The sequence below is a fragment of the Salvelinus namaycush genome, chromosome 21 (genome assembly GCF_016432855.1).
Source record: "Salvelinus namaycush isolate Seneca chromosome 21, SaNama_1.0, whole genome shotgun sequence".
Taxonomy (NCBI): Eukaryota; Metazoa; Chordata; class Actinopteri; order Salmoniformes; family Salmonidae; genus Salvelinus; species Salvelinus namaycush.
The window spans coordinates 48,075,623-48,333,670 of NC_052327.1; the positions used below are offsets into that span (position 1 = coordinate 48,075,623).

The 258,048-nt window shown below is 45.7% G+C and overlaps 8 protein-coding genes and 1 long non-coding RNA gene across 10 annotated transcripts in view; 2 read left to right on the top strand and 7 right to left on the bottom strand.

Annotated features, from left to right (window-relative positions):
• Positions 1 to 2,265: 2,265 nt before the first annotated feature.
• Positions 2,266 to 4,642, bottom strand: LOC120066761. The gene is made up of 3 exons (XR_005478794.1): positions 4,459 to 4,642; positions 3,402 to 3,489; positions 2,266 to 2,458 (listed from the first exon to the last, which is right to left on the bottom strand). It is a non-coding gene; the product is annotated as an uncharacterized LOC120066761 (long non-coding RNA).
• Positions 4,643 to 12,639: 7,997 nt separating this feature from the next.
• LOC120066762 (transcription factor PU.1-like) lies at positions 12,640 to 14,389 on the top strand (the record flags this gene model as incomplete). The annotated part of the gene is made up of 2 exons (XM_039018230.1): positions 12,640 to 12,814; positions 13,106 to 14,389. Coding segments are annotated over 2 exons (495 nt in total), but the record flags the coding sequence as incomplete, so codon positions are not given.
• A 1,256-nt stretch (positions 14,390 to 15,645) lies between these two features.
• On the top strand, positions 15,646 to 29,130 carry LOC120065935 (protein regulator of cytokinesis 1-like). Its single transcript, XM_039016977.1, has 14 exons — positions 15,646 to 15,658; positions 16,187 to 16,359; positions 17,001 to 17,123; positions 20,688 to 20,921; positions 22,693 to 22,863; positions 23,245 to 23,394; positions 23,777 to 23,924; positions 24,224 to 24,360; positions 24,605 to 24,700; positions 24,844 to 24,990; positions 25,292 to 25,402; positions 25,654 to 25,767; positions 25,877 to 26,059; positions 28,487 to 29,130. The coding sequence occupies exons 1-14, from the start codon at positions 15,646 to 15,648 to the stop codon at positions 28,556 to 28,558; spliced, it is 1,872 nt and encodes a 623-aa protein (XP_038872905.1). The 3' UTR covers positions 28,559 to 29,130.
• Positions 29,131 to 38,968: 9,838 nt separating this feature from the next.
• Positions 38,969 to 82,004, bottom strand: LOC120066434 (ATP-dependent Clp protease ATP-binding subunit clpX-like, mitochondrial). Of its 2 annotated transcripts, XM_039017796.1 has the most exons (15): positions 81,848 to 82,004; positions 81,301 to 81,369; positions 80,659 to 80,819; positions 79,474 to 79,591; positions 79,129 to 79,283; positions 74,985 to 75,141; positions 54,178 to 54,219; positions 50,503 to 50,679; positions 50,225 to 50,389; positions 48,323 to 48,411; positions 46,591 to 46,755; positions 44,903 to 45,202; positions 41,861 to 41,953; positions 41,520 to 41,626; positions 38,969 to 39,739 (listed from the first exon to the last, which is right to left on the bottom strand). In XM_039017796.1, exons 2-15 carry the CDS (start codon positions 81,353 to 81,355, stop codon positions 39,643 to 39,645), a joined length of 1,881 nt encoding a protein of 626 aa, XP_038873724.1. In that variant the 5' UTR covers positions 81,356 to 81,369; positions 81,848 to 82,004; the 3' UTR covers positions 38,969 to 39,642. The 2 variants fall into 2 exon arrangements, with proteins under 2 accessions (XP_038873724.1, XP_038873725.1); XM_039017797.1 differs by lacking the exon at positions 54,178 to 54,219 and having other exon boundaries at positions 81,848 to 82,003.
• Positions 82,005 to 83,142: 1,138 nt separating this feature from the next.
• Positions 83,143 to 93,056, bottom strand: LOC120066435. The gene is made up of 9 exons (XM_039017798.1): positions 92,897 to 93,056; positions 92,527 to 92,628; positions 86,426 to 86,587; positions 86,226 to 86,330; positions 84,975 to 86,111; positions 84,795 to 84,878; positions 84,364 to 84,489; positions 84,022 to 84,172; positions 83,143 to 83,903 (listed from the first exon to the last, which is right to left on the bottom strand). The coding sequence occupies exons 1-9, from the start codon at positions 93,000 to 93,002 to the stop codon at positions 83,408 to 83,410; spliced, it is 2,469 nt and encodes an 822-aa protein (XP_038873726.1). The 5' UTR covers positions 93,003 to 93,056; the 3' UTR covers positions 83,143 to 83,407.
• Positions 93,054 to 96,697, bottom strand: LOC120065936 (gliomedin-like). Its single transcript, XM_039016978.1, has 4 exons — positions 96,157 to 96,697; positions 93,773 to 93,824; positions 93,372 to 93,451; positions 93,054 to 93,074 (listed from the first exon to the last, which is right to left on the bottom strand). Exons 1-4 carry the CDS (start codon positions 96,622 to 96,624, stop codon positions 93,054 to 93,056), a joined length of 621 nt encoding a protein of 206 aa, XP_038872906.1. The 5' UTR covers positions 96,625 to 96,697.
• A 12,884-nt stretch (positions 96,698 to 109,581) lies between these two features.
• On the bottom strand, positions 109,582 to 125,188 carry LOC120066763 (guanine nucleotide-binding protein subunit beta-5a). The gene is made up of 11 exons (XM_039018231.1): positions 125,077 to 125,188; positions 123,327 to 123,463; positions 122,348 to 122,389; positions 117,694 to 117,770; positions 116,657 to 116,789; positions 115,283 to 115,426; positions 114,800 to 114,891; positions 114,551 to 114,599; positions 114,305 to 114,401; positions 111,662 to 111,828; positions 109,582 to 110,618 (listed from the first exon to the last, which is right to left on the bottom strand). The coding sequence occupies exons 1-11, from the start codon at positions 125,186 to 125,188 to the stop codon at positions 110,607 to 110,609; spliced, it is 1,062 nt and encodes a 353-aa protein (XP_038874159.1). The 3' UTR covers positions 109,582 to 110,606.
• Positions 125,189 to 132,757: 7,569 nt separating this feature from the next.
• On the bottom strand, positions 132,758 to 206,988 carry LOC120065937 (unconventional myosin-Vc-like). Its single transcript, XM_039016979.1, has 38 exons — positions 206,962 to 206,988; positions 206,479 to 206,589; positions 202,588 to 202,759; positions 201,227 to 201,371; positions 199,270 to 199,426; positions 198,833 to 198,976; positions 198,516 to 198,601; positions 192,229 to 192,332; positions 175,767 to 175,873; positions 172,313 to 172,578; positions 171,991 to 172,072; positions 171,673 to 171,813; positions 169,230 to 169,352; positions 168,862 to 168,945; positions 165,422 to 165,553; positions 165,097 to 165,194; positions 156,647 to 156,733; positions 156,314 to 156,425; positions 154,079 to 154,290; positions 150,234 to 150,399; positions 149,748 to 149,894; positions 148,760 to 149,018; positions 147,571 to 147,634; positions 146,378 to 146,605; positions 145,035 to 145,115; positions 143,939 to 144,213; positions 143,637 to 143,700; positions 143,191 to 143,347; positions 140,001 to 140,085; positions 139,805 to 139,903; positions 138,847 to 139,001; positions 138,556 to 138,645; positions 138,232 to 138,382; positions 136,950 to 137,137; positions 136,260 to 136,357; positions 134,579 to 134,756; positions 133,946 to 134,026; positions 132,758 to 133,768 (listed from the first exon to the last, which is right to left on the bottom strand). Exons 1-38 carry the CDS (start codon positions 206,986 to 206,988, stop codon positions 133,613 to 133,615), a joined length of 5,112 nt encoding a protein of 1,703 aa, XP_038872907.1. The 3' UTR covers positions 132,758 to 133,612.
• Positions 206,989 to 209,148: 2,160 nt separating this feature from the next.
• Positions 209,149 to 258,048, bottom strand: part of LOC120065938 (unconventional myosin-Va-like) — a 71,069-nt gene continuing 22,169 nt past the window's right edge. The window contains exons 12-40 of the mRNA XM_039016980.1: positions 247,899 to 247,954; positions 246,022 to 246,147; positions 245,617 to 245,700; positions 245,035 to 245,157; positions 244,732 to 244,829; positions 228,207 to 228,293; positions 225,756 to 225,864; positions 224,807 to 225,018; positions 223,701 to 223,857; positions 223,018 to 223,257; positions 222,437 to 222,685; positions 222,141 to 222,234; positions 221,839 to 221,975; positions 221,334 to 221,507; positions 220,904 to 221,098; positions 220,478 to 220,795; positions 219,413 to 219,477; positions 219,203 to 219,280; positions 218,799 to 218,997; positions 218,578 to 218,671; positions 218,198 to 218,338; positions 217,508 to 217,662; positions 216,163 to 216,252; positions 215,561 to 215,711; positions 214,932 to 215,116; positions 213,151 to 213,248; positions 210,966 to 211,140; positions 210,636 to 210,716; positions 209,149 to 210,494 (exon numbers count right to left, since the gene is read on the bottom strand). Coding sequence (XP_038872908.1) covers positions 210,342 to 210,494; positions 210,636 to 210,716; positions 210,966 to 211,140; positions 213,151 to 213,248; positions 214,932 to 215,116; positions 215,561 to 215,711; positions 216,163 to 216,252; positions 217,508 to 217,662; positions 218,198 to 218,338; positions 218,578 to 218,671; positions 218,799 to 218,997; positions 219,203 to 219,280; positions 219,413 to 219,477; positions 220,478 to 220,795; positions 220,904 to 221,098; positions 221,334 to 221,507; positions 221,839 to 221,975; positions 222,141 to 222,234; positions 222,437 to 222,685; positions 223,018 to 223,257; positions 223,701 to 223,857; positions 224,807 to 225,018; positions 225,756 to 225,864; positions 228,207 to 228,293; positions 244,732 to 244,829; positions 245,035 to 245,157; positions 245,617 to 245,700; positions 246,022 to 246,147; positions 247,899 to 247,954 — 4,124 coding nt within the window. The 3' untranslated portion in view covers positions 209,149 to 210,341. The remainder of the gene's footprint in view (positions 210,495 to 210,635; positions 210,717 to 210,965; positions 211,141 to 213,150; positions 213,249 to 214,931; positions 215,117 to 215,560; positions 215,712 to 216,162; positions 216,253 to 217,507; positions 217,663 to 218,197; positions 218,339 to 218,577; positions 218,672 to 218,798; positions 218,998 to 219,202; positions 219,281 to 219,412; positions 219,478 to 220,477; positions 220,796 to 220,903; positions 221,099 to 221,333; positions 221,508 to 221,838; positions 221,976 to 222,140; positions 222,235 to 222,436; positions 222,686 to 223,017; positions 223,258 to 223,700; positions 223,858 to 224,806; positions 225,019 to 225,755; positions 225,865 to 228,206; positions 228,294 to 244,731; positions 244,830 to 245,034; positions 245,158 to 245,616; positions 245,701 to 246,021; positions 246,148 to 247,898; positions 247,955 to 258,048) is intronic.

Sequence of the window (258,048 nt, forward strand, 5' to 3'; positions counted from 1 at the left end):
CAACTAGCAAAACTAGCAATGAAACCAGATTTTTTTTTTAAACTGATAAAAGAACACCTCACCGCACGACAGGGACTGTGAAGATACACAAGCATTTGTATATATTTTGTATTGTATTATAACTTTTGTTTTGTTTCCTGTTTGGACACCAGGAGGAGCAATTGGGGATCCTAATAAAATACTAAATAGACTCAATGAATTAGCCTCTAATGAATTTGAAAATGATTAGTTGCTGCATTCAAAGTCATCAACGCTACACCATATCACACCAGGGCTAAAATAACTGAACCGATGGACATGAGGCCATGAAATTTGGTATGTACCTTATGTATACAGTACCAGTCAAAAGTTTGTACACATCTACTCATTCAAAGGGTTTTCTTTCTTTCTTTTTTTACTATTTTCTACATTGTAGAATAATAGTGAAGACATCAAAACTATGAAATAACACATGGAATCATGTAGTGACCAAAAAAAAAAAGTGTTAAATAAATCAAAATATATTTTAGATTTTTCAAAGTAGCCACCCTTTGCCTTGTTGACAGCTTTGCACACTCTTGGCATTCTCTCAACCAGCTTCATGAGGTAGTCACCTGGAATGCATTTCAAATCAACAGCTGTGCCTTGTTAAAAAGAGTCTATTGAAGTATTTTGGAATGCTAATTTGGAGTGTACCAACTGATATTTAAATAATTTACACAAAGAGATTAACAAAATAAAGTCCCAGAATTCAAAGATGACCACAATATATCAGTGCACAAAGGTTGAAAATATTTCACAAATCTTAACATAAACCATTAGTCAAATTGACCACAGAATTGGTTTAAAAACGTAATACATTAAAGGAAAACTCCAATCAAAAATGATATTTTGGTATTCCCCCCCCCCAGTAGTCCACTGTTGATAGAGTCCCAAAATGTTTTGCATGTCAGCAGTCAAGTTAAGATATTGGACTTTTAAGAGGCAAAGTGTCACTTGTCACAAAGGAAAAATCCACTCAAAAACAAATCAAGTTTTCAAGATATTAGACTCTTCAAGAAGCAAAGTGTCACTTGTCACATTTTGCATTATCTTGAAAACTTGATTTGTTTTTGAGTGGATTTTTCCTTTAAGTAATAACTATAGGAATGATTACCTGCTGCATTCAAAGATAACCAACTGAAAGCACTAGACCGAACGTAACTTACGTCTTCCTTGAGGTATTGAGAGATAAACATGGTAATGATTTCACTGATTGAACATAAAGGGAAATAGTTCCTACATGATAGAGTGCTTGGTTTCTTATCCAACTGATAGTGTCCTTTCTGTTATCCTGTGAACCCCGTTCATTGCTGATCACAGCTATTATTTTCCTGCTGTGAGAACCCCCCCCCCACACACACACTGCTGTGCCTCAGATTATGTGTCAATAGCAAGGTTGAGAGTAAATGAGGTGTAGCCTAGGCTATCCACAGCCCAGCGGTTGGTGGTGAGTGTGCGCTATTCTACTGCGCTCTACTCACAAGGCTATTGGTTGTGGCTAAAATGGTTCCTCACTCAGGAAAAGCACATTGTTGAGCAATCCTGTAGCTGCTTTCTGTAGACAACAGTGTAGGCTATTACATAACATCCAGTCACCTCTCCGTCCTCCCTCTCAAAGACAAAAGAGTATTATCTCTAGATATTGTATATTGTTGATATTGGTATTGTATACCACTATAGTATAAATGCCCTGTGAATCATTGCACTGTGTGTGCTATTAAACATTTGCTTTATGCCCATTACAGGTTTCTATTATTTATTTTATATTTTTCACAGCTACTACACTGTTCTAAATCAGAAATACTGATTTCATTATACATTTTACTTGTCAAGATGATCAGAGACAGAGTTGGACTAACCTGTGGGGTTAAGGGTCCCAGTCCTGGGTCTACTAGAGTTGGACTAACCTGTAGGGTTAAGGGTCCCAGTCCTGGGTCTACTAGAGCTGTACTAACCTGTGGGGTTAAGGGTCCCAGTCCTGGGTCTACTAGAGTTGGACTAACCTGTAGGGTTAAGGGTCCCAGTCCTGGGTCTACTAGAGTTGGACTAACCTGTAGGGTTAAGGGTCCCAGTCCTGGGTCTACTAGAGTTGGACTAACCTGTAGGGTTAAGGGTCCCAGTCCTGGGTCTACTAGAGTTGGACTAACCTGTGGGGTTAGAGGTCCCAGTCCTGGGTCTACTAGAGTTGGATTAACCTGTGGGGTTAAGGGTCCCAGTCCTGGGTCTACTAGAGTTGGACTAACCTGTGGGGTTAAGGGTCCCAGTCCTGGGTCTGCTAATGGCAGGTGGAGGGTGTCGGTATCGGGGTAGCGATAGGGGTGGAGGAGCTGTTGGGAATGGACACTCTGGAGCTCTGTCAGGTGATTCCCTTGTGTGGAGATTTCCAACATGTCACTCTGGTGCATGCCCCGGTCAGAGTGATACTCCCAGCCATGCTCTGAACAATAAGAGAGACATCAATAAGCCTTTGCTATAAACATTATAAAGGCTCATACATGCTAATAATGAGTTATAAAGAATTATACCCGCAGGCTTTAAAGAGAAACTGCTCAGAAAAACAACTTGTAATTTTGAAAAACGTCTACGTGGCAGAAACATTCATTCCCAGTGTCGAAATGACTACAAAATGTAAATAGGATAATTTCCGCTATAAAGTCAATCTCATCCAAAACGTAGATTTGTGAGATGTTAGGTACATGATATGTCATGTAATGAAGGGTTAATTTCAATACTACCCATATGGCCACAGCTGGCAGCACCCAAGTAATCATGCCCATGGTCAATGTGGTTTAACATTTGATATCCCTATTGGGCTAGTTTAGGGACTATCAGTAAACAACACAATGTACATGGGACAATATTTTTAAAAGATCAATAGCTCCAAATTTCAATGACTTAAACAACCTCAAACCAACTGTAAATTGTATAAATTAATTTACAAATATTGAAAGCATTTAATGAGACAAACTAAAAGATGTGCAACATTGTCCCATTTATATTGTGTAATTTATTGATGGTCCCTAACGATCCCCAGAGATAGGTTTTCCAAAGTGAAACCAATTTTGCCACATTTTCCCTGACACCAGCCGGCTGAAGCTAATTGGCAAAATAATATGGCTAACTCTTCCCACCTGCGAACACACAAAAGAGACACCCACATCAAACCTCAGCCCCAAACCAACTCACATTTGAATTCAGTCATGACCGCTAGCGTGTAACCTTCATTTATTTTCAATAAGGACAATTTCAAAAAATGATATTGTATACTTCTTGAATTGACTGAATTGAAATAGAATTGACCCCAACCCTGTTGGACAGCTTTTTAATCTTTAACCCGTGAAACTTTATCACTATAATCATAGTGTGTTTTTGCCACTCACCATCGTGAAGTTCTCCAAAATTGGTGAAAAATGAATATACTGGTGGTCGATAAATGTCAGGTTCGTATGGGATTATTTCTTCAGATGCCTTTGTAATAAGAAAGATTAAAAACATATCATACACGACAAAACAAATGAAGATAGATAGCAAAAGTTTGTCTAATGTGTTTCAAAGAATAGGTATCCACATATACTAGGCCGAGTACATATCTTACTAGTGAGATATACTGTAATACACATCTCATTAGATATAAATACAGAGTTCATCATATATTTTACAAATTCATAATGAACATTTTGTAAATCTGGAAAATGTACCCACATTTGATCCGTGGTGTAAAGTACTTATGTAAAAGTACTTGAAACTAAAATCAAATCAAATCAAATCACTTGAAACTACTACTTAAGTCATTTTTTTCGGGTATCTGTACTTTACTATTTATATTTTTGACAACTTTTACTTTACTACATTCCTAAAGAAAATAATGTACTTTTTACTCCATACATTTTCCCTGACACCCAAAAGTACTCGTTACATTTTGAACGCTTAGCTGGACAGGAAAATGCTTACAATTCACGTACTTATCAAGAGAACATCCCTACTGCCTCTGATTTGGCGGACTCACTAAACACAAATACTTCATTTGCAAATTATGTCTGAGTGTTGGAGTGTGACCCTGACTATCCGTAAATTACAAAAACAAGAACATCTTGCAGTCTGGTTTGCCTGATGTAAGGAATTTGAAATTATTTATACTTTTACTTTTACTTTAGATACTTAAGTATATTGTTTAAATTACATTTACTTTTGATAGTTAAGTATATTTAAAATCAAATACTTTTAGACTTTTTCTCAAGTAGTATTTTACTGGGTGACTTTCACTTTTTACTTGAGTCATTTTCTGTTAAGGTATCATTACTTTTACTCAAGTATGACAATTGGGTACTTTTTCCACCAATGCATTTGATATATATATACAATGTAGCACATTTCATTTTCATATGTACTAATCTCCCAGCCACATTAGTAAAAAACAAGAGATCATACAATACTCACAAAGGACATGATGACTTTCAAAAACACACCGTTATAATCCCCAAAAAACCTGAGAAATATCCTTTTGATTTAATTCCCATTAATTTTGATTGAACTTCTGATGGAAGTCGTTTAGTTGAATATTACAGTTGACCGCTATCAGGCCTCTCAGCTGAAAAACTATGCAGAGAGTATTAAACCATGACCATCATATACTTTCACTTTTTTTCATCTTCGTCTGATTGTCACTCAGTTTCTGAGTTCCTGAAAGTTGCTGATTTGTCAGAGGATGTGAACCAATCATATTCACATTCGTCAGTTTGGTCTCACTGTTTTCTGCCTCTGGCTTTAACAATGGGTCATCCTATCTTTCAGGATTTTAACTATTATATTTGTTAAAAGCACTACAATAATTGTGTGTAAGTCTTTCAAGCCTGTGACAGATGAACAAGCAAATCCCAAGATATGTCAACTGTGTTTAATTTCACCAAGATAAGTCTCTGTGTTTTATTTCACCACGATAAGTCACTGTGTTTTATTTCACCAAGATATGTCACTGTGTTTTATTTCACCAAGATATGTCACTGTGTTTTATTTCACCAAGATATGTCACTGTGTTTTATTTCACCAAGATATGTCACTGTGTTTTATTTCACCAAGATAAGTCACTGTGTTTTATTTCACCAAGATATGTCACTGTGTTTTATTTCACCAAGATATGTCACTGTGTTTTATTTCACCAAGATAAGTCACTGTGTTTTATTTCACCAAGATATGTCACTGTGTTTTATTCCACCAAGATATGTCACTGTGTTTTATTTCACCAAGATAAGTCACTGTGTTTTATTCCACCAAGATATGTCACTGTGTTTTATTCCACCAAGATAAGTCACTGTGTTTAATTTCACCAAGATATGTCACTGTGTTTAATTTCACCAAGATATGTCACTGTGTTTAATTTCACCAAGATAAGTCACTGTGTTTAATTTCACCAAGATATGTCACTGTTTTATTTCACTGTATTTATTTGTATTGACTGATATTATGCTGATATTTGTCACCAAATGTTCCATGGTCTCTTTCGTTGCTAATCCTAAAAACGATTTAAAGCGTTCTATAATGTATTATTGATATGCAGTCCAGGGTGAAAGGAATAGTTTTTTGTACATGTTTTGACTTGTGGGAGAGTTATAACAGACCTACTGTACCTAGTTATAACAGACCTACTGTATATAGTTATAACAGACCTACTGTATATATAGTTATAACAGACCTACTGTACCTAGTTATAACAGACCTACTGTACCTAGTTATAACAGACCTACTGTATATAGTTATAACAGACCTACTGTATATATAGTTATAACAGACCTACTGTACCTAGTTATAACAGACCTACTGTATATATAGTTATAACAGACCTACTGTATATATAGTTATAACAGACCTACTGTATATAGTTATAACAGACCTACTGTATATATAGTTATAACAGACCTACTGTACCTAGTTATAACAGACCTACTGTACCTAGTTATAACAGACCTACTGTATATATAGTTATAACAGACCTACTGTATATATAGTTATAACAGACCTACTGTATATATTTACATTTAAGTCATTTAGCAGACGCTCTTATCCAGAGCGACTTACAAATTGGTGCATTCACCTTATGACATCCAGTGGAACAGCCACTTTACAATAGTGCATCTAAATCAATATATATAGTTATAACAGACCTACTGTATATATGGTTATAACAGACCTACTGTACCTAGTTATAACAGACCTACTGTACCTAGTTATAACAGACCTACTGTATATATAGTTATAACAGACCTACTGTACCTAGTTATAACAGACCTACTGTATATATAGTTATAACATACCTACTGTATATATAGTTATAACAGACCTACTGTACCTAGTTATAACAGACCTACTGTACCTAGTTATAACAGACCTACTGTATATATAGTTATAACAGACCTACTGTATATATAGTTATAACAGACCTACTGTATATATAGTTATAACAGACCTACTGTACCTAGTTATAACAGACCTACTGTACCTAGTTTCTAGTTACCTGGGGTGGCAGATGTCCATGTAGTCATGGCTCTATTTAATAGTGTAGGTTTCCCAGCCTCTGTCCTGGACCTGGGGACTGTGAAGAGACCTCTGACTTCATGTGATTTGACCTGGGGACTGTGAAGAGACCTCTGGCTTCATGTAATTTGACCTGGGGACTGTGAAGAGACCTTTGGCTTCATTTGATTTGACCTGGGGACTGTGAAGAGACCTCTGGCTTCATGTCTTGTGTGGTATTGATGATTATCCGGACTGCTTGAACAGGCAGTTCAGTACCTTTAACACATTAAAACACCTCACACAAAGCCCAATAGTGATGCAGTCAATCTCTCCTCCACTTTGAGCCAGGAGAGTTTGACATCCATGTTATTGCCATTCGCCCTCTGTGTAGATATTTGTGTAAATGCTGCTCTGTTCTGGACCAACTACAATTTTCCTATGTCCTTCTTTGCTCAATCGCCACATTATTGAGTAATAGATCTAGATTAGGTTTAGCGTTGAGTGAGTGATTTGTCCCAAAAACAATGCTTTTTTTTTTTTTGCGATATCTAAAAACCGTCTATTGCTAGTTACCCATTTTAAAACTGTCTGGAGCGCCTTGTTAAGGGTGTCGGTTATTTATTTACTGTCCTAGGTGACGTGTATACTATTGAGTTGTCAGCATACATAGACACACACAGGCTTTATTCAAGATCAGTGGAAGTTCATTAGTAAAAACAGAAAACAATGGCCCTAGCCGGCTGCCCTGTGGTACAGCACATTCAACTGAATTTGAATTAGAGAAAACTAATTAAACCATTAAAGAAAACTCTGTGTTCTATTAGCTAGGGAACTCTCAATCCATGGTAAGGCGGAGGACACAAATCCTTAACACTTAAAAAAAAAAAACAGAAATAGGATATGATCAATGATATCAAAAGCTGCACTGAAGTCTAACTAACTAGAAATCGAACTAAACAGTTCCCACAATCGTATTATTGTATTTCTGTCAGTCATCTTTGTCAGTGCCAAGGATGTTAAGTGCCCTTTGTTATTATAAGCATGCTGAAAGTTTGTTAATTTGTTTTCTGTAAAATAACACTGACCAAATAAACACTTCCCCCCCCCCCCCCCAAAGTTTGCTAAGCACCGGTAAAAGGCTGATTGGTCGGCTGTTTGAAAAATTAAAGTGTGCTTTGCTATAAATGGACAGTGGAATGGCCTTCCTCCAGGCCTGAGCGCACACATTGTTTTCTAGGCTTAAATTGAAGATGTGGCAAACAGTAGTCCCAATGTATTACGCTACCAACTTAACGCAATTTACCAACAAGGTTGTCGGTACAAGGTGGCTTGTCCTGATTTACACTACCGTTCAAAAGTTTGGGGTCACTTACAAATGTTCTTGTTTTTGAAAGAAAAGCACAGTATTTTTTTTGTCCATTTAAAATAACATCAAATTGATCAGAAATACAGTGTAGACATTGTTAATGTTGTAAATAACTTTTGTAGCTGGAAACGGCTGATTTAAAATTTAAAAAAATGTGTTCCAATGGCACGTTGTGTTAATCCAAGTTTATCATTTTAAAAGGCTAATTGATCATTAGAAAACCCTTTTGCAATTATGTTAGCACAGCTGAAAACTGTTGTTCTGCTTAAAGAAGCAATAAAACGTTCCTTCTTTAGACTAGTTGAGTATCTGGAGCATCAGCATTTGTGGGTTCGATTACAGGCTCAAAATGGCCAGAAACAAATAACTTTCTTCTGAAACTCATCCGTCTATTCTTGTTCTGAGAAATGAAGTCTATTCCATGCGAGAAATTGCCAAGAAACTGAAGATCTCGTACAATGCTGTGTACTACTCCCTTCACAGAACAGCACAAACTGGCCCTAACCAGAATAGAAAGAGGAGTGGGAGGACCCGGTGCACAACTGAGCAAGAGGACAAGTACATTAGTGTCTAGTTTGAGAAACAGACGCCTCCCAAGTCCTCAACTGGCAGCTTCATTAAATAGTACCCGCAAAACACCAGTCTCAACGTCAACAGTGAAGAGGTGACTCCGGGATAATGGCCACTACACTACACTAAACAATACATTAATTGGACTATAACGGTGACAAACGGTGCCCACAAACTGTTAGGGCCTACATAAAGCTGTCCCAACAGTAGTCCCAACATCTTACCACTGCTACACCTGGCTATCAGCGGAGCCTTGTCTGGCAGTGAAACAGTTCACAGTTCATTCAGCCTCATTTACTGCCTTTTTAAATAAACATAGCTGATATGGCTGACTTGCTTAAACAAATGTGGTTTCTAATGACTATTGAGATGTACTGTAAGGACCGACACTGGACATGAGAAGCAAATACAGGTAGTGAACATTTAACGGAAAACGGATATCAAACAAAACAAGAACAGCGTCTGGATGCGGGGAACAAAACTGAGGAACAGACAGATATAGAGGGGGCAATCAACAACGTGAAGGAGTCCAGGTGAGTCCAATGAGCGCTGGTGCATGTAATGATGGTAACAGGTGTGCGTAATGAGGGGCAGCTTGGCGCCCTCGAGCGCCAGAGGGTGGGAGCGGGACCAGGCGTGACATGTACAAACTATGGCATAAGGGGACGACAAGCGGATAAAGGACAATCCGTAATTTCGATTAAGACATTAATGAGTGAACACGTATGGACGTGGTCAATATAACTATTTGTTTAGCACTTTTGAAATGTACAGCGACAGAATTCAGAACATGGGCCGTTCTTACAGTGTTCTCCCTGTACACCAAGTCAGAACCGTAGGATAAATAAAGCGGGCATATAAGCAGACAATGAAAGATCTTACAATATTCGATGATTACATTTCTCTAAAACAGGTTATAGGCTACATGTACACCACCAAGTCAGAACAGTAGGCAAAATTAAGAGGGGTAAATAGACCAAATTATTAGGGTGAGGCACATGGGCTACTAACAGCTTACTACACAACATACACTTACTATTACTTTCTTAGCTACAGTATACATATCTCCCTGGCATGTTACATCATTTATGCAGCAGCATACAACACATTTTTTGACTCACCTTGTTGTGATGTGCTCACTTGAATAGGAAGGTGGCGCGGCGGTCCTTCTTGTGGGCATATTTTGTCATCAAAGTCTGGCATTCTCTGGATTTATGGTGCTTTCAAAACAACTGGGAACTCGGGGGAAAAAACAAGGTCGAATCATGATGACGTTGTTGATCTTCAGGTCGTAGCTCTAGAAAGAGGCCCGGATTTTACAATTCCGAGTTGGTTGACCGTTGAAAACGTATTTTCCCAGTCGGAGCTCGTTTATTCCCGACTTCCCAGTTGTCTTGAACTCACTGAAGTCAAGTTTTCTAAGTTCTGAGTTAACAGTTGTTTTGAGCATGGCACAAATCATGCTTCATTGACAGCATGGCCAATGTTGAATGTTTATCATTTTAAACTTGGAAAAGAGCCCCTTAATCACATATTTGGGGCCACTGTCACTGATTCCTTCCAAACAATTCATTGTTGAATTTGCGATTTCCAACTTGTGTAATGTTTTTGTCCAATGGCTGATGAGCACCGATACGTTTTATCTATCATTTCTCTTCATATGACAAGGATTAAAAAGGATTTACCAGTAGATTGTCGACTTGATTCATGATGATGACTGCTAGCTAAGATTTAGAAAGTAAGATGTTGACATGATCGGTCCAATCAAAGCTACTGTACATACAACGTGATTTGACGTCCTTTTATGTGTGGCCAATGACCTTGAGCCTTCTTGGATGGGCACTTCTACTGTAACTCTATGGCAGCACCCAAGGGTCTAGAATTTTCGAGGTCTACCCTTAGACTTGGCGGTGACGTAGTGGGGCTATGCCCCACCTGCCCTGAATGACGGGTCGCCACTGATTATTTTAAGCATTAGCATTACATAATCAAAAAAGTGAATCGTTAACAGTTTCCACATTTTAAGATATCAATGACGAACTTACAATGGTCCATCATGGTAATGTCTTTGACTCTAAAACGTGTCCAGTTGATAGGTCATTGTGAAGTGGACAAAGGATTTAAATGTACACTTCAAATCGGATTTCCTGATTTTATAAATAACTTGCCATCTCTTAACCAATCCCTTTGCTTTTTCAAACTAAGTTAAGAGACGTACCAAGGGCCTACATACTGTACCAATGGCCTACATACTGTACCAAGGGCCTACATACTGTACCAAGGGCCTACATACTGTACCAAGGGCCTTACATACTGTACCAAGGGCCTTACATACTGTACCAAGGGCCTACATACTGTACCAAGGGCCTTACGTACTGTTCCAAGGGCCTTACGTACTGTTCCAAGGGCCTTACGTACTGTTCCAAGGGCCTTACGTACTGTTCCAAGGGCCTTACGTTCTGTACCAAGGGCCCTAGGTACAGTACGTAGGGCCCTTGGTTCAGTACGAAGGGCCCTACGTACTGTACCAAGGGCCCTACGTACTGTACCAAGGGCCCTACGTACTGTACCAAGGGCCCTACGTACTGTACCAAGGGCCCTACGTACTGAACCAAGGGCCCTACGTACTGAACCAAGAGCCCTACGTACTGAACCAAGAGCCTTACGTACTGAACCAAGGGCCCTACGTACTGAACCAAGAGCCTTACGTACTGAACCAAGAGCCTTACATACTGAACCAAGGGCCCTAGATACTGTATCAAGGGCCCTAGATACTGAACCAAGGGCCCTAGATACTGAACCAAGGGCCCTAGATACTGAACCAAGGGCCCTAGATACTGAACCAAGGGCCCTAGATACTGAACCAAGGGCCCTAGATACTGAACCAAGGGCCCTAGATACTGAACCGAAGGGCCCTAGATACTGAACCGAAGGGCCCTAGATACTGAAACGAAGGGCCCTAGATACTGAAACGAAGGGCCCTAGATACTGAACCAAGGGCCCTAGATACTGAAACGAAGGGCCCTAGATACTGAAACGAAGGGCCCTAGATACTGAAACGAAGGGCCCTAGATACTGAAACGAAGGGCCCTAGATACTGAAACGAAGGGCCCTAGATACTGAAACGAAGGGCCCTAGATACTGAACCAAGGGCCCTAGATACTGAACCAAGGGCCCTAGATACTGAACCAAGGGCCCTAGATACTGAAACGAAGGGCCCTAGATACTGAACCAAGGGCCCTAGATACTGAACCAAGGGCCCTAGATACTGAACCGAAGGGCCCTAGATACGGAACCAAGGGCCCTAGATACTGAACCAAGGGCCCTAGATACTGAACCAAGGGCCCTAAATACTGAACCAAGGGCCCTAGATACTGAACCAAGGGCCCTAGATACTGAGCCCTACATGGTGTTATTTGGACTTATGGTTCATGAGAATACGTTTTTCAAAGGTTTTCAAAAAAGTCCAAGATGGAAGAAAATATATCCTGACAGACCTTATGGGTCCTTGAGGAAAATGTGTTCAGCATGCGGAAAGACGCCTAAAATACAAAGTTGAATGTCTCTAGGTAAAACGTGGTGGCAGATATGAGGGTTTAAGTGAGATTTATAACAGCGACACCTATAAGCCAATCATTCTTTTTGACCAAGTTACTCATGGCCTCTAGTTTCTGTGTGCCAAATTAGAAAATAAGTTACCCAATCTATACTTGAGTTATTTGACCATGTCAAAGAAAGAAAAAAAGATCTAAGATTAACAATAGTTTTTAACAGCTTTGCTGTGAACCCAAGAACCAATGGAAACCATGTGTTTTTGATGTATTTGATACCATTCCTCTCATTCTGCTTCTAACCATTACCACGAGCACATCCTCCCCAAATGAAGGTGCCACCAACCTCCCTATGATGTGCATGTGATCACAAAGTCAGAGAGACAACTAATCAAGCATAATACTAAGCCTATCATCTCTTATGACCAGACAGGGCACCTTTTAGTGAAATAAGTATTTTGATCTCAATGGGACTACCTGGATGTGTAGGTTTCGCATACTTTCTGCCAGAAGTCGTGCAAAACAAATGGGTCCCTGAAATGTGTGTACTATGTCATATAAATGCTAAACAAAACATAGAGTACAACAATACATCATGACAGCAAATGATATGCCCTTTCTTCTCCACAGACGCCGTACTACAACCACACAGTGTATTACCAGCAACAGCCCCCTGTGTCCCCTAGCTACTACTGCTCAGAGGAGGAGGAACCTGTGGGCCACAGTCCTCCACTGGAGGTATCTGAGGGTGATGAAGAGGACTACAGAGACCATGTCCCCTTTGGGGGAGACTCCAGTGAGTGCTGACTGACTTAATTAATTACTTAATTAATAACCCAATTAATGAATGAATTACTAAATAAAGGACTTACTTACTGACTAACATAATCCTTTTAATTTGTTTGTGAAACATAAGTCTTCCATGTGAGAGTGAGTACAGTAGCATTACAGGGGAGAAATCTGTTGGGTGGCTATTACATACAGGGATCACACACTTGCTAATAGCCTTTAACATAATCCAACAAAAGCCGTGGAAATTAATGAATTCTGCCATTATGAAATTCATGTCAAATATCTCTCTATCCAGGTAACAAGAGGAAGATCCGGCTGTACCAGTTCCTCCTGGACATGCTGAAGAACGGAGACATGAAGGACAGTATGTGGTGGGTGGACAGAGAGAAAGGAATCTTCCAGTTCTCCTCTAAAAACAAGGAGACTCTGGCCAACCGCTGGGGCACGCAGAAAGGAAACAGGAAGAGGATGACATATCAGAAGATGGCCAGGGCCCTGCGGAACTACGGCAAGACTGGAGAAATCAGAAAGGTCAAGAAGAAACTGACCTACCAGTTCAGTCCGGAGGTACTGAGGAAAGTCTTGACTACAGAGAGGAGGCACTACCCTCACTAGTAGTACCAGAGATTGTTCATGTAATGCCACTGTATACGGGCTTTGGGAGTAGGCCTAACCTCACTGCTATGTCTTGAAAATAGGACAATAATGACTCTCTACTGTAATTGTTTCTGGGGTATCATTTTAAATGTAATGAAATACAATCAGGTATCATTAAACATGTTGATGTTTAGATTTTTGTTATTGGTGTTAGCATATTCCATGTTTATTTATTTACTTAACAAGTCGTCATGTTTTGTGTTACATAATCTCACTCTTGACTCTATCTTTGTGTCTGTGACGGAAAAATAAATAAAGTATATTTTCCATATGCTCTAGTTCCCAGAAAATCTGTCAGTGGGAACGGAAGAAAGATCAAAACCTCAAACAATTGCAACATTAGTCTATTGTGACGGAGTAAAGAAGAGGCACATAGTTACAGCAATCCTTCCTGTTTCTCTGTTATGTTATCTGCCTTCAACCTCGTCATCTATCTGATCACGTCAGTTGTTGATGAACAGGAAAGCCATCACATGTCAGTTTTGGGGTGTAGGCCTAGTTTGGACAAGAGTTCTGAAACAAGGGATGTGTGTGTGTGTGTGACACGTCTCACTCCCTTTTAAGTTTCATCTAGAGAGTAAATTACAGTAGTTAGTTAGTGCTTCAGCAGGAACACAGAGGCTTGTAGACCTAAAATAAAATATTGCTATTGTAACGATGTATTTAAGTTGATAAATTCCTGCATAAAATGGGTATTATGCCACCTCCTGGTAGATTAGTGTGTTTACATTGTCTAATGGGTCAGTGATAAAAAGGTATGGGATTCTGGGTAATCCACAGCAGATTTATGGAGAATTGCTGTGGGTGTGTTGAAAATGGAATGGTCTTGAGATAGAAATGTATAAAATTGAGATTACGTTATAAAATCCACCTTTTACATCGTACTTTAGCAATTTATGTTATTAGTAACTACTGTTGTTGATTTGGCGTCAAATAAATGTTATTATGTTATGTTATTTGTTTTATCTCAGTTTTCCATGTGGGTTTTATGCTAAAGTTCCCTCTTTGAAGTTGGTAACCTTTATATTTTTATTAAACCTTTATTTAACTAGTCAAGTCAGTTAAGAACAAATTGTTTATTTATAATGACAGCCTATCCCGGGCCAAACCCTAACCTGGACGACGCTGGGCCAATTGTGCGCCGCCCTATGGTACTCCCGATCACGGCCGGTTGTGATACGACCTAACTGAAAAATGCATCTTCTTTAGGAGTGCTATTTATATCCCCCCCAAAATTTAAAAGAATTAAACATTTAAAAATGTAAAAAGTGCTATTTATATCCCCTTAACTACTGAACATTCGTCCATACTGTGTGTGTCCCATCCTTGCAGGTAATTTATGACAAATGTATAAAGTATATGTTTTATAAACTCCAGCAAGCGTATTAGCCTGGTTTTGTTAGTTTAGGAAAAGATGTGGGTACGTTCTAGGTGTATTACATTTCTTCGCCATCAGAGGGTGACATTGAGTAGTTTTTCAAGCTAACAAAACCAGGCTAATACGCTGGCTGGTGCTCATGAGTTTATAAAACATATACTTTATAAATTTGTCATAAATTACCTGCAATGATGGGACACACACAGTATGGATGAATGATAAATATTTGTTTGTTTTTTACCTTGAATGAGTAGGTGTGTCAACTTTTGACTGGTACTGTATATATTATTTAATCATGGTAAATATGAATCGGTTATCACTTATTCACCAATACAAAGGTGAGCTCTTGATTCACTAAGTACTTCCGCCCATAGAAAACAGTTTTTATGACGTTTTCTCTGTATCGGCCAATGGGAAGAGAAGCAGAGTTTCGGTGAAGAATTTGAACCGAGTCGCAGAAGCAGGCGGACAGACAGAGGACGCTTCGATAGCTAGAAACTACCATCTTTCTGTGGTTTCAGTGTGTTTTAAAGAAACCTATTTTAGGCAACACATTTTTTTTTTTTTTTATCAACCAGTGTTGTCTTTTTGGTGGACCGTGACCATGAGGAGGAGGTTGGTCAAAAACATTATCTGTGTTTGGATGATGTCTTCGCATGTTGTTGCTATGTACGTCGGTAGCTAGCTACAGTAGCTGGATTGTTGATTACAGTAACGTAGCTAGCTCGCCAACTTAACCAACGAGGGTAATATCTTGAGTTAGTATTTGGTAGCTAAACAAGGTCACATATTGGCGCAAGATGCTGCAGTCAAGTTAGCTGTCGTAACCTATCGGTAAAAGCTAAGTTACTTGCCATGCTAGCTAGCAGTTTGTTGTTTTCCACCGTTTGGTTTGATATCAAAATAATACAGTAACGAGTCCCATACCCAACTTTACTGTATATTATCACAAGTAGCTATGTAAATATGAACTGGCTAGACATGTATTTTAAATGCAGTCGTTAGCTTTGCTAACTGACGTTACTTGGGCTGTTTTGGCAAACCAATACCTAGTCCACCAACCGGTTTAACGTTAGCCTGCCGAGATAGGAACGCCAATCAATGAGTCCTTGATCGGAAAATGTAGATGACAGCTTGGCCAACTTCCTACATAGTTAGCTAACGCTACTTGCCATTTGACACCTTCGACAAACCTACTCAGCTCACTTGTTCTTTTGCGCAACAACAAGCTCTGTAATGCACACAAAATGATCCATAACAACCCATAGACAGCGTGAACCTGATCTGTACTCTTTCCCGTAGTTACAGGCTGCAGCGTTCATATTTAACAACTTATGTAAGTGACATGCTGTCACCCGCTCTTCATTTTCCTCCCGTACAGTGAAATCCTTGCTGCGGAGTCGGTAGAATGTCTGAATCGAGCCCTTAACCGGTTGAAGGACATCTGGGAGGAAATAGGAATTCCAGAGGACCAGAGACTACAAAGGACTGATGTGGTTAGGAAACATATCAAAGTGAGTTCTGCTTCTTTTCCAAATCATATTTGTTTACTTTTTATCCAGTGGTCACTGGAGGGTGGGTATAATTTGTCGAACTTTCCAACAGGAATCTGTTCCAAAAACTTCAGAAATAACAAGGATGCCAACAAACAAAGCATACAAAGTAGCATGATCAATTCACCTAGCTAACTAGCTGCCGAGTAGGCAACTCACAACGTAGTTTATTCCTAACGTTTGTCCACTGGCTACCAAAGTGAGGTCAGACATTTTTCTGAATAAAAGTGGTGAGTAAAAAAACAACAACTAAATATCCCACTACCTACCTGGTATCTTATTCTGCCGCTATACAACTTTGTATGTGTTATTTGTTGGCAACCTTTTTTATTTACAAAGTTTTTGGAACAGAGTCTTGTTGGAACGTTCCATAAATTATACCCACCCGGCACTTGACTAGAGAAACAGGGCTTTCGTAATCTCATTTTAGACCAAGGTGCATGAGCAGACTGAAGATGGAGATATTTATTCAGCAACTCTTTCTAGATTAAATGGAGGTTGCTTTTTGAATCAAACTTCCATTGTCCTACCAAGAGTTACTGAATGTGTCTTTTTTTTTTAACCAGTGGCCTGTCTACTAACCCGTTTTCTTTTCTTCCCAGGGCTTGCTGGACATGATGATTGCCGAGGAGGACAGTCTAAGGAAGAGATTGATGAGCAGCATAGAATCCTGTCGTAAAGAGCTGGAAGTTCTGTGTACCGAGCTTCAACTGTCCCCATTTGAGGTATAATTATTATTATTATTATTTTTAAACCTTTATTTAACCAGGTTGGCCAGTTGAGAATAGGTTCTCATTTACAACTGCGACCTGGCCAAGATAAAGCAAAGCAGTGTGACAAAAAAATATACAGACACGAAAGAAAAAAGAAATGAAATGGAAATGGGGGGGGGGGAGTGGGGACAATACGATGCTCACCATTACCTTAATGTTGCATATTTTTGTTTTATAGGAGGACGATGTTGCAGCTGGCTAACGTTCCCCTCAACCATCTTGATGTGTTTTATAGGAGGACGATGCTGCAGCTTGCTAACGTTCCTCTCAACTTTCTTGATGTGTATTATAGGAGGACGATGTTGCAGCTTGCTAACGTTCCCCTCAACCATCTTGATGTGTTTTTATAGGAGGACGATGTTGCAGCTGGCTAACGTTCCCCTCAACCATCTTGATGTGTTTTATAGGAGGACGATGTTGCAGCTGGCTAACGTTCCTCTCAACCATCTTGATGTGTTTTATAGGAGGACGATGTTGCAGCTTGCTAACGTTCCCCTCAACCATCTTGATGTGTTTTTATAGGAGGACGATGTTGCAGCTGGCTAATGTTCCTCTCAACCATCTTGATGTGTTTTATAGGAGGACGATGTTGCAGCTGGCTAACGTTCCTCTCAACCATCTTGATATGTTTTACAGAAAGACGATGCTGCAGCTGGCTAACGTTCCTCTCAACCATCTTGATATGTTTTATAGAAAGACGATGCTGCAGCTTGCTAACGTTCCTCTCAACCATCTTGATGTGTTTTATAGAAAGACGAGGGGAGGACGATGCTGCAGCTTGCTAACGTTCCTCTCAACCATCTTGATGTGTTTTATAGGAGGACGATGCTGCAGCTGGCTAACGTTCCCCTCAACCATCTTGATGTGTTTAATAGGAGGACGATGCTGCAGCTGGCTAACGTTCCTCTCAACCATCTTGATGTGTTTTATAGGAGGACGATGTTGCAGCTGGCTAACGTTCCCCTCAACCATCTTGATATGTTTTATAGAAAGACGATGCTGCAGCTGGCTAACGTTCCTCTCAACCATCTTGATATGTTTTATAGAAAGACGATGCTGCAGCTTGCTAACGTTCCTCTCAACCATCTTGATGTGTTTTATAGAAAGACGAGGGGAGGACGATGCTGCAGCTTGCTAACGTTCCTCTCAACCATCTTGATGTGTTTTATAGGAGGACGATGCTGCAGCTGGCTAACGTTCCCCTCAACCATCTTGATGTGTTTTATAGAAAGACGTTGCTGCAGCATGCTAACGTTCCTCTCAACCATCTTGATGTGTTTTATAGGAGGACGAGGGGAGGACGATGTTGCAGCTGGCTAACGTTCCTCTCAACCATCTTGATGTGTTTTATAGGAGGACGATGCTGCAGCTTGCTAACGTTCCTCTCAACCATCTTGATGTGTTTTATAGGAGGACGATGTTGCAGCTGGCTAACGTTCCTCTCAACCATCTTGATGTGTTTTATAGAAAGACGATGCTGCAGCTTGCTAACGTTCCTCTCAACCATCTTGATGTGTTTTATAGGAGGACGATGCTGCAGCTTGCTAACGTTCCTCTCAACCATCTTGATATGTTTTATAGAAAGACGATGCTGCAGCTTGCTAACGTTCCTCTCAACCATCTTGATGTGTTTTATAGAAAGACGATGCTGCAGCTGGCAAACGTTCCTCTCAACCATCTTGATGTGTTTTATAGAAAGACGATGCTGCAGCTTGCTAACTTCCCCTCAACCATCTTGATATGTTTTATAGAAAGACGATGCTGCAGCTTGCTAACGTTCCTCTCAACCATCTTGATGTGTTTTATAGAAAGACGATGCTGCAGCTGGCTAACGTTCCTCTCAACCATCTTGATATGTTTTATAGAAAGACGATGCTGCAGCTTGCTAACGTTCCTCTCAACCATCTTGATGTGTTTTATAGAAAGACGATGCTGCAGCTGGCTAACGTTCCTCTCAACCATCTTGATGTGTTTTATAGAAAGACGATGCTGCAGCTGGCTAACGTTCCTCTCAACCATCTTGATGTGTTTTATAGAAAGACGATGCTGCAGCTGGCTAACGTTCCTCTCAACCATCTTGATGTGTTTTATAGAAAGACGATGCTGCAGCTGGCTAACGTTCCTCTCAACCATCTTGATGTGTTTTATAGAAAGACGATGCTGCAGCTGGCTAACGTTCCTCTCAACCATCTTGATGTGTTTTATAGAAAGACCATGCTGCAGCTGGCTAACGTTCCTCTCAACCATCTTGATGTGTTTTATAGAAAGACTATGCTGCAGCTTGCTAACGTTCCTCTCAACCATCTTGATGTGTTTTATAGGAGGACGAGGGGAGGACGATGCTACAGCTGGCTAACGTTCCTCTCAACCATCTTGATGTGTTTTATAGAAAGACCATGCTGCAGCTTGCTAACGTTCCTCTCAACCATCTTGATGTGTTTTATAGAAAGACGATGCTGCAGCTGGCTAACGTTCCTCTCAACCATCTTGATGTGTTTTATAGAAAGATGATGCTGCAGCTGGCTAACGTTCCTCTCAACCATCTTGATGTGTTTTATAGAAAGACGATGCTGCAGCTTGCTAACGTTCCTCTCAACCATCTTGATGTGTTTTATAGGAGGACGAGGGGAGGACGATGCTGCAGCTGGCTAACGTTCCTCTCAACCATCTTGATGTGTTTTATAGGAGGACGATGTTGCAGCTGGCTAACGTTCCTCTCAACCATCTTGATGTGTTTTATAGGAGGACGATGCTGCAGCTGGCTAACGTTCCTCTCAACCATCTTGATGTGTTTTATAGGAGGACGATGCTGCAGCTGGCTAACGTTCCTCTCAACCATCTTGATGTGTTTTATAGAAAGACGATGCTGCAGCTGGCTAACGTTCCTCTCAACCATCTTGATGTGTTTTATAGGAGGACGAGGGGAGGACGATGCTGCAGCTGGCTAACGTTCCTCTCAACCATCTTGATGTGTTTTATAGGAGGACGAGGGGAGGACGATGCTACAGCTGGCTAACGTTCCTCTCAACCATCTTGATGTGTTTTATAGAAAGACCATGCTGCAGCTTGCTAACGTTCCTCTCAACCATCTTGATGTGTTTTATAGAAAGACGATGCTGCAGCTGGCTAACGTTCCTCTCAACCATCTTGATGTGTTTTATAGAAAGACCATGCTGCAGCTTGCTAACGTTCCTCTCAACCATCTTGATGTGTTTTATAGAAAGATGATGCTGCAGCTGGCTAACGTTCCTCTCAACCATCTTGATGTGTTTTATAGAAAGACGATGCTGCAGCTTGCTAACGTTCCTCTCAACCATCTTGATGTGTTTTATAGGAGGACGAGGGGAGGACGATGCTACAGCTGGCTAACGTTCCTCTCAACCATCTTGATGTGTTTCATAGGAGGACGATGCTGCAGCTGGCTAACGTTCCTCTCAACCATCTTGATGTGTTTTATAGAAAGATGATGCTGCAGCTGGCTAACGTTCCTCTCAACCATCTTGATGTGTTTTATAGGAGGACGAGGGGAGGACGATGCTGCAGCTGGAGAAGGACATCAGGTCACGCCTGGAGGTGATGATGAAACAGAAGAGTCAGAGAGTTAAGGAGCTGAAGACTCTGTCCAAGCAGGACCGGGAGCTGTGTGACATCATGTGTTCAGTCCCCTTCTGTATTGACATGGACACGGTCCCTTCCCTGGAGCAACTGGACAGCTATCGCTCTTACCTCAACGATCTCACTGAAGAGAAGGCACGTATGCTTCATTGTTCGTCATTTTCCTAGTATGTAGCCAGCATTTTTACCACCAGGAGTTTTTCCTTGGTCAGTTTATGTTGCTCCGAAAATGAGAGAAATTCAGGGCCATGAAATCGTAGTCACAGACTCTGAAATTAAAGACGGATCACTAGTTGCTTAATAGAAACTCAGACATTCTCAGTGAATGGGGGCTGTAACTTAACCCTATCAGTCCTGACACCACAGCAAAAATCAGCTTTTCATTTATCTTCATGTCCAGCCTTTATATTGAGCCTCACAATGAAGTGTTTTACCATGTTCGGTTCAGGACAACCAGGGCTACAAGTTGGAACACAAAACTATTTGACACAAACTGTTGCATTCATGAGTTTTATTGGCAAATGTCTACAAAAAAAATGTGGTCTCAACCAAAGCAAAAACCTGATAAATAATAATTTATATGAATGTTGTAAATATAGAAATTGTTTTGCTCAGTGGGAAATGAATATCCAACTAGTCAGTGACAACTGTGTGGAGTTTGACGGCAACTATGTGAGCTTATTAACAGTATTATAGACACTATGACCTGGGATTTACTATGATCTTCTATGTAGAAGGACCCCTTATAGTATTATAGACACTATGACCTGGGATTTACTATGGTCTTCTATGTAGAATAACCCCTTACAGTATTATAGACACTATGTCCTGGGATTTCCTATGATCTTCTATGTAGAAGAACCCCTTACAGTATTATAGACACTATGACCTGGGATTTCCTATGATCTTCTATGTAGAAGAACCCCTTACAGTATTATAGACACTATGTCCTGGGATTTCCTATGATCTTCTATGTAGATGAACCCCTTACAGTATTATAGACACTATGACCTGGGATTTACTATGAGCTTCTATGTAGATGAACCCTTACAGTATTATAGACACTATGTCCTGGGATTTCCTATGATCTTCTATGTAGTAGAACCCCTTACAGTATTATAGACACTATGACCTGGGATTTACTATGATCTTCTATGTAGAAGAACCCTTACAGTATTATAGACACTATGTCCTGGGATGTCCAGTGATCTTCTATGTAGAAGAACCTCTTACAGTATTACAGACACTATGACCTGGGATTTCCTATGGTCTTCTATGTAGAAGAACCTCTTACGGTATTAGACACTGTCATAGAGCAAAGCGTGTTAGGTGTTTTGTGAGTCTCAGCTTGTCGTTTTCTATCCACCCATTGGAATACTTTGTAGCTCAAACCGTTTGGACTCTACATCCTGTTTTGTATAAAATACTCGGGGGGGGGGGGGGGGGGGCCGCTTTGGGATCTGCCCTTGTTTCACAAACACCGCTCTAGCTCAGCCCCCCCGTTCATCACACGTCTGTTGATTATCTGCGGAAGTAGATGAATCCCAAGTAGATGCAACCCAGAAGTCTTTAGCTCAGACACACGTTTTTAAACGGGGTTAAAGTTCAAAATGCGCCGGTTTTACGGTGGGACTCGTTGGGTTTAAAGCACAGACTTTTTAGGTTACTTTTGAGGTGCGTTTGAGAAATGCAGCTCTTAAGTTGGAATGGGCATGTGATGATCAAATGCTGATGTGTATAGTTACCCCAAGTTTAACGGCAAGTAAGCCTTCTATCCACGTAGGATTGAACAGGGTTACGTAAGTAAATCCGTTTAGACTGGAGTGTGTTGGACTATGTTCATTCAAACAATCTTGATGCCATTTAAGTTGAGGATTATGCTCTCTCTCTCCATTGTATGTTCCAGGATCGTCGCCACGGTGAGTTTGTGGGAATCAAGCGTCAGATCATTGTGTGTATGGAGGAGCTGGACCAGCTGCCAGACACCAGCTTTGAGAGGGACGTGGTGTGTGAGGACGAGGAGGCCTTCTGTCTGTCCAACGACAACATCACAGCTCTCCAACTGCTGCTGGGACAGGTGAGGAACTACTGAACGTCTGTTCAGTTACATCGTGAAGTCCGTCGTGATTCTTTATTCTACGTCAGAGAGGAATGTTTGTTCTACGTAACGTCTTTCTACGTCAGAGAGGAATGTTTGTTCTACGTAACGTCTTTCTACGTCAGAGAGGAATGTTTGTTCTACGTAACGTTTTTCTACGTCAGAGAGGAATGTTTGTTCTACGTAATGTTTTTCTATCTGAACGTTATACATTTGATACTCTGCGTCCTAATGATGTAACTACAGTATGTGTTATTATATGAATGGTATTTTATTTTTAATGTTTTAATTTTAACGCATCCCAAAATGCCATCTTCTTGTCAGTCAACTCGTCACCTGACGGTCTTGTGTTATTCTCAGCTGGAGGATCGTAAGACCGAGAACGAGTTGGTGTGTAACTCCTACCGCAGTAAGATCCAGGAGCTGTGGGAGAGACTGCAGGTCCACCAGGAGGAACGAGAGGGCATGTCAGATCACATGGTCCAGTCCAGGAAGAAGAACATGGATGCTGTGAGCATTTTTTTTTTTTTTTTACATTTCTTTCGTGTTTCTCACAGCTATGGCACTCTTCTCGTATTCCATATTTTAATTATGTACGTAACCTGTCAAGCTGATCAGATATGGACATACTTGCAGTGAAATTTAGACGCCTAAAAGTTTTTGGTATAGTGGAAGATGCAGGGGCTCGATACAGTTATATTCAGGAAAATGTTGAATTACATTAATTTACCTTGTTACCATACATGTTTTCAGAAATATATAACCAACCATAGCCTTTTCAGGTGCCCCATCTGAGTAGAATGGATAGTATGTTATCACTAAGGTTTGAACGGAATATCAGAACTGTAATTGGTTGATTTACTGACTGACGTTTGCGAGTTCCTTCCTGCAGTTAGAAGCGGAGTGCCGGCGCCTGGATGAGCTGAAAATGAAGAACATGGAGAATGTGCTAGAAACCATCAGGGCTGAGGTGGCTCTGTTCTGGGAGAGGTGTCACTACAGCCTGGAGCAGAGACGAGCCTTCACACCCTACTATGATGGTCAGTTGTCATTTGGCTTCTATTTGCCGTGTCTATTTATTAGTGGATCATTTAAAGTACTATCTTATAAGTTTGACCTTTGACCGTAATGTACTGGGTTGTGTCGTTCATTAGGGTACACAGTAGCAACACATTTTGCGACGGACTGCTAAAAATTCACGTTTCTAATTTGGACGGTAGTCCAGATAGTTCCACCTTGTTTCAGCCAGTTCTCTTCCGTTTGGTGACTAATGAACGTGTGAACACAACCCTGGTTGTCCTCGTGAGATTTAGTACAAATACATGTCTATCCCCCTCAGTTGACTTCACCGTGGAGCTGTTGAACCTACATGAGGCAGAGCTACTGAGTCTGAAGAAGCATTATGAAGACCACAGGGAGCTGTTTGAAGGAGTTACCAGGTGGCAAGAGAGCTGGACTCTGTTCCTACAACTAGAGGTGAGCATTTTACTGATGAATATGAGACGTGTTCTTGTTTACAGATATTAGGCAACCATTTTTTTTTTTGTAGTGCAAACGAAATAATGCACATTGTCGAAGAAAAGTTCCATATTAAATCACACTGAAAGTTTATAATGATGTTTCCTGTATCTTTTGCGCCATTTTGAGTCAACTCTTTGGCTCCACCCTTCATGTGTTTTCAAGTGACTGTATTATAAACACAAGGTTCAACTCTTCACAGAAAAAGGCGACCGATCCTTCTAGATTCAACAACCGAGGAGGGAACCTACTCCGAGAGGAGAAGCAGAGAGCTGACCTGCAGAAAAGCCTGCCAAAGGTGAGGATAAGTTGTGATTTGAATGTTCATTGGTTAGTTCCTCTACCCAACGGTCTGTCCGAATACTGAATAGCTGGCTTGTTTTTGGTTCTATATTTCTTGCTGTTTTTTTAATTTGGGACATGTTCTCTTATGTGTTCCAGTTGGAGAAGAGCCTGAAGATCCAGATAGACCTATGGGAGGAGGAGCAGTACAGAGAGTTCCTGGTTAACGGACAGCAGTTCCTCCAGTACGTTGAGGAGCAGTGGGAACTACTGCGGCTGGAGAAGGAGGGAGAGAAGAATGAGAGGGTACGATTTAAAAGACCTTGTTTCAATGCTCTTAATGTCCTCCCTCCCTTCCTTGAGCGAATCACTGATCAAACGCGATTTAAATAAACGTTGACTTAGATTGCAATCACTGTCTTGACACAGCTTTCCCCAATCATGTCGTAATTGAATCAGTGGGGGGGGTCAAAGTATTCAAACAGAGACATCTTAACTACTTCCCTTGTAATGAGTGAATCTGGTTCAGATGAGAATATTGACTGTGATCTGTGAAACAAACAGAAACTGGTTCAGATGAGAATATTGACTGTGATCTGTGAAACAGCAACTGAAGAAGAACCGGCAGATTGAACATGACCTGCTGTATGGTACTGCTCAACGAACCCCGTCCAAAAGACGCCTTGCAGGGACCCCTACGCCTGGCAAAACAAGAAAGGTCAAATCACCTGTTTATTTTTTTCATTTTAATTGATTAGTCACTATTGTGGTTGTTTTTTGGGATCAAAATCTAGCTGTTTTTCATTTTTAGAAATATATTACCATTTGTCAGTTTTAGTTTATTCATAATTCAGCATTTAAAAAAAAAATTTTTTTTTTAAACAGGAGCACTGAGGTACTTTACTGTTCTCTACAATAAAGTCGTTGTCATTGTGACTTAATGTGTTCGTTTTGTTTTTGTTCCCTCAGCTCAATGCCACGAGCAGTATCTACGGCTCTACTCCTAACAGCACCTTACGCTCTGCCTTCGGAGGAACCTTGTGTCAGTCTCCGGTCCTCAGACTACCTATGTCTGCCAGCAAGGTTAGTAGTGCACTTTAGCATCTGTGTTCAAGCACAGAGAATTACAATAAAATAAAATAAAATGTATGGCTTAAAAGAAAATAACTATTTTCTAACACCACCCTCATAGCTTCCTCTGAGGACCCCGAGTCGTGTTGGAAGAACCCCCCGTACGGTGGAGAGGAACAAAGAGAACATCTCCCACCTGAACGGCATGGCTCTGAGCGGTGTGTTAAGAAACCCGGCCCAAAGCCCTGCCTCGCACCGTAACATCAGCATTAACTCTGTCGCCAGCACCTATTCTGAATTTTCGGTAATTTCCAACCCCATTTCCTAGGTTATCACCTAGCCAACCAATCATCGGCCCTGGCAACACACAATCCAATCAAAGATGAATAGCGATGTCTTTCTGTGTGTCCAGTGAGAGAATAGCACCAGGTTTTCTATGCACCAGGTCTCACTCTGTAACAGAGTGGTAATGTGTTTAAGTGAAAGCTTAGCACGCTATCGTGGACACCTGGACTAGACTGTTTCTTTTCTCTGTGACCATTTTTTATTTATTTATTTAACTGGGCAAGTCCGTTAAGAACAAACTCTTATTTACAATGACGGCCTAACCCCAGATGACTCTGGGACTCCCAATCACGGCCGGTTGTGATACAGCCTGGAATCGAACCAGGGTCTGTAGTGACGCCTCTAGCACCGAGATGCGGTGCCTTAGACCGCTGCGGCACTCGGGAGACCCCCCATCTAACTCTACATTCTATTTTAGAAGGATTTTGTCAACATCGAATCCACCTCCATTGCCGGTTCTGAATGAAGGAACATTTTTATTTAAATGCCATAACAGTGAGGCTCAACATGCTAAATGGCTAACCAAGAGTGCAACTGAGAGCCTGGTCTGGTTCGGTTGGCCTAACCATCTTGTGATGAGCAATTTTTACATTTTATTGAAGATAAAACTAACACTTTGTTGAACTGGACTGTGTGTTGCTGGTGGTGGGGGGTGGGCAGATTTAATATTACCTCACTTTTTATTTATTCAATTCCCCCCCCCCCACACCTCACCAAATGTTATTAGTTGATAGACCAATAAGAGTGTTTCAAACCTCTCAGCCAATAACAGCTAGTTTTCAGTTTTCCCCTCCCCACTAGACAGTCCTAGCAGCATTCTTGCTTGTGAAATTTGCTCTTTGCGAAGACTCTATTTTGTTTTCTTTTTGACAATTTTTAATTAAAAAAAAATCACAGTAAGGGACTTAATTGTTATCTAGAAATGATTTGATATTGAGAGAAACGGCTGCATTTAGATATTTTAAACCATTCCGTGTTTTTCAATGTCTTCTATCCTCTTCAACATTAACCTGCTGGCTTTTGTTCTACACTCTTTATGGGAAGTTTCATTTTTTTTTTTTTTTTTTTATCACTTTGGTGCAATTTTCACAACTCGAAGCACATATTAAAACGGCTCTTGTTTAACTCTACGCACCTTTTCAAACAATCGCTTTTGTTCACTGCACCAAATCACTTTCAGTTTGAATACATATTCAATCTTAAGTATCTGCTTTTCAAAATGCAATATTCACTTTACATTTTGTTCTTTATTTTTGTCATTAATCAAACTGCTCAAATGACTTATGAAGTGCCTATTATGAAGTGCCTATTTAAGTTAACATGTATAGTTTGATAACTGCTGAACACTAAAAGTCAATATTTTTACCTAATGTATCAATTTGACAAATTTGTTGAAAGGTAAAATCATATATGGATGTGGCTGTAAATACTACATCCTCCTCAATCAGCCAGTGTGCTTCATTAGGACAAAGTGGACAGTCGCACTATGCTACCATTTCAGAATTAGTGTACACTGTACTGGGGAAACACCTGGGTTGTACATAATACATTCCACTCATCTGAATGTCACTGAAAACAGATGCATTTCAAGCAGAGGTTGTGTGATACTGTATCGGTTGACAAGTCACGTTGGAAAGGTGGTCTTGTACAGTGTTGCATGGGGCAGAAATGGCGTAACACCCGGCTGTTTTTTACAGTGGCCAACTGCTTTACAATATCCCTTTCTGATTTTAATTTATCCTACATCCAGTATGTACTATATAATGACAAAACTAAGACTGAAATATTCCTTTATTAACATGCTCACAACCTGCCATTGGATACAAATGTTTAAAAAAAAATGAGTGAAGTTCTAGTCAAATACTGTATGGGGGAAAAAATATACCATATATTCTTCAGCATGTCAAAATAACATTTTTGAAATGTGTATCTTGTATTTTTGTTTGCTATTGGATTAAATGGTAGTTAAAAATGACTAAAATGGTGAGCCTGTCATTATCTGATGTATTAGGGACTAAATGTTCTTGTGGTATTTCACAGAATTTAGATTTTGTGTTGTTGCATGAATGACTCTGTGGTGAAAGATGAGTGAAATACAAATGATTGCGCAGAGGTTCTGAACCTAAGATGGAGGGCGTTACAAGTGTTATCAGTTTAGAATTTTTACATAAGAGTTTTGAAACTGTGCCAGTTGTATCTGAAAAATGTGGACAAACTAAAAGGGATCTTCCACTTAACAATTCTACATTTATTTATAAAAAAAAATGCTAATAATCCCACTTACCTCTAAAACAGACTTGACTTTATTGAATAGTCGTATTTTGATCTTCTGTACGTGCGGTTCCATCTTTGTTTTGTTTTTTAACCTCTTTATTCCCCTCCACAGCGATTTCTCTCAAAAGCTTCCAAATCTGTCAAGACAGGACATCTAAACTCTACTGTCACTAATCTGAGCTGAGGGATCAGACTGAACTTTTCCCTGATTCATCCGGCTGAGACACCGTTCTGGCTTGAGTTTCCCGGGTTCTTGTCCCTGTCCATTTTTGTACATGTCTAGATGAAGGAAATGTATTAACACCTGAATATAATGCATTAGTATCAGAACAGAACCCAGCGTCTCTTCAGTGCCACTGTGTTCTGGCTCTAAGGTTTCACAACTACTGCATCGATCCTTAATCACTCAGACCCGAGGTCTTTGTTTTGTTTCTGTTGTCTGTGTCTAGATGAAGTGTCAACACCTACAGAACTTTTAAATACTCTGTCAAATTTGTAATATTTTTGTTCAATTTTTTTTATTTTTTTTTATAAAGCTTTGATCTGAGATGAATGAAATGTCGGAAGGATTTGATAGGTTAAGTTTCATAAATTGTTTTACGTTCATAACACTCCAATGCTTTTATTTATATATTTATCATCCACGTTGTTGCTAGAGTAACTTGTTGTACTTCATATAATTATGATGACCATTCTGTCAAATAAACATTGGCTTTACACTACATTAAAATAAAAATAGGGATCTTCAGTCATTTTTATTCAGTCGTGTTCAAACTAGGGATTTCATGACTGAGGTAATTCTGCTCCTAGATTATGCATGTATGAAGTACACATGGACAAATCCAGCCCAAAGCGGGAGGTTTAGAAAATACATTAGTCACAAGTTCTGCAGCATGTCTTGGATGCTACAGTATCATTGTGAATGCAAGTGGAAAAAGTCAAGGGGCAATCTGGTGAAAATAAATGTTTACTCACAAATTAATCCAGCACAAATCCAGCTTTTCTCTTTAAATACATCATAAACCTATATTCTAATGGGTGTTAAAACCATGGCTTGTGTTCATAAATGGACTGAAACACGGGACTGCCTGCACTTTAAAAACTGTTTAAAAACGTTCTGTGCCCTGCTGAACATGACCCATTAAAAATGTTACTATGTTGCTACACATTTATCTCTATAACTACTAAGCAGTATAACAGACCCTACTAGTTCATATTTAGGAGTGTCATGAGTTCCTCCAGGGCCCTATGGCATGTCATGAGTTCCTCCAGGGCCCTGTGGCGTGTCATGAGTTCCTCCAGGGCCCTGTGGCGTGTCATGAGTTCCTCCAGGGACCTGTGGTGTGTCATGAGTTCCTCCAGGGCCCTGTGGCGTGTCATGAGTTCCTCCAGGGCCATCTCCCTGTGGTGTGTCATGAGTTCCTCCAGGGCCCTGTGGCGTGTCATGAGTTCCTCCAGGGCCCTGTGGCGTGTCATGAGTTCCTCCAAGGCCCTGTGGCGTGTCATGAGTTCCTCCAGGGCCCTGTGGCGTGTCATGAGTTCCTCCAGGGACCTGTGGTGTGTCATGAGTTCCTTCAGGGCCCTGTGGTGTGTCATGAGTTCCTTCAGGGCCCTGTGGCGTGTCATGAGTTCCTCCAGGGCCCTCTCCCTGTGGTGTGTCATGAGTTCCTCCAGGGCCCTGTGGCGTGTCATGAGTTCCTCCAGGGCCCTGTGGCGTGTCATGAGTTCCTCCAGGGCCCTGTGGCGTGTCATTAGTTCCTCCAGGGCCCTGTGGTGTGTCATGAGTTCCTTCAGGGCTCTGTGGCGTGTCATGAGTTCCTCCAGGGCCCTCTCCCTGTGGTGTGTCATGAGTTCCTCCAGGGCCCTGTGGCGTGTCATGAGTTCCTCCAGAGCCCTCTCCCTGTGGCGTGTCATGAGTTCCTCCAGGGCCCTCTCCCTGTGGCGTGTCATGAGTTCCTCCAGGGCCCTGTGGCGTGTCATGAGTTCCTCCAGGGCCCTGTGGCGTGTCATGAGTTCCTCCAGGGCCCTCTCCCTGTGGTGTGTCATGAGTTCCTCCAGGGCCCTGTGGCGTGGCATGAGTTCCTCTAGGGCCCTGTGGCGTGGCATGAGTTCCCTCAGGGCCCTGTGGCGTGGCATGAGTTCCTCCAGGGCCCTGTGGCGTGGCATGAGTTCATCCAGGGCCCTGTGGCGTGTCATGAGTTCCTCCAGGGCCCTGTGGCGTGTCATGAGTTCCTCCAGGGCCCTGTGGCGTGTCATGAGTTCCTCCAGGGCCCTGTGGCGTGTCATGAGTTCCTCCAGGGCCCTGTGGCGTGTCATGAGTTCCTCCAGGGCCCTCTCCCTGTGGTGTGTCATGAGTTCCTCCAGGGCCCTGTGGCGTGTCATGAGTTCCTCCAGGGCCCTCTCCCTGTGGTGTGTCATGAGTTCCTCCAGGGCCCTGTGGCGTGTCATGAGTTCCTCCAGGGCCCTGTGGCGTGTCATGAGTTCCTCCAGGGCCCTGTGGCGTGTCATGAGTTCCTCCAGGGCCTCTCCCTGTGGCGTGTCATGAGTTCCTCCAGGGCCCTGTGGCGTGTCATGAGTTCCTCCAGGGCCCTCTCCCTGTGGCGTGTCATGAGTTCCTCCAGGGCCCTCTCCCTGTGGCGTGTCATGAGTTCCTCCAGGGCCCTGTGGCGTGTCATGAGTTCCTCCAGGGCCCTGTGGCGTGTCATGAGTTCCTCCAGGGCCCTGTGGCGTGTCATGAGTTCCTCCAGGGCCCTCTCCCTGTGGTGTGTCATGAGTTCCTCCAGGGCCCTGTGGCGTGGCATGAGTTCCTCTAGGGCCCTGTGGCGTGGCATGAGTTCCTCCAGGGCCCTGTGGCGTGCCATGAGTTCCTCCAGGGCCCTGTGGCGTGGCATGAGTTCATCCAGGGCCCTGTGGCGTGTCATGAGTTCCTCCAGGGCCCTGTGGCATGTCATGAGTTCCTCCAGGGCCCTGTGGCGTGTCATGAGTTCCTCCAGGGCCCTGTGGCGTGTCATGAGTTCCTCCAGGGCCCTGTGGCGTGTCATGAGTTCCTCCAGGGCCCTCTCCCTGTGGTGTGTCATGAGTTCCTCCAGGGCCCTGTGGCGTGTCATGAGTTCCTCCAGGGCCCTGTGGCGTGTCATGAGTTCCTCCAGGGCCTCTCCCTGTGGCGTGTCATGAGTTCCTCCAGGGCCCTCTCCCTGTGGTGTGTCATGAGTTCCTCCAGGGCCCTGTGGCATGTCATGAGTTCCTCCAGGGCCCTGTGGCGTGTCATGAGTTCCTCCAGAGCCCTGTGGCGTGTCATGAGTTCCTCCAGGGCCCTCTCCCTGTGGCGTGTCATGAGTTCCTCCAGGGCCCTGTGGCGTGTCATGAGTTCCTCCAGGGCCCTGTGGCGTGTCATGAGTTCCTCCAGGGCCCTGTGGCGTGTCATGAGTTCCTCCAGGGCCCTCTCCCTGTGGTGTGTCATGAGTTCCTCCAGGGCCCTGTGGCGTGGCATGAGTTCCTCTAGGGCCCTGTGGCGTGGCATGAGTTCCTCCAGGGCCCTGTGGCGTGGCATGAGTTCCTCCAGGGCCCTGTGGCGTGGCATGAGTTCATCCAGGGCCCTGTGGCGTGTCATGAGTTCCTCCAGGGCCCTGTGGCGTGTCATGAGTTCCTCCAGGGCCCTGTGGCGTGTCATGAGTTCCTCCAGGGCCCTGTGGCGTGTCATGAGTTCCTCCAGGGCCCTCTCCCTGTGGTGTGTCATGAGTTCCTCCAGGGCCCTGTGGCGTGTCATGAGTTCCTCCAGGGCCCTGTGGCGTGTCATGAGTTCCTCCAGGGCCTCTCCCTGTGGCGTGTCATGAGTTCCTCCAGGGCCCTCTCCCTGTGGTGTGTCATGAGTTCCTCCAGGGCCCTGTGGCGTGTCATGAGTTCCTCCAGGGCCCTCTCCCTGTGGCGTGTCATGAGTTCCTCCAGGGCCCTCTCCCTGTGGCGTGTCATGAGTTCCTCCAGGGCCCTGTGGCGTGTCATGAGTTCCTCCAGGGCCCTGTGGCGTGTCATGAGTTCCTCCAGGGCCCTCTCCCTGTGGTGTGTCATGAGTTCCTCCAGGGCCCTGTGGCGTGTCATGAGTTCCTCCAGGGCCCTGTGGCGTGTCATGAGTTCCTCCAGGGCCTCTCCCTGTGGCGTGTCATGAGTTCCTCCAGGGCCCTGTGGCGTGTCATGAGTTCCTCCAGGGCCCTCTCCCTGTGGTGTGTCATGAGTTCCTCCAGGGCCCTGTGGCGTGTCATGAGTTCCTCCAGGGCCCTCTCCCTGTGGTGTGTCATGAGTTCCTCCAGGGCCCTGTGGCGTGGCATGAGTTCCTCTAGGGCCCTGTGGCGTGGCATGAGTTCCTCCAGGGCCCTGTGGCGTGGCATGAGTTCCTCCAGGGCCCTGTGGCGTGGCATGAGTTCATCCAGGGCCCTGTGGCGTGTCATGAGTTCCTCCAGGGCCCTGTGGCATGTCATGAGTTCCTCCAGGGCCCTGTGGCGTGTCATGAGTTCCTCCAGGGCCTTGTGGCGTGTCATGAGTTCCTCCAGGGCCCTGTGGCGTGTCATGAGTTCCTCCAGGGCCCTCTCCCTGTGGTGTGTCATGAGTTCCTCCAGGGCCCTGTGGCGTGTCATGAGTTCCTCCAGGGCCCTGTGGCGTGTCATGAGTTCCTCCAGGGCCTCTCCCTGTGGCGTGTCATGAGTTCCTCCAGGGCCCTCTCCCTGTGGTGTGTCATGAGTTCCTCCAGGGCCCTGTGGCATGTCATGAGTTCCTCCAGGGCCCTGTGGCGTGTCATGAGTTCCTCCAGAGCCCTGTGGCGTGTCATGAGTTCCTCTAGGGCCCTCTCCCTGTGGCGTGTCATGAGTTCCTCCAGGGCCCTGTGGCGTGTCATGAGTTCCTCCAGGGCCCTCTCCCTGTGGTGTGTCATGAGTTCCTCCAGGGCCCTGTGGCGTGGCATGAGTTCCTCTAGGGCCCTGTGGCGTGGCATGAGTTCCTCCAGGGCCCTGTGGCGTGGCATGAGTTCCTCCAGGGCCCTGTGGCGTGGCATGAGTTCATCCAGGGCCCTGTGGCGTGTCATGAGTTCCTCCAGGGCCCTGTGGCGTGTCATGAGTTCCTCCAGGGCCCTGTGGCGTGTCATGAGTTCCTCCAGGGCCCTGTGGCGTGTCATGAGTTCCTCCAGGGCCCTGTGGCGTGTCATGAGTTCCTCCAGGGCCCTGTGGCGTGTCATGAGTTCCTCCAGGGCCTCTCCCTGTGGCGTGTCATGAGTTCCTCCAGGGCCCTCTCCCTGTGGTGTGTCATGAGTTCCTCCAGGGCCCTGTGTCATTTCATGAGTTCCTCCAGGGCCCTGTGGCGTGTCATGAGTTCCTCCAAAGCCCTGTGGCGTGTCATGAGTTCCTCCAGGGCCCTCTCCCTGTGGCGTGTCATGAGTTCCTCCAGGGCCCTGTAGCGTGTCATGAGTTCCTCCAGGGCCCTCTCCCTGTGGTGTGTCATGAGTTCCTCCAGGGCCCTGTGGCGTGTCATGAGTTCCTCCAGGGCCCTGTGGCCTGTCATCAGTTCCTCCAGGGCCCTGTGGCGTGTCATGAGTTCCTCCAGGGCCCTGTGGCGTGTCATGAGTTCCTCCAGGGCCCTGTGGCGTGTCATGAGTTCCTCCAGGGCCCTGTGGCGTGTCATGAGTTCCTCCAGGGCCCTCTCCCTGTAGTTCTCGCGGACCTGTGTGTGTATATATATATAGACTCACTGACTTGAGAGACGGGACCAGGAAGGTCACACTACCTATATTATTATAACTCTAGCAGCTAATACAGACACGTCTCAACATCAACTGTTCAGAGGAGACTGCGTGAATCAGGCCTTCATGGTCAAATTGCTGCAAAGAAACCACTACTAAAGGACACCAATAAGAAGAGACTTGCTTGGGCCAAGAAACACGAGCAATGGTCATTAGACTGGTGGAAATCTGTCCTTTAGTCTGATGAGTACAAATGTGAGATTTTTGGTTCCAACCGCCGTGTCTTTGTGAGACGCAGAGTAGGTGAATGGATGATCTCTGCATGTGTGGTTCCCACTGTGAAGCATGGAGGAGGTGCTGTGATGTGCTTTGCTGGTGACACTGTCTGTGATTTATTTAGAATTCAAGGCACACTTAACCAGCATGGCTAACACAGCGTTCTGCAGTGATACGCCATCCCATCTGGTTTGTGCTTAGTGGGACTATAATTTGTTTTTCAACAGGACAATGACCCAACACACCTCCCAGTCTGTGTAAGGGCTATTTGACCAAGAAGATGAGTGATGGAGTGCTGCATCAGATGACCTGGCCTCCACAATCACCTGACCTCAACCCAATTGAGATGGTTTGGGATGAGTTGGACCACAGAGTGAAGGAAAAGCAGGCAACATGTGCTCAGCATATGTGCGAACTCCTTCACAACTGTTGGAAAAGCATTCCTCATGAAGCTGGTTGAGAGAATGCCAAAAGTGTGCAAAGCTGTCGTCAAGGCAAAGGGTGGCTACTTTGAAGAATCTCAAAAAATATATATATTTTGATTTGTTTAACACTTTTATTTTTACTACATGATTTCATATGTGTTATTTCATTGATTTGATGTCTTCACTAGTATTCTACAATGTAGAAAATAGCGCAAATAAAGAAAAAGCCTTGAATGAGTAGGTGTGTCCAAACTTTTGACTGGTAATATATATACACTGCTCAAAAAAATAAAGGGAACACTTAAACAACACAATGTAACTCCAAGTCAATCACACTTCTGTGAAATCAAACTGTCCACTTAGGAAGCAACACTGATTGACAATAAATTTCACATGCTGTTGTGCAAATGGAATAGACAAAAGGTGGAAATTATAGGCAATTAGCAAGACACCCCCAATAAAGGAATGGTTCTGCAGGTGGTGACCACAGACCACTTCTCAGTTCCTATGCTTCCTGGCTGATGTTTTGGTCACTTTTGAATGCTGGCGGTGCTTTCACTCTAGTGGTAGCATGAGACGGAGTCTACAACCCACACAAGTGGCTCAGGTAGTGCAGTTCATCCAGGATGGCACATCAATGCGAGCTGTGGCAAAAAGGTTTGCTGTGTCTGTCAGCGTAGTGTCCAGAGCATGGAGGCGCTACCAGGAGACAGGCCAGTACATCAGGAGACGTGGAGGAGGCCGTAGGAGGGCAACAACCCAGCAGCAGGACCGCTACCTCTGCCTTTGTGCAAGGAGGTGCACTGCCAGAGCCCTGCAAAATGACCTCCAGCAGGCCAATAGAAAATTTGTGGGCAGAATTGAAAAAGCGTATGCGAGCAAGAAGGCCTATAAACCTAACCCAGTTACACCAGCTCTGTCAGGAGGAATGGGCCAAAATTCACCCAACTTATTGTGGGAAGCTTGTGGAAGGCTACCCGAAACATTTGACCCAAGTTAAACAATTTAAAGGCAATGCTACCAAATACTAATTGAGTGTATGTAAACTTCTGACCCACTGGGAATGTGATAAAGGAAATAAAAGCTGAAATAAATCATTCTCTCTATTATTATTCTGACATTTCACATTCATAAAATAAAGTGGTGATCCTAACTGAACTAAGACAGGGAATTTTTTACTAGGATTAAATGTCAGGAATTGTGAAAAATGGATTTTAAATGTATTTGGCTAAGGTTCATGTAAACTTCCGACTTCAACTGTACATACAGATGATCCAGTTATATATTAATGTGCTCCTTCTCCGGTTCAGGCTGTTGAAGAGCTCCAGACTGCTTTTCAGTCACTGCAGGCCTTCCTTTATGGTCTCAAACTGGTCTTGAATGTACAAAAAAACTAAATTCATGACCTTTAATAACAGAGTTAGAACTCAGAGAACATTAGCATTGTCACATCTGGTGGCTTATCCATTGAAAAAGTGTCATCCTACCAATACCTAGGTATTTGGTTGGATGACAAGTTGTCCTTTAAAGTTCATGTGGATAATCTTGTGACAAAGCTTAAATTGAAATTGGGTTTTTATTTTCGTAATAAGGCTTGCTTCCCGCTTATGGCTAGAAAGAAGCTTGTTCAGGCCACTTTTCTCTCTGTAATTGATTTATGGTGACTTGTTGTATATGCATGCAGCCTCCTCTGTCTTACAGAGACTGGACTATGTTTATCATGCAGCTTCCTCTGTCTTACAGAGTCTGGACTCGGTTAATCATGCATCGTTGCGCATTATTACAAATGCCAAGTCACTCAGCCACCTTTGCACCTTGTACCAAATAGTGGGTTGGACCTCACTTTATATGAGCAGAAAGATACATTTACAAAGGCCTTTTGGGTAAACTCCCTCTTTACCTCTGTCGTCTGGTCTCCTTCACCACCAGCAGGTAAACTCCCTCTTTACCTCTGTAGTCTGGTCTCCTTCACCATCAGCAGTTACCATACCCGGTCTGCTAGGAGGTTGCTATGTTACCATACCCGGTCTGCTAGGAGGTTGCTATGTTACCATACCCGGGCTGCTAGGTAGTTGCTATGTTACCATACCCGGGCTGCTAGGTGGTTGCTACTTAAAGTCCCCAGGACATTCACAGTATTAGGCAAGACTGCCTTCTCTTCTTGTGCACCAGAGGCATGGAATAATCTACAAACCATGCTTCATCTAGATATGTTAGTGCCACTAAATGAATTTTAAATATTGATGGGAGACTCTGTTAAAGAGGACTGTAAATGCTTTTTTTAGGCTGGATCGTGTTGTTTTATGTTTTAATTCTGTAATGTATTGATTGTTGCTGCCTTCTTGGACAGGTCTCCATTGAAAAAGAGACTCTGGGTCTCAATGGGCTTTTCCTGGTTAAATAAAGGTTAAATAAAAATGGTTGTCATTGAGCTGCATGGCCAGTTCTGCTCTCTGACGTGGAGGTACCATGGTAGTCATGGCGCCCCTCAGTGGTGTCACATGGCATGGTAGTCATGGCGCCCCTCAGTGGTGTCACATGGCATGGTAGTCATGGCGCCCCTCAGTGGTGTCACATGGCATGGTAGTCATGGCGCCCCTCAGTGGTCACATGACATGGTAGTCATGGCGCCCCTCAGTGGTGTCACATGACATTGCAAGTGGAGTTTGAACAAAATAGCAGAGAAGCTTTTAAACAATCTACATTGACAGTAAGAGAGACATACATTTTATTTATGATATTTAAAACAATCACAACTGGGGTGTTTTACATGTTATCATTTAGCTTTGAGAAGAGCATTGACTGGGGGGGGGGGGACTGAAAGCAAACACAAACAAGGTAGAAACCTGATGAATGTTAATCTAATATCATTACTATTAGTGCACATACAGCACTACGAGGACGTTGAACAGCATTGCTCAGTGTGAACAGAAGTAGTAAAGACTTCATTGTTTTTAGTAACGTGACATACTGAAGCATAACTACAAAGGTGAGGTGGGGGGGGGTTTGTAAAGCCCGACCCAGAGCAAAGGAAAAACCATATTCGGAGAACTTTGCCCGTATTCACAAGTCTCAGAGAAAGACGGCTGATCTAGGATCAGTGTAGCCTTTTAGATCGTATTGAATACTATTATATGGACAAGTGGGACCTGGATCAACAACACAAACCCATTTGTTTTGAATTCCGGCCCTTTTGCCTTACTTGAAATTGATCCAACGGTAATCCTGTGAGGTTAGAGAGAGTAGACATGCAAAATAACCATTCTTGGCTGTTTTTTTTTTTATGTCACTACTACCATCAAACATTCAGCATCTGAAATGGCACCCTATTCCCTATATAGTACACTACTTTTGACCAGACGCCCTATAGAACCCTATTCCCTATATAGTACACTACCTTTGACCAGAGCCCTATAGAACCCTATTCCCTATCTAGTGCACTACCTTTGACCAGAGCCCTATAGAACCCTATTCCCTATCTAGTGCACTACCTTTGACCAGAGCCCTATAGAACCCTATTCCCTATCTAGTACACTACCTTTGACCAGAGCCCTATAGAACCCTATTCCCTATATAGTGCACTACTTTTGACCAGAGGCCCTAGAAGAATAGGGTACCATTTTGGACCGTAACAGCCCGTACTGTTCAGTGTGCCGGTGTAGCGTGTAGTACACTGATATGCGTTTTCCTAATCACTTTACAGGCGTGTTCCTGTAATACAAGATCATGAACATTAACTAAGCAGCCCTGATGTTTAATGTTTAAACATCGACAGCACAGTTATGTTCATTATGAACACACCCGTTAGTTCCATGGTGGATACGAGGAGATATGGAGTTAAATTAGTGCCAGAATGTTTTTTTGTTGTTGCAGTAATTTAAACGCCATAGAAAAACAATCATGATGTGCTCATCATGGAATATTGTGCTCCGGTGACCAGACCTGGGTTCAAATACTACCGGACTTGATTAAGCTTTCCTGACACAATGTAATCAATAAAATAAGTTCAACAATGTGAGCCCCCCCCCCCCCCCCCCCATGAATGGCTGATCCCATTCACGTTATATGTTTCCCTGGCTGATCCCATTCATATTATATTTGTTTCCCTGGCTGTTCCCATTCACGTTATATGTTTGCCTGGCTGATCCCATTCACGTTATATGTTTGCCTGGCTGATCCCACTCACGTTATATGTTTCCCTGGCTGTTCCCATTCACGTTATATGTTTCCCTGGCTGTTCCCATTCACGTTATATGTGTTTCCCTGGCTGATCCCATTCACGTTATATGTGTTTCCCTGGCTGTTCCCATTCACGTTATATGTGTTTCCCTGGCTGATCCCATTCACGTTATATGTGTTTCCCTGGCTGATCCCATTCACGTTATATGTGTTTCCCTGGCTGATCCCATTCACGTTATATGTGTTTCCCTGGCTGATCCCATTCGTGTTATATGTGTTTCCTTTGCCACTTCAACCTGCCATCATCCCAACACAACAGGAAAGAACACAATCACCTACTTAAAATCATTTAGAATAGAAATTGCATTCTCTTAAGATAAAAGGCAATCCCCAAAGATGGAAAATATATATACACTATATAAAAAAAAAAGAGTCCACGTTGTTAGTGACCCTTCAATTCATAACTAAACAACTACCACTTGATTCACAGGACCAACAGGTATTTACAGATCTCACATCCTAGTTGTTCCTTATGAAAACACTTTGAGAGAGAGAGAGGTCAAAAAAGGTTCTAGAAGGTGTTCTAATGATTCTAGATTACACTGTGTGTAAATTCTGTAGCAGTTCTTGAAAATGAGTTTCAGTAAAAGGTCAAGGTGGATCAGATCAGTTGTTAGCTGCTGCTGCGTCCACCTGTCTGGGCCAGTTCTCCTCTTCAATACCAGAGTCATAGTCCTCCTCTGCTGCCTCCTTCACTGGAGCCCTGGTAATATTAAAAGTTACATTTTAAAGCATTTAGCAAACACTCTTTGGGTTAGGTATGCGCACACAGACAGAGACAGAGTATTAGTGGTTGTGGAGCCAAGGTACGGTCTGTGGAGATGTTGGGAATATGACTGAAACCTGACCCTGAAGTTCCCATGTACTCAGTGTTCTGTTCTTAACATAAAGTACCAGTCAAAAGTTGACACGCCTACTCATTCAAGGGTTTTTCTGAATTTTTAAAACTATTTTCTACATTGTCGAATAATAGTGAAGACATCAAAACTATGAAATAACACATATGGAATCATGTAGTAACCCAAAAAAGTGTTATAAAATCTATTTTGATTTGTTTATTTGAGATTCTTCAAAGTAAGCACACTTTCCATTGATGACACCTTTGCACACTCCTGGTATTCTCTCAACCAGCTTCATGAGGTAGTCACCTGGAATGCATGTCAATTAACAGGTGTGCCTTTTTAAAAGTACATTTGTGGAATTTCTTTCCTTCTTAATGCATTTAAGCCAATCAGTTGTGTTGTGACAAGGTAGGGGTGGTATACAGAAGATAGCCCTATTTGGTAAAAGACCAAGTCCATATCATGGCAAGAACTGCTCAAATAAGCAAAGAGAAACGACAGTCCATCATTACTTTAAGACATGAAGGTCAATTCGGAAAATGTCAAGAACTTTGAACGTTTCTTCAAGTGCAGTCACAAAAACCATGAAGTGCTATGATGAAACTAACGCTCATGAGGACCGCCACAGGGAAGGAAGACCCAGAGTTACCAGCCTCAGAAATTGCAACCTAAATAAACGCTTCACAGAGTTCAAGTAACAGACACATCACAACATCAACTGTAAAGAGGAGACTGAGTGAATCAGGCCTACATGGTCAAATTACTATTAAGAAACCACTACTAAAGGACACCAATAAGAAGAAGAGACTTTCTTGGGCCAAGAAACACGAGCAATGGACATTAAACCGGTGGAAATGTGTCCTTTGGTCTTATGAGTCCAAATTTGAGATTTTTGGTTCCAACTGCAGTGTCTCTGTGAGAAGCAGAATGTGGTTCCCACTGTGAAGCATGGAGGAAGTGCTGTGATGATGTGCTTTGCTGGCGACACTGTCAGTGATTTATTTATAATTCAAGGCACACTTAACCAGCATGGCTACCACAGCATTCTGCAGCGATACACCATCCCATCTGGTTTGTGCTTAGTGGGACTATAATTTGTTTTTCAACAGGACAGTGACCCAAAACACACCTCCAGGCTGTGTAAGGGCTATTTGACCAAGAAGGAGAGTGATGCATCAGATGACCTGGTCTCCAAAATAACCCGACCTCAACCCAATATATTTTCATTTGTTTCACACTTTTTTGGTTACAACATGATTCCATATGTGTTATTTCATAGTTTTGACGTCTTCACTATTATTCTACAATGTAAAAATAAATAAAGAAAAAAATAAAACCTTGAATGAGGTGGATTCATCTTCAAATAATATTTTTGCAGGAATCTCCTTGCGAATGATTTTGCCGAAGATTGTATCATCGGATCATCGGATCATCGGATGTCCACACATTTGACTTGTACTGTACCTCTGGCATGATGAAACCAACAGACTGCTATGGTTGTTATTCATCTATTAAAATGTAACTTTTACTTAACTAGGAAAGTCATTTAATCCTGGCCTGGCAAGAGATAAATACAGCAATAAACAAAAGACACTACGAAGCCAATAAGTGACAATAAGAACCAAACAGGTGCTGACTAACCTGACGTATTGTGGGTCTGATTTTCCCTGGACGACGTCCTTGGTTAACTCCACAGACATGATGTCTGAACAGGGAACCTCGAACATTGGCTCCAGAAGAAGCTTCTCCTGTATTAAAAAAAGAAGAAGAAAAAAGACATTTCACACAGTAGTGTCAGAAAACTGAAACAAGACATGGTATAGGAATTAATTAATTTCCCCTTCATTACACGGTCACAGAAGTCACTAGAAATATCACTTAGATTTACCATCAGCAACTGAATCCATTGTTTGTATATTGTTACTGCTGATAAAGACTCAAATACCCAACTTCTAGGAATTGAGCACATTGTATTGACTGACCATGATGGACCTCAGGCCTCGGGCTCCTGTCTTCCTGTCCAGAGCCAGCTTGGCGATGGCCCTCAGAGCATCTGGGGTTACATTCAGTTCACACTGGAACAAATCAGAGAGAGAGAGGAACACAGGAGGTTACAACAGGAACCGAGACACAGAGGCAGAGCGATATGTGATATGCACATCCAAAGACGTGGGCTAGACTAAACATGACAAACACATCCTTGATAATGACAATATTATGTCTAGTTTGTGTCTGCTAAGTAGCCAGCAGTCCTGTGAGCAGCTGAGAGAGAAGAGAGAAAAAAGAGAGAGAGAAAGAAGAGAGAAAAGAGAGTGAAAAAAGAAAGAGAAAGAGAGAATTCTACTCCATTAAAAAGCTAATTCAAATTGAAATACCTATTAAAATTTGGCTAAAACTAATTGAATATGTCATTGAACCAATTGCACTTTATGGCAGCGAGGTGTGGGGTCCACTTGCAAAACAAGATTTTATCAAATGGGACAAACACCCCATTGAAACCCTGCATGCAGAGTTCTGTAAGATTCTCCTACATGTCCAGAGGAAAACTACAAACAATGCATGCAGGGCAGAATTAGGCCAATATCCACTAATAATAAAAACTAGAAAAGAAGAGCAATTAAGTTTGGGAAAACACCTAAAATACAGTTACCCCTTCTCATATCATCACCAAGCCCTGCAATACCAAGAGCTGAAAAAAGAAGAGAGTCCCCTCATCCAACTGGTCCTGAGTTCACAAACCTGTTCTACTAACACACTGAAGCCTCAGGACCAGAACATCCAATCAATCAAAATAAACCAAATTACAACACAGTCAAAACAAAACCACATCGCTTATTGGGAAACACAAGCACAAACACAAAGCAGAATGCAGTGCTATCTGGCCCTAAATCGACAGTACACCGTGGCTAAATATTTGACCATGGTTACTGATCAAAACCTTAGAAAAACCTTGACAAAGTACAGGCTCAGTGAGCACAGCCTTGCCATTGAGAAGGGTAGACACAGGAAAACCTGGCTCCCTGTAGAGGAAAGGCTGTGTAACCACTGCACAACAGCAGAACCTGAGACGGAGCTGCATTTCCTGACAAAATGTCAAAAATATAAAACAATTAGAGAGTGCAATTTCCCCAAATTTGAAACCCTTATTCAAGGTTTCAAAGACCTCTCTGATGACAGTAGGCTACCCGTCCTGTTGGGGGAGGACGCAGAGAGCTGTGGGTTGGCAGCGCACTACATTGCTGCCTGCCATAAGATGAGGGACATTGGTGACAGACCAATCAACCTGCACATGTCCTCTACTGTATGTTTATTGTTATTGTTGAATGTATGGTTATTTTGACCCTTGGTTGTTGTTGTTATATATATTGTAAATATCCCAAATAAGCTTTGGCAATATGTACATTGTTACGTCATGCCAATAAAGCAAATTGAATTGAGAAAAAGAGACAGAGAGAGAGCTTGTAGATTCTCAGCAGTGTCATGACGTTGGCAGTGGGGGTAGGTTTATGACAGTCATAAATACCTCTTTCCCCCTTTTTCTCTCTCCCTACTATAACTGATGTGACATAAGGAAACCCATGGGTTAACATAGAGATTCTGGGTAACATCAGAAGTTGGGGGAAATTAACTATATTCTGGTAACCCGACCAACTGAACATATGCGGTGGTACTTAAGGTATATTATGTCAGTTCGGTTGCCCTCTGACACATTCTCATCAATGATAGAATGACATAAACTCTACTGTGGAAAGTCTAAACGTCAGAGGTATCAGATTCACATGGAATTTAATTCAAATGTTTGAATATGACATTATTTGTGAAGAGGTGAAATGTAATTTTAGCTTCCAAATGAGAGATCTGTGCTTTCATAAGTTTTCCTCTGCTCACAGTGGTCCGCCCCTGTGAAGAGGCATGGGTTAATAGACTTTTCAGACACACCCCTCTCCCTCCACTATAAAAGCCATTTTCCAAGAATATAACTTTCTGTTCCGGGTACGCGAGGATGACGATCCAGTGTCAGAATGGTTCAGATAATCACTATAGATGAAGCCAACATCAGCATGGACTTTGATTGTGAATGGTATGAACTTTGAACTCGTATTCACTACAGAAGTGATATCTCCTAGCCTTTGAGTTAGCAACAGCTAAACGCAGGTTCGGAAGGACAGTCCAAGTATCCCGTCTAACGTTACTCCAACGTATCCCACAACCAGAGACATTCTTCAAAGGACAGAGGACTCGGGTTGGCGACACGGTCCATCTACCACCAACCTACTGAAGCGCAGCTCAGAGTAAATATGTATTGCATTTTCCTCTTCAAATGGGCGGTAATTTAGAATGCATAAGATACTGTATTTACGATAGTACAGCTCGCCTATGTTCAAGTCTCCCGCTCTTTCACTAGGACTCAGCCCCTTTCCTTTGTGTAACAAGCTGTCATACCTATTCCGCCCGCTAGGGACGTTTTTCTGTATGACGTAATTTGTGATCAAGTTATGATTTAATGGTGTATGTGTGTTTCTGTGTGATTAGTTAGGTATTTAGTAAATAAATAATTAAACCCAATTTTGTATTGCTGATTCAACTTGTTAGCCAGGATTCTTGCAGATAATCAAGGACTTACAACTTTCAGATGAGACTGAATAAAATGACGATTAATGTGACTGCTATTTAGTAAAATATTACTAAATCTTTAAGAGTTTATTCGAAAGACACCAGCTCTATAAATATTCTTTCGTGGTGTCCCTCTCTGGTTAATTCATATTTACATGATTAGTTCAATCAGGTAATATTAATTACAGAGAAATTATTTTATAGAATAGCATGTCATAGCAATTAATCTGGCATAGTCAAAGACACGACAGCAGTATAAATGTTCTTCCAGTCCTGAGAAAGGACTTTCCTTCCTCACCTTGTCCATGCTGAAAAGAGCCTGGTACTGGGACTACTACTACTTTAAAATACTTTTAAAGCAATCCCCACAACTTTACTTCATGTAAAGTTACCATCTAGTTACTACTAACCTTGTCCATGCTGAACAGGGCCTGGTACTGGGGTATGACAGCGTTGCGTGGTTCTGTCAGGATACGGACCAGAGTCTTTTCATCCAGACTGTGCAGAGGCACCACCACAGGCAGACGCCCCACAAACTCCGGAATCATCCCAAACTCAATGAGGTCCCGGGCCTCCACGAGCTTCAGCAGCCGGTCCTTCTCCTCCATCTCTGCCACCATGTCCGTCTGTTCACTGCTGTTAGCTTGGTCGGCTGCCGCCGCCGCCCGGCGACCCTTACCCATGTTGGATGGTGTGCCAAAGCCTAGGTACTAGAAGAAAAACATAGAGCGAGGTAACAACAGGTACTACATAGGCGGAGGGGGACCAGGGAGGAGAGGGTTAAGGAAAACGCAAGTGGTCTAAAGCACCGAAGAAATGAGACGTCATCTGGAGAGGCCTAGACATTCATGTTCCATTGATGAAAATACTACATTAAAGCGGAAGTTGAAACAATAACATATTTGTTTACATCCTCTGTTAGTGAGCATTTCTCCTTTGCCATGATAATCCATCCACCTGACAGGTTTGGCATATCAACAAGTTGATTAAACAGGAATGATCATTACACAGGTGCACCTTGTGCTGGGGACAATAAAAGGCTACTTTAAAATGTGAAGTTGTGTCACAACAACACAATGCCACAGATGTCTCAAGTTGAGGGAGCGTGCAACTGGCATGCTGACTGCAGGAATGTCCACCAGAGCTGTTGCTAGAGAATTTTTTTGTTAATTTCTCTACCATAAGCCACCTCCATCATCATTTTATAGAATTTGTCAGTACGTCCAACCGGCCTCACAACTGCAGACCACGTGTTACCACGCCAACCCAGGACCTCAACATCCGGCTTCTTCACCTGCAGGATCGTCTGAGACCAGCCACCCGGACAGCTGATGAAGCTGTGGGTTTGCACAATCAAAGAATTTCTGCACTAACTGTCAGAAACCGTCTCAGGGAAGCTCATCTGCATGCTCGTCGTCCTCACCAGGGTCTTGACCTGACTGGTAAACCGTTGAAATTGTTGCATGTTGGGTTTATATTTTTGTTCAGAGTAGGTTCTGATGGGATACGACTGTTGAACTCATGAGGTATTTATTTAGTTATATTTTTCAAGAATCAATGGGTACATATTATTAAAATGGATGTAGGCCTCCCGGGTGGAGGGTTTGGCCGGTAGGGATATCCTTGTCTCATCGCACACCAGCGACTCCTGTGGCGGGCCGGGCGCAGTGCACGCTGACACAGTCGCCAGGTGTACGGTGTTTCCTCCGACACATTGGTGCGGCTGGCTTCCGGGTTGGATGCGCGCTGTGTTAAGAAGCAGTGCGGCTTGGTTGGGTTGTGTTTCGGAGGACGCATGGCTCTCGACCTTCGTCTCTCCTGAGCCCGTACGGGAGTTGTAGCGATGAGACAAGACAGTAACGACTAACAATTGGATACCACGAAATTGGGGAGAAAAAGGGGGTAAAAAAATGTTTGATGTAGGAACTGCATTTAAAATTGACAAATGAGTAAACTAAGATTGCTCAGACTAGAGATACTCAACTGACCGAGTCTCTTTATAAAACCAGTGAACAGAATAAATAGTCAAAGAACTGCAGCCGTTTTACAGTTGTGGGTCGATACAAAAAGGGGGAAATTATATATTTTTCTTGCTAACCTTTTCATTCTTTCGTCTGCTGACGATTCTGTCGAGTCCGTTGAAGGCTCCTGACGCTACAAACAGGATGTTGGTGGTGTCCACCTGCACCGTCTCTCCTCTCAACTTCCTGGAGTTCTTCTCTGGAACGTTCACGATCGTGCCCTCCAGGAGTTTCAGCAGACCCTACATTCAAAAACACACGACGTCAATCACTAATACATCCCATACCATTAGGTAAACGCTCTCCAAGAGGGTTGCCCAACTGGCCCCCAAAGTTCACAGAGAAAAAAAATTTAAAATATATTTAATGTACAAATTTCATTGTTGGATATGAAAGACTGTAAAAACCCAGGAAATTAGCTACAAGTGTCATCTGTTCAAGCATTTCCACACGTAATAGAAAAACATGATTGTTTACAAAATGTAATCAAGGTTTGAAATGATTATGTTTTAGTCAAACATCTCTCTTTGGGCTTCTTTCAGTCAATTTACATTCTACAAATGATTTGTAATTATGTTCTGGCCCCCCCCCCCCCGACCATCTGCTCAACAAAAACCGTCCCGCGGCTGAATCTAGTCGGCGATTCCCTGCTCTACAAGCACACATCAAGGATCCTGAGGTTCAAAACAAACACCACCCAGCAATAATATTCAATTGCAATAGTCATTATTACTCTTGCGTGTAAAAATAGCTACTGTAGCCATGATCCCCACAAGGGTGATGGGCTACTGTAGCCATGATCCCCACAAGGGTGGTGGGCTACTGTAGCCATGATCCCCACAAGGGTGGTGGGCCTAAGTAAGTCAGGTATGTAATGTTTGCGATGTGCTGTACATCAGATATGTGAATAGCCATCCGTATACTGGCATGCTGCATGACACAAAGACTTTTCTAATGGATACAAATGAAGTCATCATTAGAGGCATCTAGGTGGACAGGCGCACCACTGTCGCTGTAGAATAAGTTTACCAAACATTAGGAACACATTACTAATATTGTGTTGCACCCCCTTTTGCCCTCAATTCGTCAGGGCATGGGACTCCACAAGGTGTTAAAGCATTCCACAGGGATGCTGGCCCATGTTGACTCCAATGCTTCCCACAGTTGTGTCAAGTTGGCTGGATGTCCTTTGGGTGGTGGACCAGTCTTGATACACATGGGAAACTGTTGAGCATGAAAAACCCGGCAGCATTGCAGTTCTTGACACAACCCCGTTCAAAGGAACTTCAATCTTTTATCTTGCCCATTCACCCTCTGAATTGCACACACACACACACAATCCACGGGGGTGGCAGGTAGCCTAGTGGTTAGAGCGTTGGGCCAGTAACTGAAAGGTTGCTAGATCGAATCCCCGAGCTGACAAGGTAAAAATCTGTCGTTCTGCCCCTGAACAAGGCAGTTAACACACTGTTCCCCAGTAGGCCGTCATTGTAAATAAGAATTTGTTCTTAACTGACCTGCCTAGTTAAAATAAAAGGTTAAATAAAACAATTGTCTCAAAACTTTAAAAACTTTTTTTTAAAGTATTTAACCTGTCTCCTCCCCTTCATCTACACTGATTGAAGTGGAATTAACAAGTGACATCAATAAGGGATCATAGCTTTCACCTGGATTCACCTGGTCAGTCTATGTCATGGAAAGAGCAGGTGTTCTTAATGTTTTGTGTATGTCTGGACACTACTGTAAAATTGACCAAATGACTTTCCTAAGCTTGGGATAATAAAGTAGAGTGTTGTGTTGAGTACTGGCCTGCTGTACACCTTCTCCTCCTACGTCTCTGAGCTGGTGTATTCCAGGAACACTGCCAATCTTATCCACCTCATCCAGAAACACAATGCCTGGACAGGGAGACATTTACATTCAACTAAGGTAGGGAAATTTACTTTCAGTGCCTTCGTGAAAGTATTCATACCCCTTGACCTTATTCAACATGTTGTTGTGTTACAGCCTGAATTCAAAATGGTTTAAATACTTTTTCTTCTTCTCACTGATCTACCCCATAATGACAAAGTGAAAACATGTTTTTAGAAATCTTTGAATACTGCGCCCGGGTGGCGCAGTGGTCTAGGGCACTGCATCGCAGTGCTAGCTGCGCCACCAGAGTCTCTGGGTTCGCGCCCAGGCTGGGCTGGGTTCGCGCCCAGGCTCTGTCGCAGCCGGCCGCAACCGGGAGGTCCGTGGGGCGACGCACAATTGGCATAGCGTCGTCCGGGTTAGGGAGGGTTTGGCCGGTAGGGATATCCTTGTCTCAGTATGTAAAATGTAATATGTAATATGTAAAAATGTAAAATGTAATAAAATGTGTGCACTCTACTGTAAGTCGCTCTGGATAAGAGCGTCTGCTAAATGACTAAAATGTAAAATGTAAATATTGAAAATAAAATACAGAAATATCTAATTTACATAAGTATTCACACCCCTGATTCAATACATTTTAGAATCACATTTGGCAGTGATGACAGCTGTGAGGCTTTCTGGGTAAATCTCTAAGAGCTTTCCACACATGGATTGTACGATATTTACACATTATTTTTTAAATTCTTTAAACTCGGTGAAGTTGGTTGTTTATCATTGATAGACAGCGCTGTTCAAGTCTTGTCATATATTTTAAAACTGATTTAAGTCAAAACTAACTAGGCCATTCAATGTCATCTTGGGAAGCAACTCCACTGTCGATGTATTTTAAATTACTTTCCTGCTGAAAGGTGAACGTGTCTTCCAGTGTCTGTTGGAAAGCAGACTGAACCAGGTTTTCCTCAAGGATTTTGCCTGTGCTTAGCTCTATTCCATTTCTTTTAATCCTAAAAAATAAATAAAAAATCCCTCGTCCTTGCCAATGACACCCTCAGTTTTCTATCACAGCCATTGAACTCTGTAACTGTTTAAAAAAATTCACCATTGGTATCATGATTAAATCCCTGAGCGGTTTCCTTCCTCTCCGACAACTGAGTTAGGAAGGACGCCTGTATCTTTGTAATGACTGGGTGTATTGATACAGCATCCAAAGTGTAATTAATAACATCACCATGCTCAAAGGGATATTCAATGTTTACTTTAAAATTTTAACCAATCTACCAATAGATGCCCTTTCTTTGCGAGGCATTTGAAAACCTCCCTGGGTCTTTGTGGTTGAATCTGTGTTTGAAATTCACTGCTCGACTGCGGGACGTCAAAGATCACCTCAAAGTATGTGTGGGGTACAGAGACGAGGTAGTCCACTTTGACATTACGGGGCATTGTGGGTAGGCCAGTGACACAAAATCTAAATGTAATCCATTTTAAATTCAGGCTGTAACACAACAAAAAAGTCAAGGAGTGTGAACATCCTTCTTGAAGGCTCTTTAAATATCCCAGAAACACAATGTCTGTACACGGAAACCACATCTTTAGTGACATAGATGGTCATTATATTGAACAGATATACATTTTGTACAAATGTGATTAAGATCAATTTGCATAATAAGATTGCTTTGTTTATTTGAACCACAAGAGAATAGTGAATTCTCATCCGCAAAAAAAAATTTATAAAAAAAAAACGAATATATTCCCTGCATCAGACTACTCACAATTTACAAAGTACTGTACATGAAAAGCATTACAGAACTATTGAAATCCTGAATATGCAGAAAACAGTGTTTGTGAGCCACCCACCTTGCTGTGCTTTATCCACAGAGTAGTTGGCATCCTGCAGCAGCTTGGCGATAACAGACTCAATGTCCTCCCCCACATAGCCAGCCTGGGTCAGGGTGGTACAATCACAGATAGCAAAAGGTACATCTAGACACTTGGCCAGGGTCTGAGCCAACAATGTCTTGCCTGGGAAATATAGTGAGGAATATTTTTTGAATGGACATGAGACAAGAATATATTTCACATCATCAGTAAGTTGTTTTTGGACAAACAAACAAAACAAAAAATTGTTGACTAACCTGATCCGGTTGGGCCTAACAGCACGATGTTGCTCTTCTCCAGTTTGATGTCAGTGTGAGTGGAGTCTAACACGTCCCCGCCCCTCTTCTCCTGAGGAGCCTGCCGAGTGGCTTGCTGCTGCATGGAGGCTCCCAGAGCGTTGCCATGGGGACTGATCCCTGCTATCTGAAGGAGTTCTACAATGACAAATGTAAACAAAAACAGTCCTATTGTACATTTGGGTTCGGATTTGGCAGCAGGACCGTGGTGAATTCTAGCCTGGTGCCAGATCTGTTTGTGCTCTTGCTAAATATCAACTCCATTGTGGTGCTTGTCAAGCTCGTTTGGCATGACTGATTCCATAAGGAGTTGGCGAGAGGGCAGAAACACATTTCTGGCTAGGGAAAACACATTTTTGGGATTTCCCCATCTCTCATGGCAATGTCCAGGCACAAAAACATCACTTTTCCAAACAGGATATGCAATGTTGGTCTACTGTGACCTGGCAACTTGAGTCGTACTACACATCTCTACTGTATTACATTGTATTATAATGTACGCTCAGTGTACAAAACATTAAGAACACCTGCTTTTTCCATAACAGACTGACCAGGTGAAAGCTATGATCCCTTATTAACGTCACTAGTTAAATCCACTTAAAAATCCGTGTAGATGAAGGGGAGGAGACGGGTTAAAGAAGGATTTTTAAGCCTTGAGACATGGATTGTGTATGTGTGCCATTCAGAGGGTGAATGGGCAAGACAAATGATTGGCAGTGTATGGTAGTAGGTGCCAGGCACACCGGTTTGGGTCAAGAACTGCAACGCTGCTGGATTTTCCCACACTCAACAGTTTCCCGTGTGTATCAAGAATGGTCCACCACCCAAAAGACAGCCAGCCAACTTGACAACTGTGGGAAGCATTGAAGTCAACATTGGCCAGCATCCCTGTGGAACACTTTAGACACCTTGTGGAGTCCCATGCCCTGACGAATTGAGGGCAAAAGGGGGTGCAACACAATATTAGGAAGGTGTTGTGAGGGAAAGTGTTATGTTTGTGAATCAAATCAACGCTACTTTTCTAATAACCAATTAGATGGGTTCATGCAGGTGACTGACTCATCGTGTATGAAGGAATCCTCACTTGGCAGTACGCCCAGAATATTGCAATGGGAACAACCAAGGTATGTCAGTTTCAAGGTCTCAACTTGGGAGAGAGAGAGAGAGAGAGAGAGCCTCGTGAGGTATTGGTCAGTCACATGTGCGAGCCACCGGTAATTCATTAATTATGCTAAATCATGCAAATATATACGGCTATACACAGACGAGTTATAAGGCAACTTGTTGGGACTGCCCCAGCAGAGCTCCTGACAGTGTGCAGAGTTTGTTGAAACCTTTTTATTTTAACTAGGCAAGTCAGTTAAGAACAAAATTCTTATTTACAATGACGGCCTACCGGGGAACAGTGGGTTAACTGCCTTGTTCAGGGGAACAGTGTTAACTGCCTTGTTCAGGGGAACCGTGGGTTAACTGCCTTGTTCAGGGGAACAGTGGGTTAACTGCCTTGTTCAGGGGAACACTGGGTTAACTGCCTTGTTCAGGGGAACACTGGGTTAACTGCCTTGCTCAGGGGAACCGTGGGTTAACTGCCTTGCTCAGGGGAACCGTGGGTTAACTGCCTTGCTCAGGGGAACCGTGGGTTAACTGCCTTGTTCAGGGGAACACTGGGTTAACTGCCTTGCTCAGGGGAACCGTGGGTTAACTGCCTTGTTCAGGGGAACACTGGGTTAACTGCCTTGTTCAGGGGAACACTGGGTTAACTGCCTTGTTCAGGGGAACAGTGGGTTAACTGCCTTGTTCAGGGGAACACTGGGTTAACTGCCTTGTTCAGGGGAACAGTGGGTTAACTGCCTTGTTCAGGGGAACAGTGGGTTAACTGCCTTGTTCAGGGGAACAGTGGGTTAACTGCCTTGTTCAGGGGAACAGTGGGTTAACTGCCCTGTTCAGGGGAACAGTGGGTTAACTGCCCTGTTCAGGGGAACAGTGGGTTAACTGCCCTGTTCAGGGGAACAGTGGGTTAACTGCCCTGTTCAGGGGAACAGTGGGTTAACTGCCCTGTTCAGGGGAACAGTGGGTTAACTGCCCTGTTCAGGGGAACAGTGGGTTAACTGCCCTGTTCAGGGGAACAGTGGGTTAACTGCCCTGTTCAGGGGAACAGTGGGTTAACTGCCCTGTTCAGGGGAACAGTGGGTTAACTGCCCTGTTCAGGGGAACAGTGGGTTAACTGCCCTGTTCAGGGGAACAGTGGGTTAACTGCCCTGTTCAGGGGAACAGTGGGTTAACTGCCTTGTTCAGGGGAACAGTGGGTTAACTGCCTTGTTCAGGGGAACAGTGGGTTAACTGCCTTGTTCAGGGGAACAGTGGGTTAACTGCCTTGTTCAGGGGAACAGTGGGTTAACTGCCTTGTTCAGGGGAACAGTGGGTTAACTGCCTTGTTCAGGGGAACAGTGGGTTAACTGCCTTGTTCAGGGGAACAGTGGGTTAACTGCCTTGTTCAGGGGAACAGTGGGTTAACTGCCTTGTTCAGGGGAACAGTGGGTTAACTGCCTTGTTCAGGGGAACAGTGGGTTAACTGCCTTGTTCAGGGGAACAGTGGGTTAACTGCCTTGTTCAGGGGAACAGTGGGTTAACTGCCTTGTTCAGGGGAACAGTGGGTTAACTGCCCTGTTCAGGGGAACAGTGGGTTAACTGCCCTGTTCAGGGGAACAGTGGGTTAACTGCCCTGTTCAGGGGAACAGTGGGTTAACTGCCCTGTTCAGGGGAACAGTGGGTTAACTGCCCTGTTCAGGGGAACAGTGGGTTAACTGCCTTGTTCAGGGGAACAGTGGGTTAACTGCCTTGTTCAGGGGAACAGTGGGTTAACTGCCTTGTTCAGGGGGCAAAACGACAGATTTTTTTTACCTTGTCAGGTTCGGTGATTTGATCGGTTACTGGCCCAACGCTCTATCCACTAGGCTACCTGCCGCCCAGCTTGCTGATAACAAAGAGTGATTCATTTAAGATTGACGTCAGAGGTCCCTGGTGTTGAATTTCCACCGCAGTGTTCTTATTGTTTTGTACACGCCGTGTACAACACGTTTGTGTCTCGCGTTTTATCAGTTCTCCAGGCATAATATGACATAATCTAGGCTCTCTAGTTATAAATGTGAAGTATCAGTATCTGTGGTGCTGCGTCACTGCAATAGGTCAAAGTTCAAATCTAAAAATACATGTGCTCTGCTCTACTGGGAGCCAGTGTGTATTCAACATCCTTTCAAATACTTAATATGGGCTTCCTGTTTGGCTCAGTTGGTAGAGCATGGGGGCCGCCCCCACAGACGTGTCACATTTCTGTTTTAACCCGAAACTGCCACAACGGATTAAATTAGTCAAAGGATTAGTGATGATTAGTTGACTAATTGAAATCAGGTGTGAAAGTTTAGGATAAACTTTATTTTAAATTTAAACACACCCTAAAAACAATAAGTCATTAACAACAAGAGAAGTTAAATCTGTAAACTTCAGTATGTGTAATTCTTGAAAAAAATTTTTTATAATTATATACAAAACAGAATGCTCCAATCAAAAACGTGACATGTTTAAAAACCGCCAATGATAATCCAGCTATGGTAACAGAGGACCAATCAAATCACTTACTGGTGAATCTGTACTCATCCTCCCGCCTTCTCATCTCTAGCTCTACAGAGGATGACAAAGTACTCAAAATCAACATGATCACAGCCAGATTAACACATCATCACTACAGTTCTGCAAGGAGGAATCAGATTCCACTGTTGTTGTTTGTTTGTTTGTTTGTAAATCATCAGCTTGTTAATAAATCCATTATAAATCATCCATTTAAAAACAGTGAAATGTGGGTGTAAAAGTTAAATCATTGAACAAATGCCAAATTACACCAACGAGAGCACCTTGAGGTACCAGACAGGAACTGAACAGGTGTTTCAGCACATTCTAGAAAACAGTGTTGCCTACTGAAATTCTACTATTCAGGAAGTAAGCACACTTAAATTTTTATCCGGTCTACGTTTCCTGGAAACTGATGGCCCGGGGTGACAATTACAAACTTTTAAAACAAACAAAAGGCCTGTAGCTGACTGAACTCTGCTAACCTCGTGGTGTCAGAACTACTATAGCTAACAGACTACACTGACCTCGTGGTGTCAGAACTACTATAGCTAACAGACTACACTGACCTCGTGGTGTCAGAACTACTATAGCTAACAGACTACACTGACCTCGTGGTGTCAGACCTACTATAGCTAACAGACTACACTGACCTCGTGGTGTCAGAACTACTATAGCTAACAGACTACACTGACCTCGTGGTGTGAGAACTACTATAGTTAACAGACTACACTGACCTAGTGGTGTCAGAACTACTATAGCTAACAGACTACACTGACCTCGTGGTGTCAGAACTACTATAGCTAACAGACTACACTGACCTCGTGGTGTCAGAACTACTATAGCTAACAGACTACACTGACCTCGTGGTGTCAGAACTACTATAGCTAACAGACTACACTGACCTCGTGGTGTCAGAACTACTATAGCTAACAGACTACACTGACCTCGTGGTGTCAGAACTACTATAGCTAACAGACTACACTGACCTCGTGGTGTCAGAACTACTATAGCTAACAGACTACACTGACCTCGTGGTGTCAGAACTACTATAGCTAACAGTAGACTACACTGACCTAGTGGTGTCAGAACCACTATAGCTAACAGACTACACTGACCTCGTGGTGTCAGACCTACTATAGCTAACAGACTGCACTGACCTCGTGGTGTCAGAACTACTATAGCTAACAGACTACACTGACCTCGTGGTGTCAGAACTACTATAGCTAACAGACTACACTGACCTCGTGGTGTCAGAACTACTATAGCTAACAGACTACACTGACCTCGTGGTGTCAGAACTACTATAGCTAACAGACTACACTGACCTCGTGGTGTCAGAACCACTATAGCTAACAGACTACACTGACCTAGTGGTGTCAGAACCACTATAGCTAACAGACTACACTGACCTCGTGGTGTCAGACCTACTATAGCTAACAGACTGCACTGACCTCGTGGTGTCAGAACTACTATAGCTAACAGACTACACTGACCTCGTGGTGTCAGAACTACTATAGCTAACAGTAGACTACACTGACCTCGTGGTGTCAGAACTACTATAGCTAACAGACTACACTGACCTCGTGGTGTCAGAACTACTATAGCTAACAGACTACACTGACCTCGTGGTGTCAGAACTACTATAGCTAACAGACTACACTGACCTCGTGGTGTGAGAACTACTATAGTTAACAGACTACACTGACCTAGTGGTGTCAGAACTACTATAGCTAACAGACTACACTGACCTCGTGGTGTCAGAACTACTATAGCTAACAGTAGACTACACTGACCTCGTGGTGTCAGAACTACTATAGCTAACAGACTACACTGACCTCGTGGTGTCAGAACTACTATAGCTAACAGACTACACTGACCTCGTGGTGTCAGAACTACTATAGCTAACAGACTACACTGACCTCGTGGTGTCAGAACTACTATAGCTAACAGACTACACTGACCTCGTGGTGTCAGAACTACTATAGCTAACAGACTACACTGACCTCGTGGTGTCAGAACCACTATAGCTAACAGACTACACTGACCTAGTGGTGTCAGAACCACTATAGCTAACAGACTACACTGACCTCGTGGTGTCAGACCTACTATAGCTAACAGACTGCACTGACCTCGTGGTGTCAGAACTACTATAGCTAACAGACTACACTGACCTCGTGGTGTCAGAACTACTATAGCTAACAGACTACACTGACCTCGTGGTGTCAGAACTACTATAGCTAACAGACTACACTGACCTAGTGGTGTCAGAACTACTATAGCTAACAGACTACACTGACCTCGTGGTGTCAGACCTACTATAGCTAACAGACTACACTGACCTCGTGGTGTCAGAACTACTATAGTTAACAGACTACACTGACCTAGTGGTGTCAGAACTACTATAGCTAACAGACTACACTGACCTAGTGGTGTCAGACCTACTATAGCTAACAGTAGACTACACTGACCTCGTGGTCTCAGAACTACTATAGCTAACAGTAGACTACACTGACCTAGTGGTGTCAGACCTACTATAGCTAACAGTAGACTACACTGACCTAGTGGTGTCAGAACTACTATAGCTAACAGTAGACTACACTGACCTAGTGGTGTCAGAACTACTATAGCTAACAGTAGACTACACTGAGCTCGTGGTCTCAGAACTACTATAGCTAACAGACTACACTGACCTAGTGGTGTCAGAACTACTATAGCTAACAGTAGACTACACTGACCTAGTGGTGTCAGAACTACTATAGCTAACAGTAGACTACACTGACCTAGTGGTGTCAGAACTACTATAGCTAACAGTAGACTACACTGACCTAGTGGTGTCAGAACTACTATAGCTAACAGTAGACTACACTGACCTAGTGGTGTCAGAACCACTATAGCTAACAGTAGACTACACTGACCTCGTGGTGTCAGAACTACTATAGCTAACAGACTACACTGACCTCGTGGTGTGAGAACTACTATAGTTAACAGACTACACTGACCTAGTGGTGTCAGAACTACTATAGCTAACAGACTACACTGACCTCGTGGTGTCAGAACTACTATAGCTAACAGACTACACTGACCTCGTGGTGTCAGAACTACTATAGCTAACAGACTACACTGACCTCGTGGTGTCACAACTACTATAGCTAACAGACTACACTGACCTCGTGGTGTCAGAACTACTATAGCTAACAGACTACACTGACCTCGTGGTGTCAGAACTACTATAGCTAACAGACTACACTGACCTCGTGGTGTCAGAACTACTATAGCTAACAGACTACACTGACCTCGTGGTGTCAGAACCACTATAGCTAACAGACTACACTGACCTAGTGGTGTCAGAACCACTATAGCTAACAGACTACACTGACCTCGTGGTGTCAGACCTACTATAGCTAACAGACTGCACTGACCTCGTGGTGTCAGAACTACTATAGCTAACAGACTACACTGACCTCGTGGTGTCAGACCTACTATAGCTAACAGACTACACTGACCTCGTGGTGTCAGAACTACTATAGTTAACAGACTACACTGACCTAGTGGTGTCAGAACTACTATAGCTAACAGACTACACTGACCTAGTGGTGTCAGAACTACTATAGCTAACAGTAGACTACACTGACCTAGTGGTGTCAGAACTACTATAGCTAACAGTAGACTACACTGACCTCGTGGTCTCAGAACTACTATAGCTAACAGTAGACTACACTGACCTAGTGGTGTCAGAACTACTATAGCTAACAGACTACACTGAGCTCGTGGTCTCAGAACTACTATAGCTAACAGTAGACTACACTGACCTAGTGGTGTCAGAACTACTATAGCTAACAGTAGACTACACTGACCTAGTGGTGTCAGAACTACTATAGCTAACAGTAGACTACACTGACCTAGTGGTGTCAGAACTACTATAGCTAACAGTAGACTACACTGACCTAGTGGTGTCAGAACCACTATAGCTAACAGTAGACTACACTGACCTAGTGGTGTCAGAACTACTATAGCTAACAGTAGACTACACTGACCTCGTGGTCTCAGAACTACTATAGCTAACAGTAGACTACACTGACCTCGTGGTGTCAGAACTACTATAGCTAACAGACTACACTGACCTCGTGGTGTCAGAACTACTATAGCTAACAGACTACACTGACCTAGTGGTGTCAGAACTACTATAGCTAACAGTAGACTACACTGACCTCGTGGTGTCAGAACTACTATAGCTAACAGACTACACTGACCTCGTGGTGTCAGAACTACTATAGCTAACTGACTACACTGACCTAGTGGTGTCAGAACTACTATAGCTAACAGACTACACTGACCGCGAGGTGTCAGACCTACTATAGCTAACAGACTACACTGACCTCGTGGTCTCAGAACTACTATAGCTAACAGACTACACTGACCATGTGGTGTCAGAACTACTATAGCTAACAGACTACACTGACCTCGTGGTGTCAGAACTACTATAGCTAACAGACTACACTGACCTAGTGGTGTCAGAACTACTATAGCTAACAGACTACACTGACCTAGTGGTGTCAGAACTACTATAGCTAACAGACTACACTGACCTCGTGGTGTCAGAACTACTATAACTAACAGACTACACTGACCTAGTGGTGTCAGACCTACTATAGCTAACAGTAGACTACACTGACCTCGTGGTGTCAGAACTACTATAACTATCAGACTACACTGACCTAGTGGTGTCAGAACTACTATAGCTAACAGTAGACTACACTGACCTCGTGGTGTCAGAACTACTATAGCTAACAGTAGACTACACTGACCTAGTGGTGTCAGACCTACTATAGCTAACAGACTACACTGACCTCGTGGTGTCAGACCTACTATAGCTAACAGTAGACTACACTGACCTCGTGGTGTGAGAACTACTATAGCTAACAGACTACACTGACCTAGTGGTGTCAGACCTACTATAGCTAACAGACTACACTGACCTAGTGGTGTCAGAACTACTATAGCTAACAGACTACACTGACCTCGTGGTGTCAGAACTACTATAGCTAACAGACTACACTGACCTCGTGGTGTCAGACCTACTATAGCTAACAGTAGACTACACTGACCTCGTGGTGTCAGAACTACTATAGCTAACAGTAGACTACACTGACCTCGTGGTCTCAGAACTACTATAGCTAACAGACTACACTGACCTAGTGGTGTCAGAACTACTATAGCTAACAGTAGACTACACTGACCTCGTGGTGTCAGACCTACTATAGCTAACAGACTACACTGACCTCGTGGTGTCAGAACTACTATAGCTAACAGTAGACTACACTGACCTCGTGGTGTCAGACCTACTATAGCTAACAGACTACACTGACCTCGTGGTGTCAGACCTACTATAGCTAACAGTAGACTAAACTGACCTCGTGGTGTCAGAACTACTATAGCTAACAGACTACACTGACCTCGTGGTGTCAGACCTACTATAGCTAACAGACTACACTGACCTCGTGGTGTGAGAACTACTATAGCTAACAGACTACACTGACCTAGTGGTGTCAGACCTACTATAGCTAACAGACTACACTGACCTAGTGGTGTCAGAACTACTATAGCTAACAGTAGACTACACTGACCTCGTGGTGTGAGAATTACTATAGCTAACAGACTACACTGACCTAGTGGTGTCAGACCTACTATAGCTAACAGTAGACTACACTGACCTCGTGGTGTCAGAACTACTATAGCTAACAGACTACACTGACCTAGTGGTGTCAGAACTACTATAGCTAACAGACTACACTGACCTCGTGGTGTCAGAACTACTATAGCTAACAGTAGACTACACTGACCTAGTGGTGTCAGAACTACTATAGCTAACAGACTACACTGACCTAGTGGTGTCAGACCTACTATAGCTAACAGACTACACTGACCTAGTGGTGTCAGAACTACTATAGCTAACAGACTACACTGACCTAGTGGTGTCAGAACTACTATAGCTAACAGACTACACTGACCTAGTGGTGTCAGAACTACTATAGCTAACAGACTACACTGACCTAGTGGTGTCAGACCTACTATAGCTAACAGTAGACTACACTGACCTCGTGGTGTCAGACCTACTATAGCTAACAGACTACACTGACCTCGTGGTGTCAGAACTACTATAGCTAACAGTAGACTACACTGACCTAGTGGTGTCAGAACTACTATAGCTAACAGTAGACTACACTGACCTCGTGGTGTGAGAACTACTATAGCTAACAGACTACACTGACCTCGTGGTGTCAGACCTACTATAGCTAACAGTAGACTACACTGACCTCGTGGTGTGAGAACTACTATAGCTAACAGACTAAACTGACCTAGTGGTGTGAGAACTACTATAGCTAACAGACTACACTGACCATGTGGTGTCAGAACTACTATAGCTAACAGTAGACTACACTGACCTCGTGGTGTCAGAACTACTATAGCTAACAGACTACACTGACCTCGTGGTGTCAGAACTACTATAGCTAACAGACTACACTGACCTCGTGGTGTCAGAACTACTATAGCTAACAGACTACACTGACCTCGTGGTGTCAGAACTACTATAGCTAACAGACTACACTGACCTAGTGGTGTCAGAACTACTATAGCTAACAGACTACACTGACCTCGTGGTGTCAGAACTACTATAGCTAACAGACTACACTGACCTCGTGGTGTCAGAACTACTATAGCTAACAGACTACACTGACCTCGTGGTGTCAGAACTACTATAGCTAACAGACTACACTGACCTCGTGGTGTCAGAACTACTATAGCTAACAGACTACACTGACCTCGTGGTGTCAGAACTACTATAGCTAACAGACTACACTGACCTCGTGGTGTCAGAACTACTATAGCTAACAGACTACACTGACCTCGTGGTGTCAGAACTACTATAGCTAACAGACTACACTGACCTCGTGGTGTCAGAACTACTATAGCTAACAGACTACACTGACCTCGTGGTGTCAGAACCTACTATAGCTAACAGACTACACTGACCTCGTGGTGTCAGAACTACTATAGCTAACAGACTACACTGACCTCGTGGTGTCAGAACTACTATAGCTAACAGACTACACTGACCTCGTGGTGTCAGAACTACTATAGCTAACAGACTACACTGACCTCGTGGTGTCAGAACTACTATAGCTAACAGACTACACTGACCTCGTGGTGTCAGAACTACTATAGCTAACAGACTACACTGACCTAGTGGTGTCAGAACCACTATAGCTAACAGACTACACTGACCTCGTGGTGTCAGAACCTACTATAGCTAACAGACTACACTGACCTCGTGGTGTCAGAACCTACTATAGCTAACAGACTACACTGACCTCGTGGTGTCAGAACTACTATAGCTAACAGACTACACTGACCTCGTGGTGTCAGAACTACTATAGCTAACAGTACTACACTGACCTCGTGGTGTCAGAACTACTATAGCTAACAGACTACACTGACCTCGTGGTGTCAGAACTACTATACTACAGACTACACTGACCTCGTGGGTCAGAACTACTATAGCTAACAGACTACACTGACCTCGTGGTGTGAGAACTACTATAGTTAACAGACTACACTGACCTAGTGGTGTCAGAACTACTATAGCTAACAGACTACACTGACCTCGTGGTGTCAGAACTACTATAGCTAACAGTAGACTACACTGACCTCGTGGTGTCAGAACTACTATAGCTAACAGACTACACTGACCTCGTGGTGTCAGAACTACTATAGCTAACAGACTACACTGACCTCGTGGTGTCAGAACTACTATAGCTAACAGACTACACTGACCTCGTGGTGTCAGAACTACTATAGCTAACAGACTACACTGACCTCGTGGTGTCAGAACTACTATAGCTAACAGACTACACTGACCTCGTGGTGTCAGAACCACTATAGCTAACAGACTACACTGACCTAGTGGTGTCAGAACCACTATAGCTAACAGACTACACTGACCTCGTGGTGTCAGACCTACTATAGCTAACAGACTGCACTGACCTCGTGGTGTCAGAACTACTATAGCTAACAGACTACACTGACCTCGTGGTGTCAGAACTACTATAGCTAACAGACTACACTGACCTCGTGGTGTCAGAACTACTATAGCTAACAGACTACACTGACCTAGTGGTGTCAGAACTACTATAGCTAACAGACTACACTGACCTCGTGGTGTCAGACCTACTATAGCTAACAGACTACACTGACCTCGTGGTGTCAGAACTACTATAGTTAACAGACTACACTGACCTAGTGGTGTCAGAACTACTATAGCTAACAGACTACACTGACCTAGTGGTGTCAGACCTACTATAGCTAACAGTAGACTACACTGACCTCGTGGTCTCAGAACTACTATAGCTAACAGTAGACTACACTGACCTAGTGGTGTCAGACCTACTATAGCTAACAGTAGACTACACTGACCTAGTGGTGTCAGAACTACTATAGCTAACAGTAGACTACACTGACCTAGTGGTGTCAGAACTACTATAGCTAACAGTAGACTACACTGAGCTCGTGGTCTCAGAACTACTATAGCTAACAGACTACACTGACCTAGTGGTGTCAGAACTACTATAGCTAACAGTAGACTACACTGACCTAGTGGTGTCAGAACTACTATAGCTAACAGTAGACTACACTGACCTAGTGGTGTCAGAACTACTATAGCTAACAGTAGACTACACTGACCTAGTGGTGTCAGAACTACTATAGCTAACAGTAGACTACACTGACCTAGTGGTGTCAGAACCACTATAGCTAACAGTAGACTACACTGACCTCGTGGTGTCAGAACTACTATAGCTAACAGACTACACTGACCTCGTGGTGTGAGAACTACTATAGTTAACAGACTACACTGACCTAGTGGTGTCAGAACTACTATAGCTAACAGACTACACTGACCTCGTGGTGTCAGAACTACTATAGCTAACAGACTACACTGACCTCGTGGTGTCAGAACTACTATAGCTAACAGACTACACTGACCTCGTGGTGTCACAACTACTATAGCTAACAGACTACACTGACCTCGTGGTGTCAGAACTACTATAGCTAACAGACTACACTGACCTCGTGGTGTCAGAACTACTATAGCTAACAGACTACACTGACCTCGTGGTGTCAGAACTACTATAGCTAACAGACTACACTGACCTCGTGGTGTCAGAACCACTATAGCTAACAGACTACACTGACCTAGTGGTGTCAGAACCACTATAGCTAACAGACTACACTGACCTCGTGGTGTCAGACCTACTATAGCTAACAGACTGCACTGACCTCGTGGTGTCAGAACTACTATAGCTAACAGACTACACTGACCTCGTGGTGTCAGACCTACTATAGCTAACAGACTACACTGACCTCGTGGTGTCAGAACTACTATAGTTAACAGACTACACTGACCTAGTGGTGTCAGAACTACTATAGCTAACAGACTACACTGACCTAGTGGTGTCAGAACTACTATAGCTAACAGTAGACTACACTGACCTAGTGGTGTCAGAACTACTATAGCTAACAGTAGACTACACTGACCTCGTGGTCTCAGAACTACTATAGCTAACAGTAGACTACACTGACCTAGTGGTGTCAGAACTACTATAGCTAACAGACTACACTGAGCTCGTGGTCTCAGAACTACTATAGCTAACAGTAGACTACACTGACCTAGTGGTGTCAGAACTACTATAGCTAACAGTAGACTACACTGACCTAGTGGTGTCAGAACTACTATAGCTAACAGTAGACTACACTGACCTAGTGGTGTCAGAACTACTATAGCTAACAGTAGACTACACTGACCTAGTGGTGTCAGAACCACTATAGCTAACAGTAGACTACACTGACCTAGTGGTGTCAGAACTACTATAGCTAACAGTAGACTACACTGACCTCGTGGTCTCAGAACTACTATAGCTAACAGTAGACTACACTGACCTCGTGGTGTCAGAACTACTATAGCTAACAGACTACACTGACCTCGTGGTGTCAGAACTACTATAGCTAACAGACTACACTGACCTAGTGGTGTCAGAACTACTATAGCTAACAGTAGACTACACTGACCTCGTGGTGTCAGAACTACTATAGCTAACAGACTACACTGACCTCGTGGTGTCAGAACTACTATAGCTAACTGACTACACTGACCTAGTGGTGTCAGAACTACTATAGCTAACAGACTACACTGACCGCGAGGTGTCAGACCTACTATAGCTAACAGACTACACTGACCTCGTGGTCTCAGAACTACTATAGCTAACAGACTACACTGACCATGTGGTGTCAGAACTACTATAGCTAACAGACTACACTGACCTCGTGGTGTCAGAACTACTATAGCTAACAGACTACACTGACCTAGTGGTGTCAGAACTACTATAGCTAACAGACTACACTGACCTAGTGGTGTCAGAACTACTATAGCTAACAGACTACACTGACCTCGTGGTGTCAGAACTACTATAACTAACAGACTACACTGACCTAGTGGTGTCAGACCTACTATAGCTAACAGTAGACTACACTGACCTCGTGGTGTCAGAACTACTATAACTATCAGACTACACTGACCTAGTGGTGTCAGAACTACTATAGCTAACAGTAGACTACACTGACCTCGTGGTGTCAGAACTACTATAGCTAACAGTAGACTACACTGACCTAGTGGTGTCAGACCTACTATAGCTAACAGACTACACTGACCTCGTGGTGTCAGACCTACTATAGCTAACAGTAGACTACACTGACCTCGTGGTGTGAGAACTACTATAGCTAACAGACTACACTGACCTAGTGGTGTCAGACCTACTATAGCTAACAGACTACACTGACCTAGTGGTGTCAGAACTACTATAGCTAACAGACTACACTGACCTCGTGGTGTCAGAACTACTATAGCTAACAGACTACACTGACCTCGTGGTGTCAGACCTACTATAGCTAACAGTAGACTACACTGACCTCGTGGTGTCAGAACTACTATAGCTAACAGTAGACTACACTGACCTCGTGGTCTCAGAACTACTATAGCTAACAGACTACACTGACCTAGTGGTGTCAGAACTACTATAGCTAACAGTAGACTACACTGACCTCGTGGTGTCAGACCTACTATAGCTAACAGACTACACTGACCTCGTGGTGTCAGAACTACTATAGCTAACAGTAGACTACACTGACCTCGTGGTGTCAGACCTACTATAGCTAACAGACTACACTGACCTCGTGGTGTCAGACCTACTATAGCTAACAGTAGACTAAACTGACCTCGTGGTGTCAGAACTACTATAGCTAACAGACTACACTGACCTCGTGGTGTCAGACCTACTATAGCTAACAGACTACACTGACCTCGTGGTGTGAGAACTACTATAGCTAACAGACTACACTGACCTAGTGGTGTCAGACCTACTATAGCTAACAGACTACACTGACCTAGTGGTGTCAGAACTACTATAGCTAACAGTAGACTACACTGACCTCGTGGTGTGAGAATTACTATAGCTAACAGACTACACTGACCTAGTGGTGTCAGACCTACTATAGCTAACAGTAGACTACACTGACCTCGTGGTGTCAGAACTACTATAGCTAACAGACTACACTGACCTAGTGGTGTCAGAACTACTATAGCTAACAGACTACACTGACCTCGTGGTGTCAGAACTACTATAGCTAACAGTAGACTACACTGACCTAGTGGTGTCAGAACTACTATAGCTAACAGACTACACTGACCTAGTGGTGTCAGACCTACTATAGCTAACAGACTACACTGACCTAGTGGTGTCAGAACTACTATAGCTAACAGACTACACTGACCTAGTGGTGTCAGAACTACTATAGCTAACAGACTACACTGACCTAGTGGTGTCAGAACTACTATAGCTAACAGACTACACTGACCTAGTGGTGTCAGACCTACTATAGCTAACAGTAGACTACACTGACCTCGTGGTGTCAGACCTACTATAGCTAACAGACTACACTGACCTCGTGGTGTCAGAACTACTATAGCTAACAGTAGACTACACTGACCTAGTGGTGTCAGAACTACTATAGCTAACAGTAGACTACACTGACCTCGTGGTGTGAGAACTACTATAGCTAACAGACTACACTGACCTCGTGGTGTCAGACCTACTATAGCTAACAGTAGACTACACTGACCTCGTGGTGTGAGAACTACTATAGCTAACAGACTAAACTGACCTAGTGGTGTGAGAACTACTATAGCTAACAGACTACACTGACCATGTGGTGTCAGAACTACTATAGCTAACAGTAGACTACACTGACCTCGTGGTGTCAGACCTACTATAGCTAACAGACTACACTGACCTCGTGGTGTCAGACCTACTATAGCTAACAGTAGACTACACTGACCTCGTGGTGTCAGAACTACTATAGCTAACAGTAGACTACACTGACCTCGTGGTGTCAGAACTACTATAGCTAACAGTAGACTACACTGACCTCGTGGTGTCAGAACTACTATAGCTAACAATAGACTACACTGACCTCGTGGTGTCAGAACTACTATAGCTAACAGACTACACTGACCTCGTGGTGTCAGAACTACTATAACTAACAGACTACACTGACCTCGTGGTCTCAGACCTACTATAGCTAACAGTAGACTACACTGACCTCGTGGTGTCAGAACTACTATAGCTAACAGACTACACTGACCTAGTGGTGTCAGAACTACTATAGCTAACAGTAGACTACACTGACCTCGTGGTGTCAGAACTACTATAGCTAACAGACTACACTGACCTCGTGGTGTCAGAACTACTATAACTAACAGACTACACTGACCTCGTGGTGTCAGAACCACTATAGCTAACAGACTACACTGACCTCGTGGTGTCAGAACTACTATAGCTAACAGACTACACTGACCTCGTGGTGTCAGAACTACTATAGCTAACAGACTACACTGACCTCGTGGTGTCAGACCTACTATAGCTAACAGACTACACTGACCTCATGGTGTCAGAACTACTATAGCTAACAGACTACACTGACCTCGTGGTGTCAGAACTACTATAGCTAACAGACTACACTGACCTAGTGGTGTCAGAACCACTATAGCTAACAGACTACACTGACCTAGTGGTGTCAGACCTACTATAGCTAACAGTAGACTACACTGACCTTGTGGTGTCAGACCTACTATAGCTAACAGACTACACTGACCTCGTGGTGTCAGAACTACTATAGCTAACAGTAGACTACACTGACCTAGTGGTGTCAGAACTACTATAGCTAACAGTAGACTACACTGACCTCGTGGTGTGAGAACTACTATAGCTAACAGACTACACTGACCTCGTGGTGTCAGAACTACTATAGCTAACAGTAGACTACACTGACCTCGTGGTGTGAGAACTACTATAGCTAACAGACTAAACTGACCTAGTGGTGTGAGAACTACTATAGCTAACAGACTACACTGACCATGTGGTGTCAGAACTACTATAGCTAACAGTAGACTACACTGACCTCGTGGTGTCAGAACTACTATAGCTAACAGTAGACTACACTGACCTAGTGGTGTCAGAACCACTATAGCTAACAGTAGACTACACTGACCTAGTGGTGTCAGAACTACTATAGCTAACAGTAGACTACACTGACCTCGTGGTCTCAGAACTACTATAGCTAACAGTAGACTACACTGACCTCGTGGTGTCAGAACTACTATAGCTAACAGACTACACTGACCTCGTGGTGTCAGAACTACTATAGCTAACAGACTACACTGACCTAGTGGTGTCAGAACTACTATAGCTAACAGTAGACTACACTGACCTCGTGGTGTCAGAACTACTATAGCTAACAGACTACACTGACCTCGTGGTGTCAGAACTACTATAGCTAACTGACTACACTGACCTAGTGGTGTCAGAACTACTATAGCTAACAGACTACACTGACCGCGAGGTGTCAGACCTACTATAGCTAACAGACTACACTGACCTCGTGGTCTCAGAACTACTATAGCTAACAGACTACACTGACCATGTGGTGTCAGAACTACTATAGCTAACAGACTACACTGACCTCGTGGTGTCAGAACTACTATAGCTAACAGACTACACTGACCTAGTGGTGTCAGAACTACTATAGCTAACAGACTACACTGACCTAGTGGTGTCAGAACTACTATAGCTAACAGACTACACTGACCTCGTGGTGTCAGAACTACTATAACTAACAGACTACACTGACCTAGTGGTGTCAGACCTACTATAGCTAACAGTAGACTACACTGACCTCGTGGTGTCAGAACTACTATAACTATCAGACTACACTGACCTAGTGGTGTCAGAACTACTATAGCTAACAGTAGACTACACTGACCTCGTGGTGTCAGAACTACTATAGCTAACAGTAGACTACACTGACCTAGTGGTGTCAGACCTACTATAGCTAACAGACTACACTGACCTCGTGGTGTCAGACCTACTATAGCTAACAGTAGACTACACTGACCTCGTGGTGTGAGAACTACTATAGCTAACAGACTACACTGACCTAGTGGTGTCAGACCTACTATAGCTAACAGACTACACTGACCTAGTGGTGTCAGAACTACTATAGCTAACAGACTACACTGACCTCGTGGTGTCAGAACTACTATAGCTAACAGACTACACTGACCTCGTGGTGTCAGACCTACTATAGCTAACAGTAGACTACACTGACCTCGTGGTGTCAGAACTACTATAGCTAACAGTAGACTACACTGACCTCGTGGTCTCAGAACTACTATAGCTAACAGACTACACTGACCTAGTGGTGTCAGAACTACTATAGCTAACAGTAGACTACACTGACCTCGTGGTGTCAGACCTACTATAGCTAACAGACTACACTGACCTCGTGGTGTCAGAACTACTATAGCTAACAGTAGACTACACTGACCTCGTGGTGTCAGACCTACTATAGCTAACAGACTGCACTGACCTCGTGGTGTCAGAACTACTATAGCTAACAGACTACACTGACCTCGTGGTGTCAGACCTACTATAGCTAACAGACTACACTGACCTCGTGGTGTCAGAACTACTATAGTTAACAGACTACACTGACCTAGTGGTGTCAGAACTACTATAGCTAACAGACTACACTGACCTAGTGGTGTCAGAACTACTATAGCTAACAGTAGACTACACTGACCTCGTGGTCTCAGAACTACTATAGCTAACAGTAGACTACACTGACCTAGTGGTGTCAGAACTACTATAGCTAACAGACTACACTGAGCTCGTGGTCTCAGAACTACTATAGCTAACAGACTACACTGACCTAGTGGTGTCAGAACTACTATAGCTAACAGTAGACTACACTGACCTAGTGGTGTCAGAACTACTATAGCTAACAGTAGACTACACTGACCTAGTGGTGTCAGAACCACTATAGCTAACAGTAGACTACACTGACCTAGTGGTGTCAGAACTACTATAGCTAACAGTAGACTACACTGACCTCGTGGTCTCAGAACTACTATAGCTAACAGTAGACTACACTGACCTCGTGGTGTCAGAACTACTATAGCTAACAGACTACACTGACCTCGTGGTGTCAGAACTACTATAGCTAACAGACTACACTGACCTAGTGGTGTCAGAACTACTATAGCTAACAGTAGACTACACTGACCTCGTGGTGTCAGAACTACTATAGCTAACAGACTACACTGACCTCGTGGTGTCAGAACTACTATAGCTAACTGACTACACTGACCTAGTGGTGTCAGAACTACTATAGCTAACAGACTACACTGACCGCGAGGTGTCAGACCTACTATAGCTAACAGACTACACTGACCTCGTGGTCTCAGAACTACTATAGCTAACAGACTACACTGACCATGTGGTGTCAGAACTACTATAGCTAACAGACTACACTGACCTCGTGGTGTCAGAACTACTATAGCTAACAGACTACACTGACCTAGTGGTGTCAGAACTACTATAGCTAACAGACTACACTGACCTAGTGGTGTCAGAACTACTATAGCTAACAGACTACACTGACCTCGTGGTGTCAGAACTACTATAACTATCAGACTACACTGACCTAGTGGTGTCAGAACTACTATAGCTAACAGTAGACTACACTGACCTCGTGGTGTCAGAACTACTATAGCTAACAGTAGACTACACTGACCTAGTGGTGTCAGACCTACTATAGCTAACAGACTACACTGACCTCGTGGTGTCAGACCTACTATAGCTAACAGTAGACTACACTGACCTCGTGGTGTGAGAACTACTATAGCTAACAGACTACACTGACCTAGTGGTGTCAGACCTACTATAGCTAACAGACTACACTGACCTAGTGGTGTCAGAACTACTATAGCTAACAGACTACACTGACCTCGTGGTGTCAGAACTACTATAGCTAACAGACTACACTGACCTCGTGGTGTCAGACCTACTATAGCTAACAGTAGACTACACTGACCTCGTGGTGTCAGAACTACTATAGCTAACAGTAGACTACACTGACCTCGTGGTCTCAGAACTACTATAGCTAACAGACTACACTGACCTAGTGGTGTCAGAACTACTATAGCTAACAGTAGACTACACTGACCTCGTGGTGTCAGACCTACTATAGCTAACAGACTACACTGACCTCGTGGTGTCAGAACTACTATAGCTAACAGTAGACTACACTGACCTCGTGGTGTCAGACCTACTATAGCTAACAGACTACACTGACCTCGTGGTGTCAGACCTACTATAGCTAACAGTAGACTAAACTGACCTCGTGGTGTCAGAACTACTATAGCTAACAGACTACACTGACCTCGTGGTGTCAGACCTACTATAGCTAACAGACTACACTGACCTCGTGGTGTGAGAACTACTATAGCTAACAGACTACACTGACCTAGTGGTGTCAGACCTACTATAGCTAACAGACTACACTGACCTAGTGGTGTCAGAACTACTATAGCTAACAGTAGACTACACTGACCTCGTGGTGTGAGAATTACTATAGCTAACAGACTACACTGACCTAGTGGTGTCAGACCTACTATAGCTAACAGTAGACTACACTGACCTCGTGGTGTCAGAACTACTATAGCTAACAGACTACACTGACCTAGTGGTGTCAGAACTACTATAGCTAACAGACTACACTGACCTCGTGGTGTCAGAACTACTATAGCTAACAGACTACACTGACCTCGTGGTGTCAGAACTACTATAACTAACAGACTACACTGACCTCGTGGTGTCAGAACCACTATAGCTAACAGACTACACTGACCTCGTGGTGTCAGAACCACTATAGCTAACAGACTACACTGACCTCGTGGTGTCAGAACTACTATAGCTAACAGACTACACTGACCTCGTGGTGTCAGAACTACTATAGCTAACAGACTACACTGACCTCGTGGTGTCAGACCTACTATAGCTAACAGACTATACTGACCTCGTGGTGTCAGAACTACTATAGCTAACAGTAGACTACACTGACCTAGTGGTGTCAGAACTACTATAGCTAACAGACTACACTGACCTAGTGGTGTCAGACCTACTATAGCTAACAGACTACACTGACCTAGTGGTGTCAGAACTACTATAGCTAACAGACTACACTGACCTAGTGGTGTCAGAACTACTATAGCTAACAGACTACACTGACCTAGTGGTGTCAGAACTACTATAGCTAACAGACTACACTGACCTAGTGGTGTCAGACCTACTATAGCTAACAGTAGACTACACTGACCTCGTGGTGTCAGACCTACTATAGCTAACAGACTACACTGACCTCGTGGTGTCAGAACTACTATAGCTAACAGTAGACTACACTGACCTAGTGGTGTCAGAACTACTATAGCTAACAGTAGACTACACTGACCTCGTGGTGTGAGAACTACTATAGCTAACAGACTACACTGACCTCGTGGTGTCAGACCTACTATAGCTAACAGTAGACTACACTGACCTCGTGGTGTGAGAACTACTATAGCTAACAGACTAAACTGACCTAGTGGTGTGAGAACTACTATAGCTAACAGACTACACTGACCATGTGGTGTCAGAACTACTATAGCTAACAGTAGACTACACTGACCTCGTGGTGTCAGACCTACTATAGCTAACAGACTACACTGACCTCGTGGTGTCAGACCTACTATAGCTAACAGTAGACTACACTGACCTCGTGGTGTCAGAACTACTATAGCTAACAGTAGACTACACTGACCTCGTGGTGTCAGAACTACTATAGCTAACAGTAGACTACACTGACCTCGTGGTGTCAGAACTACTATAGCTAACAGTAGACTACACTGACCTCGTGGTGTCAGAACTACTATAGCTAACAGACTACACTGACCTCGTGGTGTCAGAACTACTATAACTAACAGACTACACTGACCTCGTGGTCTCAGACCTACTATAGCTAACAGTAGACTACACTGACCTCGTGGTGTCAGAACTACTATAGCTAACAGACTACACTGACCTAGTGGTGTCAGAACTACTATAGCTAACAGTAGACTACACTGACCTCGTGGTGTCAGAACTACTATAGCTAACAGACTACACTGACCTCGTGGTGTCAGAACTACTATAACTAACAGACTACACTGACCTCGTGGTGTCAGAACCACTATAGCTAACAGACTACACTGACCTCGTGGTGTCAGAACTACTATAGCTAACAGACTACACTGACCTCGTGGTGTCAGAACTACTATAGCTAACAGACTACACTGACCTCGTGGTGTCAGACCTACTATAGCTAACAGACTACACTGACCTCATGGTGTCAGAACTACTATAGCTAACAGACTACACTGACCTCGTGGTGTCAGAACTACTATAGCTAACAGACTACACTGACCTAGTGGTGTCAGAACCACTATAGCTAACAGACTACACTGACCTAGTGGTGTCAGACCTACTATAGCTAACAGTAGACTACACTGACCTTGTGGTGTCAGACCTACTATAGCTAACAGACTACACTGACCTCGTGGTGTCAGAACTACTATAGCTAACAGTAGACTACACTGACCTAGTGGTGTCAGAACTACTATAGCTAACAGTAGACTACACTGACCTCGTGGTGTGAGAACTACTATAGCTAACAGACTACACTGACCTCGTGGTGTCAGAACTACTATAGCTAACAGTAGACTACACTGACCTCGTGGTGTGAGAACTACTATAGCTAACAGACTAAACTGACCTAGTGGTGTGAGAACTACTATAGCTAACAGACTACACTGACCATGTGGTGTCAGAACTACTATAGCTAACAGTAGACTACACTGACCTCGTGGTGTCAGACCTACTATAGCTAACAGACTACACTGACCTCGTGGTGTCAGACCTACTATAGCTAACAGTAGACTACACTGACCTCGTGGTGTCAGAACTACTATAGCTAACAGTAGACTACACTGACCTCGTGGTGTCAGAACTACTATAGCTAACAGTAGACTACACTGACCTCGTGGTGTCAGAACTACTATAGCTAACAGTAGACTACACTGACCTCGTGGTGTGAGAACTACTATAGCTAACAGACTAAACTGACCTAGTGGTGTGAGAACTACTATAGCTAACAGACTACACTGACCATGTGGTGTCAGAACTACTATAGCTAACAGTAGACTACACTGACCTCGTGGTGTCAGACCTACTATAGCTAACAGTAGATGGGTTTTACTATGGTAACTACCAGTAGTCTATACTGACCTTGTAGTGTGAGTGAGGCCTTTAGCTACCTTAACTACTGACCTCGTGGTGCGAGGCCTGTTTCTAACTAACACTAGACTGTACTACTGACCTCGTGGAGTGAGTGAGGCCTGTTTCTAACTAACACTAGACTGTACTACTGACCTCGTGGAGCGAGGCCTGTTTCTATCTAACACTAGACTGTGCTACTGACCTCGTGGTGCGAGGCCTGTTTCTATCTAACAGTAGACTGTACTACTGACCTCGTGGAGTGAGGCCTGTTTCTAACTAACACTAGACTGTACTACTGACCTCGTGGAGTGAGGCCTGTTTCTAACTAACACTAGACTACTGACCTCGTGGAGTGAGGCCTGTTTCTAACTAACACTAGACTGTACTACTGACCTCGTGGAGTGAGTGAGGCCTGTTTCTATCTAACACTAGACTGTACTACTGACCTCGTGGAGTGAGGCCTGTTTCTATCTAACACTAGACTGTACTACTGACCTCGTGGAGTGAGGCCTGTTTCTAACTAACACTAGACTGTACTACTGACCTCGTGGAGTGAGGCCTGTTTCTAACTAACACTAGACTGTACTACTGACCTCGTGGAGCGAGGCCTGTTTCTAACTAACACTAGACTGTACTACTGACCTCGTGGAGTGAGGCCTGTTTCTAACTAACACTAGACTGTACTACTGACCTCGTGGAGCGAGGCCTGTTTCTAACTAACACTAGACTGTACTACTGACCTCGTGGAGTGAGGCCTGTTTCTAACTAACACTAGACTGTACTACTGACCTCGTGGAGTGAGGCCTGTTTCTAACTAACACTAGACTGTACTACTGACCTCGTGGAGTGAGGCCTGTTTCTATCTAACAGTAGACTGTACTACTGACCTCGTGGAGTGAGGCCTTTAGCTACCTTAACTACTGACCTCGTGGAGTGAGGCCTGTTTCTTAACACTAGACTGTACTACTGACCTCGTGGAGTGAGGCCTGTTTCTAACTAACACTAGACTGTACTACTGACCTCGTGGAGTGAGCGAGGCCTGTTTCTCCACCTCCACCTGTCTGCTCCCAGCAGGCATGTTGTTGTAGATTCTCTTGTAGTGATTATACACCGCTACCGCCAGCACCTTCTTAGCATAGGACTGACCCACTACGTACTTGTCCAGGTAGGCATAGATCTGAAAAGACAGGTTCACTGACATTTACGATAAGACCTTTATAACGTGGTCATACAAGTTATAAAAGGAAAGGAATTGTTTCATAATGCATTATACTGTATCTCCGGGCTTTAAGTAAAGTTTTCAAGCTCATGACAAGTCTTACGATGCATTATCAATCTCCCCCCCACTAAGAATTCTATATGTTTCGTAAACAACAGGTGTAGACTAACAGTGAGAAGTTTACTTACGGGTCTTTTTCCAACAATGCAGAGTAAGATAAAATATTTAATAAAAAAATAGAAATAAAATATTTAATAAAAAAATAGAAGCCTGTCTATTACAGAAATAAGGAAGTGGATAGCGGCACATTTTACTTTTAAACTCTGACAAAACAGAGATGCTAGTTCTCGGGCCCAAGAAACAAAGAGATCTTCTGTCAGATGGTTGTAAAGTCGTCTCAAATAAAACTGTGAAGGACCTCGGCATTACTCTGATCTCTCTTTTTTGACGAACATTCCCCCCCCCATTTTCGTAAAAATTGCTAAAACAGGAAACTTTTTTGTCCAAAAATGATGCAGAAAAGCTAATCCATGTTTTTGTCATTTCTAGGTTAGACTACTGCAATGCTCTACTTTCCGGCTACCCGGATAAAGCACAAAATAAAACTTCAGTTAGTACTAAACACGGCTGCTAGAATCTTGACGAGAACCAAAAAATGTGATCATATTACTCCAGTGCTAGCCTCTCTACACTGGCTTCCTGTTAAGGCAAGGGCTGATTTCAAGGTTTTACTGCTAACCTACAAAGCATTACATGGGCTTGCTCCTACCTATCTTTCCGATTTGGTCCTACCGTAAATACCTACACGTACACTACGGTCACAAGACGCAGGCCTCCTAATTGTCCCTAGAATTCCTAAGCAAACAGCTGGAGGCTTTCTCCTATAGAGCTCCATTTTTATGGAATGGTCTGCGAGAGAGACTCAGACTCGGTCTCGACCTTTAAGTCTTTATTGAAGACTCATCTCTTCAGTAGGTCCTATGATTGAGTGTAGTCTGGCCGAGAGGTGCGAAGGTGAACGGCAAGGCACTGAAGTGACGAACCGCCCTTGCTCTCCACTGGGATTCTCTGCCTCGGACCATATAACAGGAGCTGAGTCACTGGCTTACTGGTGCTCTAGGAGGGCTGCGTGACATCGTGTCAAGCTTGAGTCACTGACTTGATCTTCCTGTCCGGTTTTGCACCCCCTCGGGCTCGTGCGGTGGAGGAGCTCTTCGTGGGCTATACTCAGTCTTGTCTCAGGGTAGTAAGTTAGTGGTCTGTTGATATCTCTCTAGTGGTGTGGGGACTATACTCAGCCTTGCCTCAGGGTAGTAAGTTGGTGGTCTGTTGATATCCCTCTAGTGGTGTGGGGGCTATGCTTTAGTAAAGTGGGTGGGGTTATATCCTGCCTGGTTGGCCCTGACCGGGGGTATCGTCGGACGTGGCCACAGTGTTCCCCGACCTCCCCCTGTCTCAGTCTCTATGCTGCAGCAGGCTATGTGCCTGGGTTCAGTCTGTTATATCTGGTGTAATTCTCATTTCTTATCTGGTGTCCTGTGTGATCTTAAGATCTCGCCATCTAATTCTCCCCTCCCGGAGGACAAGAGCCCTTGGACCATGCCTCTGGCTGTCCTCGTCTCCAGTGCTGCTGATCCACTTCCTGCTGTCCTACCTGGGGCTATGGAACCCTGAAACTGTTCACAGGACGTCTTACCTTGTTCTGGAACTGCTGTTTTCGACCCTTTGTCTCCCTCACCTGCTGTCTCAACCTCTGAATGCTCGGCTATGAAAATCTAACTGACATTTACTCCTGTTGCACCCTCTACAACCACTGTGATTATTATTTGACCCTGCTGGTCATCTATGAACATTTGAACAACAATCTGTCCTTAAATGGCCATGTACTCTTATAATTTCCACCTGGCACAGCCAGAAGGGGACTGGCTACCCCTCAAAGCCTGGTTCCTCTCTGGGTTTCTTCCAAGGTTCCTGCCTTTCTAGGGAGTTTTTCCTAGCCACCGTGCTTCTACACCTGCATTGCTTGCCGTTTGGGGTTTTAGGCTGGGTTCCTGTACAGCACTTCGTGACATCGGCTGATGTAAAAAGGCCTTTATAAATACATTTTGATTGAATAATGATTGATTTAAATAATGACACGAGTCATAAGTACACAGTGAATAACGAATAAAAATAACATGGCAAAACAGGAAGTACTAAATCGATGTGCAGGGGTACGAGTTAATTGAGGTAGCTATGTACATATAGGTAGGGGGTTTCGACTGTTCAGAATGATGATATGATACAAGGTTATGATTAATAAGTTGACTGTTTATGGATGCGAAAGACCTTTAGCCTGCTGCTCTCTCCCTCCGCTGAGACTGACCCTCAGTCTGCTGCTCTCTGCCTCTGCTGAGACGGACCCTCAGTCTGCTGCTCTCTCCCTCCGCTGAGACTGACCCCCAGTCTGCTGCTCTCTCCCTCCGCTGAGACTGACCCTCAGTCTGCTGCTCTCTGCCTCCGCTGAGACGGACCCTCAGTCTGCTGCTCTCTGCCTCTGCTAAGACAGACCCTCAGTCTGCTGCTCTCTCCCTCCGCTGAGACAGACCCTCAGTCTGCTTCCCTCTCCCTCCGCTGAGACTGACCGTCAGATACAGGCACCATCAGCCCAGTAAAATAAAATACTAATAATTGAAATGTATTCTCACTCAGCTGTGCCTCACAAGTAATACAACAACGGATCTATTACCGGTGTGATCATATAGCCTACCTCAATATTTGTTTATATAATTTAAAATGTTAAAATGTTATGGGATGTATTTTCTCCATTGTTCTTGATGGTAGGCCACTCTGGTAGGCCTACATTATGATCAAATAGCAACAGTATCCTACTTGGCCACTGTTAAAACTGTAACTTAAAGGGGGTACCGCCTCAGTGTTGACAGTAAAACTAACTTAAAGCGGGTACAGCCTCAGTGTTCACAGTAAAACTAACTTAAAGCGGGTACAGCCTCAGTGTTCACAGTAAACCTGTAACTTAAAGGGGGTACCGCCTCAGTGTTCACAGTAAACCTGTAACATAAAGCGGGTACAGCCTCAGTGTTCACAGTAAACCTGTAACTTAAAGGGGGTACCGCCTCAGTGTTCACAGTAAACCTGTAACATAAAGCGGGTACAGCCTCAGTGTTCACAGTAAAACTAACTTAAAGCGGGTACAGCCTCAGTGTTCACAGTAAAACTAACTTAAAGCGGGTACAGCCTCAGTGTTCACAGTAAACCTGTAACTTAAAGGGGGTACCGCCTCAGTGTTGACAGTAAACCTGTAACATAAAGGGGGTACAGCCTCAGTGTTCACAGTAAACCTGTAACTTAAAGGGGGTACCGCCTCAGTGTTCACAGTAAACCTGTAACATAAAGGGGGTACAGCCTCAGTGTTCACAGTAAACCTGTAACTTAAAGGGGGTACCGCCTCAGTGTTGACAGTAAACCTGTAACTTAAAGGGGGTACCGCCTCAGTGTTGACAGTAAACCTGTAACTTAAAGGGGGCACCGCCTCAGTGTTCACAGTAAACCTGTAACTTAAAGGGGGTACCGCCTCAGTGTTCACAGTAAAACTAACTTAAAGGGGGTACAGCCTCAGTGTTCACAGTAAAACTAACTTAAAGGGGGTACAGCCTCAGTGTTCACAGTAAAACTAACTTAAAGGGGGTACCGCCTCAGTGTTGACAGTAAACGCGCTCTGGAAGTTGCACAGAATTTTCACAACGTTCAAGTTTGCGCTCAGCAGACCTGAAAATTGCTGTGCCCCCAAAAAATGTAGGGAATGCATTATAGTTCCAGGTATACCTGCAGCATCATCATAGTAATTCCTGTTAGAAGATAACCATCACATCATAAAAAAACAACAAACAAAAAAAACTGGAGAAACAAGAACCAGTTCCTCTTTATGGTCATTGGTGCACGTACCTTTTTGGGTGGCGGGGGAGGTTTCTGTGTGAAGGCCATTTTGACAGCCTCAGGGGGCGACTCTGCTTCTGTATTCAGACCCTTCTTAGAGTCCGTCTCAGAGAGCACCACGAAAAAGTGATGGCATTTCTCACACTTCACAAAACGTGTTGACGCTGGAAAAAAAAAGTAATAATAATACAATTGGAAATGTTTCACTTATCCGTCTCTGATTTCATACAATAGTAGTGACTGTGTGACAAGTCAATAATTTATACCACTGCTTTTTCTACAACTTGAATCTTTAGAAAATACAGCCTATGTGAACATCGTATCGTATCTATTTTATTTTTAAAAGGTACTCACATACAAAGGTCTCCACATGTGTACACGGGTCTCCACATTTGGGACAGTGCAGCTGGTTACCCCCCTTCCCTGATCCACCAGAAGAGCCCGAAAGTCTCTTTGCTTCACCGAGGTTCTTCTGCATATGATCAACACAAGAGCGAGAGACATACTATCATGAATGCAACACAGCAGGAAAAACAATGTAGCCACAGATAGGAGGCTATGTCGTTGTCACTTGTTGAAAACCACTGTGTATTTATTAGAAAGTCTATTATTGTGTCTTGTCACCACCAGAGATGGGGTCAATACCATTTCAATGATGATGTCACCACCAGAGATGGGGTCAATTCCATTTCAATGATGATGTCACCACCAGAGATGGGGTCAATACCATTTCAATGATGATGTCACCACCAGAGATGGGGTCAATTCCATTTCAATTATGATGTCACCACCAGAGATGGGGTCAATTCCATTTCAATTATGATGTCACCACCAGAGATGGGGTCAATTCCATTTCAATGATGATGTCACCACCAGAGATGGGGTCAATTCCATTTCAATGATGATGTCACCACCAGAGATGGGGTCAATTCCATTTCAATGATGATGTCACCACCAGAGATGGGGTCAATTCCATTTCAATGATGATGTCACCACCAGAGATGGGGTCAATTCCATTTCAATGATGATGTCACCACCAGAGATGGGGTCAATTCCATTTCAATGATGATGTCACCACCAGAGATGGGGTCAATTCCATTTCAATTATGATGTCACCACCAGAGATGGGGTCAATTCCATTTCAATTATGATGTCACCACCAGAGATGGGGTCAATTCCATTTCAATTATGATGTCACCACCAGAGATGGGGTCAATTCCATTTCAATTATGATGTCACCACCAGAGATGGGGTCAATTCCATTTCAATTATGATGTCACCACCAGAGATGGGGTCAATTCCATTTCAATTATGATGTCACCACCAGAGATGGGGTCAATTCAATCAATATGTCACCACTTAGCATAAACAGATCTGGGAACAAGCCATCTTGCCACGTTGTTATGTCATGTTTGGCAATGACCATAGGAGTTGGCGAGACAGCACAAACAGATCTGGGTCCAAGCTAGTCACCACTGGGTGATTCATTCTGTAAAGCAGGCAAACAGATGTGATTCCACTGGATTAGAACATGTTTACCTTTCCACCATCGTTGGATCCATCCTTGGTTGTTCCATCTTTAGCAACGAAACATACTGCCGTTTCATGGAAGGACCTCACTCGGACTCTGGGAGGTAGGTGAGCTTCACAAGAACTAGGTCTGCTCAAAGCATAGAGTTGAATACGAGAACAAGACAGTCCTGTACAACAGAAACACCATGCAACCAAATGTTTAGGCCTATGTTATAATAAACATAAACTTGTACTTTTTATTTTATTTCTGGATGGCCATGATTCATATATTAGGTCAGGCCAACTTCCCCGTTCCATAGTTATAGAACGAGTCATTCTAATCCTATGCCTTGTTCCCTTCCTCCATCAGCCAATCGTTAGATCAGCCTTTCCCGGAAATCATTCATTATGACGTAGCCTACGGTGTTGTTTACAATGTCAACATCAACATTTGGTATTACGGAAATATAGCTATCTGCCACCTAATGTGCGCTACATTTGTGACATTGCACACAATTCTCACACCAAATGTATCAATGTAATGCAACAGGACCCGTTTTCAAAAACTACTTAACGAGGTCAATGTCACGTAGTTTATCTAAAGACGCGTTTAGATTAACGTTACTGTAGTTAACTTGACAATTTATAAAGATTGCAAAGTGTTCTTACCTCTGTGTGCTGAATTCAAGAATATCCTCACGGCCGATGTACATGTACAGGACATACTTTAGTCAAGGTCTAGCAAATAAACACAGATAAACAGGATTAACTAACCAGCATGAATCAACCCGTGCAGCTGTTAGGTACTGTAGTTACCTAGGACATAGTTAGGTAGCTAGCAAAGTAACGTTACAACACAAATCTGACGGAACTAAACTCTCTACTAACAATACAGCTAACTAGTTATTCAGTTTCACCCGTCAACAAGTAGCGGGCTCAACTACGTGACTTACAAGCTATTATACAAACAACACCCCTAGAGCTGGAAGGCCAAGGCCGGACTTGGAAGCCCGTGGGGCAGCTAGTTAGCTTATGTTAGCTAGCAAACGCCGCTAGCGACAGAAAAACAAGTGAGCATTCCGGAAAATAGGTAATTTTACTAGCTAGCCGGTGAAACACAACTAAACATGTCAACTGGCTAACGTTAGCTATGTGACCTGTTTAAGAGACGCAAAATGTGGCTTAACAATATAGTTTGCTAGCCAGCTAACTTTACCTGTCGACTCGTAAAGGAGCAACCCTAACCCTATCGACAGTTTCTTCCCGGAGCACAATTTCGTCGAGTCACTGCGACTCTGTAGGGTAGCAGGTCAACGATCTGATTCATACCAATGTGTCACCGTCCAGGTAGCATGGGGTAAACCGCTCCTACTCATGCCGCGTTTACGTGCTAGTCGGAACTAGGAAATTCCAGACTCGCTGATTCGTTAGACTCCACACGTGTATAACTACAGCCCAGATAGGTTTCCAACCTCATAACTAGCTAGTAATCCATTTCAGGCTTTCAATCACGTTAGAGTAGCTAGCTTGTATAACTATCTTTGCTGGCATGGTTGGTAGACTTTGGAAAAGCAACCAACAACGAAAATGTACTGAATAAGACTCACAGTCCTTTCAATATTTTATCAGAGAAGCATATTTTGTTTATTAAAAAAAAAAAAAAAACACCAGTCAGGAGGATACAGACAGCTCAAACAAGAGATATTCAGAAATAGAATTAAGTATAATGTTTGAAAAATGCAATATTCTCCAATTTAAGGATGGGGCCTAGACCCCCCCCAATAGGCCCTGGCACCACGAGGGGGCAAAAAGGGGCCGAGCCCCCTCAGTTTTAGTTTTATGTCCCTGTATAAAACTAGCAATAAAGTTCAAATAATTGAGTGCCAGGTTGGCGCAAAATCTGTATCTCCGCTACGCCAGCACAATGGAAAGAGCATGCCACGGTGTGTGTAGGAGGACTATGGAAAGCCACTGGAGCAGCTAGGCTCCCGAGTGGCACATCGGTCTAAAGTGTCACTACAGTGCCTGGTTCGAATCCAGGCTGTATCACAACCGGCTGTGATTGGGAGTCCCATAGGGCGGTGCATATTTTCATATGTTTTTTTTCTTCTTGCTGGATTGGCTTCCGCTGGGATTTTGAATGATTTAAGCGGCCTATAGGCCTATTTGTTTGGCAAGACAGCTGTGCATGGATACATCTTGCCGTAGTAGGCTGTAGGCTATGTTTTGGTTATTTGGGTCTCCATTCACCTTTTGTTTACTGTGTTTTTAACTAGCCTAAATATAGATTGTGTCAGGCCTTTATTGATCTGATATTCTGTTTACTAGGCCTACTTGGTACCGCTGTTTTGTTCTGTTCGCATTGTTACAGAATTTAGTTTTTTTTTCTATTTATGTTTTGAGGTCAGACTTTAGCATATGTAGTGTATCGCATTATCAAACTTTGAAAGGGAATGAGGGCTGGATTTACAGTTGATTGAATTGAGGATCAGATAGAGAATTACTGTAAAATATGAAAAGAAAACATGTTTTTATTGGTAATTGTACAACATGAATGAGAAAAATATCGATGCCAAATATTATACAAAAATGAATATTTTATGACACTCAAATTCTTAAAAAATTAGAACACTCTCCCAGGACAGTGATAGACATGTTGGCTTGATTGGTGTGTGCTTTGATTGTTAATAGAACCTTCTCTACATTGGTTACATTCAAGGTGTCACTACTTGTGGCTGTATTCTCCTAGGCAGAATGTCTCCCACGATCATAAGATTTATTTACGATCATAACATTTGACTAGACTTTTTTGATCCGAAGTAAAATAAGCCTTGCATATTTTCACATAGCTGTTGTCCCACATATACAAAAGATGATTTTGGGGATAATATGACAACATAGCCATAATACCATTGGCTGATCTAAGATCCAAACTTACATTCAAAGGTTTCTCTTTCATTAAGTCAAAGGCATGTGTGACTTTTGTGTCTTTGGTGTCAGTCATATACAGAACTCCACACGCAACAAAGGCATTCCCAGCGTTCGGTACAGGATAGGACGTGCTAACCACAGACAACACAGAAAAACTCTTGTGGTTAAGCTTGGCAACCATCATGGTTCCGTTGACAACTGAAGCATATATGAGCCACAGTCCGTTCTCGTCCACAGCAAACTTAAAGTATGTCTTGGAGTTGTAGAAGAGGTAGGTTCGATTGTGGTAAAGAGCATTCTCAATGGCCAGTGTCTGTAATCTCCTGGTCTTCAGATTATCCCTGTTAAAAAGCAAAATATTGAGAATGGGTCAAATACTTAGGAATCATGTACAAGATTTTGGAAACATATCTGGAAACATATTTGTGTTGCTTTAAACTGCAGTAAAGAAACGCTTACTTGACAACTTTCGAGGTTCCCGCATTGTGATAGTACATAGACCCATTGTAGATTATGTGGCCACAACCCTGGTACAACTTCCTCATGTCAATAGACTTGCTGCTGCCGTTAGGAAATGATGCAATGCTCTTGTACTCCTGCAAGACTCGACCTGAAAAGCCAAATGTAAATCGCAACACAGTCTCTTTCTGCTGGAAATTGTTTCATTTGTTGCAACTTATATAAACGTTATGTATTGTACCAGCTGATTTCTTTCTTTGGCCTTGAGTTTTCCCCTATTATAAAAATATATTTCCTCAATATTATTGGTATTTTCTTTACGACTTGCCAAAAGTACTGTACCTGAAAAGTGTTCAGCCATCCAAATGTGGTTATCGTTCACCCGGGCTGCATCTCGCATCCAAACTCCAAATGTGGTTTCCATTTTAGTGACGTTTGGAAAGCATGTTATGCTTTTGATAATGTATTCTATGGATACGAAAGAGAAACATTGGAAAATGAAATAATGACAATGTTTTGAAATGACGTAAAAGACTTCACTAAGCAACAGTTTCCACTAGGGGGCGCTCATGAGTAAAGGTTGAAGGTACAGGACAGTAGTACAAACTAAGCTTCCAGACTGTACCTTTAAATGCTGTGGTTATATTGGAGGGAACAGTGAAGACTTTAAGGCCTTCTGTTGACAAAATGCAACCAATTATGAAGAAAAATAATCTACCTTCAACATCCCAATTGAACCCCCAGTATTGCCTATGTAGAAATAGTTCTGATACCAGCTTTCCAAACAGGTGCTTCTTTCGCATACTCTGTGTCGGTTACATTCAAGGTGTCAGTTGTGGGAGCAGAGAAGATTTCTGCTGAAAATGAACATAAAATGCAATCAATTATGAAGACAATTTAAATACCTTCACCATCCTAATTCAACCCCTTAATAGATTTAAATAGTTTCATACCAGTTTTCTTAAATGCTGCTTCTTCCACAATCTCGCTGTCAGTTACGCTCAAAGGTCCTTCTTCTACATTCTCAGTGTGAGTTACGTTCAAAGGTCCTTCTTCCACAGTCTCGGTGTCAGTTACGTTCAAAGATCCTTCTTCCACAATCTCGGTGTCAGTTACGTTCAAAGGTGCTTCTTCCACAATCTCGGTGTCAGTTACGTTCAAAGGTGCTTCTTCCACAATCTCGATGTCAGTTACGTTCAAAGATCCTTCTTCCACAATCTCGCTGTCAGTTACGTTCAAAGGTGCTTCTTCCACAATCTCGCTGTCAGTTACGTTCAAAGGTCCTTCTTCCACAATCTCGCTGTCAGTTACGTTCAAAGATCCTTCTTCCACAATCTCGGTGTCAGTTACGTTCAAAGATCCTTCTTCCACAATCTCGGTGTCAGTTACGTTCAAAGGTCCTTCTTCCACAATCTCGCTGTCAGTTACGTTCAAAGGTCCTTCTTCCACAATCTCGCTGTCAGTTACGTTCAAAGGTCCTTCTTCCACAATCTCGCTGTCAGTTACGTTCAAAGGTCCTTCTTCCACAATCTCGCTGTCAGTTACGTTCAAAAGTCCTTCTTCCACAATCTCGGTGTCAGTTACGTTCAAAAGTCCTTCTTCCACAATCTCGGTGTCAGTTACGTTCAAAGGTCCTTCTTCCACAATCTCGCTGTCAGTTACGTTCAAAAGTCCTTCTTCCACAATCTCGCTGTCAGTTACGTTCAAAAGTCCTTCTTCCACAATCTCGCTGTCAGTTACGTTCAAAGGTCCTTCTTCCACAATCTCGGTGTCAGTTACGTTCAAAGTTCCTTCTTCCACAATCTCGCTGTCAGTTACGTTCAAAGGTCCTTCTTCCACAATCTCGCTGTCAGTTACGTTCAAAAGTCCTTCTTCCACAATCTCGGTGTCAGTTACGTTCAAAGGTGCTTCTTCCACAATCTCGGTGTCAGTTACGTTCAAAGGTCCTTCTTCCACAATCTCACTGTCAGTTACGTTCAAAGGTGCTTCTTCCACAATCTTTATGTATGTCATTTGTCGGTTATTTGCTTCCTCGTTCTCTGTGTCAGTTACATTCAACGTGTCATTACTTGCGGCTAGATTCGCTGACTCTAAGGGGAGAGAGATGCAACAGTGTTTTTTTTACACTGAGGAATAAACGTATGTTCATACATAGTGATTCTGAGTTGTTGTTGGTGGAATCTCTGCCAGGACAGTATGCTCACCCGTAGACATGTTGGCTTGATGGATGTGTGCTCTGATGGTTCGATTAACATTCTCTGCGTTGGTTACATTCAAGGTGTCACTGCTTGGGGCTGTATTCTCTGTACCTAAGAGTGTAGAGAAAAAAATGGAACAGTGTTTTACAGTGACAGTGAGGATGAATGCATGTCATTGTTGGTGGAATCTCTGACAGCATACTCACTCAGAGAGTCAGACATGTTGGCTTGATGGAGACAGGTGTTCTCTAACAGGTGGGCTCTCATGGTCCTATTTCTAGAGGGTTCTGGGTCCTCTAAGGTCGCTGGGGGGCCAGGTAGACCAGGGGGACCGGCAGGGCCAGGAGGGCCCCTTGGACCCGGAGGCCCTTCAAACACAAATCAGAGGCACAGGATCTGAACAGGCTTCTCAGATAAACTAACATTTACAGTATGTAATACAATTATGATCATTGCAAGTAAAACATAAATTGTAACTATCTGCATAATCAGTGTTAGTAGCTCAAATGTAGTTGAGGATGATCTAGTAAGATGAACTAGTAGGGTGATCTAGTAAGATGAACTAGTAGGGTGATCTAGTAAGATGAACTAGTAGGGTGATCTAGTAAGATGAACTAGTAGGGTGATCTAGTAAGATGAACTAGTAGGGTGATCTAGTAAGATTAACTAGTAGGGTGATCTAGTAAGATGAACTAGTAGGGTGATCTAGTAAGATTAACTAGTAGGGTGATCTAGTAAGATGAACTAGTAGGGTGAGCTAGTAAGATGAACTAGTAGGGTGATCTAATAAGATTAACTAGTAGGGTGATCTAGTAAGATGAACTAGTAGGGTGATCTAGTAAGATTAACTAGTAGGGTGAGCTAGTAGGTTGAGCTAGTAGGGTGATCTAGTAAGATTAACTAGTAGGGTGATCTAGTAAGATGAACTAGTAGGGTGAGCTAGTAGGGTGATCTAGTAAGATTAACTAGTAGGTTGAGCTAGTAAGATTAACTAGTAGGGTGAGCTAGTAAGATGAACTAGTAGGTTGAGCTAGTAAGATGAACTAGTAGGGTGAGCTAGTAAGATGAACTAGTAGGGTGATCTAGTAAGGTGATCTAGTAAGATTAACTAGTAGGTTGAGCTAGTAAGATGAACTAGTAGGGTGAGCTAGTAGGGTGATCTAGTAAGATGAACTAGTAGGTTGAGCTAGTAAGATGAACTAGTAGGGTGAGCTAGTAGGTTGAACTAGTAGGGTGATCTAGTAAGATGAACTAGTAGGGTGAGCTAGTAGGGTGATCTAGTAAGATGAACTAGTAGGGTGATCTAGTAAGATGAACTAGTAGGGTGAGCTAGTAGGTTGAACTAGTAGGGTGATCTAGTAAGATGAACTAGTAGGGTGATTTAGTAAGATGAAGTAGTAGGGTGATCTAGTAAGATTAACTAGTAGGGTGATCTAGTAAGATGAACTAGTAGGGTGATCTAGTAAGATGAACTAGTAGGGTGATTTAGTAAGATTAACTAGTAGGGTGATCTAGTAAGATGAACTAGTAGGGTGATCTAGTAAGATGAACTAGTAGGGTGATCTAGTAAGATGAACTAGTAGGGTGATTTAGTAAGATTAACTAGTAGGGTGATCTAGTAGGGTGAGCTAGTAGGGTGATCTAGTAAGATGAACTAGTAGGTTGAGCTAGTAAGATTAACTAGTAGGGTGATTTAGTAAGATGAACTAGTAGGGTGATTTAGTAAGATTAACTAGTAGGGTGATCTAGTAAGATGAACTAGTAGGGTGATCTAGTAAGATTAACTAGTAGGGTGATCTAGTAGGGTGAACTAGTAGGGTGATCTAGTAAGATTAACTAGTAGGGTGATCTAGTAAGATGAACTAGTAAGGATGAACTGGTAGGGTGATCTAGTAAGATGAGCTAGTAGGGTGATCTAGTAAGATGAACTAGTAGGGTGATCTAGTAAGATTAACTAGTAGGGTGATCTAGTAAGATGAACTAGTAGGGTGATCTAGTAAGATTAACTAGTAGGGTGATCTAGTAGGGTGAACTAGTAGGGTGATCTAGTAAGATTAACTAGTAAGGTGATCTAGTAAGATGAACTAGTAAGGATGAACTGGTAGGGTGATCTAGTAAGATGAGCTAGTAGGGTGATCTAGTAAGATGAACTAGTAGGGTGATCTAGTAAGATGAGCTAGTAGGGTGATCTAGTAAGATTAACTAGTAGGGTGATCTAGTAAGATGAACTAGTAGGGTGATCTAGTAAGATTAACTAGTAGGGTGATCTAGTAAGATTAACTAGTAGGGTGATCTAGTAAGATTAACTAGTAGGGTGATCTAGTAGGATGAACTAGTAGGGTGATCTAGTAAGATGAACTAGTAGGGTGATCTAGTAAGATGAACTAGTAGGGTGATCTAGTAAGATGAACTAGTAGGGTGATCTAGTAAGATGAACTAGTAGGGTGATCTAGTAAGATGAACTAGTAGGGTGATCTAGTAAGATGAACTAGTAGGGTGATCTAGTAAGATGAACTAGTAGGGTGATTTAGTAAGATTAACTAGTAGGGTGATCTAGTAAGATTAACTAGTAGGGTGATCTAGTAAGATTAACTAGTAGGGTGATCTAGTAAGATGAACTAGTAGGGTGATTTAGTAAGATTAACTAGTAGGGTGATCTAGTAGGGTGAACTAGTAGGGTGATCTAGTAAGATGAACTAGTAGGGTGATCTAGTAAGATGAACTAGTAAGGATGAACTGGTAGGGTGATCTAGTAAGATTAACTAGTAGGGTGATCTAGTAAGATGAACTAGTAGGATGATCTAGTAAGATTAACTAGTAGGGTGATCTAGTAGGGTGAACTAGTAGGGTGATCTAGTAAGATTAACTAGTAGGGTGATCTAGTAAGATGAACTAGTAAGGATGAACTGGTAGGGTGATCTAGTAAGATGAGCTAGTAGGGTGATCTAGTAAGATGAACTAGTAGGGTGATTTAGTAAGATTAACTAGTAGGGTGATCTAGTAAGATTAACTAGTAGGGTGATCTAGTAAGATGAGCTAGTAGGGTGATCTAGTAAGATGAACTAGTAGGGTGATCTAGTAAGATTAACTAGTAGGGTGATCTAGTAAGATTAACTAGTAGGGTGATCTAGTAGGGTGAACTAGTAGGGTGATCTAGTAAGATGAACTAGTAGGGTGATCTAGTAAGATGAACTAGTAGGGTGATCTAGTAAGATGAACTAGTAGGGTGATCTAGTAAGATGAACTAGTAGGGTGATCTAGTAAGATGAACTAGTAGGGTGATCTAGTAAGATGAACTAGTAGCGTGATCTAGTAAGATGAACTAGTAGGGTGATCTAGTAAGATGAACTAGTAAGGTGATCTAGTAAGATGATCTAGTAGGGTGATCTAGTAGGGTGATCTAGTAGGGTGATCTAGTAAGATGAACTAGTAGGGTGATCTAGTAAGATTAACTAGTAGGGTGATCTAGTAAGATTAACTAGTAGGGTGATCTAGTAAGATGATCTAGTAGGGTGATCTAGTAGGGTGATCTAGTAAGATGATCTAGTAGGGTGATCTAGTAAGATGAACTAGTAGGGTGAGCTAGTAAGATGAACGAGTAGGGTGATCTAGTAAGATGAACTAGTAGGGTGATCTAGTAAGATTAACTAGTAGGGTGATCTAGTAAGATTAACTAGTAGGGTGATCTAGTAAGATTAACTAGTAGGGTGATCTAGTAGGGTGAACTAGTAGGGTGATCTAGTAAGATGAACTAGTAGGGTGATCTAGTAAGATGAACTAGTAGGGTGATCTAGTAAGATGAACTAGTAGGGTGATCTAGTAAGATGAACTAGTAGGGTGATCTAGTAAGATGAACTAGTAGGGTGATCTAGTAAGATGAACTAGTAGGGTGATCTAGTAAGATTAACTAGTAGGGTGATCTAGTAAGATTAACTAGTAGGGTGATCTAGTAAGATTAACTAGTAGGGTGATCTAGTAAGATGAACTAGTAGGGTGATCTAGTAAGATGAACTAGTAGGGTGAGCTAGTAAGATGAACTAGTAGGGTGATCTAGTAAGATGATCTAGTAGGGTGATCTAGTAAGATGAACTAGTAGGGTGATCTAGTAAGATGAACTAGTAGGGTGATCTAGTAAGATGAACTAGTAGGGTGATCTAGTAGGGTGATCTAGTAAGATGATCTAGTAGGGTGATCTAGTAAGATGAACTAGTAGGGTGATCTAGTAAGATGAACTAGTAGGGTGATCTAGTAGGGTGATCTAGTAAGATGATCTAGTAGGGTGAACTAGTAGGGTGATCTAGTAGGGTGATCTAGTAAGATGATCTAGTAGGGTGAGCTAGTAGGGTGATCTAGTAAGATGATCTAGTAGGGTGATCTAGTAGGGTGATCTAGTAGGGTGATCTAGTAAGATGATCTAGTAGGGTGATCTAGTAAGATGAACTAGTAGGGTGATCTAGTAAGATGAACTAGTAGGGTGATCTAGTAAGATGAACTAGTAGGGTGATCTAGTAAGATTAACTAGTAGGGTGATCTAGTAAGATGAACTAGTAGGGTGATCTAGTAAGATGAACTAGTTGGGTGATCTAGTAAGATTAACTAGTAGGGTGATCTAATAAGATTAACTAGTAGGGTGAGCTAGTAAGGTGATCTAGTAGGGTGATCTAGTAAGATTAACTAGTAGGGTGATCTAGTAAGATGAACTAGTAGGGTGATCTAGTAAGATGAACTAGTAGGGTGATCTAGTAAGATGAACTAGTAGGGTGATCTAGTACGATGAACTGGTAGGGTGATCTAGTAGGGTGATCTAGTAGGGTGATCTAGTAAGATGAACTAGTAAGATGAACTAGTAGGGTGATCTAGTAAGATGAACTAGTAGGGTGATCTAGTAAGATTAACTAGTAGGGTGATCTAGTAAGATGATCTAGTAGGGTGATCTAGTAGGGTGATCTAGTAGGGTGATCTAGTAGGGTGATCTAGTAAGATGAACTAGTAGGGTGAGCTAGTAAGATGAACGAGTAGGGTGATCTAGTAAGATGAACTAGTAGGGTGATCTAGTAAGATTAACTAGTAGGGTGATCTAGTAAGATTAACTAGTAGGGTGATCTAGTAAGATGAACTAGTAGGGTGATCTAGTAAGATTAACTAGTAGGGTGATCTAGTAGGGTGATCTAGTAAGATTAACTAGTAGGGTGATCTAGTAAGATTAACTAGTAGGGTGATCTAGTAGGGTGAACTAGTAGGGTGATCTAGTAAGATTAACTAGTAGGGTGATCTAGTAAGATGAACTAGTAGGATGATCTAGTAAGATGAACTAGTAGGGTGATCTAGTAAGATGAACTAGTAGGGTGATCTAGTAAGATTAACTAGTAGGGTGATCTAGTAAGATTAACTAGTAGGGTGATCTAGTAAGATGAACTAGTAGGGTGATCTAGTAAGATTAACTAGTAGGGTGATCTAATAAGATGAACTAGTAGGGTGATTTAGTAAGATTAACTAGTAGGGTGAACTAGTAGGGTGATCTAGTAGGGTGATCTAGTAAGATTAACTAGTAGGGTGATTTAGTAGGGTGATCTAGTAAGATTAACTAGTAGGGTGATCTAGTAAGATGAACTAGTAGGGTGATCTAGTAAGATGAACTAGTAGGGTGATCTAGTAAGATTAACTAGTATGGTGATCTAGTAAGATGAACTAGTAGGGTGATCTAGTAAGATTAACTAGTAGGGTGATCTAGTAAGATGAACTAGTAGGGTGATCTAGTAAGATTAACTAGTAGGGTGATCTAATAAGATTAACTAGTAAGATGAACTAGTAGGATGAGCTAGTAGGGTGAGCTAGTAAGATGAACTAGTAGGGTGAGCTAGTAAGATTAACTAGTAGGGTGAGCTAGTAAGATGAACTAGTAGGGTGAGCTAGTAAGATTAACTAGTAGGGTGATCTAGTAGGGTGAGCTAGTAAGATGAACTAGTAGGGTGAGCTAGTAAGATGAACTAGTAGGGTGATTTAGTAAGATGAACTAGTAGGATGAGCTAGTAAGATGAACTAGTAGGGTGAGCTAGTAAGATTAACTAGTAGGGTGAGCTAGTAAGATGAGCTAGTAAGATGAACTAGTAGGGTGAGCTAGTAAGATGAACTAGTAAGATGAACTAGTAGAGTGAGCTAGTAAGATGAACTAGTAGGGTGAGCTAGTAAGATGAACTAGTAGGGTGAGCTAGTAAGATGAACTAGTAGGGTGATCTAGTAAGATGAACTAGTAGGGTGAGCTAGTAAGATGGATTTTTAAGAGAATGAGAACTCTACCCTCTTTTACCCTCTATGATGGTGTCATTGGAGGTCTCGTCCTTCAGTCCTGGAGGTCCAGGGTGTCCCACGTCTCCTTTCACCCCTGGCTCCCCTCTCTCTCCAGGGGGACCTGAACAGGCAAGGGGTCATCATGATAGTTATGGATGGATTTTTTTGGGACTGATTTCTTTAAATTATTTAGTTTCATTAGGTCTTTACCAGTGGAGGCTGGTGTCACTTTGAATTGGAAGATGGAATCATTGTAATGGCTGGAATACAATGAATTACAAGTCCTCCAATTTAAGGTGACACCAGCCTCCACTGGTCTGCACATGTACAGTATAATAGAGCACTTGTGCATGGGGGAAAAAAATCACATACCACCAACAGTGTCTGACCTTTTTTCCCTCGTCTCCCTGCAGCTCCAGGTGGTCCTGGTATGCCTTCTGTAGCATTGACTCCTGGCTTCCCATCCACACCTGGAGTGCCTTGAACAGATATCATCCTGTATGATCATCGATAACTACATGTATGACTAGATGCCTTTTTTAGAGGTTACTGGATCAAATCCCCGAGCTGACATGGTACAAAATCTATCGTTCTGCCCCCTGAACAAGGCAGTTAACCCACTGTTCCCCGGGCCCTGAACAAGGCAGTTAACCCACTGTTCCCCGGGCCCTGAACAAGGCAGTTAACCCACTGTTCCCCGGGCCCTGAACAAGGCAGTTAACCCACTGTTCCCCGGGCGCCGACAAAGTGGATGTTGATTAAGGCAGCCCCCCGCACCTCTCTGATTCAGAGGGGTTTGGGTTAAATGTGTAAGACACATTTCAGTTGAAGGCATTCAGTTGTACAACTGACTAGGTATCCCACCTTTCCCCCTTTCCCCCTTTTGTCATGCTTTGATTGATGCAAAGTGTTGTTGATTGTTTTACCTGGAGGTCCTGGTAAGCCTGTAATGTAGGATGGAATGAATGGTTAGGAATGGAACTTTTTGTATTCATGTCCATTTCATGTGCAATAGGCAACATACAGCATTTCAATGAGGTACTGTCTGTATTAAAATCAAATCAAATCAAATTTTATTTGTCACATACACATGGTTAGCAGATGTTAATGCGAGTGTAGCGAAATGCTTGTGCTTCTAGTTCCGACATTAAGGCTGTTGCTAATGTTTTTATTTTAATAATTGTAGTTTAAAAAAAAAAAAAAAGTGTTTTTCTTACCTGTGTACCCTAGATATTAGAAGAGCTATTTCAATAACAACAACACACCTGTTAAACACATGTCTTCTGTGCTGTTACATAGTTCCAACAGGACTTTGATCTGAAAGACAGAAGTAAAGGGAAACGGTGACAATAACAGCAACTTAAAGGACACTACAGCTTGGATCTTTCATTTAAAGACCCTTGCTCCCTTCGGTCTCAACGTTGACTTTGATCTGAAGCCATTCTTGTGATTTATAGTGGTTTTGCCTGTTGTAAATGTTTGTAGGCTTATGTAGCCACATTGTATCTATGATCGTACGCTATCCATTTATGTTTTCTTTGTATGCTATTTTAATATATATGAGAATTAACCAATGATATCAGGCCACACCATGATTACAGACACCTGTGTGTGTCTTTTGACACTATATAAATGAGTCATCCTGCAGTGTTTGTCATTATACCCTGATGAAGACCCTCTCCTTTTCTAACCTTTTCTAAAATGAGTGCACTATAATAGGGAATAGGGTTCTATAGGGCTATGGTATAAAGTAGTGCACTATATAGGGAATAGGATATATTTCAGACGCATGCTCAGTTTTCCTCCTCTTAATCCTATATCCAGAGTCTTCCAATGAGATGATTCTTGGCATAGGAAGGACATTTCTGCTAATCCCAGAAGAGTGAAAAAGGAAATGACTCTGAACATATGGAGAGTGAGAATACTAAACTATTCCAGATTGAATCTCCCTTCCTCTACAATAACGTAACGTTGTGTAATCATAAATGATGATCTACATGCCTAAGACAAAACTCAATACCCAACCCGTGAAAGTCACAGCTGGTCTTGTCTTAAACCGTAACAGAGTCTTGTTACAGTTTTATACTGTACATACCACGTAACTTATGGTATGATCCAATGTGGCTGAGCACTTGCAACACCGGGGGTTTTGTTGGGTTCAATTCCCACTAAGGGATCAGTACGAGAAAGAAGTATAAAAATGTATCCAGTCACTAAATTACAAAAATAACCTACAATAACTATCTAACTGGGGCGGCAAGTAGCCTAGTGGTTAGAGGGTAGGGGCAGCAGGTAGCCTAGTGGTTAGAGTGGAGGGGCGGCAGGTAGCCTAGTGGTTAGAGTGGAGGGGCGGCAGGTAGCCTAGTGGTTAGAGTGGAGGGGTGGCAGGTAGCCTAGTGGTTAGAGTGGAGGGGCGGCAGGTAGCCTAGTGGTTAGAGTGGAGGGGCGGCAGGTAGCCTAGTGGTTAGAGTGGAGGGGTGGCAGGTAGCCTAGTGGTTAGAGTGGAGGGGCGGCAGGTAGCCTAGTGGTTAGAGGGTAGGGGCGGCAGGTAGCCTAGTGGTTAGAGGGTAGGGGCGGCAAGTAGCCTAGTGGTTAGAGGGTAGGGGCGGCAGGTAGCCTAGTGGTTAGAGTGGAGGGGCGGCAGGTAGCCTAGTGGTTAGAGGGTAGGGGCGGCAGGTAGCCTAGTGGTTAGAGGGTAGGGGCGGCAGGTAGCCTAGTGGTTAGAGGGTAGGGGCGGCAGGTAGCCTAGTGGTTAGAGGGTAGGGGCGGCAGGTAGCCTAGTGGTTAGAGTGGAGGGGTGGCAGGTAGCCTAGTGGTTAGAGTGGAGGGGCGGTAGGTAGCCTAGTGGTTAGAGTGGAGGGGCGGCAGGTACCCTAGTGGTTAGAGTGGAGGGGCGGCAGGTAGCCTAGTGGTTAGAGGGTAGGGGCGGCAGGTAGCCTAGTGGTTAGAGGGTAGGGGCGGCAGGTAGCCTAGTAGTTCGAGTGGAGGGGCGGCAGGTAGCCTAGTGGTTAGAGGGTAGGGGCGGCAGGTAGCCTTGTGGTTAGAGTGGAGGGGCGGCAGGTAGCCTAGTGGTTAGAGGGTAGGGGCGGCAGGTAGCCTAGTGGTTAGAGTGGAGGGGCGGCAGGTAGCCTAGTGGTTAGAGGGTAGGGGCGGCAGGTAGCCTTGTGGTTAGAGTGGAGGGGCGGCAGGTAGCCTAGTGGTTAGAGGGTAGGGGCGGCAGGTGGTTAGAGTGGAGGGGCGGCAGGTAGCCTAGTGGTTAGAGTGGAGGGGCGGCAGGTAGCCTAGTGGTTAGAGTGGAGGGGTGGCAGGTAGCCTAGTGGTTAGAGTGGAGGGGCGGCAGGTAGCCTAGTGGTTAGAGTGGAGGGGCGGCAGGTAGCCTAGTGGTTAGAGCGTTGGACTAGTAACCGAAAAGTTGCAAGATCGAATCCCCCGAGCTGACAAGGTAAAAATATGTTGTTCTGCCCCTGAACAAGGCAGTTAACCCACTGTTCCTAGGCCGTCATTGTAAATACTAATTTGTTCTTAACTGACTTGCCTAGTTAAATAAAGGATTTTATTTTATTTTAAATAACCTACTATAACTCACTTAGTAAAAGCACATAACATACTGTCTCTAATTCATGTAGTAAATATTTCTGAGGATTCTTACCGGGACCATAGAGTATGTCATCACCATCATCATGTCCCTGTCGTCACGTTTCTGCTGTCGCTTAGTCTGGCGTTTCCCAGCCTGGCTCCTCTTACTGCGGGGTCGACCATGCCGCAGCACCCTTTCTGCCTCCTCTCCGCCTGGGTCTTCCCTGCTGGTCCTGTGGGGTGATGTCTGCAACCCAGATTCCTCGGAGAGCACCTGCAACCTATCAGTCTCCTCTCCAGGGTCCCTGCTGGCCCGGAGGGATACTGCTGCAGAATGATGCAGCACGGCGCCAGAGGTCTCTGAGAGCACCTGGAGTTGTAGATCCAACCGGGCCAGGTGGGCTGACAGGTGCATGTGTTGCACCAGAAGGAACACCAAGCCTGCAGAGCTCAGGACCGTAAGAGCACAAGTCCCCAACAAGAACACTCGGAACATCCCTGGGAGTCCCAGACAACCACCTCCACCTCCCTCCCTTATCATCCTACTTCCTGTCCTGAGTCCTGACAGTTCCCCCCCCCAAAAAAAAATAAAAATAAATGAAAGTTGAAAATATGCTACCGACAAGATTTTTAGTTCACGGCTTCCTCTCCGGATGTGTTCCACTAGTCCCTACTGACACACAGAACTCAGTGATCTAGGCGCATACATCCGATACCCATACACAGAACTCAGTGATCTACATGCTGGATCTTACATCCACAGAGACACAAACATACTATGTTACAGACAGTTGTATGCTATTGCTAGGTAACGAACGAGAGACAGAATTACAGAAGAACTATTTGAAGAAATCCGAAGAAAAGTTGTCGTAAAAAGCTTTCCGAAGGCACAAAACAACTTGTCTTTCCTGAGTGTCAAACAAGATTTCACTGCGCAACTCTGGAAACTTCTGGAAAAGAGCTTTAGTGTCCAATGTCCTTTTGACTTGATTTATCAGCAGCAGCAGTGACCATATATGGGACATGAAATGGATTCAGCTGCAACGGGACTTTTCCTTTTATCGTTCTAATTTCAAGTTCGTATTGTGGTGTTTTAGGGGGTTGATTTATTGCCAAGTTGCATGGCTGCCTGAAAACAAAAATGTGCTAAAGTTTTTCAAGATAATTCTGAACAAGGAAAGCATTCTTTAAGTGGACAAGTGAGACTTGAACTGAGCCCATTGAATGATGAGCACATAGACCAGTACGCTCCGTTGTAAGACTTTCTTTGTTTCTGAAAGACTGAAAGCCCCATGTCAACATCCTTACATACAGTAATATCCATAATTGTACTGGCACGTCATTTCCACATAATTATTTTCCTGTAGCACCAATCCACAATGGCACAGAGTAGGAGTGTTGATATCAGTTCCCTTTCTGTCGGTCACTCAGTATAACATACAGTGATATCAGTTCCCTTTCTGTCGGTCACTCAGTATAACATACAGTGATATCAGTCCCTTTCTGTCGGTCACTCAGTATAACATACAGTGATATCAGTTCCCTTTCTGTCGGTCACTCAGTATAACATACAGTGATATCAGTTCCTTTTCTGTCGGTCACTCAGTATAACATACAGTGATATCAGTTCCCTTTCTGTCAGGTCACTCAGTATAACATACAGTGATATCAGTCCCTTTCTGTCGGTCACTCAGTATAACATACAGTGATATCTGCGACCTGGCCAAGATAAAGCAAAGCAGTGCGACACAAACAACAACACAGAGTTACACATGGATTAAACAAACATACAGTCAATAACACAGTAGAAAAAAAAGAAAGTCTATATACAGTGTGTGCAAATGGCGTGAGGTGGTAAGGCAATAAATAGGCCTTAGTAGCGAAGTAATTACAATTTAGCAAATTAACACTGGAGTGATAGATGAGCAGATGGTGATGTGCAAGTAGAAATACTGGTGTGCAAAAGAGCAGAAAAGTAATTAAAAACAATATGGGGATGAGGTAGGTAGATTGGGTGGGCTATTTACAGATGGGCTATGTACAGCAAGTTCAGGATTACAAATGTGCTTAACAAATGTCATAAGTTGCGGCAAAGAAATTAACTTTATGTCCAGAATGCAAAGCATTATGTTTGGGGAAAATCCAACGCAACACATCACTGAGTACCACTCTTCATATTTTCAAGCATGGTGGTGGCTGAATCATGTTATGAGTATGCTTGTCATCGGCAAAGACTAAGGAGTTTTTAAGGATAAAAAGAAACGGAATGGAGCTAAGTACAAAATCTTAAGAGGAAAACCTGGTTCAGTCTGCTTTCCATCAGACACCGGGATACAAATTCACCTTTCAGCAGGACAATAACCTAAAACAGAAGGCCAAATCTACAGTGTAGTTGCTTACCAAGATGTCATTGAATGTTCCTGAGTGGCTTAGTTACAGTTTTGACGTAAATCCGCTTGAAAATGTCTATCTAGCAATGATCAACTGAACATGAGGATTTTTTTAAAGAATAATGTGCAAATATTGTACGATCCAAAGCTCTTAGAGACTTACCAAGAAAGACTCACAGCTGTAATCGCTGCCAACGGTTATTCTAACATGTATTGACCCAGGGGGTTGAATACTTGTCTAATCAATATACCATTTTACATGTTGCGTTTATTTTCTTTCAATATACAGTACCAGTCAAACGTTTGGACACACCTACTCATTCAAGGGGTTTTCTTTATTTTCACTATTTTCTACATTGTAGAATAATAGTGAAGATATCAACACTATGGAATAACACACATGGAATCATATAGTAACCAGAAAAAGTGTTAAACAAATCTAAATATATTTTAGATTTTAGATTCTTCAAAGTAGCCACCCTTTGCCTTGATGACAGCTTTGCACACTCTTGGCATTCTCTCAACCAGCTTCATGAGGAATGTTTTTCCAACAGTCTTGAAGGAGTTCCCACATATGCTGAGCACTTGTTGGCTGCTTTTCCTTCACTCTGCGGTCCAACTCATCCCAAACCATCTCAATTGGGTTGAGGTCGGGTGATTGTGGAGGCCAGGTCATCTGATGCAGCACTCCATCACTCTCCTTCTTGGTCAAATATCCCTTATACAGCCTGGAGGTGTGTTAGGTCATTGCCCTGTTGAAAAACAAATGATAGTCCCACTAAGGCCAAACCAGATGGGATGGCGTATCGCTGCAGAATGCTGTGTTAGCCATGCTGGTTGTGTGCCTTGAATTCTAAATAAATCACTGACAGTGTCTCCAGAAAAGCCCCCCCACATCATCACACCATCCCATCCCATAAAAAGGGGAGACACAAATTGTACAATATGACTTCCATATAACCTGGAGGACATTATTGTCCAAAATAACTCCAGTGGTTATCATATATTTATATAACCCAATGACACACTGTATATAGATTTTTATATTGTGTTATTGACTGTACGTTTCTTTATTCCATGTGTAACTCTGTGTTGTTGTTTTTGCAGCACTGCTTTGCTTTATCTTGGCCAGGTCGCAGTTGTAAATGAGAACTTGTTCTCAACTAACCTACCTGGTTAAATAAAGGTGAAATATATACAATTTAAATAAATATAAAACTGGTAAAGCTTGTTTCCGACTTTGTGGCTGTGTTATCTAGTGGAAATCGCACTGTAATTGCCTGGTTACTAAAATTCTACACTGTTTGCACAATTTCAGTTTGTGAGAAAACAAGCACTGAATAGTGTAGGGAATCATTGTATCTTAGTCGCCACCAAAATATCTTTATAGCTGTTTGAAGCTAGTGGAACAAAACTGCTTTCCCAGTTTGACAACACATGTCACGCAGGCGGGAGGAATCAGTAGGCGAATATCACAGCGGTCCCATTGTCAATCTCGCCACTTGCAGTTAAGTAATACTGTGAAACACTTATCATTCCACTATTAGCGCCAGCTATATTATCAACAAAATCTAGATTTTCATCCAAATAGGTGACAGATTTTCATGCGAATATTCTTCAAACCTGCATAAAAACAATATGCGCATTTTCCCACCAGAGATGTTTCCATCAAATGGACTTGTTGTAGTCTGAGCAATGTGAGCGGAGCAGAGTGAGGAGTGCCGCGTGCCCGAATGCTGGAGCGTCGAGCTTCTCCAGTAGCGCTCACTTCACGAGCTCAGGGCATGCCTGGCCCAGCATGCATTTGTAGTCTACTTGTGTGCTGCTATATGGCCCATTTCTTTAGCTATTGTCATGGAGTTCGCTCAATATTTTTTTTATAAAGAAACTGATAAAAGCACAATGGTGACAAAATCAAGGTGATTTACAAAGATGAGGACCAAGCACAGGAGAGGGAGTGTGGTGATGTAATGTCCACAACTAAAGAATCATTGTTGAATCTGAAAAGACACGTATCCTGAAAGCATGATGGTGTACTTACTATGTGCACATGCTAAAAGAAATGAACGAGGTGGGTAGATAACTAAGTGTGTCATTGTAGCAAAGTATTTATAAAATAAAATAAATCTGCTTTCAAAAGTTTTGTTAATTTTTGTTATATTATCCATACAATAGGCCTGGCATATCCCCACATTTAAGGAGCTTTCCATTTTGATTGGGTTATTTTTGCCTAAAAACCTTTAGGCCTACCAATAGAGAGAGAAAAGCTCTGCATCTCTGCCCAGCCTGGCAAGAGTGGCTAAAGGGTGTTTAGCATCCCCAGTGGCTCTTCAAGCGCGGAGAGGATATTCTCCACTGCTGGCCGGATCTCCAGGATCCATCACATGAGCCTGAAGACCCAGACTGGCCAAACTCGTGTTTCTAAAAATTAATTCAAAAGGCATTGTAGACTGAGCCTAATAAGGCATTTTTCATTTAATTTGTATTTAATTCTAAGTCACAGCCTATATGCGCAAGTTATAGACTATAATGATTTAATACAGCGAAGTGTTGTTTAAATGCTGAGCACTTTATGTCCCTACAGGCCTATTGTGTCGCACTCGCAAATTATTCACAATGTATTTCTTTGTAGGCTATAGCTTTGAAATAATAATACCTAAATAATTCATTTTCGTTCCTTCTTAGGCTCCCTGTCTGGCTCCTAACCTATGGAGTGTTTATATGCTGTTTAATATGACATGTAGCCTATTTGAAATGATGAGCGCTTCTTACATTCACCATTTCATGTTTATAAAAAATACTTTTCAAATCGTATGGTTTTTATTTTTATTTATTTATTTAACCTTTATTTAACCAGGTAGGCAAATTGAGAACACGTTCTCATTTACAATTGCGACCTGGCCAAGATAAAGCAAAGCAGTTCGACACATACAACAACACATAGTTACACATGGAGTAAAAACAAACATATAGTCAATAATACAGTGAAAAAAAATAAGTCTATATACAATGTGAGCAAGTGAGGTGAGATAAGGGAGGTGAAGGCAAACAGATATATGTATAAATAAATAAAAATATAAAAAGGCCATGGAGGCGAAGTGAGTACAACACAGCAAGTAAAGTAAAAACTAAAAAAAACACTGGAATGGTTGGTTTGCATTGGAAGAAAGTGCAAAGTAGAGACAGAAATAATGGGGTGCAAAGGAGCAAAATAAATTAATAAATAAATACAGTAGGTAAAGAGGTAGTTGTTTGGGCTAAATTGTAGATGGGTTATGTACAGGTGCAGTAATCTATGAGCTGCTCTGACAGCTGGTGCTTAAAGCTAGTGAGGGAGATAGGTGTTTCCAGTTTCAGAGATTTTTGTAGTTCGTTCCAGTCATTGGCAGCAGAGAACTGGAAGGAGAGGCGTCCAAAGGAAGAATTGGTTTTGGGGGTGACTAGAGAGATATACCTGCTGGAGCGCGTGCTACAGGTAGGTGCTGCTATGGTGACCAGCGAGCTGAGATAAGGGGGGACTTTACCTAGCAGGGTCTTGTAGATGACCTGGAACCAGTGGGTTTGGCGACGAGTATGAAGCGAGGGCCAGCCAACGAGAGTGTACAGGTCGCAGTGGTGGGTAGTATATGGGGCTTTGGTGACAAAACGGATGGCACTGTGATAGACTGCATCCAATTTATTGAGTAGGGTTTTGGAGGCTATTTTGTAAATGACATCACCGAAGTCGAGGATTGGTAGGATGGTCAGTTTTACAAGGGTATGTTTGGCAGCATGAGTAAAGGATGCTTTGTTGCGGAATAGGAAGCCAATTCTAGATTTGACTTTGGATTGGAGATGTTTGATGTGGGTCTGGAAGGAGAGTTTACAGTCTAACCAGACACCTAGGTATTTGTAGTTGTCCACATATTCTAAGTCAGAGCCGTCCAAAGTAGTGATGTTGGACAGGCGGGCAGGAGCAGGCAGCGATCGGTTGAAGAGCATGCATTTGGTTTTACTTGTATTTAAGAGCAGTTGGAGGCCACGGAAGGAGAGTTGTATGGCATTGAAGCTCGCCTGGAGGGTTGTTAACACAGTGTCAAAAGAAGGGCCAGAAGTATACAGAATAGTGTCGTCTGCGTAGAGGTGGATCAGAGAATCACCAGCAGCAAGAGCGACATCATTGATGTAAACAGAGAACAGAGTCGGTCCAAGAATTGAACCCTGTGGCACCCCCATAGAGACTGCCAGAGGCCCGGACAACAGACCCTCCGATTTGACACACTGAACTCTATCAGAGAAGTAGTTGGTGAACCAGGCGAGGCAATCATTAGAGAAACCAAGGCTGTCGAGTCTGCCAATGAGGATGTGGTGATTGACAGAGTCAAAAGCCTTGGCCAGGTCAATGAATACGGCTGCACAGTATTGTTTCCTATCGATGGCGGTTACGATATCGTTTATGACCTTGAGCGTGGCTGAGGTGCACCCATGACCAGCTCTGAAACCAGATTGCATAGCGGAGAAGGTGTGGTGTGATTCGAAATGGTCGGTAATCTGTTTGTTGACTTGGCTTTCGAAGACCTTAGAAAGGCAGGGTAGGATAGATATAGGTCTGTAGCAGTTAGGGTCAAGGGTGTCCCCCCCTTTGAAGAGGGGGATAACCGCAGCTGCTTTCCAATCTTTGGGGATCTCAGACGACACGAAAGAGAGGTTGAAGAGGCTAGTAATAGGGGTGGCAACAATTTCAGCAGATAGTTTTAGAAAGAAAGGGTCCAGATTATCTAGCCCGGCTGATTTGTAAGGGTCCAGATTTTGCAGCTCATTAAGAACATCAGCTGACTGTATTTGGGAGAAAGAGAAATGGGGAAGGCTTGGGCGAGTAGCAGAGGGGAGGGCAGTGCTGTTGTCCGGGGTAGGGGTAGCCAGGTGGAAAGCATGGCCAGCCGTAGAAAAATGCTTATTGAAATTCTCAATTATAGTGGATTTGTCGGTGGTGACAGTGTTTCCTATCTTCAGAGCGGTTGGAAGCTGGGAGGAGGTGTTCTTATTCTCCATGGACTTTACGGTGTCCCAGAACTTTTTTGAATTTGTGTTGCAGGAAGCAAATTTCTGCTTGAAAAAGCTAGCCTTGGCTGTTCTAACTGCCTGTGTATATTGGTTTCTGGCTTCCCTGAAAAGTTGCATATCACGGGGGCTGTTCGATGCTAATGCAGAACGCCATAGGATGTTTTTCTGTTGGTTAAGGGCAGTCAGGTCAGGAGAGAACCAAGGGCTATATCTGTTCCTGGTTCTAAATTTCTTGAATGGGGCATGCTTATTCAAGATGGTGAGGAAGGCATTTTTAAAAAATGACCAGGCATCCTCTACTGACGGGATGAGATCAATATCCTTCCAGGATACCCCGGCCAGGTCGATTAGGAAGGCCTGCTCGCTGAAGTGTTTCAGGGAGCGTTTGACAGTGATGAGTGGAGGTCGTTTGACCGCTGACCCATTACGGATGCAGGCAATGAGGCAGTGATCGCTGAGATCTTGGTTGAAAACAGCAGAGGTGTATTTGGAGGGCAAGTTTGTTAGGATGATATCTATGAGGGTACCCGTGTTTACGGAATTGGGGTGGTACCTGGTAGGTTCATTGATAATTTGTGTGAGATTGAGGGCATCAAGCTTAGATTGTTTGGTTTGGTTTCAATACTTCAAAACCAAATGTTAGGTCCAGGTAGTCACAAAAATAAAAAAAGTGTTGGTTAAATTGTGATTTTAATGAATGGAGCGAAATTGGAGAAGCTGTTTTTTTTTCTTCATGTGAGCACAGAGCGGTTTTTAGCGGAGTATTGGAAAAGATGTGGAGTGCCTGAGCAGCAAGCACTGCTCGGTGAGTGACGTGCGGGATTTCCGGCCGCTCAACTCCGCTCATATACTCTGGTTGCTGATAAAAGGCTGTGCGTGATGACGTGGGTACACATACAAATACCTTTTGCGGGTTAAATTCCCATGTACCTAATAAAAGGTATCACGCCATCACGGTTGACAACTCCATTGTGTCCTCCTCCCAGAGTGCTAAGAACCTTGGCGTGATCCTGGACAACACCCTGTCGTTCTCAACTAACATCAAGGCGGTGACCCGTTCCTGTAGGTTCATGCTCTACAACATTCGCAGAGTACGACCCTGCCTCACACAGGAAGCGGCGCAGGTCCTAATCCAGGCACTTGTCATCTCCCGTCTGGATTACTGCAACTCGCTGTTGGCTGGGCTCCCTGCCTGTGCCATTAAACCCCTACAACTCATCCAGAACGCCGCAGCCCGTCTGGTGTTCAACCTTCCCAAGTTCTCTCACGTCACCCCGCTCCTCCGCTCTCTCCACTGGCTTCCAGTTGAAGCTCGCATCCGCTACAAGACCATGGTGCTTGCCTACGGAGCTGTGAGGGGAACGGCACCTCCGTACCTTCAGGCTCTGATCAGGCCCTACACCCAAACAAGGGCACTGCGTTCATCCACCTCTGGCCTGCTCGCCTCCCTACCTCTGAGGAAGTACAGTTCCCGCTCAGCCCAGTCAAAACTGTTCGCTGCTCTGGCACCCCAATGGTGGAACAAACTCCCTCACGACGCCAGGTCAGCGGAGTCAATCACCACCTTCCGGAGACACCTGAAACCCCACCTCTTTAAGGAATACCTAGGATAGGATAAAGTAATCCTTCTAACCCCCCCCCCCCTTAAAAGAGTTAGATGCACTATTGTAAAGTGGTTGTTCCACTGGATATCATAAGGTGAATGCACCAATTTGTAAGTCGCTCTGGATAAGAGCGTCTGCTAAATGACTTAAATGTTAAATGTAAATGTAATAAAAAATACAAGTTAAATGGGTTTCCATCACATTTAACTATACTGACGGCTTTCTCACAAAGAATGTTGAGTTATATAGCTAGTGTGCCCTCTCTGGTATTGACACTTGCGCTCTAGCCATCCGCTTGCCGATACAGTGTGGGCAGATAGCCTGTTGGCTGGAGCACACGTATAGACTACATGAGATTATTGACAAAAGAGCGAGGTTGTTTTTTATTTGTCAAATGGCAGCCAAGCATCGTAATGCCTGGAATGGAGTATAATGGATGGAATGGAGTATAATGGATGGAATGGAGTATAATGGATGGAATGGAGTATAATGGATGGAATGGAGTATAATGGATGGAATGGAGTATAATGGCTGGAATGGAGTATAATGGATGGAATGGAGTATAATGGATGGAATGGAGTGAATGGATGGAATGGAGTATAATGGATGGAATGGAGTACAATGGATGGAATGGAGTACAATGGATGGAATGGAGTATAATGGATGGAATGGAGTGAATGGATGGAATGGAGTATAATGGCTGGAATGGAGTGAATGGATGGAATGGAGTATAATGGATGGAATGGAGTATAATGGATGGAATGGAGTACAATGGATGGAATGGAGTATAATGGATGGAATGGAGTATAATGGATGGAATGGAGTGAATGGATGGAATGGAGTATAATGGATGGAATGGAGTATAATGGATGGAATGGAGTACAATGGATGGAATGGAGTATAATGGATGGAATGGAGTATAATGGATGGAATGGAGTATAATGGCTGGAATGGAGTATAATGGATGGAATGGAGTGAATGGATGGAATGGAGTATAATGGATGGAATGGAGTATAATGGATGGAATGGAGTATAATGGATGGAATGGAGTACAATGGATGGAATGGAGTATAATGGATGGAATGGAGTATAATGGATGGAATGGAGTGAATGGATGGAATGGAGTATAATGGATGGAATGGAGTACAATGGATGGAATGGAGTGAATGGATGGAATGGAGTATAATGGATGGAATGGAGTATAATGGATGGAATGGAGTATAATGGCTGGAATGGAGTATAATGGATGGAATGGAGTATAATGGATGGAATGGAGTGAATGGATGGAATGGAGTATAATGGCTGGAATGGAGTATAATGGATGGAATGGAGTATAATGGATGGAATGGAGTACAATGGATGGAATGGAGTACAATGGATGGAATGGAGTATAATGGATGGAATGGAGTGAATGGATGGAATGGAGTATAATGGATGGAATGGAGTATAATGGATGGAATGGAGTACAATGGATGGAATGGAGTATAATGGATGGAATGGAGTGAATGGATGGAATGGAGTATAATGGCTGGAATGGAGTATAATGGATGGAATGGAGTATAATGGATGGAATGGAGTATAATGGATGGAATGGAGTATAATGGATGGAATGGAGTATAATGGCTGGAATGGAGTATAATGGATGGAATGGAGTATAATGGATGGAATGGAGTATAATGGATGGAATGGAGTACAATGGCTGGAATGGAGTATAATGGATGGAATGGAGTATAATGGATGGAATGGAGTATAATGGCTGGAATGGAGTATAATGGATGGAATGGAGTATAATGGCTGGAATGGAGTATAATGGCTGGAATGGAGTATAATGGATGGAATGGAGTATAATGGATGGAATGGAGTACAATGGATGGAATGGAGTACAATGGATGGAATGGAGTATAATGGATGGAATGGAGTATAATGGATGGAATGGAGTATAATGGCTGGAATGGAGTATAATGGATGGAATGGAGTATAATGGATGGAATGGAGTATAATGGATGGAATGGAGTATAATGGATGGAATGGAGTATAATGGCTGGAATGGAGTATAATGGATGGAATGGAGTATAATGGATGGAATGGAGTATAATGGATGGAATGGAGTATAATGGATGGAATGGAGTATAATGGCTGGAATGGAGTATAATGGATGGAATGGAGTATAATGGCTGGAATGGAGTATAATGGATGGAATGGAGTATAATGGATGGAATGGAGTATAATGGATGGAATGGAGTACAATGGATGGAATGGAGTACAATGGATGGAATGGAGTGAATAGAATGTTATCAAAACCATGTTTTTGATGCCACTCCATTGACTCCATTCCAGCCATTATTATGAGCTGTCCTCGCTAGCGAACAAATTGCTGACTTGCTCTAGTTATAAACTCGGATGCAGCGCAAATGTCAAAGTGTAGGGAGAGAGGATTGACATTAATATGTAGCTCCCAACACAATGTGGTGATCAAAAATATGAACAGTCTACTTTGCCACCTCACCAGCAATGGGACATCAAGCAACAATTACTAGCATAGGCCTACTGGTCTTTTTGGTATGTAAACATTGCTTGAAACTGATAATTTCCTTATGAAGCTTGCATTTGGAATTTATTGTTAAAATTAATTATTACGTAAACAAAATAATGAAAATGGCTGTCTGGTACCCACAATAAATAGACAAATATTTCGTGACAGTGGTAAATATAAGGTTAAATTGGCAACAAAGAATGGTTCTGAGATATTGAACATCAAAGTTTTCACATCCCAGATCTCAGAACTGTTTTGTAATGAATTCTTCTTTCATAACTTTCATAAATTAATGAAAAGGGTACCTAAAACACAAACCTGGGTTCAGCCATAATGTTCTGACCCTTCTGAATTAAACATGTTCAGTTTTTAAGAAGACTGAAGAGGGAGAATAATCTGCTTCTGGTTGGGTAGAAACTGTGTTATATTAGGACTTTTAGTTGTCATTGCATGTGTATCTACCAGGGGTAAGAATGACTGTCATGAATCAGCCTGACCGTTGAAAGACTGGAGGAGAGAAGTACTCGAGACAGAGGTTATTTCAGAAGGACCAGCAGCTAATCTGTTATTTGAACCTCTATTTAACTAGGCAAGTCAGTTAAGAACAAATTCTTATTTACAATGACAGCCTACTCCGGCCAAACCCAGACGCCACCTTACGGGATTCCCAATCACAGCCAGATGTGATACAGCCTGGATTTGAACCAGGTACTGCAGTGACGCCTCTTGCACTGAGATGCAGTGTCTTAGACCACTGCGCCACTCGGGAGTTATGATTAGGCACAAATAATTTGAATACATTTTTGAATACGTATACATGCTAGAATAACACTATTTTACCAATAGATAGTCAGAACACATCATCAAATACATTAAATGTATTACGTCCATCAGACAAATTACTGTCATCGCTGAACAACGATGTGATTATTTAGGCTACTTAAACATTTCTGACAGTGTTTTTTTGTTGTTGTTGCTTGCTTTACATTATTGCTGGCTAGACTAGCCTAGACCAGTATTTCTCAAACTTGGTCCTGGGGCCCCCACCTGGGTGCACATTTAGTTTTTTCCCCCTAGCACTACACAGCTGATTCAAATAACCAACTGTGTAACTTGCACCCAGTGGGGGGGGGGGCCCAGGACCGAGTTTGGGAAACCCTAGCCTAGACCATACTTAGAGGGAGTTAGCAAAGACATGTGTTCTGATTGGTCCGTCTGTATTTGTTCAGGCTTGTGATTGGATTGCAGATATAACCTTATAGCACCAAGTTCTAATGGGTTAATGCTGATAGACCGTTCTAGTTTTTCATTTTTTCCCCCCCACTTAATATTAACTTTTTCAAAATTCTTACTTCACAGACATATGAAGAACCATTTAAAGATCTATTATATGTGACTAACTCCTTTTTGACAAATATGTCAGAACCTTATAGTTCCAAGGTCTCAATTTGTAGTTTACAAGTCATTGCATGTATAGATTTTTTTTTTAAACTTAAGACTTGTGAATCGACTCGACTTGCTCTTAGAATGTACAACGTGGACTTGACCCGTTCTACTTGGGACTCAGACCTTGTGACTTGAGACTTGCTTGTGTCTCCTATAATAGTGACTTGGTCCCACCTCTGGTAAATATGAAAATATATTACAAAATAAATCCAATCATCATTGTCATATTGAGATATGTAAAACAAATTTTTGCTTTGAATTTTTTACAAGTTTACTTCAAATCACTAATAAATTCCAAATATGGCAACCACAACAGCAGAAATAAACACAAAATCGATAGTCCAAATTAATTTTATTACTTTTGTGTAGTGTAGGTGAATAGTTTATGGTATCATGTAAACTTTGTATATACACTAAACTACAATATAATAATTACAATAAATTATGAAATTACGATCATCAGTATAATTGCATGAACGGGAATAGATAAGTCTAAGAATTTAAATAAGTAGGTATTCACAAAAGGTTGTATATTCATGTTAGCTAGATATTATCTAGTGTTTGTCATGTGAACATCTCAAGCAGTACGTGAATTCCACAGGTGGAAAAGGAACTGGAATGGAAAATGTGGCATCGACCAAGATGATTGGTCCTGGCATCGACCAAGATGATTGGTCCTGGCATCGACCAAGATGATTGGTCCTGGCATCGACCAAGAGGATTGGTCCTGGCACCGACCAAGAGGATTGGTCCTGGCATCGACCAAGAGGATTGGTCCTGGCATCGACCAAGAGGATTGGTCCTGGCATCGACCAAGAGGATTGGTCCTGGCATCGACCAAGATGATTGGTCCTGGCATCGACCAAGATGATTGGTCCTGGCATCGACCAAGATGATTGGTCCTGGCATCAACCAAGATGACTAGTGACTCTTGAGGGTTGGTTCCAAATGTATGAACTGTTTTTCATCATATCTCAAATCTAAACATTGCATCATACTACATCTTATACATTAGGTTATTGAAGACATTCTTCCTCTAACTCTTTTACTCTCTGTATATTCACCACTAGATTCATTTCAAACTTTGTTATTCATCACCATCTACTTCACACGAGTTCTCTTTAGACCACCTGCTTTAAACTAGAGTAGCTATATCATCATTCTGTGTGTGATTATGAATTTCATGAAGATATATTGACCTTGCGTGATCTAAAATACTTAATGTGATACGTTATTAAAGCTCGTAATAAAAGTGTATCTTTAGCGGGGTTTTTTTTTTTTGTTGATAATGACTGTTAACTTGTCAAAGACCACGGTTCAAACGTACCCTGACACACCACTACAGTAAGACTGAGTGTTTACAATGCCTGCCCTTTACCACTGTGTATATATATGTTCAACTGAATCTGAACCTATGACTGTATTCAAGCAGAGTGGAACACGTCTGGCTCCATCTATCTACCACTGAATTCACTTGGTCAGTTTTTCCTCTTCTGTGTCGTTTTCCTTAAGCCCAGATCTGAAATTTAAAAAAAATTAATAAATAGAGAGAAACATAAACATAAACATAAAAAAGAGACCATGATGCTGTTCTATAGAAAAAGAAAATGGAGAGGGTGGGCACCAGGGAAAACCCAGATGGATAGAAGAAGAATAGAATGATAAGATAGATAGGATCAATAGATAAGATAGATAGGATCAATAGATAGGATAGATAGGATAGGATCAATAGATAGGATAGGATCAATAGATAAGATAGATAGGATAGGATCAATAGATAGGATAGGATCAATAGATAGGATAGATAGGATAGGATCAATAGATAGGATAGATAGGATAGGATCAATAGATAAGATAGATAGGATAGGATCAATAGATAAGATAGATAGGATAGGATCAATAGATAAGATAGATAGGATAGGATCGATAGATAAGATAGATAGGATAGGATCAATAGATAAGATAGATAGGATAGGATCAATAGATAGGATCAATAGATAAGATAGATAGGATAGGATCAATAGATAAGATAGATAGGATAGGATCAATAGATAAGATAGATAGGATAGGATCGATAGATAAGATAGATAGGATAGGATCAATAGATAAGATAGATAGGATAGGATCAATAGATAGGATAGATAGGATCAATAGATAAGATAGATAGGAGTAGGCAATACTAATAATTTGTTTTTGGGGAATATAACCCAGGTGATATCCCCTATCCCTCACCCTGAGAGTGTGGTCCTTTGGGAATATAACCCAGGTGATAACCCTTATCCCTCACCCTGAGAGTGTGGTCCTTTGGGAATATAACCCAGGTGATAACCCTTATCCCTCACCCTGAGAGTGTGGTCCTTTGGGAATATAACCCAGGTGATAACCCTTATCCCTCACCCTGAGAGTGTGGTCCTTTGGGAATATAACCCAGGTGATAACCCTTATCCCTCACCCTGAGAGTGTGGTCCTTTGGGAATATAACCCAGGTGATAACCCTTATCCCTCACCCTGAGAGTGTGGTCCTTTGGGAATATAACCCAGGTGATATCCCCTATCCCTCACCCTGAGAGTGTGGTCCCATGACCCTGAGCAGAAGGCCGTTCCGTCAGGAGACAGACGCAGAGTGCTGACACGGTTCTCATGTCCAAACAGGATGGACACCCTCGTCCCCTTCAAGACATCCCACACGTTGATGGTGTAGTCGTTGTAGCCACCGAACAGTAGCCGGCCTGAAGAAGAAAATACATGTCCTCTTTCAACAATGTAGATGGCAATACATCGTTTCTGAAGAGAAGGTTAATGTGACAGGACGCTGTTCATATTCAGCTTACTGGTTAGTGACAGGGAACACTAAAGGGTAGACTGGTTAGTGACATGGACCACTAAAGGGTAGACTGGTTAGTGACATGGACCACTAAAGGGTAGACTGGTTAGTGACATGGAACACTAAAGGGTAGATTGGTTAGTGACATGGACCACTAAAGGGTAGACTGGTTAGTGACATGGAACACTAAAGGGTAGACTGGTTAGTGACATGGAACACTAAAGGGTAGACTGGTTAGTGACATGGAACACTAAAGGGTAGACTGGTTAGTGACATGGACCACTAAAGGGTAGACTGGTTAGTGACATGGACCACTAAAGGGTAGACTGGTTAGTGACATGGACCACTAAAGGGTAGACTAGTTAGTGACATGGATCACTAAAGTGTGGACTAGTTAGTGACATGGAACACTAAAGTGTAGACTGGTTAGTGACATGGAATCACTAAAGTGTAGACTGTTTAGTGACATGGACCACTAAAGTGTAGACTGGTTAGTGACATGGACAACTAAAGTGTAGACTGGTTAGTGACATGGACCACTAAAGTGTGGACTAGTTAGTGACATGGACCACTAAAGTGTAGACTGGTTAGTGACATGAACCACTAAAGTGTGGACTAGTTAGTGACATGGACCACTAAAGTGTAGACTAGTTAGTGACATGGAACACTAAAGTGTGGACTAGTTAGTGACATGGACCACTAAAGTGTAGACTGGTTAGTGACATGGAACACTAAAGTGTAGACTGGTTAGTGTCATAGAACACTAAAGTGTAGACTGGTTAGTGACATGGAATCACTAAAGTGTAGACTGGTTAGTGTCATAGAACACTAAAGTGTAGACTGGTTAGTGACATGGAATCACTAAAGTGTAGACTAGTTAGTGACATGGACCACTAAAGGGTAGACTGGTTAGTGACATGGACCACTAAAGTGTAGACTGGTTAGTGACATGGACCACTAAAGTGTGGACTAGTTAGTGACATGGACCACTAAAGTGTAGACTGGTTTGTGACATGGACCACTAAAGTGTAGACGAGTTAGTGACATGGACCACTAAAGTTTAGACTGGTTAGTGACATGGAACACTAAAGTGTAGACTGGTTAGTGACATGGAACACTAAAGTGTAGACTGGTTAGTGACATGGACCACTAAAGGGTAGACTGGTTAGTGACATGGACCACTAAAGTGTAGACTGGTTAGTGACATGGACCACTAAAGTGTAGACTGGTTAGTGTCATAGAACACTAAAGTGTAGACTGGTTAGTGACATGGAATCACTAAAGTGTAGACTAGTTAGTGACATGGACCACTAAAGGGTAGACTGGTTAGTGACATGGACCACTAAAGTGTAGACTGGTTAGTGACATGGACCACTAAAGTGTGGACTAGTTAGTGACATGGACCACTAAAGTGTAGACTGGTTTGTGACATGGACCACTAAAGTGTAGACGAGTTAGTGACATGGACCACTAAAGTTTAGACTGGTTAGTGACATGGAACACTAAAGTGTAGACTGGTTAGTGACATGGAACACTAAAGTGTAGACTGGTTAGTGACATGGACCACTAAAGGGTAGACTGGTTAGTGACATGGACCACTAAAGTGTAGACTGGTTAGTGACATGGACCACTAAAGTGTGGACTAGTTAGTGACATGGTCCACTAAAGTGTAGACTGGTTAGTGTCATAGAACACTAAAGTGTAGACTGGTTAGTGACATGGAATCACTAAAGTGTAGACTAGTTAGTGACATGGACCACTAAAGGGTAGACTGGTTAGTGACATGGACCACTAAAGTGTAGACTGGTTAGTGACATGGACCACTAAAGTGTGGACTAGTTAGTGACATGGACCACTAAAGTGTAGACTGGTTAGTGACATGGACCACTAAAGTGTAGACTAGTTAGTGAATGGACCACTAAAGTGTAGACTGGTTAGTGACATGGACCACTAAAGTGTGGACTAGTTAGTGTCATGGAACACTAAAGTGTGGACTAGTTAGTGTCATGGAACACTAAAGTGTAGACTGGTTAGTGACATGGACCACTAAAGTGTGGACTAGTTAGTGTCATGGACCACTAAAGTGTAGACTGGTTAGTGACATGGATTCACTAAAGTGTAGACTGGTTAGTGACATGGAACACTAAAGTGTGGACTAGTTAGTGACATGGAATCACTAAAGTGTAGACTAGTTAGTGACATGGATCACTAAAGGGTAGACTGGTTAGTGACATGGACCACTAAAGTGTAGACTAGTTAGTGTCATGGAACACTAAAGTGTGGACTAGTTAGTGTCATGGAACACTAAAGTGTTGACTGGTTAAACAGAAGAGAGGTAAAAGCACGTGTACTAGATGAAGTCCATGAATACAGTATCTTACCACTGAGAGAGAAGTCAACACTGGAGGCACCAAATATGATGCTCTCTTTGGAATAAATGGCCACTTCTCTGTCTGCTCTCAGGTCATAGAGACGACACTGAAACAAACACATGCATTAATAACTCTTTTTTATTATTTTTGACAAACAGGGTAAAACATTCAATGTCAAAGTACTTCATGAACTTTGACACAGAAAGGCAGCATCAACATGTGATCAAGCAGTAAATTATATTGATGCTAACTTACTGTAGCATCATCAGAGCCGGAGGCAAATGCATCTCCGCTGGGGTAGTACCTGATGCCAAGGAAGGAGATAAACGGCAGGTAATATATAACGAACCATACAAAAAGTGGAGAGTAGCTTAGTTTTACAGGGACAGTGCCAGCTAGTTTTCAACTGCCTGGGGGTCACTTATTATTAATACAGGGTGTATTAACACAGTGTGTCCGTGTCAGTGTCTCTAAGTCCCTTGGAATTAATTAATATCTCCTTACCTGACACTGTTGATGTCTGATTCGTGTGTTTCGAAGGACTGAATGCACTGGCCTGAGCGCATGTCCCATACGTTAGCCTTCTTGTCACAGCCCTGTGTTTAGACACACAGAAGAAGATTAAGGAATTCATTAATTATTGCTAAACCTTTTTTGAAAGGTTTTAAAATCCAAAATAAGGTTTAACTTCCAAGTGGCTTTTCCTGGTTAAATAAAAGTTAAATGAAAAAAATATCCACATTATGTCAAATGTAACACAGTATCTTTGCATTCTGGACCACACATGCCCCTAGAGACAGGGGTTTGAATCTCAAGCCTGCCACGATTTCCTCACTATCATTTCAAATCTCTCTGACTAAAAATGTTTTTAAAAAATACGAAAGGAAAGTAAAAAAGGGAAAAGACAATGCTTAGAGGTCAGGCTGTTTATTCACAATTCCTCTATTGTGGGGCAATAAAGTGAAATGCTACTAGTCTCCTCCTCACCCCAGAGACGAAGGTGTTGCCAGTCTCAGAAGGAGCCAGGTCCAGACAAAGAACATCAGAGGCGTGTCCATGGAAACTCTGCAACAGCTGACCGCTCTCCACATCCCATAATGCACAGGTTCCGTCTCCGCTGGACGTCAGGATCTGGAACACAACTGCATCTTGGGATCACAACATAATACACGTGCTCATATAAGGGGGTGAAAACTTAACTGCCACGTAGTCATTCATTAAATGTCAATGGGAGACGAAGTGAAAAACGTGATTTAAGTGAAAGTTAGGATTCACCGCATAATGTACAGTGGGGCAAAAAAGTATTTAGTCAGCCACCAATTGTGCAAGTTCTCCCACTTAAAAAGATGAGAGAGGCCTGTAATTTTCATCATAGGTACACTTCAACTATGACAGACAAAATGAGGAAAATAAATCCAGAAAATCACATTGTAGGATTTTTTATGAATTTATTTGCAAATTATGGTGGAAAATAAGTATATCTTTTTAAGTGGGAGAACTTGCACAATTGGTGGCTGACTAAATACTTTTTTGCCCCACTGTACATATGGGACTGATTTCCCAGATCTATATTCGGCTCATTTCAGGACAAAAGAATATTCTATATTGAATATGTCAGTGAAACCAGCCCCTAGAGAGCAAAGTACAACTACAATACTACAAGTAGTAAGGTCAGAGGGAAGCCATTGTAAAAACTTTGGCTGTTCAGAATTCAGATTTCTGAATTCTATGACACTGACCCATAAATAGAAGAGTCTTGGCCCGAGGCTAAAGCATGTGACTAAACACAGCCAATGGGGAACATTAGATTGACCTGAATTATTAAACAAGAACGGAAATTCTTTCCAGGTCGGGTATAGAGTGCAGTACAGTATGACGGGCAGTGATTTCCCATTACTCATCTGTCATAGGAAAGTAGTAGAAATTCAGATGCCTCATCCTAATTTGATCATCCTGTTGTTGCAGAATCATTTCTGCACATCAGGAAATGCAAACTTGTAGTGATTTTGAGATTTAAAAAGGCTTCTAAAGTTTGTAATTTCCACTTTAAAATGTCAGACTTGATTTGCTCAAACGAAAAATGTAGCAATCCCTACCAAAAAACAATCCATTAATTATTATCCATATAACAATTCACATTTTCTGTTGCTGCAAGATTATTTTCCTGATGTGTGAAACTGGCTCAAATTATGATACGGCATATCAGTAGGCTTCTCTTTTAAACTGATTTTGCAGTAATCAAGTAATTCAACAAGTTATAGAAGGGAGCGAATACAAACCTTGGTAAAGACTATAACAAAATATATACAAATGTACAACAAATAATAATTACATCAGAATAAGAAAAATGTATTCTCTAACCTGCATGTCTGAGTTGGTGAAGCTACAAGCAGATAAGTAGTTGGTGTGCATGGCGACAGACTTCTTCTTCGCTGCCAGGTTCTCATTCTTGTCCAACGACAGAGGGTACACTGAGCACTTGTTGTCCAGACCACTGAAACACAATCAATCCATCACATTTTATTTATAAACTCTCTTTAACGTCAACAGTTGTGACAGGAGCTTCACAGTAACCGGGCCAAGACCCAAAAGTGCACAGTGGGAAAATGGAGCGTGTGGGTGGAGCAGGGGGACTTACCCACAGGCCACTGCACATCCAGGGGTACAGGAACTTACCCACAGGCCACTGCACATCCAGGAGTACAGGAACTTACCCACAGGCCACTGCACATCCAGGAGTACAGGAACTTACCCACAGGCCACTGCACATCCAGGAGTACAGGAACTTACCCACAGGCCACTGCACATCCAGGAGTACAGGAACTTACCCACAGGCCACTGCACATCCAGGAGTACAGGAACTTACCCACAGGCCACTGCACATCCAGGAGTACAGGAACTTACCCACAGGCCACTGCACATCCAGGAGTACAGGAACTTACCCACAGGCCACTGCACATCCAGGAGTACAGGAACTTACCCACAGGCCACTGCACATCCAGGGGTACAGGAACTTACCCACAGGCCACTGCACATCCAGGAGTACAGGAACTTACCCACAGGCCACTGCACATCCAGGAGTACAGGAACTTACCCACAGGCCACTGCACATCCAGGAGTACAGGAACTTACCCACAGGCCACTGCACATCCAGGAGTACAGGAACTTACCCACAGGCCACTGCACATCCAGGAGTACAGGAACTTACCCACAGGCCACTGCACATCCAGGAGTACAGGAACTTACCCACAGGCCACTGCACATCCAGGAGTACAGGAACTTACCCACAGGCCACTGCACATCCAGGAGTACAGGAACTTACCCACAAGCCACTGCACATCCAGGAGTACAGGAACTTACCCACAAGCCACTGCACATCCAGGAGTACAGGAACTTACCCACAGGCCACTGCACATCCAGAGGGGGCGTAGGCACAGGCCATCACCCAGGTGCACGGCATGGTCACTGCATGCTCCTAGAGGACGCCACATTATAAAGATACAATCAGCATCATCATGGTCACTGCATGCTCCTAGAGGACAAATTTGATTTTATTTAGATTCTTGATTTGACTGTGTAATTGTTGTGATGCAGGGATCCCTTTCAAAAGGAGACCTTGGTTTCAATGGGACTCAAAGGTAAAAATATATAAAAATAGTGCACTACTTTTGACTAACATTTGGAATGGGGTGGTCAAGTTAGGGCACAGACCCAGTTTAGGGTTCCTACAACATTTTATTTTTTAACCTTAATCGATGCAAGGTGGATTTTTTTTCAATATACTGTAATTCTGATGATTCAACGCATGAAATGCTTTAGCTGAGGTTTGGTACATTTTCCCTGTTCAAATCAATCATCAATCTGTGCCAACAGGTGTTACAGCGTTTGCATTCAAGGTCAGGATTTTATCAAAGGGCGTTAGCATACAGCAGTAAATTCCCTTGAAAGTGACATCCAGAGTGTGAATTATACCGGGACATTCAGGGGTGTCTATAATACCGGGACATTCAGGGGTGTCTATAATACCGGGACATTCAGGGGTGTCTATAATACCGTGACATTCAGGGGTGTCTATAATACCGTGTCATTCAGGGGTGTCTATAATACCGGGACATTCAGGGGTGTCTATAATACCGGGACATTCAGGGGTGTCTATAATACCGGGACATTCAGGGGTGTCTATAATACCGTGACATTCAGGGGTGTCTATAATACCAGGACATTCAGGGGTGTCTATAATACCGTGACATCCAGGGGTGTCTATAATACCGTGACATTCAGGGGTGTCCATAATACCGTGACATTCAGGGGTGTCTATAATACCGTGACATTCAGGGGTGTCTATAATACCGTGACATTCAGGGGTGTCTATAATACCGTGACATTCAGGGGTGTCTATAATACCGTGACATTCAGGGGTGTCTATAATACCGTGACATTCAGGGGTGTCTATAATACCGTGACATCCAGGGGTGTCTATTTTTAACAGGACCTCATCCACTACATTTATTTATGGGCTGTATAGTAAAGATGTAATTCAACTGTAAAATGTATTACCTTTTTAATGTGAGTCATGAACACAACCAGTCATAATGTTTTCATCTGATTGTCGAACAAATCACTTCAAAAAGTAGGTTAAGTAGGATTACCTGCTCACGTCTACTCCAGTAGGTTAAGTAGGATTACCTGCTCACGTCTACTCCAGTAGGTTAAGTAGGATTACCTGCTCACGTCTACTCCAGTAGGTTAAGTAGGATTACCTGCTCACGTCTACTCCAGTAGGTTAAGTAGGATTACCCGCTCACGTCTACTCCAAAATAATTCCAGCATGCGAACAGTGCACTGAGCACCCGCCATTTGAATGCAAAGGGACATCTATTACAAACACCACAAGGGTAATGACATTCAGCCTACCAAGTGGTGTGTATTCATGGATGTCAAGGGAAGCCAGGTTATCCAAAAGATGTTAACATGTACATTTATACAATTATTTCTCATTCAGGGCAGAGCCCCACCTGTTTTTTTGCCCCACATTTTTAGCAAAAAAATATATAATTGTATTTCTTTAGGGTTTGTCTGTTATTTTGGCATTAATACATGTCACATATCAGTTTGCAAACAACGGAAAAAAAAGACGCTGCATACAAACTATTTTTCTTGAGCAAGGCAGCTCCAAAATGCAGGTGTTTCAGCCGAGCTCAGTGCTTTCTGTGGCGGTGGGGTCAGGCCAGCGGATAATACGGAGCATTGCGCCGTGATTGGCTCAGTGTTCTGTCACTCACGGTGGACACTACTAAGTCTAAGGGTAGACCTCGAAAATTCAAGCCCCTTGGGTGCTGCTATAGAGTTACAGTAGAAGTGCCCATCCATATGTAGCCCATGTATCTAACGCTGTCTGGCCAAAAAGAATGACATGTCATACTCTTTTTGACCTGACAGCATCAGATACATGGGCAACACATACGGAGACAGAGAGGCGCTGTTTCAGTCGCTCTGATGGTTTTTTTCTCCTATGAGATTGATGATTCTGGATGAAAATGACAAATATATTCAGAGATGATATATCAGATCTTTCTGGGGGGGGGGGGGGGGGGGGCAATGTGGTGGCCAATCAGATTTCAAAGGTGGCCGTGGCCACACAGGGCACTGGCCACCCTGGGCCACGCCGCAAGTCCATAGGACACTGGCCACCACCACAGGTCCATAGGGCACTGACCACCCTGGCCACCACCACAGGTCCATAGGGCACTGGCCACCACCACAGGTCCATAGGGCACTGACCACCCTGGTCACCACCACAGGTCCATAGGGCACTGGCCACCACCACAGGTCCATAGGGCACTGACCACCCTGGGAACCGCCACAGGTCCATAGGGCACTGGCCACCACCACAGGTCCATAGGGCACTGGCCACCACCACAGGTCCATAGGGCACTGGCCACCACCACAGGTCCATAGGGCACTGACCACCACTACAGGTCCATAGGGCACTGACCACCCTGGGAACCGCCACAGGTCCATAGGGCACTGGCCACCACCACAGGTCCATAGGGCACTGGCCACCACCACAGGTCCATAGGGCACTGGCCACCACCACAGGTCCATAGGGCACTGGCCACCACCACAGGTCCATAGGGCACTGACCACCCTGGCCACCACCACAGGTCCATAGGGCACTGGCCACCACCACAGGTCCATAGGGCACTGACCACCCTGGTCACCACCACAGGTCCATAGGGCACTGGCCACCACCACAGGTCCATAGGGCACTGACCACCCTGGGAACCGCCACAGGTCCATAGGGCACTGGCCACCACCACAGGTCCATAGGGCACTGGCCACCACCACAGGTCCATAGGGCACTGGCCACCACCACAGGTCCATAGGGCACTGACCACCACTACAGGTCCATAGGGCACTGACCACCCTGGGAACCGCCACAGGTCCATAGGGCACTGGCCACCACCACAGGTCCATAGGGCACTGGCCACCACCACAGGTCCATAGGGCACTGGCCACCACCACAGGTCCATAGGGCACTGGACACCACCACAGGTCCATAGGGCACTGACCACCCTGGCCACCACCACAAGTCCATAGGGCACTGGCCACCACCACAGGTCCATAGGGCACTGGCCACCACCACAGGTCCATAGGGCACTGGCCACCACCACAGGTCCATAGGGCACTGGCCACCACCACAGGTCCATAGGGCACTGGCCACCACCACAGGTCCATAGGGCACTGGCCACCACCACAGGTCCATAGGGCACTGGCCACCACCACAGGTCCATAGGGCACTGGCCACCACCACAGGTCCATAGGGCACTGGCCACCACCACAGGTCCATAGGGCACTGGCCACCACCACAGGTCCATAGGGCACTGGCCACCACCACAGGTCCATAGGGCACTGACCACCACCACAGGTCCATAGGGCACTGGCCACCACCACAGGTCCATAGGGCACTGACCACCCTGGTCACCACCACAGGTCCATAGGGCACTGGCCACCACCACAGGTCCATAGGGCACTGACCACCCTGGTCACCACCACAGGTCCATAGTGCACTGGCCACCACCACAGGTCCATAGTGCACTGACCACCCTGGTCACCACCACAGGTCCATAGTGCACTGGCCACCACCACAGGTCCATAGTGCACTGGCCACCACCACAGGTCCATAGGGCACTGGCCACCACCACAGGTCCATAGGGCACTGGCCACCACCACAGGTCCATAGGGCACTGGCCACCACCACAGGTCCATAGGGCACTGGCCACCACCACAGGTCCATAGGGCACTGGCCACCACCACAGGTCCATAGGGCACTGGCCACCACCACAGGTCCATAGGGCACTGGCCACCACCACAGGTCCATAGGGCACTGGCCACCACCACAGGTCCATAGGGCACTGGCCACCACCACAGGTCCATAGGGCACTGACCACCACCACAGGTCCATAGGGCACTGGCCACCACCACAAGTCCATAGGGCACTGACCACCCTGGTCACCACCACAGGTCCATAGGGCACTGGCCACCACCACAGGTCCATAGGGCACTGACCACCCTGGTCACCACCACAGGTCCATAGTGCACTGGCCACCACCACAGGTCCATAGTGCACTGACATCCCTGGTCACCACCACAGGTCCATAGTGCACTGGCCACCACCACAGGTCCATAGTGCACTGGCCACCACCACAGGTCCATAGGGCACTGGCCACCACCACAGGTCCATAGTGCACTGGCCACCACCACAGGTCCATAGGGCACTGGCCACCACCACAGGTCCATAGGGCACTGGCCACCACCACAGGTCCATAGGGCACTGGCCACCACCACAGGTCCATAGGGCACTGGCCACCACCACAGGTCCATAGGGCACTGGTCAGTAGTGCAACATGTAGGGAATAGGGTGCCATTCGGGATGCACAAAATGTTCTCGCTCATCCAAAATCAGATGAAATAACTACAGAAGTCTTGCTATTTCTCTAAGCATTTGTCAACTCTATAGCCTTTCTGGACAGAGAAGAAAAGGTTCCCTACCTTGTTAGTGGTGAAGGCATCCCATACAATCACTTTTCCATCCTGAAAAGAAGTTAGATTCAGGACAAAACATTAGAAGTGGCACACAGGCCTAACATTCTCTACATTTCCAACAAAATGCTAAATGCTACAAATGGTATAACTACTGAAAGCAGTGCATATTGTAACGGCCCGGGGTTTATAAGCGCGGAAATCGACTCTGCCGTTCGAGCATGCTTTTGCGTCACAGTCGATAGCGCGCCGGACTTCGGGCTAGAAGGTCGAGGGTTCGAGACCCGCTCCCCTGCCTGTTTCATTACAATATTATTTTAAACAAAAACAAAAAACTCAGCACCATGGACAGCGACCGTCAGTATCTCAGAGGTGGCTACTGAAATATACACATCTGTTTTAAGAAACTTCCCCAAAAACCTCAAATTCAGCGATGATGAGCTTACAAGAAGACAGGAAGAGGTCGAAGCGAGAGAGGTTTATTCCGCCGAAAATCTGTCCACGAAAATAAGACCACAAAGTGAGGAATTTTTGTATGGAGGACAATGAGTGTCGAAATTTGGTCAGCAATTTTTTTTGTGGAATTGCTCATTTGCTATGCGAGGCTTATTTGATTGAATATAAGTTCCGTAATGGTTAAGATTATTACGAATGAACTGATATAAGTGGACGCACGTGGCATTTCAGCCACAAAACGACTTTATATCGAAGTTGTGCCTGTTGTTCACATGCACTTCTGCCCTCACATTGGCTAGAATGGTCCCACCTGATCTCGACTCCTCCCGCCTGCCTTCCATCTTTGAAGACATGTATTTCCATTGTTAGAGCGGTCACTCGACTATCTTGTCAATATGATAGAAAATCTTTTTTTTTTACCATTCATTTCAGGTACCACGGACATCGACCGTCCATATATCAAGAGCGGTGACTGCATGAACACATTTTTTTTTTAGGACTTCAGAAATCTACCCAATAATCTAAAACTCACCTGTGACGAGCTGACGATCCTCCTCTTGTCCTTACACCAGTCCATGCAGAGAACTTTGTTTCCATGTCCCTTCAGAGTCCGCCGGGTCTTCATGATAAACTGGCCCAGTCCATCCACCTTCTCTGCCACCTGGTGGACTGTAGTAGGGAACAAGATCCTATGTTACTGTACTGTGGTAGGGACCAATATTCTACATTACTGTACTGTAGTAGGGACCAAGATCCAACGTTACTGTACTGTAGTAGGGACCAAGATTCTATGTTACTGTACTGTAGTAGGGAACAAGATCCTATGTTACTGTAGTGGGGAACAAGATCCTATGTTACTGTAGTAGGGACCAAGATCCAACGTTACTGTACTGTAGTAGGGAACAAGATCCTACGTTACTGTACTGTAGTAGGGACCAAGATCCTACGTTACTGTAGTAGGGACCAAGATCCAACGTTACTGTGCTGTTGTAGGGACCAAGATCCAACGTTTCTGTACTGTAGTAGGGACCAAGATCCAACGTTACTGTACTGTAGTAGGGACCAAGATCCAACGTTACTGTACTGTAGTAGGGACCAAGATCCTACATTACTGTACTGTAGTAGGGACCAAGATCCAACGTTACTGTACTGTAATAGGGACCAAGATCCTACGTTACTGTACTGTAGTAGGGACCAAGATCCTACGTTACTGTAGTAGGGACCAAGATCCAACGTTACTCTGCTGTTGTAGGGACCAAGATCCAACGTTACTGTACTGTAGTAGGGACCAAGATCCAACGTTACTGTGCTGTAGTAGGGACCAAGATCCTATGTTACTGTACTGTAGTAGGGACCAAGATCCAACGTTACTGTACTGTAGTAGGGACCAAGATCCAACGTTACTGTGCTGTAGTAGGGACCAAGATCCAACGTTACTGTACTGTAGTAGGGACCAAGATCCAATGTTACTGTACTGTAGTAGGGACCAAGATCCTACGTTACTGTAGTAGGGACCAAGATCCAACATTACTGTACTGTAGTAGGGACCAAGATCCAACGTTACTGTACTGTAGTAGGGACCAAGATCCTACGTTACTGTACTGTAGTAGGGACCAAGATTCAATGTTACTGTACTGTAGTAGGGACCAAGATCCTACGTTACTGTACTGTAGTAGGGACCAAGATCCAACGTTTGCTTATAGTGTTATCATAACCTGAGCTGAGCACGGTCTTAATGTGTTCTAGCATTAAAACACTCCACCAGGCTGGGGATTCATATTAAACCGCAGTCAACGGTTAGAGATGTTAAAATTAATCTCTCTGATCTCAACAAGGTCGACAAACTAAGCATAAATCAAGGATGAATAATGTTTTAAGCACCAATCTCGGCTGTAATAAAACTGTGCGTTTGAGTGTAAAAAGAAATAGCAAATAGTGGAGTAAATTCCACCAAAGCCTAAGCTATATGTCTAATTGCAGCTGGAAATGCATCTTGTCATTTGAACACATCGGAGTAATATTAATACATAGGCGAGCAAGTGGCTTCAAATATAATAACCATTTACAAATATGAATGAAGATTTATCTATTTTCTTCGTATGACCGAGTCAGTGCTCACCGTAGCCTGATAATAGCAATATGACAAATTCACAATATAGGCCTATTATATATATTCTGATATGGGTCGTGTTGACATTTTTCATGCAGTACTATTCGGAAGACAGAGCATGTTTTGATTCGCGGGGCCTTCCGTCTCGTCTCTCATTTTCAGCACCACTCACGTTCGACATCGTGCAGCTTCGCTCTTTCGTCCTCGAGCTTCGTTTTCAACGTGTCCGATTCCGCTTTTAGGTTAGTGAGAGTCTCATTCGGTTGTACCTCCTGTGTAGCCATTTCAGGGTTTGTGGAAAATATCATATATATTCCCGTTGTCAGAGCAGATGCGGGCAGCAAAAAAAAGAAAGAAAAAAAAGAGTATATTTTGCAAGCTAAAGGACGCGGGGCTCACAGCTGATGCAGCTCTCATGACGTCAGAGGAAAGATGTTTTCTAGGGAGAGGAGGGAGGCTGCCAGCGGCGCTATGTAGGCTAGATCCATCAAGTGCGCAATAGCTACTCTATGATAAAACAAAATTGTTGTCACTTCCATTACCGCTAATGTTGTTGCGCTTGACGCAAAAAATAGATACTTGTTTTTCCTTCAACCATAATATAAAACATTCTAGACATGGTCAACACTGATGCGATCACGTAGGTCTAAAGTGTATTCGTTTGCATATGTGTAAGAAATCCTTACAAAAAAAACAAAACAGAAATCAACTACTTCAACATTTTATTCGCATGTAATTCATTTTAGGCACATGTATTTACAGTGCCTTCAGGAAGTGTTCACACCCCTTGACTTTTTCCCTTTACATTGTTGTTACAGCCGGAATTTAAAATGGATTACATTTAGATGTGTCTTCACTGGCCTACACACAATACCCCATAATGTCAAAGTTGAATCATGCTTAAAATATATATATACATTTTAAACATGACTCAGGGGTGTACTGTATGTAAATTCAATATTTCTGTATTAATTTTTTATACATTTGCAAAAATGTCTACAAATATGTTTCACTTCATCATTATGGGGTATTGTGTATAGATGGGTGAGAAAAAAACTCAATTTAATCTATTTTAAATTCAGGCTGTAACTCAACAAAATGTGGAAAAGGTCAACGGGGAATGAATACTTTCTGAATCCTCTAAACAAAAATATAAACACAACATATTAAGTGTTGGTCCCATGTTTCATGAACTGAAATAAAAAAAATCCCAGAAATGTACCATACGCAATTATTTCTCTCAAATAAAGCGCATTTCTTTCAAATTTTGTGAACCAATTTGTTTACATCCCTGTTAGTGAACATTTCTCCTTTTCCAAGATAATCCATTCACCTGACAGGTGTGGCATATCAAGAAGCAGACTAAACAGCATGATCATTACACAGGTGCACCTTGTGCTGGGGACAATAAAAGGCCACTCTAATGTGCAGTTTTGTCACAACACAATGCCACAGATGTCTCAAGTTGAGGGAGTGTGCAATTGGCATGCTAACAGGCAGGAATGTCCACCAGAGCTGTTGCTAGAGAATTTAATGTTAATTTCTCTACCATAAGCCACCTCCAATGTCATTTTAGAGAATTTGGCAGTAAGTCCAACCGGCCTCACAACCGCAAACCACGTGTAACCACGCCAGTCCAGGACCTCCACATCCGGGCTTCTTCACCTGTGGGATTGTCTGAGACCAGCCACCCAGACAGCTGATGAAACTGTGGGTCTGCACAACCGAAGAATTTCTGCACAAACTGTCAGAAACCGTCTCAGGGAAGCTCATCTGTGTGCTCGCCGTCCTCACCAGGGTCTTGACCTGACTGCAGTTTGGTGTCGTAACCGACTTCAGTGGGCAAATGCTCACCTTCGATGGCCACTGGCACGCTGGAGAAGTGTGTTCTTCATGGATGAATCCTGGTTTCAACTGTACCGGGTAGGTGGCAGACATCGTGTATGGCGTTGTGTGGGTGAGCGTTTGCTGATGGCGTTGTGTGGGAGAGCGTTTGCTGAACAGAAAACTGATGAGTTTGCTGATGTCAACGTTGTGAACAGAGTGGCCTATAGTGTTGGTGGGGTTATGGTATGGGCAAGGCATAAGCTACGGATAATGATTTTATCGATGGCAATTTGAATACACAGAGATACCGTGACGAGATCCTGAGGCCCGTTGTTGTGCCATTCATCCTCCTCCATCACCTCATGTTTCAGCATCATAATGCACAGCCCCATGTCACAATACACAATTCCTGGAAGCTGAAAATATCCCAGTTCTTCCATGGCCTGCATACTCACCAGACATGTCACCCATTGAGCATGTATGGGATCAAAGTGTATTACAGAGTGTTCCAGTTCCCGCCAATATCCAGAAACTTCTCACAGCCATTGAAGAGGAGTGGGACAACATTCCACAGCCCACAAATCAACAGCCTGATCAACTCTATGTGAAGGAGATGTGTCACGCTGCATGAGGCAAATGGTGGTCACACCAGATACTGACTGGGTTTCTGATCCACGCTCCTACTTTTATTAAAGGTATCTGTGACCAACAGATGCATATCTGTATTCCCAGTCATGTGAAATCCATAGATTAGGGCCTAATGAATTTATTTCAATGGGACTGATTTCCTCATGTGAACTGTAACTCTGTAAAATCAATTAAATTGTTGCATTTTTATTTTTGTTCAGTGTATTATTTAAGATACAAAAATACTTCTACAGTATGATTTACAAAATATATATTCAAAACAACAACAAAAAAGACATATTTGATGTACTGTGCATGTTACTCCAAAACATTGAGTGGACACATTTCAATTTACTATGTAAAAAAAAAACAGCAGTTTGATATTGAACTTATAACTGTTTTCTGCAGAACTGCATTTGTCATCTCATCTAGCTGAGAAGTAAGGTTTCTCACTATACTACCAAGCATGTCTCATCTCATCTAGCTGAGAAGTAAGGTTTGTCACTATACTACCAAGCATTTCTCATCTCATCTAGCTGAGAAGTAAGGTTTGTCACTATACTACCAAGCATTTGTCATCTCATCCAGCTGAGAAGTAAGGTTTGTCACTATACTACCAAGCATTTGTCATCTCATCTAGCTGAGAAGTAAGGTTTGTCACTATACTACCAAGCATTTGTCATCTCATCCAGCTGAGAAGTAAGGTTTGTCACTATACTACCAAGCATGTCTCATCTCATCTAGCTGAGAAGTAAGGTTTGTCACTATACTACCAAGCATGTCTCATCTCATCTAGCTGAGAAGTAAGGTTTGTCACTATACTACCAAGCATTTCTCATCTCATCTAGCTGAGAAGTAAGGTTTGTCACTATACTACCAAGCATGTCTCATCTCATCTAGTTGAGAAGTAAGGTTTGTCACTATACTACCAAGCATGTCTCATCTCATCTAGTTGAGAAGTAAGGTTTGTCACTATACTACCAAGCATTTGTCATCTCATCCAGCTGAGAAGTAAGGTTTGTCACTATACTACCAAGCATTTGTCATCTCATCTAGCTGAGAAGTAAGGTTTGTCACTATACTACCAAGCATGTCTCATCTCATCTAGCTGAGAAGTAAGGTTTGTCACTATACTACCAAGCATGTCTCATCTCATCTAGCTGAGAAGTAAGGTTTGTCACTATACTACCAAGCATGTCTCATCTCATCTAGCTGAGAAGTAAGGTTTGTCACTATACTACCAAGCATGTCTCATCTCATCTAGCTGAGAAGTAAGGTTTGTCACTATACTACCAAGCATGTCTCATCTCATCTAGCTGAGAAGTAAGGTTTGTCACTATACTACCAAGCATGTCTCATCTCATCTAGTTGAGAAGTAAGGTTTGTCACTATACTACCAAGCATGTCTCATCTCATCTAGCTGAGAAGTAAGGTTTGTCACTATACTACCAAGCATGTCTCATCTCATCTAGCTGAGAAGTAAGGTTTGTCACTATACTACCAAGCATGTCTCATCTCATCTAGCTGAGAAGTAAGGTTTGTCACTATACTACCAAGCATGTCTCATCTCATCCAGCTGAGAAGTAAGGTTTGTCACTATACTACCAAGCATGTCTCATCTCATCTAGCTGAGAAGTAAGGTTTGTCACTATACTACCAAGCATTTCTCATCTCATCTAGCTGAGAAGTAAGGTTTGTCACTATACTACCAAGCATGTCTCATCTCATCTAGCTGAGAAGTAAGGTTTGTCACTATACTACCAAGCATGTCTCATCTCATCTAGCTGAGAAGTAAGGTTTGTCACTATACTACCAAGCATGTCTCATCTCATCCAGCTGAGAAGTAAGGTTTGTCACTATACTACCAAGCATGTCTCATCTCATCTAGCTGAGAAGTAAGGTTTGTCACTATACTACCAAGCATGTCTCATCTCATCCAGCTGAGAAGTAAGGTTTGTCACTATACTACCAAGCATGTCTCATCTCATCTAGCTGAGAAGTAAGGTTTGTCACTATACTACCAAGCATGTCTCATCTCATCTAGCTGAGAAGTAAGGTTTGTCACTATACTACCAAGCATGTCTCATTTCATCTAGCTGAGAAGTAAGGTTTGTCACTATACTACCAAGCATGTCTCATCTCATCCAGCTGAGAAGTAAGGTTTGTCACTATACTACCAAGCATGTCTCATCTCATCTAGCTGAGAAGTAAGGTTTGTCACTATACTACCAAGCATGTCTCATCTCATCTAGCTGAGAAGTAAGGTTTGTCACTATACTACCAAGCATGTCTCATCTCATCCAGCTGAGAAGTAAGGTTTGTCACTATACTACCAAGCATGTCTCATCTCATCTAGCTGAGAAGTAAGGTTTGTCACTATACTACCAAGCATGTCTCATCTCATCTAGCTGAGAAGTAAGGTTTGTCACTATACTACCAAGCATGTCTCATCTCATCTAGTTGAGAAGTAAGGTTTGTCACTATACTACCAAGCATGTCTCATCTCATCTAGTTGAGAAGTAAGGTTTGTCACTATACTACCAAGCATGTCTCATCTCATCTAGCTGAGAAGTAAGGTTTGTCACTATACTACCAAGCATGTCTCATCTCATCTAGCTGAGAAGTAAGGTTTGTCACTATACTACCAAGCATGTCTCATCTCATCTAGCTGAGAAGTAAGGTTTGTCACTATACTACCAAGCATGTCTCATCTCATCTAGCTGAGAAGTAAGGTTTGTCACTATACTACCAAGCATGTCTCATCTCATCTAGTTGAGAAGTAAGGTTTGTCACTATACTACCAAGCATGTCTCATCTCATCTAGTTGAGAAGTAAGGTTTGTCACTATACTACCAAGCATGTCTCATCTCATCTAGCTGAGAAGTAAGGTTTGTCACTATACTACCAAGCATGTCTCATCTCATCTAGCTGAGAAGTAAGGTTTGTCACTATACTACCAAGCATGTCTCATCTCATCTAGTTGAGAAGTAAGGTTTGTCACTATACTACCAAGCATGTCTCATCTCATCTAGTTGAGAAGTAAGGTTTGTCACTATACTACCAAGCATGTCTCATCTCATCTAGTTGAGAAGTAAGGTTTGTCACTATACTACCAAGCATGTCTCATCTCATCTAGCTGAGAAGTAAGGTTTGTCACTATACTACCAAGCATGTCTCATCTCATCTAGCTGAGAAGTAAGGTTTGTCACTATACTACCAAGCATGTCTCATCTCATCTAGTTGAGAAGGTTTGTCACTATACTACCAAGCATGTCTCATCTCATCTAGTTGAGAAGTAAGGTTTGTCACTATACTACCAAGCATGTCTCATCTCATCTAGTTGAGAAGGTTTGTCACTATACTACCAAGCATGTCTCATCTCATCTAGCTGAGAAGTAAGGTTTGTCACTATACTACCAAGCATTTCTCATCTCATCTAGCTGAGAAGTAAGGTTTGTCACTATACTACCAAGCATGTCTCATCTCATCTAGCTGAGAAGTAAGGTTTGTCACTATACTACCAAGCATGTCTCATCTCATCTAGCTGAGAAGGTTTGTCACTATACTACCAAGCATGTCTCATCTCATCTAGCTGAGAAGTAAGGTTTGTCACTATACTACCAAGCATGTCTCATCTCATCTAGCTGAGAAGTAAGGTTTGTCACTATACTACCAAGCATTTCTCATCTCATCTAGCTGAGAAGTAAGGTTTGTCACTATACTACCAAGCATGTCTCATCTCATCTAGCTGAGAAGTAAGGTTTGTCACTATACTACCAAGCATGTCTCATCTCATCTAGCTGAGAAGGTTTGTCACTATACTACCAAGCATGTCTCATCTCATCTAGCTGAGAAGTAAGGTTTGTCACTATACTACCAAGCATGTCTCATCTCATCTAGCTGAGAAGTAAGGTTTGTCACTATACTACCAAGCATGTCTCATCTCATCTAGCTGAGAAGTAAGGTTTGTCACTATACTACCAAGCATGTCTCATCTCATCTAGTTGAGAAGGTTTGTCACTATACTACCAAGCATGTCTCATCTCATCTAGTTGAGAAGGTTTGTCACTATACTACCAAGCATGTCTCATCTCATCTAGCTGAGAAGGTTTGTCACTATACTACCAAGCATGTCTCATCTAGCTGAGAAGGTTTGTCACTATACTACCAAGCATGTCTCATCTAGCTGAGAAGGTTTGTCACTATACTACCAAGCATGTCTCATCTCATCTAGCTGAGAAGTAAGGTTTGTCACTATACTACCAAGCATGTCTCATCTCATCTAGCTGAGAAGTAAGGTTTGTCACTATACTACCAAGCATGTCTCATCTCATCTAGCTGAGAAGTAAGGTTTGTCACTATACTACCAAGCATGTCTCATCTCATCTAGCTGAGAAGGTTTGTCACTATACTACCAAGCATGTCTCATCTCATCTAGCTGAGAAGTAAGGTTTGTCACTATACTACCAAGCATGTCTCATCTCATCTAGCTGAGAAGTAAGGTTTGTCACTATACTACCAAGCATTTCTCATCTCATCTAGCTGAGAAGTAAGGTTTGTCACTATACTACCAAGCATGTCTCATCTCATCTAGCTGAGAAGTAAGGTTTGTCACTATACTACCAAGCATGTCTCATCTCATCTAGCTGAGAAGGTTTGTCACTATACTACCAAGCATGTCTCATCTCATCTAGCTGAGAAGTAAGGTTTGTCACTATACTACCAAGCATGTCTCATCTCATCTAGCTGAGAAGTAAGGTTTGTCACTATACTACCAAGCATGTCTCATCTCATCTAGCTGAGAAGTAAGGTTTGTCACTATACTACCAAGCATGTCTCATCTCATCTAGTTGAGAAGGTTTGTCACTATACTACCAAGCATGTCTCATCTCATCTAGTTGAGAAGGTTTGTCACTATACTACCAAGCATGTCTCATCTCATCTAGCTGAGAAGGTTTGTCACTATACTACCAAGCATGTCTCATCTCATCCAGCTGAGAAGGTTTGTCACTATACTACCAAGCATGTCTCATCTCATCTAGTTGAGAAGGTTTGTCACTATACTACCAAGCATGTCTCATCTCATCTAGTTGAGAAGTAAGGTTTGTCACTATACTACCAAGCATGTCTCATCTCATCTCGCTGAGAAGGTTTGTCACTATACTACCAAGCATGTCTCATCTCATCTAGTTGAGAAGGTTTGTCACTATACTACCAAGCATGTCTCATCTCATCTAGCTGAGAAGGTTTGTCACTATACTACCAAGCATGTCTCATCTCATCTAGCTGAGAAGGTTTGTCACTATACTACCAAGCATGTCTCATCTCATCTAGCTGAGAAGTAAGGTTTGTCACTATACTACCAAGCATGTCTCATCTCATCTAGCTGAGAAGGTTTGTCACTATACTACCAAGCATGTCTCATCTCATCTAGTTGAGAAGGTTTGTCACTATACTACCAAGCATGTCTCATCTCATCTAGCTGAGAAGTAAGGTTTGTCACTATACTACCAAGCATGTCTCATCTCATCTAGCTGAGAAGTAAGGTTTGTCACTATACTACCAAGCATGTCTCATCTCATCTAGCTGAGAAGTAAGGTTTGTCACTATACTACCAAGCATGTCTCATCTCATCTAGCTGAGAAGTAAGGTTTGTCACTATACTACCAAGCATGTCTCATCTCATCTAGCTGAGAAGTAAGGTTTGTCACTATACTACCAAGCATGTCTCATCTCATCCAGCTGAGAAGTAAGGTTTGTCACTATACTACCAAGCATTTAGCTCTGCAACAGCATCTGCATTTACGTCACACATTCATCAGGCATCGGCGTAATATTTCTTATCAAAACTGTATTACGAGTGTAAATGAAAACAACTAAATCATTTTTACAAGGCTATTTGGCTACAATGGCAGTTGGTGGCAGCCGAGACACTGGCGGACAGTGGCACCTCACTCCTGCCAGCTTTTCCCCCGTCATCCCTGGGATTCAAACCGGCAACCTTTAGGTTACTGGACCGCTTCTCTAAAGTCAAGGCTACCGCCTCCCCCAGAGGTCAGGGGTTAGACCCTGGTGATGAAGCCCAGTCTGAGGCTGGATGGCAGTTGTAGTAGCTCCAGGGCCTGAGAGGATGGGGTGAAGGGGTCAGAGGTCAGGGGTTAGACCCTGGTGATGAAGCCCAGTCTGAGGCTGGATGGCAGTTGTAGTAGCTCCAGGGCCTGAGAGGACGGGGTGAAGGGGTCAGAGGTCAGGGGTTAGACCCTGGTGATGAAGCCCAGTCTGAGGCTGGATGGCAGTTGTAGTAGCTCCAGGGCCTGAGAGGACGGGGTGAAGGGGAAGGTGACCTGGAAACGATACTGAGTGTCTAGCATCAGCTGGGAGGATCCCCCCTCACGGTCCTGGAGCAAGCCCTAGGGGACAAGGGAAATACATTCATTTCCTAAATTTAGTTCATTGAAATGGTTTTTGGATTGTCTTGAATTTCCATATACTGGAACTGCTGTGATTAAAATAATTTCATAATAAATTCAGGTGCACATGATCCTTGTCACATGATCCGAGATGGGGGATGCACATTTACACCTTACCTGAACTTTGCGGACAAACGACGGCGCCACCCGTTTCTCAAAATCATCAATGGGAGTGTAAGAATTCAGAATCTTGACAATCTAGAACAGGACAATAAACAAGGTTCTGTCTGTGATACTGAGTAATATTCACAAAAAAACAGTCAATCTAAAGTACTGCCCGTGGTTAGTATCTGTAAGGATACGGTACAACATTTTGTTAGCTTCTTGTCAAAGTATTATGGGTAATGTAGCATAGCAAGAACCATCAATTAGATTCAGCCATGGGACGATCCTTTCTTGAGCGGATCGTCGGGGGACCGGAACATAACTACTAATAATTTACAGACTTCAAATTGACGGCAAGAAATACACAAACAGATATAATATTTCACAAAAATAATTTCAAACGTTGTATACAAATCACATCTCTCTATTACGAGTGGGAATACTTGGGAACAGATTTCCCAAATTAAAATCACTTGGAGCTGATTTCCTGGTGCTTTTACAGTGTTTATTGTCCAACAATAAAATGTTTAAAAAAACAACATATGTATATTTATGTTTGCTCAGAAAACATCGGGAGACCAAATAATACAGGCCGCCAGCAGGCCGCCAGTTGGGGAACCCCTGTAGTACATCATCCTTCAGTACCTGTACAGTGTTGAGTTCAGAGCATTGTTCTATGATTTCCTTGGCGTCGTCATCAGTGGTCTTGTTGACCTGCAGCAGCCAGGCAGCCTGACACAGAGGCTTCAGAGTTTCCATGGCACTGGTACCCTGCACAAGGTCCTTCTCCTTCAGCCACTCCTCCAGGTAACTGATGTTACACCTGCAAAACAGGTAGCCTAGCGGTTAAGGAGCGTTCGGCCAGTAAACGAAAGGTCGCTGGTTCCAATCACCTGGAAAACAAACAGGTAACTGATGTTACACCCGAAAACATGTTGCTACGTTACCTACAGTAACATACAGACAGGTACCTGAAACATGTTGCTACGTTACCTACAGTAACATACAGACAGGTACCTGAAACATGTTGCTACGTTACCTACAGTAACATACAGACAGGTACCTGAAACATGTTGCTACGTTACCTACAGTAACATACAGACAGGTACCTGAAACATGTTGCTACGTTACCTACGGCAACATACAGACAGGTACCTGAAACATGTTGCTACGTTACCTACGGCAACATACAGACAGGTACCTGAAACATGTTGCTACGTTACCTACGGCAACATACAGACAGGTACCTGAAACATGTTGCTACGTTACCTACGGCAACATACAGACAGGTACCTGAAACATGTTGCTACGTTACCTACGGCAACATACAGACAGGTACCTGAAACATGTTGCTACGTTACCTACGGCAACATACAGACAGGTACCTGAAACATGTTGCTACGTTACCTACGGCAACATACAGACAGGTACCTGAAACATGTTGTTACGTTACCTACAGTAACATACAGACAGGTACCTGAAACATGTTGCTACGTTACCTACGGCAACATACAGACAGGTACCTGAAACATGTTGCTACGTTACCTACGGCAACATACAGACAGGTACCTGAAACATGTTGCTACGTTACCTACAGTAACATACAGACAGGTACCTGAAACATGTTGCTACGTTACCTACGGCAACATACAGACAGGTACCTGAAACATGTTGCTACGTTACCTACAGTAACATACAGACAGGTACCTGAAACATGTTGCTACGTTACCTACGGCAACATACAGACAGGTACCTGAAACATGTTGCTACGTTACCTACGGCAACATACAGACAGGTACCTGAAACATGTTGCTACGTTACCTACGGCAACATACAGACAGGTACCTGAAACATGTTGCTACGTTACCTACAGTAACATACAGACAGGTACCTGAAACATGTTGCTACGTTACCTACGGCAACATACAGACAGGTACCTGAAACATGTTGCTACGTTACCTACAGTAACATACAGACAGGTACCTGAAACATGTTGCTACGTTACCTACGGCAACATACAGACAGGTACCTGAAACATGTTGCTACGTTACCTACAGTAACATACAGACAGGTACCTGAAACATGTTGCTACGTTACCTACAGTAACATACAGACAGGTACCTGAAACATGTTGCTACGTTACCTACGGCAACATACAGACAGGTACCTGAAACATGTTGCTACGTTACCTACAGTAACATACAGACAGGTACCTGAAACATGTTGCCACGTTTAACATACGTTGTAGGAACTTTCACTGTTTGCTGGGGAGGATTTAACTTTCCATCTCTTCCTCTGTTTCGTCTTGTTCATCACACACACCTACCTGATCTGCATGCCCTTCCTACAGGAGCACATGTCTTTGCGTAGCAGGATGTTGTTGAGTGTGGCCGCACCCACCAGGAAGAAAGTCTGTTTCACAGCCTGTTGGGACAACACAGGGTCAGACACAAACACAGGGTCAGACACAAACACAGGTAGATGTTGGACAACACAGGGTCAGACACAAACACAGGTAGATGTTGGACAACACAGGGTCAGACACAAACACAGGGTCAGACACAAACACAGGTAGATGTTGGGACAACACAGGTAGATGTTGGACAACACAGGGTCAGACACAAACACAGGTAGATGTTGGGACAACACAGGTAGATGTTGGGACAACACAGGTAGATGTTGGGACAACACAGGGTCAGACACAAACACAGGTAGATGTTGGGACAACACAGGGTCAGACACAAACACAGGTAGATGTTGGGACAACACAGGTAGATGTTGGGACAACACAGGGTCAGACACAAACACAGGGTCAGACACAAACACAGGTAGATGTGATTAATATAACCTGAAAATCATAGAGGTCCAAGAATCGATACCTGTGCATCCCCACAATTGATCCCAAGAGGGAGTTTACTCCTTTCCCCTACAGCCCCCTGACACCCCCCCCCCCCCCCCCCCCCCCACCTGTCTGACCCCCCCATCTCCTACCTGTCTGACCCCCCCCATCTCCTACCTGTCTGACCAACCCCTCCTCCATGCCGTGCTGACTCATAGTGCTGTGGTACAGACTGAGCTGCTGGAGGAGAGAAGAGATGGTGTAGACCTCCTGGTCCTCATAGATACTGCTGGATCGCTTACGGAAGCCTGTAGGCTTCATACTAGAGATTCCCTGGAGACTCTCATGTTCCAGCATACCAGGAACTGGAGGAAACAGACACGCACTCTTTACGTAGAACAGGTACTGTATGCATGTGTGAATAAATGAAAACCTTTATTGCCCTTTTTAACCTTTATATAACAATAGTTTCTTGGATTTCTAAAAATATTAAATGGAAAGTGACTACCAATGTATGTATCATATCAACGTACAGTACCATTCTACATTGTAGAATAATAGTGAAGACATCAAAACTATGAAATAACACATATGGAATCATGTAGTAACCAAAAAAAAGTGTTAAATAAATCAAAACATATTTTAGATTCTTCAAAGTTGCCACCATTTGCCTTGATGACAGCTTTGCACACTCTTGGCATTCTCTCAACCATCTTCATGAGGTAGTCACCTGGAATACATTTAAATGAACAGGTGTGCCTTGTTAAAAATTAATTTGTGGAATTTCTTTCAACTGTTCAGAGGAGACTGCATGAATCAGGCCTTCGTGGTCGAATTGCTGCAAAGAAACCACTACTAAAGGACACCAATAATAAGAAGAGACTTGCTTGGGCCAAGAAACACGAGCAATGGACATTAGACCGGTGGAAATCGGTCTGATGAGTCCAAATTAGAGATTTTTGGATCCAACCGCCGTGTCTTTGTGAGACGCAGAGTAGGTGAATGGATGATCTCTGCATGTGTGGTTCCCACCGTGAAGCATGGAGGTGTGATGGTGTGTTTTGCTGGTGACACTGTCAGTGATTTATTTAGAATTCAAGGCACACTTAACCAGCATGGCTACCACAGCATTCTGCAGCGATACGCCATCCCATCTGGTTTGCGCTTAGTGGGACAAACCCCCTCCTACTACCTGTAGGAATGCCAAAAGTGTGCAAAGCTGTCAACAAGGCAAAGGGTGGCTACTTTGAAGAATCTAAAATAAATGTTGATTTGTTTAACACTTTTTTGTTTACTACATGATTCCATATGTGTTATTTCATAGTGTTGATGTCTTCATTATTAATCTACAATGTAGAAAATAGTAGAAAAAGAAAGAAAAAAAAACCCTGGAATGAGTAGGTGTGTCGAAACGTTTGACTGGTAGTGCACATCGTGTTATGTTATGAGAGTAACCTACCGATCATAGGTATAAGGGTCTTCTCCATGACAGATATAAAGTGGTGATAGATACGGATGGCCAGATCACTGAAGATCTGTCTGTGTTCAGACAAGTCAAAGTTCTGCAAGCAGTTCTTATTCTGACGCGGACTGTTCTGTTTCATAAACTCCTGTGGAAAAAAATGTGGGATAAAAATGAAACAATTTTATTATAATAATAACAGATCTTTCGGTCAGAGTATTACTATGCTATATGAAACAACATATGGACTGGTACATTCTCTGTGGATAGAATCCCTGATGGTGTGCAGTATAAAAAAAAAATGGTAGGGGATAATCCTACCTCCTCTCCACTGTACTGCTTCAGACAGTTCAACATGTGGTACATGTTGGAGAGCCAGAATGACAGCAATTCAAAGTCTGCTTGGTGATCCTGAGAAAAGGTAAACAAATGACAACAACATAAAAACAACAAAAATCCTGAGAACATCTGCATTTGAATGTAAACAAGGTCATTCATTCCCGCCAGGGACAAAAGAAGAAGAGCTTACAAGTGAGTGGGCCTGTTATGAGTTTTTTTTCCAGTGTCGTATGAAGAACTATGAGATGCAGAACAGGAACTGACTCAGCTTACCGTGACGACCTTCTTAACACCGCTGATTATGGCGTTCATGAGAGACTTGAGCTTGGCTCCGTCGTTGAGGTAGTCAGCATGGCGGACACACATGAAGAGAAGCTGGGCGGCCATGTTGGGGATCATGTTGACCACCACACCCCTGGGTTTCAGGTCTGCAAACATAGGACAGTTACAAACATGGGCCAGATTAACGGATACACATGAAGAGAAGCTGGGCGGCCATGTTGGGGATCATGTTCACCACCACACCCCTGGGTTTCAGGTCTGCAAACATAGGACAGTTACAAACATGGGCCAGATTAACGGATACACATGAAGAGAAGCTGGGCGGCCATGTTGGGGATCATGTTGACCACTACCCCCCTGGGTTTCAGGTCTGCAAACATAGGACAGTTACAAACATGGGCCAGATTAACGGATACATAGGAAGAGAAGCTGGGCGGCCATGTTGGGGATCATGTTGACCACTACCCCCCTGGGTTTCAGGTCTGACAGAGAGCAGAGTGGTAGGACACACAACGGAAAGCTTTTTGCAAAAATATTCATCAAAAAAAAGGGCATTCCTTATTGGACAAGTGCAGGTAGTCCCTCCCTGTTTCAGTCTTTCTTCCATTTGATGCCTAATGAACACAACCCAGTTACAGATATGAGCCAAACTCTGTATACTGCTGCTGTTGTTTGACATGTCACACTTTCATAGTGAGAACTAGTTGTTAGTTCATCCTCTCAGGTTCGTGTGATCTATTTTCTTAGGCCATGTAGACCTGTGTGGTCATGTGATACTATAAAAAACAGTGTCAACTCCAACAAGAATGGTGACGTTGTTCGTTACCCAGAATGGTGGCGTTGTTCGTTACCCAGAATGGTGACGTTGTTCAGTACCCATAATGGTGACGTTGTTCAGTACCCAGAATGGTGACATGTTCGTTACCCAGAATGGTGACGTGTTCATTACCCAGAATTATGTATTGAATGAGCTTGGGTTCATCCTCCCTCTTGTACTCCAACATCCCGAGGTATTCTTTGGGAATAGTGGGCGCTGGCGTTTGATTGGCTGAGGAAGAAACCCCCCAAAAAACAGGAAATGAGCCGAATATCAAATGTGATAGAATGTACCAGAAGTTTACTTTGTCAGTTCATAATCATGTTACCTTTCTCGGATGTTTGAAGACTCTTCATTTTATTTTGTAGCTTCCTTATCAACCGATCCTTCATGTCGAGCTGTTCTTCAAAGTCCTGCAATAAAATGTAAGTATCACAAGGAGTGACTTACACACACAGTCAGTCACAAACAGTCAGTCAGTCAGTCAGTCAGTCAGTCAGTCAGTCACAAACAGTCAGTCAGTCAGTCACACACACTCAGTCACACACACACAGTCAGTCACAAACAGTCAGTCAGTCACAAACAGTCAGTCAGAAAGTCAGTCAGTCAGTCACAAACAGTCAGTCAGTCACACACAAACAGTCACAAACAGTCAGTCAGAAACAGTCACACACAAACAGTCACAAACAAGTCACACACAAACAGTCACAAACAAGTCACACACAAACAGTCACAAACAAGTCACACACAAACAGTCACAAACAAGTCACACACAAACAGTCACAAACAAGTCACACACAAACAGTCACAAACAAGTCACACACAAAGTCAGTCAGTCAGTCACAAAGTCAGTCAGTCAGTCACAAAGTCAGTCAGTCAGTCACAAAGTCAGTCAGTCAGTCACAAACAGTCAGTCAGTCACAAACAGTCAGTCAGTCAGTCAGTCACAAACAGTCAGTCACACACACACACACACACAGTCAGTCACACACACACACAGTCAGTCACACACACACACACACACAGTCAGTCACACACACACACACACACAGTCAGTCAGTCAGTCACACACACACACAGTCAGTCACACACAGTCAGTCACACACAGTCAGTCACACACAGTCAGTCACACACAGTCACACACAGTCAGTCACACACACACACAGTCAGTCACACACAGTCAGTCACACACACACACACACACACAGTCAGTCAGTCAGTCAGTCACACACACAGTCAGTCAGTCACACACACACTCAGTCACACACACACACACTCAGTCACACACACACACTCAGTCACACACACACACACACACACACTCAGTCACACACACACTCTCACTCAGTCACACACACACACACAGTCAGTCAGTCAGTCAGTCACACACACAGTCAGTCACACACACACAGTCAGTCAGTCAGTCACACACACACAGTCAGTCAGTCAGTCAGTCAGTCACACACAGTCAGTCAGTCAGTCAGTCACACACACAGTCAGTCAGTCAGTCACACACACACACAGTCAGTCAGTCAGTCAGTCACACACACACAGTCAGTCACACACAGTCAGTCAGTCACACACACAGTCAGTCACACACACAGTCAGTCAGTCACACACACAGTCAGTCAGTCAGTCACACACACAGTCAGTCACACACACAGTCAGTCAGTCAGTCAGTCACACACACAGTCAGTCAGTCAGTCACACACACAGTCAGTCACACACACACAGTCAGTCACACACACACACACACACACACACACAGTCAGTCAGTCACACACACACACACACACACACAGTCAGTCACACACACACACACAGTCAGTCACACACACACACACAGTCAGTCACACACACAGTCAGTCACACACACACACACAGTCAGTCACACACACACACAGTCAGTCACACACACACAGTCAGTCAGTCACACACACACACAGTCAGTCAGTCAGTCACACACACACACAGTCAGTCAGTCAGTCACACACACACAGTCAGTCAGTCAGTCACACACACACAGTCAGTCAGTCACACACACACACAGTCAGTCAGTCAGTCAGTCACACACACACACAGTCAGTCAGTCAGTCAGTCACACACACACACAGTCAGTCAGTCAGTCACACACACAGTCAGTCAGTCAGTCAGTCACACACAGTCAGTCAGTCAGTCACACACACACACAGTCAGTCAGTCAGTCACACACACACAGTCAGTCACACACACACAGTCAGTCAGTCACACACACACAGTCAGTCAGTCAGTCAGTCAGTCAGTCACACACACAGTCAGTCAGTCACACACACACAGTCAGTCAGTCACACACACACACAGTCAGTCAGTCAGTCAGTCACACACACAGTCAGTCAGTCAGTCAGTCACACACACAGTCAGTCAGTCAGTCACACACACACACAGTCAGTCAGTCAGTCAGTCACACACACACACAGTCAGTCACACACAGTCAGTCAGTCACACACACAGTCAGTCACACACACAGTCAGTCAGTCACACACACAGTCAGTCACACACACAGTCAGTCAGTCAGTCACACACACAGTCAGTCACACACACAGTCAGTCAGTCAGTCACACACACAGTCAGTCAGTCAGTCACACACACAGTCAGTCACACACACAGTCAGTCACACACACACACACACACACACACACAGTCAGTCACACACACACACACACACACACACAGTCAGTCAGTCACACACACACAGTCAGTCACACACACACACACAGTCAGTCACACACACACACACACAGTCACACACACACACACACAGTCAGTCACACACACACACAGTCAGTCACACACAGTCAGTCAGTCACACACACACAGTCAGTGAGTCACACACACACACACACAGTCAGTGAGTCACACACACACACAGTCAGTCAGTCAGTCACACACACACACAGTCAGTCAGTCACACACACACACAGTCAGTCAGTCACACACACACACAGTCAGTCAGTCACACACACACACAGTCAGTCAGTCAGTCAGTCACACACACACAGTCAGTCAGTCAGTCACACACACACACACAGTCAGTCAGTCAGTCACACACAGTCAGTCAGTCAGTCACACACACACACAGTCAGTCAGTCAGTCACACACAGTCAGTCAGTCAGTCAGTCACACACACACACAGTCAGTCACACACACAGTCAGTCACACACACAGTCAGTCAGTCAGTCACACACACAGTCAGTCAGTCAGTCAGTCACACACAGTCAGTCACACACACACACACAGTCAGTCAGTCACACACACAGTCAGTCACACACACACAGTCAGTCACACACACACAGTCAGTCACACACACACACACAGTCAGTCACACACACACACACAGTCAGTCACACACACACACAGTCAGTCAGTCACACACACACACACAGTCAGTCAGTCACACACACACACACAGTCAGTCACACACACACACAGTCAGTCACACACACACAGTCAGTCACACACACAGAGTCCCCCCAACACACCATGTTCTCTGCAGTGAGTCGTGATGCCTCCTGAGTGAATCTGGTCTTGGCCTCGGTCTCAGTGTTCTTCTGTCTCCTGAGCACCTCCTCCAGCTCCTCCACCTTCCTCTCCACCTCCTCCTTCTCCCGCTCCACCTGCTCATGCTGCTCCAACAGCCTGAACACAGAGGTTAGGGGGTCAGTTGGGATCAGAATAGTAATGACGGCTAGATTGTGGTCTTGTGTGGTTCGGTTGGTAAGTGTGTGGTGCTAGCATGTCGAGATAGGGGTTGCGGGTTCAATTCCCGTTGGGTTCATTTATATATATACACACACACATATAATACAGATGCATACATACAGTAAATGTATGCACTCACTGTCCTGGAAGTCGCTTTGGATAAAAGCATCTGCAGACAATGGAATATTGTTATATGATTTCAGGGCTTGAGGATATACTACCGTACCTGCGTTGGGAGGCTTCCTCTTCAACATTCATCTGAAGCTTTTTTGACATCTCCTCAATTTTTTCTAACAAAAAAAAAGAAGAAAAAAATACATTTTTAAAAAATGAGATAAATGATTGGAATGACTTCCTGAGTTGACTGGATAACAATGACCCCGAAGTGATGGTGTAGGGTGATGGTGGAGGGTGATGGTGATGGTGTAGGGGTGATGGTGTAGTGGTGATGGTGTAGTGGTGATGGTGTAGTGGTGATGGTGTAGTGGTGATGGTGTAGTGGTGATGGTGTAGGGTGATGGTGTCTACCTGTCATCCCTCTGGCCTGCTCCTCCAGTTGGTCTTCCAGTTCCTGTTTATGTCGTTGTAGCTCTGACACCGTCTGCTTCAGCTCAGGTATGACCATGTTTTCCTGGTTCAGCCTGGTCACTTCCTGGCCGATGCTGTCGTTGACAGACATTTTCTCCTGGAACAGTTTCTGCAGCTGATTGTTTTCGTTCTGCAGGTGTTCCACCTTGAACGTCAGCCCCTCCATCTGGCTGTCGGAGACCTCTTTCTGTTCCTTCTGCTTTCTCTCCAGCACTCTGCCGACAGACAAACAAGTCAGTCACAAACAAACAGTCAGTCACAAACAAACAGTCAGTCACAAACAAACAGTCAGTCTGTCAGACAGACGAACAACACCACCTTAATTCACTAGCCTTGGATGTCAAATGATCCCCGTGTGAAATAGAGATGTCTATTTTATAGACCCTCAATAAGGTTTATTCCTCACAATCGGGGCAGAACGGCCATGTGAATCCTTACAGTAGCAGCAATAACATTATGTCACGCTGCTTTTATCCACCTCCAGCACAGTGAGCACATATACGTTTTTAGGTTTGTGGAGACAGCACAAACAGATCTGGGACCAGTAGGGGGTTTGTGGAGACAGCATAAACAGATCTGGGACCAGTAGGGGGTTTGTGGAGACAGCACAAACAAATCTGGGACCAGTAGGGTTTGTGGAGACAACACAAACAGATCTGGGACCAGTAGGGGGTTTGTGGAGACAACACAAACAGATCTGGGACCAGTAGGGGGTTTGTGGAGACAACACAAACAGATCTGGGACCAGTAGGGGGTTTGTGGAGACAACACAAACAGATCTGGGACCAGTAGGGGTTGTGGAGACAACACAAACAGATCTGGGACCAGTAGGGGTTGTGGAGACAACACAAACAGATCTGGGACCAGCAGGGGGTTTGTGGAGACAACACAAACAGATCTGGGACCAGTAGGGGGTTTGTGGAGACAACACAAACAAATCTGGGACCAGTAGGGGGTTTGTGGAGACAACAAACAGATCTGGGACCAGGTTAATGTAGAGATCCAGAGTAGATGGGAAAAACCAAACGTGTCAGACCTGGTAGCTTTCTGCAGCCCATCAAAAGCCGTCAACAGATCCCCGGCTTCATATATCTGGTCAGGCCCATCGGAGGTCAACCTTTTAACAAAAAAAAACGTGTAAACTGGATTGAACCCATCATTGTCCCAAATATGTATAGAGAATAATATAGTTACATATGTATAGAAATTACACTACCTGGAAATGACCTCTTCTTCCATCACGCCACCAAGAAGTTGTCTTGTAATCACACTCATCTTAGCTGTAGGAAAAGAGTCAAACAGTCATGGCCTGAACAGTCGGACCCTGAACCACCCTGGACTGGGCCGGACCTGAACCACCCTGTACTGGACCGGACCTGAACCACCCTGTACTGGACCGGACCTGAACCACCCTGTACTGGACCGGACCTGAACCACACTGGACCTGACCTGAACCACCCTGTACCTGAACCACACTGTACTGGACCTGACCCACACTGTACTGGACCTGACCCACACTGTACTGGACCGGACCTGACCCACACTGTACTGGACCGGACCTGACCCACACTGTACTGGACCGGACCTGACCCACACTGTACTGGACCGGACCTGACCCACACTGTACTGGACCGGACCTGACCCACACTGTACTGGACCGGACCTGACCCACACTGTACTGGACCGGACCTGAACCACACTGTACTGGACCTGAACCACACTGTACTGGACCTGAACCACACTGTACTGGACCGGACCTGAACCACACTGTACTGGACCGGACCTGAACCACACTGTACTGGACCGGACCTGAACCATACTGTACTGGACCGGACCTGAACCATACTGTACTGGACCGGACCTGAACCATACTGTACTGGACCGGACCTAAACCACACTGGACCGGACCTAAACCACACTGGACCGGACCTAAACCACACTGGACCTATACCACACTGGACCTATACCACACTGGACTGGCTCGGATATTTTCTTTTCACATTGTCCTTTCCACTGCATCAGCAACTACGGTGGATGGGTAGCCAGGCCAGTATAGGGCACAGTAGTGTGAATTAACCCGCAGAGTAGATGTACCTATCGCTTCTTCTGACTGCCCCTTCATTCTCCGGTCCAGATCATCTCTCTGGGTTTGGAGGTTATGAAGATCCTTCCGTAACTCAGGTATGACCTTGGAAGAGGAAAATCAATCACTGAACTAACCAACCAACCAACACATTCATCCATCCATCCATCAATACATCAGTCAAGTAATCCTTCACCCTTTGAACCTCACCTTGACGTGCTTGGTGAGCTGTACGACCAATGACCTTTGAACCTCACCTCGACGTGCTTGGTGAGCTGTACGACCAATGACCTCACCTTGACGTGCTTGGTGAGCTGTATGACCAATGACCTTTGAACCTCACCTTGACGTGCTTGGTGAGCTGTATGACCTGGTCCTGTAGATCAGTGTTGACCTGCGCCCCCTCCTCCGTCTGTCTCTGCAGGCGGACTCTCTCCTCCTTCAATCTCCTGTTCTCCTCCCTCAGAACCTCCACCTCCTTCTCATGGTCCTCCTTCTGCAGGTCAAGGTTGTTCTCTGCAATCCTGAGAAACTAAACTAGATCAATCTTGTGTCCTTTTCACAACACTGGACCTGACCCATACTGGACCATGACCTGACCATTACTAGACTGGACCTGACCATTACTAGACTGGACCTGACCCATACTGGACCTGACCATTACTAGACTGGACCTGACCCATACTGGACCTGACCATTACTAGACTGGACCTGAACCATACTGGACCTGACCATTACTAGACTGGACCTGAACCATACTGGACCTGACCATTACTAGACTGGACCATGACCCATACTGGACCATGACCCATACTGGACCTGACCATTGCTAGACTGGACCTGACCCATACTGGACCTGACCCATACTGGACCTGACCCATACTATACTGGACATGACCATTACTAGACTGGACCTGAACCATACTGGACCTGACCATTACTAGACTGGACCTGACCATTACTAGACTGGACCTGACCCATACTGGACCTGACCATTACTAGACTGGACCTGACCATTACTAGACTGGACCTGACCATTACTAGACTGGACCTGACCATTACTAGACTGGACCATTACTAGACTGGACCTGACCATTACTAGACTGGACCATTACTAGACTGGACCTGACCATTACTAGACTGGACCTGACCATTACTAGACTGGACCTGACCATTACTAGACTGGACCTGACCATTACTAGACTGGACCTGACCCATACTGGACTGGACCTGACCCATACTGGACCTGAACCATTACTAGACTGGACCTGAACCATACTGGACCTGACCATTATTAGACTAGACCTGACCCATACTGGACTGGCTCAGATATTCCCCCTTCACACCATTCTGTCCAGAACTGTTCCTGCTACTATGGTGGATGAGTAACCAGGCCAGCCCAGTAAGGCTTAGCTTGGTTTAGCTCGGCTCAGAAGTAAAAAATAAAAAAATAAAAAAAGAAGGTATAGGTACAGGAAGTAACTCTTACTTCCTCAATCTTTCTTCTCGTTCCAAATCTTCTTTCAGAGTTGTCTTGATTTGATCGAAGCTGTCTAGAAATGAAGTGAAACACAGTATAAATGACTATAACTGGATAATATTCTGGACCCATACTAGTAGTTTTGGGTGATGTCAACCTCTGTCCAATCGTGATTAAGTACCCATAAAACATGGTGATATAAGATGGTATCGGCCCTTTTTGGCAAGAATTTAACATTTTAAAAAAGACCGCTAGCGCGAGCTCACATGCTCCGGAAGGGACGAGAGGATTCATGACTAAATATATTTTGGAGCTAACTCATTTTTTAGTCGCCTCTGTTGGAGCTGTGGCACGAAAGAGAGGTGTGTGTGTGTCCCGACGCGCATGTGACAGTCAAGAAGCCTCCCTGGCTGTGTGTCGTGTGATGGGTTGTAAAATCATCAAGGGCCCGGCTGCAGAGCACATAACTCTGCTGTCCCCCACAACTGGCTGATTATTAATATTTATTCAAATTTGTAGGTCTAGACTTCTATATTTGTAGGTAGGTTGTAGCCTACCTTGTTAAATAAAGGTAAAATAAAAAATATATAATAAAATACACTAAGCTTTGCTCAACTGTAAGTTTTGTTAAAAAAAAATGCTTGTTCAATTGTTCTCTTGCTATTGGTTGTTCTACTTGTCATTATTACCGTCAGCCTATTATGTACTAGCTTATTCAAAATAATTTCAAACTGTCTGATAAATGTTTGATCATGAAGTCATATATCCAAATGGAGGGGGGAAAAAAATACAAAATGAGGCTTTTAAAATAGAGTGTACGCTATATGACCAAGATCATCCGACATTGAGAGAGAATTTTTCTTTCTTTTTCTGACTGGACATTTGGCGCTACTCTTGCATTCTGTAAATTGTTTATAACATATTTATTGAAGCTCTTTACTACGTGCTGCCAGTCAAGTTGAAATAGGCTATATCACATCACGATGTCGTCACCATCGACGAGGGCTGTTAATTATCTTCGATATCCGACACTATCGAAATATCGCCCGATCCTAATCCATAGCAACGGTTTTATCCAGCTCGGTGGACCAGGATCATATACGCCACTTCAATCCTGAACTAGACTACAGACCACCTTTTTTATTTAAATGGAGGTTTAAAAAGAGAACAATCTGAGCCATCATTTCCTTCCTCTTACCTTTCATCTCTGTTGCTGTATCTGCAAGCTTCTTTTCCAAGTCCTGCTTTTCCACGATGAACATGTCTTTTTCCTGTTGAAGCTGGGCGATCGTCTTGGCGGCGTCCTCCTTGCTCTTCTTCTCTCGCTCCTCTAGCGAAGCCTTCTCAGTGGCCGATTTCCCCAGCTGGGCCTCCAGACCGTGCAGCTTGTCGAGACCTTGGGCGTGAGCACCGGCCAGACTTGTCAGCCTCTCGAGCAACCCACGGTTCTCTTTGCCCTGGAAGGACAGACATCAACAAAGAAATGCTATACCGTGGTGTTTCTTGACCACATGAGTTGAGTGACTAAACCCGACGGTCTAGTCAGAGATCATGAGCTGAGACTAAGACCCAGACCAGGAAATTCATCCCAGGCCAGAACAAGGTCCTGGTCTCAACCGGCATCAGTGTGTTAGCTTAGCATAAAGCGCTGCCTCCCTGAACATGCCTCTGACCGGGCTTGAACCAGGGTCCTCTACCTCGCCAACACACGTGACCTCCCGCTTGACAACGTATGAACCGATTGAGCTATACAAAAAAATACCAGTTAGCTGGCTCCATCTGCTACATTTCAAGTTAGCTGTGGAGTGAGTTTACAGTACGTTCTCTGTTACACCAACACAAGATAGACTCCACCTCACTAACCCCAAATTTTCCAACAAGACTCCACCTCACTAACCCCACCCCTTCTAACAAGACTCCACCTCACTAACCCCACCTCCTCCAACAAGACTCCACCTCACCAACCCCACCTCTTCCAACAAGACCCCACCTCACTAACCCCACCTCGTCCAACAAGACTCCCCCCCACCCCTTCCAACAAGACTCCACCTCACTAACCCCACCTCCTCCAACAAGACTCCACCTCACTAACCCCACCTCCTCCAACAAGACTCCACCTCACTAACCCCACCTCTTCCAGGTCAGTTTTGTACTGTTTTTTGGGGGGGGGGGGGGGACATTCTAACCTGATCCTCCAGTTTCTTCCGGAGCTGCTGGCACCTGTAGGAGAGCTGCACGTTGTGTACCAGGCGACGCAGGGTCTGGAAGCGTCTCCTGGCCAGCCATGCCCGGGCATACTTCTGTAAGATTAGTGCTTTCTGCACCTCCACCATCTGAGAGTTTACACACAGAGACGCATTAATAAAAACAAGACATGCACACAGACTACTGACATCTAGTCCAATTCCCCATGCGGTCTCAGTTGGTAGATCATTTTTATTTAACCTTTATTTAACTAGGCAGGTCAGTGAAGAACAGATTCTTATTTTCAATGACGGCCTAACTGCCTTGTTCAGAACAACAGATTTGTACCTGGTCAGCTCGGGGATTCGAACTTGCAACCTTTCGATTACTAGTCCAATGCTCTAACCACTAGGCTACGCTGCCGCCCCCATAATGTGCTGATAGCTACAGCCAAATGAAACCTATTCAGATAGGACACGGCACAATACCTTTTTATAGCGTTTCCTGGCGATCCAGCCTCTAGTGAAGGCTTGGATGATGATAGTGGAGGACCGGACAATTCTATAGATCTGTCTGGTTAAATAACCTCTCCAATACCGCTGAATGACCACAACAGCCCAGCCCTGCTTCAACGCTGCAGCCGTCACCGATTTACTAGAGAGAGACGGGGAGAGACGATCACGATCCTTCTAATACTGATCTCAAAATTCCCACAATGCCAAGGAGGAAGGGTGAAAAGAAGATGAGGCTAACAGCGTGTGATAACTACCATCTTGTGTGGATTGGGGTGATCAGTCCTTGGTTCCAAATATTGGGGAAGATGACTGAGCTGAGGATGATGTTAAAAGAGTTTGGATTCTGAGTCTGTATATTTGATCATTTCATTGAGGATACCATCAACGTCACAGGCCTTTTTGGGTTGGAGGGTTTATATTTTGTCCTGTAGTTCATTCAATGTAATTGGAGAATCTAGTGGGTTCTGGTCATCTTTAATAGTTGATTCTAAGATTTGTAATTGATCATATATATGTTTTTGCTGTTTGTTCTTTGTTATAGAGCCAAAAATATTGGAGAAGTGGTTTACCCATACTTCTCCATTTTGGATAGATAACTCTTCGTGTTGTTGTTTGTTTAGTGTTTTCCAATTTTCCCTGAAGTGGTTAGATTCTATGGATTCTTCAATTACATTGAGCTGATTTCTGACGTGCTGTTCCTTCTTTTTCCGTAGTGTATTTCTGTGTTGTTTTAGTGATTCACCATAGTGAAGGCCAAGGCTCAGGTTTTCTGGTTCTGTGTTTTTGGTTGGACAGGTTTCTCAATTTCTTTCTTAGGTTTTTACATTCTTCATCAAACCATTTGTCATTGTTGTTAATTTTCTTAGGTTGTCTGCTTTAAATATTTTGATTTGATAGGGAAGCTGAAAGGTCAAATACACGGTTTAGTCTTTCTACTGCCAAGTTTACACCTTCACTATTACAGTGAAATGTTTTGTCCAGGAAGTTGTCTAAAAGGGATTGAATTTGTTGTTGCCTAATTGTTTTTTGGTAGGTTTCCACACTACATTCCTTCCAACTATACAGTAGCATTTCTTAATATTATTCAGTTCCTTTGGCTTTGATGCCTCAAGATTGAGTATTGCTCTGTTCAGGTAGACTAATTTAGCTGTGATCTGATAGGGGTGTTAGTGGGCGGACTGAATGCTCTGAGAGACTCGGAGTTGAGGTTATTGATAAAGTAATCTACAGTACTACTGCCAAGGGATGAGCTGTTGGTGTACCTACCATAGGAGTCTCCTCGAAGCCTACCATTGACTATGTACGGACCTATCTGACAGAGCTGCATGAGTTGTGATCTATTTTTGTTGGTTGTTTTGTCATAGTTGTGTCTCGGGGGGCATAATTGAGAGGGAATACTGTCACCTCCAGGTAGGTGTTTGTCCCCCTGTGTGCTGAGGGTGTCAGGTTCTTGTCCAGTTCTGGCAATTAGGTCACCACAGACTAGTACATGTCCCTGGGCCTGGAAATGGTTGATCTCTCCCTCTAGGATGGAGAATCTGTCATCGTTAACCTGTTATGGCTGCAAGGGGCAGTATTGAGTAGCCAGTTAAATCGTGCCCATTTCAAACGGCCTCGTACTCAATTCTTGCTCGTACAATATGCAATATGCTTTTGAATTTCGCGCCCTGCACTTGAGCTGGATGTTGTCATAAGTGTACCGGTGTCGGGCTGCAGCCCAAACAGGTTAAAGTATGGAGATTCTATTGGGGGTATATAGGTAGCACACAGGAGGAAATGTTTCTCTGTTGAGATACTTTCTAGCCAGATGTAAAATGTTCCTGTTTTGACTAATTTAATAGAGTGGGTTAGGTCTGCTCTATACCAAATTAGCATACCCCCCGAGTCTCTTCCCCATTTCACACCTGGTAGTTTGGTGGATGGGACTACCAGCTCTCTGTAACCTAAAGTCCAGCCAGTGGGTCTGTCTCCTTTATACCATGTTTCTTGTAGGATGACTGTATTTCCAATTTATTTGATGAAGTCTGGGTTCTTGCTCTTTAGGCCAAAGACAGATGACCTCAGACCTTGAATATTCCAGGATAAGATAGTAAAAGCTTTGTGTTCCATGGTGTTTAGTGTTGTTTTCGTGTGGTTTAGGACCGTACCAGTACAGTAGGTGTCAGCAGAGCATGTTGAGCATCTGATACATACATTGTATTCGGAAAGTATTCAGACCCCTTCCCTTTTTCAAAAATTTTGTTACAGCATTATTCTAAAGTGGATTAACATTTGTCCTTCATCAATCTACACAATATACCCCACAAAGTGAAAACAGGTTATACATTTTCGCACATTTACTAAAAATAAAAAACAGAAAAACCCTTATTTACATAAGCATACAGACCCTTTGCTATGAGACTCGAAATTGAGCTCAGGTGCATCCTGTTTCCATTGATCATCCTTGAGATGTTTCTACAACTTGATTGGAGTCCACCTGTGGTAAATTCAATTGATTGGACATGATTTGTCTATATAAAAAGGTCCCACAATTGACAGTGCATGTCAGAGCAAAAACTAAAGCCATGAGGACGAAGGAATTGTCCGTAGAGCTCCGAGACACAATTGTGTTGAGGTACAGATCTGGGGAAGGGTACCAAAAAAACTCCTGCAGCATTGAAGGTCCCCAAGAACACAGGGGCCTTCATCATTCTTAAATGGAAGAAGTTTGGAACCACCAAGACTCTTCCTAGAGCTGGCCGCCTGGCCAAACTGAGCAATCGGGGGAAAAGGGTCTGGTCAGGGAGGTGACCAAAAACCCGATGGTCACTGACAGAGCTCCAGAGTTCCTCTTTGGAGATGGGAGAACCTTCCAGAAGGACAACCATCTCTGCAGCACTCCACCAATCAGGCCTTTATGGTAGAGTAGCCAGACGGAAGCCACTCCCCAGTAAAAGGCACATGACAGCCCGCTTGGAGTTTGCCAACAATCACCTAAAGACTCTCAGATAATGAGAAACAAGATTATCTGGTCTGATGAAACCAAGATTGAAATCTTTGGCCTGAATGCCAAACGCCACGTCTGGAGGAAACCTGGCGCCATCCCTACGGTGAGGCATGGTGGTGGCAGTATCATGCTGTGGGGGTGTTTTTCAGTGGCAGGCACTGGGAGACTAGGCAGGATCGAGGGAAAGATGAACAGAGCAAAGCACAGAGAGATCCTTGATGAAAACCTGCTCCAGAGCCCTCAGACCGGGGAGAAGGTTCACCTTCCAAAAGTACAACGACCCTGAGCACACAGCCAAGACAACGCAGGAGTGGCTTCAGTCTCGGAATGTCCTTGAATGGCCCACCCAGAGTCCGGACTTCAACCAGATCGAACGTCTCTGGAGAGACCTGAAAATAGCTGTGCAGCAACGCTCCCCATCCAACCTGACAGCGCTTGAGAGGATCTGCAGAGAAGAATGGGAGAAACTCCCGAAATACAGGTGTGCCAAGCTTGTAGCGTCATACCCAAGAAGACTCGAGGCTGTAATCGCTGCCAAAGGTTCTTCAACAAAGTACTGAGTAAAAGGTCAGAATACTTATGTAACTGTGATATCAGTTTTTTATTTTTAATAAATTAGCAAAAGTATAAAAATGTGTTTTTGCTTTGTCATTATTGGGTGTCGTGTGTAGATTGATGAGGGGAAAATATGAAATTTCACCCATTTTATAATAAGGCTGTAACGTAACAAAATGTGGAAAAGGTTGAGCTGTCTGTCTGTCTGTCTGTCTGTCTGTCTGTCTGTCTGTCTGTCTGTCTGTCTGTCTGTCTGTCGTGGATTCAAGACACTCACCGTATCCGTCTCTGTCCGCGGACGTACTGTTGCAGGATGATGGCCGCCTCCCTCATACGGAGGAACGTCCTCCTGTGTCTCCACCCCCTCACATGCTTCTGGATGGTCACACACGCCCCTCGGAGACGGTCCAATCGCAGCTTCTCCAAGTACGCCACCTGACCCGCTCGGAAGAAGATCTTGGTCCGGCCAAACTTGTACTGGTTGGAGTCCTGGAGGGGAAAGTGGGTGACATCAGACACGTTGGCAAAAGGACCAACATAAAGAAGAGATCGACCTGGACATAAACGCCTCAACAGATTCATCAAGGAGACAGTTCAACGTTGTGTTTTAAGCACAACTCTGCCTTTTAACCTAAAATCATTCATCGATGACAACGGGAGACTTTCAACTAATATTCTAAAGTTAAGAGCACAGATCAGAAGAGTGCTATAAAAGTAAGCAAGGAGACAGGGGAGGAGATCAGAAGAGTGCTATAAAAGTAACCAAGGAGACAGGGGAGGAGATCAGAAGAGTGCTATAAAAGTAACCAAGGAGACAGGGGAGGAGATCAGAAGAGTGCTATAAAAGTAACCAAGGAGACGGGGAAGGAGATCAGAAGAGTGCTATAGAAGTAACCGAGGAGACAGGGGAGGAGATCAGAAGAGTGCTATAAAAGTAACCAAGGAGACAGGGGAGGAGATCAGAAGAGTGCTATAGAAGTAAGCAAGGAGACAGGGGAAGGAGATCAGAAGAGTGCTATAGAAGTAACCAAGGAGACAGGGGAGGAGATCAGAAGAGTGCTATAGAAGTAACCAAGGAGACAGGGGAGGAGATCAGAAGAGTGCTATAAAAGTAACCAAGGAGACGGGGAAGGAGATCAGAAGAGTGCTATAGAAGTAACCGAGGAGACAGGGGAGGAGATCAGAAGAGTGCTATAAAAGTAACCAAGGAGACAGGGGAGGAGATCAGAAGAGTGCTATAGAAGTAAGCAAGGAGACAGGGGAAGGAGATCAGAAGAGTGCTATAGAAGTAACCAAGGAGACAGGGGAGGAGATCAGAAGAGTGCTATAGAAGTAACCAAGGAGACAGGGGAGGAGATCAGAAGAGTGCTATAAAAGTAACCAAGGAGACGGGGAAGGAGATCAGAAGAGTGCTATAAAAGTAACCAAGGAGACAGGGGAGGAGATCAGAAGGGTGCTATAAAAGTAACCAAGGAGACGGAGATCAGAAGAGTGCTATAAAAGTAACCAAGGAGACAGGGGAGGAGATCAGAAGAGTGCTATAAAAGTAACCAAGGAGACGGAGATCAGAAGAGTGCTATAAAAGTAACCAAGGAGACAGGGGAGGAGATCAGAAGGGTGCTATAAAAGTAACCAAGGAGACAGGGGAAGGAGATCAGAAGGGTGCTATAAAAGTAACCAAGGAGACAGGGGAGGAGATCAGAAGAGTGCTATAAAAGTAACCAAGGAGGCGGAGATCAGAAGAGTGCTATAAAAGTAACCAAGGAGGCGGAGATCAGAAGAGTGCTATAAAAGTAACCAAGGAGACAGGGGAGGAGATCAGAAGAGTGCTATAAAAGTAACCAAGGAGACGGAGATCAGAAGAGTGCTATAAAAGTAACCAAGGAGACAGGGGAGGAGATCAGAAGAGTGCTATAAAAGTAACCAAGGAGACGGAGATCAGAAGAGTGCTATAAAAGTAACCAAGGAGACGGAGATCAGAAGAGTGCTATAAAAGTAACCAAGGAGACGGAGATCAGAAGAGTGCTATAAAAGTAACCAAGGAGGCGGAGATCAGAAGAGTGCTATAAAAGTAACCAAGGAGACAGGGGGAGGAGATCAGAAGAGTGCTATAAAAGTAACCAAGGAGACGGAGATCAGAAGAGTGCTATAAAAGTAACCAAGGAGACGGAGATCAGAAGAGTGCTATAAAAGTAACCAAGGAGACGGAGATCAGAAGAGTGCTATAAAAGTAACCAAGGAGACAGGGGAGGAGATCAGAAGGGTGCTATAAAAGTAACCAAGGAGACGGAGATCAGAAGAGTGCTATAAAAGTAACCAAGGAGACAGGGGCGGAGATCAGAAGGGTGCTATAAAAGTAACCAAGGAGACGGGGAAGGAGATCAGAAGAGTGCTATAGAAGTAAGCAAGGAGACGGGGAAGGAGATCAGAAGAGTGCTATAAAAGCAAGCAAAGGGACGGGACGGGGACGGGGAAGGCTGGCTCATATTTCCTGCATACGTTCAGCTCTCACCTGAATCAGCCTCTGCAGCACCGTCCTACAAGTCTGCTTCTTGTCGGTGAGAACCACCTCCTGTTGGCTCATCAGTATACTGTACCGGCTGTAGAACTCTATGTACGTCCACCTGACAAATCAGAACACAGTTCAGTTAATACAAAGGTTAAGCTTGTAAGGACTGTTTCCCGGGACACAGATAAAAAGTCCTGGACTAAAAAGCACTATCAACAAAGAGCATCGTTTTTAGTCCAGGACTGATTAATCTGTACTCGGGGAAACTGGCCCGTATCAGTTCACTGCTGTGTTACTGTTGGAAGTATGGAGCGGTGGATGCTGGTTTAGGATCACCTGGAGGGGTAGCTCTGAGCGCTGATGTGAATGGTTTCCAGGACTCCACACGCCCTCAGCTGCTGGACCACCCGCTTAGAGTCATACCTGACGGGACATAATGACACACTCCGGGTTATCAAGATGACGTATTGACGTATTGAGAAACACCCCCCAAGGCACACTCCGGGTTATCAAGATGACGTATTGAGAAACAACCCCAAGGTACACTCAGGGTTATCAAGATGACGTATTGAGAAACACCCCCAAGACACACTCCGGGTTATCAAGATGACGTATTGAGAAACAACCCGGAGTGTGTCTTGGGGGAGTATCAACATGACGTATTGAGAAACACCCCCCAAGGCACACTCCGGGTTATCAAGATGAAGTATTGAGAAACACCCCCAAGGCACACTCCGGGTTATCAAGATGACGTATTGAGAAACAACCCCAAGACACTCCGGGTTATCAAGATGACGTATTGAGAAACAACCCCAAGACACACTCCGGGTTATCAAGATGACGTATTGAGAAACACCCCCAAGACACACTCAGGGTTATCAAGATGACGTATTGAGAAACACCCCCAAGACACACTCAGGGTTATCAAGATGATGTATTGAGAAACAACCCCAAGACACTCCGGGTTATCAAGATGATGTATTGAGAAAAACCCAGAGTGTCTTGGGGGAGTATCAAGATGGCGTATTGAGAAACACCCCCAAGACACACTCCGGGTTATCAAGAAGACGTATTGAGAAACACCCCCAAGACACAAAGACAAAGACACAGGAATACTGGAGTCTTGCGACAGATTTCAAGCCCCATTTTACACATATCAACAATATCAACTAGAAATCCAGCCCAGAGCTGGAAGAGACTGTTCTCTCATTGGACAGGGCACAGTGACAACACACACTACAGTAGCAGAAGATTGTTTGCGGTCTTATGACCTCACCCCGGCGGACGTAGAGTATTAAGGTGGTACCGTGCCTCACCCCGGCGGACGTAGAGTATTAAGGTGGTACCGTGCCTCACCCCGGCGGACGTAGAGTATTAAGGTGGTACCGTGCCTCACCCCGGCGGACGTAGAGTATTAAGGTGGTACCGTGCCTCACCCCGGCGGACGTAGAGTATTAAGGTGGTACCGTGCCTCACCCCGGCGGACGTAGAGTATTAAGGTGGTACCGTGCCTCACCCCGGCGGACGTAGAGTATTAAGGTGGTACCGTGCCTCACCCCGGCGGACGTAGAGTATTGAGGTGGTACCGTGCCTCACCCCGGCGGACGTAGAGTATTAAGGTGGTACCGTGCCTCACCCCGGCGGACGTAGAGTATTAAGGTGGTACCGTGCCTCACCCCGGCGGACGTAGAGTATTAAGGTGGTACCGTGCCTCACCCCGGCGGACGTAGAGTATTGAGGTGGTACCGTGCCTCACCCCGGCGGACGTAGAGTATTGAGGTGGTACCGTGCCTCACCCCGGCGGACGTAGAGTATTGAGGTGGTACCGTGCCTCACCCCGGCGGACGTAGAGTATTGAGGTGGTACCGTGCCTCACCCCGGCGGACGTAGAGTATTGAGGTGGTACCGTGCCTCACCCCGGCGGACGTAGAGTATTAGAGGTGGTACCGTGCCTCACCCCGGCGGACGTAGAGTATTAAGGTGGTACCGTGCCTCACCCCGGCGGACGTAGAGTATTAAGGTGGTACCGTGCCTCACCCCGGCGGACGTAGAGTATTAAGGTGGTACCGTGCCTCACCCCGGCGGACGTAGAGTATTAAGGTGGTACCGTGCCTCACCCCGGCGGACGTAGAGTATTAAGGTGGTACCGTGCCTCACCCCGGCGGACGTAGAGTATTAAGGTGGTACCGTGCCTCACCCCGGCGGACGTAGAGTATTAAGGTGGTACCGTGCCTCACCCCGGCGGACGTAGAGTATTAAGGTGGTACCGTGCCTCACCCCGGCGGACGTAGAGTATTAAGGTGGTACCGTGCCTCACCCCGGCGGACGTAGAGTATTAAGGTGGTACCGTGCCTCACCCCGGCGGACGTAGAGTATTAAGGTGGTACCGTGCCTCACCCCGGCGGACGTAGAGTATTAAGGTGGTACCGTGCCTCACCCCGGCGGACGTAGAGTATTAAGGTGGTACCGTGCCTCACCCCGGCGGACGTAGAGTATTAAGGTGGTACCGTGCCTCACCCCGGCGGACGTAGAGTATTAAGGTGGTACCGTGCCTCACCCCGGCGGACGTAGAGTATTAAGGTGGTACCGTGCCTCACCCCGGCGGACGTAGAGTATTGAGGTGGTACCGTGCCTCACCCCGGCGGACGTAGAGTATTAAGGTGGTACCGTGCCTCACCCCGGCGGACGTAGAGTATTGAAGGTGGTACCGTGCCTCACCCCGGCGGACGTAGAGTATTAAGGTGGTACCGTGCCTCACCCCGGCGGACGTAGAGTATTGAGGTGGTACCGTGCCTCACCCCGGCGGACGTAGAGTATTAAGGTGGTACCGTGCCTCACCCCGGCGGACGTAGAGTATTAAGGTGGTACCGTGCCTCACCCCGGCGGACGTAGAGTATTAAGGTGGTACCGTGCCTCACCCCGGCGGACGTAGAGTATTAAGGTGGTACCGTGCCTCACCCCGGCGGACGTAGAGTATTAAGGTGGTACCGTGCCTCACCCCGGCGGACGTAGAGTATTAAGGTGGTACCGTGCCTCACCCCGGCGGACGTAGAGTATTAAGGTGGTACCGTGCCTCACCCCGGCGGACGTAGAGTATTAAGGTGGTACCGTGCCTCACCCCGGCGGACGTAGAGTATTAAGGTGGTACCGTGCCTCACCCCGGCGGACGTAGAGTATTAAGGTGGTACCGTGCCTCACCCCGGCGGACGTAGAGTATTAAGGTGGTACCGTGCCTCACCCCGGCGGACGTAGAGTATTAAGGTGGTACCGTGCCTCACCCCGGCGGACGTAGAGTATTAAGGTGGTACCGTGCCTCACCCCGGCGGACGTAGAGTATTAAGGTGGTACCGTGCCTCACCCCGGCGGACGTAGAGTATTAAGGTGGTACCGTGCCTCACCCCGGCGGACGTAGAGTATTAAGGTGGTACCGTGCCTCACCCCGGCGGACGTAGAGTATTAAGGTGGTACCGTGCCTCACCCCGGCGGACGTAGAGTATTAAGGTGGTACCGTGCCTCACCCCGGCGGACGTAGAGTATTAAGGTGGTACCGTGCCTCACCCCGGCGGACGTAGAGTATTAAGGTGGTACCGTGCCTCACCCCGGCGGACGTAGAGTATTAGGTGGTACCGTGCCTCACCCCGGCGGACGTAGAGTATTAAGGTGGTACCGTGCCTCACCCCGGCGGACGTAGAGTATTAAGGTGGTACCGTGCCTCACCCCGGCGGACGTAGAGTATTAAGGTGGTACCGTGCCTCACCCCGGCGGACGTAGAGTATTAAGGTGGTACCGTGCCTCACCCCGGCGGACGTAGAGTATTAAGGTGGTACCGTGCCTCACCCCGGCGGACGTAGAGTATTAAGGTGGTACCGTGCCTCACCCCGGCGGACGTAGAGTATTAAGGTGGTACCGTGCCTCACCCCGGCGGACGTAGAGTATTAAGGTGGTACCGTGCCTCACCCCGGCGGACGTAGAGTATTAAGGTGGTACCGTGCCTCACCCCGGCGGACGTAGAGTATTAAGGTGGTACCGTGCCTCACCCCGGCGGACGTAGAGTATTAAGGTGGTACCGTGCCTCACCCCGGCGGACGTAGAGTATTAAGGTGGTACCGTGCCTCACCCCCGGCGGACGTAGAGTATTAAGGTGGTACCGTGCCTCACCCCGGCGGACGTAGAGTATTAAGGTGGTACCGTGCCTCACCCCGGCGGACGTAGAGTATTAAGGTGGTACCGTGCCTCACCCCGGCGGACGTAGAGTATTAAGGTGGTACCGTGCCTCACCCCGGCGGACGTAGAGTATTAAGGTGGTACCGTGCCTCACCCCGGGCGGACGTAGAGTATTAAGGTGGTACCGTGCCTCACCCCGGCGGACGTAGAGTATTAAGGTGGTACCGTGCCTCACCCCGGCGGACGTAGAGTATTAAGGTGGTACCGTGCCTCACCCCCGGCGGACGTAGAGTATTAAGGTGGTACCGTGCCTCACCCCGGCGGACGTAGAGTATTAAGGTGGTACCGTGCCTCACCCCGGCGGACGTAGAGTATTAAGGTGGTACCGTGCCTCACCCCGGCGGACGTAGAGTATTGAGGTGGTACCGTGCCTCACCCCGGCGGACGTAGAGTATTGAGGTGGTACCGTGCCTCACCCCGGCGGACGTAGAGTATTAGGTGGGTAAAGGTGGTACCGTGCCTCACCCCGGCGGACGTAGAGTATTGAGGTGGTACCGTGCCTCACCCCGGCGGACGTAGAGTATTGAGGTGGTACCGTGCCTCACCCCGGCGGACGTAGAGTATTGAGGTGGTACCGTGCCTCACCCCGGCGGACGTAGAGTATTAAGGTGGTACCGTGCCTCACCCCGGCGGACGTAGAGTATTAGGTGGTACCGTGCCTCACCCCGGCGGACGTAGAGTATTAAGGTGGTACCGTGCCTCACCCCGGCGGACGTAGAGTATTAAGGTGGTACCGTGCCTCACCCCGGCGGACGTAGAGTATTAAGGTGGTACCGTGCCTCACCCCGGCGGACGTAGAGTATTAAGGTGGTACCGTGCCTCACCCCGGCGGACGTAGAGTATTAAGGTGGTACCGTGCCTCACCCCGGCGGACGTAGAGTATTAAGGTGGTACCGTGCCTCACCCCGGCGGACGTAGAGTATTGAGGTGGTACCGTGCCTCACCCCGGCGGACGTAGAGTATTAAGGTGGTACCGTGCCTCACCCCGGCGGACGTAGAGTATTGAGGTGGTACCGTGCCTCACCCCGGCGGACGTAGAGTATTGAGGTGGTACCGTGCCTCACCCCGGCGGACGTAGAGTATTAGGTGGTACCGTGCCTCACCCCGGCGGACGTAGAGTATTGAGGTGGTACCGTGCCTCACCCCGGCGGACGTAGAGTATTGAGGTGGTACCGTGCCTCACCCCGGCGGACGTAGAGTATTGAGGTGGTACCGTGCCTCACCCCGGCGGACGTAGAGTATTAAGGTGGTACCGTGCCTCACCCCCGGCGGACGTAGAGTATTAAGGTGGTACCGTGCCTCACCCCGGCGGACGTAGAGTATTAAGGTGGTACCGTGCCTCACCCCGGCGGACGTAGAGTATTAAGGTGGTACCGTGCCTCACCCCGGCGGACGTAGAGTATTGAGGTGGTACCGTGCCTCACCCCGGCGGACGTAGAGTATTAAGGTGGTACCGTGCCTCACCCCGGCGGACGTAGAGTATTAAGGTGGTACCGTGCCTCACCCCGGCGGACGTAGAGTATTAAGGTGGTACCGTGCCTCACCCCGGCGGACGTAGAGTATTAAGGTGGTACCGTGCCTCACCCCGGCGGACGTAGAGTATTAAGGTGGTACCGTGCCTCACCCCGGCGGACGTAGAGTATTAAGGTGGTACCGTGCCTCACCCCGGCGGACGTAGAGTATTAAGGTGGTACCGTGCCTCACCCCGGCGGACGTAGAGTATTAAGGTGGTACCGTGCCTCACCCCGGCGGACGTAGAGTATTAAGGTGGTACCGTGCCTCACCCCGGCGGACGTAGAGTATTAAGGTGGTACCGTGCCTCACCCCGGCGGACGTAGAGTATTAAGGTGGTACCGTGCCTCACCCCGGCGGACGTAGAGTATTAAGGTGGTACCGTGCCTCACCCCGGCGGACGTAGAGTATTAAGGTGGTACCGTGCCTCACCCCGGCGGACGTAGAGTATTAAGGTGGTACCGTGCCTCACCCCGCCCCGGCGGACGTAGAGTATTAAGGTGGTACCGTGCCTCACCCCGGCGGACGTAGAGTATTAGGTGGTACCGTGCCTCACCCCGGCGGACGTAGAGTATTAAGGTGGTACCGTGCCTCACCCCGGCGGACGTAGAGTATTAAGGTGGTACCGTGCCTCACCCCGGCGGACGTAGAGTATTGAGGTGGTACCGTGCCTCACCCCGGCGGACGTAGAGTATTAAGGTGGTACCGTGCCTCACCCCGGCGGACGTAGAGTATTGAGGTGGTACCGTGCCTCACCCCGGCGGACGTAGAGTATTAAGGTGGTACCGTGCCTCACCCCGGCGGACGTAGAGTATTAAGGTGGTACCGTGCCTCACCCCGGCGGACGTAGAGTATTAAGGTGGTACCGTGCCTCACCCCGGCGGACGTAGAGTATTGAGGTGGTACCGTGCCTCACCCCGGCGGACGTAGAGTATTGAGGTGGTACCGTGCCTCACCCCGGCGGACGTAGAGTATTAAGGTGGTACCGTGCCTCACCCCGGCGGACGTAGAGTATTAAGGTGGTACCGTGCCTCACCCCGGCGGACGTAGAGTATTAAGGTGGTACCGTGCCTCACCCCCGGCGGACGTAGAGTATTAAGGTGGTACCGTGCCTCACCCCGGCGGACGTAGAGTATTAAGGTGGTACCGTGCCTCACCCCGGCGGACGTAGAGTATTAAGGTGGTACCGTGCCTCACCCCGGCGGACGTAGAGTATTAAGGTGGTACCGTGCCTCACCCCGGCGGACGTAGAGTATTAAGGTGGTACCGTGCCTCACCCCGGCGGACGTAGAGTATTAAGGTGGTACCGTGCCTCACCCCGGCGGACGTAGAGTATTAAGGTGGTACCGTGCCTCACCCCGGCGGACGTAGAGTATTAAGGTGGTACCGTGCCTCACCCCGGCGGACGTAGAGTATTAAGGTGGTACCGTGCCTCACCCCGGCGGACGTAGAGTATTAAGGTGGTACCGTGCCTCACCCCGGCGGACGTAGAGTATTAAGGTGGTACCGTGCCTCACCCCGGCGGACGTAGAGTATTAAGGTGGTACCGTGCCTCACCCCGGCGGACGTAGAGTATTAAGGTGGTACCGTGCCTCACCCCGGCGGACGTAGAGTATTAAGGTGGTACCGTGCCTCACCCCGGCGGACGTAGAGTATTAAGGTGGTACCGTGCCTCACCCCGGCGGACGTAGAGTATTAAGGTGGTACCGTGCCTCACCCCGGCGGACGTAGAGTATTAAGGTGGTACCGTGCCTCACCCCGGCGGACGTAGAGTATTAAGGTGGTACCGTGCCTCACCCCGGCGGACGTAGAGTATTAAGGTGGTACCGTGCCTCACCCCCGGCGGACGTAGAGTATTAAGGTGGTACCGTGCCTCACCCCGGCGGACGTAGAGTATTAAGGTGGTACCGTGCCTCACCCCGGCGGACGTAGAGTATTAAGGTGGTACCGTGCCTCACCCCGGCGGACGTAGAGTATTAAGGTGGTACCGTGCCTCACCCCGGCGGACGTAGAGTATTAAGGTGGTACCGTGCCTCACCCCGGCGGACGTAGAGTATTAAGGTGGTACCGTGCCTCACCCCGGCGGACGTAGAGTATTAAGGTGGTACCGTGCCTCACCCCGGCGGACGTAGAGTATTAAGGTGGTACCGTGCCTCACCCCGGCGGACGTAGAGTATTGAGGTGGTACCGTGCCTCACCCCGGCGGACGTAGAGTATTAAGGTGGTACCGTGCCTCACCCCGGCGGACGTAGAGTATTGAGGTGGTACCGTGCCTCACCCCGGCGGACGTAGAGTATTAAGGTGGTACCGTGCCTCACCCCGGCGGACGTAGAGTATTAAGGTGGTACCGTGCCTCACCCCGGCGGACGTAGAGTATTGAGGTGGTACCGTGCCTCACCCCGGCGGACGTAGAGTATTAAGGTGGTACCGTGCCTCACCCCGGCGGACGTAGAGTATTAAGGTGGTACCGTGCCTCACCCCGGCGGACGTAGAGTATTAAGGTGGTACCGTGCCTCACCCCGGCGGACGTAGAGTATTAAGGTGGTACCGTGCCTCACCCCGGCGGACGTAGAGTATTAAGGTGGTACCGTGCCTCACCCCGGCGGACGTAGAGTATTAAGGTGGTACCGTGCCTCACCCCCGGCGGACGTAGAGTATTAAGGTGGTACCGTGCCTCACCCCCGGGCGGACGTAGAGTATTAAGGTGGTACCGTGCCTCACCCCGGCGGACGTAGAGTATTAAGGTGGTACCGTGCCTCACCCCGGCGGACGTAGAGTATTAAGGTGGTACCGTGCCTCACCCCGGCGGACGTAGAGTATTAAGGTGGTACCGTGCCTCACCCCGGCGGACGTAGAGTATTAAGGTGGTACCGTGCCTCACCCCGGCGGACGTAGAGTATTAAGGTGGTACCGTGCCTCACCCCGGCGGACGTAGAGTATTGAGGTGGTACCGTGCCTCACCCCGGCGGACGTAGAGTATTAAGGTGGTACCGTGCCTCACCCCGGCGGACGTAGAGTATTAAGGTGGTACCGTGCGTGGGCCTACTTACTCGAACGGCATCTTTTCCTCGTTGGGCTTGATGCAGCGTACGTAGTGAGGGGTGGTGGCGTTCAGCGTCTCCATCAGCAGGTACAGAGAACTGCGGAACTGCAAGGAAAAACAGTGTCGCATACATAGGAGAGGATACAGACAGACTTGTCACACACGGTCCAAGCTCTAGTACACATACCATCGCAAAAAGTGGTTGGCTGAATGACTTTCAGTTGACAATTTCAAAATAGTCTGTACAATGTTGTTTTAATCATAAGTATAGTAATTCTATTTGTGTTTTTTATTTTATTTTCTAAGCGATGTAAACATGATTGGTCACCTACCTTCTCACCCACGGTGGTCCGGAGATTCTTATTGGTTGGTTTCACCCCCGGCCGGGCAGGCCTCACTTTAATGCCTCTACTGCCCACTCCGCCTGACTCCTCCTCCAGGAAGAAGTTGGCCAGGAGAGGAAACTGATAGTGTCAGGGAATAGAATGAGTCATACATAACAGTCCAGTAGAGGTCAAACAAGACATGTAATAAGACTAATATGTAGAGTGTGCAACTTTATTTTAAGTAGACATGTAATAGACATGAAATAAACATGTAATAGACATGAAATAGACATGAAATAGACATGAAATAGACATGAAATAGACATGTAATAAACATGTAATAAACATGTAATAAACATGTAATAAACATGTAATAAACATGTAATACACATGAAATAAACATGTAATAGACATGAAATAAACATGTAATACACATGAAATGGGCACATCTTGGTTCCTGGAGCTAAGACCTTGTACGACTGTGAATGATATCACAGGATTTCAGCCAAGGGCTGCTGCTGTCGTAGTGCATGTGGGACCAAATTACATTAAAAAAAAGAGTAAATCAGAACTAATGAAACTGGATTTTATTGAGTTGATCAACACCCTAAAAGGCTATGAAAAGCCTCCAATTATATCTGGTGCCGTGCTGAGTCGCAGCTGTGAAAAGGTTCAGCAGGCTCCTAACACTTCATATCTGGCTTAAATACTACTGCCACTGTGTTGGCATAACTTTAAATACTACTGCCACTGTTGGCATAACTTTAAATACTACTGCCACTGTTGGCATAACTTTAAATACTAATGCCACTGTGTTGGCATAACTTTAAATACTACTGCCACTGTGTTGGCATAACTTTAGATACTACTGCCACTGTGTTGGCATAACTTTAGATACTACTGCCACTGTGTTGGCATAACTTTAGATACTACTGCCACTGTTGGCATACCTTTAGATACTACTGCCACTGTGTTGGCACAACTTTAAATACTACTGCCACTGTGTCATTTCAACTCCACTCTTAGATCTGCTATTGTTAGCTCAAAAGAGGAGCCCTCTGTGGTCTCTGCTCCACCCAGTGCTTTTAGTTCAAAAGGTCAAATCCATAAACTTGAATACGCCCTCGTTTTTCTCATCACGTAGAGGGCTTGGGCTGTTGCACGATTGCAAATCAAAACCCATGTAAAAGTCATCATTGGTTACTCTGAGTTCCTCATATTGACATTGGCTGTGGGCAGCTCCATTGAGGCCATCTCTATTTTACGTACCCAATTTTCTATATAACCCCCCCCCCCCCAATGGTGCCAACCTCGGTGCCAACCTCAGAAAAGTCATTCACATTTCTTCTCCTTCCTCTATTACTAAATGGGGATAGACCAAATGGTGCAGTTCTATGAAATCTGATAGACATACCAACTATATAGATATCAACCATCAGACAGGGCCTGCAACCGCCTAATGAATGTAGCTTGTTTGAGTTGGAGTTTCCATGTGACTTTTAAAAAAGTATTGGGATGATGCATCTGACAAATAGCAGCTCACTTCCTAAAGTGGATTATATTAAGATCTGGGCATTGTAAACGAATCCGGACATTCTGGTATTGACTGAAACTTAGATCTCTGGGGACATTCTGATATTGATATTAATATTGAGGGTAATAATGTGTTCAGAGCTGACAGAGTAGTGGTGGTAGAGTGGCCATTCCTATTATAAATAATTTCTCTGTCTCTTTACTGAAATCCATTTCCCATGCCTAAAAAATTTGAGCTACTATCTTTAAGCTTTTGTTTGAGATTTTTTTTAATCCATAACTGTTATCGGGGTCTACTGTCCTCCCTCGGCTAACCTTTGTGCACTCGAGGAGTAAACTAGTCGAGGAGTAAACTAGTCGAGGAGTAAACTAGTCGAGGAGTAAACTAGTCGAGGAGTAAACTAGTTTGTCTTCTTTTACTAAATCAGTTACCTGGGTGATCTAAATTATGAAGCATGCATTTCCCAATCTAAAAAGACATGTGTAATGATCTACACCTAATCCAGCTGGTGAATAAGACTACACAACCCAACCCTAGATACCCTTCAAAGTCATCTCTGATTGGTGTATTCGTTAAAATAAGATCAGAGAAATATGTTTCTACTTGTGTCTTCGCCCAAGACATTCGTTTTTGTATTTTCACCTATTTTTCCTCCCCAATTTCATGATATCCAATTGGTAGTTACAGTCTTGTCTCATCGCTGCAACTCACGTACGGACTCGGGAGAGGCGAAGGTCGAGAGCCGTGCGTCCTCCGAAACACAACCCAACCAAGCCGCACTGCTTCTTGACACAATGCCCGCTTAACCCTGAAACCAGCCGCACCAATGTGTCAGAGGAAACACCGTACAGCTGGTGACCGTGTCAGCGTGCATGCGCCCAGCCGGCCACAGGAGTCGCTAGAGCACGATGGGACAAGGACATCCCTGCCCGGACAAACCCTCCCCTAACCCGGACGACGCTGGGCCAATTGTGCGCCGCCCCATGTGTCTCCCGGGCGCGACAGAGCCTGAACTAGAACCAGGATCCCTAGTGGCACAGTTTAGCAACTGCGGTGCAGTGCCTTACACCACTGCGCCACTCAGGAGGCCCACCAAGACATTTGTGACCATCGCCCAATTGTTTGTGTTACAGATGTGAGAATAAAATAATCTAAACATCATGTCATCAACAAAGAGGAACTTTGTGTTTTTTTACATGATCTTTAGTTTAGTGATCTTGATTGTATTTCAGCTCATCCCTGATCTTTAGTTTAGTGATCTTGATTGTATTTCAGCTAATCCCTGATCTTTAGTTTAGTGATCTTGATTGTATTTCAGCTCATCCCTGATCTTTAGTTTAGTGATCTTGATTGTATTTCAGCTCATCCCTGATCTTTAGTTTAGTGATCTTGATTGTATTTCAGCTAATCCCTGATCTTTAGTTTAGTGATCTTGATTGTATTTCAGCTAATCCCTGATCTTTAATTTAGTGTTCTTGATTGTATTTCAGCTAATCCCTGATCCTGGTTTAGCTTTCAGCCTCTTTACAGATGTCTTCAATACTACTGAAGATAATCTGGATTCAAAAAATAAATGTCGGGTTAAAAACGTACAGTACCAGTCAGAAGTTTGGACACACCTACACAAGCAAGGGTTTTTCTTCATTTTTACTATTTTCTACATTGTAGAATAACAGTGAAGACATCAAAACTATGAAATAACACTACACATATCGTGTAGTAACCCCAAAAAAGCGCATAAATAAATATATATATAGTTTTTTGTGTGTGTTTAATGTGTATTGTATTATACAGGGCCCATTTGGAAAAGAAGGTCTAAATAGGTCTTCCCTGTCAAAATAAAAGGTTAAATAAATACAAAATGTAATAAGCGTGTTAAGAAACACACTGAGAAGGAGAGGTCAGTCCATACCTTACTGGTTCTCATGGTGTCTATCAGCTCTTCATACAGCATGTCTCTGTTCTTCTCTAGAAAGCCCCAGCACTGATATTCTACCTGTAAAAGCACAACACAGATTTCAAAGCAAAGCCACAGATTTGAGGTATGTATTGGTAAAAAGAAAATATTTTTATTTCATAAATGAATTGAAAAATAATAACTATAAAAACATAATAAAATCGAATGTAAAATGAGCAGAGGTGAATTCCATTGAAATGTAGTCACTTCAGGAAGTAAACTGACATTCCAATTACTTCCTGAAATGACTGAGTTGAAATGGAATTCAGTCCAACCCTGCTAAGTTCCACAGTAATGCAAAGGGACATCGAGTGTGACTGTACCTTGTCAGCAAAGTGTTGGATGATGAAGGCTTCGTTGGACATCCTTGGCTTCTCAAACAGAGGGTTGTCAGCCAGGTAGTTATACAGCTTCTGAAGCCAGTTCTGATCTGTACCCTGGGGGAACTAGAGAGACACAGAGAGAGACACAGAGAGAGACACAGAGAGAGACACAGAGAGAGACACAGAGAGAGACACAGAGAGAGACACAGAGAGAGACACAGAGAGAGACAGACAAAAATTGAACATACAGTATTAGAAATACAAAACAATATGCCACAGACTCTGGAGTACATATAATCCATGGCGACGGGAGTTGGAGCCTCGTCTCATCCACTTTGCCCTCTCTATCCATCCCTCCACCGTGTATCATCCATTATAAAACTGGCTGGTTCCAGCCCTGAATGCTGATTGGCTGACAGCTGTGGTATACCTTTATAGTTAAATAAAGGATAAATAAAAATAACAGATCGTATACCACGGGTATGACAAAAGTTTTACTGCTCTAATTACATTGGTAACCAGTTTATAACAGCAATAAGGCACCTCTGTGGTTTGTGGTATATGGCCAATATACCACGGCTAAGGGCTGTATCCAGGCACTCCACGTTGTGTCGTGCTTAAGAACATCCCTTAGCCATGGTATATTGGCCATATACCACACCCCCTCACGCTTTATTGCTTAATTATACCATGGCATTGTTGAATAATTGTTTCTGATTGGCATTCTAGAGCGTACATCATTTCCCTATAACGCATGGTATATTGGGTACAACATATCCTATACATGTCCTCAGAGCATGCGCAGACCAGCTGGCTGGAGTGTTTACAGACATATTCAATCTCTCCCTATCCCAGTCTGCTGTCCCCACATGCTTCAAAATGGCCACCACTGTTCCTGTACCCAAGAACTAAATGACTATCGCCCCGTAGTACTCACTTCTGTCATCATGAAGTGCTTTGAGAGACTAGTCAAGGATCATATCACCTCCACTTTACCTGATACCCTAGACCCACTTCAATTTGCTTACCGTCCCAACAGATCCACAGACGATGCAATCGCCATCCCACTGCCCTATCCCATCTGGACAAGAGGAATACCTATGTAAGAATGCTGTTCATTGACTACAGCTCAGCATTCAACACCATAGTATCCTCCAAACTCATCATTAAGCTGGAGGCCCTGGGTCTCAACCCCACTCTGTGCAATTGGGTCATGGACTTGCTGACGGGCCGCCCCCAGGTGGCCAAACTTTTACAGATGCACAATCGAGAGGATCCTGTTGGGCTGTATCACCGCCTGGTACGGTGACTACACCGCCCGCAACTGCAAGGCTCTCCAGAGGGTGGTGCGGTCTGCACAACACATCACCGGGGGCAAACTACCTGCCCTCCAGGACACCTACACCACCCGATATCACAGGAAGGCCATGAAGATCATCAAGGACAACAACCACCCGAGCCACTGCCTGTTCACCCTGCTATCATCCAGAAGGCGAGGTCAGTACAGGTGCATCAAAGCTGGGACCGAGAGACTGAAAAACAGCTTCTATCTCAAGGCCATCAGACTGTTAAACAGCCATCACTAGCACATTAGAGGCTGCTGCCCTATATACATAACTTGAAATCACTGGCCACTTTAATAAATGTAACACTAGTCACTTTAATAATGTTGACATATTTTGCATGACTCATATGTATATAGTGTATTCTGTCCTATTCTACTGTATCTCAGTCTATGCTGCTCTGACATTGCTCATCCAAATATTTAGATATTCTTAATTCCATTCCTTTACTTTAGATGTGTGTGTATTGTTTGATATTACTTGTTAGATATTACTTCACTGTTGGAGCTAGAAACACAAGCATTTCGCTACACCCGCAATAACATCTGCTAAATGTGTGTATGTGACAAATAAAATTTGATTTAATATTTGCAAGGTAGAATTAAATGGCTTTAGCTAATTCTTACATGTCCTATGTTTGAGCTGCTTTTGAAAGTAAAAGTCGAACTGAAAACATTTTTTGGCATTGTTGAATTAGATTTTTATAAAACGGCAAACTAGGACCGACGGTTTGGTTAGCTAAACTAGCAAGTCTGTTTGGTTACCACGGCAACTACTGTAGCTATCTAGTAAACTCGCTAGCTACTTCAGTGTCTGTTGAACACATTTCTACTAGCAAATTAACACATTTCTAGTGGTAAATGTGTTCAATTATAGCCAGGGTATAAAAGGGATAATTAACTCGGGGCTTTCTGGGTGCAACTCTGTGGAAAGGTCAGTTTTTCCGCTCCACTAAGCGTGTCGTGGAACACACCTTCCACGTCGTTAATTATTTTCCATACAACGCACAGCCCCTCAATGATTATCCATTTTATACTTCCCACTGTCCTGTCATACAAAAACAAACATCCTTGTTAAAAAAATACATAAATTGGTCTCACCAGACATTCTTCATCCAGCAGGTCCAGGATGCCCATTTTAGCTTCAATCAGGTCAATGACCGGCTGGTTGTCATAGAAGTCTATCAGCGTCCAGGGAATATCCTCCTTCATGTACTCCTCCTGCTCCAGCTTGAACACATGCTGATATAGGAAAACAGCAGAAAATATCTTCGTTGTTACATCCTTTCAGCGAAAGAAGAGTTTTGCTTTCACCGCAACGCGAATAAGAGACGTTGCAGACGTCGTAATCCCAGAACCCAATACCACATGTCAAGTGGCTGTAGCGTCTCGGGGTCTGTGTCACGAGAGAATACATACCAAGTTGAACTGTTGTTGCAGTTTCTCGTTGGCGTAATTGATGCAAAACTGTTCAAAACTGTTGACGTCAAATGTCTCAAAGCTGAAAAAAAAAGGGAAATAACATGTATGATGATGTATACACTATACAGTTAATATACAGTACAACTAACCTACAGTTAATTTAACTGACACCAATGTATTTTCGAAGAAGGTTTTAAAACGATCGTGATACTGTATGTGGTCGATGTATCTCCCTTTAACTGAATGTACATAAAATATCGTTGTGAATAACGAGCGTCTGTTAAAACGACTCAAATGTAACGTCATGTATTCAGATTACCCGTAGATGTCCAGGACACCTATGAAGGAGTGCTGTTTCCCAGGGACCTGCAGGACGGCGTTGATCTTCTGGATGACGCAGTCGAACAGGTGGGCGTAGATCTGCTTGGCGAGGGCATCTCTGGCGTTCACCGCCCGCTTGCTGGTTACCGGCTTCACCACCGTCTCTGCCACCATGACGAAGCGGCGGTGGCACAGCCAACGGGTAACACCGTCAGGACTGACCCCGAGAAGGTCGCAAAAGGCTGCCATGTGAGGATCACTGGACTGGAGAGAGGGGGGGGGTTGGTTTTCAGTTGCTAATAAAGCTACGTGCATCGCTACGGTCACCCTCGACCCAGATGACACCTTGGCTTTTCTGGGTCCATGGTACTGACGGTGTCTTTTGAGTGTGTTACGGTGTAAAGCAGTGGTCATCAACCTTTTTCTGAGTCAAGATCACTTCTGAGTCAAAAATGCAAGCTGAGATCTACCCCTCTCGTTTTTTTTTTATTAACATGACTTATAAAATGTAAGCCTATTCAACATGAACCAATTAAAAACAGTTCTGTAGCAATGAGGATTGTGCAGTAAGCTATAGGCCCAATACATTATCACCGCATACCAGTGGCGTGCCGTGGGCCTGGGCCTTCAGTGAGGTACTACACAGTCCCACCCGAATTAATCCACCTCATTATGATGCCATGGCTCTAGAAACTATACATTTAGACAGAAACGCAGTATAACCAGGCGTTGCGTCACCTTGAAATTGACAAATTGACATTTTTGGGTAAACAGTGTTTACCCAAAAACATGACACAATCAATGAGTCTTTTCAATATTTCCCTTCACCTTTTCATTGTGCAGCTCCGTTGCCCTGCGCGCTTGTTCTTTGAGTTGTAGATCCACTCCGGTGTCCCCAAAAGTTTTCAAAAGCACCATTGCTTGTTAGTGCCCAGCCGTACTTTGGTGTCTCGTTGCTGCCTTGGTTAGACAACTCAAGTTTGCAAAGCCAGTGTGGCTCCAAACACCAAATCGATCACTTGCAAATAATAGGCATTCCCAGCAGTACAGTTTGCAGTGCTTCTCGGAGCCAAGGAGCCTGTGAGCCATTGACAGCGCTCGTAGTTGAAACTTTGAAAGTGGCGAGCGAACGAAGCACTTTCCCGCCTGTGACAGGCTTTGTGGCGTCGGGCGACCTCTCCTTACAATGTCTAACTTTTCTTGAAAAGTTCGTCTTGAGAATGGCGTTATAATTATATCCTCGACCAAATCGATATCTTCTCCTCCTTCCGCCATTGTGGGTTGAAAAAACAGCTTAGTAGTACGCGAATTAATTCGTTTATCAAATTCAGTTTCCTAGATCTCCATAGGACCTGCCTCTCAATATTGGTAATCCAATCAAAAGACGTGCACGCACTACGCCTGCTAGCTGGCTCCTGTGTAACACTGGAGCCAGCCAGAAGGCGTACAATAGCCAACTCTAAAGCTGATTGGTTGACACTAAATTTTCATTTCCATTCACTATAAGCTACAAGCGCCCGCACTGTTGATTCTGAAGGCCTGAGGGCAGATTTTAGACCCCTGGCAACACATGATGGCTGAATATGATTGGATAAAAGTTCTAACATAAAGACCAGCCCTCAAAATCTCAACCTGGGGCTGGAAGCAGTGCAACCAAGAGGAAAGCTATGAAATGAAGAGTATAACTCTTACTCTGGGGAATAATTTAATACATATTTGTGGGAAAATATATTTAAAAAAAAATTATATTCTGATGATGTTTAGGCCAGCAGAGAAGGCCTTGCAGGCCCTGACGGCCCACCACTGCCGCATACTGGCTTTACTTGAATTGCCCTGCCAATGCATTGTTGTTCAGGACATTCTTTTCCAATTCTATTTCTAAATTTGAGGTAGGCTATATGATCACACCGGTAATAGATCCGTGACCAGAGAAAGTGAAATATTTCTTGATATAAAAAAAAAGACCCAAGCCGCTAACAATAACAACAACGCAAGCCTATAGATACACTTTCCTACTCGTTCATTACTGCTGCACTGCTTGATGTAGCGCTGACTGGAAATAGGAAGAACAAGCATTTTATGGCTTATAAAAGTGTTGAATACAAAGTGTTGACAGTGCTGAGTAAGAACTTAAACATGAACTCAGTCATAAGGGGCGGCAGGGTAGCCTAGTGGTTAGAGCGTTGGACTAGTAACCGAAAGGTTGCAAGTTTGAATCCCCGAGCTGACAAGGTACAAATCTGTCATTCTGCCCCTGAACAAGGCAGTTAACCCACTGTTCCTAGACCGTCATTGAAAATAAGAATTTGTTTTTAACTGACTTGCCTAGTTAAATAAAAGGTCAAATAAAAACAGCAGCTCTTTGCTGTATTCAAATTCGACAGTCTCTCTCTAGTCATGGTTTTAAACGTTTTGAAACGTCACAGTATCAAGTTTGCCCGTATCTTTCTTTACTGCCTGCTACGTTACTGCAGACGCGGTCATCTGAGCATTCTGATTGGCCAGCGAAAGGCATAGTGCACTTGATTTCCTCTCCAGGCCCACCGGGAAGGCAGAGTTTGTACCTTCAGACACATGAGAAGGCAACAGTTTGCCTACCCGGCGCGCAGGGCAGCTGTATTGGCTGCACCTATCACCAACAGCCTGAGACGTAATTTAAAACAAAATAGGAACACAAGGATTTATCTTTGTTTTTGTTTTTTACAGCAATGTTTGTGATCGACTAGAAATGCCTTGGAGATCATGAAGTCGACGGTGATCGCCGGGTTGGCGACCACAGGTATAAAGGGTTGTGAGTTCACACACGGTTGGCGACCACAGGTATAAAGGGTTGTGAGTTCACGCCGGGTTGGCGACCACAGGTATAAAGGGTTGTGAGTTCACGCCGGGTTGGCGACCACAGGTATAAAGGGTTGTGAGTTCACGCCGGGTTGGCGACCACAGGTATAAAGGGTTGTGAGTTCACACCGGGTTGGCGACCACAGGTATAAAGGGTTGTGAGTTCACACCGGGTTGGCGACCACAGGTATAAAGGGTTGTGAGTTCACACCGGGTTGGCGACCACAGGTATAAAGGGTTGTGAGTTCACACCGGGTTGGCGACCACAGGTATAAAGGGTTGTGAGTTCACGCCGGGTTGGCGACCACAGGTATAAAGGGTTGTGAGTTCACACCGGGTTGGCGACCACAGGTATAAAGGGTTGTGAGTTCACACCGGGTTGGCGACCACAGGTATAAAGGGTTGTGAGTTCACACCGGGTTGGCGACCACAGGTATAAAGGGTTGTGAGTTCACACCGGGTTGGTGACCACAGGTATAAAGGGTTGTGAGTTCATGCCCGGTTGGTGACCACAGGTATAAAGGGTTGTGAGTTCACACCGGGTTGGATTTCCACTCTGTCACATACACATATCAAGCCAATGTTTTCCCGTGAAAAAAGTAAGTTAGACTTACACTAATTGATGACCTGTCTGAGCCAACGTTTCTGATCTCTACATTTCCCAGGTGTAGAATCCCAGCCAGCACCTTGAACACACCAGCCTGGAAGTCCTCGGTTAACCCTACAGGGATGACAGAGGACAGTCAGGGGAATAACACTACATCCTGCAGACTTACCTACATAAGGACTTCGTAACACATTCATAACCCATACACAAGACAGGGGAATAAGACTGCATTCTTCAGACATACCTACATAAGGACTTCGTAACACATTCATAACCCATACATAACACAGGGGAATAAGACTGCATTCTACAGACATTCCTAGGTGAATAGCGAGTTAAAGAAATCCATTGATATTTTAGTAATTTAATATCCGCTCTTATCCAGAGATACTTACAAGCCGTTCAGTCAACTTAATTTATTAAGTAAACAAGCTCGACCATGATCCCTGCAAAAATATTCTGCAATATTAAGTCCCCATCTACAAATGCATGGTCATCAAACGTCTGATAACAGTACATGTTGATCTGAGCAGTAAGTTGACCTAAAGAGTGACGAACGGAGCGATAATGATGAACAGAGTGATGTCGACCTACAGAGCGATGTCGGCCTACAGAGCGATGTCGGCCTACAGAGCGATGTCGGCCTACAGAGCGATGTCGGCCTACAGAGCGATGTCGGCCTACAGAGCGATGTCGGCCTACAGAGCGATGTCGGCCTACAGAGCGATGTCGGCCTACAGAGTGATGTTGGCCTACAGAGTGATGTTGGCCTACAGAGTGATGTTGGCCTACAGAGTGATGAACAGAGTGATGTTGACCTACAGAGCGATGTCGACCTACAGAGTGATGTTGGCCTACAGAGTGATGTTGGCCTACAGAGTGATGTTGACCTACAGAGTGATGAACAGAGCGATGTTGACCTACAGAGCGATGTTGACCTACAGAGCGATGTCGGCCTACAGAGTGATGTCGGCCTACAGAGTGATGTCGGCCTACAGAGTGATGTCGGCCTACAGAGTGATGTCGGCCTACAGAGTGATGTCGGCCTACAGAGTGATGTCGGCCTACAGAGTGATGAACAGAGTGATGTTGACCTACAGAGTGATGAACAGAGTGATGTTGGCCTACAGAGTGATGTTGGCCTACAGAGTGATGTTGGCCTACAGAGTGATGTTGGCCTACAGAGTGATGTTGACCTACAGAGCGATGTTGACCTACAGAGTGATGAACAGAGTGATGTTGACCTACAGAGCGATGTTGGCCTACAGAGTGATGTTGACCTACAGAGTGATGAACAGAGTGATGTTGACCTACAGAGTGATGTTGGCCTACAGAGTGATGTTGACCTACAGAGTGATGTTGACCTACAGAGCGATGTTGACCTACAGAGTGATGAACAGAGTGATGTTGACCTACAGAGTGATGTTGGCCTACAGAGTGATGAACAGAGTGATGTTGGCCTACAGAGTGATGTTGACCTACAGAGTGATGTCAACCTACAGAGTGATGTCGACCTACAGAGTGATGTCGACCTACAGAGTGATGTCGACCTACAGAGTGATGTCGGCCTACAGAGTGATGTCGGCCTACAGAGTGATGTCGGCCTACAGAGTGATGTCGGCCTACAGAGTGATGTCGGCCTAAAGAGTGATGTCGGCCTAAAGAGTGATGTCGGCCTAAAGAGTGATGTCGGCCTACAGAGTGATGTCGGCCTACAGAGTGATGTTGGCCTACAGAGTGATGTTGATGAACGGAGTGATGTTGGCCTACAGAGTGATGTTGGCCTACAGAGTGATGTTGGCCTACAGAGTGATGTTGACCTACAGAGTGATGTTGACCTACAGAGTGATGTTGACCTACAGAGTGATGTCGGCCTACAGAGTGATGTCGGCCTACAGAGTGATGTTGGCCTACAGAGTGATGAACAGAGAGACGTTGACCAACAGAGTGATGAACAGAGTGATGTTGACCTACAGAGTGATGTTGGCCTACAGAGTGATGTCGGCCTACAGAGTGATGTCGGCCTACAGAGTGATGTTGACCTACAGAGTGATGAACAGAGTGATGTTGGCCTACAGAGTGATGAACAGAGTGATGTTGACCTACAGAGTGATGTTGACCTACAGAGTGATGAACAGAGTGATGTTGACCTACAGAGTGATGTTGACCTACAGAGTGATGTTGACCTACAGAGTGATGTTGGCCTACAGAGTGATGTTGACCTACAGAGTGATGAACAGAGTGATGTTGACCTACAGAGTGATGTCGGCCTACAGAGTGATGAACAGAGAGACGTTGACCTACAGAGTGATGAACAGAGAGACGTCGACCTACAGAGTGATGTCGACCTACAGAGTGATGTCGGCCTACAGAGTGATGTCGGCCTACAGAGTGATGTCGGCCTACAGAGTGATGTCGGCCTACAGAGTGATGTCGGCCTACAGAGTGATGTCGGCCTACAGAGTGATGGCGGCCAACAGAGTGATGGCGGCCAACAGAGTGATGAACAGAGTGATGTTGACCTACAGAGTGATGTTGGCCTACAGAGTGATGTTGGCCTACAGAGTGATGTTGGCCTACAGAGTGATGTTGGCCTACAGAGTGATGTTGACCTACAGAGTGATGTTGACCAACAGAGTGATGAACAGAGAGACGTTGACCTACAGAGTGATGTTGACCTACAGAGTGATGAACAGAGTGATGTTGGCCTACAGAGTGATGTTGGCCTACAGAGTGATGTTGACCAACAGAGTGATGAACAGAGAGACGTTGACCTACAGAGTGATGTTGGCCTACAGAGTGATGAACAGAGTGATGTCGACCTACAGAGTGATGTCGGCCTACAGAGTGATGTCGGCCTACAGAGTGATGTTGACCTACAGAGTGATGTTGACCTACAGAGTGATGTCGACCTACAGAGTGATGTTGACCTACAGAGTGATGTCGACCTACAGAGTGATGAACAGAGTGATGTCGACCTACAGAGTGATGTCGGCCTACAGAGTGATGTTGGCCTACAGAGTGATGTCGGCCTACAGAGTGATGTCGGCCTACAGAGTGATGAACAGAGAGACGTTGACCTACAGAGTGATGTTGGCCTACAGAGTGATGTCGACCTACAGAGTGATGTCGACCTACAGAGTGATGTCGACCTACAGAGTGATGTCGACCTACAGAGTGATGTCGACCTACAGAGTGATGAACAGAGAGACGTTGACCTACAGAGTGATGTTGGCCTACAGAGTGATGTTGACCTACAGAGTGATGTTGACCTACAGAGTGATGTTGACCTACAGAGTGATGTTGACCTACAGAGTGATGAACAGAGTGATGTTGACCTACAGAGTGATGAACAGAGAGACGTTGACCTACAGAGTGATGTTGACCTACAGAGTGATGTTGACCTACAGAGTGATGTTGACCTACAGAGTGATCTTGACCTACAGAGTGATCTTGACCTACAGAGTGATGTTGACCTACAGAGTGATGAACAGAGTGATGTTGACCTACAGAGTGATGTTGACCTACAGAGTGATGAACAGAGTGATGTTGGCCTACAGAGTGATGTTGGCCTACAGAGTGATGTTGGCCTACAGAGTGATGTTGGCCTACAGAGTGATGTTGGCCTACAGAGTGATGTCGACCTACAGAGTGATGTTGACCTACAGAGTGATGAACAGAGAGACGTTGACCAACAGAGTGATGAACAGAGTGATGTTGACCTACAGAGTGATGTTTTCCTACAGAGTGATGTTGGCCTACAGAGTGATGTTGGCCTACAGAGTGATGAACAGAGAGACGTTGACCTACAGAGTGATGTCGGCCTACAGAGTGATGTCGGCCTACAGAGTGATGTCGGCCTACAGAGTGATGTCGGCCTACAGAGTGATGTCGGCCAACAGAGTGATGTCGACCAACAGAGTGATGTCGGCCTACAGAGTGATGTCGGCCTACAGAGTGATGTCGGCCTACAGAGTGATGTCGGCCTACAGAGTGATGTCGGCCTACAGAGTGATGTCGGCCTACAGAGTGATGTCGGCCTACAGAGTGATGTCGGCCTACAGAGTGATGTCGGCCTACAGAGTGATGTCGGCCTACAGAGTGATGTCGGCCTACAGAGTGATGTCGGCCTACAGAGTGATGAACAGAGTGATGTTGGCCAACAGAGTGATGTTGGCCTACAGAGTGATGTTGACCTACAGAGTGATGTTGACCTACAGAGTGATGTTGACCTACAGAGTGATGTTGACCTACAGAGTGATGTCGACCTACAGAGTGATGTCGACCTACAGAGTGATGTCGACCTACAGAGTGATGTCGACCTACAGAGTGATGTCGACCTACAGAGTGATGTCGGCCTACAGAGTGATGTCGGCCTACAGAGTGATGTCGACCTACAGAGCGATGTTGACCTACAGAGCGATGTTGACCTACAGAGTGATGTTGACCTACAGAGTGATGTTGACCTACAGAGTGATGAACAGAGTGATGTTGACCTACAGAGTGATGTTGACCTACAGAGTGATGAACAGAGTGATGTCGGCCTACAGAGTGATGTTGGCCTACAGAGTGATGTTGACCTACAGAGTGATGTCGGCCTACAGAGTGATGTCGGCCTACAGAGCGATGTTGGCCTACAGAGTGATGTCGGCCTACAGAGTGATGTCGGCCTACAGAGCGATGTTGACCTACAGAGCGATGTTGACCTACAGAGTGATGTTGACCTACAGAGTGATGTTGACCTACAGAGTGATGAACAGAGTGATGTTGACCTACAGAGTGATGTTGACCTACAGAGTGATGAACAGAGTGATGTTGGCCTACAGAGTGATGTTGGCCTACAGAGTGATGTCGGCCTACAGAGTGATGTCGGCCTACAGAGTGATGTCGGCCTACAGAGTGATGTCGGCCTACAGAGTGATGTCGGCCTACAGAGTGATGTCGGCCTACAGAGTGATGTCGGCCTACAGAGTGATGAACAGAGTGATGTTGACCTACAGAGTGATGAACAGAGTGATGTTGGCCTACAGAGTGATGTTGGCCTACAGAGTGATGTTGGCCTACAGAGTGATGTTGGCCTACAGAGTGATGTTGACCTACAGAGCGATGTTGACCTACAGAGTGATGAACAGAGTGATGTTGACCTACAGAGCGATGTTGGCCTACAGAGTGATGTTGACCTACAGAGTGATGAACAGAGTGATGTTGACCTACAGAGTGATGTTGGCCTACAGAGTGATGTTGACCTACAGAGTGATGTTGACCTACAGAGCGATGTTGACCTACAGAGTGATGAACAGAGTGATGTTGACCTACAGAGTGATGTTGGCCTACAGAGTGATGAACAGAGTGATGTTGGCCTACAGAGTGATGTTGACCTACAGAGTGATGTCAACCTACAGAGTGATGTCGACCTACAGAGTGATGTCGACCTACAGAGTGATGTCGACCTACAGAGTGATGTCGGCCTACAGAGTGATGTCGGCCTACAGAGTGATGTCGGCCTACAGAGTGATGTCGGCCTACAGAGTGATGTCGGCCTAAAGAGTGATGTCGGCCTAAAGAGTGATGTCGGCCTAAAGAGTGATGTCGGCCTACAGAGTGATGTCGGCCTACAGAGTGATGTTGATGAACGGAGTGATGTTGGCCTACAGAGTGATGTTGGCCTACAGAGTGATGTTGGCCTACAGAGTGATGTTGGCCTACAGAGTGATGTTGACCTACAGAGTGATGTTGACCTACAGAGTGATGTCGGCCTACAGAGTGATGTCGGCCTACAGAGTGATGTCGGCCTACAGAGTGATGTTGGCCTACAGAGTGATGAACAGAGAGACGTTGACCAACAGAGTGATGAACAGAGTGATGTTGACCTACAGAGTGATGTTGGCCTACAGAGTGATGTCGGCCTACAGAGTGATGTCGGCCTACAGAGTGATGTTGACCTACAGAGTGATGAACAGAGTGATGTTGGCCTACAGAGTGATGAACAGAGTGATGTTGACCTACAGAGTGATGTTGACCTACAGAGTGATGAACAGAGTGATGTTGACCTACAGAGTGATGTTGACCTACAGAGTGATGTTGACCTACAGAGTGATGTTGGCCTACAGAGTGATGTTGACCTACAGAGTGATGAACAGAGTGATGTTGACCTACAGAGTGATGTCGGCCTACAGAGTGATGAACAGAGAGACGTTGACCTACAGAGTGATGAACAGAGAGACGTCGACCTACAGAGTGATGTCGACCTACAGAGTGATGTCGGCCTACAGAGTGATGTCGGCCTACAGAGTGATGTCGGCCTACAGAGTGATGTCGGCCTACAGAGTGATGTCGGCCTACAGAGTGATGTCGGCCTACAGAGTGATGGCGGCCAACAGAGTGATGGCGGCCAACAGAGTGATGAACAGAGTGATGTTGACCTACAGAGTGATGTTGGCCTACAGAGTGATGTTGGCCTACAGAGTGATGTTGGCCTACAGAGTGATGTTGGCCTACAGAGTGATGTTGACCTACAGAGTGATGTTGACCAACAGAGTGATGAACAGAGAGACGTTGACCTACAGAGTGATGTTGACCTACAGAGTGATGAACAGAGTGATGTTGGCCTACAGAGTGATGTTGGCCTACAGAGTGATGTTGACCAACAGAGTGATGAACAGAGAGACGTTGACCTACAGAGTGATGTTGGCCTACAGAGTGATGAACAGAGTGATGTCGACCTACAGAGTGATGTCGGCCTACAGAGTGATGTCGGCCTACAGAGTGATGTTGACCTACAGAGTGATGTTGACCTACAGAGTGATGTCGACCTACAGAGTGATGTTGACCTACAGAGTGATGTCGACCTACAGAGTGATGAACAGAGTGATGTCGACCTACAGAGTGATGTCGGCCTACAGAGTGATGTTGGCCTACAGAGTGATGTCGGCCTACAGAGTGATGTCGGCCTACAGAGTGATGAACAGAGAGACGTTGACCTACAGAGTGATGTTGGCCTACAGAGTGATGTCGACCTACAGAGTGATGTCGACCTACAGAGTGATGTCGACCTACAGAGTGATGTCGACCTACAGAGTGATGAACAGAGAGACGTTGACCTACAGAGTGATGTTGGCCTACAGAGTGATGTTGACCTACAGAGTGATGTTGACCTACAGAGTGATGTTGACCTACAGAGTGATGTTGACCTACAGAGTGATGAACAGAGTGATGTTGACCTACAGAGTGATGAACAGAGAGACGTTGACCTACAGAGTGATGTTGACCTACAGAGTGATGTTGACCTACAGAGTGATGTTGACCTACAGAGTGATCTTGACCTACAGAGTGATCTTGACCTACAGAGTGATGTTGACCTACAGAGTGATGAACAGAGTGATGTTGACCTACAGAGTGATGTTGACCTACAGAGTGATGAACAGAGTGATGTTGACCTACAGAGTGATGTTGGCCTACAGAGTGATGTTGGCCTACAGAGTGATGTTGGCCTACAGAGTGATGTTGGCCTACAGAGTGATGTCGACCTACAGAGTGATGTTGACCTACAGAGTGATGAACAGAGAGACGTTGACCAACAGAGTGATGAACAGAGTGATGTTGACCTACAGAGTGATGTTTTCCTACAGAGTGATGTTGGCCTACAGAGTGATGTTGGCCTACAGAGTGATGAACAGAGAGACGTTGACCTACAGAGTGATGTCGGCCTACAGAGTGATGTCGGCCTACAGAGTGATGTCGGCCTACAGAGTGATGTCGGCCTACAGAGTGATGTCGGCCTACAGAGTGATGTCGGCCAACAGAGTGATGTCGGCCAACAGAGTGATGTCGACCAACAGAGTGATGTCGGCCTACAGAGTGATGTCGGCCTACAGAGTGATGTCGGCCTACAGAGTGATGTCGGCCTACAGAGTGATGTCGGCCTACAGAGTGATGTCGGCCTACAGAGTGATGTCGGCCTACAGAGTGATGTCGGCCTACAGAGTGATGTCGGCCTACAGAGTGATGTCGGCCTACAGAGTGATGTCGGCCTACAGAGTGATGAACAGAGTGATGTTGGCCAACAGAGTGATGTTGGCCTACAGAGTGATGTTGACCTACAGAGTGATGTTGACCTACAGAGTGATGTTGACCTACAGAGTGATGTTGACCTACAGAGTGATGTCGACCTACAGAGTGATGTCGACCTACAGAGTGATGTCGACCTACAGAGTGATGTCGACCTACAGAGTGATGTCGACCTACAGAGTGATGTCGGCCTACAGAGTGATGTCGGCCTACAGAGTGATGTCGACCTACAGAGCGATGTTGACCTACAGAGCGATGTTGACCTACAGAGTGATGTTGACCTACAGAGTGATGTTGACCTACAGAGTGATGAACAGAGTGATGTTGACCTACAGAGTGATGTTGACCTACAGAGTGATGAACAGAGTGATGTTGGCCTACAGAGTGATGTTGGCCTACAGAGTGATGTTGACCTACAGAGTGATGTCGGCCTACAGAGTGATGTCGGCCTACAGAGCGATGTTGGCCTACAGAGTGATGTCGGCCTACAGAGTGATGTCGGCCTACAGAGCGATGTTGACCTACAGAGCGATGTTGACCTACAGAGTGATGTTGACCTACAGAGTGATGTTGACCTACAGAGTGATGAACAGAGTGATGTTGACCTACAGAGTGATGTTGACCTACAGAGTGATGAACAGAGTGATGTTGGCCTACAGAGTGATGTTGGCCTACAGAGTGATGTTGGCCTACAGAGTGATGTCGGCCTACAGAGTGATGTCGGCCTACAGAGTGATGTCGGCCTACAGAGTGATGTCGGCCTACAGAGTGATGTCGGCCTACAGAGTGATGTCGGCCTACAGAGTGATGTCGGCCTACAGAGTGATGTCGGCCTACAGAGTGATGTCGGCCTACAGAGTGATGAACAGAGTGATGTCGACCTACAGAGTGATGTCGGCCTACAGAGTGATGTCGGCCTACAGAGTGATGAACAGAGTGATGTTGGCCTACAGAGTGATGTTGGCCAACAGAGTGATGTTGACCTACAGAGTGATGAACAGAGTGATGTTGGCCTACAGAGTGATGTTGGCCTACAGAGTGATGTCGGCCTACAGAGTGATGTCGGCCTACAGAGTGATGTCGGCCTACAGAGTGATGTCGGCCTACAGAGTGATGTCGGCCTACAGAGTGATGTCGGCCTACAGAGTGATGTCGGCCTACAGAGTGATGTCGGCCTACAGAGTGATGTCGGCCTACAGAGTGATGTCGGCCTACAGAGTGATGTCGGCGAACAGAGTGATGTCGACCTACAGAGTGATGTCGGCCTACAGAGTGATGTCGGCCTACAGAGTGATGTCGGCCTACAGAGTGATGTCGGCCTACAGAGTGATGTCGGCCTACAGAGTGATGTCGGCCTACAGAGTGATGTCGGCCTACAGAGTGATGTCGGCCTACAGAGTGATGTCGGCCTACAGAGTGATGTCGGCCTACAGAGTGATGTCGGCCTACAGAGTGATGTCGGCCTACAGAGTGATGTCGGCCTACAGAGTGATGAACAGAGTGATGTCGACCTACAGAGTGATGTCGGCCTACAGAGTGATGTCGGCCTACAGAGTGATGAACAGAGTGATGTTGGCCTACAGAGTGATGTTGGCCAACAGAGTGATGTTGACCTACAGAGTGATGAACAGAGTGATGTTGGCCTACAGAGTGATGTTGGCCTACAGAGTGATGTCGGCCTACAGAGTGATGTCGGCCTACAGAGTGATGTCGGCCTACAGAGTGATGTCGGCCTACAGAGTGATGTCGGCCTACAGAGTGATGTCGGCCTACAGAGTGATGTCGGCCTACAGAGTGATGTCGGCCTACAGAGTGATGTCGGCCTACAGAGTGATGTCGGCGAACAGAGTGATGTCGACCTACAGAGTGATGTCGGCCTACAGAGTGATGTCGGCCTACAGAGTGATGTCGGCCTACAGAGTGATGTCGGCCTACAGAGTGATGTCGGCCTACAGAGTGATGTCGGCCTACAGAGTGATGTCGGCCTACAGAGTGATGTCGGCCTACAGAGTGATGAACAGAGTGATGTCGACCTACAGAGTGATGTCGGCCTACAGAGTGATGTCGGCCTACAGAGTGATGTCGGCCTACAGAGTGATGTCGGCCTACAGAGTGATGTCGGCCTACAGAGTGATGTTGACCTACAGAGTGATGTTGACCAACAGAGTGATGAACAGAGTGATGTTGACCTACAGAGTGATGTTGGCCTACAGAGTGATGTTGGCCTACAGAGTGATGTTGACCTACAGAGTGATGTTGACCTATAGAGTGATGTTGACCTACAGAGTGATGTCGGCCTACAGAGTGATGTTGGCCTACAGAGTGATGAACAGAGAGACGTTGACCAACAGAGTGATGAACAGAGTGATGTTGACCTACAGAGTGATGTTGACCTACAGAGTGATGAACAGAGAGACGTTGACCAACAGAGTGATGAACAGAGTGATGTTGACCTACAGAGTGATGTTGACCTACAGAGTGATGTTGACCTACAGAGTGATGTTGACCTACAGAGTGATGAACAGAGTGATGTTGGCCTACAGAGTGATGTTGACCTACAGAGTGATGAACAGAGTGATGTCGGCCTACAGAGTGATGTCGGCCTACAGAGTGATGTCGGCCTACAGAGTGATGTCGGCCTACAGAGTGATGTCGGCCTACAGAGTGATGTCGGCCTACAGAGTGATGTTGGCCTACAGAGTGATGAACAGAGTGATGTTGGCCTACAGAGTGATGTTGACCTACAGAGTGATGTTGACCTACAGAGTGATGTTGACCTACAGAGTGATGTCGACCTCCAGAGTGATGTCGACCTACAGAGTGATGTCGACCTACAGAGTGATGTCGGCCTACAGAGTGATGTCGGCCTACAGAGTGATGTCGGCCTACAGAGTGATGTCGGCCTACAGAGTGATGTTGACCTACAGAGTGATGTTGATGAACAGAGTGATGTTGGCCTACAGAGTGATGTTGGCCTACAGAGTGATGTCGGCCTACAGACTGATGTTGACCTACAGAGTGATGTCGGCCTACAGAGTGATGTTGGCCTACAGAGTGATGAACAGAGAGACGTTGACCAACAGAGTGATGAACAGAGTGATGTTGACCTACAGAGTGATGTTGGCCTACAGAGTGATGTTGGCCTACAGAGTGATGTCGGCCTACAGAGTGATGTCGGCCTACAGAGTGATGTCGGCCTACAGAGTGATGTTGACCTACAGAGTGATGAACAGAGTGATGTTGGCCTACAGAGTGATGAACAGAGTGATGTTGACCTACAGAGTGATGTTGACCTACAGAGTGATGAACAGAGTGATGTTGACCTACAGAGTGATGTTGACCTACAGAGTGATGTTGACCTACAGAGTGATGTTGGCCTACAGAGTGATGTTGACCTACAGAGTGATGAACAGAGTGATGTTGACCTACAGAGTGATGTCGGCCTACAGAGTGATGAACAGAGTGATGTTGACCTACAGAGTGATGTTGACCTACAGAGTGATGTTGGCCTACAGAGTGATGAACAGAGAGACGTTGACCTACAGAGTGATGAACAGAGAGACATTGACCTACAGAGTGATGTTGACCTACAGAGTGATGTTGACCTACAGAGTGATGTTGACCTACAGAGTGATGTTGGCCTACAGAGTGATGTCGGCCTACAGAGTGATGTCGGCCTACAGAGTGATGTCGGCCTACAGAGTGATGTCGGCCTACAGAGTGATGTCGGCCTACAGAGTGATGTCGGCCTACAGAGTGATGTCGGCCTACAGAGTGATGTTGACCAACAGAGTGATGAACAGAGTGATGTTGACCTACAGAGTGATGAACAGAGTGATGTTGACCTACAGAGTGATGTTGGCCTACAGAGTGATGTTGGCCTACAGAGTGATGTTGGCCTACAGAGTGATGTTGGCCTACAGAGTGATGTTGACCTACAGAGTGATGTTGACCAACAGAGTGATGAACAGAGAGACGTTGACCTACAGAGTGATGTTGACCTACAGAGTGATGAACAGAGTGATGTTGGCCTACAGAGTGATGTTGGCCTACAGAGTGATGTTGGCCAACAGAGTGATGAACAGAGAGACGTTGACCTACAGAGTGATGTTGGCCTACAGAGTGATGAACAGAGTGATGTCGACCTACAGAGTGATGTCGGCCTACAGAGTGATGTCGGCCTACAGAGTGATGTTGACCTACAGAGTGATGTTGACCTACAGAGTGATGTTGACCTACAGAGTGATGTTGACCTACAGAGTGATGAACAGAGTGATGTCGACCTACAGAGTGATGTCGGCCTACAGAGTGATGTTGACCTACATAGTGATGTTGGCCTACAGAGTGATGTCGGCCTACAGAGTGATGTCGGCCTACAGAGTGATGAACAGAGAGACGTTGGCCTACAGAGTGATGTTGGCCTACAGAGTGATGTTGGCCTACAGAGTGATGTTGACCTACAGAGTGATGTCGACCTACAGAGTGATGTCGACCTACAGAGTGATGTCGACCTACAGAGTGATGAACAGAGAGACGTTGACCTACAGAGTGATGTTGGCCTACAGAGTGATGTTGACCTACAGAGTGATGTTGACCTACAGAGTGATGTTGACCTACAGAGTGATGTTGACCTACAGAGTGATGAACAGAGTGATGTTGACCTACAGAGTGATGAACAGAGAGACGTTGACCTACAGAGTGATGTTGACCTACAGAGTGATGTTGACCTACAGAGTGATGTTGACCTACAGAGTGATGTTGACCTACAGAGTGATGTTGACCTACAGAGTGATGAACAGAGTGATGTACAGAGTGATGTTGACCTACAGAGTGATGTTGACCTACAGAGTGATGTTGACCTACAGAGTGATGTCGACCTACAGAGTGATGTTGACCTACAGAGTGATGAACAGAGAGACGTTGACCAACAGAGTGATGAACAGAGTGATGTTGACCTACAGAGTGATGTTTTCCTACAGAGTGATGTTGGCCTACAGAGTGATGTTGGCCTACAGAGTGATGTTGGCCTACAGAGTGATGAACAGAGAGACGTTGACCTACAGAGTGATGTTGACCTACAGAGTGATGTTGACCTACAGAGTGATGTCGGCCTACAGAGTGATGTTGGCCTACAGAGTGATGAACAGAGAGACGTTGGCCTACAGAGTGATGTCGGCCTACAGAGTGATGTCGGCCTACAGAGTGATGTCGGCCTACAGAGTGATGTCGGCCTACAGAGTGATGTCGGCCTACAGAGTGATGTCGGCCTACAGAGTGATGTCGGCCTACAGAGTGATGTCGGCCTACAGAGTGATGTCGGCCTACAGAGTGATGTCGGCCTACAGAGTGATGAACAGAGTGATGTCGACCTACAGAGTGATGTTGACCTACAGAGTGATGTCGGCCTACAGAGTGATGTCGGCCTACAGAGTGATGAACAGAGAGACGTTGACCTACAGAGTGATGTTGGCCTACAGAGTGATGTCGACCTACAGAGTGATGTCGGCCTACAGAGTGATGTCGGCCTACAGAGTGATGTCGGCCTACAGAGTGATGTCGGCCTACAGAGTGATGTCGGCCTACAGAGTGATGTCGGCCTACAGAGTGATGTCGGCCTACAGAGTGATGTCGGCCTACAGAGTGATGTCGGCCTACAGAGTGATGTCGGCCTACAGAGTGATGTCGGCCTACAGAGTGATGTCGGCCTACAGAGTGATGTCGGCCTACAGAGTGATGTCGGCCTACAGAGTGATGTCGGCCTACAGAGAGATGTTGGCCTACAGAGTGATGTCGGCCTACAGAGTGATGAACAGAGTGATGTCGACCTACAGAGTGATGTCGACCTACAGAGTGATGAACAGAGAGATGTTGACCTACAGAGTGATGTCGACCTACAGAGTGATGTCGACCTACAGAGTGATGTCGACCTACAGAGTGATGTCGACCTACAGAGTGATGAACAGAGTGACGTTGACCTACAGAGTGATGTTGACCTACAGAGTGATGTCGGCCTACAGAGTGATGTCGGCCTACAGAGTGATGTTGGCCTACAGAGTGATGAACAGAGAGACGTTGACCTACAGAGTGATGTTGGCCTACAGAGTGATGTCGGCCTACAGAGTGATGTCGGCCTACAGAGTGATGTCGGCCTACAGAGTGATGAACAGAGTGATGTTGACCAACAGAGTGATGAACAGAGTGATGTTGACCTACAGAGTGATGAACAGAGTGATGTTGACCTACAGAGTGATGTTGGCCTACAGAGTGATGTTGACCTACAGAGTGATGAACAGAGTGATGTTGACCTACAGAGTGATGTCGACCTACAGAGTGATGTCGACCTACAGAGTGATGTCGGCCTACAGAGTGATGTCGGCCTACAGAGTGATGTCGGCCTACAGAGTGATGAACAGAGAGACGTTGACCTACAGAGTGATGTTGACCTACAGAGTGATGTTGACCTACAGAGTGATGTCGGCCTACAGAGTGATGTCGGCCTACAGAGTGATGTCGGCCTACAGAGTGATGTCGGCCTACAGAGTGATGAACAGAGAGACGTTGGCCTACAGAGTGATGCCGGCCTACAGAGTGATGTCGGCCTACAGAGTGATGTCGGCCTACAGAGTGATGTCGGCCTACAGAGTGATGTCGGCCTACAGAGTGATGTCGGCCTACAGAGTGATGTCGGCCTACAGAGTGATGTCGGCCTACAGAGTGATGTCGGCCTACAGAGTGATGTCGGCCTACAGAGTGATGAACAGAGAGACGTTGACCTACAGAGTGATGTTGACCTACAGAGTGATGTTGACCTACAGAGTGATGTTGACCTACAGAGTGATGTCGGCCTACAGAGTGATGTTGACCAACAGAGTGATGATCAGAGTGATGTTGACCTACAGAGTGATGTTGGCCTACAGAGTGATGTTGACCTACAGAGTGATGTTGACCTACAGAGTGATGTTGACCTACAGAGTGATGTCGACCTACAGAGTGATGTCGACCTACAGAGTGATGTCGACCTACAGAGTGATGTCGACCTACAGAGTGATGTCGACCTACAGAGTGATGTCGGCCTACAGAGTGATGAACAGAGAGACGTTGACCTACAGAGTGATGTTGACCTACAGAGTGACGTTGACCTACAGAGTGATGTTGACCTACAGAGTGATGTCGGCCTACAGAGTGATGTCGGCCTACAGAGTGATGTCGGCCTACAGAGTGATGAACAGAGAGACGTTGGCCTACAGAGTGATGTCGGCCTACAGAGTGATGTCGGCCTACAGAGTGATGTCGGCCTACAGAGTGATGTCGGCCTACAGAGTGATGTCGGCCTACAGAGTGATGTCGGCCTACAGAGTGATGTCGGCCTACAGAGTGATGTCGGCCTACAGAGTGATGTCGACCTACAGAGTGATGTCGACCTACAGAGTGATGTCGGCCTACAGAGTGATGTTGGCCTACAGAGTGATGAACAGAGAGACGTTGACCTACAGAGTGATGTTGACCTACAGAGTGATGAACAGAGTGATGTTGACCTACAGAGTGATGTTGACCTACAGAGTGATGTTGACCTACAGAGTGATGTCGGCCTACAGAGTGATGTTGACCAACAGAGTGATGATCAGAGTGATGTTGACCTACAGAGTGATGTTGGCCTACAGAGTGATGTTGACCTACAGAGTGATGTTGGCCTACAGAGTGATGTCGACCTACAGAGTGATGTCGACCTACAGAGTGATGTCGACCTACAGAGTGATGTCGACCTACAGAGTGATGTCGACCTACAGAGTGATGTCGGCCTACAGAGTGATGTCGGCCTACAGAGTGATGTCGGCCTACAGAGTGATGTCGGCCTACAGAGTGATGAACAGAGAGACGTTGACCAACAGAGTGATGAACAGAGTGATGTTGACCTACAGAGTGATGTTGGCCTACAGAGTGATATTGGCCTACAGAGTGATATTGGCCTACAGAGTGATGTTGGCCTACAGAGTGATGAACAGAGTGATGTTGACCTACAGAGTGATGTCGGCCTACAGAGTGATGTTGGCCTACAGAGTGATGTTGGCCTACAGAGTGATGAACAGAGTGATGTTGACCTACAGAGCGATGTTGGCCTACAGAGTGATGTTGGCCTACAGAGAAATGTTGGCCTACAGAGAAATGTTGGCCTACAGAGAAATGTTGGCCTACAGAGAAATGTTGGCCTACAGAGAAATGTTGGCCTACAGAGAAATGTTGGCCTACAGAGAAATGTTGGCCTACAGAGAAATGTTGGCCCACAGAGAAATGTTGGCCCACAGAGAAATGTTGGCCCACAGAGAAATGTTGGCCCACAGAGAAATGTTGGCCCACAGAGAAATGTTGACCTACAGAGCGATGAACAGAGCGATGTCTCTCACCCAACAGAGAGAAGGTCCTGCATGTCTCCTCCATGTCCTTCCTATCGTCCACGCCCTCGATAGCAGTCTCCCCTCCCATACTGGTGTACCTGAACTCATCTGCCCTCACTGGAGAGAGACAAGCACATGGACACACGTTCATTAGCACGTTATTGACCTAACCCCATACACTTCAGTAGCCAACATGATATGATCTGTTGTCAGGATGTCAGTGTAACTACTGACTCATCTGGTTGAATAACGGTGAAATACAAATAAATAAATAATAATTGCGATGATGACCTTCATGGCCTAGTCAGGGGCTGTATCCACCGTCCCCCTCTACTAGGGGCCGTATCCACCGTCCCCCTCTACTAGGGGCCGTATCCACCGTCCCCCTCTACTAGGGGCCGTATCCACCGTCCCCCTCTACTAGGGGCCGTATCCACCGTCCCCCTCTACTAGGGGCCGTATCCACCGTCCCCCTCTACTAGGGGCCGTATCCACCGTCCCTCTACTAGGGGCCGTATCCACCGTCCCTCTACTAGGGGCCGTATCCACCGTCCCCCTCTACCAGGGGCCGTATCTATCGTCCCTCTACCAGGGGCCGTATCTATCGTCCCTCTACCAGGGGCCGTATCTATCGTCCCCCTCTACCAGGGGCCGTATCTATCGTCCCCCTCTACCAGGGGCCGTATCTATCGTCCCCCTCTACCAGGGGCCGTATCTATCGTCCCCCTCTACCAGGGGCCGTATCTATCGTCCCCCTCTACCAGGGGCCGTATCTATCGTCCCCCTCTACTAGGGGCCGTATCCATCGTCCCTCTACTAGGGGCCGTATCCATCGTCCCCCTACTAGGGGCCGTATCCATCGTCCCTCTACTAGGGGCCGTATCCATCGTCCCCCTACTAGGGGCCGTATCCATCGTCCCCCTCTACTAGGGGCCGTATCCATCGTCCCCCTCTACTAGGGGCCGTATCCATCGTCCCCCTCTACTAGGGGCCGTATCCATCGTCCCCCTCTACTAGGGGCCGTATCCATCGTCCCCCTCTACTAGGGGCCGTATCCATCGTCCCCCTCTACTAGGGGCCGTATCCATCGTCCCCCTCTACTAGGGGCCGTATCCATCGTCCCCCTCTACTAGGGGCCGTATCCATCGTCCCCCTCTACTAGGGGCCGTATCCATCGTCCCCCTCTACTAGGGGCCGTATCCATCGTCCCCCTCTACTAGGGGCCGTATCCATCGTCCCCCTCTACTAGGGGCCGTATCTATCGTCCCCCTCTACTAGGGGCCGTATCCATCGTCCCCCTCTACTAGGGGCCGTATCCATCGTCCCCCTCTACTAGGGGCCGTATCTATCGTCCCCCTCTACTAGGGGCCGTATCTATCGTCCCCCTCTACTAGGGGCCGTATCTATCGTCCCCCTCTACTAGGGGCCGTATCTATCGTCCCCCTCTACTAGGGGCCGTATCTATCGTCCCCCTCTACTAGGGGCCCTATCTATCGTCCCCCTCTACTAGGGGCCCTATCTATCGTCCCCCTCTACTAGGGGCCCTATCTATCGTCCCCCTCTACTAGGGGCCCTATCTATCGTCCCCCTCTACTAGGGGCCCTATCTATCGTCCCCCTCTACTAGGGGCCCTATCTATCGTCCCCCTCTACTAGGGGCCCTATCTATCGTCCCCCTCTACTAGGGGCCCTATCTATCGTCCCCCTCTACTAGGGGCCCTATCTATCGTCCCCCTCTACTAGGGGCCCTATCTATCGTCCCCCTCTACTAGGGGCCCTATCTATCGTCCCCCTCTACTAGGGGCCCTATCTATCGTCCCCCTCTACTAGGGGCCCTATCTATCGTCCCCCTCTACTAGGGGCCCTATCTATCGTCCCCCTCTACTAGGGGCCCTATCTATCGTCCCCCTCTACTAGGGGCCCTATCTATCGTCCCCCTCTACTAGGGGCCCTATCTATCGTCCCCCTCTACTAGGGGCCCTATCTATCGTCCCCCTCTACTAGGGGCCCTATCTATCGTCCCCCTCTACTAGGGGCCCTATCTATCGTCCCCCTCTACTAGGGGCCCTATCTATCGTCCCCCTCTACTAGGGGCCCTATCTATCGTCCCCCTCTACTAGGGGCCCTATCTATCGTCCCCCTCTACTAGGGGCCCTATCTATCGTCCCCCTCTACTAGGGGCCCTATCTATCGTCCCCCTCTACTAGGGGCCCTATCTATCGTCCCCCTCTACTAGGGGCCCTATCTATCGTCCCCCTCTACTAGGGGCCCTATCTATCGTCCCCCTCTACTAGGGGCCCTATCTATCGTCCCCCTCTACTAGGGGCCCTATCTATCGTCCCCCTCTACTAGGGGCCCTATCTATCGTCCCCCTCTACTAGGGGCCCTATCTATCGTCCCCCTCTACTAGGGGCCCTATCTATCGTCCCCCTCTACTAGGGGCCCTATCTATCGTCCCCCTCTACTAGGGGCCCTATCTATCGTCCCCCTCTACTAGGGGCCCTATCTATCGTCCCCCTCTACTAGGGGCCCTATCTATCGTCCCCCTCTACTAGGGGCCCTATCTATCGTCCCCCTCTACTAGGGGCCCTATCTATCGTCCCCCTCTACTAGGGGCCGTATCTATCGTCCCCCTCTACTAGGGGCCGTATCTATCGTCCCCCTCTACTAGGGGCCGTATCTATCGTCCCCCTCTACTAGGGGCCGTATCTATCGTCCCCCTCTACTAGGGGCCGTATCTATCGTCCCCCTCTACTAGGGGCCGTATCTATCGTCCCCCTCTACTAGGGGCCGTATCTATCGTCCCCCTCTACTAGGGGCCGTATCTATCGTCCCCCTCTACTAGGGGCCGTATCTATCGTCCCCCTCTACTAGGGGCCGTATCTATCGTCCCCTCTACTAGGGGCCGTATCTATCGTCCCCCTCTACTAGGGGCCGTATCTATCGTCCCCCTCTACTAGGGGCCGTATCTATCGTCCCCCTCTACTAGGGGCCGTATCTATCGTCCCCCTCTACTAGGGGCCGTATCTATCGTCCCCCTCTACTAGGGGCCGTATCTATCGTCCCCCTCTACTAGGGGCCGTATCTATCGTCCCCCTCTACTAGGGGCCGTATCTATCGTCCCCCTCTACTAGGGGCCGTATCTATCGTCCCCCTCTACTAGGGGCCGTATCTATCGTCCCCCTCTACTAGGGGCCGTATCTATCGTCCCCCTCTACTAGGGGCCGTATCTATCGTCCCCCTCTACTAGGGGCCGTATCTATCGTCCCCCTCTACTAGGGGCCGTATCTATCGTCCCCCTCTACTAGGGGCCGTATCTATCGTCCCCCTCTACTAGGGGCCGTATCTATCGTCCCCCTCTACTAGGGGCCGTATCTATCGTCCCCCTCTACTAGGGGCCGTATCTATCGTCCCCCTCTACTAGGGGCCGTATCTATCGTCCCCCTCTACTAGGGGCCGTATCTATCGTCCCCCTCTACTAGGGGCCGTATCTATCGTCCCCCTCTACTAGGGGCCGTATCTATCGTCCCCTCTACTAGGGGCCGTATCCATCGTCCCTCTACTAGGGGCCGTATCTATCGTCCCTCTACTAGGGGCCGTATCTATCGTCCCTCTACTAGGGGCCGTATCTATCGTCCCTCTACTAGGGGCCGTATCCATCGTCCCTCTACTAGGGGCCGTATCCATCGTCCCTCTACTAGGGGCCGTATCCATCGTCCCTCTACTAGGGGCCGTATCCATCGTCCCTCTACTAGGGGCCGTATCCATCGTCCCTCTACTAGGGGCCGTATCCATCGTCCCTCTACTAGGGGCCGTATCCATCGTCCCTCTACTAGGGGCCGTATCCATCGTCCCTCTACTAGGGGCCGTATCCATCGTCCCTCTACTAGGGGCCGTATCTATCGTCCCTCTACTAGGGGCCGTATCTATCGTCCCTCTACTAGGGGCCGTATCTATCGTCCCTCTACTAGGGGCCGTATCTATCGTCCCTCTACTAGGGGCCGTATCTATCGTCCCTCTACTAGGGGCCGTATCTATCGTCCCTCTACTAGGGGCCGTATCTATCGTCCCTCTACTAGGGGCCGTATCTATCGTCCCTCTACTAGGGGCCGTATCTATCGTCCCTCTACTAGGGGCCGTATCTATCGTCCCTCTAGGGGCCGTATTGTCCATCTATCATCTACAGTTAATACAGTAGCAGAACTGCCAAGCCCCAGGGTTTAACAGGTCTCTCTTGCTAAATATATATATATATATATATATACACACACACTGCTCAAAAAAATAAAGGGAACACTTACACAACACAATGTAACTCCAAGTCAATCACACTTCTGTGAAATCAAACTGTCCACTTAGGAAGCAACACTGATTGACAATAAATTTCACATGCTGTTGTGCAAATGGAATAGACAACAGGTGGAAATTATAGGCAATTAGCAAGACACCCCCAATAAAGGAGTGGTTCTGCAGGTGGTGACCACAGACCACTTCTCAAGAATTGTCTAGAATGTCATTGTATGCTGTAGTGTTAGTTCCTATGCTTCCTGGCTGATGTTTTGGTCACTTTTGAATGCTGGCGGTGCTTTCACTCTAGTGGTAGCATGAGACGGAGTCTACAACCCACACAAGTGGCTCAGGTAGTGCAGCTCATCCAGGATGGCACATCAATGCGAGCTGTGGCAAGAAGGTTTGCTGTGTCTGTCAGCGTAGTGTCCAGAGCATGGAGGCGCTACCAGGAGACAGGCCAGTACATCAGGAGACGTGGAGGAGGCCGTAGGAGGGCAACAACCCAGCAGCAGGACCGCTACCTCCGCCTTTGTGCAAGGAGGAGCACTGCCAGAGCCCTGCTAAATGACCTCCAGCAGGCCACAAATGTGCATGTGTCTGCTCAAACGGTCAGAAACAGACTCCATGAGGGTGGTATGAGGGCCCGACGTCCACAGGTGGGGGTTGTGCTTACAGCCCAACACCGTGCAGGACGTTTGGCATTTGCCAGAGAACACCAAGATTGGCAAATTCGCCACTGGCGCCCTGTGCTCTTCACAGATGAAAGCAGGTTCACACTGAGCACATGAGCACATGTGACAGACGTGACAGAGTCTGGAGAAGCCGTGGAGAACGTTCTGCTGCCTGCAACATCCTCCAGCATGACCGGTTTGGCGGTGGGTCAGTCATGGTGTGGGGTGGCATTTCTTTGTGGGGCCGCACAGCCCTGGTACCGAGATGAGATCCTCAGACCCCTTGTGAGACCATATGCTGACACATGCACATTTGTGGCCTGCTGGAGGTCATTTTGCAGGGCTCTGGCAGTGCTCCTCCTTGCACAAAGGCGGAGGTAGCGGTCCTGCTGCTGGGTTGTTGCCCTCCTACGGCCTCCTACACGTCTCCTGATGTACTGGCCTGTCTCCTGGTAGCGCCTCCATGCTCTGGACACTACGCTGACAGACACAGCAAACCTTCTTGCCACAGCTCGCATTGATGTGCCATCCTGGATGATCTGCACTACCTGAGCCACTTGTGTGGGTTGTAGACTCCGTCTCATGCTACCACTAGAGTGAAAGCACCGCCAGCATTCAAAAGTGACCAAAACATCAGCCAGGAAGCATAGGAACTGAGAAGTGGTCTGTGGTCACCACCTGCAGAACCACTCCTTTATTGGGGGTGGCCTGCTGGAGGTCATTTTGCAGGGCTCTGGCAGTGCTCTTCCTGCTCAAAGGCGGAGGTAGCGGTCCTGCTGCTGGGTTGTTGCCCTCCTACGGCCTCCTCCACGTCTCCTGATGTACTGGCCTGTCTCCTGGTAGCGCCTCCATGCTCTGGTTACTACGCTGACAGACACAGCAAACCTTCTTGCCACAGCTCGCATTGATGTGCCATCCTGGATGAGCTGCACTACCTGAGCCACTTGTGTGGGTTGTAGACTCCGTCTCATGCTACCACTAGAGTGAGAGCACCGCCAGCATTCAAAAGTGACCAAAACATCAGCCAGGAAGCATAGGAACTGAGAAGTGGTCTGTGGTCACCACCTGCAGAATCACTCCTTTATTGGGGGTGTCTTGCTAATTGCCTATAATTTCCACCTTTTGTCTATTCCATTTGCACAACATCATGTGAAATTTATTGTCAATCAGTGTTGCTTCCTAAGTGGACAGTTTGATTTCACAGAAGTGTGATTGACTTGGAGTTACATTGTGTTGTTTAAGTGTTCCCTTTATTTTTTTGAGCAATGTATATATATATTTTTTTTCTCAATGGAGACAAACCTGAAGAATTACAGGTGAAATAAATTCCAGTCACTCACACAGTCTCAGGCTCTTGAACTCAGGCTGGTCTGCACAGGCACACATCTGATAGAAGATGTGATAGTTTCTCTCACTCTCTGACTGAAGAGAAAGAGACAGCGTTACTGTCTAAAGGCATGCAATGATTAAGATCTGTTTGTGTTGGTCGTTGTCATGGCAACGAGATGGCAAGACGACACAAACGGATCTGGAACCAGGCTAGCAGTGGCTCACTGAAACCTTCCAAATGGTAAACAACGATTCCACTATACAGTAGCTATGCTACCTTATACACCACATATAAATCTGAGAATCAAGTATGTGAGGTATGACCTGGGAAACCACTCTAGATTTCTCCAGGAGATACGTCCTCATGTTGGCCCCGATGATCTGATATCTCCTGTCGAAGCTGATCTCCGTGTACTTCCCAAAGCGACTGCTGTTGTCGTTCCTGGTCGTCTTGGCATTTCCTATAGCCTGACACAAAAAATCTCACATTACAAGTTTGTCCATCATAGTTGATGATAATCAAAACACATTGTAGATGTATCAGAAGTACGGTGGCTGGTGAGGCCAATCTGTGCCTGGAACACTGTGGCACATTGGACATGATCTGTCAGATTATGACGTGTCTATCACACTGTGGGGCCTTGATCTACAGATTATCAAACCCATAGATGGAACAGATTACATAAAATGACTCATAAACATATGGTGATGCTACATGTAACGTACATTCTCTGCTAGGACACATGTATTTAAAAACATACCTCAGTTATTGGGTTGGATGCCAGAACTTTGTCTTCCACGTGTGTTTTGCTGCCAGACTTGCTGACCATAGCGAAGTACCTCATGGCATATCTAGCAGACACAGTCTTGCCCGCTCCAGACTCACCACTCACTATGATAGACTGGTTCTTATTGTTCCTGAGAAAAAGGAAATAAATAAAATATATATCTCATCAAAAAAAAAAGAAAAACGTCCCTTTTTCAGGACCCTGTCTTTCAAAGATAATTCGTAAAAATCCAAACAACTTCACAGATCTTCATTGTAAAGGGTTAAATCATTGTTTCCCATGCTTGTTCAATGAACCATAAACAATTAATGAACATGCACCTGTGGAACGGTCATTAAGACACTAACAGCTTAGGCAATTAAGGTCACTGTTATGAAAACTTAGGACACTAAAGAGGCCTTTCTACTGACTCTGAAAAGCACCAAAAGAAAGATGCCCAGGGTCCCTGCTTATCTGCGTGAACGTGCCTTAGGCATGCTGCAAGGAGGCATGAGGACTGCAGATGTGGCCAGGGCAATAAATTGCAATGTCCATACTGTGAGACGCCTGAGACAGCGCTACAGGGAGACAGGACGGACAGCTGATCGTCCTCGTAGTGGCAGACCACGTGTAACAACACCTGCACAGGAACGGTACATCCGAACATCACACCTGCGGGACAGGTACAGGATGGCAACAACAACTGCCCGAGTTACACCAGGAACGCACAATCCCTCCATCAGTGCTCAGACTGTCCGCAATAGGCTGAGAGGCTGGACTGAGGGCTTGTAGGCCTGTTGTAAGGCAGGTCCTCACCAGACATCACCGGTAACAACGTTGCCTATGGGCACAAACCCACCATCGCTGGACCAGACAGGACTGGCAAAAGGTGCTCTTCACTGACGAGTCGCGGTTTTGTCTCACCAGGGGAGATGTTCGGATTCACGTTTATTGTCGAAGGAATGAGCATTACACCGAGGCCTGTACTCTGGAGCGGGATCGATTTGGAGGTGGAGGGTCCGTCATGGTCTGGGGCGGTGTGTCACAGCATCATTGGACTGAGGTTGTTGTCATTGCAGGTAATCTCAACGCTGTGCATTACAGGGAAGACATCCTCCTCCCTCATGTGGTACCCTACCTGCAGGCTCATCCTGACATGACCCTCCAGCATCACAATGCCACCAGCCATACTGCTCGTTCTGTGCGTGATTTCCTGCAAAACAGGAATGTCAGTGTTCTGCCATGGCCAGCGAAGAGCTCGGATCTCAATCCCATTGAGCACGTCTGGGACCTGTTGGATCGGAGGGCTAGGGCCATTCCCCCCAGAAATGTCTGGGAACTTGCAGGTGCCTTGGTGGAAGAGTGGGGTAACATCTCACAGCAAGAATTGGCAATCTGGTGCAGTCCATGAGGAGGAGATGCACTGCAGAACTTAATGCAGCTGGTGGCCACACCAGATACTGACTGTTACTTTTGATTTTGACCCCCCATTTGTTCAGGGACACATTATTCCATCTGTTAGTCACATGTCTGTAGAACTTGTTCAGTTTATGTCTCAGTTGTTGAATCTTGTTATGTTCATACAAATATTTACACATGTTAAGTTTGCTGAAAATAAACGCAGTTGACAGTGAGAGGACGTTTCTTTTTTTGCCGAGTTTATATCTGGGTAGGAATACTGCATATTTTCACAGTCTTTGAATATTTGACAGTTTCTCTCATTTTAAGGAGAAGTTCTATTGACAGATAGGCCCAAAGAGCTAAAATGTATGACGGTAAAATAGATTAAAGTCTTTAGAACAGGAAGTTAGTGGGGGGGGGGGAGGGGGGGGACTCAGGGATTGAACCGCTGTCTCCAGGAGCATAGCGTTGGTCCGAGGGGGGGGGGGACGGCATCACTACCAACCACAAAACCAGCACCCCTCCCGGGGACAGCCCGTCTCATTTTTACCTGGCCATCTGTTTGTAAGCCTCCTCTGCCACAGCGAATATGTGAGGATCCATATCTCCCATGTTCTGTCCACTGTAGGCATGGATGACTGCATCTCCATAGATGTGAAGCTGCTTGTATGGGTTCACAGCCACCAGGATGATTCCTGAAAGGAAGGAAACCATCAGGACATACAGTACAGACAGAGTGATCCTATTTGCTTTCACATAGTAAGCTTCTAATATAGAATGTAAAAAAAATAAAAATAAATGCATTGCCCTGTGAATATTATTTTTCTCATCTCCTACATTTTATACAAACATAAAGCAACAACTCGTCACCCAGACATGAACTTTCACCTTCCATCTCTACATCCAGTAAAATCCAGCCGATAAACTAACAGTAAAACAAAAAGACATCCCATTAAGACAGCTGGGGAAGTATTTCCTTTAGTACTGCAGTATGTGTAGATGGACATGGGAGTGTGAGTGTCTCTTTACCACAGTACGTGTAGATGGACATGGGAGTGTGAGTGTCTCTTTACCACAGTACGTGTAGATGGACATGGGAGTGTGAGTGTCTCTTTACCACAGTACGTGTAGATGGACATGGGAGTGTGAGTGTCTCTTTACCACAGTACGTGTAGATGGACATGGGAGTGTGAGTGTCTCTTTACCACAGTACGTGTAGATGGACATGGGAGTGTGAGTGTCTCTTTACCACAGTACGTGTAGATAGACATGGGAGTGTGAGTGTCTCTTTACCACAGTACGTGTAGATGGACATGGGAGTGTGAGTGTCTCTTTACCACAGTACGTGTAGATGGACATGGGAGTGTGAGTGTCTCTTTACCCGCAAACACGTGTAGATGGACATGGGAGTGTGAGTGTCTCTTTACCACAGTACGTGTAGATGGACATGGGAGTGTGAGTGTCTCTTTACCACAGTACGTGTAGATGGACTTGGGAGTGTGAGTGTCTCTTTACCACAGTACGTGTAGATGGACATGGGAGTGTGAGTGTCTCTTTACCACAGTACGTGTAGATGGACATGGGAGTGTGAGTGTCTCTTTACCACAGTACGTGTAGATGGACATGGGAGTGTGAGTGTCTCTTTACCACAGTACGTGTAGATGGACATGGGAGTGTGAGTGTCTCTTTACCACAGTACGTATAGATGGACTTGGGAGTGTGAGTGTCTCTTTACCACAGTACGTGTAGATGGACATGGGAGTGTGAGTGTCTCTTTACCACAGTACGTGTAGATGGACATGGGAGTGTGAGTGTCTCTTTACCACAGTACGTATAGATGGACTTGGGAGTGTGAGTGTCTCTTTACCACAGTACGTATAGATGGACTTGGGAGTGTGAGTGTCTCTTTACCACAGTACGTGTAGATGATCTTGGACTCCACGAAGCGCACTTTGAGATTGTGTAGAACTGCTGGTTCGTGGAGGTAGCTGAGAGCTGTCAGGTCATTCTCCCCCACCAGGATATCAGGGTTGCGGAGGTGAGGGAGCTGAGGACTGGATGTGTCCAGGGAGTACAGCATCTCCTACAGGGGGAATAACAGTGTGACGTTGGTGACTCAAAGCCTCTATGGCCAGTTTCCAGGACACAGAGTACAGTAAACCTAGTCCTGGTCTACAAAGCATACTCAATACAGAATCTCAGCATTAAAAGTATACTGTATGTTTTACATGTCCTAGTCTTGTCTTAACGCACATGTCCTAGTCTTGCCATTGACAAATAAATGATCTAGAGATAAATGAAAGATTCTCCCAATAAATACACTATTTTACATTTCAGTAGTTTAGCAGACGCCAGAGCGACTTACAGGAGCAATTAGGGTTTAGTGCCTTGCTCAAAAGGCACATCGACAGATTTCTCACCTCGTCATCTCAGAGATTCGAACCAGGAACCATTTGGTTACTAGCACAACACTCTTAACCACTAGTCTACCTGCTGCAAATGTACACTGTCATTCAAATGTATGCTGTCATTCAAACAGAAATTACACACACAGTACAGTGCAGAGTATTGTGGTCTATAGTTATAAACAGGGCTCTCCAACAGGCCCATACAGTACAGTGCAGAGTATTGTGGTCTATAGTTAAACAGGGCTCTCCAACAGGCCCATACAGTACAGTGCAGAGTATTGTGGTCTATAGTTATAAAACAGGGCTCTCCAACAGGCCCATACAGTACAGTGCAGAGTATTGTGGTCTATAGTTAAACAGGGCTCTCCAACAGGCCCATACAGTACAGTGCAGAGTATTGTGGTCTATAGTTATAAACAGGGCTCTCCAACAGGCCCATACAGTACAGTGCAGAGTATTGTGGTCTATAGTTATAAAACAGGCCTCTCCAACAGGCCCATACAGTGCAGAGCAGAGTATTGTGGTCTATAGTTATAAACAGGGCTCTCCAACAGGCCCATACAGTACAGTGCAGAGTATTGTGGTCTATAGTTATAAACAGGGCTCTCCAACAGGCCCATACAGTACAGTGCAGAGTATTGTGGTCTATAGTTATAAACAGGCCTCTCCAACAGGCCCATACAGTACAGTGCAGAGTATTGTGGTCTATAGTTATAAAACAGGCCTCTCCAACAGGCCCATACAGTACAGTGCAGAGTATTGTGGTCTATAGTTATAAAACAGGCCTCTCCAACAGGCCCATACAGTACAGTGCAGAGTATTGTGGTCTATAGTTATAAACAGGGCTCTCCAACAGGCCCATACAGTACAGTGCAGAGTATTGTGGTCTATAGTTAAACAGGGCTCTCCAACAGGCCCATACAGTACAGTGCAGAGTATTGTGGTCTATAGTTAAACAGGGCTCTCCAACAGGCCCATACAGTACAGTGCAGAGTATTGTGGTCTATAGTTAAACAGGGCTCTCCAACAGGCCCATACAGTACAGTGCAGAGTATTGTGGTCTATAGTTATAAACAGGGCTCTCCAACAGGCCCATACAGTACAGTGCAGAGTATTGTGGTCTATAGTTAAACAGGGCTCTCCAACAGGCCCATACAGTACAGTGCAGAGTATTGTGGTCTATAGTTAAACAGGGCTCTCCAACAGGCCCATACAGTACAGTGCAGAGTATTGTGGTCTATAGTTATAAACAGGGCTCTCCAACAGGCCCATCCATCGTCAAACAATTCTGAAAGTACATGCAATTTTCGCATGTTCCATCGCAAACTGTCATAAACAAATATCACAAGTATCAGTCACCGCAAGCTCCCCAGATACTATTACCCCACTCCTGGTTAACCACTAATGGCTTAAAAAGCCAAACCGAACACAATATCTGCCAGTTAATTTCCAGCAATATTGCCCATCTTGTGGGTTGACAACTACTTTTCCCAAAACCTTCTCAATTAAAATGTAGGTTTACCTGGTGGAAGTATATAGATTGTTATCTATTATTTGTTATTTGCAATCTTTGCCATGAAATGAGCAGCAGCAGTACAGAAACCATCGCTAGACGGGCACATTATGCCTGGCATAAACTACACGAATTCGCTAGGCATTTGCCACCCCAGACGAATTTTCATGATCAGGGTGAAATCCTATGAACTTGGGCTAAAATCAGTACTCGCTGGACTCGCGTAATTTGAGCGGGTCAAAGGACACACTGAGGAAGACTGTTCGGTTCTCCAGACCCCTGTCGGATGTCCTGATAACTTTCTGACTTCGGCGGCGCGCCTTGTAGTATGACCTACGACGCGATAGCCAATGAGCACTCCACATGTTAGACCCAAAAAGATCACGGGGAACAGGGAAGCAACAACAACACGCAGGTTGTCCCTAGTTACCCCTAGTTACCACAGCCACAAAGTCAACATTGGCCATATCATTCATATTCATCATATTTAGTTTTTTGGTCTTAATTTAAAGTTAGGCTTAAGGTTAGCAGTGTGGTTAGGTTTAAAATCAGATATTAAGAAGATAATTTGAAGAAATAGGCGGGGTTTAGCTGGCCATAATTATGACAGATTGTTGGAGCTGTGGAGAGAATGCGGCATCCTTTTCAAAATTAAAAAGTTTTTACGGCCAATTCCCTCTACAATATAAGTCCATATTGTGCACGTCTGCAGGTCCATATTCTGCGCCGCCGTCTCTTTTTTAAACGCTTCTGCGCATAATAATATGCATACTTATAAATCAAAGCTGCTTGTCGGCATTTTTCCCCCGATGACAACCGAAAAACCGCAGGGCAGGATCAGCTAGGGAACGTGAGCACCCACGTCCTGGGGTTGTGGATGGACGGAATTAAAGATTTGGAACAAGGAAAATCTGGAAATTTGAGCACATCCGAGTTGTTAATACCTTTGAAGTGTTGTGTTTGCTCAGCATTAGATGACACATGCCTCACTCTAGATGCGCAATTAAAGGGGAACTACACACACAAAATCCAAATGTGTTCGTTTTCTTACAAACCAGTTCTTTGAACAATTTTAATTTTGAGAGTTTAAAACAAATCTGGAGCCAGGATATTTACAACTGAGGAAAAAAAATTGGGGGGGGGGGGAAATCACAGATTTTAGAGTTGTTTATTTAAGCAATAAGGCCAGAGATGTGGTATATGGCATCGTGCCTAAGAATATCCCTTAGCCGTGGTATATTGGCCATATATCACAAACCCCCAAGGAGCCTTATTGCTATTAAACTGGTTACCAACGTAATTAGAGCCGTAAATGTGTTGTCATGTCATTTTATCTCATGCTAGAAAAGGTTGGAGACCCCTGGGTCATAGTCTGTGTTCAGTACTTACAGTGCACTCACTGTATGGTCTATAGTCTCTGTGTTGAGTACTTACAGTGCACTGTATGGTCTATAGTATCTGTGTTGAGTACTTACAGTGCACTGTATGGTCTATAGCAGGGGTGTCAAACTCATTCCACGGAGTGCCTAGTGTCTGCAGGTTTTTGGTTTTTCCTTTCAATAAAGCCCTAGACAACCAGGTGTGGGGAGTTCCTAACTAATTAGTGATGTTAATTCATCAATCAAGTACAAGGGAGGAGCGAAAACCCGCAGACACTCGGCCCCCCGTGGAATGAGTTTGACACCTGTGGTCTATAGTATCTGTGTTCAGTACTTACAGTGCACTGTATGGTCTATAGTCTCTGTGTTCAGTACTTACAGTGCACTGTATGGTCTATAGTCTCTGTGTTCAGTACTTACAGTGCACTGTATGGTCTATAGTCTCTGTGTTCAGTACTTACAGTGCACTGTATGGTCTATAGTCTCTGTGTTCAGTACTTACAGTGCCATCCTCAAGCTGCAGTTGTAAAGTATCATCTCCAGGTTTGAAGTCTCTCAGGATCTCTGCTGACTTCCAGACATGCTCTTCATCCGGTATCCACACTCTGTTGTACTGAATGAGCATGCCAATTAATTATAGCCTACTTTCTAAAGATGAATGGAGATGAGTGAAATGTCACTATTTTCTTTTGGTAAATCAAAATTACAGTACAAAAAAGTGTGTACAAATACGTTACTTTATTATTGTAGTCTATGTTATTAGTTGTCGCACAGCAATTTGATAATGGACTACAAGGAAAGTTGGAAACTCATTTGTATAATAATTTCCCAAACTGTATTCAGGTGGACAATGTGCACCATATGTTAGTCATAAAACAAATTTGTCAACGTGTTCAACAGGTGTTAAAACAAAGCGATTTAGATTCCGTATTAAGATTGAATGAGTTAAAAACATGTATCACTTTCTTTCTCATTATTTTCTCACCTTCGTATAAAGTTCCGACAAAGCCATTGGTAGTAAAGTTTTAACAATCCGTGAGTTTAGCCGACAACAGCCATACCGTCAGTGGCGTGAAAAAGTCGACAACTTCCCCCAGGCGTTTTGTCTTACCTGTGCAGTGGACTTTGCCTTCCTCGTCCCGCCCATCAGTCTTGTGACAGCAGCTTGACATTAGGGGTGTGTTCGTTTGAACAAAGACAACAATAGAAACAGGATACAGAACCTCGGCGGGGTTTTTAGTTGTGACGGTGATGCTATGGTGATTCCATGGCATGCGCCTTGCGTTTACTCAAGGAATGGAATGGGATACAGTAGCAAACGTAGCCTATAGATTTCTCTCAGCTTTTTCCCAGCAGTTGGCTGATCGTAATCCATGTAGCATTATATGGAAGCGGCACGTATTTTTCATGTAAATAAATACATTTCTCAGTTCATTCTATGATCACCTGTTCAAAACCGACTTAGATTTTTATTTTTATTATTTCAAATACCTCTCACCATCTTTTATTTACTGTTGACCACACAATATAAAGCCTTTAGGTGCACAATAACAAATAAACGCTGAACATCCTGGTCCCAACAAAGCAAACAAACCACCATCTCATGGAATTATTCACAAGACATTCTCACAGTCATAGAACAATATTACAACTACTGTAAAGCATGAGGAAATATTCAGGTTTATACATTTAGAAAACTAGATGGTCATTTAATCTCTATGGGAAGCAATGGGCACACAGAGGGTGTGAGTCAACAACAAGGCCCTTTAGCTGCTGTGTCCAGCACACAGTGTACACTAGGAGTGGTGCTCATGATATTCGTATTTACTGTGATACATGGGAAGGCAATAAGCACTACATTACAAAGGTAGTAAGCACTAGGCACTACATTACATAGGTCAGCATCAGCCAACTAACTTTGGCTCCCAAATATACGGTACGAAGCCTCATGGAAATACATTTACATTGGTTAATAAAAAGCAGTAGTAGTTCTGCCCCTCTTCATCCCAGCTCTTAGTGACGTTGCCCTCATCCACCTACACTGAGCACAAATAGAAACGCATTATGTAAAATGTTGGTCCCATGTTTCATGAGGTGAAATAAAAGATCCCAGAAACGTTCCATTCGCACAAAAAAAAAAAAAAAAACTTGTTTCGCTCAAATTTTGTGCACAAATGTATTTACACTCCTGTTAGTGGGCATTTTTTTCCTTTGCCAATATAATCCATTCACCTGACAGATGTGGCATATTAAGAAGCTGATTAAACAGCATGATCATTACACAGGTGCACCTTGTGCTGGGGACAATAAAAGGCCACTGTAAAATGTGCAGTTTTGCCACAACCCTATGCCACAGATGTCTCATGTTGAGAGAGCGTGCAATTGGCATGCTGACTGCAGGAATATCCACCAGAGCTGTTGCCAGATAATTTAATGTTAATTTCTCTACCATAAGCCACCTCCATCTTTTTAGAGAATTTGGCAATACATCCAACTGGCCTCACAACTTTAGACCACGTATATGGTGTTGTGTGGGTGAGCGTTTTGCTGATGTCAATGTTGTGAACAGAGTGCCCCATGGTGGCGGTGGGGTTATGGTATGGGCAGGCATAAACGACAGACAACGAACAAAATTGCATTTTATCGATGACAATTTGAATGCACAGAGATACCGTGACGAGATCCTGAGGCCCATTGTCGTGCCATTCATCCTCCGCCATCACCTCATGTTTCAGCATGATAATGCACCTCCCCCTGTCACAAGGATATGTACACAATTCCTGGAAGCTGAAAATGTCCCAGTTCTTCCATGGCCTGCATACTCACCAGACACATCACCCATTGAGCATGTTTGGGATACTCTGGATCGACTTGTACGACAGCGTGTTCCAGTTCCCACCAATATCCAGTAACTTATCACAGCCATTGAAGAGGAGTGGGGACAACATTCCACAGCCCACAAATCAACAGCCTGATCAACTCTATGTGAAGGAGATGTGTCACGCTGCATGAGGCAAATGGTGGTCACACCAGATACTGACTGGATTTCAGATCCACGCCCCTACATTTATTTTTAAGGTATCTGTGACCAACAGATGCACATCTGTATTCCCAGTCATGTGAAATACATAGAATAGGGCCTAATTTATTTATTTCAATGGACTGATTTCCTCATGTGAACTGTAACTCAGTAAAATCTTTGAAAATGTTGCATGTTGCGTTTATATTTTTGTTCAGCATAGTTGTGTCAAACAACGTATTATTTCTTAATGCGTAAAATATAAGAGAGTGCCATTTCCCTGTGCATACATTAACAAGTAAACAGTAGCCTGATTCTCTTCAGCAGCAATGGTGCGGTTTTACTCCTCTTGGCTGCAGAGACATTTTTTCTGTTTTAAAAACACATTTCCTGCAATTCTACACATTTTGCCATGGGGCAGAGACAACATTTTACAGCTTTAAAGCTATTTTTTTCCTGCAATTCTACACATGTTGTCATGGGGCAGAGAATTCTGAGTTTTAAAAAACGAATTTGCTGCCATTATAAACATTTTGCCATGGCTTATGCCATCTGAGTGACTCAAACATTTATAACAAAATCAATGTGGGGCCCCATGACATGATATTTTGGGGGATTTTAGATTCTCTCTGACTGTCTAGTTCTCATCTTGGTGATTGTTAGTTCTCGAAGATGATCGCATTTAAAAAAAAAAATATTGCGTCATTACCTTTTCTACATACTTTATATCTGATTTAAGTTTACGCTGAAAGCGTTTTTCCATCCTGAAAATTATTCCACGATTTGACAGCGGCATACATATAGGGGAAACACGGAGTATACGGTAACTATTGCTAAAAGATTCATTATTTATTACAATATCATTTATCTCTTGCCAAATACATCATGTTATTACAAAGCGTCTCCAATGTCCCTTGTTTCTATTGTAAGTGGTCAGGACCACATTATAAAAACGGACTGACTTTTTCCAGGGCATTTGTAAAACATGAATGGTCAGGCATCTTTGGTGAATCATATAGTTCCCTCAGGCCCATTGGGGAGAATTCCTGGGCGCCGTTCGAATTTCTTCCTCCCTTCCTTGAAGTAAATCAAACCTGTCCAACTATGTGTAAAATCAGAGATGACTTCAAGGAGGGAGGATAGAAGGATACACTAGGGATCTGATTGGTCTGATTGGTTTCCAGAGCCAGGGGGGAGGGGTTAGACCCGTGTGAGGAATCCTAGATTCAGACTGCTAGGGATCTGATTGGTTTCCAGAGCCAGGGGGGAGGGGTTAGACCCGTGTGAGGAATCCTAGATTCAGACTGCTAGGGATCTGATTGGTTTCCAGAGCCAGGGGGGAGGGGTTAGACCCGTGTGAGGAATCCTAGATTCAGACTGCTAGGGATCTGAATGGTTTCCAGAGCCAGCGGGGAGTGGGTGAAGGGAAATGTCACAGAGAATATCTTCTTGGCGTCCATAAGTAGCAGCGGTGACTCAACGCGGCCTTTCAACAGGGCCTGAGGGTGACAGAGAGAGAGAGAGAGAGAGAGAGAGAGAGAGAGAGAGAGAGAGAACAACTCAATGACATAGTGACAATATATAAAAGGAGAGCGAGAGAGCAAAGTATACACAGAGACAAGCAGACACAAGCTCCTTACCTGTATGGTTCTAATGAAGGATATTGAAACCCTTTCCTCAAATTCAATCACCGGGGTGTACAAGCTTAGCACTTTCACAATCTGACGAGAGAAAAACAGAAATTAACAAAATCATGAGAAATTATCAATAGACGAGATCACATGGCGCAAAATAATTTTTTTTGTAAAGGAAGAAATATTTGCGGTTACTACTACTACTACTCTGTATACTGTAGCCTGATCTCAGATCTGTGTGTGCTGTATAGCCAACTCCAGTCTGAGTTGGAAAGGCCAGTACAAACAGATCTGGAACCAGGCTATGTATACTCTCGTGGCACCTAGATGACCTACCTGTACTGTGGTGAGAGCAGAGCACATGGTGCAGATAGCCTGCGCGTCCTCCTCAGTCTTCTTCTTGACCTGTAGTAACTGAGCAGCCTGGATCAGCGGCTCCAGCATCTCTTTAGCTCCACAGTCTGACAGCCCCCTCTCCTCCAGCCACTCCTCCAGCTGCCACACATTATACCTAGAGAGAGACACCCCCCCCCCCAGTTAGCTCCACAGTCTGACAGCCCCCTCTCCTCCAGCCACTCCTCCAGCTGCCACACATTATACCTAGAGAGAGACACCCCCCCCCCCCAGTTAGCTCCACAGTCTGACAGCCCCCTCTCCTCCAGCCACTCCTCCAGCTGCCACACATTATACCTAGAGAGAGACACCCCCCCCCCCCCCCCCCCCAGTTAGCTCCACAGTCTGACAGCCCCCTCTCCTCCAGCTGCCACACATTATACCTAGAGAGAGACACCCCCCCCCACCCCCCCAGTTAGCTCCACAGTCTGACAGCCCCCTCTCCTCCAGCCACTCCTCCAGCTGCCACACATTATACCTAGAGAGAGACACCAACCCCCCCCCCCCCAAGTTAAAGGAGACACTGCTAACCCTAACCCATATCCCTTTAGGACACACTGCTAACCCTAACCCATATCCCTTTAGGACACACTGCTAACCCTAGCCCATATCTCTTTAGGACACACTGCTAACCCTAACCCATATCTCTTTAGGACACACTGCTAACCCCAACCCATATCCCTTTAGGACACACTGCTAACCCCAACCCATATCTCTTTAGGTCACACTGCTAACCCTAACCCATATCTCTTTAGGACACACTGCTAACCCTAACCCATATCTCTTTAGGACACACTGCTAACCCTAACCCATATCCCTTTAGGACACACTGCTAACCCATATCTCTTTAGGACACACTGCTAACCCTAACCCATATCCCTTTAGGACACACTGCTAACCCTAACCCATATCCCTTTAGGACACACTGCTAACCCTAACCCATATCTCTTTAGGACACACTGCTAACCCTAACCCATATCCGACACACTGCTAACCCCAACCCATATCCCTTTAGGACACACTGCTAACCCTAACCCATATCTCTTTAGGACACACTGCTAACCCCAACCCATATCTCTTTAGGTCACACTGCTAACCCTAACCCATATCTCTTTAGGACACACTGCTAACCCTAACCCATATCTCTTTAGGACACACTGCTAACCCTAACCCATATCCCTTTAGGACACACTGCTAACCCATATCTCTTTAGGACACACTGCTAACCCTAACCCATATCCCTTTAGGACACACTGCTAACCCTAACCCATATCCCTTTAGGACACACTGCTAACCCTAACCCATATCCCTTTAGGACACACTGCTAACCCTAACCCATATCTCTTTAGGACACACTGCTAACCCTAACCCATATCCGACACACTGCTAACCCCAACCCATATCTCTTTAGGACACACTGCTAACCCCAACCCATATCTCTTTAGGACACACTGCTAACCCCAACCCATATCTCTTTAGGACACACTGCTAACCCCAACCCATATCTCTTTAGGACACACTGCTAACCCCAACCCATCTCTCTTTAGGTCACACTGCTAACCCTAACCCATATCTCTTTAGGACACACTGCTAACCCTAACCCATATCTCTTTAGGACACACTGCTAACCCTAACCCATATCCGACACACTGCTAACCCTAACCCATATCCCTTTAGGACACACTGCCAACCCTAAACCATATCTCTTTAGGACACACTGCTAACCCTAACCCATATCCCTTTAGGAGACACTGCTAACCCTAGCCCATATCTCTTTAACTCCACAGTCTGACAGCCCCCTCTCCCCCAGCTGTCACTTGTTGTGCCTAGAGAGAAACCAATCAATCCCAATGTACTGTATTTATAAAAAGGCCTTTTTACAGTTATCAAAAACCACAGTACAGAGGACAGACAACCACTTTGTGACAAACAGATTAACGTTTCAAAATACATCTGTCTCAATCATATCAGAACAAATAGTCAGTCCTCTAACAAGTAAATCTTATTTTATTTTTTATTCTTTTAACACTATGTACAATGAGTGTTTTCCCAGGTATCATTCTTGGGACCTATACCCTTTAGCTTCTATATAAATATTTTTGGGTGAAAACATGTCAAAGGGCTGTACCTGATCTGCAGTCCTTTACTCCAGGAGCACATGTCCTTCCTCAGCAGCAGGTTGTTGAGAGTGACAGAACAGATGATGTAGAACTGCTGCCTCACACCCTGGGAGATAACATATAACATACAGCATATCAACTAGAACTGCTGCCTCACCCCCTGGGAGATAACATATAACATATCAGCTAGAACTGCTGCCTCACCCCCTGGGAGATAACATATAGCATATCAGCTAGAACTGCTGCCTCACCCCCTGGGAGATAACATATAGCATATCAACTAGAACTGCTGCCTCACCCCCTGGGAGATAACATATAACATACAGCATATCAACAAGAAATGCTGCCTCACCCCCTGGGAGATAACATATAACATACAACATATAACATACAGTATATCAACTAGAACTGCTGCCTCACCCCCTGGGAGATAACATATAGCATACAACATATCAACAAGAACTGCTGCCTCACCCCCTGGGAGATAACATATGACATATAGCATATGAACTAGAACTGCTGCCTCACCCCCTGGGAGATAACATATAACATACAGCATATCAACTAGAACTGCTGCCTCACCCCCTGGGAGATAACATATAACATACAGCATATCAACTAGAACTGCTGCCTCACCCCCTGGGAGATAACATATAACATATCAGCTAGAACTGCTGCCTCCCCCCCTGGGAGATAACATATCAGCTAGAACTGCTGCCTCCCCCCCTGGGAGATAACATATCAGCTAGAACTGCTGCCTCCCCCCATGGGAGATAACATATCAGCTAGAACTGCTGCCTCATCCCCTGGGAGATAACATATCAGCTAGAACTGCTGCCTCATCCCCTGGGAGATAACATATCAGCTAGAACTGCTGCCTCATCCCCTGGGAGATAACATATCAACAAGAACTGCTGCCTCATCCCCTGGGAGATAACATATCAACAAGAACTGCTGCCTCATCCCCTGGGAGATAACATATCAACAAGAACTGCTGCCTCATCCCCTGGGAGATAACATATCAGCTAGAACGGCTGCCTCCCCCCTGGGAGATAACATATAAACTAGAACTGCTGCCTCCCCCGCTGGGAGATAACATATCAACTAGAACTGCTGCCTCATCCCCTGGGCGATAACATATCAATTAGAACTGCTGCCTCCCCCTGGGAGATAACATATCAACTAGAACTGCTGCCTCCCCCCTGGGAGATAACATATCAACTAGAACTGCTGCCTCCCCCCTGGGAGATAACATATCAACTAGAACTGCTGCCTCCCCCCTGGGAGATAACATATCAACTAGAACTGCTGCCTCCCCCCTGGGAGATAACATATCAACTAGAACTGCTGCCTCCCCCCCTGGGAGATAACATATCAACTAGAACTGCTGCCTCCCCCCTGGGAGATAACATATCAACTAGAACTGCTGCCTCCCCCCCTGGGAGATAACATATCAACTAGAACTGCTGCCTCCCCCCCTGGGAGATAACATATAAACTAGAACTGCTGCCTCATCCCCTGGGAGATAACATATCAGCTAGAACTGCTTCCTCCCCCCCTGGGAGATAACATATAAACTAGAACTGCTGCCTCCCCCCCTGGGAGATAACATATAAACTAGAACTGCTGCCTCCCCCCCTGGGAGATAACATATCAACTAGAACGGCTGCCTCCCCCCTGGGAGATAACATACAGCATATCAACTAGAAAGAACAGAGGTTCAACAATCCATCCCTATGGAACACAAAATCTAGATTTGTCTCAAGAGTTTACTCCTCAACACACACACCTGTTTGATGAGCTCGGGGTCGACGTCATGCTGAATCAGGGTAGCGTGGACGAGACCGAGTTGCTGTAGGATGCTGTCCACCGTGTAAACAGCCTCTCCGGGGAAACTGGACGTCCTCTTCCGTAGGCCCGTGGGTTTAGACCCCAGAACTCCCTGGAAGTTCTCATGCTCCAGCATACCCGGAACTGGGATATTGTTGGACAATAAAATGTCACTTGTTTGTTAAGTTGTTTTGTTGTTGTTTCTCATTTGGACTGTGTGAGTAGCGCTACTCTTCCTTGCATGGTTATTTCAGAAGTGTCACTACTGTACTTGTTAATCCTTTACTCTCGCTAGCATTGCTCGTTGTCGCTAGCATTGCTCGTTGTCGCTAGCATTGCTCACTCTCAATAGCATTGCTCACTCTCAATAGCATTGCTCACTCTCACTAGCATTGCTCACTCTCACTAGCATTGCTCACTCTCACTAGCATTGCTCACTCTCACTAGCATTGCTCACTCTCACTAGCATTGCTCACTCTCACTAGCATTGCTCATCGGATCATATTATGTGGTTAATTAGCTTACTTTAGTTGAATACACTGAATGTAAGTGGCTCTGCATAAGAGCGTCTGCTAAATGTCTCCACACCTATCATAGGCTGCAGGGCCTCCTCCATGCATCTGACCAGCTGCTGGTAGTTCTGGATGGCCAGGTCACTGAGGACCTGACGGTACTCTGACAGGTCAAAGTTACACAAGCAGTGCTCATTCTGCCGCGGGGTGTTGTTCTTTACAAACGCCTACAGGAGAGGAGATGGTTATAAACAGAGGTCAAAGGTTGTACAGCAGTTAACACAGGGGTTTGTGTTTCCATCCTAATCTCAGAACACTAGCACTACATCGTGTGTGTGTGTGTGTGTGTGTGTGTGTGTGTGTGTGTGTGTGTGTGTGTGTGTGTGTGTGTGTGTGTGTGTGTGTGTGTGTGTGTGTGTGTGTGTGTGTGTGTGTGTGTGTGTGTGTGTGTGTGTGTGTGTGTGTGTGTGTGTGTGTGTAGAAGAAGGGCATCTGTGAAACTCATTCCACAACTTGAAGTGTCTCCATTTTGTGCTACGGAATATTTAGAGGGTTGGAGCCGACTCAGGAGGAAGCGGTACTTGCTAAGCAAACAGTGTGCTTGATAGCTGTGGATTAAGGTGTTCAAATCAGTCGAGCCATAACTGTCATATGAGAGACTAATCCTCTCCAGCCTACCTCCTCTCCACTGTACTGCTTCAGGCAGTGTAGGAACCGGCAGGTGTTGGCCAGCCAGAAAGACACAGTCTCAAAGTCATCTCCTCGCCTCTGAAAAAAACAAAAACAACAGTAACTCAGGGGGCGGGACTTTACAATGGGTCAACTGAACTTGACATCCTCAGTATGTGATGTCATGTTCAAGCTCACATTTAATTTAATGTTTTATTGTCACATCCACTGGATGGGTGCAGTGTAATGTGTTGTTTTACAGGTCAGTCATAGTGGTACAGTAACCCTGGAGCAAACTAGGGTGAAGTGTCTTGGTCAATGAACCAAGTCAGATTTTTCACCTTGACGGCTCGGGTACTCGAACCATGGACCTTTCGGTTACTGGCCGAACCCTCTAACCGCTAGGCTACCTGCCGCCCTCATAATTCAACACACTGAAATCCATAAGCATACAATAGCATAGGCCTATCAAAATCCAAATCAACCTTGATGGACTCCCTTGATGCTAACGCGTTACCTCGGGGACTCCCTTGATGCTAACGCTGTACCTCGGGGACTCCCTTGATGCTAACGCTGTACCTCGGGGACTCCCTTGATGCTAACGCTGTACCTCGGGGACTCCCTTGATGCTAACGCTGTACCTCGGGGACTCCCTTGATGCTAACGCTGTACCTCGGGGACTCCCTTGATGCTAACGCTGTACCTCGGGGACTCCCTTGATGCTAACGCTGTACCTCGGGGACTCCCTTGATGCTAACGCTGTACCTCGGGGACTCCCTTGATGCTAACGCTGTACCTCGGGGACTCCCTTGATGCTAACGCTGTACCTCGGGGACTCCCTTGATGCTAACGCTGTACCTCGGGGACTCCCTTGATGCTAACGCTGTACCTCGGGGACTCCCTTGATGCTAACGCTGTACCTCGGGGACTCCCTTGATGCTAACGCTGTACCTCGGGGACTCCCTTGATGCTAACGCTGTACCTCGGGGACTCCCTTGTTGCTAACGCTGTACCTCGGGGACTCCCTTGATGCTAACGCTGTACCTCGGGGACTCCCTTGATGCTAACGCTGTACCTCGGGGACTCCCTTGATGCTAACGCTGTACCTCGGGGACTCCCTTGATGCTAACGCTGTACCTCGGGGACTCCCTTGATGCTAACGCTGTACCTAGGGGACTCCCTTGATGCTAACGCTGTACCTCGGGGACTCCCTTGATGCTAACGCTGTACCTCGGGGACTCCCTTGATGCTAACGCTGTACCTCGGGGACTCCCTTGATGCTAACGCTGTACCTCGGGGACTCCCTTGATGCTAACGCTGTACCTCGGGGACTCCCTTGATGCTAACGCTGTACCTTGAGGACTCCCTTGATGCTGTTGATGGTAGAGTTGAGCAGGATGCTGACTCTCTGGTCATCATTAGAGTAGTCAGCATGTCTCAGACACATAAACAGGATGTAGGCCGGCAGACCAGGGAGGAAGTTAACCGCCACACCGCGAGGCTTCAGCTCTAAGGATCAACACAGTTAACATCATTAAAAAACAACAACAGTTTAGTCATTTACCAGACGCTCTGATCCAGAGAGACTTACAGGAGCATTTAAGGTCAAGGGCACATTTGCATATTTTTCACCTAGGTCGGCTTAACGCTCTTAACCGCTAGGTTACCTGCCGCCTTAGCACAGCACGGTTAGCACAGCACGGTTAGCACAGCACGGTTAGCACAGCACAGTTAGCACAGCACAGTTAGCAAAGCACAGTTAGCACGGCACGGTTAGCACAGCACGGTTAGCACAGCACGGTTAGCACAGCACGGTTAGCACAGCCCAGTTAGCACAGCCCAGTTAGCACAGCCCAGTTAGCACAGCCCAGTTAGCAGCCACACCTCAAGGCTTCAGCTCTGACAAAGATTTATTGATATATCTATGTATGCATTTTACTTGTTACAAACATTTACTTTTTCCACTATTGGAAACACAACTCAATAGGGAAATATGTAAAATAAGTATTTGCTGCAAAATAACAGGGAAACACACAGTACCTACCCACAACCAGACTCTTCAGTAGTTTGCTCTCATCCCCCCTCCGGTACTCCAGCATGCCTTGGAAGTCCCTCTCCTTCCGGGTGATACCAACAGGAGAGCGAGGCTCTGGACCTGGAGCCACCCTCTCCATCTGACCGCTAGCTAATGAGACCAACGGCCAGGGGGAGGGGGGAGAGAGAAAGAAAGAAAGAACGAGAGAGAGAGAGAGAGAGAGAAAGAGAGAGTATTGTAAAAATGAAATCAGTATATATTATACGTGATAATGAACTAATGGACACTTCAAAGAAGAAAACTCTGGAGATAGGGGGTTCCACTGGGATCTATTTTAGGACCACTATTATTTATAGCTTATATTAATGCATTATAAACTGTGTGTATACCTTCGTATTCTTCTACCCTCTTGACGTAGACTTTGAGCTGTTTTTTTAGTTTGCGGATCATCTTGTCCTGTTTCTCTTGCTGCTCCATCAGGTCCTGTAAGATAGAAGTAGAGTACTCAATAGACCTTATTATACATGTCAGAGAGTCGAACAGAACCTATTTACATCTGAACGTTCCACAGCGTCATACCCTGCTGAACGCAGCCCTGGCTGGTACCTACCAGGTTGTCGCTGGTAAGCCGTGTGATCTCGTGGTGCAGGCTGGCCTCGATGCGGGCCTCCTGGGGGAGGAGGAGGCTCTGGGAGAGGAACTGTTGCTGCTGCCTGTTCTCCTCTCTTACCCTGAGCACCTCCTCTTTCAGCTCCTCCACCTCCTCCTCGTGCCTCTTGTCCTGCACCTGCAGCTGAGACACCAACAGGCTGGGAGGAGGGAGGGGGAGAAGCATAATAGAGAGAGAGAAACATAATAGAGAGAGAGAGAGAGAGAGAGAGAGAGACACACACAGAAAGAGAGACAAAGAAACAGATAAACAGAGACAGATTCATCAGAGTTTTTTTCTTATCTAGTTCCATTGTATTGCCTTGAAAACCTTGAACACATTCCTCTTGCTATCTCTCAGCTCACCTGTTGGTCTCCTTCAACCCGTCGTAAGCCAGCCACAGCTCTCCATCCTCGTTCAACTTGTGATAGTCAGGAGTGGATCTGACGCAAACAGAGGAAAAACAGTAAACCAATATCAAGTCAACTAACTAAAAAAACAAGATAAACCAAGACGTCAGCAGTCAATCAATGTAAAAGGATCCAGAAGGGGTGTGGTGAGTTGAAAGTGTTTACCCATCAGCCTCTTTGGGTGGAGTTTCACCAAGATGAATCATCTTATGCATCTCTCCATACGCTTCCTACCAAAAGGAAAGGGTGTCAAGTACTGCCAGTGTGGAGAAAAACACATTCAAAACAGTACACAAGAACTACGTATTTGTAAATCAGAATGTTAGTTCGTTTTTCCAGTCGGACAGCGCAGAGTCACTGATCTACAATTCACCTCCCGAATAACTACTCATTACGTGATCAAGATGAGGGATTCTGCTCGGCATTTGGCTAGCTCAAACTAGCTGATAGTAGGGAAGTGTCCCAAATGGAACCCTATTCCCTATATAGTGCACTACTTTAGACCAGAGCCCTATAGAACCCTATATAGTGCACTACTTTAGACCAGAGCCCTATAGAACCCTATTCCCTACACTCCAGCAGCATACCACCCTGCATAACACTGCTGGCTTGCTTCTGAAGCTAAGCAGGGTTGGTCCTGGTCAGTCCCTGGATGGGAGACCAGATGCTGCTGGAGTGGTGTTGGAGGGCCAGTAGGAGGCACTCTTTCCTCTGGTCTAAACAAAGATCCCAATGCCCCAGGGCAGTGATTGGGGACACTGCTCTGTGTAGGGTGCCGTCTTTCGGATGGGACGTTAAACGGGTGTCCTGACTCTCTGAGGTCATTAAAGATCCCATGGCACTTGTCGTAAGAGTAGGGGTGTTAACCCCGGTGTCCTGGCTAAATTCCCAATCTGGCCCTCAACCATCACGGTCACCTAATAATCCCCAGTTTACAATTGGCTCATTCATCCCCCTCCTCTCCCCTGTAACTATTCCCCAGGTCGTTGCTGCAAATGAGAACGTGTTCTCAGTCAACTTACCTGGTAAAATAACGGAAAAATAAAAATAAATAAATAAATATAGTGCACTACTTTAGACCAGAGCCCTATAGAACCCTATTCCCTATATAGTGTACTACTTTAGACCAGAACCCTATTCCCTATATAGTGCACTACTTTAGACCAGGGACCAGTGCACTACATAGGGAATTAGGGTACCGTTTGGGACTACTTCCTCCTCTCCTCCTACCTTGTTATGTTTGAGCACCTCCTGGCGGACCAGGTGTGAGCGGAGGAGCAGCACCTCCTCCTTCCTGACCTCCAGCTCCTCGTTGGAGGAGTTGAGCTGTTCAAGGAGCACGGTGTAGGGAGCGGAGCCCGGCCCGGGGCTGCTGGTGGAGTTCTTACCCCCGGGGTTGGTCTTAGCCCCGGGGTTGGTCTTACCCCCGGGGCTGGTCTTACCCCCGGGGCTGGTCTTACCCCCGGGGTTGGAGACTGTAGCTAGAGACTGACGCAGGTCCGCCAGGTTTGTCTTCAGCCTCTTGTTCTCCGACTCCAGCTCCTGGCGCTGAAGAGAGAGAGTTCAGAACAGCTCTACATATACAGAAGTGACCAGATATTAACTAAGAAATGGTCAAATGTAACTGTGCAGTAATAATTTATGAAATGTCATTACTTTCAGAGCCTCCAGGTCTAGCTCAGCTCTCCCCGCAGTCTTTTGCTTCTCTGCATTTTGGACCTGGTCTTGTTGTGCCTCCTCCCGCTTATCCAGGTGTCTCTGCAGTGTCTGTTTGTCCTGCTCCAGCTCGGTGACTCTCCTCTGCAGCTTCAACAGGACTGACATGTCAACTGCGTCCTGGTGCGACGCGTCCTGAACAACAACAACAACAACAGAAAACATGTGTTTTAGTTCATCCAAAAATAAGACTGAGCTAATTCTACGGGAGAGCAAAGCATCCTGCGTGGGACTATGAGGGTGGAAGCCTTGTGCTAACATACTCCTGAGCCTTGTTCATCACTCGGATGTTGTGGAAACTATGGGTGGTGGTGAGCATCCACGTGAACCTCAACGATGATGATCGTATGTTTATGTTTGAGTTCCTTACGTCTCCTCGTAGAGATCTCGTCTCCGACTCGGTGAACCCCGAGGAGCTGCGTGTTGAGCTGGGAGTTTTCACGGAGCTGTTTCTTCCCTCCGCGAATCCAGAGCTGGGAGTTCCCTCAGACTCATTGCTGCTGTAGTTGGAGTCTGTTCTCCGGTGGCCTGGTTTATTGGTGATCTGGTTAGACAGCACGGCATGGGAGGTTAGATAGGTAGCCGAAGCCCCAAACCAATACGTTATTTTCATATAGACCTAATGTATGCAGTGGTTTAGCCACTGAAATCCAGGCTAGCAAGCTATGGAAAGCGGCAGTGTCACTTTCACTGCCAAACCAAACCAAGGTCGGTATATTATAGAGATGACTAATCCAAAAATGCTAGGATAAAACGTAGGATAAATAGCTTTGAATGTCAGTATGAGATGGATAACAGCATTCCAACACCCGCTGCATATGAATTAAACGTCTAGTCTCCAAGATCTATAATGCTCCTCCGTTAACTCATCTTACCACGCTGATAGTCATCTCTTCTTTCAGGTCAGCGTGTCTCTCTTTTAGGTGTGTGTATTCACTCAGCAGACTCTGGTAGTGGTCACGCTCCTCACGGAGGTCACTCTCCAGCTGCATACCGTCTTTAGCCTTGCTCTCTGGACAAAGGGAACGGGGAAGGCAACAAATGGAAGACAACAGACAGAAAAAAGGGAGAGGCAAAACGGACTTGTCCAATCATTTTTTTTTTTTTAAAGTGTTTATGTTTTCCATTGCAAAAGTTTTTTTTTACTGTGTGCCATCATGAACATGACCCACTGTACCTGCTATCTGTTGTCTCTGTTCCTGGATCAGCTGATTCATATTGTCTTTCTCTGTTATCAACAAGCTGTTGTTCTCATTCAACTCTGACACCACCTAGTGGCAGGAAGAGGGAAACACGTTAGTGGACACTTGTCTCCTTGGCTCAGTAGAGGAACATCAGGCTTGGAAAGTTCCATTCCTAAAATAACTCGTCAGTGACACTGTTGACAGTTTTCTTAGTCACTTTGGAGAAACGACCATATGAGCTCTACCTTCTCTGTCTAAAGTTAGTAGATGAATGCAGCAGTTGTGTTACCTTCTCAGTGTCCGCCCTGTATGTCCTAGCCTGCTCCTGTATGGCCTCTTTTTCCTCCCTGGTAGTCTCCAATTCCTGACGGAGGAATGACAGCTGTTCCAGGAGGGAGGGTACCCCATCTGCTTTAACTCTGCTCTCCTCCTCTGCCACGCGCAGTCGCTCCACCTCTCTCCCCAGTCTCTCGCTCTCCGCTGCCCGGGACCGCTCCACAGTACGCAACCTCTCACTGAGCTCTCTGTTCTCCTTGTGCTGCATGAGGGAGGGGGGACACACACTGAGGGTTTACATGTGACAAACAACCAGCATTACCTCATGAAACAATGTCCTGTTTTCAACTGAGGTCAATACTGAAGTAAACAGATATTTCTAAGGAGACAGTAGTGCGTGTCTCGAAAGAGTAAGATTTCCAAAATATTCATAACTCAAAATTAACATGAAACCTGACTGCCTGGTCTCACTTGTTCGTTTAAATGTAGTAGTACTACTATTTGTAGCTTTCCACATAGGTGGATTTCGACGCAGGAAGTGACTACGTCCACACAGGAAGTGACTACGTCCATACAGGAAGTGCCGTTTCTCACCTGTTCGTCCACCTTCCTCTGCAATTGCATGATCTTGTTCTCCATGCCCACGTTGAGCGTCTTGAAGTGTTCTACAGAGCGCGCCTCCACCCGTAGCTTCCTCAGCTCCCTCCTGGCAGCCACGCGTCTCACACAGCTCTGGAGATAAACCACGGCTCTCAGGGACCGTCTGCACCTCCGCCTGGCCAGCCAGCCCCTCACCCACCTCTGGATGGTGAGAACCTTGTGTTCGTACAGCAGCTGGGGGAAGCAGAGAATGGTGGTTGAGGTGAGTTTCCTTGCTTACTATGTAAAGCACCTGGAAAAGAGCTATATAAATACAAAATCACTGTTGTAGACCGGAGTCGTGTTTCAGTGGGTTCTACACACAAGAAAACTGTCTGAAACAGGGAGGTACTATCTGAACCAATTAGAAACGTTGTTCTGCCCTAATGAACACGACCCCTGAATGAACACGACCCCTGAATGCACACGACCCCTGAATGCACACGACCCCCGAATGCACACGACCCCCGAATGCACACGACCCCCGAATGCACACGACCCCCGAATGAACACGACCCCCGAATGAACACGACCCCAGAATGAGCACGACCCCTGAATGAACATGACCCCTGAATAATCGACAGTGTGTAGAGAACTGTGTTTGGAAGTTTGGAGCAGGTCGGGTGTGTGTTGGATACCTTGCGGTAGGTCTGTCTGGCCTGGTAGGCCCGTAGCAGACGCTGCATGGTGATGGATGCAGACCTCTGCTGCTGGTAGCGTCTCCTGGCCACTAACATACGCTGGTTCTTCTGGATGATAACCGCTGCTCTGGTCCTCCTCAGGAACACTACCAGACTGAGAGAGGAGAGAGAGAGGGGGAGAGATGGCAAGAGAGGAGAGAGAGAGAGAGGAAAAAGGGCAAGAGAGAGGAGAGAGAGAAGGGAGAGAGGAGAGAGAGGGTGAAAGAGGGAGAGAGAGAGGGTGAGAGAGAGAAGGCAAGAGAGAAGAAAGAGAATGCAAGAGAGAGAGCGAGAGGAGAGAGAAAGAGGGAGAGAGCGAGAGAGAGAAGGTGAGAGAGAGAGAGAAGGTGAACGAGAGAGAAGGTGAGCGAGAGAGAGAGAGAAAAGAGGGCAGAAAGAAAAGAGAGAGGGTGAAAGAGGGAGCGAGAGAGAGGAGCAAGAGAGAGGAGAGAGAGGGTGAGAGAGCGAGGGTGAGAGCGAGGGAGAGAGAGCGAGGGAAAGAGCGAAAGGAGAGAGGTAGAGCGCGAGCGAGGTTGAGAGAGAGAGGAGAGAGACAAGAGCGGAGAGAGAGAGACAAGAGAGGAGAGAAGGAGAGACAGAGAGAGAGAGGTGAGGTGAGGTCAGATTTCTGACTCTATTAATGATCAGGGTTCCCACTCTTTAGACATGACTAATTCCAGGACTTTTCAGGTCTACAGATTAGAATGTTGATGACACACATACAGGGTCGTCACTAGGTACCACAGCCACAGTCATAAACCATACCTATTTCTACAGTTTCTCTTCTTAAAATGTGATTTTAAACGTAACCCTAACCACACTGCTAACCTTATGCCTGACTCTACATTTTGTTTTTTTATGAATTTTTCCAATATAGCCAATTTTGGTTGTGGGAACTAGTGGAAACCTACACACAGTGGGTAAAGCAATGTGGGAACAAATTACAGAAAAATAATGATCCTATATTGTACGTAAATTGATTTACATTGCCTGGCTTTCCCTGTCTGGAAGGTATATAATAATTGTCGGTGGAAACCCTGTGAGGTTGTAGTCTCTCCACTCACCAGCGCGCCTGGTAACCTCGTGTGTTTTTCTGTATGGTGATGGCTGCTTGTCTCATACGGAGATACCTCTTCCTGGCCAGCCAACATCTGATAGTCTTCTGGATACGAACACACGCCTTCTTCAATTTATCAGAACGTAGCTTCTCTAGATAGGCCACCTGACCCGCCCTGAAGAAGATCTTGCTCTTTCCAAACTGGTATTTGTCCTGGTCCTTGGAGAGAAGAGGGTTGTTGGACATATTAGCACACTTATTATTATTTGACCCTGTTGGTCATCTATGAACATTTGAACATCTTGGCCATGTTCTGTTCTAATGTTGGTCATCTATGAACATTTGAACATCTTGACCATGTTCTGTTCTAATGTTGGTCATCTATGAACATTTGAACATCTTGGCCATGTTCTGTTATAATGTTGGTCATCTATGAACATTTGAACATCTTGACCATGTTCTGTTCTAATGTTGGTCATCTATGAACATTTGAACATCTTGGCCATGTTCTGTGATAATCTCCACCCGGCACAGCCAGAAGAGGACTGGCCACCCCTCATAGCCTGGTTCCTCTCTATGTTTCTTCCTAGGTTTTGGCCTTTCTACGGAGTTTTTCCTAGCCACCGTGCTTCTACACCTGCATTGCTTGCTGTTTGGGGTTTTAGGCTGGGTTTCTGTACAGCACTTCGAGATATCAGCTGATGTAAGAAGGGCTTTATAAATGACTTTGATTTGGTTTAACCATTGTTTGTTTGATATCTTTGCTACCTTTGTATCCAGTTTGGATACTTACTGGATGGAGGTAATTGAAGTAGACAGTTTATATGTGGAATAGCCATGGTAAAATATATCCATTTATGTATTTTGTACACTCTGTCCCTACTGAGACCCATCTCTCCAAGTCAGGTCACTTCCTGAACCCTAAGGCCTGACCTCTAACCCCTGACACTTCCTACCTGAACCCATTTCTCCAGGACGTTCCTGCAAGTCTGCTTCCTGTCTGAGAGAATGTCCTTCTGTTTCATCAGAACCCGGTACCGGTTGAAGAACTCCTGGTAGGTCCACCTGTTCACAGGTACAGGTGTGGTGAGTAACATATGCTTCTGATTCTGTTGTTAACGAGAACATGCTGTGGTAACACTTTGTGGCGTGTGTGTGTGTGTGTGTGTGTGTGTGTGTGTGTGTGTGTGTGTGTGTGTGTGTGTGTATTTGAGTGTGTATAGAGAAAGTTGAATGCTTGTGTATATGTTATGTGAGAGTTCCTTTTAGAGCTGACTAAATCAGCGCCAATGGGCAGGGTGACGTTGCTGCTGTTGTTGGTGCTGTTGTTGGTGGTGGTGTTGTTGGTGCTGTTGGTGGTGTTGTTGTTGGTGGTGTTGTTGGTGTTGGTGGTGGAGTTGGTGGTGGTGTTGGTGGTGGTGTTGGTGGTGGTGCTGCTGTTGTTGGTGGTGCTGTTGGAGTTGGTGGTGGTGTTGGTGGTGGTGTTGGTGTTGTTGTTGGTGCTGTTGGTGCTGCTGTTGTTGGTGGTGGTGGTGGTGTTGGTGGTGGTGTTGGTGGTGGTGTTGGTGGTGGTGTTGGTGTTGTTGTTGGTGCTGTTGGTGCTGCTGTTGTTGGTGGTGCTGTTGTTGGTGGTGGAGTTGGTGGTGGTGGTGCTGTTGGTGCTGCTGTTGTTGTTGGTGTTGTTGGTGGTGTTGTTGGTGGTGTTGTTGTTGGTGGTGCTGTTGGTGGTGTTGGTGGTGGTGTTGTTGGTGGTGTTGGTGGTGTTGTTGGTGGTGTTGTTGTTGGTGGTGCTGTTGGTGGTGTTGGTGGTGGTGTTGTTGGTGGTGTTGGTGTTGGTGCTGTTGGTGTTGGTGCTGTTGGTGGTGTTGGTGCTGTTGGTGGTGTTGGTGTTGTTGGTGCTGTTGGTGTTGTTGGTGGTGCTGTTGGTGCTGGTGTTGTTGGTGGTGTTGTTGGTGCTGGTGGTGCTGTTGGTGTTGTTGGTGCTGTTGGTGTTGTTGGTGGTGCTGTTGGTGCTGATGTTGTTGGTGGTGTTGTTGGTGTTGGTGTTGTTGTTGTTGGTGGTGTTGGTGCTGTTGGTGCTGTTGGTGTTGTTGGTGCTGTTGGTGTTGTTGGTGGTGGTGGTGTTGTTGGTGGTGGTGTTGTTGGTGGTGGTGTTGTTGGTGGTGGTGTTGGTGGTGGTGGTGTTGTTGGTGGTGGTGGTGTTGTTGGTGGTGTTGTTGGTGGTGGTGTTGGTGTTGGTGGTGGTGTTGTTGGTGGTGGTGGTGTTGGTGCTGTTGTTGGTGGTGGTGTTGGTGGTGTTGGTGGTGTTGTTGGTGGTAGTGTTGTTAGTGTTGGTGTTGGTGGTGTTGGTGCTGTTGTTGGTGTTGGTGGTGGTGTTGTTGGTGGTGGTGGTGGTGGTGTTGGTGGTGGTGTTGTTGGTGGTGGTGGTGTTGTTGTTGGTGGTGGTGGTGGTGTTGGTGGTGGTGGTGTTGGTGGTGTTGGTGGTGTTGTTGGTGGTGTTGTTGTTGGTGCTGTTGTTGGTGTTGGTGCTGTTGGTGGTGTTGTTGTTGGTGCTGTTGTTGTTGGTGTTGGTGGTGTTGTTGGTGCTGTTGTTGTTGGTGTTGGTGGTGTTGTTGGTGCTGTTGTTGGTGTTGGTGCTGTTGGTGGTGTTGTTGTTGGTGGTGGTGTTGTTGTTGGTGGTGCTGTTGGTGTTGGTGGTGCTGTTGGTGTTGGTGTTGTTGTTGGTGCTGTTGGTGGTGTTGTTGTTGGTGCTGTTGTTGTTGGTGTTGTTGGTGCTGTTGTTGGTGTTGGTGCTGTTGTTGTTGTTGGTGGTGCTGTTGTTGGTGGTGTTGGTGGTGTTGTTGGTGGTGGTGGTGTTGTTGTTGGTGGTGGTGTTGTTGTTGGTGGTGCTGTTGGTGTTGGTGGTGTTGGTGTTGTTGTTGGTGCTGTTGGTGGTGTTGTTGTTGGTGCTGTTGTTGTTGGTGTTGGTGGTGTTGTTGGTGCTGTTGTTGTTGGTGTTGGTGGTGTTGTTGGTGCTGTTGTTGGTGTTGGTGCTGTTGGTGGTGTTGTTGTTGGTGCTGTTGTTGGTGGTGTTGGTGGTGTTGTTGGTGGTGGTGGTGTTGTTGTTGGTGGTGGTGTTGTTGTTGGTGGTGGTGTTGTTGTTGGTGGTGTTGGTGGTGTTGGTGTTGGTGGTGTTGGTGCTGTTGGTGTTGTTGTTGGTGCTGTTGGTGTTGGTGGTGTTGTTGTTGGTGCTGTTGTTGTTGGTGTTGGTGAGGTTGGTGTTGGTGGTGTTGTTGGTGGTAGTGTTGTTGGTGTTGGTGTTGGTGGTGCTGTTGTTGGTGTTGGTGGTGGTGTTGTTGGTGGTGGTGGTGTTGGTGGTGGTGTTGTTTGTGCTGGTGTTGGTGTTGTTGGTGGTGGTGTTGTGGTACCTGGATGGGAAGCCTGCCGCTGAGATGCGGATGGTCTCCAGGACTCCACAAGCCCGTAACTGCTGTACTGCCCTCATGGGGTCCATCCTATTACCAAGACAACATACAGAGCATTCAGAAACTATTCAGACCCCTTTTTCCACAGTTTGTTACATTTCAGCCTTATTCTAAAATGGATTTTAAAAAATGTTCTCCCTAATTAATCTACACACACAATACACCATAATGACGAAGCAAATTTATAATTTAAAAAAAAACATTTACATAAGTATTCAGACCCTTTACTCAGTACTTTGTTGAAGCACCATTTGTCAGCGATTGCAGCCTCGATTCTTCTTGGGTATGACGCTAACCAGCTTGGCACACCTGTATTTGGGGAGTTTCTCCCATACTTCTCTGCAGATCCTCTCTGTCAGGTTGGATGGGGAGCGTCGCTGCACAGCTATTTTCAGGTCTCTCCAGAGATGTTCGATTGGGTTCAAGTCAGGGCTCTGGCTGGGCCACTCAAGGACATTCAGAGGCTTGTCTAGAAAAGCCACTCCTGTGTTGTCTTGGCTGTGTGCTTAGGGTTGTTGTCCTGTTGGAAGGTGAACCTTCGCCCCAGTCTGAGGTCATAAACGCTCTGGAGCAGGTATTCAATCTCAGTACTTTAGTCTGTTCATCTTTCCCTCGATCCTGACTAGTCTCCCAGTCCATGCCGCTGAAAAACATCCCCACAGCATGATGCTGCCACCACCATGCTTCACCGTAGGGATGGTGCCAGATTTCCTCCAGACGTGACGCTTGCCATTCAGGCCAAAGAGTTCGATCTTGGTTTCATCAGTCCAGAGAATCTTGTTTCTCATGGTCTGAGAGTCTTTAGGTGCCTTTTGGCAAACTCCAAGCGGGCTGTCATGTGCCTTTTATAGAGGAGTGGTTTCCGTCTGGCTACTCCACCATAACGGCCTGCTTGGTGGAATAACACATATGGAATCATGTAGTAACCAAATAAAAATGTTTAAAAAATATCTAAATATATTTTATATTTGAGATTCTTCAAAGTAGCCACCCTTTGCCTTGATGACAGCTTTGCACACTCTTGGCTTTCTCTCAACCAGCTACATGAGGTAGTCACCTAGAATCCTTTTCCAACAGTCTTGAAGGAGTTCCCACATATGCTGAGCACTTATTAAACCATGATTCCATGTGTTATTTGATAGTTTTGATGTCTTCACTATTATTCTAGTACAAATAAAGAAAAACCCTGGACTGAGTAGGTGTGTCCAAACTGTTGACTGGTATATACACTACCGTTAAAAAGTTTGGGGTCACTTAGAAATGTCCTTGTTTTTGAAAGAAAAGCAAAAAATGTTGTCCATTAAAATAACATCAAATTGATCAGAAATACAGTGTAGACATTGTTAATGTTGTAAATGACTATTGTAGCTGGAAACGGCAGATTTTTTATGGAATATCTACATACATCTACACAAGCCCATTATCAGCAACCATCACTCCTGTGTTCCAATGGCACGTTGTGTTAGCTAGTTGTGTTAGCTAATCCAAGTTTATCATTTTAAAAGGCTAACAGATCATTAGAAAACCCTTTTGTGATTATGTTAGCACAGCTGAAAACTGTTGATCTGATTAAAGAAGCAATAAAACTGTCCTTCTTTAGACTAGTTGAGTATCTGGAGCATCAGCATTGGGGGTTCGATTACAGGCTCAAAATGGCCAGAAACAAAGACCTTTCTTCTGAAACTCGTCAATCTATTCTTGTTCTGAGAAATGAAGGCTATTCCATGCGAGAAATTGCCAAGAAACTGAAGATCTCGTACAACACTGTGTACTACTCCCTTAACAGAACAGCGCAAACTGGCTCTAAACAGAATAGAAAGAGGAGTGGGAGGCCCCGGTGCACAACTGAGCAAGAGGACAAGTACATTAGAGTGTCTAGTTTGAGAAACAGACGCCTCACAAGTCCTCAACTTGCAGCTTCATTAAATAGTACCAGCAAAACACCCTGACCCAGTCATGTGAAATCCATAGATTACGGCCTAATGAATTTATTTCAATGAATGTTGTGTTTTTATTCAGTATAAAAACACAACCAAATTCCCATTGAAAAACAATGTCTGGTTTTTGGTAGAGTTGTCATCTAAATGTGTTATCACTGCCCTTTCAACCATTTAAAACCACAACGATGTTCAAATGGGAAAAACAACGTCCGATATTTTGTATTTATACATCAGATTAATGTGTTATCACTGTGCTTCATCTAATAGCAGAACCAAACGACCTGGATTACAGTTGAGATTACATTACAAAGTACATGGTGCAAGTGATCAATGCTGTTGGAGATTCTGTACAGATTACTATATTGTGAGGATCTCCACGGACCTGCGACCTTTGCATGCTATCTAGAACACGAAGGCTTCCTACGATTACAGAAGACATTTATAGTTACAGTAGGTTAACCTCCAAATGTGGCCATGGATGTGTTACTAAAGGTTGAATAACTACTGTTAAAATTAGTTTGTAAAATTGCCTTAACATTTTGTCTATTTACTGGATTATAAAAGTAATATTGAGTTGGGTTTGGTTGACAACGCAACCAAATATCAACATTTAAAAGGATATGTATCTTTTGTGTATCTGACTTAGTCTGGCTTTAATTCCAGTTTTAATTCCAGTCTGGCTTTAATTCCAGTTTTAATTCCAGTCTGGCTTTAATTCCAGTTTCAATTCCAGTCTGGCTTTAATTCCAGTTTCAATTCCAGTCTGGCTTTAATTCCAGTTTCAATTCCAGTCTGGCTTTAATTCCAGTTTTAATTCCAGTCTGGCTTTAATTCCAGTTTTAATTCCAGTTTGTCTACAAATGAATTATTGATATGTTGGATTCACATCTCCATCTCAAGCCCCCCCCCCCCAAAAAATCAAAAGAACAGAACTAAATGAAAATCAACTTTATTTAAAGTACATTGAACGTTTGATTTGGTTTGATTTTGTCCTATTCTTTAACTTAGATTTTTGGTTAAAAATTGAGACGTTAATCCAACACATTAATCATTAACTTGAAGATTCAATTAGAAATCAACAAAAATTTGAAACCCTAGGCTTACTGTATATGTATGTATATTTTTAGTTGAACCCTGGGTTGAATTGAAACAACAGCTGTTGATGACTTTGTGAATGCCTTATAAAATAGTCTAATTGGTGATATATGAGTGATAAAGTAAGGTAACATTTCATTTGCTCTGTTAAACCTACCCTTTGGAATGACTTCAATAGCAACAATGAATTTAGTTAGTTTTTAATAATTAAAAGATCTCACAATCATTCTCACAATAGCACATTGGTAGTAGTCAGTGACAAATAACAGGTGCTGTAATGTAGATAGATCAACTCTCCAGTAGGAGGTGCTGTAATGTAGATAGATCAACTCTCCAGTAGGAGGTGCTGTAGATAGACCAACTCTCCAGTAGGAGGTGATGTAATGTAGATAGATCAACTCTCCAGTAGGAGGTGCTGTAGATAGATCAACTCTCCTCTAGGAGGTGCTGTAGGTAGATCAACTCTCCAGTAGGAGGTGCTGTAATGTAGATAGATCAACTCTCCAGTAGGAGGTGCTGTTGAGAGATCAACTCTCCAGTAGGAGGTGCTGTAATGTAGATAGATCAACTCTCCAGTAGGAGGTGCTGTAGAGAGATCAACTCTCCAGTAGGAGGTGCTGTAATGTAGATAGATCAACTCTCCAGTAGGAGGTGCTGTAATGTAGATAGATCAACTCTCCAGTAGGAGGTGCTGTAATGTAGATAGACCATCTCTCCAGTAGGAGGTGCTGTAGATAGATCAACTCTCCAGTAGGAGGTGCTGTAATGTAGATAGATCAACTCTCCAGTAGGAGGTGCTGTAATGTAGATAGACCATCTCTCCAGTAGGAGGTGCTGTAGATAGATCAACTCTCCAGTAGGAGGTGCTGTAATGTAGATAGACCATCTCTCCAGTAGGAGGTGCTGTAATGTAGATAGATCAACTCTCCAGTAGGAGGTGCTGTAGATAGACCAACTCTCCAGTAGGAGGTGCTGTAATGTAGATAGATCAACTCTCCAGTAGGAGGTGCTGTAGATAGATCAACTCTCCAGTAGGAGGTGGTGTAATGTAGAGAGATCAACTCTCCAGTAGAAGGTGCTGTAGAGAGATCAACTCTCCAGTAGGAGGTGCTGTAGATACATCAACTCTCCAGTAGGAGGTGTTGTAGATAGATCAACTCTCCAGTAGGAGGTGCTGTATCTCCAGTAGGAGGTGCTGTAGATAGATCAACTCTCCAGTAGGAGGTGCTGTAGATAGATCAACTCTCCAGTAGGAGGTGGTGTAATGTAGAGAGATCAACTCTCCAGTAGGAGGTGCTGTAGATAGATCAACTCTCCAGTAGGAGGTGGTGTAATGTAGATAGATCAACTCTCCAGTAGAAGGTGCTGTAGAGAGATCAACTCTCCAGTAGGAGGTGCTGTAGATACATCAACTCTCCAGTAGGAGGTGTTGTAGATAGATCAACTCTCCAGTAGGAGGTGCTGTATCTCCAGTAGGAGGTGCTGTAGATAGATCAACTCTCCAGTAGGAGGTGCTGTAATGTAGATAGACCATCTCTCCAGTAGGAGGTGCTGTAATGTAGATAGATCAACTCTCCAGTAGGAGGTGCTGTAATGTAGATAGATCAACTCTCCAGTAGGAGGTGCTGTAGACAGATCAACTCTCCAGTAGGAGGTGCTGTAATGTAGATAGACCATCTCTCCAGTAGGAGGTGCTGTAATGTAGATAGATCAACTCTCCAGTAGGAGGTGCTGTAATGTAGATAGATCAACTCTCCAGTAGGAGGTGCTGTAGACAGATCAACTCTCCAGTAGGAGGTGATGTAATGTAGATAGATCAACTCTCCAGTAGGAGGTGCTGTAGATAGATCAACTCTCCTCTAGGAGGTGCTGTAGGTAGATCAACTCTCCAGTAGGAGGTGCTGTACTGTAGATAGATCAACTCTCCAGTAGGAGGTGCTGTAGAGAGATCAACTCTCCAGTAGGAGGTGCTGTAGAGAGATCAACTCTCCAGTAGGAGGTGGTGTAATGTAGAGAGATCAACTCTCCAGTAGGAGGTGCTGTAGATACATCAACTCTCCAGTAGGAGGTGCTGTAGATACATCAACTCTCCAGTAGGAGGTGCTGTAGACAGATCAACTCTCCAGTAGGAGGTGCTGTAGACAGATCAACTCTCCAGTAGGAGGTGCTGTAGACAGATCAACTCTCCAGTAGGAGGTGCTGTAGACAGATCAACTCTCCAGTAGGAGGTGCTGTAGAGAGATCAACTCTCCAGTAGGAGGTGCTGTAGAGAGATCAACTCTCCAGTAGGAGGTGCTGTAGAGAGATCAACTCTCCAGTAGGAGGTGCTGTAGACAGATCAACTCTCCAGTAGGAGGTGCTGTAGACAGATCAACTCTCCAGTAGGAGGTGCTGTAGAGTGATCAACTCTCCAGTAGGAGGTGCTGTAGACAGATCAACTCTCCAGTAGGAGGTGCTGTAGACAGATCAACTCTCCAGTAGGAGGTGCTGTAGACAGATCAACTCTCCAGTAGGAGGTGCTGTAGATAGATCAACTCTCCAGTAGGAGGTGCTGTAGATAGATCAACTCTCCAGTAGGAGGTGCTGTAGACAGATCAACTCTCCAGTAGGAGGTGCTGTAGACAGATCAACTCTCCAGTAGGAGGTGCTGTAGATAGATCAACTCTCCAGTAGGAGGTGCTGTAGATAGATCAACTCTCCAGTAGGAGGTGCTGTAGATAGATCAACTCTCCAGTAGGAGGTGCTGTAGATAGATCAACTCTCCAGTAGGAGGTGCTGTAGACAGATCAACTCTCCAGTAGGAGGTGCTGTAGAGAGATCAACTCTCCAGTAGGAGGTGCTGTAGAGAGATCAACTCTCCAGTAGGAGGTGCTGTAGACAGATCAACTCTCCAGTAGGAGGTGCTGTAGATACATCAACTCTCCAGTAGGAGGTGCTGTAGAGAGATCAACTCTCCAGTAGGAGGTGCTGTAGAGAGATCAACTCTCCAGTAGGAGGTGCTGTAGACAGATCAACTCTCCAGTAGGAGGTGGTGTAATGTAGATAGACCAACTCTCCAGTAGGAGGTGCTGTAATGTAGATAGATCAACTCTCCAGTAGGAGGTGCTGTTGAGAGATCAACTCTCCAGTAGGAGGTGCTGTAATGTAGATAGATCAACTCTCCAGTAGGAGGTGCTGTAGATAGATCAACTCTCCAGTAGGAGGTGCTGTAATGTAGATAGATCAACTCTCCAGTAGGAGGTGCTGTAATGTAGATAGATCAACTCTCCAGTAGGAGGTGCTGTAATGTAGATAGACCATCTCTCCAGTAGGAGGTGCTGTAGATAGATCAACTCTCCAGTAGGAGGTGCTGTAATGTAGATAGACCATCTCTCCAGTAGGAGGTGCTGTAATGTAGATAGATCAACTCTCCAGTAGGAGGTGCTGTAGATAGACCAACTCTCCAGTAGGAGGTGCTGTAATGTAGATAGATCAACTCTCCAGTAGGAGGTGCTGTAGATAGATCAACTCTCCAGTAGGAGGTGGTGTAATGTAGAGAGATCAACTCTCCAGTAGGAGGTGCTGTAGATAGATCAACTCTCCAGTAGGAGGTGGTGTAATGTAGATAGATCAACTCTCCAGTAGAAGGTGCTGTAGAGAGATCAACTCTCCAGTAGGAGGTGCTGTAGATACATCAACTCTCCAGTAGAAGGTGTTGTAGATAGATCAACTCTCCAGTAGGAGGTGCTGTATCTCCAGTAGGAGGTGCTGTAGAGAGATCAACTCTCCAGTAGGAGGTGCTGTAATGTAGATAGACCATCTCTCCAGTAGGAGGTGCTGTAATGTAGATAGATCAACTCTCCAGTAGGAGGTGCTGTAATGTAGATAGATCAACTCTCCAGTAGGAGGTGCTGTAGATAGACCAACTCACCAGTAGGAGGTGATGTAATGTAGATAGATCAACTCTCCAGTAGGAGGTGCTGTAGATAGATCAACTCTCCTCTAGGAGGTGCTGTAGGTAGATCAACTCTCCAGTAGGAGGTGCTGTACTGTAGATAGATCAACTCTCCAGTAGGAGGTGCTGTAGAGAGATCAACTCTCCAGTAGGAGGTGCTGTAGATAGATCAACTCTCCAGTAGGAGGTGCTGTAATGTAGAGAGATCAACTCTCCAGTAGGAGGTGCTGTAGATACATCAACCCTCCAGTAGGAGGTGTTGTAGATGGATCAACTCTCCAGTAGGAGGTGCTGTAGATACATCAACTCTCCAGTAGGAGGTGCTGTAGACAGATCAACTCTCCAGTAGGAGGTGCTGTAGAGAGATCAACTCTCCAGTAGGAGGTGCTGTAGACAGATCAACTCTCCAGTAGGAGGTGCTGTAGACAGATCAACTCTCCAGTAGGAGGTGCTGTAGAGAGATCAACTCTCCAGTAGGAGGTGCTGTAGACAGATCAACTCTCCAGTAGGAGGTGCTGTAGAGAGATCAACTCTCCAGTAGGAGGTGCTGTAGATAGATCAACTCTCCAGTAGGAGGTGCTGTAGATAGATCAACTCTCCAGTAGGAGGTGCTGTAGACAGATCAACTCTCCAGTAGGAGGTGCTGTAGATAGATCAACTCTCCAGTAGGAGGTGCTGTAGATAGATCAACTCTCCAGTAGGAGGTGCTGTAGATAGATCAACTCTCCAGTAGGAGGTGCTGTAGACAGATCAACTCTCCAGTAGGAGGTGCTGTAGATAGATCAACTCTCCAGTAGGAGGTGCTGTAGATAGATCAACTCTCCAGTAGGAGGTGCTGTAGATAGATCAACTCTCCAGTAGGAGGTGCTGTAGAGAGATCAACTCTCCAGTAGGAGGTGCTGTAGACAGATCAACTCTCCAGTAGGAGGTGCTGTAGACAGATCAACTCTCCAGTAGGAGGTGGTGTAATGTAGATAGACCAACTCTCCAGTAGGAGGTGCTGTAATGTAGATAGATCAACTCTCCAGTAGGAGGTGCTGTTGAGAGATCAACTCTCCAGTAGGAGGTGCTGTAATGTAGATAGATCAACTCTCCAGTAGGAGGTGCTGTAGATAGATCAACTCTCCAGTAGGAGGTGCTGTAATGTAGATAGATCAACTCTCCAGTAGGAGGTGCTGTAATGTAGATAGATCAACTCTCCAGTAGGAGGTGCTGTAATGTAGATAGACCATCTCTCCAGTAGGAGGTGCTGTAGATAGATCAACTCTCCAGTAGGAGGTGCTGTAATGTAGATAGACCATCTCTCCAGTAGGAGGTGCTGTAATGTAGATAGATCAACTCTCCAGTAGGAGGTGCTGTAGATAGACCAACTCTCCAGTAGGAGGTGCTGTAATGTAGATAGATCAACTCTCCAGTAGGAGGTGCTGTAGATAGATCAACTCTCCAGTAGGAGGTGGTGTAATGTAGAGAGATCAACTCTCCAGTAGGAGGTGCTGTAGATAGATCAACTCTCCAGTAGGAGGTGGTGTAATGTAGATAGATCAACTCTCCAGTAGAAGGTGCTGTAGAGAGATCAACTCTCCAGTAGGAGGTGCTGTAGATACATCAACTCTCCAGTAGAAGGTGTTGTAGATAGATCAACTCTCCAGTAGGAGGTGCTGTATCTCCAGTAGGAGGTGCTGTAGAGAGATCAACTCTCCAGTAGGAGGTGCTGTAATGTAGATAGACCATCTCTCCAGTAGGAGGTGCTGTAATGTAGATAGATCAACTCTCCAGTAGGAGGTGCTGTAATGTAGATAGATCAACTCTCCAGTAGGAGGTGCTGTAGATAGACCAACTCACCAGTAGGAGGTGATGTAATGTAGATAGATCAACTCTCCAGTAGGAGGTGCTGTAGATAGATCAACTCTCCTCTAGGAGGTGCTGTAGGTAGATCAACTCTCCAGTAGGAGGTGCTGTACTGTAGATAGATCAACTCTCCAGTAGGAGGTGCTGTAGAGAGATCAACTCTCCAGTAGGAGGTGCTGTAGATAGATCAACTCTCCAGTAGGAGGTGCTGTAATGTAGAGAGATCAACTCTCCAGTAGGAGGTGCTGTAGATACATCAACCCTCCAGTAGGAGGTGTTGTAGATAGATCAACTCTCCAGTAGGAGGTGCTGTAGATACATCAACTCTCCAGTAGGAGGTGCTGTAGACAGATCAACTCTCCAGTAGGAGGTGCTGTAGAGAGATCAACTCTCCAGTAGGAGGTGCTGTAGACAGATCAACTCTCCAGTAGGAGGTGCTGTAGACAGATCAACTCTCCAGTAGGAGGTGCTGTAGAGAGATCAACTCTCCAGTAGGAGGTGCTGTAGACAGATCAACTCTCCAGTAGGAGGTGCTGTAGAGAGATCAACTCTCCAGTAGGAGGTGCTGTAGATAGATCAACTCTCCAGTAGGAGGTGCTGTAGATAGATCAACTCTCCAGTAGGAGGTGCTGTAGACAGATCAACTCTCCAGTAGGAGGTGCTGTAGATAGATCAACTCTCCAGTAGGAGGTGCTGTAGATAGATCAACTCTCCAGTAGGAGGTGCTGTAGATAGATCAACTCTCCAGTAGGAGGTGCTGTAGACAGATCAACTCTCCAGTAGGAGGTGCTGTAGATAGATCAACTCTCCAGTAGGAGGTGCTGTAGATAGATCAACTCTCCAGTAGGAGGTGCTGTAGATAGATCAACTCTCCAGTAGGAGGTGCTGTAGAGAGATCAACTCTCCAGTAGGAGGTGCTGTAGACAGATCAACTCTCCAGTAGGAGGTGCTGTAGATAGATCAACTCTCCAGTAGGAGGTGCTGTAGATAGATCAACTCTCCAGTAGGAGGTGCTGTAGACAGATCAACTCTCCAGTAGGAGGTGCTGTAGATACATCAACTCTCCAGTAGGAGGTGCTGTAGAGAGATCAACTCTCCAGTAGGAGGTGCTGTAGAGAGATCAACTCTCCAGTAGGAGGTGCTGTAGACAGATCAACTCTCCAGTAGGAGGTGGTGTAATGTAGATAGACCAACTCTCCAGTAGGAGGTGCTGTAATGTAGATAGATCAACTCTCCAGTAGGAGGTGCTGTAGAGAGATCAACTCTCCAGTAGGAGGTGCTGTAGACAGATCAACTCTCCAGTAGGAGGTGGTGTAATGTAGATAGATCAACTCTCCAGTAGGAGGTGCTGTAATGTAGATAGATCAACTCTCCAGTAGGAGGTGCTGTAATGTAGATAGATCAACTCTCCAGTAGGAGGTGCTGTAATGTAGATAGACCATCTCTCCAGTAGGAGGTGCTGTAATGTAGATAGATCAACTCTCCAGTAGGAGGTGCTGTTGAGAGATCAACTCTCCAGTAGGAGGTGCTGTAATGTAGATAGATCAACTCTCCAGTAGGAGGTGCTGTAGATAGATCAACTCTCCAGTAGGAGGTGCTGTAATGTAGATAGATCAACTCTCCAGTAGGAGGTGCTGTAATGTAGATAGATCAACTCTCCAGTAGGAGGTGCTGTAATGTAGATAGACCATCTCTCCAGTAGGAGGTGCTGTAGATAGATCAACTCTCCAGTAGGAGGTGCTGTAATGTAGATAGACCATCTCTCCAGTAGGAGGTGCTGTAATGTAGATAGATCAACTCTCCAGTAGGAGGTGATGTAGATAGACCAACTCTCCAGTAGGAGGTGCTGTAATGTAGATAGATCAACTCTCCAGTAGGAGGTGCTGTAGATAGATCAACTCTCCAGTAGGAGGTGGTGTAATGTAGAGAGATCAACTCTCCAGTAGGAGGTGCTGTAGATAGATCAACTCTCCAGTAGGAGGTGGTGTAATGTAGATAGATCAACTCTCCAGTAGAAGGTGCTGTAGAGAGATCAACTCTCCAGTAGGAGGTGCTGTAGATACATCAACTCTCCAGTAGAAGGTGTTGTAGATAGATCAACTCTCCAGTAGGAGGTGCTGTATCTCCAGTAGGAGGTGCTGTAGACAGATCAACTCTCCAGTAGGAGGTGCTGTAGATAGATCAACTCTCCAGTAGGAGGTGCTGTAGATAGATCAACTCTCCAGTAGGAGGTGCTGTAATGTAGATAGACCATCTCTCCAGTAGGAGGTGCTGTAATGTAGATAGATCAACTCTCCAGTAGGAGGTGCTGTAATGTAGATAGATCAACTCTCCAGTAGGAGGTGCTGTAGATAGACCAACTCTCCAGTAGGAGGTGATGTAATGTAGATAGATCAACTCTCCAGTAGGAGGTGCTGTAGATAGATCAACTCTCCTCTAGGAGGTGCTGTAGGTAGATCAACTCTCCAGTAGGAGGTGATGTAATGTAGATTGATCAACTCTCCAGTAGGAGGTGCTGTAGAGAGATCAACTCTCCAGTAGGAGGTGCTGTAGATAGATCAACTCTCCAGTAGGAGGTGGTGTAATGTAGAGAGATCAACTCTCCAGTAGGAGGTGCTGTAGATACATCAACCCTCCAGTAAGAGGTGTTGTAGATAGATCAACTCTCCAGTAGGAGGTGCTGTAGATACATCAACTCTCCAGTAGGAGGTGCTGTAGATAGATCAACTCTCCAGTAGGAGGTGCTGTAGACAGATCAACTCTCCAGTAGGAGGTGCTGTAGATAGATCAACTCTCCAGTAGGAGGTGCTGTAGATAGATCAACTCTCCAGTAGGAGGTGCTGTAGAGAGATCAACTCTCCAGTAGGAGGTGCTGTAGACAGATCAACTCTCCAGTAGGAGGTGCTGTAGACAGATCAACTCTCCAGTAGGAGGTGCTGTAGAGAGATCAACTCTCCAGTAGGAGGTGCTGTAGATAGATCAACTCTCCAGTAGGAGGTGCTGTAGATAGATCAACTCTCCAGTAGGAGGTGCTGTAGACAGATCAACTCTCCAGTAGGAGGTGCTGTAGATAGATCAACTCTCCAGTAGGAGGTGCTGTAGATAGATCAACTCTCCAGTAGGAGGTGCTGTAGACAGATCAACTCTCCAGTAGGAGGTGCTGTAGACAGATCAACTCTCCAGTAGGAGGTGCTGTAGATAGATCAACTCTCCAGTAGGAGGTGCTGTAGATAGATCAACTCTCCAGTAGGAGGTGCTGTAGATAGATCAACTCTCCAGTAGGAGGTGCTGTAGAGAGATCAACTCTCCAGTAGGAGGTGCTGTAGACAGATCAACTCTCCAGTAGGAGGTGCTGTAGACAGATCAACTCTCCAGTAGGAGGTGCTGTAGATAGATCAACTCTCCAGTAGGAGGTGCTGTAGACAGATCAACTCTCCAGTAGGAGGTGCTGTAGATACATCAACTCTCCAGTAGGAGGTGCTGTAGAGAGATCAACTCTCCAGTAGGAGGTGCTGTAGAGAGATCAACTCTCCAGTAGGAGGTGCTGTAGACAGATCAACTCTCCAGTAGGAGGTGGTGTAATGTAGATAGATCAACTCTCCAGTAGGAGGTGCTGTAGAGAGATCAACTCTCCAGTAGGAGGTGCTGTAGACAGATCAACTCTCCAGTAGGAGGTGGTGTAATGTAGATAGATCAACTCTCCAGTAGGAGGTGCTGTAATGTAGATAGATCAACTCTCCAGTAGGAGGTGCTGTAATGTAGATAGATCAACTCTCCAGTAGGAGGTGCTGTAATGTAGATAGACCATCTCTCCAGTAGGAGGTGCTGTAGATAGATCAACTCTCCAGTAGGAGGTGCTGTAATGTAGATAGACCATCTCTCCAGTAGGAGGTGCTGTAATGTAGATAGATCAACTCTCCAGTAGGAGGTGCTGTAGATAGACCAACTCTCCAGTAGGAGGTGCTGTAATGTAGATAGATCAACTCTCCAGTAGGAGGTGCTGTAGATAGATCAACTCTCCAGTAGGAGGTGGTGTAATGTAGAGAGATCAACTCTCCAGTAGGAGGTGCTGTAGATAGATCAACTCTCCAGTAGGAGGTGCTGTAGATAGATCAACTCTCCAGTAGGAGGTGGTGTAATGTAGATAGATCAACTCTCCAGTAGAAGGTGCTGTAGAGAGATCAACTCTCCAGTAGGAGGTGCTGTAGATACATCAACTCTCCAGTAGGAGGTGTTGTAGATAGATCAACTCTCCAGTAGAAGGTGCTGTATCTCCAGTAGGAGGTGCTGTAGATAGATCAACTCTCCAGTAGGAGGTGCTGTAATGTAGATAGACCATCTCTCCAGTAGGAGGTGCTGTAATGTAGATAGATCAACTCTCCAGTAGGAGGTGCTGTAATGTAGATAGATCAACTCTCCAGTAGGAGGTGCTGTAGATAGACCAACTCTCCAGTAGGAGGTGCTGTAATGTAGATAGATCAACTCTCCAGTAGGAGGTGCTGTAGCTAGATCAACTCTCCTCTAGGAGGTGCTGTAGGTAGATCAACTCTCCAGTAGAAGGTGCTGTCAACTCTCCAGTAGGAGGTGCTGTAGAGAGATCAACTCTCCAGTAGGAGGTGCTGTAGAGAGATCAACACTCCAGTAGGAGGTGGTGTAATGTAGAGAGATCAACTCTCCAGTAGGAGGTGCTGTAGATACATCAACTCTCCAGTAGGAGGTGTTGTAGATAGATCAACTCTCCAGTAGGAGGTGCTGTAGACAGATCAACTCTCCAGTAGGAGGTGCTGTAGACAGATCAACTCTCCAGTAGGAGGTGCTGTAGACAGATCAACTCTCCAGTAGGAGGTGCTGTAGACAGACCAACTCTCCAGTAGGAGGTGCTGTAGAGAGATCAACTCTCCAGTAGGAGGTGCTGTAGATAGATCAACTCTCCAGTAGGAGGTGCTGTAGATAGATCAACTCTCCAGTAGGAGGTGCTGTAGAGAGATCAACTCTCCAGTAGGAGGTGCTGTAGATAGATCAACTCTCCAGTAGGAGGTGCTGTAGATAGATCAACTCTCCAGTAGGAGGTGCTGTAGACAGATCAACTCTCCAGTAGGAGGTGCTGTAGAGAGATCAACTCTCCAGTAGGAGGTGCTGTAGACAGATCAACTCTCCAGTAGGAGGTGCTGTAGATAGATCAACTCTCCAGTAGGAGGTGCTGTAGATAGATCAACTCTCCAGTAGGAGGTGCTGTAGACAGATCAACTCTCCAGTAGGAGGTGCTGTAGATACATCAACTCTCCAGTAGGAGGTGCTGTAGAGAGATCAACTCTCCAGTAGGAGGTGCTGTAGAGAGATCAACTCTCCAGTAGGAGGTGCTGTAGACAGATCAACTCTCCAGTAGGAGGTGGTGTAATGTAGATAGACCAACTCTCCAGTAGGAGGTGCTGTAATGTAGATAGATCAACTCTCCAGTAGGAGGTGCTGTAGAGAGATCAACTCTCCAGTAGGAGGTGCTGTAGACAGATCAACTCTCCAGTAGGAGGTGGTGTAATGTAGATAGATCAACTCTCCAGTAGGAGGTGCTGTAATGTAGATAGATCAACTCTCCAGTAGGAGGTGCTGTAATGTAGATAGATCAACTCTCCAGTAGGAGGTGCTGTAATGTAGATAGACCATCTCTCCAGTAGGAGGTGCTGTAATGTAGATAGATCAACTCTCCAGTAGGAGGTGCTGTAGATAGACCAACTCTCCAGTAGGAGGTGCTGTAATGTAGATAGATCAACTCTCCAGTAGGAGGTGCTGTAGATAGATCAACTCTCCAGTAGGAGGTGGTGTAATGTAGAGAGATCAACTCTCCAGTAGGAGGTGCTGTAGATAGATCAACTCTCCAGTAGGAGGTGCTGTAGATAGATCAACTCTCCAGTAGGAGGTGGTGTAATGTAGATAGATCAACTCTCCAGTAGAAGGTGCTGTAGAGAGATCAACTCTCCAGTAGGAGGTGCTGTAGATACATCAACTCTCCAGTAGGAGGTGCTGTAGATACATCAACTCTCCAGTAGGAGGTGTTGTAGATAGATCAACTCTCCAGTAGGAGGTGCTGTATCTCCAGTAGGAGGTGCTGTAGATAGATCAACTCTCCAGTAGGAGGTGCTGTAATGTAGATAGACCATCTCTCCAGTAGGAGGTGCTGTAATGTAGATAGATCAACTCTCCAGTAGGAGGTGCTGTAATGTAGATAGATCAACTCTCCAGTAGGAGGTGCTGTAGATAGACCAACTCTCCAGTAGGAGGTGCTGTAATGTAGATAGATCAACTCTCCAGTAGGAGGTGCTGTAGATAGATCAACTCTCCTCTAGGAGGTGCTGTAGGTAGATCAACTCTCCAGTAGGAGGTGCTGTACTGTAGATAGATCAACTCTCCAGTAGGAGGTGCTGTAGAGAGATCAACTCTCCAGTAGGAGGTGCTGTAGAGAGATCAACTCTCCAGTAGGAGGTGGTGTAATGTAGAGAGATCAACTCTCCAGTAGGAGGTGCTGTAGATACATCAACTCTCCAGTAGGAGGTGTTGTAGATAGATCAACTCTCCAGTAGGAGGTGCTGTAGATACATCAACTCTCCAGTAGGAGGTGCTGTAGACAGATCAACTCTCCAGTAGGAGGTGCTGTAGACAGATCAACTCTCCAGTAGGAGGTGCTGTAGACAGATCAACTCTCCAGTAGGAGGTGCTGTAGACAGACCAACTCTCCAGTAGGAGGTGCTGTAGAGAGATCAACTCTCCAGTAGGAGGTGCTGTAGAGAGATCAACTCTCCAGTAGGAGGTGCTGTAGACAGATCAACTCTCCAGTAGGAGGTGCTGTCTCCAGTAGGAGGTGCTGTAGATAGATCAACTCTCCAGTAGGAGGTGCTGTAGATAGATCAACTCTCCAGTAGGAGGTGCTGTAGACAGATCAACTCTCCAGTAGGAGGTGCTGTAGATAGATCAACTCTCCAGTAGGAGGTGCTGTAATGTAGATAGACCATCTCTCCAGTAGGAGGTGCTGTAATGTAGATAGATCAACTCTCCAGTAGGAGGTGCTGTAGATAGACCAACTCTCCAGTAGGAGGTGCTGTAATGTAGATAGATCAACTCTCCAGTAGGAGGTGCTGTAGATAGATCAACTCTCCAGTAGGAGGTGCTGTAGATAGATCAACTCTCCAGTAGGAGGTGGTGTAATGTAGATAGATCAACTCTCCAGTAGAAGGTGCTGTAGAGAGATCAACTCTCCAGTAGGAGGTGTTGTAGATAGATCAACTCTCCAGTAGGAGGTGCTGTATCTCCAGTAGGAGGTGCTGTAGAGAGATCAACTCTCCAGTAGGAGGTGCTGTAGAGAGATCAACTCTCCAGTAGGAGGTGCTGTAGAGAGATCAACTCTCCAGTAGGAGGTGCTGTAGATACATCAACTCTCCAGTAGGAGGTTATTATTTTTTTGTAACTTTTTTGAAAACATAAACAAAAATGAACATTTCTTATTGGACAACTCCAGATAGTCCCTTTCTATGTTCTTCTCTGTTTGGTTTCTATGTTCTTCTCTGTTCTTCTCTGTTTGGTTTCTATGTTCTTCTCTGTTCTTCTCTGTTTGGTGCCTAATGAACATAACCCAGGTAAAGGAGCGTGGTGGCAGACTCACATGAATGGGGATTTGAGGTCATTGGGCTTGATGCAGCGTACATAGTGAGGGGTTGTTCCATTGAGAGTCTCCATCAGCAGATGTAGAGAGTTACGAAACTGAGGAGAAGGGCGAGACAAAGGGTCAAATTTAACTTATCTAAATGTAGTAAAGTACTAGTTATGCTAAAAACATCAGATATACATTGAGAAGGTTTTAACATGGCAACTCGTGTTTTAGAACTTCCAAAGAAATCAGAATCTGAAAACCACACCATCGGAAGACTGATTTATGTTTTAGCCTTGTTCTGCCGCTCCCTCTCACCTGCGTTCCGACGGTCTTCTTGTGGTCTCTCTGAGCCTGAACAGGCCGTGTCATCTTACTGCGACTGGTCAGGGAGCCTGCAGGCTTCTCCTCGTCGCTGAACAGCTCCAACAGGAGATCAAACTGGAGGGAGGAGTCAAACACGTCTCAAACAGGAACAGGAAACAGTTTTGTTTAAACGGTTGTTTGTGACCATTTCTTTTATCATCTCGACTGTCCTCTTTTGGTTCTTTGTCTGCTAACTGTGATATTTTTTCCATTAGTTTTGTCACCATATGAAAAGTGCACAAATAAACGTAGGAACTAGGAACATTTATTGACCACCAGGGGGCAGTTTCTCCATTACATAAAATGTTCTGTCAAGATCTAAACATAGACTTGTTCCTACAGCTCTGTGCTGGGTGTGTTCTCCAAGTCCAAACATCACACAGAGAGACTAGTTAACCTGAGGGCACTATGATGGTCCTCTACATAAGACTAGTATACAGAAGGTATTTACAGACTGGAAGACTGGTTGAGTGTTTGACCTGATCTGAACAAACAAACAAACAAACAAACAAACAAACAAACAAACAAACAAACCTTGCTTAGCTTGAGCACAATAATCTGCTCCTCATTGACAGTGTCCTTATTCTTCTCCAGGAATCCCTCACACTGGTACTCCACCTAGGGACAAAAAGGGTCGTGTTAAACAGAGGTAACAGCGAGTAGGGAAATATACACCCATGTCAATTCATGATAAGAAGAAACATAAAATGAGATAGTCTACAACAGGAGTGGTTTGGTTAGTACTGCTCAAACGAGGAGAGCTATCAGTCAGTCAGTCACCTACACTCAACAACCACATCCTACAGTCAGACAGCAAGCAATAGCCTCTGTCAACGTATACACAAATAGAAGGTCTGACATGCCAATTAGAGTAAAAAATAAAAGTATTTACAACGTTTTTTTTTGTTGTTGTTTTTATTTACAAGGATGCTTGTGTACCTTGTCTGCAAAGTGGAGGATGATAAAGGCTTTGTTGGACATACGAGGTTTGTCAAAAAGATCATTTTTCTTCAGGAAGGTGTTGTAAAGTTTCTGAGCCCATGTGTCATCGGAGCCTTTGGGCATCTGAGGGAGGAGAGGAAGGAAGGGGAGAAGTTAACACATCAGCCTGACTCACATCCTAAATATGTGTGTGTACGTACAGTGCCTTCAGAAAGTATTCATACCCCTTGACTTATTCCACATTTTGTTGTGTTACAACCTGAATTCAAAATGGATTAAATAACTCACCCCCCCCCCCTCACCCATCTACACACAATACCCCATAATGACAAAGTGAAAACATGTTTTTTTTTTAAATTTTTGCAAAATTGATTGAAAATGAAATACAGAAATCTCATTTACATAAATATTCACACCCCCTTTGCTATAACACTCCAAATTGAGCTCAGTTGCATCCTGTTTCCTTTATACAGTGCATGTATAAAGGATTAAAAAAATATATGGAGACTGCCTTAGAGCTGGCCATCTGACCAAACTGAACAACTGGTCAGGGAGAACCTTGGTCAGGGAGCACCTTGGGCAGGGAGCACCTAGGGCAGGGAGCACCTAGGTCAGGGAGCACCTAGGTCAGGGAGCACCTTGGTCAGGGAGCACCTTGGTCAGGGAGCACCTAGGTCAGGGAGCACCTTGGGCAGGGAGCACCTTGGGCAGGGAGCACCTTGGGCAGGGAGCACCTTGGGCAGGGAGCACCTTGGTCAGGGAGCATCTTGGTCAGGGAGCATCTTGGGCAGGGAGCACCTTGGTCTGGGAGGTGACAAAGAACCCAATGACCACTCTGACAGAACTACAGAGTTCCTTGTCTGAGATGGGAGAACCTGTCCGAAGGACAACAGTCTCTACAGCACTTCACCAATCTTGGCTTTATGGGAGAATGGCCAGACAAAATGGCCACTCCTGAGAATGCAAAGAGCTTTGTCTGGAGAAAACCAGGCACAGCTCATCACCCATCTAACACCATCCCTACCGTGAAGCATGGTGGTAGCAGCATCATGCTATGGGGATGCTTTTCAGCGACAGCGACTGGGAGACTGGTAAGGATAGAGGGAATGGAGCCAAATACAGGCAAATCCTTGATGAGAACCTGCCTCAGAGTGCAAACGACCTTAGACTGGGGGCGAAGATTTACATTCAAACAGGACAATGACACCAAGCACACAGCCAAAGCAATGCTGGAATGGCTTCAGAACGTGAATGTGAAAGTCCTTGAATGGCCCAGACTTGAATCCCATTAAATCTGTGGAAAGGCTTGAATATTGCATTTCACCGCCACTCCCCATCTAACTTAAAAGAGCTTGAGAAAATCCCCAAATCCAGATGTGCAAAGATGATAGACATACCCAAGATGACTCAAAGCTAAAATCGCTGCCAACTTTGCTTCTACAAAATATTGATTCAGGGGTGTGAATACTTAGAGAAATTAAATTTTCGATAAATGTGCAAAAATGTCTAAAAACACGTGTTCACTTTTTATATCATTACAGGGTATTGTGATGTCATTACAGGGTATTGTGATGTCATTACAGGGTATTGTGATGTCATTACAGGGTATTGTGATGTCATTACAGGGTATTGTGATGTCATTACAGGGTATTGTGTGTAGATGGGTGAGAAGAAGAAGAAAAAAGAAAAAAAATCAGGTTGTAACGCAACAAAATGTGGAGTAAGTCAAGGGGTATGAATACTTTCTGAAGGCACTGTATGTGTGGAGTAGACTTTAAAGAGTCAACTCCCCCCTTCTGTCTTGGTGTTCCACAGGGATCCATTCTAGGACCTCCATCATTATTATTTGTGTGTGTGTGTGTATTTCGTGTTACTTTGCACTCCTCATCCAGCAGGTCCAGGACCCCCATCTTGGCCTCGATGAGGTCTTCTTCTCTTCTTTTTTCCGCCGTGTTTACCTCTAGACTGGTACAGCTGGCAGTAGTGTCGTGGTGGTGTGCTGGGCCACCTCCTTGTTACCTCTAGACTGGTACAGCTGCAGTAGCGTAGGGTGTGCTGTGGTGGTGGGCCGACCCTCCTTGTTACCTCTAGACTGGTACAGCTGGCAGTAGGCTGTGTGGGTGGTGGGGACCCTCCTGTAACCTAGACTGGTACAGATGCAGTGCAGTGGTGGTGGTGGTGGGCCCACCCTCCTTGTTACCTCTAGACTGGTTACAGCTGGTCAGTGCGAGGTTGTGGTGGTGGGCCACCTCTTGTTACCTCTAGACTGGTACAGATGGCAGTAGCTGTGGGTGGTGGGCCACCTCCTTGTTACCTCTAGACTGGTACAGCTGGCATAGGTTGGTGGTGTGCTGGGCCACCTCCTTGTTACCTCTAGACTGGTACAGCTGGCAGTAGGCTGTGTGTGGGTGCTGGGCCACCTCCTTGTTCCCTCAGACTGGTAAGCTGGCAGTAGGTTGTGGTGGTGTGGGCCACCTCTTGTTACCTCTAGACTGGTACAGTGCAGTAGGTTGTGGTGGTGGGCCACTCCTTGTTACTCTAGACTGGTACAGCTGGCAGTAGGGTGTGGGGGTGGGCCCCTCTTGTTACCTCTGAATGGTACAGCTGGCAGTAGGTTGTGGTGGTGGGCCCCTTCTTGTTACCTCTAGACTGGTACAGCTGGCAGTAGGCTGTGGTGGTGGTGGGCCCCTCCTTTTTACCTCTAGACTGGTACAGCTGGCAGTAGGCTGTGGTGGTGCTGGGCCACCTCCTTGTTACCTCTAGACTGGTACAGCTGGCAGTAGGCTGTGGTGCTGGGCCACCTTCTTGTTACCTCTAGACTGTACAGCTGGCAGTAGGCTGTGGTGGTGCTGGGCCTCCTCTGTTACCTCTAGACTGGTACAGCTGCAGTAGGCTGTGGTGGTGGTGGGCCACCTCCTTGTTACCTCAGACTGGTCAGCTGGCAGTAGGCTGTGGTGGTGCTGGGCACCTCTTGTTACCTCTAGACTGGTACAGCTGGCAGTAGGTTGTGGTGGTGGTGGGCCACCCCTTGTTACCTCTAGACTGGTACAGCTGGCAGTAGGCTGTGGTGGTGTGGGCCACCTCCTTGTTACCTCTAGACTGGTACAGCTGGCAGTAGGTTGTGGTGGTGGTGGGCCACCTCCTTGTTACCTCTAGAATGGTACAGCTGGCAGTAGGTGTGGTGGTGGTGGCCACCTCTTGTTACCTCTAGACTGGTACAGCTGGCAGTAGGTGTGGTGGTGCTGGGCCACCTCCTTGTTACCTCTAGACTGGTACAGCTGGCAGTAGGTTGTGGTGGTGTGCGGCCACCTCCTTGTTACCTCTAGACTGGTACAGCTGGCAGTAGGCTGTGGTGGTGGTGGGGCCACCTCCTTGTTACCTCTAGACTGGTACAGCTGGCAGTAGAGCTGTGTGGTGGTGCTGGGCCACCTCCTTGTTACCTCTAGACTGGTACAGCTGGCAGTAGGTGTGTGGTGGTGGGCCACCTCTTGTTACCTCTAGACTGGTACACGGCAGTAGCTGTGGTGGGGGCCACTCCTTGTACCTCTAGACTGGTACAGCTGCAGTAGGCTGTGGTGTGGTGGGCCACTCCTTGTTACCTCTAGACTGGTACAGCTGGCAGTAGGCTTGGTGGTGGTGCTGGGCCACCTCTTGTTACCTCTAGACTGGTACAGCTGGCAGTAGGCTGTGGTGGTGGTGGGCCACCTCCTTGTTAACTCTAGACTGGATACAGCTGGCAGTAGTAGGCTGTGGTGGGTGCTGGGCCACCTCCTTGTTACCTCTAGACTGGTACAGCTGGCAGTAGGCTGTGGTGTGTGGGCCACCTCCTTGTTACCTCTAGACTGGTACAGCTGGCAGTAGGCTGTGGTGGTGGTGGGCCCCCTCTTGTTACCTCTAGACTGGTACAGCTGGCAGTAGGGTGTGGTGGTGCTGGGCCACCTCCTTGTTACCTCTAGACTGGTACAGCTGGCAGTAGGTGTGGTGGTGGTGGGCACACCTCCTTGTTACCTCTAGACTGGTACAGCTGGCAGTAGGTTGTGTGGGTGGGCTGGGCCACCTTCCTTGTTACCTAGACTGGTACAGCTGGCAGTAGGCTGTTGTGGTGGGCCACCTCCTTGTTACCTCTAGATGTACAGCTGGCAGTAGGTTGTGGTGGTGGGCCACCTCTTGTTACTCTCTAGACTGGTACAGCTGGCAGTAGGTTGTGGTGGTGGGCCACCTTCTTGTTACCTCTAGACTGGTACAGTGGCAGTAGGGTGTGGTGGTGGGCCTCCTTTGTTACTCTAGACTGTACAGCTGGAGTAGGTGTGGTGGTGGGCCCCTCTTGTACCTCTAGACTGGTACAGCTGGCAGTAGGCTGTGGTGGTGGTGGGCCACCTCCTTGTTACCTCTAGACTGGTACAGCTGGCAGTAGGCTGTGGTGGTGCTGGGCCACCTCTTGTTACCTCTAGACTGGTACAGCTGGCAGTAGGCTGTGGTGTGGGCCACTTCTTGTTACCTCTAGAATGGTACAGCTGGCAGTAGGCTGTGGTGGGGCTGGGCCCTCCTTGTTACCTCTAGACTGGTACAGCTGCAGTAGGCTGTGGTGGTGGTGGGCCACCTCCTTGTTACCTCTAGACTGGTACAGCTGGCAGTAGGCTGTGGTGGTGGTGGGCCACCTCCTTGTCCTCTAGACTGGTACAGCTGGCAGTAGGTGTGGGTGGGTGGGCCACCTTCTTGTTACCTCTAGACTGGTACAGCTGGCAGTAGGTGTGTGGTGGTGGGCCACCTCCTGTTACCTCTAGACTGGTACAGCTGGCAGTAGGTTGTGGTGGTGCTGGGACACCTCCTTGTTACCTCTAGACTGGTACAGCTGGCAGTAGGTGTGGTGGTGCTGGGCCACCTCCTTGTTACCTCTAGACTGGTACAGCTGGCAGTAGGTGTGGTGGTGCTGGGCCACCCATTGTTACCTCTAGACTGGTACAGCTGGCAGTAGGCTGTGGTGGGTGGGCCACCTCCTTGTTACCTCTAGACTGGTACAGCTGGCAGTAGGTTGTGTGGTGCTGGGCCACCTCCTTGTTACCTCTAGACTGGTACAGCTGGCAGTAGGTTGTGGTGGTGTGGGCCACCTCCTTGTTACCTCTAGACTGGTACAGCTGGCAGTGGTTGTGGTGGTGGTGGGCCACCTCCTTGTTACCTCTAGACTGGTACAGCTGGCATAGGCGTGGTGGTGGTGGGCCACTCCTTGTTACCTCTAGACTGGTACAGCTGGCAGTAGGTGTGGTGGTGGTGGGCCACCTCTTGTACCTTAGACTGGTACAGCTGGCAGTAGGTTGTGGTGGTGGGCCACCTTCTTGTTACCTCTAGACTGGTACAGCTGGCAGTAGGCTGTGGTGGTGTGGGCCACCTCCTTGTTACCTCTAGACTGGTACAGCTGGCAGTAGGCTGTGGTGGTGCTGGGCCACCTCCTTGTTACCTCTAGACTGGTACAGCTGGCAGTAGGTTGTGGTGGGGTGGGCCACCTTCTTGTTACCTCTAGACTGGTACAGCTGGCAGTAGGGTGTGGTGGTGTGGCCACCTCCTTGTTACCTCTAGACTGGTACAGTGGCAGTAGGTGTGGTGGTGGTGGGGCCACTCCTTGTTACCTCTAGACTGGTACAGCTGGCAGTAGGTTGTGGTGGTGTGGGCCACCTCCTGTTACCTCTAGACTGGTACAGCTGGCAGTAGGTTGTGGTGGTGGTGGGCCACCTTCCTTGTTACTCTAGACTGGTACAGCGGCAGTAGGCTGTGGGGTGTGGCCACCTCCTTGTTACCTCTAGACTGGTACAGCTGGCAGTAGGGTGGTGGTGGTGGGCCACCTCCTTGTTACCTCTAGACTGTACAGCTGCAGTAGGCGTGGTGGTGGGCCCCTCTTGTTACCTCTAGAACTGGTACAGCTGGCAGTAGGTTGTGGTGGTGGGCCCCTCTTGTTACCTTAGAACTGGTACAGCTGGCAGTAGGCTGTGGTGGTGGTGGGCCACCTCCTTGTTACCTCTAGACTGTACAGCTGGCAGTAGTGTGGTGGTGGTGGGCCACCTTCCTTGTTACCTCTAGACTGGTACAGCTGGCAGTAGGTGTGGTGCTGGGCCACACTCTTGTTACCTCTAGACTGGTACAGCTGGCAGTAGGCTGTGGTGGTGTGGGCCCCTCCTGTTACCTCTAGACTGGTACAGCTGGACGTAGGCTGTGGTGGTGGTGGGGCCACACTCCTTGTTACCTCTAGACTGTACAGACTGGCAGTAGGTTGTGGTGGTGGGCCCACCTCCTTGTTTACCTTAGAATGGTACAGCTGGCAGTAGGTTGTGGTGGTGGTGGGCCACCTCCTTGTTACCTCTAGACTGGTACAGCTGGCAGTAGGTTGTGGTGGTGTGGGCCACCTCCTTGTTACCTCTAGACTGGTACAGCTGGCAGTAGGCTGTGGTGGTGTGGGCACCTTCTTGTTACCTCTAGACTGGTACAGCTGGCAGTAGGTGTGGTGGTGTGGGCCACCTCCTTGTTACCTTAGACTGGTACAGCTCGGCAGTAGGCTGTGGGTGGTGGGGGCCACCTCCTTGTTACCTCTAGACTGGTACAGCGTGGCAGTAGGCTGTGGTGGTGGGGGCCACCTCCTTGTTACCTCTAGACTGGTACAGCTGGCAGTAGGTGTGTGGTGTGGGCCACCCTTGTTACTCTAGACTGGTACAGCTGGCAGTAGTGTGGTGGTGTGTGGGCCACCTCCTTGTTACCTCTAGACTGGTACAGCTGGCAGTAGGCTGTGGTGGTGGTGGGCCACCTCCTTGTATCTAGACTGGTACAGCTGGCAGTAGGCTGTGGGTGTGGTGGGCCACCTCCTTGTACCTCTAGACTGGTACAGCTGGCAGTAGGTGTGGTGGTGCTGGGCCACCTTCTTGTTACCTCTAGACTGGTACAGCTGGCAGTATGCTGTGGTGGTGGGTTGGGCCACCTCCTTGTTACCTCTAGACTGGTACAGCTGGCAGTAGGCTGTGTGGTGGTGGCCACCTCCTTGTTACCTCTAGACTGGTACAGCTGGCAGTAGTTGTGGTGGTGGTGGGCCCCCTCCTTGTTACCTCTAGACTGGTACAGCTGGCAGTAGTTGTGGTGGTGGTGCGGCCACCTCCTTGTTACCTCTAGACTGGTACAGCTGGCAGTAGGTGTGGTGGTGGTGGGCCACCTCTTGTTACCTCTAGACGGTACAGCTGGAGTAGGCTGTGGTGGTGGGGCCACCTCCTTGTTACCTCTAGACTGGTACAGCTGGCAGTAGTTCGTGTGGGTGGCACCTCCTTGTTACCTCTAGACTGTACAGCTGCAGTAGCTGTGGTGGTGTGGGCCACCTCCTTGTTACCTCTAGACTGGTACAGCTGGCAGTAGGCCTGTGGTGCGTTGTGGGCCACCTCCTTGTACCTCTAGACTGGTACAGCTGGCAGTAGGTCTGTGGTGGTGGTGGGCCACCTCCTTGTACCTCTAGACTGGTACAGCTGGCAGTAGGTTGTGGTGGTGGTGGGCCACCTTCTTGTACTCTAGATGTACAGCTGCGTAGGCTGGTGGTGGGCCACCTTCTTGTACCTCTAGACTGGTACAGCTGGCAGTAGGTGTGGTGGTGCTGGGCCACCTCCTTGTTACCTCTAGACTGGTACAGCTGGCAGTAGGCTGTGGTGGTGTGGGCCACCCCTTGTTACCTCTAGACTGGTACAGCTGGCAGTAGGTGTGGTGGTGGTGGGCCACCTCCTTGGTACCTCTAGACTGGTACAGCTGGCAGTAGGCTGTGGTGGTGCTGGGCCACTCCTTGTTACCTCTAGACGGTACAGCGGCAGTAGGCTGGTGGTGCTGGGCCACTCCTTGTTACCTCTAGAACTGGTACAGCTGGCAGTAGGTGTGGTGGTGTGGGCCAACTCCTTGTTACTCTAGACTGGTACAGCTGGCAGTAGGTTGTGGTGGTGTGTGGCCACCTCTTGTTACCTCTAGACTGGTACAGCTGGCAGTAGGTTTGGTGGTGGTGCGGGCCACCTCCTTGTTACCTCTAGACTGGTACAGCTGGCAGTAGGCTGTGGTGGTGGTGGGCCACCTCCTTGTTACCTCTAACTGGTACAGCTGCAGTAGGTTGTGGTTGGTGCTGGGCCACCTCCTTGTTACCTCTAGACTGGTACAGCTGGCAGTAGGCTTGTGTGGTGGTGGGCCACCCCTTGTTCACCTCTAGACTGGTACAGTGGCAGTAGGTGTGGTGGTGCTGGGCCACCTCCTTGTTACCTCTAGACTGTGTACAGCTGGCAGTAGGCTTTGGTGTGGTGGGCCACCTCCTTGTTACCTCTAGACTGGTACAGCTGGCAGTAGTGTGGTGGTGGTGGGCCACCTCCTTGTTCCTCTAGACTGGTACAGCTGGCAGTAGGCGTGTGGTGGTGGGGGCCACCTTCTGTTACCTCTAGACTGGTACAGCGGCAGTGGCTGTGGTGGTGGTGGCCACCTCCTTGTTACCTCTAGACTGGTACAGCTGGCTAGGCTGTGGTGGTGGTGGGCCACCTCCTTGTTACCTTAGACTGGTACAGCTGGCAGTAGTTGTGGTGGTGCTGGGCCACCTCCTTGTTACCTCTAGACTGGTTACAGCTGGCAGTAGGTTGTGGTGGTGTGCTGGGCCACCTCCTTGTTCCTCTAGACTGGTACAGCTGGCAGTAGGCTGTGGTGGTGGTGGGCCACCTCCTTGTTACCTCTAGACTGGTACAGCTGGCAGTAGGTGTGTGGTGTGGGCACACTCCTTGTTACCTCTAGACTGGTACAGCTGGCAGTAGGCTGTGGTGGTGGGGCCACCTCCTTGTTACCTCTAGACTGGTACAGCTGGCAGTGGTTGGGGTGGTGTGGGCACCTCCTTGTTACCTCTAGACTGGTACAGCTGGCAGTAGGTGCTGTGGTGGTGGTGGGCCCCTCTGTTACCTCTAGACTGGTACAGCTGGCAGTAGGTTGTGGTGGTGGCTGGGCCACCTCTTGTTACCTCTAGACGGTACAGCTGGCAGTAGGTTGTGGTGGTGTGGGCCACCTCTTGTTACCTCTAGACTGAGTACAGCTGGCAGTAGGCTGTGGTGGTGGGGCCACCTCTTGTTACCTCTAGACTGGTACAGCTGGCAGTAGGGTGTGGTGGTGGGCACCTTCTTGTTACCTCTAGACTGGTACAGCTGGCAGTAGGCTGTGGTGGTGTGGGCCACTCCGTTGTACTCTAGACTGGTACAGCTGGCAGTAGGGTGTGGTGGTGGGCCACCTCCTTGTTACCTCTAGACTGGTACAGCTGGCAGTAGGCTGTGCTGTGGTGGTGGTGGGCCACCTCCTTGTTACTCTAGACGGTACAGCTGGCAGTAGGCTGTGGTGGTGGTGGGCCACCTCCTTGTTACCTCTAGACTGGTACAGCTGCAGTAGGTTGTGGTGGTGCTGGGCCACCTCCTTGTTACCTCTAGACTGGTACAGCTGGCAGTAGGTGTGGTGTGTGGGCCACTCCTTGTTACCTCTAGACTGGTACAGCTGGCAGTAGGTTGTGGTGGTGTGGGGCCACCTCCTTGTTACCTCTAGACTGGTACAGCTGGCAGTAGGTGTGGTGGTTGTGGGCCACCTCTTGTTACCTCTAGACTGGTACAGCTGGCAGTAGGCTGTGGGTGGTGGTGGGCACCTCCTTGTTACCTCTAGACGGTACAGCTGGCAGTAGGCTGTGGTGGTGGTGGGCCACCTCTTGTACCTCTAGACTGGTACAGCTTGCGTAGGCTGTGGTGGTGGTGGGCCACCTCCTTGTTACCTCTAGACTGGTACAGCTGGCAGTGAGGTGTGTGTGGTTGTGGGCCACCTTCTTGTTACCTCTAGACTGGTACAGCTGGCAGTAGGCTGTGTGGTGGTGGCCACTCCTTGTTACCTCTAGACTGGTACAGCGGGCAGTAGGCTGTGGTGGTGCTGGGCCACCTCCTTGTTACATCTAGACTGGTACAGCTGGCAGTAGGTTGTGGTGTGGTGGGCCACCTCCTTGTGTACCTCTAGACTGGTACAGCTGGCAGTAGGTTGTGGTGGGGGTGGGCCACCTCCTTGTTACCTCTAGACTGGTACAGCTGGCAGTAGGTTGTGGTGGTGGTGGGCCACCTTCTTGTTACCTCTGACTGGTACAGCTGGCAGTAGGCTGTGGTGGTGCGGCCACCTCTGTGTACCTCTAGACTGGTACATGGCAGTAGGCTTGTGGGGGTGGGCCACCTCCTTGTTACCTCTAGACTGGTACAGCTGGCAGTAGGCTGTGGTGGTGGTGGGCACCTCCTTGTTACCTCTAGACTGGTACAGCTGGCAGTAGTTGTGGTGTGTGGGCACCTCCTTGTACCTCTAGACTGGTACAGCTGGCAGTAGGTTGTGGTGGTGCTGGGCCACCTCCTTGTTACCTCTAGACTGGTACAGCTGGCATAGGTGTGGTGTGTGGGCCACCTCTGGTACCTCTAGACTGGTACAGCTGGCAGTAGGCTGTGGTGGTGGTGGGCACCTCCTTGTTACCCTAGACTGGTACAGCTGGCAGTAGGCTGTGTGGTGGTGGGCCACCTCCTTGTTACCTCTAGACTGGTACAGCTGGCAGTAGAGCTGTGTGGTGCTGGGCCACCTCCTTGTTACCTCTAGACTGGTACAGCTGGCAGTAGGCTGTGGTGGTGTGGGCCACCTCCTTGTTACCTCTAGACTGGTACAGCTGGCAGTAGGTTGTGGTGGTGCTGGGCCACCTCCTTGTTACCTCTAGACTGGTACAGCTGGCAGTAGGTTGTGGTTGGTGGGGGCCACCTCCTGTTACCTCTAGACTGGTACAGCTGGCAGTAGGTGTGGTGGTGGTGGGCCACCTCTTGTTACCTCTAGACTGGTACAGCTGGCAGTAGGCTGTGGTGTGCTGGGCCACCCTTTTGTACCTCTAGACTGGTACAGCTGGCAGTAGGCTGTGGTGGTGGGCCACCTCCTTGTTACCTCTAGACTGGTACAGCTGGGGCAGTAGGCTGTGGTGGTGGTGGGCCACCTCCTTGTTACCTCTAGACTGGTACAGCTGGCAGTAGGCTGTGGTGGTGGGTGGGCCACCTCCTTGTTACTCTAGACTGGTACAGCTGGCAGTAGGTTGTGGTGGTGCTGGGCACCTCCTTGTTACCTTAGACTGGTACAGCTGGCAGTAGGTTGTGGTGGTGCTGGGCACCTCCTTGTTCCTCTAGACTGGTACAGCTGGCAGTAGTTGTGGTGGTGCTGGGCACCTCCTTGTTACCTCTAGACTGGTACAGCTGGCAGTAGGTGTGGTGGTGGGCCACCTCTCTGTTACCTCTAGACTGGTACAGTGGCAGTAGGCTGTGGTGGTGGTGGGCCACTCCTTGTTACCTCTAGACTGGTACAGCTGGCAGTAGGCTGTGGTGGTGGTGGGCACACTCCTTGTTACCTCTAGACTGGTACAGCTGGCAGTAGGTTGTGGTGTGCTGGGCCACCTTCTTTTATCCTCTAGACTGGTACAGCGGCAGTAGGCTGTGGTGGTGGTGGGCCACTCCTTGTTACCTCTAGACTGGTACAGCGGCAGTAGGCTGTGGGGTGCTGGGCCACCTCTGTTTTACCTCATGACTGGTACAGCTGGCAGTAGGTTGTGGTGGTGGTCGGGCCACCTCCTTGTTACCTCTAGACTGGTACAGCTGGCAGTAGGCTTGTTGTGGTGGTGGTGGGCCACCTCCTTGTTACCTCTAGACTGGTACAGCTGGCAGTAGGTTGTGGTGGTGGTGGGCCACCTTCTTGTTACCTCTAGACTGGTACAGCTGGCAGTAGGCTGTGGTGGTGGGCCACCTTCTTGTTACCTCTAGACTGGTACAGCTGGCAGTAGGCTGTGGTGGTTGGGCCACCTCCTTGTTACCTCTAGACTGGTACAGCTGGCAGTAGGCTGGTGGTGGTGGGCCACCTCTTGTTACCTCTAGACTGGTAACAGCTGGCAGTAGGTCTGGTGGTGGTGGGGCCACCTCTGTTACTCTAGACTGGTACAGCTGGCAGTAGGTT

Coding starts and splice junctions, on each gene's coding strand:
- LOC120065935 (XM_039016977.1), top strand. Junction 22,864..23,244: donor TCCAACTGCTGCTGGGACAG/GTGAGGAACTAC, acceptor TGTTATTCTCAG/CTGGAGGATCGTAAGACCGA. Junction 26,060..28,486: donor GCACCTATTCTGAATTTTCG/GTAATTTCCAAC, acceptor TCCCCTCCACAG/CGATTTCTCTCAAAAGCTTC.
- LOC120066434 (XM_039017796.1), bottom strand. CDS start 81,355: ATGTCCTGTACATGTACATCGGCCGTGAGGATATTCTTGAATTCAGCA. Junction 75,142..79,128: donor CTCCCCCGCCACCCAAAAAG/GTACGTGCACCA, acceptor CTGTCTTTTCAG/ATCTATGCCTACCTGGACAA. Junction 39,740..41,519: donor TCAGACCCACAATACGTCAG/GTTAGTCAGCAC, acceptor TAATATTACCAG/GGCTCCAGTGAAGGAGGCAG.
- LOC120066435 (XM_039017798.1), bottom strand. CDS start 93,002: ATGATATCTGTTCAAGGCACTCCAGGTGTGGATGGGAAGCCAGGAGTC. Junction 84,490..84,794: donor AGCACCTGTTTGGAAAGCTG/GTATCAGAACTA, acceptor TCGTATCCATAG/AATACATTATCAAAAGCATA. Junction 83,904..84,021: donor GGAACCTCGAAAGTTGTCAA/GTAAGCGTTTCT, acceptor GCTTTTTAACAG/GGATAATCTGAAGACCAGGA.
- LOC120065936 (XM_039016978.1), bottom strand. CDS start 96,624: ATGATAAGGGAGGGAGGTGGAGGTGGTTGTCTGGGACTCCCAGGGATG. Junction 93,452..93,772: donor AGAAGACATGTGTTTAACAG/GTGTGTTGTTGT, acceptor CCTACATTACAG/GCTTACCAGGACCTCCAGGT. Junction 93,075..93,371: donor AAAGGGGGAAAGGGGGAAAG/GTGGGATACCTA, acceptor GTACCATGTCAG/CTCGGGGATTTGATCCAGTA.
- LOC120066763 (XM_039018231.1), bottom strand. CDS start 125,188: ATGGCTACACAGGAGGTACAACCGAATGAGACTCTCACTAACCTAAAA. Junction 122,390..123,326: donor GGATCGTCAGCTCGTCACAG/GTGAGTTTTAGA, acceptor ACTTCTTTTCAG/GATGGAAAAGTGATTGTATG. Junction 114,600..114,799: donor TCAGACATCAACAGTGTCAG/GTAAGGAGATAT, acceptor CCTTGGCATCAG/GTACTACCCCAGCGGAGATG.
- LOC120065937 (XM_039016979.1), bottom strand. CDS start 206,988: ATGGCTTTGTCGGAACTTTATACGAAG. Junction 198,977..199,269: donor CATCCAACCCAATAACTGAG/GTATGTTTTTAA, acceptor TTTTTGTGTCAG/GCTATAGGAAATGCCAAGAC. Junction 156,426..156,646: donor GCTCAGAGCTACCCCTCCAG/GTGATCCTAAAC, acceptor CTGATTTGTCAG/GTGGACGTACATAGAGTTCT.